Source organism: Lepisosteus oculatus, chromosome 9 (genome assembly GCF_040954835.1).
Source record: "Lepisosteus oculatus isolate fLepOcu1 chromosome 9, fLepOcu1.hap2, whole genome shotgun sequence".
Classification (NCBI taxonomy): Eukaryota; Metazoa; Chordata; class Actinopteri; order Semionotiformes; family Lepisosteidae; genus Lepisosteus; species Lepisosteus oculatus.
The window spans coordinates 12,231,538-12,519,895 of NC_090704.1; the positions used below are offsets into that span (position 1 = coordinate 12,231,538).

A 288,358-nucleotide genomic window follows, 5' to 3' on the forward strand; every position below is an offset into this window, starting at 1 on the left:
TCACCTAAGAATCCAAGTCTGGATCATAAATTCGTATAAGAACTAGACCAATGACATACTGAAGTGGTTTGGCAGGAGTAGAGTGGATGTTCTACAGTGGTCCCTGAATCCAAAAATGCTTTGAAGTCCCGACATAAATTCAATAGGAAGTCCATCCACTATGCAAAACAAGAAGAATGGACAAAACCACATAATCCTGGTTCAAAGTTGACAGAGACCTATGAAAACGTATAGTGAACATATTTCAGCAATTTTTGGGGGCCCTGTACACATATAATCACAGATGGTCCTGTCAAGAATTCATGTAATTTTTATGGTCAAACCTTCTAAGAAATGATGGAATGATGGATTTATCACATATGACCGCAAGTAACAATAGTAATTACAAAGTATATTTGTCTTGTCAGTTAAACATTGCCTTCTGAATAATGTCAGTCTAGGTTTCTTTAAAATTAATTTAATAAATTAAATTACTCTGAGTTATTAATTTAAGATTCAGCTTCTGCATATTATCATAAAACAGAATAAAAATATTTGATTGTATATAGTGCACATGTAATAAACAACACTACATTTACAGAATTATTATTTTGTGTGAAATATTTAATTCTAAATTAGAGGTGTTCTTCTAATTAATTTAAGTCATATGCTTGCACAAATAAAATAAAAATCAGATGCCAATAGGAATAATAATTTACCATGGTTTTAGAAATTGCATCCTAAATTGTTGAAGAGTTTGAAAACTCAATACCACAATGCAAAGTGTTGGCAACATGTGCAAAATCTGCACACCCACAAAACGTTTATCATTGCTGCTACCCACATGGGGGTGATAATACTGTCTGGATAAAGTCAGAATCCATGTGAAAATACTGATTAATGAATTATATGATTTTCCATTTTTCCATCCAATAAAGGGTTGTATGGCAGCTGGAATCTTTCCCAGCAAGCAACATGTGCAATGCACCATGGACGGTACACCAGTTTATCACATTATTTTCCATTTTTATTCTATATTAATGAATTATTGTGCAGTTACAACATCTATACTCAGACATACTATTTTCCATGGAAAACAGTTTAACTTTTCATATTCTGTTGTTACCACCATTACTATTATGTAAAAGGTTATTTTTAGGGACTTTCCAGGCAGTTTGTAGCTTGCATCAGTCATTAATAGAACAGCCAATAAAGCAAGAGCATTGCATCAAAATATCAAAATCCACATTAAGTCATCATTGGTACACTTGGCTTGACAATACACTGTGGGAGTTTATTTATAACTGTGGGCAACCATGAGGTTGTCTCCAATGCCCTGCAGTATGGGGTATTAAAGAGCTGAATAGCCTATTTGGATCAAAGAACAGATCAATAATTCAGGGACACCACGCAGACATCTGGTAATTATAATGGTCACTGATGGCTGCCTGACGTACCTCCTCAGAAACTCTTCTGAAATTTCTCTTTTCTTGTGCTCCCTGCAATGTGTTGCAGGTACTGCATATAACATTAAAGGAATTGTGTATAGTTATACATGACATTCATGGTTAATTTAATTTTTATTTATGGTACATTTAGTCTTTGGCTTCATAAACTAGTATATTCAACATATCAATAAAGTAGCATAAATCATCTTTATAGTTCTTAAGTAACATTAGTGTGAACGAGGATGCATCCATTGTTGCTCAGTGAAAAAGTTCTGAATCGGTACTTGTTAGAATGATTTCTAACCATCTTTTAATTCCATTTGAATTTCCAAAAATCAATTTAGTCACAAGGGACAAAGTTATAACAACTTGTGTGACTGAGGGGTTGGAACCGTGACCTCCCTTGGGAATGCAACTTCTGGTTGGGAAAGAGATTTTTTTAATTTCATTTTCGAAATGATGGCTTCAAAATCTGTACCTTTGGATCTTTATCCTCTCCATTCTATACCAACACACAGTCAACTATAGCTGTGCACGTTAAGGAAACGGAGAGGGATCAAAGGATCCTACAGAGGATTTACAGTACCAAAAATTCTCCTGTGCTGCATAAGACTTAAAAAGTCAATCCTGGCAGTTTTTTTTTTGTGTGTACTTAGTTCTTTGCTTCCTTTTCATCAGATCTGTGTTAGATCAATGGATGCAAGACATCATCTTTTTATATCTTTAAACCACTCTGCCTGCTATCCATATCTGCAGTACTATCCATATAGTATATAGACCTGGAAAAAGTGGTCCTTTGAATCTTGGGTATTATGTTCTGAATGATTAATTTCATCATATGTTAATATTTAATGTTTCCATTCAATAACTATAACATTGTCTATAAGACATGCATTCTTTTCTGGATCTCTGTTATAATCATGTAAGATGACATAGTTGGAAGGTTTTCTCCTACCAATAGACTAAGGCTTCTTATGATATACAAAACATTTCCTGCTTCATGTGCATTAGTGTTTGTTCTTCGTTTCCAAGCCATTGTCACTCTTGTCCATGCTTTAAAGACATTCTTCAAAAGGCCACTTTTTATTGGAAACAAGGGAAACCCTGAAATATCCCTTTGAGGCAAATTAAAGTGCACACATTTTAAAATGAATTATTCATAAAAGGGAAATTATAATAAGGCAAACCTAGAGGAGCCGAAATAGTGTGCTGCTTTTCCTTTGTTGTTGTTTTTCTGGGGGCATTTTACAACTGCTTTCAGCTATAGTCCTTATATTGTATTTAGAGTCTAAGTGATCTGATGTACCATCATTAAGAATAAACAGAGCTCACCTGGTCAATAACAGAGTACCACTGGCAGCCAAGTCTGAGGGTAGCCCAGAGAACAATGTGGCTCCAGATTCCATATCAGGAGAAAGCATATGATATGTCAATGTTCATTTTCCAGCCAAACAGCATACTAATATGCTATTACATTAAAGTGAATTGCTATATTTTTCATCTGCACTATTACTATGACACAGTACAGCATCAGAATAACAATGCTTGTTATTCAATTTCATAATATTGAAATGTGTCCCCCTCTTCAGATTGAAAAACAGGTCAGTTTTTTTTTTCTCTCATGAAATTACATTTCCTTTTTGTCATTATTCTAATGCTTTGGCAATGCATCAATAATTTTACAGAAGGATGATAAATAGTGTGAAGAGGATGTGCAACATACTTAAGTATTGAGAGTGCATCATGAAAAGCTGTCCAATCACAAATAAGGTTTACCTTGAGGAATACCAACAGTACCTTTAATAAATGGCATGTAAACCCACTAATAATAGATGCACAAGAGAACCTTAATGAGCTATAGTACTTTGTTTGGGAAAAAAAGAGTAAGATTCATCTCGGTTACCAACCTGACTTTAACCTGTAGTTACTATTTTTGAATATTTTACACCAGGGATGATCACGCACAAAGCAGTGTAAGGCAAAAAACAAAAGTGAAAGTATAAAAGACAAATATTAACCATAATTTCCATATATGAGTGCACAAACATTAAGATAGATACTTTATTGATCCCATGAGGGAAATTGCAAATTTGTGATTGGATTATTAATATTAATAGTTATGAAAGAGTATAATAAAGTTATACTGTAAGGGTGCTAAAGCACTGGATTTTGATAGACCAATTCTAGATATCTTGAATGTTACTGAACTGCATAACTTTGAATCGGTCTGTTAAATTTAGCAGCTGGATTTAGACCATAGTTTGCTTGCCAGGTTCTCCTGTTGTGATTTGGGAGGGTCTTACTGCTGTTGCCTGGGCCTCAGCAGTAGATAACCTAGATCTGGCTTTGTGCCTCTGGCTGCATGGTGTAGTGGCATGTTGTTGCATGGTTGTGTACTGTCTAAATGGCATTTCTTTGCTGACCACTCTGCATTTGTTAGTGGTATCTGCTAGACACCTGTCTCCTTATTAGTCAAGACATCTTGTAGAATGCTGAACAACTGGCTCTCTCTATAACGTCCTGCTTAGATCTGAAAAATGTCAGTATTTTACTCTCTCTCCTGCTTTTACCATATGTGGTACTGTACGTGACAAACAGTATATGGTCACTTAAGAAAATTGCATAGATAAGAGAATATGCATACAGCACAGGAAGAAGGACTTTTCGTCAAGCATTGTGCACTTATAAATATTAATATTGTTCAGTCTCGTCATCCTACTTTTGCCACTGTGGTGTGAAATGCACACTGTGCTTTGAATTCACATTTGCCTGACTTCAGCAACCACAAAAATATCCTTGCTAAACACTCTTTGACAAGAAAAACTCCATTGTTAAATTAACAGGATGTTAATTTCTGGTATTCTGACAGAAACAACCAAATAACTATTAGCTGTTTAATCAGTTTACTTCACCCCTTTTGAGAAAACCCTGTTTTGCGCAGGATGGGAATTCTTTATTCTCTCAGTTTCATCTGCTGCCTGTAAATACTTTGCAATTCATTTGAATGTTTGGCCTTCACAGTCATGACAACTGGATCATTTTTTTTATTTTTGGTATACCGCTTCTATAGTTAACAATTTTTTTTGCTGAAAATGAAGACAAAGATACTTTTGTCAGTTTCTGAAACAGAAGGGGTGTTGACCTCAGTGTCTAAAAATAAATTCAACTCTGGACTTGAACAATCTGGAAATGTGCAATGCTCTAATTCAATCTAATTCAATTTGGCCAGATCATCTGTCATTATAACGTTAACTTCCACTGTTAAGCTAATGACAGATTTGCTGGTTGTTTTTAATGCTGTGAGATGGGTCATCCTCACACAGCCTGAAAACGCACTGTTACAGGCCATTGCAAGACAATGTAATAAAATGCATTTTACTGTCCCCAGTGGATCATTATTACCCATCGTTCATAACGGCAGCCAACTGGGAAAGAGAAAAGACTTGTAAATAACCATGAATAACATTTACTTTTAATTTCAGATTTTGTTTTGTATAATGGACATTACACAACAAAAATACTTTGTCTTACTAGAGATTCTAGACTATTAAGCAGAGACCAAACAGCAGCCATTATGCTATCACAGCGCCATCATGTGGCCTGGAGGGGCATTGGCTTTCCAAAATACAAATTAAATTAAAAAATCAATTAAAATAATAAAACTGAAGCATTACACACATTGAACTTTTGATGTGGGGCTTTCAAATATAATGTGAAAGGGGCTTAGTCTGATAACTGTACACCAGAACCTTTCTTTTTAAACAGTATCACACATGTTAGCTACCTAATACTAATTATGATAAAGCAGCTGTCTCTGGCAAAGCTGATTTGGGTTACCTTCTGCTTTGTTGTCTTGACAGCTCAGATGAAGAAACATCCACTTTCTTACCTTGGGCTATGGTTAAATTGGGATTTTTAGAGGCAAACATTAATTAATCATATGCACAAGATGACATCCTTTGTACCACCTAGACATCCATTATATAAAACATTGCTCAACTGGTTTTATTAACATAAAACCATAAGTGTTCAAAGCCCAACAACAGAAATTAAAATTTATTCTCTAATATTTCTCTTCAAGGCTATATATGTGATAGTGTTATGTATTTTGTGTATATTTCTCACTCAAAGATAGGACTACATACAGTATATATTTTGTGCAGTAGTTATTGATTAGTTCTCAACATGATTTGGAACTAGTAAAATGACAATGGGATTGCTTCATGGACACAATAATTCAACTACTGTGTTTTATATCGGATACAAAATAAGAATCCAGTTACTGCAGTGCCTGCACATCGGAATTTTGATACTAGTTTGACAGCTGGGTCCTGGGTGATATTTGTCCTACCTGTGGGAACCCTGCCAGGTTAATTAAAGCACTGTAGTTTCAGTGTCAAGACAAATCTCAACTCACTGGCCCCTAATGACTAGAAAACACCACAAACTGGTAGCCCCAAACTTATCACACAGAAATAAATGCAGGATAAATGATAAGACACATTGTTAACTGTAAGAGATATTTTTTGAGATGCTTGATTGAGCAGATGCTCGACAGGTCCTTGCGTGGGCATGAACTAATTATAATGAATGTAGGATTCAGGTCAAGCTCCCATCCCAAGCTTCAAGAAGCCTTTGTTTATTACAATATTTAGTGTTACTAAAAAATTGCCCTAGGCAGGTCCAAAATACCATGCATTACTGTCATGTGCACTAATGACAGAACTAGCACAGTGTTTTGCTGTGACCTTCTGGGAAACGGTGACACATTATACTGCACTACTGAAGATCCATGCAACCTGTAATTTAGTGGTTTGTTTCTGATTCACTCTAAAGAATTGCTGTCTTAATTATCACCTGTGATGATGTGGTACAAGAAGCTACACAATTAAAAAGTGGAAAAGTTAATTTTACAGTTCCATCAACAACAAAATTCCAACAGTAAGGTACAGAAGATGTTATTTTTTGTTAACTTCACCTCTTTCCAAATTATCATCACTGTGAAAGCAGAAGAAACTTTTTTTTTTCCAATAACCATTGATATTCACCAGGGATTCATTATCCTTAACCTTGGGATCCTGTGGGTCCAGAATCCAGCAGATTTTCCATGTACCCTGTACCCCTAAGGTTATTAACACTTCCTCACCTTATTTAGATCCAATTAGCGTTAAACAGGATCAGTGCATTTCTTTTTCACTGTTGTGGAAAACCTGGAGGACACCAGATCCCAATAACCCCTGAAATAAACAATTATCATTTTTTGGTGAATAATTCATTTTCTTCTTTGTTTTGGAAACTTTTTGTTTTGTCCCAATGGAGTATAATATGTTCTTTTTAAGTTGATGTAAAAAAAAGGATAAAGATATTTGGATATAGTCTTATATAAGCAAGGCATCAATTATTAATACACATTTTCCCCCTTAAGCACTCTTCATGCCAAAGAATACCCTGCTTAACAGTAGGCTACTTTGGATTCTGGCACACTTTGTCTAACTAGTTTATATTCATATAATGACATTTTCTCCTTTTTTCCCCAGTTTCATTAGTTCATCAAATCCTCTACATCTAAATCAATTAACATTAGCTACACATTCACAAAGTGCCAAAGTAAATGAAATATTGCACTAAGTGGCTATAAGCTTCTATTAGAGTTTATTAAAAAAAACTAGAAATATCTGTCAATTATTATCTGCAAATCATTATTTTGTAGTTTTTGGGAACTAATGTAAACTAATAGATTTGGAATTTGGAAATTAATGCATTTAATGTAATCTAAATAGATGCAAACCAGAATGAAAAAAATTATGTTAGTGATAGTTATTCTAGAATGTAAATGCCCTTTCATCAACACAAGATGCACTGGCAATGGTATAGCTTCTGAAACTACTGCTCCTTACGGTTAGGACTGTGAACATATGTGAACTAATATCCAGATACAGTACGTTTTCTGGACTAAATCTTTCTCGATAATACTAGAAAACATATTTACATGTACAGTACATCATATTGTAAATATGATCACTTTTCACTAACACTTGAAAATTAAGGTAATTTCTTTTGTAGGTAATTTTGTAGCATAATTAACTATTCAATGGTGCCTTTTCTAAGTGATTAAAATCCCATTATGGTAACATTAGCTTTTTATCCAGTTTTTCTGAGAAATAAAGAAATGTGCCTTATAAAAATGGGCCTACAATTTAAAACTAAATTAAGCAGGCATCTGTTCGCAGAAACACCTTGCAATAGCAACAGCCATGTATCACAGCATTTTCCTTAGAACCACTTGCACATACAAACATCCAACCATCATTTCTGCTGCTTTTTACTGCATATCTAAAACTGTATTGGGTTTAACATACAGCTGAAACAAGCTTAAGTCAGCCTAGACATATCTTGTTTTCAAATTGTCCATACAATCTCATATTAACATGATCAGCTGATCAACTATCACAGTACTGATATGACTGATATACAGTAGTTTAATATCATTTGTACATTTACAAATTGGGTGATCAGTTACCTCATACTGTATGTGCTTTGATCATCCTAACAGTTGACAACAAGCACATTAGCTCTTAATTGTGTGCTGGATGAACTGTCTGCACTGGGAATAAATACAAAAATGTCTTAAATGTGAAGTAACATGGAAGCAAATATTAAATCATGCCCAAACTAAAGTTATGATGATCTATTTGACAGTCAGATGTCCATATCATTACCAAAGAAAAATATTAAAACTGACTTCATTTTATGTAATACTTATTGTTCCTGTAACTGTAGTTTTACTTTCCGGGATTTATGTGCATATTTGCGTTAATTAAATTAGCCACCTGATGTTTTTCACACCATCTGTTTCCTGTCAAGTTTGTTTTAAAGCTTTAGTGAGGCAGAATTTGTATTCCACACCTAGCATTTAGTTTTAATAAGCTTTTAAACATGCTTGGGAGGATCTATTACTGAGTTATTATGCTACCCTGACCTTTTCCAGCAGAAGTGTTGAATACCTGCTGAACATCCGAGCATCATGGCTTCAGCATCTTATTTTATACTTTGCTTAAATAAAATGTTTCCTCTAAAATGAAAACAGAAATATGACTTAGGTATGTTTACATTAAAATTACCTATCAGTATCAAACAATTTTTTGAGAGTACCAACACTTTGTAACTAGACAGTTTGCAAAGTACCACAGTAGCATACAATGGATTGGAATTGTTTTAAGAATAAGTTGCCTTGATGGTTTTGAGCACAAGCCAGCTGAATAAGAGCAAATCAACAAAAACTGGAATTCAACCAAGAAGACCGCTTCAAGCATCAATTGCGCTTACAAAAATAATCTCTGTTATTCTGTTATACTGTGTTCATGTGGATTTCCTCTGGATGCTCCAGTTTCTCCCACAGTCGAAAAACATTTAAGTAGATTCTGGGAAAATGGACCCTGGTGCAAATGTTTGCACATCTGTGTGTCTGCCCTGTGATGGACTGGAATTCCATTCAGTATGTATCCCAACCTTGTGCACATTGCTTGCTGCGATAGTCTCTGGCTTCCCTGTGACCCAGAATTGGAAGAAGTGGTTAGATGGATGGAATACTGTTGACAATCACACTTAATTAGTATTAACATTGTAAAAAATGTTTATTATTAAACCAGCATACAGTACAATTGTATTAAATGTAGACTAAGATTTCTGTCATACTTGTAATGAAACATAAAAAACATCCACATGTAAAATTTGTAGCCACCTAAAAGCCTTGCTAGAGTATTATTAAATTATCAACACTGGAGATGAAGTGACACAGCCACCCTTCCCCTTGCTGATTAGAAATCCTAAAATTTAAAGCAATGCCACGTTGGTTTTATACTGTATTTGTATTCTACTGTGATAATCTGATTGCAAAATAAGATTCTTAATCTTCTCGTACGAGAACGTTATGTTCAATTCTGCACAATTGTAAAACATTTCACAAATGTAAATGTGATTAGTTTGACCTGAGGCAGATTAAAAGAAAGACCAAAGTCTACATATGGTGCCTTTACAGGGGGTCATATCTTAAAAGCAATAATTCTGCCTTGGTGCTGTTGAAAACATGAGACATTTTCACAATCTCAAGAAAATGCATATGGTGTTTTGAAAGCATGTTTCATCTACTGAGCACAGAGCAAAAACCTTCTGATTAAATTGTGTTCAAACCAAGCACCATTTCAATGAAATAATAGGGGAAATGAGGAATACTTGTGAGTTTGAAAGTCGTGTTCTGATAACTATACATATTATACTGTATATACAGTAGTATACTTATACAGTAAGTTGCAATGTGTGAAAATCAGTATATAACACTGAGTTCTACATTGATTTGTATGCTGTGTTTCAGGGCAGGAAGATATTAGTCTTGATTCAATTTCCTTATTCAAACAGATATGTTAAAATATTGTATTTGAGTGTAATTTCATTGCAATGATACAATTAAATAAGTGTCAGCTTCACACATTTTCAAGAAAATAGTCATTAGAATTTTAAACAGCACAGACATGTGTTTACTACAAAAGTATATACAGTATACAACTCATTCATTTATAGTATGATGTTTATATAAGAATATAAAAAGCCTCAAAACATAAATCAATATGTTTAAAAAAGAAGACTGGTAAGTAATTCTTAGTGAAAACCTGATTACTGTATATACTTGGTAAAATAGCAGTTGTAACATGGTATTAACATTGAGTTAAGGTTTTGCAATTTAAAAAATTTAATTAATGGGAATTTAAAAAAATAGCAATAAAAACAGTTATCTGTGATACATACGAGCGTCTCTAATGCATTAGTAGGTTAAGCTGATATGGTACATCTTTCTTATTGCCATACCAACCAACCAGATTTAGAGTCATCTTCATGAAAGTAGAGTTACTATATAAACTAATGTAAGGGGAATATCCCACTAAAACATAGTATGTAGAAAATACAGTTACATACAGTTAAGACAGTACATTGAATATACAGTATATTGGGAAATATGCTGGAATCAACTTGTTAGTTCAATAAGGATACGATAACCATGAGTCTATGACCACAACAACAGTTATTATAGATAAAGAACACAATGGGGAAAAAAGAATCCTGACAAATATAGATAGGGAAAAAATGCTGATGATTACCACCTTCTTCTCTTTCAGTTCTCCTTTCAACATATGATGACCGAAGCCTAGATCTACTGTATGTGCTATTTGTTAAAACGGTCACAGGAAACCCCCATTTTCCTTATTACATGATTGTAATAGGAGGTTAAAAACATTTATTAGTTGGGGACACCCTTTCAACTTTGCTAAAAGCACCGTCGGAGGTATTCTAAATATGTCATTCTGTCAAAAAAGTACAATCTACTAGTTCTTAAATACACAAGAGTGGAAGAAAACATCTTACTGAGTTACTCTTTAAATCTGGTACATATTTGTTCTTGTGGCATAATGGGTCTCAGAGGAGTGGATCAGGAAAGCGTGAAAGATAAATGGGAGCAGCAATATGAAGCATTTTTAAATTCTAAGGGTGAAAGGAGGAAGAAAAGGGCAATTTAAATCTCTTTTGTCATTCTATATTGTTGCAATTGTAGTTACTACTAGCAGTAAAGATTTCTTGTAAAAAGGTATATGCAGTACAGTATATACATTTTTAGAGGTCTAATGCTTTCATATTCTCCTAGTATTATTGTTATGGTGATCTTTTATTTTGCTCCTTCTTTGCTCTTGTTTCACAGCTAACATTGTAAACAGATAGGCTTGGCAAGTTGTATTTGAATTCATTGCTGATCAGCGAGATAAATTTGTAATACATAATGAGCAAGTACTTTACACTCTTTACACTGTACTATACCCAGCCAGCAGCCATATCACCCTGCAACTCACAACTGGCAGCCCACTGAAGCTAAGCAGGTGTGAGCCTGGTCAATACCTGGATGGGAGACCTCCTGGGAAAAACTAAGGTTGCTGCTGGAAGCAGTGTTAGTGGGGCCAGCAGGGGGCACTCACCCTGTGGTCCACGTGGGTCCTAATGCCCCAGTACAGTGACGGGGACACTATACTGTAAACAGGTGCCATCCTGACATAAAACTGAGGTCCTGACTCTCTGTGAGAATCCCAGGGCATCTCTTGCCAAATTTCCCATTGACCCTTACCAATCATGGCCTCCTAATAATCCCCATCTATGAATTGGCTTCTTTACTCTGCTCTCCTCCCCACTGATAGCGGATGTGCGGTGAGCATTGTGTGCATTGTGCTGGCGCACAATGGCTGCTGTCGCATCATCCAGGTGGATGCTGCACATTGGTGGTGTAGGGGAGTCCCCATTACCTGTAAAGTGAATGTCCAGAAAAGTGCTATATAAGTGTAAGCAATTATTATTATTATACCCACATACCTCTGTTTTGTTTAAACAAATGACCACAGCATATTGTGTCTGTTAATGATTTACATTACATGAACTAGTAATTGCTGTAATCTATAAATTATAAATTAAATTGACAACTTGTAAGCAAACATTGATGCATTCTATGCTCCATAAAGTAATTCAAGATAAATCGTCAAAGCTTTAAAGTAAATTACACCAAATTGACAATTTTATTAATATTTCTTGCTCTAAACTTAAATTTAATGAACCAGAATAAACTTCTAAAGACATTTCAGGATAAATAAAAACTGCATTTACAACATTCAATATAAGGTAGACACTTGTCTTTTATGAGATTTTCCTTATTATAATATTCATAAAATAACTGTACCTTTATAGGTATATTTTTAATAAGATTTGATTTAAAAAACTCAGCCATGTAGATCCTTTTGAAAAAAAAAGAACAGTACTGTAGCTTGCTGAGATCTAAATGGCATATAGGTATAATCTGACAAAGCTGCAATAACATATTGATCAAGTACCGTGATAGATGTACACTGGCTCAATATACAATGCTTCAAAAGCTAGGAAAATAGAAAATTGCAGGGTGTATTCAAATGTCAGCATGGATTAATTTCAAAGCTTTGAAAGGCAAGGAAGCAGCAGAAGAGTATGAATGGATTAGAAAACAATATTCCTTGATATAAGAAGAGCACATCATAGTTCTTATTTTTGTTTTGACAGTAAAATGATTTTGAACACAATATTGTCATCGGTATTTTTGTTCTGCATCTATAAATATTGGAATAATTTTAATGAAATCATTAATGCTCTTGGTACCAACAACAATATACTGGATTACATTTCTTAAACATTTAACTAGAGATAGAATCATAGAAATTACTGTTAGTATACTGTATAATAAATACAAGAGTAACAAAATCGATAAAGGTACTCGCTAAGTTTACAAAACATTTCTAAGAAGACAAAGGACTGAAGATTAATGGAGACAACTTTAATCTACGATTATTCACTGAAATTCTAGTTGTGCTGAAGTTGGAAGAATTAAAATTAATCAATTTTAGGACATCATGAATGTTGGTCAGAAATGCATATTAAGACCTGAAAAATCTTCCCTAAAATAAATTTAGAAACCCCAACCTTTTTTCTAACCTCTTCTTGCAATTCAGGGTCAAAAAGGAGCTGGGGCCCAGCAAGCAACACAGCAGAGTACACCCTGGACATGATGCACAGGGTAGATAGACAGGCCCACACTCACACCAAGGCCAGGCCAGGAACCCATTAATCTACCAGTATGCTCTTGGACAGTGGGAGTAAACCGTAGCACAAGGAAGAAACCACATGGGAACAAAGGGAGAAAGCACAACCTCCACTCATATAGCATCCAGGATCTGGAATTGAACCCTGGGCCCCACTGCACCCAAATTTAGAACAATTCAATGCTCCTGTAGACTGTACTAAACACTTTATAAATGTTATTTTTTTTCTGCCAGCTATTAATACAATAATAAATTATCAAAAGTAATGATTGTTATCTCCTAGCAAATAAATGATAAGTATCACATCATGTCTTGTATGTTACAAAAGAAGTGTGTGCTTATAGGTTTTCTCTGTTTAAAATTGATGTGTGCATGTTTCCAAGTTTTAATGATGCCGCAATGGTGCCCCAGGTCAATGAAGCTTTCAGACTCCATTTGTAGCACTACCAGTTTCTAGTGATCATGGGCGGATGGAAAGAAAGCCTCCAAAAAGCTTTAATACAGTACATACCTAATTATGAGTTAATTAAACAGTGCATTTTATAAATCATCTCTTAGAAGATGAGTAAAGAAAAACCTGTGTAATAGTAACTTTTTTCTGAAGCAGACCTTAATTAAAAAAAAAGTTTTTTCCAGGATTAACATTTTCATTTAAAAACAAAGAACAGAGCCTTTATTTGTGCAATTTGAACTTTTGCGGTATGAATTGAATAACAATTCGAAAGGTATTTTCTTTGAAGCACATACAAAATGACACCTCCAACTGTTAGTCCAGTTTCATACTGGGAGAATGATTGAACAGTAGGTCAAGATAGACAAAGCAACCATATGGAGTCTGTGACACTTGAAAACACCAACTTTGAAATATGAAATCTTCCATTCAAATCTCCATTTCCATGATGCAAGAGCTACTGTATGCAAGCTGATGCCATTCTTGCCTTATTGATTTATTGAAAATGAAGCAATGTTTTAAAAAAAGAACTTCTCAAGAATAGATTGCCATTTGTTTTTAGAAATCCTTTTTTATCCGACTTAACATTTGACTAAAATCTGACTTAAGCATTTTAATTAGCTAAATTTAAGGTTTAAATAGGAACAAAGAGGGACTACGTCATGTTGATCATTAAATAAAATCATTTGAAATGCATTTTGTCTATTCATGTGCCTCCTTTAAGTGATTCCGTAATGCGTATTTAATGCATCACCTATTGGGTAATTATGCAATTATTTTTTATGAGGTTCAAATAAAGTAGAAAATATTGTAGCAGCTTCGAAAGTAGTTAAGGAATACTGCCTGATGCAAAATCTCTACCATTATCATATTCATCATTCACCTATACCGTTTTAAAGGGGAACTGCAACATTATTTTTAAATGGCAGGGATAGAAAGAAATCGGCATTGATGACTGCATTTCGAACCACAATAAAAGTAAAATGTGCACATTAACTTGTAAAACCTCCCATTTACACCACAAAATAGATTACATTTCCAGGTATGTGCAGTGCCATACAGGGCTGCCGCTAGCCCATAAGGCCCCTTTATGCAAATTAGAAAATGGCATCCCTTTTAAGTTAACATAGTATTTATTTCTCAATAATAATTATAACAAACAAAGCCATTCTGTATAAATCATCCAAATCAAATTATTGAACATAAAATAGAAAATTCGAAATTTTAAATCAGAATAATTAGGACCCGAAAGTCACTAGGATATAATAGTTTGTTATAAAATAGTTACACGTCTTGCAAAATTCTTTATAACTCTCCACTGGTGACCGATGTTGGCAAAGTTAAATACATCCTGAGAGCTACAAAAGTATTCGGAAATGTGTCTGGTAAATTATTGCAATACTACATACTAGATTTTAGAAAACAACTTTCTAGTTCCTCATACATCATTGTCCCATCAATATCACATTCCTTACTATGGTCATCAGTCAATTTTTATTGTAAATTTCTACATTGTTGCAGTAGTGTACATTCATCGGAATTCTTCAAATTACATGTGTCATCCAGAACACTGAAAAGGCCATGATATTCTTTCAGTATCGTAAACCTGCAATAGTCAAAGCGGACCGATATATATCGGCCCTGTTAGAACAAGAGCTTATTTCTATCTGTCGAAAAATCGTTGTAATATACTGATTTTGTTAGCACAAGACACTTTACTGCCATCTGCCACTAAATTGTCACAATAAATATACAAATTGCCCATCTTTGGAGATAACAAAGTTATAATACAAAAACTTTTCAAAATAAAGATATCTACAATGTGAATGGCGCCCCCCTAGATGTGGCACCCTTGTGCAGTGCACAACCTATACAACCACATGTGGCGGCCCTAGTGCCATATTTTGCGATTCAGAATGAGGCCACAATACTTCCAGTGAGGTGAAGCAGCCTTATTACAGTACATTGTAAACAAGCAGGCTTGTGAATGCATCTCTTTTAATCCAACAGAAATATTGCTTTCAACTTCAAGATGAGGTTTTCTGACAAATACAACTTACTTGTTACCTCTACAAGCAGATCACATTGGAACATTTCTGCCGTGAAATGTGTGCTGCACAGTCTGTATTTATTTGCTTGTAAATGACATTAGTCATTACAGAGACTAATGAGCAGGATGGGCCGCTTCAAGTCATTTCACAAGACCAGGAGTTTGCGACATGACAACTATAGTGTACTTTCACTAAGCTCATGAAATTTGTGCTTTATTCAGAATTTGTGAATTTGGGCTATACCATCATCATATTCATTTAGTTATATAGATTTAATAACTGGTCTGAGAAATTATTACTGCAGTTCCTCCTTAAACGTTTGAATCAAAGATAAATTTAACAGTCATTGAATCTTATTTTTTTCCTCTGTGCATTATCATTTGTTACATGTGATGTCAGACAATCAGTATTCTATTTTGGCAGGTGGAAAAATATTACAAAGCATATCAGCAGAATTTCAAGACAAAAGTCTACCTGAAACTTATTGGACTAGTAGTGTTTGAGTGGATAACTAATGACACAAAGATCTCATTGGTAAAGGGCAGAGTGTATACACTAATCAAAGAACTGTGATGACATCATGGTACGAGCAATGGAAATTTGTTTAAAATAGTTATATATAATTATAATAGACATTCGATGTGCAGCACCCACCTGGATGGTGCGATGGCAGCCAAAGTGTGCACAGTACACATTCATAGATGGAGATTAACAGGGGGCCATGATCAGTAAAGGTCAATGGGAAATTTAGCCAGAATATTTCTTTTGAGAACCCCTCTGGGATTTTAAATGACCAAAGAGAGTCGGGACCTCGGCTTTATGTCTCAACCAAAGGATGGCACCTTTTTACAGTATATTGTCCCATCACTATACTGGGGCATTAGGACCCACACTGACCATAGGGTCAGCGCCCCCTGCTGGCACCTCTAACACCTTTTCCGGCAGCAAACTTTCCCAGGAGGTTTTTCTCAGGAGGTCTCTCATCCAGGTACTGACCAAGCTCACACCTGCTGAGCTGCAGTGGGTTGCAAGTTCAGAATTGCAGGGTGATATTGCTGCTGATATAAAAATATCTACAATTGTCATTAAATATTGGTCTCCTTGCATAAGGAAGACAATTTGGTATTTGGTAACGGTTTAGTGGCTCATTCCTTGTGACAAGAGGGGAGTTCTGCCAGTCTTGTCCTAAGAGACACGCCACTTTTCTCGCAGCTGGGTAATGCCAGGTAAACTTTAAATACATTTATTTCTTTACATCATATTAGTTAGGAATAGGCCGAGCTACTGAAATGGTTTGTGTAAACCCAACTGTTTAGAATATAGAAAACTTTAGGTAATGTTAGAAAAAAAATTCTTAAGATTCTCTTCTCCAGTTGAAATGCGTCCATTGAAATTTCAAATCACAGAGTTAACACATCTATATTATCAATCTGATGCCACCAAAATGTTTATCTCCTGCAGACGAACATAATAGATGCGGTAGCATACGCAGAATTCACATGGGAAGGTGAATTGTGACTTTCCATTTAAAGGAATGCTATAACAAATGCTTTTAATGATAATCTTATCCCATTGGAATTCACATTTTATTAGTTTACTCTATGCCATATGTGAGCTCTGATTTTATAATACAAGTTTAATTTGTGAGCAAGGGCCTTTGGAACTTATCTAATTATCCACAAGCAAATTGGATCCTTTATTAACACACAACAAGCTAATTGGCTGCAGTTTTTTTTCCCATATTTTGGAAGCCTTAATCATCTACTTCTTATTACAATAAGATTTGTATTTAAAAAGGCCTTTAAGACTTTGGGGGAATAACACATGACCTAATTTCTGTCATCATTAGACATGGCTGGTATAATCTTAACATTGGAGAAAAAAAATAATCCTTAGGAATAAAATAAGAATTAGAGTGCTCTGAAAAAAAATATTTCTGGTCATCTTTTGGAAAATCAAATAAAATAAATGTATTAATACTAGCCGGATATTGTATTTAATAAGATCCCAAATATCATTTGCTTTGTACTACTTCACAGATACAAATACATCAAAAGAAGGAGTGCACAGTATGTGCACAGTATAAAGGAACTTTTATTTTGATTTAAAAAATCTGCTATCAACTTTTGTCCAAACCCTATAGGCTAGTAGCTTGTAACAACTTTTTTTTTTAATGGTTTGCCCTGACAGACAAAATTTGGATGATACAGATTTCCATAGATGAAAGATGATTTCTAAAGTGGTGCATATTTTAGTTAAAGTATATAATCCCATGTATAATGTAATGTTTATAAATATATTTTTGCAGGTGTTATGATTCTGTAAAGTGCAAAAAACAAGAGAAACCTTCCCTGTTAAAATTTACCTTACATTTTGCAAACCATGGCATCTAATTCAAGCTGACTGATAAAAGAATCCCTTTGCCTTGTTCAATTCTACATGCATGCTTTGTTGGACTTCCCTGGACAGTTCACCAAAAAAAAATCTTTACATTCCTCCAAACTTCTTTATAGTCGAGACCTAGCTAAGAAAGACAGTCAGGTGGAAGAATGTTGTTCTTGTAAGGAGCTTCAAGACACATATGAAAGACAGTTGTAGTATAAAATGACATAACAGTTTGGAAGAGCACTATTGCCATATCACTTTGCAACTCACAACTGGCAGCCCAGTGAAGCTAAGCAGGTGTGAGCCTGGTCAGTACCTGGATGTGAGACCTCCTGGAAAAAACTAAGGTTGCTGCTGGAAGAGGTGTTAGTGGGACCAGAAGGGGGCACTCACCCTGTGGTCCATGTGGGTCATAAAGCCCCCATATAGTGACAGGGACACTATACTGTGAACAGGTGCCATCCTTCAGATGAGACGTAAAACCAAGGTCTCTGTGGTCATTAAAAATCCCAAGGCATTTCTCAAAAAGAGTAGTGGTATAACTGACTTGGATATTAAGCCACCATGATCAAGATAACACCTCTTGTTGAATATTCAAGAGGCATAGTATTTACTTTTGCTAATACAGCAGCAATTATCCGTACAATATGTGTGAGGCAAAAGTAAATTAAAAGGTAACTTAAAATAACTTAAGTACAGTAGCAAATCATTTGTCTAATGCATCATACCATATTGTATAGGTATTTAAACCTTAAAATGTAAGTTACAAAATTAAAATGCTGTACTGGAGTGTCAGAGTGTTCAAGGTTTTCATTGTCTTTTGTATATTGACATTATAAATACGTATTTATAAAGTATAATTTATTTTAATTAATTTATGAAAACCATTTAAGCTCAGGTATAAAAATCAGATAACTAAAGCTGATGTACCCTGTATCGTTTTGTATTTACTGGAAACAACGGTATACATGATATTATTAAAATCACCAATTATTGTGTTGTAATGCTGATTTTGGACAAATACCCAAAATGTTTTTGAAGATTGTTTTCTACAATTAAATTAATGATTTTGCAGCAGTACTGTAGTTTTGAATTTACATTATATTTCTTCTTAGACCCAAGGATTGTCTGTCAGAATCAACAAATTTCTCTGTACAAAACCACTGCAGTTCTTCAAAAGTCCATATCCATCCCTTGGTGTTTTTCACGAAAGGAAATGGTCTCTGAAATAAACAGCACCAGAAATGTTGTACTTTCTACTGTTTTTACTTCCTACTTCTTTTTTTTTGTTTCCTTCAGGGTGAAAAGCACAGAATTTAGGGCCCTTTTGAGATATGACTGCTAGACAAAGGCTCAGATATCTGTGCCAAAGGATTTGGAAGAGTTTTAAAAAATGATCAAAAAGCCTTGAATGCATACATTTGCCAGCTACAGAGAAAAAAAATCTCATTTTAGCATTATCAGCTAGTCCTCATTCATCATTGCTTAACCCACAGCAGCCATGCAATGATGAGCTCTGCAGGGGGGTGACTTACATTTGCCCCATGCAGTGGCCAAAAATCTGCAACAGAAAATTTTAGCTTCTTGACAGCTTTGTAACTAACAGTTGTAACATTTGAGTGAGTGGTGAGGAGATAAAAATAAAATTGTTGCAGAATGTTCAAAAATAGCTATATTTGTTGTATTAATCAATCACAATCAACTAATTGCTCGGCAAGCTAGCTAAAATCACAGCTCTGCTGGAGGTTAATGAAAACCCTACCTTTTTCCTGATTTACAATCTGATCTAGTTATATTTAACTGCAATCCAAAATGAACAACTGACTTTAAATAAGACATTTTTCAAAACATATCTATCATTTGCCTGCAGCTTTGTTTCACAGTATTTAGACCTCTCCCTGTTTGTTAAAAGGGCTCGGATTGAATAATTATAATTATGTGAGTGGATGTCTTGTTTAAAATAACTCAAGGTGAATCATATATACAAAGATAAAAGGAATATGATCCTATTTTAATATTCAAATAGCATCACTGACCTTCTTGAGTCATCATTGCTTTAATTTAGGAAAGGAATACAAAGATTATATGAAATTGAATTTATTTTCTAAGGAAGACAGTTAAATGGATTACAATGAGGGATATTCTTTTGTAAATTATTAATGCACGCTAAAGGAATTCTAACAAAAGCAGAGTTAGTAGGAATCTTGGGATTGTAGTGCTGGAATGTAACAAACACAGTCACATCGTAATAGCATGAAGACCACATTTATGAGAATGTGAAAATGTGAAATTATATGATCATGTAAATTACATTCCACAAATCATTCACAAAAATGTAAATATTTAGAATGTGTTTTAATGTGCAAATGCACAGTATTCTAATTATTTTGAATAAGTTTGTTGACAAAGAAACATTAGATTATAATGTAGTGCTTTTTCTTGTATTTTTTATTGTATCATTATTGCAATATTTTGTAGATATTTCATGCAAATGTTCTTTTTTCTGAATTCAGATTCAGATTGGCCATCATGGCACACAGCTTCGTATAACTTCCTTGTGCCATGCTTGTGAAAGTTACAAGAAGAAAGCTTACATAAATTACAGAAATTCCACACTAATGTACAGAAACAGAAAATTGTGCATGCTACAAATTAATGTGCATCTTAAAGCACATACAGTATACAGTATGTGACAGATCAGTCCATTACCATGGCAAATGGAACATGCTAGGACAGGGGTGGCAGAAGTTAATGAAGCTTATTTTTCTAAAACATCAGAGTGTGTCACTTCTTACCAATTTACCCTGTTCATTTCTCAGCCTGCAGGTGCACACGCAGGTTGTGGAAAGGAGGGGAACAGGAGGTAGAGAACACTATTTTTATTGAAACTGCACTAAAGAAACGAGGCATACTGTAGAATGCCACCAGCTTACCTCTTAACAACACTGCATGAGTGGAGAAGCCAGTGACTATTTGTTTGGAGGGGTCCTCAGAAAGGTCAAAAGGTTGCAAACAGCTAGAAGACTGGTTATATGCCTAAAAGCTTATCTAGAGGAACATACCATTGCTGGAATGCTGAGAAGGGAGGATATCAGACCCTAATGTTATTACTAAAAATGGCAACCAGGTATAGATTTAGTGAATGTCTGTTCTATGTATTGGTAATGGTTTCATGTATTTCTGTGTCCAAGTAGTCCAGACTACCGTGTTATGTGTTGTTTGTCTTGTGATTTTTGTTTTACACCTATTGTATCTACAGTACAAAAGTACAACCCAAACCTTATTTGAAGCACTAAGTTGTTGGGGGATTTTTTTTTTATACCTGGTGGAGTAACCTGGTGAGTGCTTGTGTGGTCAGCTGCATACAAAACTCCAATAAAACTGGCCTTTTGTTTGTTTTGAGTGCTGACTTGCCATCATGTATTTTTCCTCTCTGTGAACAACGGCCAACACTACCCACACAGGAAGTGTTGTGTGACACAGTATCTGCAGATGAAACATTTTCACCAAAATGAAAGAATTCCATACTTGATGTGATGTCAAAATGTTAGTCTTTGTAATAATGTATGTGTACTGTTTCAAACATGAGAAAGGCAATATCTTTGATACTATATGCAGGCTGTCAACAGCAATCCCTTACCTTAAACATCAATCCATGTCTGTATCTTTTCTGTAAAACTACCTCATATCTCATCACTTGACTCACTATCTGGTTCGCAAGTGCTACCACCCTGTTAGTAACATTCCATGTATTGTCATCATTTTCATTAGAATAATCATGATGAAATTAATCTTCATGGTTATCACTGTGGTTATAATTAACTGCAGATTGATTATAATTGGGACTCCATTCTTAGTAGTTTATCGTCCCTCATGTCATATGCAAAGCTTTTTTCATTTCAGATCACATGTAACTGAACATTCCCCCTTCCTTTTCTCTTCGGAAGATTTACATTGTGTTACAATCAAGTATTTTTTCTTGTGTTTCTATCTGTTTAAATAAAAAAAAATCTGAAAATGCATACTTCAAGGAACATCAGTCCCAATGGTATGAGTCTGCATCAGCTTGAATTTTTTTGTTGGTCTTTTAAGTTCTGATATGTCCTTGTTTTAAGTCTGTATACAACTTGGAGCATATTTGTTACTCTAACAACACTAATAAACAATACAGGGGAAAAAATAACAGGTATTAAACCAGACATAATAAAATGGAATAATTAAGGAGAAAGTGAAGCCCAAAATGAAACGTGCCCAATTACATTTTCTACAGTATCTTTTGGATAATACTTCAGAAAATGTAATACCTAAGATACAATACAAATACAATGTAAATACAAAAAGCAGAGTTCTATTTGTTCATTTTATTTATTTGCCCATAATATTTATTTTTTGTTCAGTTAATATAATTACCTGAAAGAGTACCACTCACTTCAGAAAAATGATGATGCAAATGTTTCTTTATTTCAGTTTTATGGCTAACACAATTGCAATGCAATTCAGTATCAAATGCATTGCACTAAGGTTTTGTATTATGCCAAACACTGAAGATGATACAAATAGAAATGTAAATTTAGGGAACTCATTAAAAACTTAGCAATGCACAGAATGAAACTCCAGTAGCTAATTAATGTACAAATATTTATTTTTCTTTTCTGTTCATTTTAAACTCTGGACAGGAACTCAAAATGAATCTGAGCAAACTCGTGTTGTTGTTCTTGAGCTCTGTCTACAGACACCCCAAAAAAACAATAGGTTTTTCTTATTATAATAAAGGTAAAAACTATTTGTAGCTCCATTTAGAGGTAGGGTGTCTAAGAACAAAGCTACTGAGAAGAATTACAGAGGGTATTTAAATTTAAATTGCTACAGCACTTTTCACAACATTAAAAACAGTACGTGTAAAGAAACCTAAATCTGGCTCACTATTAACAGTTTCTCTCATAATGACCTTAATCCCATTTTAACAGTCAAGGCATATACCAAGTTGATGAGGTCTAATAAGGGTATAACAGCTGTCTGTGGTTGCTTGCCTTTACTAAATATATGTCAGGCTTAATTAAAAGTCTTTTTAAACGATTTTGTTTCTAATATTTCATAGTACTTAAATTTGCATATTCCCCACAATACATAGCATGTATTATTTTATTTATTAGTCCACCACAGTACAGTGCAGCAAAAATACTAAGGAAGTTCAATGAGATCAGGCTAGTTTCCTAGATGCTTTTTATTTCAGTATAGAATGAATATAGAATAAAATATTTTTTTTCCTCTAAATTAAATTAAAATCCATATGTACCATTTTATTTGAACAGCAATCCTCAATGCTTTATTACTGCCTCTCGCTGAGGAGGTATACCAAAGGCATCCAAATGGGCCTACCCCTTTTTGCTTCTGAAGTTATGCAATGGGTAAATCAGTGCCTATTTCCACCTCACATCTGCCTGAAAGGTGTAATGCTTTATAAAAGATCATAAAAGATTTTGTTTTAGGTAATTGATGCCTTATTGTCAGATGTACTAGATCTTCAGCAGCCTGTCTGGGGAGAATGGACTCAAATCTCAACTGGCTTACTTATCTGACATTTCACTTTGCTCTACTTCCTTTTCTTTCCTTTTGGCACGGCTTTTATTTTAGGTCTCTCTTTTGCTTCGCTGACCTCTGGAATAGGGAGAGACTCCCCGAGGACCTCAACTGGAAACCTATCAAGACTACAGATCCCCAAGGACACTCAAGACTTTTGAACCTCAAGCAACCATCAGAACTCCTCCAAGGAATTTAACCTGGGAATCACTCAAGGACAACGAATATGTTTTTTTTACCCCCAGACAACAAGAAATCCTCCTCCCCCAGAGCCACAACACCTTTAAAAAAAAAGCATTTCAAGAACTCAAATGAAGTGCCCCTTGAGGACTCGCCCACTGAAGACACCATGTGAAAGGTGGCAAGCTCCTTTCTCTCCAGGGGCTTCTAGACTTAAATGCTTAGACTTAGACTTAGACTAAAAAGTGTAAATGCATCGAATGCAGACACTGTATAGGCTCCTAATACAACATATTTCTAACATTTGCTTCATGTGCTTGGATTCTGGGCTTGCTTATATTACCCTGGATTACATTCCACTTTCCACATGAGCTTGGTCTTCAATGACAAGACCAGACAGAAGAGGCTGTCAAGACTTACTGCTAGTACCTCATTCTGGTTCCTCCCACAAGCTGAACCTGGGCAATATCTCCATTGTCAAGGCTAGCTGCTGTTTATGAAGAATGTCCATATCCCTGAGCTATTGAACACATCTATTGTACTGCTATCTTTGGAGATAGGGGTACACTATACACTAAGGCTAGAATAGTAGACTTTTTCTGGACCTGGGATTCTACCCATTGTATCCTGTAATACCCAAGGGAAAAACCAAGTGAGCGTCAACACACTGACCTAGTCCTGGATCTGTAATGTCCCCTGTGGCTTCCTCAAAATGATTTCCTACTATCCTGGCCAACGTGTGACTGCATTTGGTCAGTTTATGTTTCTCGGTGGCATTAATCTCCAACACTCCTTCCAAGGATGCGCAATCCACATAAATTTACATTTTAAAATGTCAGAGACAAAATAAGAATATTTTGAAACCTTTTAGCCTTACAATATTCTCATGATATCCCCAAAATATGACAGTGAACTATTACAATGCAGTATGTTTACAATACTATTGGAATGTATCATTGAGGGACATTTTCTTAATTAGAAATGTTGCCTGCCTAAACTAATACATTATTCTGAAACATAACACAGTCTATTTATTTCTGTCTGACTCTCTCCTACAGTATATGTATGTACTGCACATAAATTACATGCATAACTTTTTTAATTTTAACCACACAAACATATACAGTATGTGTTTGTGAAGTACAACCGTCTAAAAATATTCAGGTCTTCAACATGGTAATTGAACAGAAATCAAGAAAAAGGTTTAGCTCGAAAAAAATGTCCACATGCAGTATGTGGAAAACAGTACTCAGAGTTATGTTCTGATAAGATTAAATGTTCCATACATGCACTCGCTTACAAAACAGGACAGATTAGACATGGTGCAAAGCTTTCTACTGACAGCTTACAGTGGAGACATGCATGATAGTACTGTATCTCCTGAGACTGGTGTTTTTGCATATTTGAAAATATATTTAGATTTCTTCAGACTTTTATCTTTAGAATGTATTTGGCAAAAATAGCACAAGATATGAAAACACACAAAAGCACGATCTAACTATTGATAGGAAGGGCTTGCCTCTTGACCTTTAAATGTTGCCGAATTGTGTGAAATGGCAAACAGAAAGCATAATACAATGATGTAATTAATGCTATCCCTGGTCCTTGTGGGTGAAGCAGCACTGCAGCAAAATCAGTGTAAGGTGAGATAGAAAAGCTGTCTGAGGCTGATGTACTTGTAACCTTTACAGAGAAAGGAGCAAGTGATGTCAGACTGGCAGATTTCAACTCTGTCATTATGGATTCATAAAGGTCAGAAACATCTGCTAGTCAGGTTAATTGGGTGAAAAGAAAATCTGGCTAGGCAATGTGATCATAAGATGCTAGTTAATTATTTCTTCTCCAAGAAATAGTGCAGATAGTTGGGCTAAGTGCATTAAGATCAGAATATGATTGAAATTAAAATAAATTCAACTTACAACTTTTTAATATACAAAACTCTCTCTTCTGAGTCTAATAATACTTAATGTGTATCTCAGTAGAATGTTCATATTTTATTTTTCAAAAAAGCAAAGTAATACCTCTTCATATGTGCTTTGCAATTCTCAAGCTGGAGATATACTTTATACAAACTGCTCTACATTCGGCTTTTAGCTACAGAACTAACCTCTTGTGTTGAGAAAAGGAAAAAAACTAAAGTAAAGCGACAACTCTAAAACTATAACATACAGTAATAATTCCAAGACATTACGATGAATTTGGTCATGCTGGTAAAGTAATTAACCACAGAATTAAATTAAATTTTAATGTTGCTAATGCTTACATTCATCTTGTGGGTCATGTGAATTTACCAGTATGTACATTTACAAATTACCCATTAATTAACACATACATATAATTGGAAGACTGTGTGCATCACTAAGGCAACCAACTTTGATAGGAACAGCAGTTTCTAAGTCATTAAGCACTGTCGTAATTGTACCATTATGCTCCTCATTATGAAAAGAGTGAGGGATAATCTCCTAGGAGCCCCCAACACTGCTGAATTCCATTAGACTGGGCTTCCTAACAATCCATCACCACCAACACACTTAATGAACACTGCATTCAAAGATTCTAAAACAGAACAGGCTCTTTTGGCACTTTGTTTCAAATAGATTCCCTGTAGTCAGAACCTTTGAAGGAAAGGAAATGTTATGCTCAAGATCTTCTGCATACACATAATTTACCAATAAATATCTTACTGTCTATATTTAGTATAAAAGGTATTCAGTAGGGGACTAACCATAGCTTTGTGAAATCAACACATCCAGAATAAGAAAAACAAATTAAGCATGTTTAGAGGTCCTAAAATAAAAAGAAGTCAAAGACTTGTTTAAATCAGTAGATATTCAGATATTATGTCTCCAGTTATCTTGTGAATGTATCCATAATAAAGAAACACACATGCAAAACGTTCCTCACAAAATATAACTATAACTTAATTCTTAAAATAAAATAAAAACAAATTATTCAAATAAATTCTAACCAAACCAAATTTCAAGCTGATGTTTTTTTTTCTTCTTTTCAATTTTAACACGGTAGAATTAAAATGCAGCATTTATTTCCTGGACTACAAGTTTATTATTAATATTAATGGACTGAAAAAGTGACTGAAAGTTAAAACTGTGGTCACTAACTTTCCAAGCATATCCAGTACTAGTACAATGTGTTCCTCCTCTGGCTTTACTCTTTTTTAAAAACACACTGCTGCTTTGATGAGTTCAGAATAGGGAACTTCACAATTCGATCTTTCAATCACTTGTTCCAATTTAAAGCAGCTACACGCCTTTCAAAAGCATTCAAACTTCAATATCAGGGGCAACGATCAGCTTTTTCCAGGGTGCATGCCACAGATCTGTAGTTACCAGGTGCACCATCAGTATCACACATTCTTTCTAATCTCTTTGAAATGTTTAAAGTTTCAGCTTTCCTCATCTCTCCTCCCACACCATTTTACCTTCTTTGTCTTCTCCTCCTTCTGGAGAGATCGGTAACTGAAGACCTCATCTCATGTAGTTTTCCATTCATCTTTCAAGTCCACATCATTGAAGCCTGTTTACCGTGACAAACAAGACTTGAATTATTCCATGCCTTCACAGTGAGACCTCTTTTACTTATGTACTGTAACTGCAATGCCAAAAAGGAAACCTATTTTGTTATTATTTTAATCAATTATATAAGGATAGAAAAAAAATGGAACCACTGTAGGTATTTCAGGTGTTTTATTTTGTGAGTGGAAGAACACACACATTACATTCAAAATAAAAACCTAATATAAAAAAGGCCATTTCTACCAGAGTGCCTTTAGTATTTTGTCATACATTTAAAAGCACATAGTCTCCACAAAATTTCCATTAGGAAAATAGGATAGATGCTGTCAGCTTTGTAGTGAACTGCTTATTTTATTATTGACAGAAACATGCCCTACAGTTATAGGATTTCTATGTACCATGCCTCTCTTAAAGTGTACTGGACAGAAAAAAAAAATGTTTTGATGGAATTTTTGGGGCTGACAGGGAAATGCCAAATTATTTTTAATTACACTTACAAATTACATACAAAATCAAGCTTGATTGTTATTGAAATCGTGTGAGTTTACAACTTGTGTGCATTTAAAACTCATTCTTTGTCATTACCTTTCTCTACCTCTGATACTTGTCTGTTTGCTGTCACCAAACTTCCAAGACAATCAACTAAACAGCTTCCAAAAACAAACTAACCACAAAGCTAAACCCTTAATACCCTTAATCTAATATTGTTGATTGTCCCATGTGATCACTTGACTAATTGAGTGACCAATGAGAATGTAACATTCTTCCCATTTTCCTGAATTTCAATCAGTTAATTAACCTAATCTTACATGTGATCAATTCATTAAGCAGGTGCTGCAGGATATTGAGCATGAGGAACAATTGTCTGTTCAATGGTATGAAAATATTGGTAAAATTAGGAATCACAAGATGAAGAAGAAATATTATTGCTCTGTCCCCTAGTCACTTTTACTTTAGTACTTTACTTTACTATAGTAAATACAACATTTCTGACTCACTATTATCTGCTCCTCCTAAATAAATACATTTCCAAACTTAATAGTTTATTTTCTAATCATTCAAGTCCAACCTGTCATTGTCTTCTTCTGTCTAATGTGTTTAAAATTGCCTGCAGTGCCTGATGTAAATTATGGCTATAAATTCATAACTCAGATCATCTGACAACTGCTGATGCATTCATTTTTCATCGAATACATTAAATATAATAAGTAATTGCTCCCTCCTTTTCTTAACAACAAACTAATTACACAATGTGCTTTTGCTTTTCATATGTTTCTAAAATCCTGTTAATACATTTGCAGAGATGATCAAGGTTTTTCTATCCTTCTATTTCTGTGTAAGAATATGTAATCATCTGTGGTTTCTGTTTTTTATATGTTTATAACCTTTGTATTATAAAAATCATACTTATGCTATAGACGTGTGGAGGACCTTCTAAAAATCCTGTTTTGAGCTCACAAACAAGATACATACTGTACAGCATATAGTAGAATTTGAATTATCCTTTAAAATTTTCTGTATTAAAGAAGGTTAATATTCTGCATTGGTCTTGTTTTGAGGACATTAAATAAAAGATAATTCAAGAACAATATACAAATTCCAAAATTTGTAATCCTAGTTATCTCGTAAGGAGAAATAAGGTGCAAGGATTTTTTTTAGACAGCATTTCCCTGTGTGCTCTTAATATGCAAAATAACTCCACGTTTTTAAGATTTTCTCCCCAGTGAATTAAGACAGAAATTTATATAAGCTCCCTTTTAGTTTTTTTACAGTTTGCTAGAGGAGGTACAGGTCTGACTACATCAGAGCAAACCAAAGTGTTTTTTTAAAAAAAAGATCATAATCGGAAGTGGGTCCCAACCAAATGACCCATCCTTAATTCAATTTATGATTTGTGAGAACTTGAGAATCTTCCTTCATCTCCAGTTCCAGCTTTCGAATGATAGAATTCATTTCATCCATCACCAGGCTCTTTCGATGCCTAAATAAAATGTGTAAGTTTCCATCTTTCTGTTTTCTTTTCCCTGTCAGTCTCAGCTTTCAAGTCCTTTGTTCTTTGTGGTTCAAAACCACATACCCTTGAGACCCTTCAGCTGGGATTTCTCCATGCAGAAGCACCTCTATTATTTTTTCATAAAAAGGAGCCATTCTAAAAAAAAAAGCAGAATTAATTATTTGTTTACTCCCTTCAACATGAAATAATTTATTGCACTTTAGAGAATGCATTTCTTTGTCCAAGCAATACATACATTCAGTGCTCAGATATTTTAAATGTTAAGTACTGAAAATAGGCAGCACAGAAAAAAAGTGCAACACAGCACATTCAGTGTGTATAATTTTCTTATAATGCTGCTATGGAATGTAAATGAGGCATGATATGATGCGAGCAAACTTGAATAGCAGAATAAAACCCAGAAGCAATTCTACAATAGCACTACCAGCAGTAGCTGTGCAAATACATAATGCGAAAGCCATAGCATTGAAAAGCAAAAGGCCAGATGCAAATGGCCTGGTAATCCATTTTTTTGCAGATGAAGGCTATTGAATGGAGAGCAGATCTCTATTATCATATTTCAATATCCTCAGAAAATGTAATTGTTAACAGCCATTAATGACAGAGTGTTCTTACATTATCTTTGATCTTCTCCAAATATTTAAGGATGATTTTTCTAGGCAAGAGAAGCAACTACCATATGTTGATTGACTAAAAGACGTCACTAAGGCTTTATAGCAGAACAGTATTTAAGGTTCTGTAATGGAAGATTGTGGGTTCAAAACCCAGGTGATACACTGCTGTTGTATCCCTGAGCAAGGTACTTCACTGGCTTTGTTCCAGTAAAACACCCAGCTGTACAAATGGGATTTTTGGGAAAAAAAGCAAATAAAGACTCAGAGTAGAGAGAAATGGGACAAATATTTTATGATCTGAAAGTAGTTTCGAACTCACCTACAAGGGTATTATAACAGCAAATCAAGTCAGACAATCTTAATGTATGCATACAGTAGTAATGTATGCTTGTGGCTTTTTATTTTGGCCAGCAGCCATATCACCCTGGAACTGACAACTGGCAACCCACTGAAGCTAAGCACGTGTGAGCCTGGTCAGTACCTCAATGGGAAAAACTAAGGTTGCTGCCGGAAGAGGTATTAGTGGGGCCAGCAGGGGGCACTCACCCTGTGGTCTGTGTGGGTCCTAATGCCCGTATAGTGATGGGGACACTGTACTGTAAAAAGGCGCTGTCCTTTGGATGAAACATAAAACCGAGGTCCTCACTCTTTCTGGTCATTAAAAATCCCAGTGTATTTCTTGAAAAGAGTAGGGGTGTTACCCCAGCATCCTGGCCAAAATTCCCATTGGCCTTTACCAATCACGGCCTCCTCACATTCCACATCTATAAACTGGCTTCATTACTCTGTACTGGCGCACTATGGCTGCTGTTGCATCATCCAGGTGGGGGCTGCACATTGGTGGTGGTGGAGGGGAGTCCCCAACACCTTTAAAGTGCTTTGAGTAGAGTGACAAACTTTGCATTCAGTTTTGATATAATGTTTTCCAATTATTCTTGGTAGATTTGCTGAAAGACTTGCAAGTTGCTTGGAAAACTCTTATGAACAGCAGTTTTCAAGTCCATACAGGATTTAAAATGTTTTTTAAGTAACGGCTTCCTTCCTTCCATTCTGCCATGTAGGCAATTTTGACTTGTGAATAATTACTACCATCTCAGTTGTTGAATCCAGTTTTAAGGGCCACCTGCTCTAGGTAGTATCTGGGTAGAATGACACATCTTTCACTTCTGAATGAAAAAAAATTACCATGATTAAAAGAATAATCAGTGTCTATTTATTTTTTAAAATTCTTATATTGGTCTGTGCTCACAACTTTACCCCTGAATTTTTACGAGTTACTTCATGGTTGAATCATTGCTTAAAATTCACTACCGGACTGAAATACATACCGAAACAGGTGTATTTATGCTGAAATCACAGAGCCAGTATTGGTGCACACGGAAGCCTGTACAACTGAGTGTATGGCCCATAAGGTAATTTTGGATATCCAAATTAATTTAGATTTCTCACAGCAAAAAGGTTTGAATAATTGTGTGCTTTTTTGGCTTTGAATGTATAAAGTAGGTTGTGTTTATAAAAGATAAGAAGTTATGCTTCAAAGTGTCATGTAAATTTTAAAGCAACAAAATGTGAAAACTGTGCAAAGACTGGAATAAGTTTGCAAGACACTGTATGTAAAGCAATACATTTGCACATAACACACCAACTGTAATTCTCCCTATTTATATAAATACAGTACATATACTGTATATCCCCTGCAAAATATTGGGGTGGTGAATATCCCATGAACAACATAGGCGACCGTCTGAATAGTTAAATTTCCATTTATTGTAGTATACAGTTCAGAACATCTGGTACATTTTACAACACTAATCTAATTTTAACCATTGTGCTATAAAATGGCTTCAAAACACCCTTTTCTCATTTCTTTAAAATGCTTTTATCTGTCCAAAAATGAATTCTTATATCCAGGGAATGCTTTATTAGTATGTTGAGCAGTAAACACAAAACTGCCCTAAACTACACCCATAGGGCATTTCTGCTTCAGTTACTCATGGGATTTACTGAAGGAAACAAGCTATCCAAATCTCATTCACTTATTGTCTTCTTTGAATATTTCAAGATAAATTTCCCAGAAGTTGCCCAGAAGAGTTAATATTTTTTGTTTTATTTTACAAGTTTAGGTAAATATTGCATATATTTGCATATACAATAAATTCTATGTAGAATAACCATTTTTTAATTATTGTTCTAAAAGTCTGTTTAGTAATATAATATGTCTTGATGTCTAGCTTTTTTCTTAAAGCTGTTAAAAAAATAATTTTAAGCTCTTAAAACATCAATGAAAGACATATTGTAATAACATGTATCCCAGAGACCCAGTTGTCATTAGGCTTGTTTAACAAAAGGCAGGATATTATTCGAAAGAAAAGGGAGAACTTTATCTTTTCCAAGTTTCCATGGATATGTCATGGACTGTGTGAAATTCACTCTCAGCTTAATAAGATGTGAAGATGTATGATTCATATTTTTCTTTACTTACACATAATTGTCTACTAAAAATGTCTACTTAATTAAGAACAATATTTTTTTTTCAGAATCCAAAACTTTAAATTAAACTGAAGGTACTTTTCTTAGATTTAGTGACCAAAACGGCACTGCTTTACCAATGCATTTATTGAAGGACTCTTCCAATCGCTGACACAGTCATTGTGCTATATCAGCAATGTTTACAGCTTTAGACTGTTTATGAATGTGAACATAGTCACATAACAAAATGTATAAATCTAAATGACAGAATGACAGTATCACCTGAAGGACACCAAACCTGACCTTGTTGCTGTTTCAACTCATTGTCAAAGTATGTTTGCCTACATAAAGATATTTATGCAGCTTGACATGGAGACTGTGTCACTCAATACATTCTGACACACATTTCAACATGGTTTCAAAGTCAGTTGAAAAATTATGCTGTCTTCCATTCATTTCTCTACCTTCTGAAGACCACTTTTCAGGAATGTCAAAAGGTTTCAATGAAAATCCATCTAAGTTTGTCAAAATTACCCTCAAGCTAAGCAGTTGGCTTTTTGATTTCTTTTAAGCCACAGATGTTTCCCAAACTCCACAGCAGAATTCACCATGGCAGCCTCAATTCCCCTATCTTTCCAACAACTCAAGTTATTACAGTACTCAATCACAGTGCATCTGAACCTACAGCAGTGACTCACAACTGGCAACCCACTGATGCTAAGCAGGTGTGAGCCTGGACAGTACCTGGATGGGAGACCTCCTGGGAAAAACTAAGGTTGCTGCTGGAAGAGGTGTTAGTGGGGCCAGCAGGGGGCACTCACTAATGCCCCAGTATAGTGATGGGGACACTATACTGTAAACAGGCGCCGTCCTTTGGATGAGACGTAAAACTGAGGTCCTGACTCTCTGTGGTCATTAAAAATCCCAGGGTGTTTCTCAAAAAGAATAGGAGTGTAACCCTGTGTCCTGGCCAAATTTCTCATTAGCCCTTACCAATCATGGCCTCCTAATAATCTCCATCTATGAATTGGCTTCATTACTCTGCTCTCCTCCCCACTGATAGCTGATGTGTGGTGAGCGTTCTGGCGCACTATGGCTGCCGTCGCATCATCCAGGTGGATGCTGCACATTGGTGGTGGTGGAGGGGAGTCCCCATTACCTGTAAAGCACTTTGAGTGGAGTGCCCAGAAAAGTGCTATATAAGTGTAAGGAATTATTATTATTACTCTTCTTCTTACTTCTAAGTAACCTGAAAATGGAAAGCTGTTGAACATCTAACATTTAATTAATTATAAACTTATTTAAAAATATTTTAAGTAAATTCATTACAGGACTTTTTTCAAGAAAGGAATAAAATAGAAAATAAAGATTAAATTGCAACAGCTCAGGACAGTCTGGTTTGTTATATAGATCCTGTGTATGAGTAAGCCATTATTTAGTAATATACAGTATTTACAGAATATATTATAAATACAAGGATATATATACAAGTATAACAATATAAAACAGGTTATGATTAAGAGGAAATTATTTGGATGCTAACAGCTAACTGATCTGATCTATCTGATCAGGGCTCTAATTCAGATGTTTCTTGAAAGAAGCTAGACTTTCAGCTTTAATAACAGGATTGGGTAAGGTACAAACTAGGGCTGTTTGTTCCAGATTCCACAACCCTGGGATCTTGGAAAAGTGTCTTCTGTTCTCATTTCCCAAGTTTTTCCCTGCAGTGGCATATAATTGGCATGGCATTACCAGAGAAGAGAGGGCTTGAACTGGCTATTGTATTCTGAACTTGATGTGTAACAGTGACATATGTGTCCAGATGATCACAAGATGAGAAGGCAACATCACTCCAATAAATACCAACTCCGCTCTACAAATTACAGGGTTTGCTGTATGAAACATGGCAAATGTCACAAACAATGTGTATTTTGGAGGTCAGTATGCAGAGTCCTAAACCCTCCCTTACTGGTACAAGGATTGTTCCTATAGAGAAAAGGTAGCAAATTATGATTTCAGGTTGGTGTTGTACAAAAAAGTAAGTTCAGTTTCAAATTAAAGAAAGTCCTGACTCTGTGGAAAAAGTCACACACCACTCAAAAGTAATGACTTCAAGAATAAACAGTAAGTTAATAAATCCTCCAATTCTTTTCAGAGGGAAAGAAGACTTCCAAACTAATGTTGTTAGTAATGATTTATTTCATCCATGAAGTCACATCTGTATCAATGGCTTTCCTTAGGTCAATTTTTGTTTGTTCTCAGAGCTGTTTAATAATACATTGCATTGTAATGATTTTACCAACAGAGCAGACATTGATGAATTTCAATACTCCTGTGAAGCAGCTCTTTCAAGAAGTAGGTATTGAATGACATTTGAGTTTGCTATGACTCTAACCTATTTCAAACCTCAATAATGTATGTACAAACAATAGCTGCAACAGCAGTTTTTAGGTAAATGCCATAACTAAAAGTAAAACTAAGCACTTTCAATTCGGTTTTACTTCTAAGATTAAAAATATATACACACCATCAAATTGTTGTCATATATAGTACTTATCCGGGAACAAAACAATTCTGCTCATTTAAAATATTTGAATAATATGATGGGAGATTTTATTCTGAATTGACCCAATCCTTCTTTTTAATTTCATGGATACATAGAATGATGTTCCTGTGTTAACCATGTCAATTTAATCATGTTTTATGTATACTTATGGTGCAAATTGCCAAATGAAATTTGCTCAGTGTGTGGGTATAACAAATGATGCAGTTGTGCGACAGTAATTGTAGAAGGAAGTTAGTCAACATTTCAACATATTTTTTTCATTTCTGAAATCTGTCCTTTCATCCATTTTCTAAACCCTTTTATCTAGTACAGAGTCTGGGGGGGGGGAGCCAGAGTCTAACCCAGCAAGCAACTGGCACAAGGCAGGATACCCACTAGTCTATCACAGGCACAAAAGCACACACTCATTCCAGAGCCAGTTTTCACAGAAGCCAATTACCCTGCCAGCATGTCATTGGACTGTGGGAGGAAACTGGAGCTCCTAAAGGAAACCCACACAGAAAGCATCCCAGAAATTGAACCCAGGACCCCATTGTTGTGTGGTAGCAGTGCTAATCATATGCTGCATAATTTCTGAAATGCTGACTCAAAATTGAATGGATACACACCACCAATTCATAGCTCATCCACCCATCAAGTTTTTTTTAAGTCTTCTTAATCTATGCAGTGTTACAAGAACAATGCTTTGCTGTACTGGACAATACATTTAGGGCTAAAGTTCATAATTATTTTCATACCATTTGTACCATTGCATCCATTCATTTTCAATAACTGTTTAGTCCAATACAGCGTTGAGGTGAGCTGGCGCCTAACCCATCAGACAGTAAGCCAAAGACAGAATATACTGTATCAGTACATGGCAGGGCACTTCACTTCTTTTAAATTTCTTTTTCAATGCAGGTCTCCATGTTGTATTACTCCATTTAGTCAAATCCCTGTACAAAGAAGAGGATAAACTGTATAAATAAAATCAATGAAACCATTAAATCTCTGTAGTTTGAAATCTGTGCACATTTCTTGATGCAGTTAACTAGAATAGCTTTGAGTAGCCCTCTTAAAATTTAAAGCGAAAATGTAATTTAGCCATAAGGTATACCGGGATTGACATAACCATTTGTAAGACATGAGTCAGCATTCCTTTATTGCATCAATGTAATCATTATATTATGGAATTCCCTAAAAATGGTGGATTTTCTGTTTTTCCCATAATGTCCAATAATTCGTAGCAATTATTTCAGATGTTGTACTATATATAAATATGGATTTTAAAGCTAAACTAGGCTTAACACTTCTTTCATTAAATAATATTTGGAGAATGCTATTTTTAATATAGGATACACTTTAAAACTGTTGTAGATTCTGCAAGCATGTGACTTTGAATCACTGCTGTGTTGAACGAATATCTATCAGGTTAGGACTAGGTTCTTCCCATTCTGCACAATCAGATCTGTCAAAGAAAATAACCTTCCAATCAATCCAATTCCTGTCTACCTGCAGAAGAAAATGTGGCAGTTCTATTTGTGCAGAAATTTCAGCTTCCTTCTGTTGCTATGGTATTTTGAAAGCTGTACTCCATCAAGAAATATGGCCATGAAGTGTGCAACTTTGACGTTTAGATTGTTTTCTGGTGCAGAGAAAAGGATCTCCTGATAAGTGAGATTAATATGAAATCTGTGGAATTATAGCAAGAATTGCTGTTAATTGGAATTCCCGGAGACACTGCATTGTCACCATTTTAAATTATAATATAGCCCATAGATGCAACCTTAGGAAAGCAAAACATTTTTTCACAAAGCATTTTGTGTCTTTTCGTCATCACTTAAGAACCAAATGGATATTATCACCTACAAGTTTCCTTATGTCCTTTATTTACAGAGCTCAGTTTATAAATATTTACAGAAATGTCTGAGTAGACAGTTACAAAAACCCATGCTGCCAGTTAACAAAATAATAACACCGTAACATAAATGCAGCTTTGCATAGAAACACTGTGGTAATTTGTAGACTGCAGGAATATTTAAATACAACATTTTTTTTACAATGTTGACAGTACCAAAATAAGATGTTAACATAAAACCTTGGCAATATACAGTTGTCAGGCTGTCAACACTGACATCTAAATAATGTGCACAAAACATCCTCAAATAATGTCTTCTAGGAACATAAACAGTGTATATGTATTATGTGTTTGCAATGTGGCTACAATGCTAAATGAATGCCTCACATAACCAAACTGCACTGTTTCTGTAATATTGTAAAGACTTTGCTGAAAGATTTTATCTAGCATAACCAAACCATAGCCTTCCAACAATCTTTTGGAAACCTTTTTACATTTTGTGATCTGGGGGATTAATGAGACTATGGTCGATACACTGTGTACACGCCTTCATTCCTTAAGATTTTAAAGAACAGTATTCATTTTGATTAATCAGTCTAAAAATCTAGTTGTAGTATGTCTGCTGCTCTTACAGGAGAAACAGCAAACAGCCACAGTCTGTGTTTGTAATAAACCCAAGCTCATGCACAGAAACACAGGCACACAGGCAGGCAGCAGTGTGAGCTTGAAGCAAAGTGTTTGCAGCTGGCAATGGAAACAGACTGCTATAGTGAAAGAGAGCATAGGGAAGCAAGGTACAGGCACACACAGTCCAGGGCATAATCCGGGAACAAGAAGGTTCATGCCAGGTAAAACATGGTAGCACAGCACAAAAGAAAATCCAAACACAGACCCAAGGGAAATAAGCAAAGTCTGTAAACTGATTAACACGATACAAAAGCACAATAAAAGAATCCAGAGGATGTAGTCAAGGGTGAAGTGAGGGTCCAGAGTCTAAGAGGCACACAACAAGAACTAGGAACTCAGAGCGAAGCTCGACATGAAGCAGACTCTATGACAAAGTTCTTGAACACTGCCATATCACTGCTTAAGTAGCTTGAGCCACCCGAGGCGGGCCTGGTAGAAAATTACCTCCAGGTGGTACAAGACTCCTGTCAAATTATTAACCACAGTAAGTGTTGCAGAATAACAGGTAAGTGTAGGTGTTGCTAGCTACGGCATAAATACTAGCTCGCTCGCTCCACCACTCACCAGTGGCAGCTGGCATGACAGTATCTTGTACTTGATATGGTGTCAGCAACTTCTGTCAGATATGCCATTTCTAGTTCCCATTCACCCTTAAAATGTCCAGCCTTTTCCATGTTCTCATTTAGATTTCATGTACCAGGTACAAAGAAATTCTAAAAGTAATCTTCCTTGGTCTTTAACCACAATAGTATCTGTCAGCACTTGCTTTACAATGATAGATTAATGTGAAACATTCAGAGATTTTAAATCACTAATGCAATTTTCTCAAACTTTGATTTACGGACCTCCTGGGATGTTCAGAAAGAACCTTGCAGGCTTGTGTTATTTCAGTGCCTTTTTGCTTAATTGAAGTCATGCAGCAGTCCTCAGCCCACTATTAAACTTCAATTTATTATTAATTTGTTTTCACACTTTATTATCATTTATGCATGTAATGGAGCTCTCCCTCTCCCGATTCTTGTGCAGAGCAAATCTAATTGAATAATTGAGATCAGTTTTTAAAACCCTTGTGTTTGCAGTTCAGGGGGTGGCCACATCTAGATCGGTGCTGGATATAGTAAGAATGCCTGTGTTTGAAGAGAATAGATACAAATTTGTGACAGCAGATGTAATGAATATGAGAGAAAAAACATGTTATTTTAAAAAGTGTTAATTACTTCTTGCTGTCTCATCTCCCTTGTACTGATTTTCATCTGCTTGTCTTTTCCCTTATATTTTTATTCTGTTTTTACTAATATTCAATATTTATTTTTTTATAAATGTAAAAATGAAGTGTCACCTGTGTCCCTGGTTCTTAAATATTTGAATAATAGTGAATTTAAAATTAATATTTGACTCACTACACTGTCCACTAAGCATTGCTAAAACTAAAAAAAGTTATGTGTTTGGCTGCATTAATAACTACAGTACAAGAATCTTTATTTACTGTACGTACTGTAGCATCCTATGATTGTGAGAGCTGCAGTCACTCACAGTAATCCATATACATTACATTTAATCATTATGGCACAGAGATCCTTTCTACTCTTATCTGTTTGGGAAAGTTAGTGACATAAAGAAACAGGCTTTATTTAAAGATGATCAGAACAAACATTTGTCTAAAACCTCCAGAAGCATACTATAATGTGAGAAATGGGAAAGAGTTAACACATATTCATGTTTCTTTGCAGCTTTTTTACATGACATAAAATACAGGAGACCTATTTTTATGTCAAAACAAATAATATTTGGCCTGGCCTATTTATATACACTTATTCATTGGAAGAATGCCAAACTCTCTGGCATAAAATGTGTTGTGAAGGGATTGATTTTTTAAATGACAATTTATTTGCTTGGAATAATATTTTAAAATGTGTAAGTCTGAGATTAGTAGAGGAGCTGAATGGTTTTGCTTTTTACTGAAACATTCCATTAGTGTTTTGGAGAGGGGATAATCTGTTATCCGCATAATGGCTGGCAGATGTTGTTTAATTAGGGAAAACTGTCAATAAAAATAAGCACAGAATGAGTCCTTTTGATCCGCCAGAGTTTCATCTGAGTCCCTTAATAAAGAGATCCCAATACAACACCTACTGATGCCTAATGGACAACATTTTCGATTCTAACATCATTACTTCCTGTACTGTTCCAAGTACTTACTTTAGTTATGCCTCTTCAGAATCTGCATTTATTTTGTTCTGATTCATGCGCAACTACAACAAACCTGACCCAAGCCAGATCTAAAAATAAAATAAAATTCTGAAGAGCCTGATCAAGGGATAGTCTTAACATACTTAAGTTAAAGATACAGTTCATTTTTTTGGCAGTGTAGCCAATGTTTTTATTGATTTTTTTAAAAGTTTCACAAAGGTACTGTATCTGTGTCCCTTTAATGGTGTACCCAGGACAAAATGCAATATTCTTGAAAGGTAGTAGTTCAGGTCGGTAGCTGCGTCAGCATGCGTAGGCTGCAAAGGAACAAGTAATATGTTTATTCCATGCTGAAAAAAAGAAGAAAGAGAACACAACGTTTCGGCTGTGGAGCCTTCTTCAGGTGAAGAAGGCTCCACTGCCGAAACGTTGTGTTCTCTTTCTTCTTTTTTCAACATGGAATAAACATATTACTTATTCTTGAAAGGTGTTTCCTACAGAAGGCATCTCCAACTCTGTTCCTGAAAAGCCCACATAAAACAGATTTTATATGAAACCGTTTAATCATAAATTGTAGGTGGTTTGTTAAATTATTTTGTATTTATTAGAAACCGAAAATGCCAGGAATAGTCAAATTAGGGTTACTTTTGAGACACGGTTGGAGACGTCTGACTTACAGCACATTATTGTAGAATCAAATGAAAAACTGTATTGGAATTTATGTAAATGTTATGTGTTAGTGTAAGCCTGCTATAAAGTCTAAATATACATACTGTATGTGTTTGCTTTATTTTTTTTCATCAATGTTCAGTTCAGGGGTGACTACCCTTGGTTTTGGAAAGCTTTGGTATTTGTAGGTTTTCTACATCTCTTTACAGTACCAGCAATTGAAAATCTTGGAAGAGTTGTTAAATTGGTTCACCTTAACCAATAAAAATCTGATGTGGATCGTCAGAGCTAAGTTGGAATGAAAACCAGCAAACATACTGGCCTCAGGAACACAAAATGTATTGGATATCAATCCTTTTGACAAGATAGTTTCCTATATGACAGCTATGTGTAGAGACCTGGTTTGCAGAGTTTCTAACAATCACAAAAGATAGGACAGTAAAAGAATGTCTAAGCTCACAAAAAACGGTTTTGCTATGTTGAATAGTCTTGTTATCTTCTTTGGTTTCTTGGTTACATGTGAATAATCCAGCTAGTTTATCATCTCTTGCAAACCCATAATTAACCAATTCATTTCTTATTTTATGTAAAGTTCATCTAAATTGTAAAGCAAGTTTCTCACTTATTTGCAAAAAAAAGACTGTAGTTCCCATTTTATAATTTTGAATTCTACATATTTATCTTTGTTATGTTATCCTAAACAAGTTCAATTAGAAACCCCAAAAATGTGATCTATAGCATAGTAAAAAGGGAGGAGTGTGGCTGATTGATCTGAAGTGGAAAACATATCCTTCTGCTAAACAAAACTCCTTGATTCACTTCCTTCATCTACAGATTGTCTCCTGTTTCACTGACAAGCAATGTTTAATGTAGCATTTTACCACCTCCTCTCAGTGAACTAATAAAAATGTAATTGTGAGTGGGCGATGGGTTCTGCGTAGCCACATTGGGGAGCAAATTGTTGTTAACCCAGGCACTGGATTTATTCATTTATGTGTTCCTCTTTCAAGATGAGAGGCTGACGGTTGCTAAGACTCTGCTCTTTTCCTCTGGCTGTGATGACGTAGTTATTATTGCAGTTTTTCCTCTTTTCTTTCATCTGTAGCTAAAGCAAACAGGCCAGTATTATTGAGCTAGCATTCCTTTGACCTTTCCCTCTATTTCTAGCCGGAATAGCAAAATCAAAATGCCAGATTGACCCTGTGCCAGTCTTAACTGACAGTAAGATATCCCCTAGGGATAACCATTGCAGACTAAACTAACCCTTCAGGCTGGATATAAGTGATTTGGATCCTATCCAACTACAGTAGCATACTCAGCCATCATTATAGAGACATCACGCTAACCAAATTATTTAAAGTTCAGAGACGGTTAATTTTATCATTTGTATAGAACTAAGGTCCTTAATTGAAAGATGTGGTAAGACCTGCACATTATCATTGAGTTCATGTCTCTGTGATGGTGAACAAATTGCTCTCCAATCCTCTTAAAGAAGGCATGTTGGTGCTTTCATACTTGTCTATTAAATGGGGAGGATAATATAACAGGGTAAAACTTTACAAGCGTTAACCTGGTTTTCTAAAAAGCATCCAATCTATTTAATGAATTAAAGCAAACTTAGTTAAAAACAAATAGTCGCTGCAATAAATAAAATACAAAACTACACAGCTTGATTTAAAAAGCTATTTGTGGACATTAAGCCCAAGAAAGACAATGAGTTAACCACCTCTCTCCCTTGTTTTTATATGGGAATTTATAAGAGTTGCCCCTCTTCATCAGTCTCTGTAATGGAACCTCACATCTTGTTGACCAGAACTGCACTGTTATTTATTAGTATCCTAGGTAACATAACAAACTTAATTCTTCTGATCTCCTTTCTGGTGTTGTCAGACTATTAGTTTGTTAACAAGGCATTACAAAGGCATATCTAATAATTCTTAAATGAATTGTGTTTTGCTTCACTGCCCCAAACACTAACATTTCTGTGCAAACTGTTAGACTTGCACTGTTGACAGGGGATTAGGTAGGTGATTGACTCCGTAACAGGTGTAAATAGCTGATTCTGTCCAAAAGACCCAGAGCACTAAAAGCATTATAAGTGAAGGCTTTGTCCTTGACAACCACAGAAATGGAAACAGTAATGCTAAATGTATGGTATAAATAGCCTCCTACAAAACCAGTGGGCAGCATAAGTAGTAGGGACTTCATTATAAAAATCACCGAATTTTGGAAGGAAATACTTTTATGTATTTCTCAAAATATCTCAAAATGCATGTGCATTTATTGTGACCATTTCACTTATGGATATAATGAACTCCTGCCCCAAAACACATCCCTTTAAACAGTGTTGTTCTACAGTAGATCAGTCATAGACAACAACAGTCCAGCAGATTTTGTAGATCTTCTTTAATCATTTGCAACTTCAGAACCATGCAGGGGGGTTAAGTTAGTGTAATAAACACCTCACTGAGCTATTTTAACTTGTGCGTGTAAGAAGAATAACAAAACCTGCTGTTCCAATCTTTTACTTTGCATTATTTTGGCACATCCAGATTGTAAATTGTTTCAGTTGCATACATTGTAATGAACTCAATTATAGAAATAGGTAGCTGATTTTGCAAAGAAATGAGATTAAATGAGTTGAATTTAAGAAAACAAAATGGGAATCATACATTAGTAACTTAGCTTTGAAAAAATATACCAACACAGGTGGAATGAGTTGTATGCTTTACTTCTAAAATGTGCGCTGTAAACCTATTACTTTGTGAGTCCCATACCATTTCACTGGAGAATTATTATTGATTGGAGGAGTATCCTGGCTCTTACTGACAACACTGGAAACTCGCAGACAACATGCAAATCCCATAGGTGCAATTGTGTGCCACCAGCTGGGCAATTCTAGTCACAGATAACATACTGTAACACAAGCTAAAACTGTTGGTGCTGGAACATCAAGACTCACATTTTAAAAATGAAATCTTGTTTTAAAAAATATCTACTGTCGGAGTTCAGTATTTCTACATCTGTTTCTCACTATGACTTGATTTGGATATTAAAATAATGTTGAAAGAAATCAGCATAAGAATAATAAGAACCAGTTAACATGTTTCTTTTCAATTATCAGTTTTAACTGGCAAGTGTAACCTCAAATAACACCGCAGAAGTAGTGTCTTTTGAAAATGTGTATGTATAAAAATCGATATTACTGACATTGTTTCGCATGTGAGTGCATACTACTATAAAGGTAATAAATATATTAGGTATCATGCTGGTATAAATTAGGTATAAATATATTAGGTATCATGATCATCTACATGCTGCAAAGGGCCTACTCACACCTGGACAGGGATGCCAACACTATTAGGATCATGTTTTTCGACTTCTTCAGTGCCTTTAATACCATCCAGCCCTTACTTCTAAGGAGGAAGCTAGAGGAGATGCAAGTCGATGCCTCCATGACCTCGTGGAGACTTCAGAACTGTGTGTCTGAACAGGTAGTGAGTAACACAGGCACCTCAAGGGACAGTTCTTTCTCCATTCCTCTTCACCCTCTATATTTCGGACTTTAAGTACAACGCAAAGTCATGCCACCTGCAGAATTTCTCAGATGACTCTGCAATTGTGGGATGTATCAAGGCTGAGCAGGAGGAGGAGTACAGAGGACTGGTCAGCAGCTTTGTGGGGTGAACCACTTGGAACTGAATGTAACAAAGACAAAGGAACTGGTGGTAGATTTCAGGAGGAAAAAGGTCAAACCTACTCCTGTCTACATCCATGGGAGTGGCATGGAGATGGTGGACTGGTACAAGTACCTGGGAGTGCACATCGACGATAGACTGGAATGGTCTAAGAACATCGAGGCCATCTATAAGAAAGGACAGAGACGATTTTACTTCCTGAGGAGGCTCAGGTCCTTCAATGTATGTACAGTAGTAAGATGCTACTGTACATATGTTCTATCAGTCGGTGGTAGCGAGCACCATTTTCCACACAGTGGTATGCTGGGGCCCTGGGATTAGAGCAGTGGATTCTTAAAGGCTGAACAAGCTCATCAGGAGAGCAAGCTGTCATTGGGTCTGACCTAGACCCCTTGGAGGTAGTGGCTGAGAGGAGAATGGTGTCCAAACTAGAGGCCATCATGTACAACATCTCCCATCCCCTCTATGACAAGCTTGTAGAAATGAAGAGCACGTTCAGCAATAGACTGATTCATTCACGGTGCGACGGGGAGTGCTACAGGAGGTCATTCTTGCCTTCTGCCATAAGACTGTACAACGCATCCACCTTGCGTCTGGGCAGAGGCAAAATTGACAGTGACATGTTTCTGGACTGAACGCATCTACACATCTACTGCTACATCTGTTCTCTTTCTTTTCTTTTCCCGTTTACAACCGTTTTTTGTGCAATATATGCCAGGGACCCGTGCAATACATTTATATTTATATATATATATCTATATTTACATCTATATTTATATTCATATGTGTGATACGATTTTTCTGCGTACTGTTCTGTTCTAGTTTGTTCTTTGTGTGTCCGGACTGTGAGTAACTATTTGTGTGCACCCCTCACTGTACTGATTGTATTGTATGCATTGTACTATTATTATTATTGTGTCATTCGTTACACTGTGGCTGTGTTGTCTGTGTAAAGCTGTTGTTGCACTGCAATTTCCCTCGCGGGATCAATAAAGTATCTATCTATGCTGTTCCAAGTAAGGTTGCCTTTAATTGCATAGCTTTGAGCTCAAAAAAGAAAACACTATCTTTGCAGCTCAAAGTAAATGAATAATGAGAGGGAATATGTTATTTGAAATTACTAAAGCTCATCAGGTTAATGCAGGTTTTATCAGTGAATAAGAATTCTGGGTATGATATAAAGTCACACCAAATTATGGCTTTTATATTGTATTATGATTAGCAATAATCATAGAACTGGTAATAATGTAATTTAAACAATTTTTGATTTCATTTAAAGAAACACTTAAAAAATCTGATAATGTATTTAAATAAGCAGTGTTAACCTTGTCTTTGTAATTAGCGTTTACCATGAACCCATATCACAATTTATGCATGTGTCACGATTATAGTTCCCCCTCCTTAAGGGTGCTCCAGCCCTTTCACTCAAGACTCTATTCTGTGCACCTGTTTCCCATTCCCAGCCCACCTTAAAAGCCAGGCGCTGACGCTCATCCGGGCTCTGCATCTGATTTCCATATCGTGCGAGTCCGGGACCTGGAAGCGCCTGGTCCCGTTAAGGTTTTAACCTCTGTTCCCGTTCCCGTTCCTGTTCCCTGTCCGCCGGTTCCGACCTGGTCTTCATGGTTTTAACTTCGTGTTTTGATGGATCTCCTGGTTTTGGACTTTCTCGTGTGTTTTTGGATACTCTAAGGATTACTCTTTGGGATTGTTCGCCTCGGCCACACCTCCCCCGTGCACCAGCGCACCTTGGACACGCGCCCTGTCTTCAGCCCCGTTTTCCTGCATGATGTTTCCCCAGTGTTTCCCCACTTCGTCGGATTGTGTCGTCCGCATAGGGTCCGGAAAGAACTGTTCGTTACAGCATGTATGTTTAAGAAAAAAATACAAAAGCCATTTGTATGTTGGAGCAACACCTCTGGCAGACTTGCCCCCATACTGTAGGTCCTCTTTCATGATGAATCAAGGTTTCAATGGATTTCAGAATGTGGCACAGACATAGATAATGATCAATGATCGACACCTGAAGAAGGCTACACGGCCGAAACGTGTTTTCTTTCTTCTCTTTCCAGCATGCAATAAACCTATTACTTGTTCCTTTGCAGCCAACGCATGCTGACACAGCTAGCCACCTGAACTACTATAGATAATGATATGCTCATTGTGTATAACAATCCATTTGAGCATTATAGAATTCTTGTAGTCTGGCCAGGAAAGACCAGTCGCTACAGAGCTGGACATTCTGTGATAGATGGTAACCTGACTGCATGTCAGGTTACCATCTATCACAGAATGTCCAGGACCTCTCTTGCTATCCTAGGACCTCTCTTGCTGTCCTTCCTGCTGGCTCATTCTGACATAACTTTTCAGCAGGACCATACATGTCCTCATGCGGCTTGTGTAACAACAACTTACTTGCGAGATGAAAATTTGACAGTTTAAATGACTTACTCATCCCTATTCGTTAGAACAAAGTTTTCAACATTAGTATTACAAAATAAATTCTGCTTTGTATTTACCTGTTAAAAAAAGTAATACATTATGGCACAGATTAAGAGAAATACAGAAATATACATTTCTTTTACTTCAAACATTTACTGTAAAGACAAAGTGACCCTGTGACCTACATATTCTTTCACAGAGGCTATTGCTGCCCCAAGCAATGGAGTTTGGTCTAAAAAAAGCTGTGCCATTCAAGCTTACAATATGTAAAGAATACACCACTAAATTATATTTAGTTGTTGCTGAAAAATACATTTAAAGTTTAACGGTGTGTGAATTCAATATTTCAGTTGTTTCTATCATGTTTAGTCTACTACAAAGATTAATATATTGCACTTAAATGATAGTTGTGCAGCTGATTTATATTAATGTACATAATGTTTCCACATAAAAATAGTTAAACATGCCTTATAGATCTTTTTTTTTAAGTCTTAGGGAAACACCCCTAGTCACAATGTGAGGTGCCTGTAACCTACTTATAAAGGCAAAATAAATCCACATGGATTTCCATGTGGCTCAGTTAGTAAAAGGGTACATTTAGAAAGGAGACTGACTTCATAGATTAGATATTTTTACTTAATTGTTGTGACCACCTGGAATACATAATATGGCTATTTTGTTATGATGACAGCATGTGTAGAGCTAAACTGCAATCATGCTCTTTGCAAATATTCCAAATATGCAATGGAAGGAGATTTCAGTTTCTATTCATCATTGTGAGGATAAAAAAGTAAAGCTGGAAACATCATGATACAATACTTCAAACAAGACACTTATTCATATAAAGCAGAACTTTAGAGCTCAAAATGAAATACACAAATCACATTTATATTGGTATCTTGTGATTTTCAGTATCACAATTTTAAGCATTATAACTTCTATCTAGACTGGCTTTCTAGTGCTGTAATCAAAAACACAAAGAACAAAGTGAAGTGCCTTTTCCCTAAGTCTTAGATAGCAACAACTGTATGACTAAACTATTTTGTACTTGTATGCATTTTAAGACAGATTACATATGACATTAGATCAAAGGCTGATCACACTAAGAAATATTACCAAATATAGCAAGTTTGGGCAACAAATAGATCACACTATGTACAGTCACACTGTGACCAGGATCACACAAGCATTTTGTAGCAGTCAGGGAATAATTGCCATACTGACTAAAAGAGATTGAGACCCCTGTTGTTTGTTGGTGCCCAAGATCGTGCAGTTCTATCAATAAGAGCTCATTAACAACTCCATTATCATTCTTATTATTACTATTATTTCTGTTGTTGTTAATTTTTATCATGTACAGTAGGTGCAGTGGGATTTGCAGTTAAGGAGGCTAAAAAGTGCACAATGTTGAGAATTCATTTTGTTGACTCCATCCCTGTTATAATTAAAGTATACTGTACAGTATGTAGCTCATACCGAGTTTGATTCTCACTTACAGTTAGAAATTTAAAACCTAGGGTTATAAAAAAGAGGTAGAGCCAGTGAGGTCCCGTTTGAAATATATTTTTTCTATTAACAAATATTAAATCCTTGTTTTTATATTATTTCACTTTAATAAAATAGTTACTGTGTTTCTATTTATGTTTTTGCTGTTCATAGAGAACCAGAAATTGTAAGAATCAGAAGACAAAAATTGGATCAGGATCCTTATGGATATATCTGAAATAGAATATACTGTACATGGAAATTGAATCTTTAAATTTCCCCACATTATATTACATACTAGGATCTGAAATTACTTACTGATGGCACACTTCTCAAAAATAGATGAGGTTACTTGTTGAAGTGCAGGCTGCCCAAGTACTTTCTGATTTGTATTACTGTTTGCTGTGCTTCCAACCTGTGGTTGTGATTATGATATAAACCTATTTGTTACATTGGATTGCATTTCAGCACTGCATTACTCTTACTTAGATGAAGAAATACGTAGTTGTAAATAAAGATATCCATTGCACACAAATGAAAATAAATAAGAAATCTAATACATGTCTGCAAACAAAAGTTCATTTCCATTTTGAAGTAAGAAATATTCCATATTGTAAAATCACTTTTGGATTACTGTAAAGGTACATGCACAATCTAACACAAAATGTCCATTCTAATCATAAAAAACTGTTTCATTTTTTCACGTTTTCCAGTTGTTCTCATGCCCTTGAGCACCATGTTTTTACATAATTACAAGCATCTGCCATAGAAAAGCCATATTAATGAATGAAAGTGTTCAAGGTTGGTTTGAACCTCATTATACAAAGGCATCAAGCCTTAACTATAATTTATTGCATGTATAAAAAAGTATATAGACCATATACAAAATATGTACCATTATTCATCCTTTTATTATAACTGTGTTCAGAGGCATGAGAGCATTTCCCCACTTCAGCCTCCTAGACTTTCTGCATAAAAATATAACAATTCACTTGCATGTGATTAAGACTAAATTCAGCTGAACTTACAGCTGAGTTTAAACTGAAAATCTGATTCATAACTGAGCTTCTTGTGTTTTATAAAAGCATTGCCATAGCAAAACTAAGTTCCGTAACACAAAAAATGTTTATTGAAACTACATAAATAACTGGTGATGGCAAAATCTAGCCTACAGTGTATTGAGCAAAATATATTTTACTGTACATTAGAACTTCAGCTTTTCTGAAAACATTTTGAACATTGCCACAGGCATCCATTTCTCTAATATTTCCATATCATAGTGATATGAGTCTTATTCCTTTCCAGTTCAAATTGCTCTGAAGGCATTCATATTGATTGTAAGACGGCTAACAGTGAAAGCCTGTACAATATAAAAGAATAAGTTATTTTATGTGTCATAGAGACATGTTCGATCCACAGCCTGTGTAATTCTTCCAGACTGAGTGAGTCAAGGTCACCCAGCAAACATCTGCAGGTCTCCATTCTTTCTGCTGGTTTAAAGACCTAGATTGTTGTGTGACTTATTCATTTTCAGAAGGTTAAGTGGTTCATACTCAACTTAGTTTTTATATCTAAAGTGAATAGATTGACACAACAATAAACTAGATTCTATGACTTCTTTCCTTGCTTTCAATTCACAAGATTTACCAGCATGCACTGGTAGCACTCTTCACTAGTTTCTATTGAAATATACAAGACTAAGTCTTTATAGAAGAAGCTGCATAAACATTGCAGACTGTGTTGGGATGTATTGTTCTGGATACAGCTGAAAGGACATGCCATTGTGGTAAATGGACCACATAACTTTGCCAATTTATTATACCAATACCTACTATAACTGCAAATGTAAGACTCCAATGAATAGCAATATTAAAAGCATGCCTGAATTTTTTGGGAAGTCATGAAATATTATAAATTATATGATGATTTCAGTTTAATTTGTGCTTTATTCTGTTCACAGCTTTAAAAAAAAACTGATTTTTTTGGCTGTTCTTCTCAATTCACAATTCAGTATATAATTTAGTAAAAACTTAAAGAAGCCCTTTTCATGAATCAAGGATCCCACCAGAAGCATGCTGATCATTGAAATATTGTGTTATCTACTCAGAAGCATGACATTAGGCCAGACCTATATTTATCTATTTATTTTTGTGGTGGTGGTTTTCATCTTCAGTTTGAAGTATGTCTTTATGTGCTTTCTTATTTTAAATTGATTAATTTTAACACCTTTCACTATTTGCAAGTATACTCTGTTGTTAAGATAGAGCACGTCCTTAAGTCTTCCATCTTCAGCAATGACTAGTGCCTGATGGTTGAAATGAACTGGACAGTAACAACACATACTGTAACTACACCACTATGCTGAATCCCATTTAAGACCAAACCAGTCTACAGTGTTGAATGTGATGACTTTATTAAAACTACAGAATTTTTTTTTTCACAACAACTAACTGTAATTGATAAAAAAAGCAACAGAACTTGCTTTAAATGTTTAGAAGTTTGCTAAACTAAGATTATCATGGCCATATCCATCATGTTGACTGATTGATATTAAAAGCATATTAATTAAAGGACCTACCTTATAACTCCCAATTTCCAGAAAGTGTTTTATTTTAATGCTTGCACTCATTAATTATGCTTTAAGAAATCAATAATTTACATATCTGGTCTTATCATGGTAAAAGCTAATTACATCCTATTAAAAAAAACTAAAAAATGTTGACTCGAGGTAATCCAAATCAATTGTATTTCAATTAATAACTGTGGAAATCATCTCCATTACAATATTGTATTTATGCCCAGCCAAGACATTCTTTTAAGGAAATGGTGCTCTTCAAACATCTTTAGATCAATAGGTACTTGCTTGTATCTATCTACACTTCAAAAACAAGATTTCATTACAATTGATAAACTGCCAATAAACTGTTAATGTATTCAAACCTGAATCTCATTGAAACAAATTCAGAGAACATCTAAATAGAGTGACATATTGACTCCTGCGAAAGATGTTTTTTTTTTCATATTTTACAATTGTTTGTCTAGAGATTAAGAAAAAGTTTATTGCTTACAAAACATTTATAAAAATTAAGTTCTAAATTTATTGCAAAAGCAGGGGAATACACATTTATTTGATCAAATATTAATGTCAAAGATATGTGGGTCAGATGAAAATCGTCTGCACTTGGTCTCTGAAAAAAATCATGTAATCATGTAACTGTATTATAACCTGAAAAATGACATATTGAAAATAAAAACTCATTATATGTCATGGCCTTCAGATTACAAAAACTACATTAAAAGTATCAGAGCATATTATTTTATGCTTTGAATTATATAATGGGTTTGTTCCGGATGAGTTCAAAATGCTTTCCAGCATTAAACATTCTTTAAAAAACTAAAAAACCAAAAATAAAGTGGAGATTTATTAAACTTGGTAGTGATAGTTATTTTATTTCTTAACTTCTTCAAAGGCATATGCATGGTGTTTCAATTGTACAGAGATAAGAATAATGGTCTGTTCTAAAACTCAGAATAATGTGAAAGAACATAATGAAAGCCCATTATAAAGAACATCTCATTAAATGCTCTGCTGTGTTCATGCAAAGCTTAACCCTTAAGATATGAAGTTCCTGTGTTAGATCATTCTGTTAAACTCTGTTAAAATCTTAAAACATTTTGTTTGTTTTATTGAATTTCAGCAGAAAAGAGGAGGTCTTTGGTCATGACCCCCTAATATAGTACTACTTATTCTGAAATCTTATCGGTTTCTGTATTTTGCGGTTTTCATAGTATTGTTAACAGAGAGGAAGAGAGGATGTAGGTTTACACTATAGCATGACAGAAATGAAAAAAAAAACATTTGTAAAATGAATCCAAAGCAAACCAAAATCCAATGGAAAAGCATTTGGTATAATCAGTGAAAGCCAGGTTAGAGGATATGGTTTATTCAAACATTGTTTTGCTTCATGTACTATTCTCAGAGGGTCTGAGCACAAGCCGAGATAAATATGAAGCATTTCCCTTACACATTAATTTGAGTAATTACAGCTGTTACATTTTTGTTATTTATTGAGTTGCATTAAAAGTAATTAATCTTCAAAGCCCCTCTCTCCTTCCCAGAAAAATCACTGCCTTCTTCCAAGCTCTGAGATGACAATAAATCTGAAATTCCTCTTTACAACACAGGTTGATTGGCGCGCCCCTGTCTAATCACAAAAATTCATTTGAAGAAAGCCAGGCTGTATTAAATGATCTAAGCTGGCTGAAGGGATCAGATAAATCCCTGTGTTCAATAAACCAAAAGCGCCTTTCCAGAATGCAATCATTCTTAACTGGAGCACTCGTACAGATCCTAATCCAGAATATTTGTTGTACTGCTGCATTTTCCTGGTTGCTCAGTCTAATGTTTTAAAAATTGTAAGGTTTCTTGTATCATTAAAGCACATGATCACATGTTGCAGGTTGTCTCATTTTCACACTCATACTTAACATTTTTCCCAGACTGACATGTTTTGATTTTACTAGTTATCAAGCAATTATAGTGTCTGTCAAACTACAAATCCATGTGCAATTATGAATTTTGACAGCTTCAGCAGGAGTCTTACAAAACAGATCATGCAATGTAACTTGTTAAATATGTGAAAATAAGAATAATCTCCAGATCTTTTTTTGTTAATTTTGTTCAAATGTTTCTGAACTCCTCACAATAGCACAGATGCAATTTATATGTTTTTCATGATTATCATCTAAAGATATTTTTAATTAACAAAGCCTGATGATCAGTAATGGGCTCTTCTGCCAAAAGATTAATAGATTTCATCCCATCATTTTTATTTATATATGTAAATTATATTTTGACCAGATCATAAAATGCAGAGTAATCAAGATTTGAACTAGTATCAATCTAGAGATTCCAATTTAATTGTCATAAACAGGCTTACTAGTTCTGGGAAAAAATGTTTCATTTTTTTACAGCATTTCTTTGAATACAATATTGAATGTAAAAATTAATACTTTCATGCAAATTAAATCTGGGGAATTGATTTAATTGATTAAAACCAATAATGTCAGTAAATTAGGGACAGAATATGCATTAATTTGGGTTGGGGGGGATTCAGATAAACTACAATTGTCATATCTGTTGATGTCTGCTTTTGTTTTCTTTTGCTCCCACACATAAATAAATACAAGTTTGATTAAAAAATAATTTGCATGCATTTGGATAATGTGTAATAACAACATGCAGCATTATAGCACAGTATCCTGCTTTTTTCCTGGTCAGTGGTCAGTGATAGTAGACAGATCAGACAGACTTAAACATCACAACTGTGAATTCCCTTAGGAATGTATCTTCATCACAAGGGCTCACATTTGAAGAGCCAGCAGAAAAGAAATTGACAAATAGGATTTTTTTTAAATGGATGAGCCTCCTGTTAATTACTGAATATGCATGTCCTGGACAATCTCTGGCAAGTGGCAATGATAATATCAAATCAGGAACCATGGCTACATTCATCATGCATTTTATTTGCAAAATTGTCAGTAAATGATTGACTGAAATAACATTTGATCAGATTTGATCCATGTTTCAGACCAAATTGAAAATCTTAGCATCACTACCTTTATCGATAGACCTTCGCAGCCTTATAATCATGAAACTGATTAATTTTCTGGGAACTAGACGTTTTTAATTTATCACCCAAGTGCATGACAAGAGCTCTATCACTTTATGGTTATCTCAAAGACTGCCAGTGGCAGAAGGTCAAAGTTGATAGAACACTCTCTTATAGAGCATTATCTTTACAATTATACAAAGCCATATTTACATGGTGTATATTGTAAATTTAATTTTTTTGGACACGGGAGAGAATCTCCTAAAGAGATTAATATATACAGTATGTAATTAACAATGACAGTAATGCGATTGATTATAGGATTTTGAGAGAAAAAACAAAACAGAGCATACTTGTATTTTGCATACAATGGTACTAAACCACAAAAGGACTGAGAATTTTTTTTCACTTTTATTTTTACATTAATTATTCATTATTACAAGTAGCCACTTAGGTCTGGGTAGCTGAGCTGTTGCTATGTTTTGAGAAAATAACCTTCTGAAAAAGAGTGATATAAAAACAGATTGATAAAATATGGGAAAGTATTTGTAAGGAAAAGACAATGGTTTTTTCAGATTAGTCTTTTATCTATTTATTGTCTTTTTCATCACTGCCGGCATGTCATGTAATTTCCTGCTTTGATTTATTTTCACTGTTTCTTTTATATATTGTGAGCAATTGACACTCACCACAGCTAGGAAGGTTATCTTAAAAATACCTTGCAATAATTCTTCTTGCATCAAGTTGTTTTTGCTGAAGCACTCCTGATCAATACAAAGAAATTAAAGTTAGTCTGAAAAATGCAATGATTCACAAAGTAATCTTTATTAAATGAATTGAAGCAATAAACAAAATGATCTAGTCATATTATTTCTATAACACTACCTTTCTTTCTTGCAATATCATACCTGAGTCACAGGAACGCATTGAGCCATCTTATCCTGGTATCTGTGGCATTAAGTGAATTAGAGAGCAATTGACTCATCCTATGAATGGTATGTTATTCCATTGCATGCATTAGCCCCAACAAAGCCTCCATTTATTCAGCTGGGTGTATTGGAGCACTGGGGTAAAGCACCTCACTCAAGGAAACACCATCTGTAGCAAAGACCTGGACTCACAACCTGTCAGTCTTAGCCAAAATGCTATGCTGCACCCCCCAATTTCCAGATACAAGGTTATAATGAAGTAAATTATAAAATAATGTTGTTTAGTTTCTATTACTCAGTGTTCAGATCCAATACCAAGAATACATGTAAAAATATATTCATACATCCTATAAAAATCTTACACACACTTTATGCTCCGGTATAGCATACTGTATTAGATACACTGCTGGGTTGATGTCATTTCATCTCAACCATAAAGGGCATCTCTCAGTTGGCCAATTAAAGAGTGAAGTGCTAATCTCCTGTGGCCTAGTGCGGCTAGATTTTCTTTTTTAAAGTATGAGTTGTCTGTGTAAGAGTGTTTTTTTGGAACAAACTCTCCATTAACTGCAAGTCCTACTGTAAATGAAGTGCATACTCATAAAAGGAAACAAGGAAGGAACATTGATGATCTTCAACCATAAATATTTAAAACTCTTTCTACAGAATACAGTAACTCTTAAAAGGCTTGGCCATTGTAACTGCAAATATATTTTAATGATGTTACATTTACTGTGTTGGAAATTAAACTTGAATATGTATCAGGAAAATATTTAACATATTGGGCTAAAAAGGACAGTAGAATATATTCTTTTTCTGCATTTTTCACCAATCTAGCAATTAAAAATATTTCCACGTTTAAGCACACCAAGTGTTCATCTGAATTAATAAGCTATATATAAAGGATGAATCCTTCTGATCATCAAGCAAAAATTAAAGAACTGCAAATCTTGAAATAATATTTCCATAGGCACACTGAAAACATTTTATTCTCTGTCCCTACCAGTTAAAAAAAACTCAACATTTTAAATATTTGCCTTGTTTAAAAAAGACAAAGAATTTGAATATTATATACAAGATGTTACAATCACATGCATAATGCTTTATAGAGACATGTGCAAAAGACATAACGTGTGGAGGTCATGACAATTTTTTTTGCATTTCATCGTACTAAGCTCTATAAATGCTGCTAAAACAAATGTCAGGACCTATTAAGCCCACATTATGTCATTTGTGGATGTCTCTATAAATCATTATGCATGTGATTGTAATGTATTGTATAGCAGTTATGAAGGGATAATGAAACCATTTTACAGATACATTCATGTAGTCTTACCAAATATTCTATAACATATTACAAGAAGAAAAATGTCATAAGTGAATGTGTAGCATAAGCATTAAAAGAAAAGTTTTCTGTCTTGCTTAAGGCTACATCTCTTGTTGACCTCATTCCACAAGGGAATGACATTGACTGTGTCACCCTGAATAATTTTACTAATTTAACATCCATGCAAATAGAATGCAGACATCTGGTGGGTGCTTGAATGTGTTAATTACCTGTAGTCCAGCTGTCTAAATGCTGAGGTACTTAGGTGCTTCAAAGGTCTCTTGATAGTTGGCATATGGAATGATGAAACTAGATCCCAGTAATTAATTATGAGTTTTCTTTTAAGGCAATTGACATACACAGACAATATCAACTACTTTAATTTAACAAATTATACAATAAATGAGGTATGTGAAAAGCAAACAGAGTTTCTTAAGAATAGAAAATAAAAATATGAACCACATTTAGTGTGGCGTGAGGAATAAAATGTGAACTGGGTTTTTAGAAAACAGTTTTTAACTATTACAAATGTATGTAAAGCTGGCGTGCTGGCCTCTTTTGAGATGCACTAGAAGCATAAAAGGTCATTGGAAATAACTCAAGACTCCAATTACATGTCTGATCAATATGAAAAAACGAAAAGGCTTGTGCAAGCTAAAAACATTAACTGCTGAAAGTATTGACAGGCGTTCAGACTAAAAGAATATTAATGTTGTCTGAGCTGAAAACACGACTGGGGTTGATCTGAAAAGGTTTTGCAAGGTGCTTTGATGAATACACAGGTGTGGTATTTGTTTTCTCCTTTTGATACCATCAGAGAACTGGTAAAATGACCACAGTTTGTCAGGTTAACCTCTGCTGTGGGGCATTAATGGTGAGATTTTAGTATTGTCAATCACTGTTTCTGATTTTGTCAGTGTTTTTACCCTTTTTAAAAATAAAATGATAAATTGGAGAGGTACAAGGGAAACAGAATTTGGAGATATGTGGCACAGACCTGAACACACATGCTCACACTCACTTAGACTCTCAGCTAAAACTCTATATCAAACATGTGGCAGCTATGTTTAGTTTCTGAAACAAAATCAAATCTTCATAATTTTAATTACATAGAGAATAGTGAAAGCTAAATCTGATCCAAATCAAACATTTATCATAATTAAGGAATTATAAGTGCAGTTAATCCACAGAAAATATTGCAATTTTGAGTTTGTTTTTGAAGACCTCTCACACCCAAAGGCTTGAACAAAAGCATTTCCTTTTCTAATTCCTGGCTGGGGGATTGTTTGTTCTGTCGCCATTAGGAAAAGGAAGCCTAAATCAGCTGCCAGAAGCTACTGTTTGTTCTTTAGAGGTCAATGACTACAAAGCATGCTTCTGTGATCTGACAGCTGGGTAAGACAAGGTGCTGTGCTTGTTGTAAATGACTTGGTTTTTAACCTCTCATCTGCTTTCATGGTGCAAATAATACCTATATACAGTTCTGTGCGTCTTGAAGTTATTTTATTTTAAGAAAAAAAAATACTTTGCTTTTCTTAACCAATTTGCCAATTGGTTGAAATTATGTCTTAGAATATAATATCATAATATTCCCTCAATTGCATCACTTTTGTTTATTGAATTTATTGTAATTATACAAGTAATTGCAGAAAAAATAACATTTCTTTGAGCAATTTCTTTTTCTTTTAGATTTCCAGCAAGAAAAGGAGCAGAAACTAATTACTATAACTTGAGGCAATGGGCAGAATCTGAGGTGGCTTAGTTTAGACGAGCAGTAGATGACCTTTAGAAGATTAATGCTGTTGCTGTTTTTTTAACAATGAAAGCATGAAAGAACAGCACTTTCTTAACTATGGAAGAGGTCTCTTCTGTTTGAGGGAGATTACCAATTGGTAACTGTGGAGTTAAATCAGAAAAGATGTACTTTCTTCCACAAAATTGAGCTACAAAGGTAGGTTTTGTTTGAATGTATTCAAGATCAATAATAAATAAGATGAGTTAAGGCCTTAATTCTTTCATGACAATCTCTACACAGCAAATCGTCAAAAAAAATGGCGAATTTTCACATCAGAAAAAAAAACTATTTGGATAAATCATACCCAAATTTCCAGTCAGTTGTGAATTTAAACTAATTTGTTTTCACAAAAATAATCAATGTTTATTCATTATATCAATATATAACATATATATATTTCTTGCAGGATTTAGTAGACAAAATTAGGTGTGTTTTTGTTTTTGCCAAATTAGTAATACTGGGACTTGAGAATCTTTCAAATTTCATTTTTTGTCACAGTTTGACACTTTTGGAAAAAGAACCCTTGTCAGGTGCTTTGTGCCCTCCCAAGATGTGCAATTAATCTTGAATAACTAGCTCCTTGTCATTTCTTATCTTTTGAGTGTCATGCTTTAAACTGAGCCCTTTAGGAATTGCTTGGAATCTACAAATTCAGTCTTCTTTCATTTCAATTAGCAGTTTTATTTGAATACTACTAACAATTGACATAAATGTAAGTTGTTACCAGTAATTCTGCCTATATGGCTCAGATTTCTTTCTGTGCACTGATTATGGTTTCGAAAATGTACATGAAGGTGACTCCCTGCTTTATCTGCCTTTTTATTTTATAATTGAATTCTGAAAGTTGGCTTTTGTGTAATAAAGATAACATCAATCAATGTGCAGGAAGGCCTTATCTGTGAGTTTGTGCATTCCGTCCTCCAGAAGGTGCTAACTCTCTTGATGATGATTACATCTGATGCCTGTGTGGAGTGGGGACAGTGAAACAGAGCCACACAGACTGCATATTTGTAAATAAAGAAAATATTCTTTAACTTCCAGGCATTCATTTCAGAGAAATAAGGTGATCAAAATGAACTTGTTTTCATCAGACATCCATCAAAACCTGGTAGAATGTCACATACCAACATTTCTAATAACCTTGGAAACTTCTGTTTATGTTCTGTAAATCCTGACAGCTACCGATCCCTATGGTTTTCCTAATTCTTTATCTTCTCGGATTGCACTCCCACATTTACAAGACAAAATAGCAAAATAGAAGCAATGTCTAAGGAAGGAGAGGATATGGAGAGAAAGGCAAGGTCTGTCTGCTTTTCATACCACTGACAGCTGTTTCACCTTAAACTGAAGTGGAGGCCATTCCAAAATGAGATCTGCAATTCCCAGAAATAATTAGAGCAAGGACAAGCATTACAAAGAAATTGGTATTTTAAATGTGAGTTGGGATTAGTTTAGATCACATTTTTTTTCCTATAACAAAGCTAATGGGTTTGAAAAATATCTTTTTTTTTACATTAATCACCAGGGCAGAATCACATCTGTCAAAAATATAATCACTACAACACTACCCTTTTAACTTTGGACAGAATTGTTCCCAGGTAACCATGCTTGATGTTTAGAATTGTATTTATCCATCCATCAACTCTTTTCTCCTAAAGAGATGTTGGTAAGTTAGATTTCAATACATGGCACCTACTGTATTATTTTCAAGGATTCTTTTAAGAATTAAGAATGGAAAGCAAATAAAGTAACAGTTACAAAATCAAATAAAATTGAAATAAGAGGCACAGATTGGGACACCATTCATTCTCATTAAAATGTGCTGATCATGAAATGAAATGTCACTTATAACAGCAACACATTTACAAAGATTATTAAGGAAATGACTCCTTTGTAGCAGATGCACGGGCATTTTATTGAAAAGAATTGCCAAGGTAAATTCATTATACTGATTTAAATGTCATCAACAAGTTTGAGTGCCAGAGGGTCTTCTGTGAAAGTCATGGTCTAGCATGTGGCCACTGTTACAAGCAATATACACTATACATCAGTCCCACTCCTCTTGCAAATTCAAGACAAGAACTGAACTGAGTTGTAGCAGGAGAGCTGAATGATTCCAAATTGGATAAGAAAAATCCAAATGAATATAGGGCATGAATTAATGGAAGAGGTAAGATTTAAGAGGTAATATTTCATGATTTTAAACATATTAAGGATGATGATAATTTAGCATGAGTGGACATCACAAGAATACACACATTTATTGCAAAATGTATAAAATTAAAAATAGAACACAGGACACACTGGAAAGGGAACATGCATCTTAAGCGAGAAGATAAGGTTCCTCAATACACAGGGCTGTGGGAGTGGGGAAAACATTATTCATCAATAGTATTTAAGTTGATAGATGAAAGCCTTTGAAAAAAAATTAATGAGAACTTTACCAGTAAGTACAAACATTTACGTTGGGCCAAATTACCTTCTCTAATTTACAGAGAAATCTTGACACATCTTGATTTGTCTGTTTAAAATTTGTGTTTAGCAGTTTGAGGGATTCTTCCTAGAAATCTGATACAAAAAATAGTGTCAATTTAATAAAATTTTAGCTCTAATGAACAGACTAACCGGTCATTTTTCATTTAGTAAAGAAAGAAAATACTAGAACACACAAGGTTTTAAGAAATCAAATTGCAAGACAATTACTAAATGTGTACAAGAATTACACAAATTCCATCTCACAAAAATTTCATCATAACCTTGTTTGGTTAAAGAATGGCGATTGATGGCTACTCAATGACCTTGGCTATGATTTCTGCTTAGGAACTAGACACACAAGATGCAAAGTATAGTGTCTCTCTTTCAGGCTGCATATATAAGATCAATAAATCAACGTGGTCTAAAACGTTTTGAATCATAAACGGAGATCTGCGCTGCATCGGTGTGTAGCACCTAAAGGGCAAGCTAGTCCTTTAACTGTATTTACACATTAGGAGAGTGAGTGAAGAAAATGCTGTCTTAGAAGAATAATATTTTCCTTCTTTGTACACTGAAAGGAACACCTAACCACTATCTAAATCAATATTAGCCCAAACCACACTGATAAAGATTGCATGGCTAACAGAAACAGGAGGTAAAATAAGAGACAGCCAGAAACCCAGCAGAGCTATAAATGATCCAAGTTGTCATTTAGATTTATTGACTTGGCTGTCCCAGTACATTTACGGTTTGCTGCATTCTGCAAAGTACATATTATTATACTGACCTTGTTAGCTGTTTTGTTCAGCTCTAGTTTTTATCAAACAGAAAAGCAGTCACAAAATTCCAGTCCCCTATGGCTTAAACATCTCTTTTACATGTCTACGAACTGATATACATAGATATTCTAACACTTAAGGTTACATTTCATGCCCATCAGTAGATTTATATATTAGTTATGAAATCCTGTAAACAAACTTTAACCCTAATTCGCACTGTACAGTGTTTCTCAAAGATGATACTTGGACCAATACTTGGATGTTCCTAAAACAACAGCATAACAAGACTAAAATTATGAATACTAATTTATTTTTGAGTGTATTGAATATTGAATTGAATGTATCTGAATTCATTGCGCTCAGCTAAAATTTAGCAGCAATACAAGACTAATTTTGGGGAGCTGGGCTGAAGTCACTGAAGGCCTTGATTTTAAATGCTTTTTGCGCTGGTAATGTATTCCAGAAAATAGAATTTACTTAATTTATAGTTGTAATTGAAATAATTCACTATTAAAATTTGGTACTGCAGTACCCTTTTCTTGTGTATAATGTTCAGGAAATAATGCAAATTTTCTGAAAGATTATATAGCAAGGAAGTTTTAACAGTTTTGTTAAACCTTTATTTTCAAAACCTGTGTTTTTGTTTTACATTCTTGAGCTTGACTGTTTTATAATGTTGAAAAATAAAACTGAAATCTGACCTTCAAAAGCTTCTTCTGCTTACAAGGTTTGCAGCACAAGCTGCAGTGTTATCAGAGAAAAACAAGCACAGAATTTTACATAGATTTACAAGCACCAGCTAAAACCTACAGTAACTGCCTCCATATTTTAAGAAGTCAAGCCAAGGTTACAGTGAGGAAAAAAGTTCCATAGTTGAAAAAACAAAGAAAAACAACAGACCACAAAATACTGAAAATCTGTATAATTACTTTAACACAATGGATCATTAAAATTAGTCTCTGACACAAATTCATTTGTGACCCCATTTGAAAGAACTAGGTCATTGACTTATGCATTCCCTTAAATGCAGCAAACTGGCATAAGTAGTCAAATACGCAACTTGGGATGAAGCAATCTTTTATTTTACTAGCCACAATTTCTTTAATTCATGATCATAGTGCTTTAATAAAACACCAGGTACCAGCAATTATTTTCTATGTATTTTAAGTGCATAGAAAGTGTAGCTCTTTGATATTAAATTAAAAAAAGACATTTAGGCCATTAATCTGATACTAGGTTCTTTATACTGCTGATTCTTAAAGCATTAACAATGTGGAACACTCTTCATTGGTCCAGTGAATAATGATCAGCTAGGCACAGACTACTTCCAGTATTTCCCAGCAGAACACTAAAATAAATGTAAGGTCTTCTGGAAAGCTGATTGAAATTGTAATGAAAACCAAGCAAGAAACTGATGCTCTGATAGAATTACATTTAGCTGATGTCAGCAATCATCAAAACAGACTATTTAATCATTTTTACCAGTCAACACCTGCAAAAAAAAAAACTTGCACTGCACAGCATTAGAGTATTTGCATAAGTAGGCCAGATATCTCATTGCTCAGAATTCTAGTTTGAACAAAATGCTATGCTGATAACATCCTTACTCTTTAAAATCGTAAGAGATCTCTAAAAAGTCAAGTTATCTGTGAGACTGCAGAAAAACTGAATTATGTATCCCTTCATGGACTAAGTGACTGCAGATTGTGCTGTCTTAAGCTCCCAGGAATCTGAATTATATAAAGAATACAGAATATACTTTGCATATTCAAATAAGAGAGCATTTTTTATTTATGGTTTAACTTTCAAGACTTAGTTTAAGCCTTAAAAGTTTTAACTGCAAAATTGTAAGGTCTAAAGTATATTTTGGCAATATTTAAAGTACTTTTGTGTCTTCATAAGGACGCTGCCTGTAGATACACAAACCTACTAAATGATATAACACAAATGAACCAGAAAGAAAAGGTGTTTATAATAGTGTAAATGTGAAACACTAAAGTATATACATTAGTGTTATGGAATCTGATACAGTAATGATTTTCATACAACGCATTTATGTTGCAAGGTTTGCAACACAATTTTTAGGTTCCAGTGTAGTGCCAGGAAAAAAAGTAAAATAGGGATGTAAAGTCTAGAACTTTCTTTCATCAATATTTTAACTTTTTTAAAAATAATTTCAGTATCCAAAGAGAAGGCAGGCACCTGAACATATGGGTAAATCAAGGGCCTAAATTGTAACTGGATTAGACTCATAAAAAAAATATTTTTCAGAGAATTCTACAAATGATCAGTTTCAGAAATCATATACAGTATAACACCTGTGAGATTTTCGTTTTTACACATTTAGATTGGGGGAAAAAGTTTCTCAGAAGCTGTAACTGAAATAGCAGAAATGATTGCATTATGACTCCCTTACATTACTACAAGTAATGCCAGTGTTGATCCATCTTTTCAAACAATCAGAATAAGGAAGTGGCAAGCATTCTGGAAATATGATCCTAATGCAGTATGCTCTGAATTGTATTAAAGGATTGAGGGATGTTATTATACACCAAAACTATGCCAAAACTCTTTAAATCATAATATCCAAGATTGCTAATATACAGAAGCATCTATCCATAAAAGGCGTGATGACACCAAACCGAGTAATTATAGAGCAATACATCTTGAAAGGTTACAGAAACAATAATCATGTAAACATTAATGGATTTATAGTGAGTTATATCCACATTCAAGAGAACAAGAAACAAAGCATATCATGTACTACTTTTTAAAAAATAATTAGAAAGTTTATGTTAAAGTTACACAAAAAATAATTTAAAAAAATAAATTGAAGATGAAATAAATATAAGGTAATGGGTGTATAAAGAGTGAAAAATGGGATGGAGAAAGCAAAGATAAGGAATTGTTGCTTGAACTGGGTATTAATCAGTGAAGTACCACAGGGATCTACTGATATACAAGTGATTATTTCAGTGGACAGAAAATATCAATTAAGATCCATTAACTGCCAAGTACTTGAAAGCAGTAAAGCAGTATTGAAAGCTAGGGCTTCCACATAGGAGTGACCTATGTGTTTGTGAAGAAAATAACATCCTGACATGCTTCGGATCACATATAAATATGCAGGACGGGTCAGGTGGTCTATAATTATAGCTAGCATGGTACAAGACCTCAGCAGTGACTTTGAAAGAGGGGTGAGAGTTGGGGTGTTTGGGCAGTGACCAAGACGGCTTAGCTTATGATGTTGCACAGCCAACTGTTTCAAAGGTAATGTCAACATGAGACGCTAAGGGAAAGACATCACCAAGGGACAACAGGACATACTCCAGGATCATAATATTCATGCAATATTTTGAAGTCCAAGGCAAAACAAGCAAGCAAGTGGAGACCGCAAATTTCATCCAGATATGCGATTTGCTAGTTTAATTAAAAATGGACTGCAGAGAACTTCACAGAGCAGGATACTGTAGTTGAATTGCAATGCACAATCCACTCATCATACCAGCAATGGCTATTTGAGAATCCAATGGTGCAAAGATCCCAGGCAATGCACTGCTGAGCAGTGGAGAAATTGATATTGATGGATTTCATCCTACACCATGTTCTCAACAAACAGACCAGTGCAGAAAAAACTGTACAGCCCCGAGTGCTTGGCTCACACAGCAAACAGGACTGGTGGTTCTAGAATGTCATGGAACATATTTCCGCGGCATGGTTCTGGTGCATTCATTCCCTTAGAAGTCAAGGGCAATGGTAATCACTGCTTAACAGTATTGAACATACCTTCGCCTGCCAGGAGGGGTGTCTTCTAAGAGGATAATCCCCCTATCCACAGAGCAGATGTAGTCACCTAACAGTTGGATGAGCATAACACTGATGTTACCCATAAGTCATGGCTTTCTGAACCCCCTCAAGCATTTTGGGATGTAATAGAATGAAACCTGAGATTCTATTGTCATCAACCAGGTGTGAGTTAATCTCATAGAATAATGGTGCCCCATCCCTTAATTCAATATATTCAACAAATGATAACATATGAGTAGAAAACACTATAGAAGTGTTTCAAAAAGATTTTGATAATGCATGACTGTGTAAACACCTGGCAGATGACATTTAATTTAGAGGTACACAGCATTACATGCAAGTAGGAACAACAAATTACAAATATAAAATGTGAAAGACAATAAGCTCCCAGAAGCTGCTCATAATGAAAAAGACTATGCTTATGTTGATTAATCATTTCCCTCCTCTTGGCAATGACTAGAAGCAAAGAAATAAGCAAACAACTTAAGATATGTAGTTAAGAGTATAACATTAAAAAAAATGAATGTTGTGTTAAAATTGGTTATAAATACAATGTTATGCACCAGTAACACTTCATTTAGAACACAGTATAAGATTTCAGTGATAATGACAAAATAAATCTCTAAAACCTGTCCAAAGAAAAACAAACAGGTATATTCTTATGCTTAACAACATGTTTAACACTGACATGACAAAACTAAGTTGTTTTAGACATGAATAGAGATTCAGATATTCAAAATGTTCAATGGCCTTGATAGATTTAACTGTAAAGAACAAGCCAGAGGACTAGAGTCCAACTAGTAGTCAATAAATTAATTGGATTTTGCCAAAAGAATAGTCTCAGATTTAACCTAAAATAATTTTTACACTTCTTTAGCAGCAGGACTAAACTAAACACTTAGTGGTGCCAAGACTTTAAATTTTAAATTTACAGCCAAATGTATAAGATTATAAACAGTATTATTGCCACTTCAGAGCAATACGACATGATGCTATCGCAACTACAGAAAATAAAAATGATCTGAAATGAATCACAAATACTTGATTTTGTCTAAATATAACCAAAATGTGTAACTTGACTTTCTATGCTCTTATGATTAAAATCTGAAGATGTAATGAAGCTGCAACTGTAGAAATGAAGCTGTTGCCAGTGCTAAATTAATTTGCTATTTTTGTGACATTTCTTAATGTGTCCTGCAGTGTGAGCTAAGAAAAACTTAGAATCCAGCCTCTGCATTCGATTAACCTCACATACACACACATTTACACATGTAACACACTTTTTTGAATAGCTTTAAATTAATAACAAGGAGGACTGAAAGGTTATCCACTTTTTTTCCCCCCAACACAGGTTATCAATAGTGTAGGTTTAAATATTGTGGACATGCTGAACATGAGGCAGTAGTTTCAAACAACTGCATGACCCAAAATCACAAACTGAAAGTATTTCACATAGGCAAACATTTTTGGAAATACGCCATCTTCATATTAGAAGTACTTTGATTATTGTGAATAAAATGACTCAGATTAATGTCAATAAGATATTTAATTATGCCATTCTTCATTAACAAAAAAAATACAGTAATCGAAAATTGTAATTTGCACTTAATCTCTAAAATAAATGAATTATTCAAAAAAACTCAGTGACAAATATTCAGTTTAAACCTTTATTAAAACAATAATTATGAAATTAACAATTTAATTTTTCCATCATGAAATTTAATTTGAGGTTCAAAGTATTTGTCATGCATATGTTTTCTTTAAGAAGATTCACATATATATAACTTTTCAGTATAGACCAGTCTACAGTATAAAGTCTGCTCTACACCTTTTCATTTTCTGTTTGTACTAAATGTGACCTCCTTAACAGTCTCAAATTGTGAGGCTTTATGGCTATAATGTTGGACATTACTGCTTTAAAACTGTAATAAAAAAGAAAAACAAAAAAAGAAAACAAAATACAAAACGAGGCTTACTGTCCCTTATACTCAGCAGACTATTTATCTGTTGTTTTTTTTTTACATTTTGAAAGTTAACAAAATATCAAATAGCCATCTGTGGAAGGACAATGTGAAGGGATTTTTTCTGGCATTAACAAAGACTGTAATATTGAAAAATATAGTTTTGGGTATGCTTATAGATGAAAGCATATGGTGTGAAAAGAAACCTGGGCACCCCCTGTCCGAAACAAAAATAGCTGCAGCACAAACTTTTACTTCTAGCTAAGGCGGACAACAATAATTTTGCCAATGCAGAAAAACGTCCAACAGACAAGTTGGAAAGGATGGGGGCTGCTCTGGACTGATGACGCTCTGACAGTTCATGGACACGCTGGTTAAACAGTTCTTTTCCCAAGGCATGGGAGATGCTCATACTTCTTAATTCAGCCTCCAGGAAATGAGTGGCAGTTCCAGCTCAGAATCGCAAGTGGGATTTGTGCTTCACCATGTACCTGTTTGTTTTATAAATAAAAGAAAGTCAGTGTTCCGATGCAAACCAATGCAAAACAATCTCTAAACAATGAAGGCTCCTTGCCGCATAACATCAAAGGTAAGACTTATACTGTAGCTCTATTGTTATTTTTGAGCAGAGAAAACCAAAATACAGTAAAATATCTTTAAATTAAGAACTTACTTAGGCAAAACAGAACTTAATTCAGGATTACAGGAATCAATTATCAGTAAAGGATATTACAATTTACATGCACAACTATACTTGAAATTCAGTGATTTCTATCGTGATCGTTAATCATACAAATACCCAGGTCAAGTAAACAATGTACTACAAGAGGTACTGAGACACAATAGAAAGGTGCCTTATTGCTGTGTGTAATCATAATGCGAGGTGGGGCAATAGCATTCAAACTAAAGCACTATAGAACCAACAGGGGCTACATTTCTGAAAATACCCCAAAATAAAGTCTTGGATATACTTATAGATGAGAGGATATGGAAAATAGTTGAGTAAATAGATTAGATTTCCACAGCCCATGAGTAATCATCAACAGGCAACAGAGCCTTCAGAATTCTCCCTTAAAATTGCAAATGCAATCATGAGAATGATAGTTAAACCACTGGAAGCAATAAAATGGTGTTATGTTACCACACAAAAAAAAAACATACTTGAGAGCACTGAAATCACATGTCAATGTGAATGTGAAAAATAGGCCTTAGAACACCTAGTTGGGTAGAGCGATGTGTGGTATGCGAGCAAAACACTTGAGCTAGGCAAGACAACAAGAGTTGGAGAATATGCATGCTTTTTAAACACTTTCACAGGTAGAACCGAGTATGACCTAGGTTGGGATAACTGGTACATTACACAGAAACTGTGCGAGAGCAAGTTCCAGGGGTGTGGTTCGCAAGGGAGGCCTGTTCTTATAAATAACAGATTAATACCATACTAAGAAATACTAGGAAATCAATATAAGCAACTTAAACTCCAATAAAATAAGAAATTAGAAAATTACACAAATGATGAATAATTGAATTGAACATTCAGAGATGGACTGTTTAAGTGTCAACATTTTCATTCAAATATATTATTTCTATATTTACTAGCTACTGTTAGATTAAAAGCAGTGCTTTTCTATCCATCATCAGAAAGCTGCTTATCCTGGTAAAGGTTGGACACCTCCTAGACAGGATACCAATTCATTTCAGAGCTACAGAGAAAGGGATTATTTGAAATAATCAACCTAGCCAAGGTGTCTCCGAGAGGTGGGAAGAAACCACAGCACTTGAAGAAAACCTACAAGAACACCTGAAAATAGGAACTTCAAAGCTAGAGATGCTCGAGTTTAGATTAGTTCTAGTGTTAAAGTTAGATATCTGAAATGTTTTCAGAAACCTAACAAATGATTTTAGATTTCAACCCATTTTGTCATACCAGATTTCACAATATCTTAAAATGCAATAACTTTGCATCAAATTAATTTACAGATTTCTGAAAGAAATTACAAGAAATCCAATGTTTCCAGGTATCTATAATGGAGATGGAGATATCGAACTAATCCGGAAATGACTGATATCTCTAAGTAATTTGGCTTGCCATAGTTCCTGGCTGTTTAGCTGAGAGGTATTTAGATCAGTTTCAGACAGCATCATTTTAATATCTATAAAGAGTACAGACTTAAATGTATATACTGCTTAAGTAAATTATTTTCCATTAAATTTCACTCCCAATATATTCCATACACTTGAGACAAACAGCCAATGAGCAAATCATCAAAGGTTGTGAATATCTGCTATAGCTTCCATCATTCAAGTTTGCATTAACATTCAAATTTGATAGACAAAGATTAAGGCTTCAAGTTATCCAGATAAGTTTGTAAAATGAAACTAATTACAGTATTGCAGTAAGGAAAGCCAATTTTGTTAGCAAACACTTCTGAAAAGCAGTGATAATTACAAATAAATCTAATTAAGAAAAAAATAATTTGCTTTTAGATCAATTTGGCATTTGCTGTTGTCGAAAAGTCCTTTCACAATCATAACTTTCACTGGAGTTTTTAAGGTACGGAGAATGTTCACTACGAAATGTGTTGTTTACAATATTCTCCGCATTCCAGTAAAATGTTATAACGTGATGTTTTGTTTTTTTAGTTTTTCTGAATTAATATAGGAAGGGAAACCCCTCTCATTGCAATCAAAAACTGTACATTTTTTACAGTAAGGCCCACAGGATTAGTTTATCTTAAGAAGATGGGGTAAATAAACAAACCCCCAATTAGATGCAGAAGTTTACAAGAATATATGTTTTTTAGATTTTATTCCTCTAAAATAACAAATGCTTATATACAAACTGTATATGTAATAAAATTTATTTCACAACAAAAAGGCATCTACCTTTAACAAATTAAAACTTTGCTCACCTGTCCAGAGTTTCCCAGAAGCGCAAAAACACTGGTCTGTCCAAATGCCTTTTGTGATGACTCAGCTCCAGTACTGTCACATCCCATTTCTGCACGTTGGGATCAGTCTTTGCTTCGTCATATTTAAGATGAAAGGCTCTGACTGTAAAACAACAAAAAAGGTTTTATTTTTGGAGAAAGACAAAAAATACTTTTTTAAATAGATTGCATTCAAAGATTTCAGAAGCAACTTAAAACAAGCCCCCCCCAAAAAGCTTGTTCTATTGTTTACAGAAGAATAAAACAACAAGCAGAATTCTATTTTGGAATTACATAAATAAGGAGTAACTTGAGTTCCAATATTTAAAAAAAAATTCTGTAGACATAATAAGGGTAATTATCAATGTGATTCCATAAATAGAAAAAATGAAATTTTACGAGTATTTTACTTGCATTTTATTTTTGAAAGTGACTTGGGTTACCAAAAAACATGTATACACATAGAGGTTTAATATAGGGGTGTGTACAATATTTCAAGAGCACTACGACTCTGTAGTATCTCTTAAGATTTGTTCTTATTGGTAGTTCATTTAACATATTGTGGATTAAATATCCCCCTAGGACTTTTTTTTTACATTTTATTGTGTTATAAAATGGAACCACACATTTAATTGGAATTTTATGCGACTGATTGACACAAAACAACATGTCAAAGTGAAAACAAAATTGTAAATGTTCTCCCAAATTTACTAATAACACTATAAAATGTGAAAAAGTCCAAGGGGTAAATACTTTTGATACCACTGTATTGCTTTTGATTTCACATTTCGCTCAATGGCAATATAACAGCAGATGCACCTTTTAAATGCAATGAGGATGGACAACTAGAGAAATAACTACTTAAACTGAATTTCAAGTATCATAAATTGTCTAATTAATAATTATATAGAACTATCAATTTGTCTGTTTTTTAAATCAAAAGAAAAAAGGTTGCCTGGTACCAAATCTAAATTTAACTCTGCACTGACAGTTGTAAATAAAAGGTAAAGCAGTTTATCTTCAAAATAATCTCTTTATTTAGATACCCTCATTAAGAATCATAGGAGTAACATTGCTAGTAGAGTACCATAGTGATCTTCATTTGAACCACTGCCTTTTCTGATATCAGTGATCTAGAGTTTAGTATTCAAACTCAGATTATACCAAAATAGGATGAGACGCAAAAACTGTAAAGGAAATTCTTAATGATTTAGGTAGAAAGACTAAGCAAATTTAACAGTTAATTTCAAGTTTAATATACATTTAATGCATGCATGTTTTTAGAAGTCAAGTTTAAGATGAGATTTTATTAAACATTTAATGTAGAGTACAGTGCACTTGCAAGTAGCCAGAACAAACTGCAACTAGAACATGGGAAATCATGACCTTGAAGACTAATGGAAAAACTATGAAAAATATTTGTTATACTATTGTTAACATTTTGTAAACAGGGGGGAATAGTGGGGATGCAATACAAAAAGGAAAACAGAACAACAGAACACATTAAGTGCATACTTTAAATATGTTATTAATTGGGGTGCTAATTTCAGCATTCAAAATGCTCAATGGCATTGACAAAGTAAGCTCTATGAACTTCCTCAGCATTAACAGCGAAATATAAGCTCAAGGGAACTGACAGCAAGACAAAGTTCAAAATAAGCAAATATTTAATTTGAAGAATTTCAAGGAATATGACACTTTCAGCAGTCTCGAAAGGTTTATTATTTTATTTTGACCATATACAAAGTAATCCAGGATTTCAGATTAATTTTGTTCATTTCTGGGATTTATTTTAATCTAACTCCAAACTAAATGGCATTATATAACCCTTTTTTATAAGACCTTCAATGTACACGTGGTTAGGATAACAGTGCTGAACTCAGAGATAATGAAAAGAAAATAGCCTTCAAACAGCCTCCAAAAGGTGTTCTGTAGACATCAATCTGGAGTCTGAACAACCTGTCTGCTAGTCAGGATTTGAATCCTGTATCTTGACATCTCAATTGTGTTGTTAAACTGATGAGGAGAAAAATGGTGTTGCATTTTGTTTCTTGAAATCTAACACATGAAATTCATTTTTCAGCTTTGCATTACCTTAATTTTTTTTTAACTTACTTTTTGCAAAAATATCAACTGGTGAGCCGTCAGGTAACAACCATGGCCAACCTTTAAACTGCCAAGCAGGACCTTGGACAAACACTGCCACAACACGATCCCTTTAGAAAAAGAAAAAAAAAATCTTAGATGATCTGTTGCACAGATTTTTCACATACTTCAATTATTCTCAATCTGTAAACACACTTAAATCCATGCTGTACACTTCAGAGGTAAACTTGTTAAACATACATATGCTGCATAATGTAAAAATAAACAGAGCAAAAACGAAGCTTTAAACACAAATAATAATTCCACAATTAATGCATTAATAAATGCACTCAATTAACAGTAAAACCTTAAAATGCAAAAGGCGCAAAGAAGTTGATATCAAACAAAAGACACTTTGAAGTAATATAAAAGGCATCAGTATAATTGTATATGCCATTTTCTATACGGTGTACTTTTTGAACAATTGTACTTTTTTTTTTATAACAGCTTTATCCAATACAAGGTCAGGCTACAGGGGAATTGCACATTTTGGCAAGAAACAGACACAAGGCAGCCATATACCCAGGATGGGATTTCAGTCCATTGCATGATGAACAACATGCAACAATTTTCTCAGAAGCCAATTAAACTACCAATATGTCTTTAGACTGATGAAGGAAAATGAAGCACCTGGAGGAAACCCAGCAAACACAGGGAGAACATACAAACTCATTGATACTACCCCAGGAATGAAGCCAGGGCACTAGTGTGGCAAGGCAGCAATGCTAACCAATGTGCTGTAAAGGACACTGAATTTGATAATACAATAACACAGCACATTATAAAAAGTATTCATAAAGCTTATGTTTTTAATAATTTTTAATTTTCAAATAAGACACAAATGGTATAACTGCCTCCATTTTGCCTCAAACTCAGTGACACATCCCTCTAAGCCTCCCCTTATAAATAAAATCACCTAGGTCAGAATCATCATCTAGCACCACGTGATAACACAAAATATTTTGAATATGGATAAAGAAGACACCCGTTTACAGAATTTAACCACCTTTGGACACTCCCTAGGGACTATGAACTAACTTCAGAAAGATACTGTTTAAGGGGTCAAACGCACTGTGCTGAATATTTAAATGGATGATTGGGATTTTTGGAAGCAGGTTTTATATCAAATATTGTTTCAGGAAATCATGTTCCATTTAATTCACTATGTCAAATAATATAGGGGTTTAAATGTAGCACACAAAAAAAAAAATCGAGTCTTACTAAGGTGCAACTGATTTTGCATGGGGTGGTTTTAGACATCTTTACCGACTGGCACACTAAAGAAAGGAGATGCCAGTATAGAAGAACAAAGAGGCTGGAAGCCTGTATTTCAATTGAAAGTACTGGAATTCATGAAAACCAATTTTATTTAACATATTGTATTAGCAAATATTGGCTACAATACGAATTTGTCACACCAATGAAAAGAGAAAGAGAACAGGGAAAGTTGAATTGCCTAGAAGGGATTTTTTAATTACAAAAACTGGAAAACGGACATGCCCCCTAATTAGTTACTAGTTACTTTTTCTACTAAAAGATAAGTCATGTATAATTATGGGACCAAATGCAATCTCTAATGTTTTAGAGGTAAACTTATGAATCAGATTTCAAAACCTATATTGCATGAGCCGCCATTCTTAAAACCTTTCAGTCTATAGAATGGAAAACTTAAAACATGGTTGCTTCCCTTTATATATGAATTTAAAAAAATAGAATGTGAATCCAACCCAATAACCTATGGGAATGAGAAACCAGAATCATACAGCTAAACAAATTAAGCAAGAATGTAAGAAAGGATAGCACACCAAAATGTTAGGTTTGTATTTCCTCTGTATGAAGGTAGTCCTAAAACTTCATGTGGATTTTACTTCTTCTGGAATTAGTAAAGACTACTTTGTCCTGCATGATATTTTCAAAATAACATTACAGATGTAAGAAAACAATGTAATTTTAACATTCCTAGCATCTAACAAATCTGAAATAAAAATCTACGCTTTTCCAATTTGTGATTGTGAAGGACTATGTTTTGTAGCTGTGCTATTTATATGGATAAGTGTTAGATCACTGTCCAACAGACCCAAAGACAAGGACTGCAATGCTTCTGCAGTCCAAAAAACAAAATCTTTTCAAACAGGGAAATGGAGACTAAATAGCAAAAATGTCTAAGGCAGCCATCAACTTCACTGTAGATGCTCTTTATAAAAAAAACTCCCAACAGCTCATTTGAATCTTTACCATTGATACATACCAGTCCTGGGGAGCCAGTTTGAGGGGCTGGTCTATCACCCTGTACGGCACAGTGACACTCAGTGTTGTTCCACCTGGTTGAATCTGATCCTTTCGCCTCTGAAGTAAGACTTCATTTTCTCGTTGAAATCCTTGTTTTTTCTTTTCCTCAGACGTCACAAACCTTTGAAATTTTGTACATTTTAGTACTACCAAAAACTATGTTTCAAGAGACAGGGCAGAGAAAATTGATAACTGCAACTTCACAGTACATAAAATGATAAAACTAAAGAAAATATAAACTTCAATCTTTTCCTGGGACTGACTTAGACTTCTTTGAAAAAATTATAATGAACAATTTATACATTTAAGGGATTCAGCTTGTACTTCAGGTAATAAACAAATAATAAAATTGTGCTTTGAATAAACCATTTTCCTTTGAGTTGTATCCTTAATCATTAACGACTGCAAGTGGTAATCATGGTAAGGAATGTACTATGAAGAATGTAACCAATCTCTAGGCTCATGTTTAACTTGTAGCTGATTTAACATCTGGAGGTAATGGTATACAATGTCCTACAATCCCAGATTGACAGTGAATTTGCAGTCCTGGTACTAGGGGGAGAGTTCTACAAACTGGGATTCTATCGACCAGAATAAGCTCATTATTGGCTTAACTGGAGCAGTTTGACAGGTTCTTGTAGCTTTTCTGGTTCCGATGTTTTAAATAGACCTAGAAAACATACATTCTGGCACTTTGGTACAAGGATTGGGGACCCTTCTCCAAGGGCTTGTTCCCCCTTCTGTTAAATTTGTGAGCTGGTTGACAATGTTTATTAAAAAAAACAATTCATTGTTGTATAATGTAGAGAGACTTTTTGCGCTAAAGGGATTTTCTTCTTTCCAACATAACAGGGTGAACAAAAACTATTATTCCTCAGTCCCTATAATGCCTGTACACCAACTTCTGAAAACAATTTTTTCTTTGGCAAATGTTTGTGCCACACCACAGTATGGCATATCACTTAACATTAGTTTTTAATTACTCAGAAGCACAATAATTGTTGAAATGCTTATCGCCCCGTCAGCATTTCGTTTTCAAAAGCCACTTCACACCCACATTTAGTAACTGACAAAGGGATTTAATTGTGACGAACTGGTCTGGTAGGATAATTAAGAAGTACTGGATAGAAGCAGACATACAACGTGTGACATCTTGCTCATTTCCACAAACTTTTAAATCGGATGACAAACATCAGAAGGAGCTGGTTAACAAGTATATTGATGTGAATCAAGGATTTAAACTGGAGAATCAGTGATTCTATACCTGACAAATGTTAATCCATCAGACGCAATTTAACAGGTATAAAAAAAATCACAGGATTCAATTAAGGAAAAAAAATACTTTCTACTAATGAGCTCAACATGCAGGAATATAGTGTTCCAATGATGTTATTGTCTAAATAAGGTTTCTTGAAATTGGGATTACTGTTTTGGGCTTAGCAAACTTAAAAAAACACATATCTTAAAATCAAACATATCTTTAAGAAGACTAGGAATAATGCAAATGGTTTAATAAAATACTGATCTAGGTCAACCTTACAGAAGCTCTTATTTATAAATGTAACAAAAACTTTACTATGCATATCACTGCTTAATACAGTTTTAAATTAAGTTGGTATACAAAACCCTTAAGTGATGCCGACTACGCTACAAACAAAAGCTCCAAGTCATCAGTGGGAACATATTCTCAAAGTTTTTGCCCTAGTCGCATCGGAAAGATGTGAAGCTTCAATATCGTTTCAGAAAAGCTGCCAGGCTTCATTAGCTACTTTTCATCAGCTTAACAATGTTCTCAAGCTTATGACTGAAAGCTGAAGTAAGGATCTATACAGTCGAATGTTCAAACTTAAGATGAAGGGCGTTTCATTCATTTTTGTCACTTTTAATATTCCCATCTTCCCTCTCTTAAATTAGAATTCATTTTTCTAAAATGTATCTGAACATGTATGGAAGATAAGAATGATGACCACTTTTTTGTAACAGTAGTTACCCCAAGTAGCAATTAATACTAATCCTTCCATCGGTGACAGTAATGGTCTTGCAACAAAGAAATGTAAGACAAATCACTTTAATTCTACCAGAATGTGTTGATTAATTATATGGCAGTTTACATTAATATGAAGTACTGAGAGGTTTGCAGTTCCAACAGTTCATCAGCATCACACACACATGATACGTCTTTACTATACTTATTTCAGACTTAAATCAATTTTGATTGAGAATTTCTAATTGAAAGTATTTAAAATAAACAGCACAAATCTGTCGGTAATGTTTTTATATGTAAAGTGTGCACATATGAAAATACGGGTCAACACTCCAGCACCTATATAAAATATGAAGAAAAACAGAAACAAATTGCTGCTTAAATACAAATCATTGATTCAGTTGAGATTACCATAACTGCATCAGTTAAAGGTAAAACTTACCACTATTTTAACTGAAACATGCTGTGTACCACTTTCACATCTCCAAATTATACTAACCTTGACTTCTTAATACAGCACTGAAAAAAAATCTGAATAAGTCTTACGGCAATAAAACAGGTAATTTGTTGAATGTGATTCTCTAAACAATGTGCTTGTAAGTGTCTAGTATACTGTAGTGTCTGAAACACTCCGTAAAACAATTATGGCCCTGCCCAGAAGACCATTTAAAATCAGGGACAAATATATAAATACTGAAAATGTTAAAAAAAAGTCAATTATCTTGTTTGAGGACAAGAACTGAAACACAGGGAGAAAAAGAAAAATCTCAAACCTGTCACTGCAAGACAAGTCAGATTCAAAGGACTATATCGCCTTTCAGGTTTTCTAGCCTTGTGTACCTCAGGCAGCAACATCAAGCAGGGCTTCTGAATACAATCAAAGCACAGTGAGGGGTATTTCTGTTCTAAGTGACATTCGCAAAAACAATACTGCACCCGAGACATTAAGTGACAGGATTTATTAGTTTTGACATTTGTTAGTGATATAAAATTAAATCTGCTTAAAAGGAAAGCCACAGTATTATACAAATCTGTGTGCACCAAATGCATGGCTGTTAGTTATCATTAATGTTATGAATGAAGGAATTTTAGCTTTTTGAAAAGGTAAAGTTCTTAGATTTCTTACAGGTATTTTTTGTGGTGAACCTGGCATATTCAAGGCAAAAAAAATGAAAAATGAGGAATTACCAAATACAAATGAATTTGATTTTCAAGGGCTCATCACACTGAATATCACAAAAAGGTAATTGCAGGTTAACCTTGATTTATTAATATAATGACTATCTCAATTTATTTCTGACTTCAGTTTAATAGAGAAGAGATGGCTATTTGAAAACCTTACTGCAATCAAGGATTCAGACAGTGCTTTTAAGTGCTGAAAAAAGGATACCTGAAACACCGATGGGTAGCTTATAAATACTGTTTCATGCGACGGGGGTGGGGGGAATTCTTTAAAATGCCTGGAATGATTAGGGCGCTGTATTTGAGAAAGGGGCCCCACCACCCCACTCAAGGGTCTTATGTATATGGTGTCATTAAAGTTGGTATTAAGGCGTTTCATTGGCAGTGATTCCTAGCTACGTTTTCAGCCAGATCTGAGTGAAGAAATGGGACACTACCATGTTCCGGAAAATGGTCAAAGACTTATGTTACCATGCGACATACTTACAAAAAACAGATGAGGAACAGAATAATAGTATATAGAGAAAATTTGATCTTATCATGAGATTCCTGCTCCTTATCAGGTATTAAACACTAAAGTTAAAACACTACTTATAGAGAATGGAGTATTTTCATATTGGTGGAATTCTTCTTAAATCTCCCAAGTGGAAGATAAAGCATGCGGGAAACTCTATCAATCTTGGTAAACGTGTTACGATAGCAGGTGTTTGGTTCTATAACACAGCTCTGAGAAATCTTCAATCATTTTCATACTATCACAGAACATCAAAGAAATCCTTTTTTGTTTAGTTTTCACAAGCAAAAAAATGCAACTAACATTCTTCATAGTATTAAACGTAATACGTTGAAAGCATTATAACAAAAAAGAGGAATAATCCATATACAGAGAATAAATCGTCCTCATCACACATTAATCACAGGTGCTACAATTTTCCAAGGCTAAAACAGACCATGAATATATTAAGAATCAATTACAATGATCACGTGAGCAATCTGAGAACAACAAATAATAAAAGGAAAAGGAAAGGAACACTAATTACAAATGTAGCTTTAGGAATGTTTCCCCTCATTTTTAATGCACCCTATGTGCCAACTTCAGAACATACTTGCTTGAAACCCTCACCAATTATAAATTACACTGAAGACCGAGAAAAGGCTGAGGCTGCTCATCCAAGGAAGCTTCTGAAGGGAAATGCAGCTTTTCTGCATGTCAATTAGGTATGAGTCAGGGCTCTGACTGTCACAAACACACACAAAGCTTTTCAAGCATTCAACAGCCCCAAAAATATGTTCAAAAAGTCTTCATTATTTGGCATAAAAAACTGAAGAGTACCACACAAAACCTTTGACCAGCATGAAGCACTGGGTTTACAATGTTAAGTATAATTGATGGGCCTTAATATATTTGAACCTAGGATGAGATGCTCTATGCCTTTCATGCAGACAGCCTATCATCCTTGAAAACATGGCAGGGCCACGTCCTTCTATTAACTCCACACTTTTAAAGTTAAAAGGCTGATTTAAAAATAACCTTTCCAGTGTTCATAAATGTTTTCAGAAATAAATGCCTGTTCCACAAAAAAAAATCCAATTTTAAGCAAGATTCCATTTAAAAGGCTTCAATGGCAAGAAATTAAATAGACTTGTGAACATCCTACTCATTATGCTTTTCAATTTAAATATGTATATATATTTTAAATACTACGTTTGTGTCAATCAGTTTTACATTTAGCATTCAAATGTTAAGTCCTCCTGGTTCGCTTCAATCACAATTACTTTCCTTTTCCATACCCATTCACTCGTTTTGATTTTGAACAGATGAATGACAACAATATGCCATAAAAGTCAGCTGTTAAGTTAACAGTGAATCCTTAAATGTTTGAAATAAACACCTTTTAAAACACACCTAGTACCTATGTACACCTAAAGATTCAGATAAGAAATGTATAAAGGATCATGAAGTCAGATTTTCTCCACCATGTACACTATTAAATCATAAGTGGGGACTATATTAACGAGATGGGTAATGGGCAAGATACAGCAACTACTCCATGAAGTTTTAATAAGAAACAACTCTCAAAATTAAAGAAAAATGTTTTCCAAGAGGCATGGTAAAAAATTCTCAAGTTAAAGGCAAAAATATATTTTCCAGAAATCCCATTCAACCAGTAAGTATATTTATGAAGAATAACTACCTGAAGTGTTTTAGTGCTTTATGTTTAAAAGCCCATCCTCTGCATACACAAACTAAGATAAAGCATGGCTAGCCAAAAGCATGATTCTGCACTGGATAACCAAGTGGTTGCCAAATGGCTACCTACTGAGAGAAATGAAACTGTGAACCAGATGCAAACAACCTGAAGCAATGCTGTGAGCAATAGTTTACAATGGAAACAGGTTTACAGTCCCACCATTTAAAATCAGATCTAAACTACAACACGGCGGGATAATTATCAGACAAAGCTTAGCTCAAACACAGCAATTATAATTAGCAAACATAACCAGTGAAGAAAATACACATCTTGAATATAACAAAAATAACCCCCAAACAATTCTTCAGTTTCAATTTTCAATCAGCATTTTCACACTGAACAGTGGTGTGGGATTAAGCATAAAGACGTGGCTTGCTCTGTGCTTTACAACGTAGACTTTCTAATTTTCTAAAACTAATCTTAAGGGCATTTTAAATATCTCCAGCTCCATTTATGTGTCAACTGAGAACAATTGAGTTTGTACTTCAAGACTATTTCATAGTGTTATGGACTTATAAAACACTTGCAATGGCAATTACTCTTTTGACATACATACTACGATGTATTTGTATTATCTATACATATGAACATGCACATGTGCAGGCAATTTAATCAAATTAAAAGCCCTTAGCTTACATTTTCAAACGTAATTTAGCTTTTAAAATCAATCTCATGATGCTGGGTCTTTATGGGTCTTTATTTCCAAACACTGGTAGACCTACTTATTTGCTCTTTAAGAGCATTATTAAAAATCTTGTTTTAATTTAATTATAACATTTGAAGGAACATTTAGGTTCTGACAGCTCATAGTGTATATATATATAAAGGCAGAGGTGCTGCTTAAAACAAAAATCTAAGAAGAAACTTTATTAGAAAATACTGAATTACTTCAGTTAGGTCTTTAGGAATTTCAGGTAGTATACCTATAGTAAAATAATGAATATTTAAACCATTCATAACTTAATACATACATATAAAATGGATGACAGTAAAAGTATTAGCATTTTGGTATTTCTGACAGGAACTGAAAGTGTGGCTTCCAGGCAAATCCCTGCACAACAAAACATGAAAGAAAACCAAATCAAACCCACAACCTGTTGTCTTGACAAAGGAAATCAGTTTGAGAGATGCACCGATTTCTGCAACCAGAGTTACCTAGATCAATGTTCCCTCATCACACATAATTATGAGACGGATCCAAAAGCTTTAGCATTAAAAAGAGCAGTGAGAAAATAAACATGACCAATTGATCAGTTGTATTTTATAATCTTTGATATTATTTTTTAATCTCAGGGCAAGCCTGCTGACAAATCTGCAGATTTTTAATTGCAATGCATACCTCTGAATGCATTTAAAAAAAAAAAAACTTTATCCAAGTGAACATCATTAATTACATCCTTATAAATGGCAGGAAAATAATTTATCAGCATTAATAGTGGCTGGTGTGGTTTTTAGATCTTTATTTTAAACAATATTCAAAATGTCATTTTAATTGAACTTCAACTTTTTAATGCATGTCAAGTCTCACATTCTGTTCTTAACTGTGCTTGCCTAAAATGCAACATTTAACTTGCAGGGCAGTATCTAGTTGTGGGGCTGTGTAGACAACATAAAATAAAATGGTATTTTAAGGAAACACAAATCAGTATACCATACTCCTGAAAGATGCTCATTCAATGTCCATTCTCAAGCAGCTCTTGTAAAACACTTACATCTGTGTTTAGGCCAGTGACTAATAAGGATATGTATTTCATATCTAGAAAAACATTCAATTTCTTCAGTAACAATGTTCTCCTGTACTGTACTTTAATACTGTAAAATATATTTTGTTATTTTAAACAGATTAGTGTTTTAAAAAAAGGCCACAGTCTAGTCATTCATAAAGGTCTAGTCATTCATGGGCTCAGTAGTCTGATACTTTGACAGAATCTTTGACTGACGAAGCAGATGATGTAGGGATGAAGACTGTCTGAAGGTTTGTTGGTATAAATTTTTCTGCTTCCAGACTCATAATTTTCTTCTGAATGAACAGCAATTTGAGAAGTAATACGGTGACAAAGAAATGTGTTTGCCTGCTCCTACCAGTTCTGAATTGTGGCTATCTTGATATTCTTCTTAAATATCCTTTCCTTACTGGTCACTTTTAGTTCACTGAAATTGGCTAAATTGGGAAAAGATGACTTGTTTAGAGAGCTGACTGGTATGCAGACACTGCACATTTAGCTCACTGAAGCACCAGTGCTGCCTTGCAAGTTTTGGCTTTGGTGAAGATGGAGGAGTTTCTTCTATACTTTTGCCATTGCTGTGAAGATTCATCTTGAGATTTTGGTGGTAGTTCTCCAGGGTTTTCAGTGACAGCTGTATGTGCCCCCCATTCCCTTTTCATAGAATAAAGAAGGGGTGCAGATATCATTGTAGACTACGTTTCTTTTCAGAAATCATGGTTTTTAAAGATATGCAAAAGGAATTTCTCCAAAATAGGCATTAGCACAATTGATTCCATACTGAATTATGATGTTTGATTTCTGGGAGAGAGGGTTTATCATATAAGAGAAAGGCTTGATTACTTTGAGGGTTTTATCTCACTCTCTGAACATTATGACATCTCAAACACAGTACATGCAAAAGCATTTCTTTTTCATGTGGCTGGTGTTGAACCATCATGGGTGTTAACGTTCATAATGAGTAATAAAGGGAGTGAACGAGTATGAGAAATAATCATAATCAAATAATCAAGTAGGTCAAAATGACTTGATACCAAAACAAAATTCTAGCTAAACCACTAGTGCTCTTTTTCAAAGAAAGAAGTCATAGGAAACCTGGTAAAAATTAGAAGAAATTTCTCAAGAAGTGTGAAAATGGCTAAGATCAGGGATAGTAGCAGAGTAACCCTCCCCTGAAAAATCTTAATTACCAGTAGAATACTTAGCAAAATGAGAAATCTTTTCAAATAACATCATTCCTGAACAGCGCTGCCTTCATTAATGTCTGTGTAGATCACATACTGCAGTGGAAGCTGAGGGTCGATAGCAGTGGTAGATCACAGAATGAATTTTAGCCTGGTTTTATGATCTTTATGAACAGCTGACTAGACTGACTTAATAAACAACTACTAATATTGATTCACTGACTTTTTGAACTCGGACTGAAGTTAGAAAAAAAGCAGAATATTATCCAATAAAATTCAAACAACAAGCTTTCTAAAGCATTTCAAAAACAATTAAGACATTTTAATGATTTCTGTTGCACTAAATATAATTAAGAAATATCCTTCATTATTTTGCAAGTAGTTTTCATATAATTAAGCCCCAAAGGTTATGGTTTACTTATTCCACAAGAGATCTGTTCTGTGAACACCAGAAAAGGATAACTAATTGGACATTTTAAATGCAAACCATTTCCACAAGGGATTTCATAGGATTGCATGTCACAGGATTTATGTCTGATCCTAAAGGCATCCAATACATCAACGTGCCATTCAGTACAAGGCAGTAACGTTTTTCCCCTTAAAAATCAAAGTCAAATGTTCCATCACAATTGTAAAAAGACAACATTCAAAATCCTGGCCGTCTAAAAATTTGAAAAAAGAATTGTTTTCTAAAGGCAACATTGTATAATACATTGTCTTCAGTGGGGAAATTCTAACAATTTAATAAGTCATATGAAATTATAGCATTATAGTGATTTCAACAAGGATTCGTTTTTTTTCTTACTTATACTAAGAATATATAAGATACTGGTTTAATCCTACTTTGTCTACTAATGGCAGACAAAAGGCTGAAAGTAATTTAAACAATCAGACATATTCAGTAGCCATATAGATCATATACTCACCTTTTTAAAGAAATGTATAATTTCTTTAAATTATAAATTAATATAGACATTTTGGACACTGTTTTATGATTTACTTACTTTAAGTCCTGCAGAAGATCTTTTGCATTTAGCATGGTGACTAATGAAGTAGTTGCTGCAGGTATGATGATAATAGGGGTTCGAGATCCTAGAAAAGAAAATTTAAGTTGTAGCATCTGGAGGAACTGTTTCACTTCTGCAGTTTTACAGTCAGAAATACAGAAAACAATGCATGTTTATATATTGTGGAAATAGGGTAGATAACCTGACTGTTTTTGTTGTGATTTCAACACTTAGGTATCATAAATTTGTACTTAACAGCCTGCAAATGAGAATTGTACTACAAGGGTAGATAAAACGTTTTGGTTGTTCTGCCAGTCAAGAGTGGGATGCGGCCTCTTTCAGTGCACTGATATCCAGATTTTTCCTTATTTTTCCTTTTAATTAATCTCTTTTAAAGCTCACATAAAGCAGGAATATATCGGACATTTGTAAATTTTATATACTTATCAGTAAAGATCAGTAAAGCAAAGTTAGACTGATTTCCTTATCTGTTGCCATAATTTTATTCAGTATCAAATTTACTGACAATATACTGGTGATGTTTATGAACTTTTGTTAGATTTTTAAATATATAACACATTTAATAATGTTCCTCAAGATTCATTTAAATATAACAGCTTTCACATTGGTTCTGAAGCAATTATGAGGTTTCCAATGAAGAATGGAGCAGAAATATTTGGGCAAATAAATGCTAAACACTAACTAATTAAACTATGTCACTACTTTTGAATGTATGACCATGTAGTGAAATGAAATTAGCTGAGAGATAGGTTATCCTGAAAAAAGGACAGTCTGGGACTATTTCTTAGTAGACAATCTGAGAATTGTTTATAAAGGAACAATGAAAACCTTAGATCACCAAAGTGTTGACAATACAGATCATTAACAATATGGATCATTAACTGTAAGCAACAACTCTATTTTATCAGTCTTTTAACAAAATAAAATGGATTGTTCGAATAGGTTAGGTAGAAGTTTAAAGGTTTGCATCTTTCTTTCTACATTAGTTAATTTGATGTTTAGAAAATGGACACATCAAATCTCACAACACCTTACCTTTCTTTTGGTTTGGAGGAGGTCTGGCTTGAGAAACTAACAAGAATAAAAAAACTGTTAGCATATGAAAGTTTTCACTTTATATATACTAAAGTACTAAAAGACATCAACATACGTAACTTTTTTGTGGTTGCAGTTTTTGAACTTTTGCAACAAAGGTTTGACATCTTTTGAATAAAAAGCAGCTGGGCAAATGTCAGTGAGAAAAGAAAAACGTTAATCTAGTAGGTTTATTAGGCACTCCTATATATCCTATATATTCCTGAGGAGGAAAAAAGAAAATGGCAAAAGAATTCTAACAATTCCAGGTTTAGATTTCTAAACTGAAAAAGAAAACATTTCTATTATGTAGTGCATAATGAGCCCCCCACCCCTAAAACCACCCTACTGAAACCTAAGAACATTTGATCTTATTTGATTTATTCTGGCTTAAATGTTTTGCACATTTTTTGAGCTTTAGAAGCTTTGACAAGCTTTCAAAGAACCAAAATTGTGTTTAGTTCAAGTAGGTCCTTTATGCAGGTGAATATCAATCTATAAAAAAACATTAACAGACTAAAAGCTGCAGATGTCTGAACTTGCTTCTTATTTTCTGAAGTATATTGGTATACAGTATATAGGAAGTATGTACTAATGTTAGTATATTAGTAAAGGTGTCCACAAAGTAAAATTATAAAAGTACAGATTGTACTCTGGTTATGCAATGCGGTAAAAACAGACATTTGTTGAAAATCTGAAAAAAAAAGTATTTTCAACAGAGAAGGAATGAGAACAAGTATAAAAATCATAGTGAGCTCTAATGCTTCCATTAATCTAGATACACTGTTAAAGGACCCCAACAAAGCTGTGTTTCTGTTTCCAACCAAAGATGCTATTCCATATATAGAAACAAAATTTCCACATTGTAAAATCTTGTTGATGACATATAAGGTTTGTGCTTCAGATATTGCAAAAGCTTTAACTAAGACCCCATAAAACTAGAAAATATCAACAGAAATATATATGCATAATTAAACTTGCTGACAAGAAAAAGAATATTAGTAGTCACACAAGAAAATTGAGCATTTTAAGGTGATAGGAATATACTCCCACTGCTTTTCCAAACTAACAGGAAAACAAACATGTCATGCACATTCTCAACAGTCAAAGACTGCTAAACAACAACATGAAATATGGAATGTTGACATATGAAACAGTCATTAAACTACTTCTCCCTCCCTGTTGTGCAAAAAAAAAACATGCATAAAATGATTTCAGATAAAGTCCTATTACCATGTTCAATTCTAGAAAGAAAAATAGCCATTTAAATTTGTAAATAATCCATACAAATGCATATGCACACAAACATTCTGACACACTCTAAATACTTATCACACAACAAAACTGTTATTAATTAAAGCTAACAACATTAGATTAATACCTGGTCTTGGTACAGGCTGTACTGTTGGTGTCTGCGCTTTTCTGGCTGAAGCCCCTTCCTGAAAAAAGTAACAAAACATTACAATATTTTTCACAAACTACAAAAAGTATTTTACTAGTAATTAATATATAAAACAACAATGTGATTCTCCCCTCTAGATGTTTACAATATCCTTAGTAATAACATGTATTCACCCAGCTGAAGGGATATTTGTCTGTGTATACACAACCATACTACTAATCTTTTTTAAATATTCTTTTTCCACTTATCAGCCTCCTATTTTTATTACTTAAACCAAAAGAAATCATAAATTAATTAAATGGTAGATAAAATTAAATACATTCAAAAAAGCTTAATTTAAAAAAAACAAAACTTGCCTGTGCATTTTTCCCATTTCAATAATATTAAGTAATATTAGGATATATATTTAGGCTCATGCCTACTCTGGAAATTCCCATAAAGAAAGGTTCATTGTTCAAATCTGTAAATCAGGACATTCTGTAGGGTTCAAATTAAATTCATTCCTGCAGGGAAGAGGCTCCTCAAATTAGAGGACAAAAAGTACACACAAAAGGAAGGCTTAAACTCTTAGGAGGTTTATGTACATAGAGAAGAGCTACAGTGCTATTTTGTGCAACTTTAACATTGACAGATATAGCTAAAATTAGATAAAATAGTAATACAAGCTTACTCTGGCATATTCCTATGAAAATACTTATGAATTTTATCAAGTACAACAGAAGTGATTGTACAGTTGATTTACAATCAATTTCAGAACTTCAAAATCAAACTTTGCTCTATTTAACATGTCCTTAAATGGGTATGTCATTCAAGTAAACCTGATATCAACCCAGGTGGCTAGTGTCCCCATCCTTTAGCCCCCCTGCATCCCTGGGGATACCAAGTCATTTTCCCATGGCACATATAAATGCCCACAAGATGAACTTTAAGAGTAGAGGGGGGCATGCCTTTTTCCAAAGAGTTCCTGTAAAAATTTTAGAATTACTGAAACAGGACAAGACTGCATTGTAACCAAGTACACCAATCCGGGAATATTTTCTACTTAATCCAATATTAGGAATGGGTGGAAGACGCCTGGTATTGATCAGAACCTTGAAGGTCAACAACCTTGTCATAGTCCTAGCTACTCTAATTGCAGAGTCCACAACCACAGCAGGCTTGCTAGATCCTGATGCTACACTATGAATTGTGCCTGGATGAGCAGAATGAAGTAACGCACCATCACAACAACCCAAACAATGCACCACAAGCATACGCAGGAACAGAAATGCATAAAGGAATGCATAAACACTCAATGTAGTTATTGTCTCAAAGGGAAAGACAGCCAAATAATGACTTTTACCCTCTGACATTTACTTAAAGTGAATGTGTCCCAGTACTTATGGCGACATAAAATCACTGGGTTTAGCACAAAGTATGTTTTAATACCCAAAAACAAAATGTATATGACACTTATTCATATTAATCTTAATCATACACACATTACATAAGACAAAAACAAAAAACAGCTTTGAGTTTCCGGTCCCAATACATTTGAAGGGCACGGTAACTCAACAGAATCTGTATTGATAAACCAAAAACTCTTAGATGGGAAGTGCACGCACACAGTGAATCTTTAATAGCTATGAATATGAAGAAATTAGGACATTGATGCACTGCAGCTCCAACTGGCTCTGAATTCCAATGATTCCTTTTGAAGGTCTGGGTCTCTAACTGCTTTCCTTAAAAAAATCAATACATGTCAGCAAATTTAATCTGGGCACATAGAAAAGCCTAAACATACTACTATCCTGGCAGACTCTTGAAGACAAGGTTATGAATGGAATAATTAATATGCAAAATAACCCGTTCTTTTCCACTGAGAGGCATTGTTTTTTTTTTTAATGCAGCAATTTTTAAGTTTCAAGTTTATGCAGTTTCAACCAACCTGTTTAACTGGAATCGCTACCTTTAACCTTGAACTGAAGACATCCATTATTCAATATTGCTAGCTTTTGACAAGTGAGCTTTTCGTGGCCCTTGCAGTCTTTTAGGAAAGGTACATTAATGTGTTCATAAACCAATATACAGTATGTCACAGGGAGGGCAGGAGGGGTGCCAAATACCAACCCTGAAAACATTTTACTCATTTTTAACCATCTGTAAAAATGGTACTTCCTTTACCAGAAGATGTGCGCATGCACCACTCAGCGTTGACACTACAAAGCCAAGCTGAAAACTGGTATTGGGTTTGGACCAATGAGGCCACCATACCTAGAAGTCTGACTGCAACATGGAAAAAGACCACAGAAAGAGTGCTCTCTCACATAGCCAAGTACTAAGAAACAGAAACATAAAAATAGACCTTCAGAGTTTGTGTTTGTGTCTCAACAGATAACAGGAACGGATTTTGAAATAAAATGTGGTAATGTTTTGCATGTATGGAGTAAGCAAATGCTAGCCAAGCCCCGAGTGTGCACCCTCATGAGCTAGCTAGCCGACAGGAAAGTATGCATGAACGTGTGTTACTTAAGGTGAATATTACGTGTCGTGTACTGTACCGCCTGTGGACAGCGACAGAGATCCCTCTGTCACACAGTAAATGCATGATGTGAGAAAGCACAAAACTTCTAATGCCTATCAACGCAACCTTAAGGTACACTGTGCAAGGATGAATTAAAATACTTTGGGGAAACATCGTAATAATCTGGCAAATCAGAAAGAAAACCAAAAAACTACTGCAAGGGCAACTCATATTCAGACCCAGTGATTTGCTAAAGTATGTTTAAAAAGATGGACAACATATACAGTGCTCTTCATAAGTATTGGAAGAGTGAAGTCAAAGTTACTATTTTTGCTGTACACTCAAGCAAGCAACTCAGATTTTAGATGAAAAGATGTATATGAAGTAAAAGTATAGGAGGTCCCCTCTTATATCTAGACGTGTAACAATGAGAGAGCGGGCGGAGCCATGGGGAGCACCGGTAAAAAGTCAACATCCCTAACTGGAAGCACCGGTGTGAGGTTAGCAGGAACCGGAAATAACACAAAAAAAGTGAAGTGAAAGTGAAAAAAGAAACAAAAAGCAAAAAGGAAGATGTTCTGCTGTGCATCGCGACATCCAGGCTGGGCTTGCCCTATACACTGGGGTCCAGCCCGGAAAAAAGAAGAACCACTAGCACAGCGGTGACCAGACTGGACTTAAACAGGGTTCAGTCTGGAAGAGCTAGGTGAATAAGGCCAAAAACAAAATAACTCAAGTGTGAAAAAGGTCTGCCCTGCCCTAATGAAGATGCCTGACGGGACAGGCCGGAAAAAAAATAAAAATAACGTCTTACGTAGGTACAATCCTCTCCGGGGCTGCCCGTGAAAATAATCCTCCCCTTCCGGGGATGTCCAGTGTGTCTTCACAGCTGTGGCTCATCTTCTAATCACCAGAAAAGCTGTGACTACCAAGGTGAGGCATCACCCTTCCCTCCAGGACCCCACCTCCACACTGGACACGCCCCCGCGTAATGTCACATATGCTTTTACATTTTAGAATAATATCTTTTTCTGATAATCTTAGGTCAGCGTAAGCACTGGAAAAAATTAACAAAGCAAAGTATTGAAGTATAAAACTTAGTCTTCGCTTGCAAATCCTTTGCACACATTAACTGCATCAAGTCTGTGACCCACTGACATGAGCAGACACTTGATTTGTTCTTATGAGATGCTTTGCCAAGCCTTTGCTGCAGCCATTTTTGGTTGCTGTTTGGTTTGGGGGGGGGTTCTGACTTCAGTCTACTTTTCAGAAAGAGAAATGCATGCTAAATTAAATTAAAATAGAGAGATTGACTTGCCTAATCTAAGATTTTTCATTGTTTCACCCGATGAACTCCTTGGTTGCTCTGGCAGTGTTTTGGGTCCTTGTCCTGTTGCATGATGAAGTACCAGTTGCATAAGTCTGGAGGCATGCACGCAAGATGTTTCTGTACACTTCTGAAGTCACTCAACTTCATCATAAATAAAGATAAGTGAGTCAGTTCCAGAGGCAGTATGGCATGCCCAAGCCATAACACAACCTCTTCTATGTTTCACAGATGTAGTGGTATGCTTTAGATCATCTATACTTCATTCCTTTTTCCACACTTTCACCTTGCCATCATTTTGGTAAAGGTTTATCTTTGTCTCATTTATCCATAACACTTTGTCCAATGATGCTACTGGCTCATCGTAGATGGCATTAAAAAATGCGATTCACCTCTGCACTGTGGACATTTCTGGTCATTTAAGCAACAGCCGATTTACAGTTTTTCTTCACAGCTCTGATAATTCTTGTATCAACAACTGAAGTTGTTTTTCTCAGCCAACCTGTTTGCTGCTGATTCCTAAGTACTTCAACGGTTTCTTTCTATTTCAAGATATTCCAAATTGTCAATTTTGCTATGCCGCGTTTCTGTGCTATAGTTCAGGTTAAAGTCTTTTCTTTAAGCATCCAAACAACAGCTTGCTCTATTTGTACCAAATTATATTTCGCTTATAAATATTTATTGGGGGGAAAAAGGCCCACACTAATTCAGAATCACTAGTTCACTGCGCTGTCATGGTATTACAGAAAGAAGACAAAAACTTAACATTAACCTAAAGAGGAAACCTTTTGCTTTGCTTTCTAACATGTGGATAAACTCTACAAAGCTGAAAAACATTTGTAGGGGAATCAGAATACACATCTTTGCCTATGCTTCAGACACTAATTGTACCCTTGATTCTTTACATATTTGTTCAAATAATCCATTGTATGTTTGTGTGGTTAAAAAATAACTGTCCATTTAATTCTCATATGTTTACAATTTACTCATTTTTAAAAATAAGACATGTTCACTTTACATTCTCTGCCATTCTGAATTATAGATATACATTTACTCAACATTCTTCTCAAACCCTTAAACATTAACAAGAGGCAATAAGAATACAAAAAAATTAGCACTGGAATTAGTATTTCTTTACCTTATTTCTTATTACCTTACAGTGACTATAATAGCTGTTAAACCACAGTAACCGAGGTTTTTATATGTTAACAATAAGGTTATCAGTTAGGTGTTTTTAAATGTTTTTTAACAGTAAAAGATTTTAATGTCAAACCCTAAAATTCGACAAAATGGACATATGTGGTAGGGGCTTAAAAACATTTCAAATTTTCTTCATTGATATTTCATCACAATTTTACAACTAATGTAATTAAACAAAATATTAAAAAAATAAAAACAAATATTCCAACAATTTTAGACAGATGGAGGTCACAAACCTTATAACCTCATATTAATAAAGCCCAGTGTCATGGCGAGAATGAGCATGGTAATCGTCTGGGCTTTTCTAAACAGGTGAAAACCTGAATAAATATATGGAAGGCTTCAAGTGCACTTGTCGAACAGCACAGTGTAGAATGAAAAAACAACAACACAAAGCCATTATAACACAAATTAAATGAAAATTATAACCTTAAGGAACATTTCAAATTCCACTGAATAGTAATCCAATATTCCAAAAATGTCATAAAAAACATATCAAAGTTAGGACTTGTGTGAAAATTCTCAATCTCTATTCTGCAATAATACTCTGACATACTGTACTGATAATGCAATTACCACCATTACACTATTAAGAAAAGCTATTAAAACTTTTTACTTTTCTACAAAATAAATAATACCTTGTGAATTGTAAATCCAAAAATAAATAGCAAAAGCCATTCTGAATATTGACCAAAAGACTACTTTGGACAACATTTTCTTAAACGCCATATAAAAACAAATACATTGTAAAGAATAATCTTTTATATACACACTCAAACCCTCAGCAAGCCATTACTGAGTGTTGTTTTTAGCTGTGACAGCACTGGGGTTATTAATTTAAACACTGAGCCTGTTAAAGGTCACAGACAAGAAATGAATGCCATATAAATAGTGATTCACTTTAACCTCTTTACCAAATGCACAAAAATGCAATGCATCAGTGCAACAAATAGTAGCAAACATTATGATAGCTTCTTAGATTTTATCTATTAGTTTTAAATAAAGAGGATTTACGTGCTGTTGCTAATGCAACCTACATATTCACACCCAGTCTACAGGAAATACTGACATTTACATGAGACTAAAAACTGAAAAAAGCTAGAAGCAAAATAATGAAGAGTAATTATACTAGATATCTCGGCTGTATTCTCAAAACTGTTTATAAGATAAAGCCACACTCTTCCTGTCTTGTGCAAGGAAATAGTTAAAGGTTTAGACTGTAGAAGGGAGGAAATGAATATGAATAGGTCACGTGGGAACCCCTGCTAAGTAAGCAGTGACGTTTGAATGTTCTGTCACTGAAACGGTGTCTAAGTCCACAGTTAAACAGCTGCCTTCCCAGAGCAGCAGAGGAGCTCTTCATTCCTTTCAACAGAGGAAAATCACATCACACTGGCTGCTGTAAAGAAGAGATTTTTTTGTCCTGCTTTTCTCTACGATGGGCAAAGAACCTGCTTTTCTCTGCCATGGCAAAGGAGTGGTACAGCCTGAAGTAGTGGCTGTCTGAGATTGCGATCAAATACTAAAGCAGTGGAGGAATGGATACTGGACAGATAAAGCAAACCTCTTTGTAACGGGAAAACAAAACAGTCTAACTGCAGCTGTTGGGGCTTGTTCACCAACTGGCCTTTTGCCAATCAAGTCAGCACGACGTTTAAATAAAGAAAAACTACTAAGCAGGCTAAACATTCTTAGAAGAGCAATACACACAAGAACTGAGAAAAAAAGAAACCTTGGGCTACGAAAAGGAACAGAAATGATGGCTGCAGTCTGACACTGACAGATGGACGGATGGGAAGCCAAGAATAAAAGAAAGAACACAAGGGGATGTACATGTGATTAGGGGAAAAACATTAATTTTTTTTTCGTTCATGGAATGATGGCGTGCCACCCCTTCCTGCAGAAAGCACAATTGTCTACCTACGTCAAAAAATTACAACAGGAAGAGGTATGTTTAACGATAATAGTATTTTTTTTCTTTTACTGATTTGTTGTCACAAGAGGCCTATTGTCTTTCTGAAGACCTTAAAAGTGCATCATGTAATTCAGAGCAGCGAGGCAGAGAAATTCAATGGATCTGATTCCTTTCCCAGCACCACCTCCCATCGTTCCGTCCACCCACAAGAACTGACAAATTGAAACCAAGCCGCTTCCTAATAGTTAATTACTGAATTGTAAAATAAATACAGTATTTTGCAACGGTCAATGGAATCGATCAGCTTGTCTGCTATTATGTTTTAACATATTTTGTTTTCCCTACATCCCCTAGATTAAATTGGGTCATAATGATCCTGCAATGATCCTACATTTCAAATGATTGTACTTTTTTACTTTTGTTTAACTATGTTTATGTACAGGAAAATTGAAAACACTTTACGTTACTTTATGCGCATCAGACCAGATGTACAAAAACCAAAGTAAATTGAAAGGTCCAATAAATTGCGTCTGATATGACACGCCGTGAGCTCAACCATCAAAACAGATCATGCAGTAAAATCACATTAACTGAATTGTATATCCTATACCATTTCTGACATACAATCTTATATTTTCCAAAGTACAATTATACAATTTTAGGGTTTAGACCAAACACTCTACTGTATCTCACTTAATTGGACTAGAAATAGTGATATCAACATACAAGTCAGTTTTGTCAATGTAAGTACAGTAATACTCCAAAACAAATTGTGTTAGCATTAAAAAAAAAACACTACATATATACAGACATAAACATGGAAAAAGATTTAAGCCTGTTAAAGAGATTAGTGGCTGTTGCATAATCTAGTCAATGCTCATTTATGCATCTTTCAGACAGTTCTATGTATTCTTTTTACCTCAATTACCAACACATAATAAAACTACTAATTTCAACACAGCAGTATATAATTCAGTACTAAAATGAATGAACAAAAATACTAGAATGTAAATAATTACTAGGTTATAAGCAACAGTCAATGTTTTAATTATGGAAATTAAAGACTTAAAACAGATAACATGGAGTACCCGCAAATTCTGTGTGTTCATTATCTATTTTAGGATGCACAAGTTTATGCTATAGACTACACAAACAGTATATACATACTTTGACAATATTATTACTATTATTCATGCCTGAATACAAATTTTACTAGTACTTGATATGGGAGATTTTAAAAGATTCTTTAATTTATGTTTATGGGTGTCAAGTAGGGGTACTGTATGGGTTAGATCTGTGTCACAAATGACCTTTAGAAGTTCCATTAATAAGCCAGAGGGCCCAAAGCCAGACGTGGCATGTCAAGTAAACATGTCACTCTTTGAACCATACAACTTTTAACAACTGAAAACGTTTTAAAAATACTTTTATGATTAAAATATTGAAAAATAATTTTACAGATACAGTTAAAACTTAAGAAACCCAGGTCCGTGAAGATTTGGAAAACTGTGAAGTGTTAAACATTTGTATTTTTACATCTAAAAAAATGGCAATAGACAGACAAAAAAAGTATATATACATATGAAAGCCATTCCTTGTTTAAATTAGTTTTAATTGATATAATACTGATTAAATATCTAACAACATGGCAATTGTCTTTTTTGTTTTTGGCTTTTGGTTTTTTGCAATTACATTATTTGAATCTTAAGTCCGTTCCTTTTCATTTAGTAGGGGTGTGGAATACACCAAGCCTTACCTAGCTTTTGCTTCTGAAGCTGGCCTACATTATCGTAATATAGCAGGGTAAGCTCATTTGTTAAAAAGGTCAGACTGGATTGATTCTACTCTTAGCCAACACATTCATAGGGAAATGCAAACTATATCCAGAGTGGATATAGATTTTTAATTTAAATTTTAACACACTCTAGTCATAACTGACCATATATTTATAAAATGGCAACATATATTAGGCTAAAATATTCTAACTCTCTGGTACAGAATAGAATTTACTTTCCAAGATCACATTTTATGTCAATCTTCTTAAGGATGCATAAAAGATTTTAATTCCAGCAAAAACAAAACATTCAAGGCACCCCTTTTCTCAAACAAATATCAGGTTGAAGGTGAATGATGGGTGAAGACTTATCATTTGCTACTGTCTGCAGATTCTGCAGTGGAGCTTGCTGGACCCTGAAAATTCATTTTGACAGATGCATCTTTTCACTTGCTTTTCAAGCACAGCAGGAGGCTGATAGGAATAGGCCATTAGAGCAATACAAAGCTACAAGAGCACCATATTGTGTATGGGAAAATTTACATAGCTGTTAAGGGCCTTTTGACTAGCTTGCTACCACTTTGTTCATTCCAGATAAGACGTATACAGTACTAATTTTTGGTATGCACCCAATTAGCCAAAACAGAAAGGATTTAAGAAAGTAATACAGGTATTAATCATACATTTTACATATATTTATAACATGACTAAATTTAGTGAAGCACAATATAAACAGATTATAACATGGCAATGGTCTCTGTATATCTTTTAAGGTTCTGTATAGTAAACAAACAAAATGAAGCCCAGGACTGAAAATGATATAGCACTTGCAATTAAATACTTCAAGTTGAAAGCAACTGAAAAAAAAAGTTATTCAAAGTAATATACTGTTCAACCATGTTTGTTCTTCCCAACTCTCATAATGCATTTACCTGAAAAATTGTTGTTGTTTTTTTCAGATGTCCAAGAGAAGCATAAACTGAAGAGAAGAACTGTTAAGAAACTGCATGAAAGCATGACAGCCAATTATGCTGATAAGCCAGAAAAGGAGTTCAAACTGGGTTACTTGGAGGGTACATTATCACAAATGTAGCTCTACTACAGGCATCAAGAAACACTGAATGTTTCTTTTTAATAACGGCTGCTCCATTTGCAATACACACGTGACTTGATTAAATGTGACAATCAAGCAGCGGGGAATTTTACATCTGCATCATGCAGTGGAGAAGACGGCACTGCTTCCTGAAAAAAATGACTTGTAATGTTAAGAGGTCACTTTTCCGCACACACATCATTGGCCTCCTGTGTCTAGTTTTTCTTTTCGGCATTTTCCTGTTCTGTAACCATGTGGACTGGCTGCCTGGGAGGACTGGCATGAGAGAGAACCCTGTGGCTTACACTGTGAGAGGATTCCGTTCACCGAAAGGTGAGACCAATCAGAGCTCACTGAGGAGCATTTGGAAGGAGACTCTCCCTGCACCTCCCAAGCCTCAGGTCACTCTGAACTTGAGTCATGCTGAGCTGTCTGTGCAGGGAGTCACTGGACTGGAGAACTCTTTGAGTGCGAATAACAGCTTGTATAGAAAGAAGGGGGCAGGGGGTGATTTGAACACACAGCCTTACCGGTACATCATCAATGAGCCAGACAAATGCAAAGACAGGAGCCCCTTCTTAATACTATTGATAGCAGCAGAACCAGGCCAAATAGATGCAAGGAATGCCATAAGACACACTTGGGGAAATGACACCATAGCACCAGGAATTAAATGCATACGTCTGTTTTTGCTGGGCCTGGGGAAAAATGGCAATGGTTACTTGCAGCGTTCTATTGTGGAAGAGAGTAGACAATACCGTGACATCATTCAGCAGGAATACTTGGACACATACTACAACCTAACCATTAAAACTCTTATGGGGATGAACTGGGTAGCTACACATTGTCCATATACTCGCTACGTTATGAAGACAGACAGTGATATGTTTGTCAATACAGAATACTTGATTCAAAAGTTACTAAGGCCAGATCTTCCACCCAGGCAGAATTATTTTACTGGCTATTTGATGAGAGGCTATGCCCCAAATAGAAATAAAGATAGCAAATGGTACATGCCACCTGAATTGTATCCTAGTGAAAGATACCCAGTATTCTGCTCTGGGACAGGGTATGTGTTCTCAGGGGACTTAGCTGGAAAGATTTATAAAGCCTCCTTAAGTATACGCCGTCTCCACTTAGAAGATGTCTACGTAGGAATCTGCCTTGCCAAACTGCGTATTGACCCAGTCCCACCTCCTAATGAATTTATTTTTAATCACTGGCGGGTCTCCTATTCCAGCTGTAAATACAGTCACTTGATTACCTCTCACCAGTTCCAGCCAAATGAACTTATTAAGTATTGGAACCATTTACAAAATAACAAGCACAATGCTTGCATTAATGCAGCCAAGGAAAAAGGCAGCAGACATCGACACAGGAAGCTGCACTGGAAAAGGGGTCTGTGATTAACTTTGTTAAAAATGTAAATAAGCATGTACAGAGGTCAGTTCTATAGAAGGTCACGCACGGTGGGTCTGGCACTGTGTACTGGTAACTGTCTTTAAGGAAATTATTTTTTTAAGTTTTAAAGAAATGTCATGTACTTGTAAAACTCTAATGTGATAGTTAAAGGGGCAGTAAAACAAAATATATCGGTGAACATGTGCAAGACTAAGCATGCACACAAATCTAAAATGTACAGTTGCCATTTCAGGTACCAGTAAGAACTATCAGAAACAACAACAAAAAGTATTTTAGAGCTTGCTTAAGGACTATGCAAAGGGCTGTTTACACTGTTTGTGTAATTTCAATATGTAGAGTACATGGATGGTTCAAAAAGAAATATCCAGACCCAAGGAAAATTAATTTCAATTAAAAAAACTCACAAAGGATTCAAAGAGAAGAATCCCTCCAGAATACACTGTGCAGTACTCCCAGGAATTCATCTGACTGATCCAAGCTTTGGCGTACTAAGTACTGGTACATTTTAGGTACTACAAACCTGTTACACATTTTTACTTCAAAGAAGTTTATCTAGATGGTGTACTAGTTTTAAATTATCACCTCTTTATGGATGGAAATTACATGCATCACAAAAGATATCTTGATTATTGCTCAAAATATAGTGCTTCTTTGTTATAATGCTAATATCCATGAACACAAAATGAGGAATGGAGGCTTATGACTCACAAGCATGCAAACTAATATACACATATATTCCTTCTTTAAACTGCAGCTACACACTTCATTTACAAAACCTCAAAACAAATTAAATTCAACTAGTTACATACAATAGACTCTACAGTACTATACTTACAACAGCAGTCTCACAAGGTTCAGAGCAGGCAAGGTGAAGTATATTTGCACGGCATGCATTGCAGCAAGGAAGCAGTGTATATTACTCAGAGCAAAATTGTGATGAAAAATGTTACAATAACAAGCGCCAGCCAATGGAATAAAGTAAAATTCTGATACAAATTTATTAATTTAAGGTCTACTTTTTTATTCTGAAAGAATACAAACCGTTTATATTTTCCTGAATTCTTACAATTTGTTTCCTCACTTTGAGTTTGAAACCTATTTTTATATTTATCTGATATTCAATATTTTTTACAAATATGAAAAAATAATTGATTTTTAACCTACTAAAAAAAAAATACCGTAAAAGAGATTGTTAAATACCAGTGATAAAACTGCTGGATTACAGGGTAAAAGGACATTTATGTTATAACCGATGTTTCTTACATCCATTCTAAGAACTGAATTATGAGGAAAAGTTCCATATTATACGTCTCTAAAGTTTACTTTAAAGGTATTCCTTAAACGTGTGCCATACCAACACATGTATAAAAATAAACTTCATCCATAGAAGATCCATCATACAGAGGTGTCTTTACTATAACACAATTTTAGGGGTCAGCAGTAACAAGCTGTACTACTACTTTATAACTAAAAGACCACATTACAAACAAGTGCATTACTAATACATGGCTCATTATTACCTAATTATTAAACAGTACAGATCTATTAGACACAGAAAGCAAATACCAATACAGACCTAGTACAAGGGTTGTTAACTTGATCATTCATTAATAACACATGACTTACAGGTCACTCCTAAAGTAAAGTGGTACCTGAAAAATCAAACCTGCACTATAAGAAAACTGTAACAGAGAAAGAGAAGAATATAAGCTATTTCTTACTACTAAAACAAGCTGTCCACAGTCTAAGGGTATTATCTTAGCTTTAATGCTGATATGCTGCTTTAGCTATACATGAATTATTTTTTTTGCTTTCAAAACCTAAATGCTGTAATGTATTAAGTGAAACTATAAATAAAAAAAATAATACTCATTTACATTAGTAAGGTATTTCAATGTGTTGATATGGTTTTATCAACTTCACATTCACTTGAATGCCAAAATGCGCTCAGTTTTTTCTAACAGAACTTTAGAAAGAACGATGCTCACCCCACCACAGTGCCATAAAAGCTAATAATGCTTTCACATTCTTTTGACTAGAATCTAAACTAGAAGATAGTTTTAACACATATAGATTGGTTTCTATTACTTTACCTAATTTTTGTGCAACCAAATAAGCTGCAAATATTACATATTTTAGCATTCTTTACTTAGCAAATATTTTGATAGTTCCAAATATGGCATTGCATGTTTGTGGATTTGCTGATCAGTATAACATTTGCACCTGTACAGAGCAAGAAAATTACACAGGCTTGTAAATGTGCACTCTGACACTGTTTTCCTGCTAAAAAATGAGCTACACTGTGCAACAGTTATTCCAACAGAGATAGGGTAGGCAAAGCTGTCAAGCTCACAGGTACCTACCTAAGGTATAAACCAGGGCTACTACTGTTAGGAAAATCAGTGACAAGAAAATTCAGATGAGAGACAGTAAAATTTATTTTTGAGGACCCAAGGTTCACTCTGAATAAATTACACAACACGTCATTCATATTAGTACCACTAATACTGAGTCTTAGACTAGCACTGAGTTTGAAATAAATGATGTGGCATCCTAAAAGAGACCACATGTAAGGCTGTGCAGTTATATATATAAAAAATTCTACATGGAAAAAGTCCATCAATATACAGACCCCTTCATAAGTATTGGTACAGTGAAGTTAAAATTGCTACTGTTGCTGTATACTCAAGCAATCAGGATTTTAGATGTAAAGATTAATCTGAGGCAAAAGTATCTTTTATTTTTTGGTATTTCTGTGTATATATACTTAAACATTTTAGAATAATTTCTGCATTTCATCCCCCCATTTCAAGTGAGCATAATTACTGACACAATGGCTCCTGTATTTTTCTTATTGGTCACATGTTTCCTGTTGCATTGATTATACACACATAAAAGAACTATAAATGGGAAGTGTTTAAACTTTGTTCTTTCAAATGGTGTCAGTATGCCTAAACCAAAATGAAGTCTAGAGAACTGAGAAAGAGAAGCAAGCAATTTGGGTGTGGAAAGTTAAAGAAGAAACCAGAACCATAGCACAGAAACTGGGCTTAGCATAATCAACAATTTGGAATATATTATATTAGTCTTTTCATCTCAAATCTTAAAAGTCTTGAGTATATAGTAAAAAAAACAGCCATTTTATATATAGCTGTTGATATCTCTAGATACTGCATTTTCTTTTGTCTCGAATGCCCATCCAAAAGGTGCAAAGGTGTATAAAGGAAAGACTAACAGAACAATCTTTTCACAAACCTGCACACCCAGCAGACTTAAATTTCAAGCAGGATTTGATATACATATTAAAAGTTTATATAATAAGATTACGGTTTCTCTTCTACTGATAGTACTTAAAGTTTAAGTGTGCTCACTGAAGTTGGATGCTGACCATATCATTCTTCCTTAAAAAACATTTAAAACTACTTTTACAATCAATCATTTGATCACTTCAGAAGGAATGTTCTATACATTAAGTCAAAAAGACACACAAGGGTCTTGTTTTCAATTTAGAATGCATATTGAGGGTATGAAATCTTGAGCTTGATCTGTTATGAATCCGTTATATACGAAAAGTACCACAGTTCACATTTATTCTTTTTGAAACTATATCACATGATTTAGCAGCTGGATTGACATTGCCTTTGCATATCACAGAGTGAATTTAGTGCCACAACAGTCACAGGGAGATGCTGTGAAGAAGTTGTCACAGCAAAATGAGCTCAAGGCAGTGTGCAAGGGTACCATTTTTTATAAATGCTTTTGCTGACAATATACATTATGTTCTAATATTTTTAATATCACTACAGAAAACTGTCATGCCGTGAAAAGCCACAAAGCAGTCTCAGCTAAAAGTTATGCTTCCTTTTGAAACGTAATTTCTACCTACCTTACTTTGACTGTAATTGCTTAAGGTAATAATGTAAAGTCAAAAGGGTGCTGTACCACCATGTGCAGCCAGTGTGCACCATATGATAAGCTCTACCAGCATCTGGAATTCTGTAGGAGGGATGCAGCACCAATTTTTCATGAGAAAGTCACACATATCCTAGTCGATGGAGGTGGAAAATGCTGTCTCAGGAGTCATTCCAGAATTTTTCACAAATGCACAAATGGATTCAGATTAGGTTACTGAAGGGCATGGCATATGGATAATATCAGTCAACTGCTCACCAAACAACTGGGCAAACCACACTTGTTCTGTGGATGAGGGCATTATCATCCTGGATTAGCCTTCAAAGGAAAGAAATGATGCATCATGGGGTGAAGATAACTCAGTATCATTAAGTAGCAATACTTTGCATTTTAAGGGAATGAGGGCAAACCATGCCAAGAAACTACACCTCAGAAGATTACAGAGCAACCAGTACACGTCCGATGCTATAACCATGCTCTCTGGGCTGCAGAGTTCTTTAGGTTGGCACCACATGTGCACTTTTTTCAAGATCTAACTATATCACATTTCTTCACTGCATGTGAGCCACTGTGTACGTGCCACTGAGCTCAAAAACATGTATTGTCAGGTATGATGACCAGTTTGTGTGCTGTAACCCAACTACAATATCCTGCACTGTGTAGTTTTTGGCAGACTGTTTTTGATTAAACTGGTTGCTGGTGCCCCAGGATGAAATTTGCAGTCTACTGATCTTTAGTTACCGACTTCTTTTGCTTTGCAATTTGAATTAATGCAGGGATATCCATGTTCCTAAAGTATGTAGGTATAGACAACCCGTCAGGTCCAGCATTTTCAGATGTGTCCCTAACTAAGCATAATAGAAATGTTATTTACTTAACTCATGAGCCTTTCCTATGTGGAAACTCTGCATTCAACATCAAAGCATTTGACTTTGATATAAGTAAACACCATCCATTTTTAAGCACCATTTTTTTAATCTGCTGGCCTTTCTAATTTTTTCCAAAGAGAAAATTTTTGAAATGAGAAATATTTTGGAAATACTTTAGTTTATCATACCCCTATAAAAAGTTAAATGTAGTTTTAATTTTGTCAAACTTTACTTTAATGTTAATTTTAAATGTCAAAGGACATTTGAGTAACATTTGCACTGAATTCTGCACATGCAACCTATTTCTTGGCTAAACCGTCCACGTCCACTTTACCCTGGGTGTTTCAATTGATTTTTGCAGCCTTAGTAAACACTGGTTTCATCAAAACGTAAGACCATAAAATACAAGCTCTTTTATGGAAGACTTGAGATGCACAAACCAATAAAGATTTGTTTTCTGAGAAGTAGTTGAGCCCTAGTTAAAAAAAAAAATAACTTGCATGGGTTAAATCATCTTACGTTAAGTTGAATGACCAAAGATGCAGAGCACAATATACTGAATGCCTCCTGTGTTGAGTGAGTTTGAGTTGGATAGGACACCCTCATCTGCTGCAGTTCTTGACTTGCTTAGTAGTTGTAGCTACAAGCATGTTGTGTGTAGACAAGCATATCTCTTCTTCAGTACTCTCTATCTCTGTAGTACAGGCACTGCAGGACACGCAGCATGAAATGGTGGTATGCTCCGATAAGTACTGGAGTTGGACACTTCACATACAGCACATATCCAAGTTATAGTGTAAGTGTTTAAATGTGTTGCGGAATGTATGATAGTAATTACTGGAATATGTTAAATTAGCTGTGTACTACCTGTATTAGTTACCACAAGTCCTCGAGGTCTGTTGAAGTGAAATAAAGACTGACTTTGCAAAAACAGCAGTAACTGGTTTGCTCCTAATGAGGCTGTAAGAAGAAGAGATCAACTTCAAAGAACAGTATGAAAACCGTCTGAACCTAAATCAAACCGACTTTTGTCATGTACTACATGAAGCTACATTCTATAAAAGAGCTCAGATACCCTAGCAGTTTCAGTCTTGCAGAGCTGTGCTATTCTTTCAAAATCCCCAAAACAGATTCTCCCTCACACAACATGCTCAATATATTTAGTCAAATATTTAAGAAATTACAAAAAATATCTATTCTGAGACGTAGAAGCTTCTCTATTCTATTAATAAGATCTGTGTACACAAAGCCACATGGGACAATATTAGTAACAGCATCATGTTCAGGAAATTGGTTACAAAACTTTCTTCTTATGTAATGATACAATTCAGCTAGAAAAGTGAAAGCTGTTTTGAAGGCTTCCAGACAGTCGTTACCAGCTTACTTCAACATTAAGAGCAAACTATTAGTAAAACAAAAATGTTTCAAAGCTTCACCACGTTTGGGAATGTCGCAGATCCACATTTTGAAACAAAACCTACTCCTCTTCACCAGTTACTTTTATTGAATAATGATTCATGTTTGAAATTGAGCCGTATCCCCCCCCCATCACATTTCTAACCACCAACACTTAAGTGACCAAATGAGCTAATACAACTAAATCACAACAATTGCTATACAATTTATTTTAACACATTTTCAGGACTAATTTCTGTTTGCAATTTCACAGGTTTTCAAAGAAACAGCAAAGAATTACTGCACTTAAAGGACTATAAAAAGGGAAAAATTAAACAATTATAATAACCATCTAGAGAAATAAACATGGCTGGATTCACACCTATCAAGACAGACTATGTGTAATGGCATAACTTTTTTTGAGAAAACCATACACTAACTTTATGTCGACAGCAATTTAAATTCCTTGGAGATATTTATGCTGTGCAATTTTCTAGGCCATCAGCTAAGCCAAGATAATACCCACTAACATTTTCTAACAGATGGCATATTTTAACCGTGTTTCACATGGACTGGCAGATGGAAAGTTTCCAAGGATAAGCCAATCTCTAATTGTAATTTTAATTTGACATCAATACTGTCTTTCTAATGGGAATATGATCATTCACACTGGCCTCCAAACCCAAAGTTGGATGACTGACACCCCCCAATCCTTATCAGGCTTATCCGTAAATAGGAGCTATAAAAAAAGTATGAAAAATAAGGAATAATTACTTATAATTATTTCCAGGAATCATGGAAAGTACAGCATTTCAAATTACTGCAGCCTATGAATGGAATGGCTACACTATGTATTCAGCTTAACAAAAAAGACAAGTTCTTATTTTTGATAACTGTAATTGTAATTGTTATAATATAATGTTAATTTAGATGTCTACAGCTCCAGGAAATGTGGGGAGGAGTGCTACAATATGTAATACTAGGCTTCTGTTTGTATCTGTATTCCATATCTTATATAGAATGTGGCAGAACCTAACTAATGCACCACATACAAATACCTGAACTCCTCAGGCTATCACAGGGAGCATCACTGTGCTGAACATCTACCAGGATGTTCAAGCGCTATCATGGGTTTGAGCCTATGTCACGTCACCAATTGGCTGTGATGGTGATTCCCCAGGTGAAGGTAGGGAACCTAGGTCAGCTGCCTAAGGCATGCTACTAAGACAAATGGCTCAAACACTTAACAGTCTGCCTCCACCTTCTCATGTGTATGTTGGTGGGTTTATAGATGCAGGTAAAATGAAAAACACTTGCATATAAGAATTTAATCGCATTTATTACAGGATAAAATAGAAGTATTGGTTTTATCAGAAGCCAAATGTAATGTCAAAGAGGAGCTGAGACCTTAAAGAAAACACAGACATTACGTTCTAGGCCCTGACATTTTTTAAATACAAATTTGAAATTGTGGCTATCATTTTATTACATTTTGTCCCTCTACATATTTTTAGCATTATAAGGGTTATCTGTCTGTGCATGATGCTAAAAAATAGATTGATGCAGATCCATTTCTACAGTGAAAAAAAAATTGACCATTGCCATAACTGTGTTTGAAATTGCTATACAGATATTTGAAATCTTAGAAACAAAAATTCATTTTCAAATAGAGAAGACTTTCTTACCCGAATTGTCCCTTAAAATGAACACTGCAACTGGTTAATATAGTATGTGGAATTAAACCTGCAGGTGGTGTTTTCCATCTTTCTGTTCTTTGAATATTCAAATCAATGTTACAAAATAAGGGATTGATAGATAAAGAAGCTGAGTTCTAAAAAAACTGATAAGGTCAGGGTAGATTAAATATGCCTTTATTTTTCTAACCCTTCTATGCATTTTACTAAAATAAATCTTCAATGTTCTGTTTTAAGGAAATCTGGATTGGATACAACTTTGAACTTTCCTTCTAATAACTGTTAGTTGGTCTAGATTTTGAATAACCCATCACCTCATTCTCCCTGGCTAACATTTTTAGCAACCACAGTGTCAAGGAACCACATTACCACTAAAAACTTGAGAGCAAGCAACAAGGCATTGAAAGGAAGCATATGAGTTTATCCAAATGTGAAATGAAATTAAGTAGGCTCTTACAGCTACAATATGTTGTGGCTAAGACATCAACCTAAATACTTTGCTGCAATGAAAAACTTGAAGCAAGACTAATTTCTCTACATTGATTATATCCTACAGGAGTGTAGGAGAAATGTCATGTCTACTTAAAATTGTACTAGCAAGGCAGGCTTTTGTTTCTTTTCGAAACGGATATGAAACATCTATATTTTATCACAGAAATGTTAAAGTAAATTAATCAATTTAAAAAAGGAGAAAATACTGACATCCTGTCAAAGACAGTGATAGTGTTACGCATTTGCCTTTAAGTAGGATTAAAATCTCAGCCTTGTCATTAGAAAACTTGTTGAAAGACACTCTATAAACAATCAGTTAACGTTTACTTATATGAAGAGAAATGTATGGCTTCATGTCATGGTAAAACTGAAGCACACTAGCATGCTATTTTAAAGTTTTTTTAACATTTCCAAAATCTCACTAAGCTTTAATAAACTGGTTCATGTGATGCCACATCTCTTGGCAGTATTTCCTTAAACGTAACTCTACTATTCTGGGGTTTGTTAGGCCTATAATGCCAGCCTTTTCAGTAAAACAGATGGCATAAATTCCTTCAGCATGAAAGTAAACAACAATGTGCAACCATCTGCAGAGATCAAATTGCACAAGAAAAACCAAAGGCTTTTGACATGGATGTTGTCTTTTGACAGGCTAAGCAGAATTAAAGCTCAGACAAACTTGTCTACATATCCCCAGATAAAAGAATTTATTTGACACATGGAGAAACTCTGTGAAACAGACAGAAAGAGAAGTTCAACTTAAAACACATGTAGTAACTACAATTAGCAATACAAATGCTGACCATACCAGTGCATCATTATAATTTAATTCCAGGTTGATTTATGGAAATTGACTCGTGTGTATAAACAACTGTGCACCTACGTTAAAGAAATTCTTAAGTCTCTTCCCATTTCAATATTCAAACAACTCTTCTGCGGAAGATTTTTTTTTCTTTTGTTAAACAATAATATAAACTAAATTAAGACACCACTAGCCTAGAACCTTTCATTTTGGTTTACTTGTTTATAATAACATTTATTTCATTTATATTGTCTCCAATGAAAAAGCCTTTAAAACCTCTAAAATGTAACCAAATGTAAAATCGTGATTTTACTTTGTATTTGTGACAATTCTCATTTTACTTTTAGTTTTGTTATGATGATGGTGAATAGACATAAAATGAAAAAAAAAAACATTTAATTTTATGCTTTGGGTGCTTTAAAACAAGGTTATAAAAAGGCAATAAAAGACAAAATGCCTTTTGATTTCCCTAAACTCAAACTCCTGTGTTTTTAATAAAGTCTTCCATGTGTATTTTCCGACAGCCGAAGCTTAATTGGAGTGATTGATGCAGTAGACTAACTTACGTCCGACTTCCATTAAAGGAAAGAGCAGGAATCAAGATAAAGGGAATGGAAGCCTAAATAAAAGTGACAGCTTTTAAATTGGGAAAGAAATAAGCACTGTGTCGTGTTCATTAAAAACACCAGCTGAGGAAAAAAAGTATTTCTAAAGCCTCACTAGACACTAACATCTTCTGTACAGGCAAAGGTTCAACAAGTAATTCCATCTAATTATAACATTTGTAACAATCATAAATTTAGTATCGAAATTCAGGCTTTTGAAATTACAATACCTGACTGAGAAAGTAGAAAAAAGAAAAAATTAACTCAAGGCCATCACTAAAAATCAGACACAGTTAAACTGATGACGACAAAGAAAGTAAACAATGACAAAGAAAACTTGCATCACCTTATAAAATCATGGAGAAATAAATTCTAAACATCTGCATAAAAAAATACACTGACTTTCCTGCTCTTACTATGGCATGAAAAACATCTCAGTTAAGGTAAAGGGATATGAACATTTTTGTTCTCATGTTCGCTGAAAAGAAAACTGCTCAAATAAGAAAGTCAAATCTTTTAAAGGGTATGTATAAAACAATAAGCAAAAACACCCAATGCCAATAAAACAGATTTTTAAAACCCCACTGTCCGGAATAATATAAATGCATATCACAGTCAAAAAACATGGTTAAATATGTTCAATAATACAGTAGACGTCCCAATAACCATGTAACTATCTCAAGCAAACTTTCCTTTGGTTTTCTGGTTCTCCTACAAATCACTCAGTACTATTATTTTACTACACTTCTTGCACTAAACCGATAAACCACAATATTCAAATTCCTCTTTATACTTAGAGTTTAATCCAATGGTTTGAAAACAGAGAACAAGCTGAAACTGGAACACTTTGAACTCCTTTCAGAATAGGTTTTATTACAAACTCTAGAAGCACGGTGAACATAAAACACACTGGTCCATTCATATTTAATTTGTGTTTATGCTAAATAAAACATTTAAACAGTTTCAGAGGATTACCAAATACACATATGTTTATGATTACACACAAGCATTGCATCAAATGCAGATAAGATTGTGTGTAATGTGCATTATAGCAGGTAAAGGATTAACAGAAGAACGACATTTGTTTCCTGTCCCTATCTGATACTGATGAGGCCTGAATTCATCTGCCCCTTTTTAGAATTGACAATAAGTGCATAACATGAACTGCATCACTTTTCAGAATATATGAATTCTTAAGCAATTTGATATTAACTAGACTTTAAGTAAATAGTAAAACCAGGTTTACCATTTTGAAACTCATTACTGAGTCAACTACGATTCTGTGCTGTGCAGAGCTAGGGTAAGAATAAGCAGAAATGAAGGGAAAATTTTCACAATAATCAAACCAAACTGCAAACACATTTATAAAAGTTTTGAACAAGTCACCTCTATTTAATTCTGTTTAAATATGTTACAACAGAAAGTCATTTATCATATTCTGTTTGAAATGGAAATTACAAATTTCTTATGACAGAAGAAAAAAAATCTGTCAAGAAGTAGACCTTTCAGAGCCATTGTACTCACGTCCTTAATTTAATACCTTCAAATATTTAATCTACGAACTCTGAGAAGTACAGTCACACTAATATGTTAAAGGTGAAATAATAGGAAAGGCATAACACCCTAAATATTTGTTAGACATATTGGACTCTGCAGACCGTAGTTAACTTTGATGTGCTTAGAAAATAAAATGAACGCATTTCTGGCTTATGATGTGATTAATAGCATAAAGTGTACCCTTATGAAAGAAGCAGTCCACAGTAGGGTGATTAATCTAAGTGAGCTGTAAGCACTTTGGGAGCTAACCATAAGAAATATACACAGAGATACAAAAAGGTCAATTAACTATCACTCACTATGCATTTAGTAATTAGATTTTTTTTTATATGTGGATGCTAAGCTTTTATCTTCAGGACATTCACATTATTATATAAAATAATTCAAATTTACTCGGCAATTAAAAAAAATACATTTTTTCCCCAACTGTAATGTCCCTTCACAAGGAAGATGTAAATATGCATTCGGGTTTAAGAAAGCAATCTCCCCCTCTTTATATGTCTTTTAGTCTATAGTACACATTACAACTCAGGGCATTTAACTAGAAATAGTGAGAGATTCAATCATGTTTTAAAATGATTTCTCCATGGTGATTTAATCAATGCCTAATCAGTCTGAGCAAATGCATAGTAACCTCTGAAAATAAAATAATACCAGCATACTACAGAAATCACCAATACCTATTATCCAAATAAAAGCTAAAATACAAGTGTCATGTTAAATCAAATTTCTCTTAATTTAAAACTTGTTGAAAATAATTCAGAGTTAATCTACAATTTGCCCCTCTGTTTACACTATCACTTTATAATAAAAATATAAAGCCATTTTATAGAAGTTCTAATTAAAAGTGTAACCGAGCTTCAGCTTATTTAACATTCAAATAGTGCTTACAAGGCAGACTTATTTTTTAGGATATTCTAAGTAATAGAAGTAATAGTAATAGAAACCACAGACTTTCATGTAACTATACTGCCTTTCAAACAGCAAGCTTACTGATTATGTCTGACAATGTACCCAAAAAGCAAGAAGCATAATCATTAGACCAGGCAGTTTTTTTAAAAGTATTCAAACCCTGGCACAGTTTTCACATTTTGTTGCTTTAGTGCTTGCAGTCGTGATACTTTGAAGTAGCGATTAATATTTTTCAACCTACACATACATTCAAAACAAGCTGAATGTGTGGAAGGAAAAAAGGCTGTTGAAAGGAACTGAAAGAAATAAAATGCTAATTTCAAATGGAGTTTCTAACTAAGTGATACTGTAAACATGCAGCAAAAGGCTTTATGGTCCGACAAGATAAAATTGGAGCTTTTTGGTATGAATGCAAAGCACTGCATTTGACATAAGCCCAGCAGTGTCAATAGTCAATACCATCCCTGATGGGAACATAGATAGAGCAAAGTACAAGTAATTTTAGATAAAAATCTGCTTCAGACAAACCGAGACAAAATCAACTTTCAGCAAGACAATCTTAAACACAAGGCTATACCTCCAATGGAGTGGCTTATTAATAAATAAATGAATGCCCTTGAGCGTCCTGACTGAATGCTGTTGAGTCTCTTAAAAACTGCAGTCCATACGTGATCCCAAGTCAGGACAAACTGGACAAAATTGCACCAAACCAAAGAGCAAAGATGGAAAAGATTTACCAAACATCTCTTTCAGGCTATAATTACTGACAAAGCTGTTTTTCACTAAACTGAGTTTAAAGGTCTGAATATTTATGCAATCCAAAATAAAATATAATAAAGTTTAAAAGAAGCTAAAAGAAGCTTTATTTTGGTCTCCTTAGTTTTATTAGACATTCATTACCATTTATATTACTTTTAAATACTCCAGTTATAAAAAAACAGGTATTGAAGAAAATTTCAAATGTAAAAAAAGAGAATCATTCATAATTTCACCCAATGGGACACTACAGGAGGGGTCTGAATACTACTTAAAGGCACAGTATCTGACAGTCTGGTTTTTAACCCAGGAACCGAACTGCAAATCCTTTGGCGGGTGATTTGCAATTGGCAAGTAATTTTCTGTATTTTGTATCGTGACTAGTCTTTGCATCCTGCATATTTGATATTTAAGATTTACTGCATTCTGTCCTGTTTAAAGCTTAAAGGATTAATGTTCTCCATTAACAAAATACAGGATAATTAAATATCATTACATGACGCTCAAGTTCCTATTATGTTACCTGCAAAGATACAATTAAGTACACTGTTGTCAGAATGAGTGACAGAGTGCAAAGCATATTTAACTTAGGTGGGCTTGTCCTGGGTCAGGTTTTTTATTTGCAAATTTGCAGTTCTCCTATTAAAATTTTATACTGTAAGCAAGATAAAGGTGGTGGGTTTTGCATTATAGTGGTGGAGGAAGTGGCCCCCTCCAATGTAAAGAACTTTGTGATCTTTTGGGATGAAAAGCCATAACAAAGATTAAGCTATTAAATAAGTTATTTAAGTTATTAAACTTCTTGTAAGGGATTTACTAGCCATGATTAATATCCTAAATTCAGGGTTTTTAAGTGGATAATTGCATGGTTCAGTTAGTACAAGAGTCATTACTTGACTTGTGTTGTACATTGGATTGTTAAAAGAAACCAAATGAATGGAAGAACATTATCTGAATCACTATATTTTTTTTCCCAAAAATCTAAAAACCTCACACTCGACATTGTCATTCACATGCTTCACATAAAGATGCAATTTAACCAGTAATACTGCTACTGGACACAACAGTTAATATCAAAACGAATGCTTTAAAGGCAGACCCAAGAAAAACACTTACCGTCACCGATTTCAAAGTCATGCCGTGGTAGGTGCCCATGGTGTCGATTTTGAAACCCTCCGTTTCTAAATAAAAAAAAATATTAATTCTTAATTTTCTTTATGGAATAAAATTACTTAACATAATAACAGCAAATGTAACACAAACAGAATTACCCAAAATCAGAAATGGGTTATTTTATTTATTGTACGTAAAATTCAGAATACAAAAGGTTTACTATACAAGGTCTGGAAAAGAAAACCCATGATTTTCTTGCGGCAAAAAGAAAGCTCAGCTGCAACATGAAAACTGAAATGCAATATTAAGGTGCATTTTAGATGGAAAGATGGAGCTAATAAATGGTCATAAATTAATGATTTTAATAGACAACACTAATGCTCCACAGCTATGCTAAATTACATGCTTAAATGTGTTGTAAGGTTAACAGGACCGAATAAGCAATTTTAAACGTATTAATTGAAACTTAGACCCATTCAAATAAATGAACCAATTTATGACGGTATCTGGCATTTAGCAAAACTGTCACATGTAGAAAAGAACCAAGATTAGTTGAAACCATTCGATATCAATTTCATAAAGCAATAAGCTGGGTCCACATTTAAAACTATTTAAAAATCAAAACATCAAAGTGTATTTTTCCCCATTGTATTTCCCCCCCATGATTAAAGCCTAGGTAGCCAATTAAAAAAAAACATGTTGCTCCCTGCCAGTGACATTAGATCATGGTTGATGTAAAATTAATCAAGGGAATTTGTGGATTCACGTGCTATTACTTTCCTGACTTTGTAATGCACACTGAGTACTTTAGCACAAAGTGTTCCTCATCTTTTGTCATCCCATTCAAAACACTTAAAATTTGAAATCACATCTCTCTTGCAGTTTGTAACCCTGATCATTAGTCCCAGAGTCCATTTAACATACACTTCCATCCTCCACTTTATTAATTGACATGTGCAGGGTCGGAAATAACCCTCGCATTAGAGACGCGTGAGTTTTTTAATTCTCCAGCACATCTCTGCAGACAGACTAATAAATCAGAATCAGACTTGGACAAATATTAACAATAATTAACATCTATGCAACACACAGATGTGCAAATCTATGTTTCAGAGGCCTATGTCCTGCAGAAACAGAAAAACCCAGTATTCCAGCCCTATACACCAAATGTTTAACATGTCAAAAACAGAATAATCTGTATTCTCATATAGAACTATAAGAATCAGAACTAAAATCTCTCTTCTTAACATGGATACCCAAAAGTGAAAGGGAAGCTGCCTATTCCAAAAATGCTTTAAACTAGGAGAGAATATTTTTACTCCGGAAGTCCACATGACAAATAAATCAGAATTTCATAAAATAAACAAGACAGCTCTTCAGATTGTTCAGATTATGCTGCCACAATGTACTCTTCAAGACTGATCAGAACAAGGTCCTCTCGCATAGCAAAAGCTTAATCGAAGAAGAGAAGAATGTACTCAGTTTCTCTCCCTGTTTAATAATAATTGCTTACACTTATATAGTGCTTTTCTGGACACTCCACTCAAAGCACTTTACAGGTAATGGGGACTCCCCTCCATTACCACCAATGTGCAGCATCCACCTGGATGTTGCGACGACAGCCATAGTACGCCACAACGCTCACCACACATCAGCTATCAGTGGGGAGGAGAGCAGAGCAGAGTAATGAAGCCAATTCATGATGGGGATTATTAGGAGGCCATGATTGGTTAAGGCAAATGAGAAATTTGGCCAGGACATTGGGGTTACACTCCTACTCTATTTGGAAAACGCCCTGGGATTTGTAAAGACCACAGAGTCAGGACCTCAGTTTTATGTCCCATCTGAAGGGTGATGTCCCCATCACTATACTGGGGCATTAGGACCCACATGGACCGCAGGGTGAGCACCCCCTGCTAGCCCCACTAACACCTCTTACAGCAGCAACCTAATCAGAATCCTAGATAACATCCCAGTTAGTCATGTTAATTTTATTTCTGGATTTTGTAAAAAAACTATTGTTAGCAATAACACTTGTTAATTTTTTTTCCTCATACATTTTATGTCAACAGTGCATAAGATTGTGTATTGTAGACCTTTTTTTTGCCAAAATTGAAGAAGCAAACCACCCTTTTTTTATTTTACTTTCACTTCACAAAATCTTTCCTTAAGGGAATAACCTTGGTGTAACCTCACAAGCAGAATGTGATGTATGTTTTATACATATTCTTCTCAGGAATGACTCTTCAAAACATTAAAGTACAACCTTAACTACCTCTTTTTGATAACGCATCCTAAATTATTTTACATTATTAATAACAATACGTATTGGTGCATTTAACTGGCATTCAGGACAGATTTGCCTCAATTGCAAAGAGAAAATGCAGAGAATAGACAAAAATACTCTTTGCTATAAAATTAAGAAAAAAAATCTTGGTGACAAGTGGGACGCAGACTCCAGAATGTTGTCAGTTTTATTGCATAGATCAGCACATTTTGCTTGCTTACAGCCAAGGAGCTCATTTATTCTGGGTGCCATACGGCACTATTTCTGCATCTGTGAAACGGTTAACTGGTTTTAACTTTACACAATAATTTCTCCCAAAGCAAAAAACCTGCTGGTTTATTATTAAGTGGAGGACATTCAAAAGTATAGTTTATTATTCCTTACCAACTGCCATGAACTGCAAAAAAAAGCTAAACATGGCTTTTACAAAATTCCATAATCCCATCGATAATCAGTGCAGTTTTTATGTAGCCTGGACAAAGACTTTCTGCATTTTACTATAACATAATTTTAGAACTCTGAAACAATTCTTCTACTTCCTGATGTAAAAGCAATATATATGCTCCTTGAAACTGTACTTCAGCAGACTGTAGAAATTAATAGTCACATCAAGATTTTTGTGCTTGTGTCTAGTCCCTACCATTCATTTTGTCAAAGATAATATACAATATCCTCTTTAGATGATACATTTATGTAAAAATGAAGTTTGACTTTACTATTGCATTTACTTTATCACACTTAACCAAATTCTTTTGTTTCATTTGCCTTTAATGTTTGACCACAATTGATGGTTAAGGAAGAAAAACATCATTTTACCATCAAATATTTGTAGTGAGAAAACACACTGAAACAAAGTAAATTTGAATGTACTAGGAGAATGTTATCTCTCATTAAAAATGGATAACAGAACAAAGCTATTGTAGACTTCTGTTTTTCAGCATCCACTATGGCTGCCTACATTAGTTACACATGATTACCGATGTAAAAGCAGATAATTTTATATTAGAATTCAGATATTCATCCTTATTTAAACATTTATGGGCCAAAGGGAAATAATATATACCTATGCTGCTGATTAGAAGCAATATTTTTAATGAAAAGTTAATTTTCCCAGAAAATCTAAATTCCCTAGACTTTGTTCTGTCTCCCTCTATAGCAGCATGAGTGTTTTTCTGGTAGCTGTGCTGTAATAATTTTGTCTAAATAGTTCAAGAAACAAATTAAATAAAATGTATAATTTCTCTCTAAAGCCATCTTGACAGGACATAAAACTTTAATGCTGAGTCAAAACACCATTCTGTGAAAATCCAATAGTTTAACCTCTACTAACAACGAAAATTGCACACATTTTTATTATATAAAAAGGAAACATTTTTGTGTTGTGTGAAGAAAGAAAGATGATGCATCTTTATCTGACTTAAGTAAAATACACTGTGCACTTTTTATAAGAGGAAAACCTATCATGCCCATTTTATGCTAGTACTAGAAATTTCTATCAACTGAATTTCATTCACTGATTAGTTTCTACAAACAAGAAACATTTTATATCAGCTATTCCTCAACATGAAAATGCAATCCACAGCTCAAGTTAAACCAACTACTGTAAATATATCACTTTTCATATATAGAAAACACAGCAGCTAAAACCACAGGATCAGATGAAATATTTAAATCCAAAATTGTGCAAGGATGATCAACTGGTCCACACTGCAAAAATAATCAACCATTTCAATGTTCGAAATGTGGACCAGTTGATCATACACAATAAAAAGCATCAAATAGAATTAATATTCAGTAACCTTGAACCAAACTTCTGCTAATAATCATTTTCTTAATCCTTCCAAAACTGAAACCGATACCAATTTTACCACACTTTGTTAAATAACCACTTGTGCAGATGTCATAAGTTGAGAACACATTTATTTTGTTAAAATATTAGCATAGCTGGATAGTCAAATCAAAATTATGTTTAGAAGCAGAAACATACAAAATAGTTCAGGTGGGTAGTTGCGTCAGCATGCGTAGGCTGCAAAGGAACAAGTAATAGGTTTATTCCATGCTGAAAAAAAGAAGAAGAGAAGAAAGAAAATTTTCTTCTTTTTTTCAGCATGGAATAAACCTATTACTTGTTCCTTTGCAACATTCAAAATATCCTGCTCTGAGTACATTTTGAAACAAGATTTGTTTCTGTTTTAAAGACAATTCATCATGGAAGTAATAACTATTTAAAATACAAACTATACAAAATGAATCATTTAACTGAAGAAACATTGCAGATTATGCAGGTAGCTTTTTTAAATGTGGTGTCTTCACTTAAACTGTTATATAAAAGCTTAGTTTTCATTCTCAAGCCAACATTTTAAGTGCTGCAAATGCATGTGAGAAAGAGCAACAGCAAGAGATCTCAGGTCTGGAGGCAGCACAAAGTTTGCAGAAAAAGAACTATGCAATCTATAAATAAAATGTGGTATGATCTAACAATTTCCCTGCTGCTGATAATGAAACCATCTTGTTTGCTAAACAAAACAGTTCTCATTTCTGCTGAAATGTTGAGCCACAGAATACTGAATTACAATCAAACTACAACCTTTAACCCCTAACCCATGGTTTAACTTCTGAAGGCATTCTTCATACATCCTTTGCTTTTCAACATAACTTTGTCTTAAGTGCATTCTATATTTAAAACAATATGGTAGTTCAGAACAGCAGGATATATTTGTTTCCCTGCTTGTGCAAAGGGTGGCCCAGTGTCCCAGTAGTTAGTATCACTGCCCTGCAGCACTGTGGCCCTGGGTTCAATTTTCAGGGGATGTTTGCAAGAGTTATTTTCAGGGAACTCTGGTTCTCACAAACCAGTTTAAAGTTTACATTGGGTTTGCCAGTTCAGAAGGCAAATGACCACTTCAAAATGGTCAAAATACTTTTAAAACCACTATTGAGTACTTAACCAGTAACCCAATGTCTATGGAATACACATTAGTAACAGCTTTTAACTTCAAATGACCTTTTTTGCCCCCATAATCCTCAATCAAAATAGAATAACCCAGCAACAATTCTAAGACTGATTTATAAATAGCCACACAAAATATAAAGGAACGGTGTAACTTTTTCTGAATTTCATACTTGTTTTAACAAAACATTGCCGATTGAAAGCCCTAGAGGGAAATCACGTAATTTCACTTCATATTGATCCACCAGGTTTCATTTAAGAGGGAAACAACTCAACTGGCAAAACGGTGGTTTCAACATTTTTAATACAAACTAAAAATAATTAAACTATACACCTTAACATGAGTATACACTAGTATAAAAATATAGGTATGAACAAATTAACATTTAACATTAACATTTTTTGGCAACCTCCCCAAATCCTCACTTTCAATCTTGCAGAATATAAAATAAGCCCACACAAACTTATCTACAAAAGAACCAGAGCCCTGCTTTCATTATTGTGCCAAACAATGGATTAATTAAGCATGTATATAGAAGCTATTGCATATGAAAGATCAAAATTATATTGTTAGTTTTTACCCTATAATTTCTTATGCTAAACATGTAATTTGGTTTTTAAGCAACTGTGATTAAGTTCCCTATAACTTTAAAAAGAACAAAAGACGAAGCAATTACAATGGGTGAACTATTAGAACCATAAGCTTTCCTGTGCATATTAAAATAGCTTGCATCTGTATATTCATTGTGAAGCGTTCATACAAGGGTTGTACTTCAACAGAGCAAAATAATATATAGGTCCACTTCTGCATACTTTCAGAGGAATATTTTTGAAATACAGAAAATGACTGGTCAGTATATAGTTTACACTCCTATATTCTCCCACAGGTTAAAGGCATTATGTACACTCAAAACAAGCATTCTGAATCCAGATTTACATAAGTGCCTACAGGCAGCAGTTGGGGTTATGCACGTCAGGTGGAAAGCCAGTGTGGTCTGGCATCTGGTTAAAAAAAAATGTCATTCCCCTGTGTATAAACCTTTATATAATTTCTGACATTTGGGGGAAAAAAAAAACTTTTTACCCTGCAGAAGTAAAGCATCCTGAGAAATGGAATACAGGAAATACAAACGTTGCTGCTTAATGGTGATCAACATTAAACCATCAATTTTTTTTTCTGCACTGCACTTTTATGAGAAAAAGACAATACAAGATGCATATACATTTCTACTGAAAACGTCAGGTTTAAGGCTGAAGAGCAAACAGTAAGAATTAGGTGGATGGATATTAGTTCTCTGTTTTACAATACTGAAAAGCACTACTGTCTAAATGGACATCTAATTCTACTCAACATACAGTGCCAACATACATACTGTGGAACTTAATTACAGTTGCTTAAAAACAAATTACATGTTTAGCATAAGAAATTATCTACACACTACACACCCTTTCTACTTTGGGAATTAACAGCCAGAAATCAAGATGCATTAAATTAGAATGTATTTTACCTTTACACAATGTAACACAAGCTCCAAGTGAAATACAAAAGCTTGAATGTTCTGAAAAGTAACTACAAATAAAAACCTAGAAAAAGGACTGAATTAATGTACATACTGCTTAGTAACAGCAATTGTAAATTAGTTCTAATGTAACCAACTGCCTTCCAAATCACACAACAGCTGATCATTCTCCACCCGTGTTCACTTGTAGTGATTCTGATGATTATATGATAAACATATACTTAAATGTTAAACAAACCACAGTATCTTTCTGAACTCTTGCACAACCTAAAAGCTAAACAAATGGAAGACTTGTACTTCTTAACCGTACACTAAGGAGTACACTAAATCCTCATTACAGAAAAGTTCACTTAATAATTCAACACATTTGAAACACTTTTTTGGTTTGTGTAATGAATTTGCTACAATATGTCTAGTCATGCACATAATTAATGACAGCAGTGCCCAAACTCCCTCACACAGCCTTTGTACCAAATCATTACATATGGTAGCCTATTCAAAATATCAATTTTTGTGAGGATTCAAAATATACAGCCCTCCATACACCGGCTGCCTCGGACCCATCAATTTCTTCCAGTAAGTGAATCATTTTTTGTCCTACGCTACTTTATATTATTCTTCTTTTAATAAGTACGGTTTACAATAAAGTAATAAAGGTATACATGTACTGTACTATAGTGAATATATGTACTGTAATACAAGGAATACACCCCTTTCATAAATTGGTATATCACACATTGTTCCAATATGGCCACCGAAAAAAAAAATCTGCTTAATTTATGTTGAACATCTACACCAAAAGCATTCCATATAAAGACATGAAAGTGATAAGCAAAACAGCTCAAAGGTATGGATGTGTTCAGTTTCTTTCAGTCACACCTGGGTGAAAAATATAAAAGAAGTTACATTTACCTTCTTTTCCTTTGAACCTCTCTTGATCATATCTGTTGTAAGCAGCTGGCACTGGTTGCTTGTTTCTTAAAGAAGGGTCCTTAAAAATAAGTTAAAAGTCAGGTCACCATGATCAGTGCCACAAGTAACAAACTGTCAAGTTAGTGAAACTGCAATAAATAATGAATACCTCCTACTATATATAATAGTATATATATACTAATAGTATATAATATATACTATTATGAGATTTTTTACAGAACAGTACTTCTGCCTTGCAAATTTTCATCGACTGATTGACATGATGCAGTGACATATGCAGGTAGCAGGGGGAAAAAAACTGGAAACACCAATGTAAAGTCAATAAGGTGGTGGGCAAGCACCTGGAGCTATCATGAACTGCCTATACTGTGGCAGAGTCTGAATTCTGAAGGCATGCAGCGCTGTTATTACACAAAAACAATCGATCAACTCATGCCTCTTTCTAGAACATCCCGTCAATTCTTGATTAGGTTCAGATATGGTTGCTGCCATGTCCGCACTTGTTTGTTGGGAACATGGTGAAGGAAAATGAATCTAACCATTTCACAATCGTCCACTGCTCAGTAGTCAACTGCTTATGCTCTTTGCACCACTGGACTCACAAACGTCCACCGCCAGTTTAACATGGCAGTTTATGCATTGGAACCTGATTCTGTAGTTTCATACTTTCAAATTTTTAAACAAACTGACTGCTTGTGCCCAGAATATAAATTTGCAGTCTACTGATTTGCAGTTGCATGTCCGTTTTGCCTTGCTCTTCAAAGCAATGAATGGATATCACTAAAATGGGAGTATTGAAAGTATGCATTTCTGCCTTCTGTTGCCCTATGCTGACTATGTCTTTCCCTTGGCTTTCCACGCAGATATCACCTTAAACTCTGTTGCTTATAGACCATTAACACGGTGAGCTGTCTTGATTACTGATGCTCCTGCCAAATGTACTCCAACAATCACCCCTCTTTCAAAGTCACCATGGTCTCGTCTTGCAGGTATGCTAGCCATAATTATATGCAACTAGGCCTTTCCAGCATTTTAAATGTCTCTAAGCATGCTAGGATGTTATTTGCTTAATTAATGTGTGAGTCACACCTGCATGGAAAACCTTGTATATTTGGGATCTCTCATTTACCTGAGTCTTTCCAGTTTTTTGGTCTACTAGCTATATAGCAACCCGGCCCCAGCCTTGCTCAGCTTGTCTCGCATATTGCTTCCATCTTTTCCTGACAAAATGTCCAGTGTGAAACAAGCCGGAGCATTTAAGGGCTTCACCCAGGCTTATCAGTGTGGAAAAAGCAATAACTGAGCGAGCACATGGAATCATGCAGAATGACAGGTTTTGCTACAACAAGTGGCCACTTCAATCACTAATTCTGAAAGCTTATTACTGATTTCACTGCTGGGAAAGAGTGTGCACAGTGGTACTTAACAGTTGCAAATTTTGTTAGTTGGAAACACTCAAGAGGACAACGTGTATGCACACATAATTCTGTTAATGAGCAACAGTTGGCTTTTCGTTTTTATCTTTTATCACTCTCTTCAGCCTGCAGAATTAACTGAAGACCAGGTGTTGAACCAGTGCTCAATCTGATGGTTAAAGCACTTGGGATGAGTCAAACACAGTCTGATGTCCATTTTGAAACATCAAAAAAGTATTTAAAAAGTGTCAAAGGTAATATATTGAGAAAAGTTTTTTAAATGCAATTTTCATGTAACATTTACTTGCTTAATTTAAATCTGACAATTAAGAAATTCTAAATAACTAATTAGACAGCTAAGAGTTCCAATGTGTATCTATCAGTACCAGAAACATGACTGTTTTTGGCAGTTCTTAAACATTAACTAGTCAAATAAATCTCAGGATGCCTCATGTGAATATCTTACTGAACAAAAGCATATGATCTAAAAGCTGAAACTATTGCTTAGGTCAGAACTTTAAGACTTTCATGAGGTGGTGTTTGTTTTCAGGTCAGTTTATAAACAGGAAGAAAACCAGGTAATGTTACATTATGTTTTTAAGATATTTATCTCACTGCTAAGGGATTTAAAATATATGGCTATTAGGAAACATTTTAAATGGAAGTCGTTCTTTAAGAAATTTTTAAAAACGACTTAAATAACAAACCTTTCTAAATCGTAATCTTTTTGCTTAAGCCAGCCAAGGTCTAAAATCCAAAAAAGGGTAAATAAGTAAATCATCTTATCTACTCAAACATCTTTTTAAAACTGCAGCAGAAAGGGGGTTCATTGCTCAAAGCTTATGAATTAACAGATGCAAGTACAAATATTTGTTTTAATGACACATATAAATGATACCTGTGGAATTTGTTTAGGCAAACAATGTAAAGAGTAATGACAGTAATCTTCACTGGATTAAATCTAAAGGTCGTGTTCAGCACGCACAAATAATCTGCTTACCACCTGCGCTGTATTCTGTGTTGGTCTTTGTTCAGGGGCACGTCCCTCTTCTCTCGCTTTCACAGACTGCAGAATTGCAAAGATGTTCTTAGCGAAGTTCTGCAATAAAATAAAGTAATAAATTATAACTGCACCCACCAAAATATACAATACACGAGGAAAATGAATTGTTATCAATTATTTTCTTCCTGCATTCTGTAGACTCATTATGTAAAGCCACCTCACTAAAAGTTGAGAATAGTGTGTTCTCAAGGTCAGACTCAAGACCTGATGTGGAGTGTGTTATTATTACAATTAATCCAGGTTCCCAGGAAGAATCCTATTAAAACGAATAATTGGGTATGCGGTTTGCAATGTGAATTGGAATGAAACCTAGTTTTTGCAGTCTCAAAATAAGATAAGAAGTTGAACAGCAGAAGGAAGTCTGGTAATGATGGTGGGAAAAATTAAAATTCACCCCTATTGTGCTCTCATGATCATCAGAGGTGATTTCTAAACATATCAATAATCCAGTCATTCATTCATAAACCTGGTTGTGATTGTCATCATTAAAGAAGATCCATCTGATGCTCAAGAACTGAAATATCAAAATTGAATGCTGAAGAGTCAAATTTAACTACAAAACCATTTTAATACCACACTTCAAGATAATTAGAGCATTTACTGTCTAATGATGGCTAACGTAAGAGATTTTGCAGTACTTGTTCTTAATAATCTGTGCCAGGACTAACAAAAGCATTCAATGGCAACTACGTAGAAAAAAATAAAGTAAATGTACTTCATGACTTTCAGCTTTCTGGCTGACAGAACAGTGATAGAAGAAAAATGGTGTACTTTGTTTTGTGTGCACTTTTAGACAAAGGTACAGTATTTCAAAGATTCTTTAATTCATAAGCACAAGAATGACTGGGCTGTTTCATTTCCATGGCAACCAGCAACTGATCTCCAGCGCTCCTTTACAAGGAAAAGTGTCAGTGACAAAGACAGAGCAACAGGGGGGTACAGATGGGGAACAAAATGCAATAAGTACAAAGGAAATACTTTACTGTAAGCCCAGTAAACGCAGTAAAGTTAAATTCTACTGCAAAACCACTGAGTGTCTCAGTTGCATTTCAATAAAACAAAGTATCAAAACAGAAAAATGTTTTCTCTTAAGTAGTAAAAGAATTAACATGACAACAAACATCTATCAAACAAGGATTAAAACTTCCTTACAAAAGTCTGTGCTTTCCAATCTCAGTGCTCCTCTCGCAAAGCAGAATATAATGTGACATTAAGTTACACCATGCACCACACAATCAACCCATTTTCAATAAAAACGGCCATTAATCTGAACAATGGCCAATCATATTTCTCAAGCAAATCGTATTTCTGCTTGCACAGCATTTTTGTACACAGCTGGTAATGGATGCTACTGGCTTCTCTGAATTGCATTCGGCACTACGGCCTCACACGAATACAAGCTCCTCAGCTTCTTAGGTATTTCTTTGTCAACAATATATCAATGAAACTGAATAACCAAAAATTAATTAAAAAATATTCCACACCATATCTTTGTGATGTGTCTTTTTTGTCACTGTATGAAGGGCTGCTGGGGATGTAGAACTCTTTGCACTCCTCCAATGCCGTAATAATTTTTAAGTCATACATTTTTTTTAATGATTCTTAAATAAACTTTTCATGAAAAACGGGATCAAGCCGATGGTTTTAAAACCTCACTATTTACTTGGCTCAGGTTCTCGTCAAGTGGTCATCTATTTCATCCACAGGGTTTTGAATGACAACACAGGGAATATTACAACACCATAATGGGAGGAAATTATGAAAAAATAATATGTAAATTGCATGATACTGTATAGCTAGTATTCATTTTTACACTTCACTGAAGGTGAATAAAAAAAGTATAACAATAGACTTGAAGCATATAGAATTGGAACAGGATGAAGAGCTCTGCTGAGCTGTTTGTATGCTACTCATACTGCCAGTACAAACTGCAGCACTGACTACAATAGGTATGTAAAAGAAACACCAGATAGACATCAGGCACATGGAAGAAATACATCAATAATGCAGCTAGTATTGATTACCACCAGAGCTACGTCAGATCAAAATATTAAAAAATGAGCCAAGGAACAATAACTGCGTTTTGCTGTATCTTGGCACATCATAATTACTGTTCCGCATGCAGGTACGTGGCAATCATAAAAGGCAGAACAAATATTTACATATTTATAATTACATTCAACTTTGAATATTACTACTGTTATTCACTACCAGATAAAGGCATCATTTTGACTGTTAACATTCACAAAATTAAAAAAGTACGACTTTTCTGTGCAACTGTGGTTTATCATGGTGTCCATTTTTAACTGTTTATTCATTAGAGCTAGTCATGTGACATTAGTGCTGATTGGATACTGCCTGGAACCTAATCACTTGGAATAGGATTGCTGCCTGCTCCAACAATCTCAGGCCAAGTGGTTGCTAGAGCACTGATAGTAGGTTGCTAGGGGTTTTATATGGGGAAATATATCCAAAACACAGACACAAGGGATACACGTTGCCAGCAGATTACATCATGTAACAAGGGCCTTATACTGACTGGCTAAAGAAAATTAGTCATGAACATAGAAGACTATGAGGTGAGACTTCATTTAAGCATTCCAAATTGAATATATTTGAGATAATGACAAAATATGACTATTTGACTTCTTCAGGATCAAGAGAAACAAAACAGAGGACACAAGCAGATATAAAAAAAGTACTTTAATGACTGTAAACAGGAGGTACTTTTCACTGAGTTATAAGGGAATCTGGAACAAGCTATCCTGCCACACAGCTGAAGCTGATAACCTGGCTTCGTTCAAGACTGATGCATAAGACACTCATATCAATAATCTAGTAACAACCAAACAAGGTAAAAGCACCAAAAAGACTCCACTAATTAACTTATGTTTTTGATTTAAAAAACCTATATATAAACCTATATTCTAAAGTTAATTTACTTCACATTACAATAGTGTTAACTGAAATGCATATTACTCTATAACACTTCGTATTCTCAATACTCTAACAAACTTAAACCACCAATTTCCAAAAAGTTAAATAAGCTACAAGAAGGGATTTTAATTTAAATATGGATTTTTTGCTATCTTATTAAAGCTGTAGCATTATTATAGCTGTAGCACTGGGACGTATGATACATTCTCCTGGATTACTACAGAGCAATTGTGCCACCTACAGGGAACAAGAACAGAAGTACTACATACCTATATCAGGTAAAATTAACTTTTCAATTGTACAATATCCCAGTAATATAATAATTTATACCCCATATACAGTTCATAAGCACTATATGAAACAACCAAAACTGTCCTGCATTAAAGAAAGCACTTTTATATCATGGCATACATACACAGACCAAATGAGTTACAAATATAGTAAAAGGTGTTTGGATTGCCACAGGTTTCTCACCATATAATGCTTACAAACACCTCACAAGGGCTTCTGAGAACTAATGTATAATAATTAACTGGTGAAGGGGAAAAAAACTGTTTATCAATTACAAATTCACAGCTTAAAAAGCCTTTCATAAGCAGCATAATCACTGTGGATACTTTGCTAATGCCTCAAACTGCTTTTAAGAAATGAACATCTACACTGGAGTTCCATGACATGTCAATGTCAACCTAATGTCGTTTCACATATGAAGTGGTATTATAGCCCCAGAGTCATGCAACCATCAAAACCGTAATATAAAAATAAAATGCCTAAATGAATAAGGAAATAGACATAACTCAGTAACTGACATGCAACCTCATTTGCTGACATACAAACGAATCCCTTCAAACCCAGTGGAAAAGCAGACTTTGCTAAGGAAGGTTAACTTATGAAACACTGAGTTTAAAAAAAACAGATCAGTAGATCAGATCTGCTAACTCCAATTACTACTTTATTCTTGTTCACAAAAGAAAAAGCAGATGTAAAAGCAGATGCATAATGATAAAAGTACATCTATATACAGTCTTGATAAATTTAGCTGAAATACTGAAACAACTGTCATGAAAATCATGCGTGGTGGAGCTACTGAATATAGCATAGCATGTGTATGAGAAGAAATTTTATATTCTACATTAAAATGTCTACAAAAATTAAGTGGTTAGAGCTTGCATTGGCTTAACTGCTTTATAGCAGTCAATGCTCTCCCTCTACTGTGTCATTACTTACCCCATGTTTAGAAAAGATGGTAAGGCTCAGTGTTATTTTTTCAGTTGCAGTTTCAATCTAGAACAGTTGTGACTGCATTCCACTTTCAATATCAGATCTGCAGTGCAAAAATAGCCCTTCAACGTTTTGAGGTTTTGCTTTCAATGTATCGGTTGTTTCAATGGATCACGTACTCCAATCCACCTCCCGACACTTACTTTGCACTGCCATAGGTCAATTCTAAGTTCTAACTGGTTTGCAGCCACTGACTTAACATCGTTGACAGAATCTAACTTTTTTGACTTTTTTAAGTCAATTAAAAAAATGGTTTAAAGAAATAAATGTTAGATTTATAATAAAAATAAGTAATGCTACCAATATTTTTTTCCACACACTGAAAAAGACTAAGTACTTTAAGGTATCCAGTATGATTACTGGTTTATTACCTCGTTTCTTTAAACTGGCACAGTTAACTGTCTTTGTGTAATCAAGTGATGGCATATATAAGGCCTACATAAGCACAAATGTAAGCACAGCCACTGCTGGAGGTAATTAAAAGCAATATATATCTGATAAACAGGCTACAGTATAACTCTGTTCCAACTAGATGGATGATTTACAAACTTTGCCTTACAAAATCTGATAGAATCTAATGTGCTCTTTCAGGGGCAAGGAAAATGCAAAACACAGCAGTATGGGTCCTGTCATCATTAAACTATTTCTTCAAGATTGGTCATTGGGCAACCACAACACGTAATTGATTTTTATTCCCCTTCATTTTGTTATTCTAGCTATGATTTCTCCACAACTAAAACAGTATTGACATATTACTTCTTTCATAATTCTGCCTCATTTTTTTTTTTGAGTGAACTGCTTGCACTACAGTTTGCATGACTGCTTTCCCACATGTGGGTTTGTTCGTACTTAATGGCCTTGCTACTTCCAACAAATATTTTAAAATAGAAAAGTACACTTTAAGAATTATTGACCAGTCATTGGCAATGTACACTATCACCTAAATTTAGCTTTACTACCAGAGCTTTATGGAAATGTGGTCATAATTCTCAACAAAATCCTAGGCCATGCAAAATGTCTAGAAGAATCTGAGCCATTTTCATCCTGCTTTTCAACATTAACTTGCCATCAAACTAAGCCAATTTATGTCAAGGGCACTCTTCATAAAACTGCCATTTATGCTGACAGCCATCAAAACAATACTTATTTGGCACATTCCATTGAGCTTCCTAAAACAAAATGTCACCATCAATATTACAGAGCATCAAGGAATTGGTATTTTCCAAAACCTTCATAAGACAAGAAATAACTAAAGTAGTTGCTTAAAAACTCATTTATTAACAATATACAATGTTTTAACCAGTTTTTCTCTGCAATTAAAAAGGTTGCTGAAGCAAAGTGACCCTAAAACCTCACTAACTACCGCAGATTAATATAATCAGACAAACATCCATTGATACTGCTAAGCGGCTCTGCAATGCAGATCACTAAATTTACAATTAGTGAATGTATGTTTTGTTACTAAACTAAAATGAGTATGTTTTACTAAAGTCAATCTCAGAAATGATGGACTGTGTTCTAGGGATAAGCATTATACTTAAAATTTGTATAACATTTCGGAAGTTGTAGATAATCAGCTATTTTAGAAAATCTCAGTTTACATGTAATGTTTATGCATTCAGAAACTGCACCATCAGAATCACATTGGGCACATAAAAGCAGATTGGAGGAAGGTTTTAGAAATATTTTTTAGAATTCTGTTGTGTATATGATGTGCACTTTCTGGGCTCTTGCAGCTACAAAATTCATATTCAATGTTATGATTTTTTTTCAGAAAAAAATCATTTGGGAATGTTAATCTTGTATATTAACCAAGTAACTGTGTGCATATTATAGCACATTTTTTAAAATATGCAGTCCTACCATTTTCTGACAACTAACCTGTGCCAAATTTGGTGCACAGACACAAAGACACGACTAAGCATTTGGGGAATATCCAATAATTTTCCCTTGAGTACATGTATGTAATATGCATTTTCCTTTGATGCCAAATCAATTTAATTCAACAAACGAAGTGTTAAATTGTTAGCCATAAAGAGATGCTGTCAAATGATATTCAAGATGGAGAAAAACCTGAAATATATTATATGCTATTACTCAGTTGTATTAGGCTATGCACACTTTTAAAGTATCACAAACAGCCACACCAATATTAGTTTTACAGACACTTAACACTTATCAACAAAACGATTAAAAAAAAGCATTCATGTTTTTCAAGTAAGGATAAATACTTATTTAAATCCATTCTAGACAGCCATAACAAGCTGACAGGTTTTGACGTTTATTAAAACATAAAAAAAAAAATCAACAGAATTGCATAAAATCTTCAAAACCTGCATCATGAACTCAGCACGTTTCCTCATGAAAGATTAAAAAATTCTGCACAATTCTGAACCAAAAGCCCCCGAGACTGTCATCTGGCTCAGAGATAACAGTAGCACAGCTTTCCAAAAGCTGTTTTAAGTCAATGATACATTGCTTCAGAATGCTTAAATTATAGATTTTGGAATTAGTTTATCCAGCACACGTTGCTAATAACGAATAATTATGCTGCTCACCAACATTGTCCACTTAGCAGAATCACAGTAAATGCTAATCAACTACAGAACGTAAGCAACATTTTGATCAATGGCCATTACAAAACAGTGACAATAGTTTCAATCCGTCTTAAACAGCAGTTCAGCATAAATGCTGCGGAGGGAAAAAAAATGTTGACAAATCTTTGCAGCACAGACTTATAGAGCCCTTAGAACTGACTCAACCTTTATCCAGTTATCACACTTTAAAGTATATCTTCCTAGTAAATATTCCAGCACTTTTGTTCTTTACATTAAGTGAATATGCAAAAATATACGCTTCAGTGACTAAAAAACACAAACAAAATGCACAATATTTTACTGCTCTATCATACAGTTTTGATATTGGAAAATCATGTGCTCCCCAGTCTTAGGAATTTACGTCTATAAATCAGTAGACCTGGGTTAATGTAGTTTTAATGATTAGAGGTTTTCAGATTTGTCAATTTAAAAGATTTGGGGGGCATACCAAGTGGCTCAAGCAGTAAGTGTGCTTGCCCAAGCACACGCTGAGCTCAGTCATCGTGGGTTAGCGCCTTGATTACGACACTAGCTGACTAGCTGCACAATTGAGTAAATGCTGAGGGCAGGGTAGAATTAGTCAGCCAAGGCTCTCTGTACTTCACAACAACCACTAACCCAGAAGCCTTCTGGGATCCTGCAAGGTTATAGCGAGGTTGGTAAAGGACATACCTCTATGTTTTTAAATTCAAATCTCTGGTGCAGGACTGTCCCTACAGTTACGTGTTAAAAGAAAAAAGCTCAAAAGGTGAGCACATGAGAGTAGTCTGGCTACACTTCCGTTATCTCCCATGTCTGTCTGTAAGGTTCATACATATGAAGTGAAAAAAACTGCCAATTCCGAATGGGATGGGTACAACAAAATAAATTAGCAATTTAAATAAAAAAATAAACACTAATATTAAGGACTGCATACAAAGCATCAGGTCTGTCCTCAAAACACTCTCAAGCTCAATGTTTAAAAACAAAATGTCGTTCTAAGAAACAAATTTTATCTGATAATTACTTTGTCTCTATAAACTGACATTAATGGAGTAGGCAAATAAAACGGTAACAACATACATTAAATGTACATATGGATTTAAGGCCCCAGACATGCTTGCTTAAGCTTGTTGGAATACTACTTAAACCAATATGGCCAAAACATATTACGCCCTTATCATAGCAAAGTCAATATTTCCCTCCTTTTGTTAAGCGTTCGATACAGTAAAACTTTCCTTTTAACCAATTATTTCCAGCAATCTCGAGCAATCTTGTTTCTTTATAGTAGTAGACTTTAAAGCAGATGTTTATATCCTACCCATTACGTTTCACAATGTATTTGAATCCTTACATGTTGAAACAAAGATTAATATAAAACCAAATGAGCAAGTCAGTTTTATTATTTAAGCTTTATCTTAATGTCATGCTAAATCTTGTCCTTAATGCCTAGAACGTCTCTGCAAGTGCAAACTCATACAATGACTAAAAATGCAAATTAGTTATATCATCTGCATGTACACAATAACTTGTCTGACTCCTAAATGAGTTTAATTGGCAAGTGATATAACCTAAAAACAAGCTACTCAGTTTCCTGACAACAGAGTAGCCCGTTGTCCTGTTTTGAGTTTGACAGACTGTGATTCAAGATGTGATATATTTATCTTTAATTCCCAGTAGTGTGAAAATGTGAACCATCCATTGGGTATAGTACATCAGAATTATTAAATTAATTTCTTCAGAAAAACCTTTTCAAGGGAACAAAAGGAGTAGATTTGCATTTGTGCCCACCTTTCCGCTGCTTTGTAAAATCGTTGTCCTTGTTCTCCACACTCTCTCTCTACTGACAATATCTCTGGTCACATCAACCTCTGCATCCACAAAACTTCTCTGTTTCAGCGCAGTGATGTCATCATCCAAGTCAGTCTTAATTGTTGATCTTTTCTTGGCCATAATCTTAGCTTTGATGGCAGCAATTTTTTCAACAGACATGGCTTCTGACAAAGACCTGCAACAAAATCAAAGGTACACTTCATTCAAAATGTGTGGTGTCCTAGATATGTCATTGTACAGATATGTGCTTAGGGTTCAAACTTCTTTTTTAAAGCAGCGCAAAGAAAAAAGTCCAGATTATCTGTCACAAAACACAAAATAGTTTAGATCACAATACATCTGAAACATTTTGATTACTGGAAAAAAAGCACTTGTATAAACACTTTAACAATAAAAAAACCAAATATGCCACCATGTGGTCAAAGTTGAAAATGCAACCTCTTTCCCACCAAAGGTGCTTCATGAACTTTTGAGAATCACTACAATCATTAGAAAAATAATTTCTATATTGTTATTCGTCGTACATGAACTAAAAGAATGTTCACCCTCTTTTCATCAATTACCACCAACAGAAAATTTTACACATTTTGCAACGAAAGGACATGAAAGAGTAAAAATGCTCACATTCATCACAAAGGTGTGTACTCTATAGGTATATTAAACCTAATTAGAGAGGGAGTAATTGCATAAATCCAGAGTTACTTGTAGTGAGAAATGCTCATCTAAATCTTTCCAATTTGGAATATCACTAATCAAGAGATTCTGCCATTTTTCATCTGTTGTAAACTTAATATAGTCAAGCAGACGTATGAAGGACTCCAACGAATCTGCGGTCAACCATTTCAAGGTGTTGCCCTATTGCTAACTCAGCATCTACTTTAGTTTGATTTTACTTGATTCTTCTAATATAAAACATTAGGTAGGTGACTTAGTGGACAGAGGTTGGAAAAAAAATGGTCAGTTTAACACTTATACATTAGGTGTTGTACATATATCAGTTTAAATCTCTGATACATATACCAGTTATCTAGGAGCCTCTCCAATAAGGCCTAAACTACATAAAATAGACTAGACTAGCACAAAAAGGGAAACAACATGAAGCTGAGCCAGGGCACTATGGCATCCATTTACCCGTTAAATGTGAAGAATATGAAGTGAAAGGATGTGCAGCTTATTAAATTACGGCACATCACAGGAAGCTGACAGCACATACCTGATCTGATCCGTTTGTACAATGCCTTCTTTGTGGCCTTCCAGTCGAGCTGCCAGTCGCTCCTTGTCAAGACGTACACGTTCCTCATCCTAATGCACAACATGATACATTAATATACATTCACAAAATATACAATATACAAAAACTGGGAAATACTTCCATATTCATTTAAGAGCATTCTTCCTCACTAGATCTAGCAATGCGCTGCAAGGTACAAATTTCTTGAAGTGTTCTTTACCTCTACTCTAGGCTTTTTGGCTTCCGATGACGCGTCATCTGCTGCTCTCTTAACTGAAAGAAAACAAGAGGAAAAGAAGTCACTAGAAAGTCTCTGATGGACAATGCACACAAATTGTTACTACATAAAACAATAGCAAACTAAGATATGCCAGCTCTGTTAACTGACATCTTTAAATTGGCCCCCATGTGCTTGCAGGAGTGCAAAACTTGTCATGGACTGTTGTCCCATTCAGTGGGCAGGACTGCAATTCACCCTGTGCTTCTGGGGAAGGCAGTGGGTTGTCGTGACTCTTGAAATAGAAAAATACCAAGTTCGTCCTTGAAAGAATTGCACTGTCAACAATTTAGTTTTATGCACTCAGTGGCCACATTATTAGATACACTTGCTTGTTAACACTAATAGCTAAACAGTGAATCATGTGGCTGCAACTCAATATAAAAGCATGTAGACATGGTCAATTTTAGTCACATTTAGTTGACGACAACGTGATCTAAGCGACTTTGATCGTGGTATGATTGTTGGTGCCAGATGTGGTGGTTCCAGCATCTCAGAAACAGCTGACCTTCACACACTACAGTCACTAGAGTTTACAGAGAATAAACAAAAAACATCCAGTGAGTGGCAGTTCTATGGGCGAGAGGTCAGAGGAGAATGGCCAGACTTGTTCAAGCTGACAGAAAGGCCACAAATACTCTTTACAACAGTGATGTGCAGAAAGGCATCTATGAACGCATAACACGTCGAACCTTGAGGCAGATGGGCTAAAGCAGCCACATGATTCACAAGACCATGCCAGGTTCCACTCCTGTCAGCTAAGAACAGGAAGATGAGGCTAAAGTGGGCGCATGATCACCAAAACTGAACGACTGAAGACTGGAAAAACGTATCTGGGTCTGACGAATCTTAATTTCTGCTGCGACATGCAAATGCTAGGGTTGGAATTTGGCATAAACCGCGTTGCCTGGTGTCAACAGTACAGGCTGGTGGTGGTGGTGTAAATGTTGTGGAGAATGTTTTCATGGCACACATTAGGCCCCTTAATACCAACTGAGCATCACCTGAATGCCACAGCGTACCTAAGCATTGCTGCCAACCATGTGCATCCCTTTATGGCCACAGTCTACCCGTTTTCAAATTGATTCTTCAAATGCACCATGTCACAAAGCACGCATCATCTCAAGCTGGTTCCACGAACATGACAGCGACTTCAGTTTACTCCAATGGCCTGCACAGTCCCCAGATCTCAATCCAATAGAGCACCTTTGTGATGAGGTGGAACAGGAGGTTCGCAGCATGGATGCGTGGCCGAAAAATCAGCAAGAACTGGGTGACCCTAGCGAGTCAGCATGGGCCAAAATCCCTAAGGAATGTTTCCAGCACCTTATTGAATCCATGCCGGGAAGAATTCAGGCTGTTCTGGAGGCAACAGGGGGTCCTACCCAGTAATACAAAAGTAGACCTAATAAAAGTGGCCACTGAGTGTACAGTTATACCCCTTTGTTCTGATGACAAATACATTAATCTAAAAAGAAGAATCAATGTTTTTTTGGCATTTCACCCATCTGATCTGGAACTGACAAATGTGCAAATAAGACTCATGATCCACCTGGAAGAGAAGGAAACATGGACATGCTCCTCAAGCACACCCACCTGTAGAATCATGACCAACCCCTGGATTCCAATCTACAAGTTGCACTCCAGGGGATAAGAACATTTTAAAAATATGAGACTAAATTATGCATTTATGTTCTATTCCAATCAGAATTAGAAAGGGACGTGTTTACTGGAGTGCAAACAAGATACGATATTTTTAAGAGGTGATTTAAATACATACTGAAGCTTCATTGTGCCTCAATTGTTAGTAGACCCCCATGGAAAAACACTGAAATTGTGACATTAGGTGAATAATATACTAAAACAGAACACAGAGTTATGATGAATTTGGTGAAGCTGAAATCACAAAAAATCCTTTGCGAAATGTCAATTTGAAGAATGTGTTGACAGATCTAACTTTTAAATCTTAATTCAGTACTGCTTGAACGGAGTCTATGTTTTGGGTGATGCTTTTATCTAAAACACCTCATCTGTACTCATTTATACAGCCTGGAATACCCTTTCTCAAGGGTATAATAGTGAGGCCCGTCTGGAATTTAAAGCTACAATCTTCCAGTTAAGAGTCCAGAGCTCTCACCACTACTCTAACACTGCCATGAAAATCGCAATGCTTGGTAAAATGGGACATTAAGTTGGCACATTTCTATCAGTATGTGGGGATAGAATTACTTGCCATAAAGGAAAATGACAGACACTAATGGGCTAATTGCCAATACCTGTCACTAGTATTTTTGTTATTTATATTTCTGCATTGTGTCAAAATAAATTGTTACATACCTTGAGTAGGCCTTTGCAAACCAATCTCAATTGGTGCACTTCTGTCAATACTTGCAGAAGTTGCTGGGGTAGGGAAAAAAAAGGAAAAGTTAATTTGGTTTCTTTTAAAACTTTCTTTCTCTAGAGGTGCACTTAGTTCAATATTTTTTTTTAAAGGTCTTCAGGCAAATGACAAATTTGCTACATAATTCAAAAACATTAAAGAAAGAGTACAATTTATATTTCTTATACTTACAACTTTCTCCATTTAAATAAGCAAGCAAATCTTTTCTGTCAGGTCTTCTGACCACAGGAATATTCTCTGTCTAGAAAAGAAAACCTTAGTAGTAATGCTGTATCTTTATCAAATGAATACAGGAAGAATTACTATTAACAACATATGACAAAAAAAACAGTACTGAGTTGTTGTACAATGTTCAAATGACAATTTAATCAAGGTATATGATGCATTCTTCTGTCCCATGGAAGCAGGAGAAAACATTCATTAATATCTCACACACACAGGCTATAGATAAAATACTAGTATCACTTTAAAGCTCATTGTACTGCATGCCCCATTATACTGTATCAGAGGTTTGCTTAAGAGTGGAAAAAAAATAATGTTTAACAGTGTAATTGTAATTTAAACATTCATTTTGCTTAAAAAACAAGAAAAGCAAGGATTTTGCAGACTTGTTTACGATTACTAACATTACAGATCATTAAATATTGATGAATTTCTTCATGTTTTCAACTTGTGTGCTTTTACTGGAATACCAATCACTCAAAGTGAAATTCTTGTAATGTACAAAGGAACATGATTCCAATATTAACACTTGACAAAATAGCTGGACTATGCAAAAAATGAGAAAAATTCAAATAGAAACAAGCTTTCAGTAGCCTTACAATTGTAAGATCGAGAGAAAGCTTTACTTTTGGAAAAACAATTTATTTCAGTGAAGGAAACTGAAGGAGGATGAGATTCAGTGAGGCTAAAATACTCCTTTGCACTGAAAAGTTACATGCATTATGTCCCAGCTGCCAATGAAGGAATATTAAAATTGTGTGGAGTCTAGCTTTGTCTGGCTGTTGGCGCAGAAAGTTCAAATATCAAGGTCTTTTCCACAACATAATATGATGGAAATTAGTGTACAGGTTGTTTTGCTAGTGGTTTTCCATATCTTCTGAAGTTTCAGTAAAGTTCAATGATCTAGATGCATGGATTTCAGGACGGGATTAAAAAAAATGTATTTAGAATGTTCTACTTCTTTTCTTTAAAATGTCAACACACCTGCATCACATAACTTATCACAGGTTTTTAAAGCCTACATCTGTCATATTCCATGCTCATATATTAGTGTCTGTAGAACATTATACTGCAAACTATCTGCATAAAATTAGTTTAATATTAATTAAAGTATTTAATCTAATGGAGAATGCAAAGAGCTTTACAACTATGTGAAATCTATGTCCTTAGCATGTGTACATCAAAGGCTGAAATGCTTTCAAAAAAGATTTTCTTTATCTAAAGAGCCAAGACACGTATGCATATTTTTCCCCATGAATCCTTTTTTCCCATAAGTCATTTGAATACATTAAAACACCTAAGGAAACTTTCAGATGGCAATGCAAAAATCACATCAATGGCAGATGAAATGATGCACATCGTAATTTCTCCTTTTCGTTTAGTTTTATGACTATCATTTTGATTCTTCTTTTATTCTACACTGAGCAAGCCATGGGTTTTAATCACAAATCTTAACTGCACAAATACCTTTGTCAAATTTGAAAGTCGTAAACTTAGCAAAAAGTAAAAAATACTAAATTAACATTCTCAGGAAACCTGGAATATATGTTTATATTAACAATATGCAAATTAAAAAAATTACATCTAACTTAAACGACCTGTCAATTCAATAATATTTTGCTCATTTCTGGATTCAAAGATTTCAAAAATATCTCAGAATAACTGCATAGCATAAAAAAACTGGAAAAAACTTACTGCAGCTCGGCGCACATAAGACGAGTGAGGAAGATGTACATTGTTCAACAAGAACAAGATGGAATCCAAAGTGTAGTATTCTTTGGGCTGACCCTCCTTCCCCGTTCTAAAATAAAAACAAATCATCATATATGCATTTAATTCCATATTTAAATACATTACATTAAATTAAATTATGCACCTATATACATTACATAAGGTAGTGCTCTTGAACATACAAGTTGATGCAAAAAACAGTTGATCATTTTTAAGAGCTTAGTAAGACTCCAACATGTTAATAAATGCTTCTAAAAATTCATTAATCATAAATAACTGTTGCGCATTCGTTAAATAATTTTATAATTAAATACCACCTCCCACCACCCAAGCCTCCCATCAAACTGTACAGTATGAGGAATGAACGCAAAACCATTCCCTAAAGAAAATTTGGTTTTGCTTAGTTTTTCTGAACACTCAATGAAAAGTAAAACCAGCTTTTTAAAACAATTCTGAACAAACAATCAAAGCTCAGATTCATTGTCAAAGCCTGAAAAGAACAGAAAATTGGTTTCAGAAATATAAAATAAATAAAAACTACAGTTTAACTATTTTTTTAAACCATCCTGGCTCCTAAGTATGACATGCCTCCGAACCCTTGCAAGGAAAAGCACAAAACCTTCAAATTATTCAGTTCCTTCAATAACCTTCAATTAGGGATGTCACGGTGTGAGATTTTGATGGTACGATTATATTCTCAGGAAATATCACGGTCTCACGATTTTTTTTTTCAGGTAATTTATTATGAAACACTATGGAGGGAAAAAGACACCAAGTATGGCATAATTAAACATGTTTTTTTCAAAACGTTTTTGGTCCTGCAAATAAAACATGTAATCCTCCTTTAGAATTAAAAACATAAATATGATAGGGGAAAGCAGGCAGATTTAAGAATTCACCATAGCTGCCTTTAGAAACCAAAGTAATACAGTACCAACCTTATGAATATATAAAATTAAATTAAATATTTAAAATATATAAAAATACATAGAAATAATTTATAGTGGGCAAATGGAAATATTCAGAGAGGTCAGAGTCTCAGCCGTTCCCTCTCCTCACTTAGAACTTCGTCACCTGTTGTCAGTAAAAAGTGCATTTACTTTAACGCCAAGGCTAGTGGATGGACTGTCGGCAAGTGCTAATTGTAGGAAAAAAAAAGTGATCTATCATAAGTGATAGAGGTATCCCCACAAAACCAACTTAAATGAAAACAAAAGTAATGTTATACATACACGGAGGACTGCACCGCTGTGAACTGCTCCAGCCAGGGCGAGCCCTCACTTAAGCTAACGAATGTTACGTTCGCTAGTTTATTTTTTTACCTTGACTTGTGTATAGAGGGATGGATGATCACAGAGATGCTTAAGCAGATTAGACGTTTGAACCTTTGGCAGCCACTTTTTTTTGGCACGTTTTGCAAAATTGATTATCCGTCATCTTCTACTACCCCCTGATCTGATCATTTTTTAGATATCCAAAATATCTGCTCCCACACTGCCGATTTCAGGCGCTTTTGTGGTGGATATAAAGCCGAGATGTCATATCTCTCTGTCATTTTCACACGTCTGCTCTCTGTAGGGTAACTAAGGTGTTGCTGGACGAGCCAGCTGAGCCAAGCCAGGCACACCCGTACACACACGTGACGCACAGGCGAGAGGAATTTTTCAGGTCAACCTGGAACGCAAGGCTTCGAAAACGGAATCTTCCCCGTAACTTCTAAAATTCTCTTTAATCCTGGTTAATTGTGAAACTGGTTAATTTCAACATCCCTACCTTCAATTTAACTCCAAACGCTGAATTAGAAAGTAAGGGATGCTTTTGTTTTTTGAAGGGAGAATGTATTCACCAAATCATGTTTAAAGAAAAGTGTGACTGTTCCAGAAAAGCCCTCCAATCATCTTATCCGGAAAGTTTCCAAATCACAAATTCTACAGTAGACAAGGATCTGGCATTACCTACATGCTAGGACACTACAGAACAAATACCATGTAAGGTAGCCACACAAAAAATCAGATTATTCTCATATCAAAAAATACCATAATACTCTCTTACACAGCAGGGTCAAGGACAGTTGCATGTTTGCGCATTATATTGGCAGACACACAGACTTTGCTAAATGTGCTAAATTTCTACCCTTTGTGTGATACATGGGGCAAGAACTGAAGGATTGCAAAATGTACAAGGAAGGAAACAGTCATTTGAGTATCTCAATTATTACATATAACCAACATGACTTCAATAGTATGGGATAGGTATGCTGGATGGTGCAGGAAAGGTCATCAGAGATGTTCAGCATACACAACGGATTAACAGCAGAAGTGAAGGCAGTTGAGTTCCACAATTCCAGTGACCTATTAATTGCTTTTTGAATTGCAAAGCACTTACAGGCAAATGTGTCCAAAAATGCATGATGTAGGCTATTAATGACTGCAAACAACTTGGTTATGTTTGTATAAATAAATTGGTGCTGTGTACCAGTGTCTGCAACCAAACTAAAGTTAGATGACTGTGCTGAGGAAAACTGCTCACCAGACTCTTAGAACCTCGATGCCTTTCTAGAGAGCAATGGAGTCCTCTGGTGGAATACTTGGAGGACAGAAAAACTGGCTTGCTTAGCAAACCATCAGCCATGTGTAAGGGAAAAAAACATCTATTTTAACTTAAAAGAAAATCATTCCCTTTAAAAATGAATTCAAAAATGGACTCCTCTTTTTTTGCATAAAACTGGAGGAAATCAATATTAAAGAAATAAGCTGCATTCACTTCTCCTTTTCCCAATGTTAAGGAAAAGCAGTGAAAGTGGGTTTGCGATCTGCTTAACAGCTGAGCACAAGAAACATACCTATTAACAAAGAGTGGTAGAAGAGCTAATTGAGCTGTCTGTAGACACGACACTTTAGCTGGAGTTACATTAAACCTTAATGCACTTAGTCCATTCTTGTTCAGAACACCCACCTCAGACTTCAGAGGCCCCAAAGAGCTTGTTCTCTTTTCCACAACCTACTTGATCAAATTAGCCTGTTCAACTTTGGCTATGATGTACAAATATTGTGCTGAAATGCAACCTTTCTGTGGTAGGAGTGCCAGCTCATCCATGGGGGGGAATCCTTTCACACTGGTTAGCAAGGTTAAAACAGGTACTGTATTTCTGATGTTTGTTATTTAAGCACATCAGAGAAACAGTCAATTCTAGCAGGTCACTAACAATTGAAAAGGTAACTTTTAAAAAGCATAAGTGTTCCACAGCAAATGTGACTGTGCTTTAAATGCACTACTTTATTAAATTTTTATGTTTTCAAAAAGCTAACTAAATAGGTCAAAATGTGATGAGTATGGTTAAACGTTATTGCACTTCTTGTACTCATGATACTGTAAAACACTTCCACGTTTGAAGTGGTTATTCGTACAGAATTTAATACTACACAAGGTTTTTGTACGGGACGGTAAATTAAAAGGTCATGATTAAATTAAAGGGCTTTGTTTTTAGTAGATCAGACAAGATTCCATCCATTAAGCGTGGGACACAACTCTGGCTTGATAGCTGGGTCAAGCGTGTGCAAAATGTGAGAAAGTAGTTAAAAACAAAATTTAGCATCGCATCCGATATAAGCCATTCTCCAACACCTACAAACTGCAGGACACTTGTAGTGCGACAGGCTTTTCAAGATCTGAAGCTATTGCTTACATACTAATACTAACGAAGTCATTAACGATACAGCAATTAATGCAAAGCTTGCAAAATAGATCTCCACGACAGTCGTATAAAACATACAACCCTAACAACTTTGTTTGTGTGGCGTCACTTTCAGCAAGTTAAAAAATCCACTTATTTCTTATTAATCATTTGAACCTGGCTCTGACGTAGAGCTATGCCTACCTCTACTGTCATACTTTACTTTCAAAAAGTAAAACCATACCGCTTATTTTACCATTATTCCCAAAGATAAAAAAAAAACATTAACAGATTTCCTCTTCAAAATCCACTTGGCCTCTACAGCGAACGATTTGGTTAGAATCCCAACGTGCTATTCTTTGGGCTTTAATGCATGTCAACAACTCCTGCGACCAACACCAGGAAAAGTTTTTTTTTTAGATGCATTTGTGGATTTTTCAAAAGCAATCACTCACCCCCAAATAACATAGTTGGTTTTAACATTTTTTGGCCAGGAGAACTCTCCGAAAATAACTTCGTCTCCCTTGGCGACGATTTCTTTCTTCTGGATGTTGTATTGACGCAGAACACTCAACACGTCCGCCATCTTCACTCCCTCTTTACAGAGTGAAATTCTAAGGCCCCCACGAGAAGCACAAATTGTCTGTAGTAGTACTTTTTCCACGGCTGGTTTGGCCGTGTTGAGCGCCTGATCACAAAAAACATCAAATATAGTATAATACCGGACAATAAGTCCAATTAACCATAGAATTGTACTATTTTTATAAAGACACTCCAATGTAACAGTCTTCGTTTTCTATAGATAAAATAAAGGGCTTTATTTGACTCCCAAATTCTTGAAGGGCAAAGTCTGGGTAGCAGAGCAATGTATTACACATGTATTACATGTATTACACCAGAGTTTGAACTGAAAGAGATATTTCAAATCTTCCGCGAGCAAAACACGATTTCATATGTGATGTATTTAAAAAAATGGAATAGTAATTCGAGTATAAAAACATGCTATTTTTTCCGAAACAAATTATTTTCACTAAAACAGAGAGAAAAATACTTAAGCGAGACTGTGAAAATACCAATGAAGACGTGAAATAAAATGAATAAGTACTTGATTAAGTTGATCGATTTTAATTAAATGCAATTAGTCGCAGGCACTTCTTGGGTCAGCTCAACTAATGTTTGGGATCCGCTCGGCACAAATTTCCCATGTGCTTCCGGTAACCTGTGTTTGACAGTGACAGAGGTGATGAAACGATAGACGTGAGGTACACAAGTTCTCGATGCATTGGTTTTCGGATTTATTTTAATTTGACTAAAATATTGTAGTAGCTGTAGGAGCAGTCTTGGGATGTTCTTCTGACGTCCCCTACATATTTTAATAACACGAAAATATAGAAATTTTATTACTGTAAGAATACGACTGACGATTGCAAACTAAAACTGTAATGCTACTTTAAAATAAGTAAAAGGGACTTATGCGCCATGTTTTAAATGTATCTTCTATTTATTTACCATGAAATGCACTCGTGAGATGCGCTCAAAGCGCTAAACACCAGTGTTTTCATTATCCCATAGGTCTTTCTGGTTAAAAATGAAATATCCTGTTACCTTTCACCTTGCAAATCACCGTGATGACAACCAGAAGTAGACACAAGAATGACTATATCTGATTCTCTTGTTACATTGTGTGGTAAATTCTAGTATTTGTTTTTATGATTTTACATGTGGCTTTCGTCAACGTTTTTTTTTTCTAAATGCAAATGTATTTACTGTGTTATTATATACTGACTTAATTGTAGGATGGGGAACTCAATACCTACTTCATCGGGTGTATTATCCAGTGAGGCATGTACAAAATTCATCATGGTGAGTATACATGAATAACAAATAGACGTAACAATGAACAGTTTCTGTAGAGGTGATGCGTATAAGCTTTCACAAGGTGAAGGGAATTTAAGGGAATCTTGTTTGATACACAGTTAAATTAAGATCATCCATCTTTAGTGTTATTTACCGATTTATTTAGGTTTTTTTAATTATATATCTTGAGAATTTATTGTGCATTCATTTATCTTGTGTATTTTCTCATCTAAGGCATAGGCTGTAAATATTTCTGTATTTTTGTACTTTTTTGTTTCTTTTTTACAGCTATGGAGCTGTAGAAAACCTGCATTCTTATTATATAGTTGATTTACTGTATACAATAGCATCCATGTGCCCGGAAAATGGGTGTTAATGTTAACAAGCAGCATTTTTGTTTAAATAAATGACCATCATTGCAAACAGACTGTGCCTGTCTTTCCATTTACAGCTTGGTTAAAAAAAAGATACAGAGGATAAATGGATTATTTGTTCATGATATTTTGCAGGATGTGGTATCTCACAACTGTATTGTTATATTCTCCAAGACTACATGCCCTTACTGCAAAATGGCCAAGAATGTGTTTAATGACATAGGTGCTGCATATAAAGTGATTGAATTAGATCAGCATGAAGATGGAAAGCAGCTCCAGGATGTTTTAGCTGCTATGACTGGTGAAAGGACGGTAAGAATATTACTCCTATTTTTGCTCCTGTTTTATGTAGTCATAGAAATCACTATAGCTTTTTTTTCATCAGGTAGTGATTATAATTTACCGTAAAATCTTTAAAAGTTCTTCAAAACCCAAGTGTAGAGTATATAATTGTAAAATGCCAACATTTATCAAGAGTTTTGTGTGAAAATTACAAGCTTGAAAGTAAACAAATAATTAATGTTGCCCCTAGGTTCCAAGAGTCTTTGTTAATGGGAATTGCATTGGAGGTGGTTCAGCAACGAAAGAACTCCATCAGAAGGGGAGGCTCGTCCCTCTGATTGAGCAGTGTGCTCCATGCTGCACGGGGAAAGCAGAAAGCGCTGGCAGAGGTCTACCTGAATCCCACAAATTATAATTATCTTTTACTTCAACTTCTGATGGAATGGAAACTTTGAAAACTTGGGTCCACGGGACTGTGTTTCTGTTATTTGCACATTTACAATTTGTGTGTGTCTTTTTAAGTGAATATACAGGGGTTCATATCATCTTGTTATATACAAAGTCAAGTGTATATCTGTTACATTGAAAAACGTCAGACCTGTCCATATCTGGTTTTTCAGACCACATTGGCATAGAGCAGTATGTTACACTGCTGAGAAAAATTATATTTAAAAAGTAAATTCATTACAGTTTTAGCGTACTTGTTTAAGTGATTACATTTTTAAATTAAGATCTTGTGGAAAAATACATTTAAAAGCATGTATAGTTTACGTGTGTATAGATTAAATGTAAAGTACGGTATTACTTCTTTAAAGCTGTTTCTCCCAAATTCTTACTAATTTAAGTAATCCCTGTAAATTGGTCACTATGATGTATTACTTTTTTAAAAAAGTAACGTCTAGTAATCAAGATAATAATAAGTAAGGAAAATTAAGGAATTATTATGTTTATAAAATTATAAGCAATTAATGCAATGAATCTCCCTGCCTGTCTTTTCAACTTCTTCTTCATATTTGACCTTGGTATCAGTTTTATCTTGTTATCCAACTCAGCTTTCGTAAAAATGTGAATATGTTAATAGACGCTATCATTACCATTGGTGAGTCATGCCTTTTTTTTCCCCTATATTGTACATCTGTGAACATCTAAAATGCCTGGCAGTAGTTTCCATCCACTTCAAATAATGTCCCATTTTGTCAGCCAAAACTGCCAAGGAAAAATTAAAAAACTAAAAATTTATTTTTTTAAACTATTCACACCTGTGAGTGAGTACTTGTCAGAAGCTTATTTAGCAGCAATTATAATTGCAATTAAGTCTGGAGAAGTCGACCACTGCCCACCAGCATGGTGAATTCTGTTCTATTCTTGTTTGCAAACTTGTTCAAGTTCTGTCAAGTTTAGTTGGGCATTTTTAATGTACAGCAATGTTCTTGCCACAGAAAGTCTGCTGGATTCAAGTCAGGGCTTTGACAGCATTATTAAAGGATTCATTTTCTTTTTGTCAAGCGGCTGTGGTGTTGCTTTGCTCTTATGCTTTTCAAAGGTAAATTTTCATCTCATTTTTATGTCTTTAGCGGACTGAACCAGTATATGTTTGTTTGTATTTCCAACGTTTTCCAGAAAGAACCAGACAGTACCATCAAAAATCATAATTAGAACACTAAAGATAATACGAGAAAACATATGGCTGTGAAATTGCCTCACATCCCACTCAGAAAGAGAAGCTTCACATTCCTATTCTATAGACAAGTCATGAAATTTTTTTGTTTCAGAAAAGAAATCCATATAGATGATTATGAGACAAAATATAAGCTGGAATTTAATCATGGTATTTATCCATGTTAAAGAGGTTTATACAGAGCTGGGTACATTGCAGTTTAATTCATACTAACAGTTAATGCTTTTTAACAAAGGTTTATGTTTCCCAAAAATGTATTTCAAACCTTATTTGCATTACAACAAAAATAAGACATGAATCACTAATGCCTTCAGTTTTCTCCTATTGTGTTTCTTTACCTACAACTATTTCAATATGTCTCCATATATTACTATTGTAAAATTAACTTGAAACATGAAAACACTCGATATGTTAAATATGATCATATTTTATTACACACAAAAATGTCTCCATACAATTTAAATATTGTAAATATTTGAAAGTTACCTCGTCACCTAAAAAGGAATGTTATGCAAAAGGATGTATCAACACTCATGCAAGCAATCCACTCACAAGACTTAATGTGTGTCTAACACATTTATATTTCTGGAAAAAGTGCTTATAGTTATTAGATCTGCTATCTACAGGATACTATCTCTTCAGTATGGAATATTGTTCTGAAGAGTGAAATATTAAACATACCACTTCAAAACAAGATCTAATTTTAAATATAAATGTGCTGATGAACTGTTTAAGAGCTCTTTCACTTAACAGCATTGCTTTAGACTCCAATCTGAATTTGAATAGCTCGGTTTTGGATCCAAAACAATAAATGGTAACATGCCCCAGATTATAATTCTGATCCAACTGTCAATTCCAAATTCCAGACCTTAAATTTTGATGTAATCCAGAACTAAATATTTGGATGAATCAAATACAGTTTTAAATATTTTATGTTTTTTCTACATAATCAAAATAAGAAACATTCACTCAAAATTGCTTCAGTTTCAGGAAACAAAATTGTGGAAGGGCCCTTAATTCACAGTTGAATGGTCAGACATTTCAGAACAAGGTCAGATTTCAAATTACAGTATTACTTTATGTTTTAAAAACAGGACTATTTATTCCAAACTCTGGTATTAGTGTACAATAAAAAAAACGAATGTTACTTAGTGCTATAAAAGTGTAATATGGTACATTCAACAAATGTGTTACATATAAAAATTGAAAAAAAAAACTAAAGAATAAGGTCCTTTGTATATTAATTTTACTACATTTCTATTTTGTGCCTTTATTTTATAGTCCTCTATAGTATCACTTCCTAGCAGCCTCAAACTTAGCAGACAGTAACAGGGGGTTGCATTATCCTTTATGAACATTAATGAAACAAGTTTAGTACGCAAGTAAAAGAGGATTGATAATTCATAATAAATACTACTTTGTTGTATTATTAGGAATGCAATATTTTATGTAGAATTAAAAGTTTTGAAAATCTACGTATTCTTGTGATCTCCATAATCTTGATTTTTCTTTTAATAGCACAATGAATACACCTAATAAGCTACATCAAACATTTTCTACAGAAAATATATAGTTTGTATTTCTGGAGAACCATAAGTCTTTATGACATGAACAGTACTACAAAAAACAACAGGAAGACAAACTATAAAAAGCAACCTCTGTTATTTTTTTTAATTTCTACAAACCCACTAAAGTCATCAACCACATATGTGCTTCTCAAACTATGAAATGTTTTGTTTCACAATTTCTACTATATCTGGCATACCAGCAAAGCACAATGTGTACTAGTGTTAGTTGTCAGACGGCATACTTGGGTACTTTTAACTAAATATACTTTTTTTGTTGTTGAACTATTTCATGATTTGACATGATTTGTTATTTCATGATTTAACAACCTATTGCTACTTGACAATAACTGTACCAAAGTACCATATGATATTCTGCTGGTAATGAAAAAAAAAATATGAAAAAAGCTTACAGAGAGACACTTAACCGTATGCTATATTGTGTACATAATGTTGGAGAAGGGCATCTTCACAAGAGAATGTGATTATAATAAGATAAATGTATAAGTTTAGTTTTTAACACTGTTGTAGATTCCATTTTAGATTTTTTTCCAGCCTGCTGGACAATTAACAAATGTCCACACAACTCTAAAGTAACCCTTGCATAACTGTTACACAGTCCAGGCAAAACAGATTCACAATTAATTTATTAGGTCTGTGTGGATATTTTGTGTTATTTTAAAAATTAAATTTTTCTTATGGGCATGTCAGTTTTCTTAACAGTAATTTAAAAAAGGCCTTTATGCTTTTCTGTTACAGTTTTTCATCTACGTGAATTGCTTTATCCTTCTGTATTTCACCTGTATTTCATTCTTTCAGATCAGGTCCAAAACAAAATTTCGGATGACTTCTAAAGCTCCAGAGTCAAAGCCACAGATATCCAGCATGCCTCTGTCATCAGGGTCTGCAACAGTAAAGCCATTTGATGTCATCCCACAGACAATTAATTTGGAAAAGACACCCATTTTCTGAAATGATAAAGAAAAACAGAGTTGCACATTAACACAAACAAATGATGTACTTGTCACATTCTAACTGGTACCAAAGCAGTTCAGTTTCACAGAGCAAGATTGCATACGGGCAATATATGTATATGTTTGTGTTCACTCCGTTTTCAAAATGCTATTCTGTTGCAAATCTATTATATGTTGGAGCTCATAACTTTCTAAGAAAATTTAAAATTACATAAATTACATAATTATATATGTGTCACATACAATTATATCTGAACTGCAATTTTAACCCGCTCCCTTCAAAATGCCCCTATTCTATCAACAATAACAAACCTTCTGTTATTTATTAACTTACTTAAACAGTAACATTTCTAAAAGCCACACAAAGTACAGTATACCATGTGGGGTTTTGGGGTAGAAAGATTTAGCCATTAAAAGAGAAAGAAGTAATGCTCTAAAATATTTCCTACTTATACTCTGGCGAAGAAGTAATGAAAGTGTACTAAATGAATACCTAATGTCTAGGCTGTAAAAACATGTTATGAAAATGCAATGCAAAAAAGCTTTAAAAAATGTCTATAAAAGCGCAGTTACTATTGGCAATTCAGAGTAATTCATTTCCTTATACTTTATCAGCCACGTACATTTCGATGCTTCCTTAGTGCCTCTGCTGGATGAATGTCCCCAAACCAGGTCTCGTTATCAGTGAAAATGATAAAGACATCAGCTGCAGTATTGGTCTCCATGGCCCAAAGAATTGGAAGAGAGCAATCAGTGCTCCCCATAGGAATCTAAATGAAATAGACAAACGTCTATCTTTTAGAAGAATATTTTTACGCAATGGCCTGCAGATTTCTTCATTCAGTTAACTAAATGCAAAATGTATAGTTTTTAAAAAAAGCATGGAATTAGCTCAAGTTGTAATCAAAACAGACACCCCACACTTGCCATTCTTCATAGTACATACAAATGCACTGTTTTAAAGACATTATCTAATGGTGTACCATCAATAAAAGGTAAAAATGCTTTACCTTTTTTTAGTATTAGAGATATGTCATGCCTTGCAGGTAAAATTCAAAAGTCGTGTGGTTACACAGTCATTACAACCTCATATTTACTAAATGTTTTCTCTTTTCAGTTTGCTGTGCTGTGCTGAAAACTCTTGTTTAAGGTAAAAATACAGGCCAAATTTTTCTTCTAATTAAGTGCAGAATGTCCAGGATTCCTTTTAATTTTGTTCACGGTGTCTCTTGGAGCATAATCCTAGCTTTTGTTTTATTTACCCAGGTAGTTTACAAAGTAGTTGTCAGTCAGCACCGGCACTTAACTGACTTGCTTTTTTTTTTTGCTACAGTTCATCATTTGGTTTTCTTTTTTTGTGTATTAAAAGAAGTGTACTGAGACATACAAAGAGGTATGTCTGTATTAGAGTAATATCATGTAGTGATGATGTAGTAATTTCTAGGTGTTTAGATTTATTGTTGATTAATAATATTTCAATTAAAAAGAGAAAAAAAATACAACTGTCATTTTAAGTCAGCAGCCATATCACCCTGCAACTCACAACTGGCAACCCACTGAAGCTAAGCAGGTGTGAGCCTGGTCAGTAACTGGATGGGAGACCTCCTGGGACAAACTAAGGTTATTGCTGGAAGAGGTGTTAGCGGGGCCAGCAGGGGGCGCTCAACCTGCGGTCCATGTGGGTCCCAATGCCCCAGTATAGTGACGGGGACACTATACTGTAAACAGGCTCCGTCTTTCGGATGAGACATAAAACCGAGGTCCTGACTCTCTGTGGTCATTAAAAATCCCAGGGCGTTTCTCGAAAAGAGTAGGGGTGTAACCCCGGCGTCCTGGCCAAATTTCCCATTGGCCCTTACCAATCATGGCCTCCTAATAATCCCCCTCTATGAATTGACTGAATTGACTACATTACTCTGCTCTCCTCCCCACTGATAGCTGATGTGTGGTAAGCGTTCTGGCGCTCTATGGCTGCTGTCGCATCATCCAGGTGGATGCTGCACATTGGTGGTGGTGCAGGGGAGTCCCCATTACCTGAAAAGTGCTTTGAGTGGAGTGTCCATAAGTGTAAGCAATTATAATAATTATTATTATTATTATTAATTAATCTAGGAAGGCATTACTCAGAATAGAATCTGGAGGTAAACCCACTTATTTTATGGCCCAAAATCAACCACCCCCCCTGTTTTGATTTTTTTTTATAAAAGGAAACAGATTTCTAACATACATTACCTTTTTGAATTCTTCCATTACTTGTGCAAGGGTCATTTCTGCAATGTTTGGACAAGGAACCATGGATTTGTCAGAAAAAGCCACAATCTGACAGTCAACTTCTGTCTGTGCAACAACCTTTAGCCAGCAGATTTTTCCGTAGAAGAATAAAAATTAATGATATCATCAATACAACTGATGGACACATTGAACTAGCAAAGTACTTAGATTTAACAGAATATCCACTCTGTCGATTCCAGTAGGTTTAGATTAAATTTACAATGGCCCTTAAAACAAACCTGCTCAATTTTAACAAGTTTACCCTGACTGATATATTCTACTCCCCAAATGACTATTTATTTACATAAACCAAAATACATTTGCTATAGGCCAAGCTCAGCTTAACTGAGTATTTAAATGTATCTAGATAACCGGACTATATTCATCAAGCAATTGCTTTTATACTCATGGTTCCCTTATTTGTTTTACAAATTCATATTAACTTACCATACTCATAGCTGCAGCAGCAGTAGCAGCACTGACAGAACTCCCTAAAACAGTACTGCTCATTGAAGCGCTAACATCTACACCCAAAACAAAATGTTTTCCTGTGGCCTCAACATTCTGAAAAAACAAGGAAGGATTCAAACTAGTTTTCAAAATTAAAGAACAAAAAGCATAAACATCAGCCTAGTACTATGAAATAGAAACAAAGTGGTAGTTCTTGGCAACATCAATACAATTAAGTGTGTGTATTAAGGAGAAATCTAGTAATGGAAATAGCTGACATATATTTTAGCTAACTATTATGTTTAGACAGTTATGTTTCAGATACAAATCAAGTAATTAAAACTGTTCCTGTTACTACTATGCTGCAAAGATCTGTATGGATATAGATAATATGATAAATGCTCTGCAGTATGCTTCTTAAGGGCATAATTTCAGGTTTCCACCTTTATAATTTAAGATAAGACTGTTTCTTTTGTTTTTTTATCATTTCAGTCTAAACAGCCACACACATACTGTTTAGTAATAGGTCTAGAGAATTCCCACCTTGAAGCTTTTGTAGAACGCACTGTCTAAGGCCTGAAGGATGTCCTTATTTGGTTCCCATTTTAGTTTTCCTCGATTCCCACAGCCTTTATTATATGTCTCTAAAGCAACTAAGACGTTGAAAGGATGAATTTGAGCCTGGAGAGAAAGCAGGCAGCTTTTTAAAAACATTTTACGTGTATTTTAAAAATGATAATCGAAGGAAATATTAAAACCAACGTAGTCTCTTTCCTATACCTGCTTCAGAACAGATTCATTTTGAAGTCTTTCACAAACCAAAGTTACTTCTGAACTGCCCAACTCCAGAACTTCATCTGCAGTCATCTTTCCTAAATTACGCAGCATGGCAGCAAGAGGCATTTCCTTCAGCAATGTTTGCCACACCTAATAAAAACGCAGTAAACATAATAAACCTTCACAAAATCAGGACAGTTTTCCAGGAAATTGTAGAATTTATGCTCTGGTAAAAAAAAAATTAACACTCTGAGAAAATGACACGCAAGGCACACAATCAGGAGAAAAGCAGTGCATGCTAAGCACTGTCTCATAAAAATCAATGCATATGCAAACAAACCTCTTTAGATTTTAGGTGGTTAGTGAGTAATTGCTCTCTCACTAGTCTGTGTTCCTCTATCAGATGAATTACTTCCAAAACATCGTCAGTGTGTTTTACTTTTTCTACAGCTTCAAAATATTTTAGGACCTTTGTAATATCATCTGAATTTTCTTTGTCTCTGTATGAATCCTGAACATCCTTCCATCCTTTAGTGATGTATTTGGTGATCACAGCAATTCCTGGAACAAGGGAAGTGGCTGGTTACTCAGTAACAATATCAGAAACTGCCAACAACATATGCTTAAAACAGACTACCAGTCAACAGGTTAAAAAAATGTATATACCGAAAACATTTAGAAAGTTCTCTGTTGTAAAGAAACAATATTTTTCCATTTTAAGTTTACTCCAAAACGCTTCCGAAATGCTAAAGGATCACATCACATCACATCACAAGCTGTAATTAGATTTGTAATATACAAAGTCTAACCTAATAAGTCACTGATTCAACAAAGTGGATTCAGATTTCAGTCATACCTATTACAACCAGTGACCATAAAATGTAAGAGAACAATAAAAATTAAAGAAAACATATTTTCCAACTTCATGTAGTTAAACTGCTATGATCAGTCATTTCTTCATTCAGCTATTTCTGTTCAGAATGCTATGCTCATATAATATTCAAGCTATCCCTATAACTATAGGCCTTTTTTACCATTTACCTTCATTTGCAGGCTTCATGTGCGACAGTCGGAGTAGATCTTTGTGTGACCATCCATTCCTTTGTTTATATTTTGTCACTGCCAGTGCCAAACACATGGCATCTTTTTCATTATACCAGTCAGCCACTGCCTTCCTTAGGGCACGGCCCCACATACCACACTTCATGCCTTCTTTGAGGTCCTTTTTGAACTGGATGAAAGAAAATAGGTGCGTTGGAATGCGGCATACCTCTTTCACAGCCTTGAAGGCTGCTTGCTTGGTCTTTACATCTGAGTGCTGTGAGCAAACAGCAAGGGCAAAAAGAGCAGGGTTTGGCTTGGCAGCTCTTCCTTCCTGACTGAATGTCTTTATTTCTTGAACCACCTCACAACCTCTGCCCTCCTCTATAAGTCGTATTAAGGCTAATGCATTCTCCAAGCTGAGCTGCTGCTCCTTAATGTAGTATGTACCTCCCTCTGATCCAAAGCACAGAAAGCGGTGTAGACGAGTCATATCTGTCACCTCCCATGTATATCCGCCTGCAGAGTTAAGCATCTGTTCGTCATTCAAAGGAAGTGCCTGTGACAAAGGGTCTCCTGAAGATTGCATTGAGTCAATTCCTTCAGGCTGAAAAAAAGTTAAATAAATAACCATTTATTGTTGGCAACACCTAACGTGAAGAAAATAAAGGTCACTACATAAAAATGTACTTTAACTTTTTTTCCCCCTGAAGACCATTTAAGGAAAAAAAAATGCTTACATTTTGTACAACAGAAACTTGTACTCTAGTTGAATACTAATAAAATAATCGTCTAATTTGTTTTTTGGGCTTGTTGTGTTTCTATTTTAAGACGTGAAAGTTATTTCAAAAGAATACTGTTTTATTTATTTTGTCACAATGTATCAGTCACTTCGAACTGCAGACTATGTTTTGTACAGCTCAGGTCTGTTTAACAGTACTTCATAACAACTAAGTTCCTGTGGTTGCATTTTTGGTCTAAGTCATACACAAAATGTGTACAGTACAGAATTAATTGCATATACTTGACCTTTGTACCTTAGCATAAAACTGTTTCTCGTGAGATTTAACTTGAACGCAAGAATATCTTGAAAAAAATAGATGTTTTAAAATACAGCAGAATATCGAATGAAAACAACTATTTTCTAAGCTTTCAAGTCCGTTATCTTATCCTGTTTCACACAACGAAGGAGGCACCTCCTCGCAGATCGGAACTTCAGAAACTAGTCACGGATTTCCAGCCAAAAAAAAGTTTTGATTTGTACCACTAGAGATCTTCAAGTGCAAAACGAGCAGTAAAAGGCACTAAAGACTTCTAATAGAAACGTTAGAATTAGGTATCATCGGTTATACAGCTGAATAATAGATACCGAGAACTAGGTGGATCGTGATAATTACAGAATTATTGTTGACGTTAATGTTAATTTATCAGGATACTTAAATCTGCAAGGGGATAATATATTGAAAACCTGTAAACATGATAAAAACAATAAAAGCCTAATCATTTCATCTGCAAATAACGTACAGAATAAATCCAAATGACACTTGCTATATTACAGAAAAATAACTAATACAAAATCTTTGCATTTACACATATTTAACGACTCAAACAGAACAAAAATGCAAAGAAAGCAAAAAAAAAAACGATTCTCGGTGTACCACAAAGGGGCCTTACAGTGAAACTTGTTACTTCAGATGCCTACTTTCTCTTTCCATAGCCGAAAAAAATGAGTCATCCTCATATTTGCAGTCGTTCAGCATCAAGCTCGGCTCACTGGAACACTAAGTACTTAAGTTATTAAGAATGTCACTCATTACAATCTAATGATCATGCTTGCGGAGTACAAATGCTAGTTAAATGGGAAAACGTTTTAACGTTTTAATGCCACTCAAACATAACTAAACTGTACCGAATGTGGTATCTTACCTCCATGGAGTATCGGAATCCAAGTTTATTATTTTCCCCCCACTGTGTATAATGTATTATCTAGGTCCTATGGGCCTCCCCCAAAATCGGCCAAGCCGTGACAACAAGAAACCGCAGTGGTTGCTGGGAGGGGACAACAGTGCAGCTGTTCTGTGGAGCTCGCCACCCGTGCCACTGGTCTCGCCAGGGATTTCTGTTAAAAATGCAGCATGATGATAACACCAAATCAGATACAGGGCTCGATCTGTTATACTGGAAATCGAAACTGTATTAGACAAGTGCAGGATAAGAAAAAAGTTGAACGAAATACGTGTCTTGTATTTTACATAGTGTAAAAGCAATAATTCATCTTTTAATGTAACTGGTACAATATTAAATCTATACGAAAGCAGAATTGAAATAACAATGACTAATGCAACTTACATACAGCTCCCGATAAAAAATACCAGACACCAAGTTTCATTCCAATTACGTTCGGTGACATTAAAAGCCTGTAACTGTGCCACCCCTTTGAAACGAATTGTACCAATACAATATAGTAGTTATTTACCAATATGACATATTTCTTTACGTACAAGGCATATTACGTCAAAAGATATAATGTATACATAACATTTTGTTATCGAAATTAATTTGACAGAATCCACAAAAGTATATGCTTATAAAAATATCAGTTTTATTTGTCGTAATGCAAATCATTACCAATCGTTCAAAAATATTTATGTTTTAATTATGTCGAATGTATTTGAACACGTATTACAGTAGCTTGTTCGGTTCGGTAATTTCAGCCGTATTAAGGAGTACGTCTAAACCTAAATTACTAGTTTGACCAGCAGTTAATTATTTCTTTTATATAATATAGACGAAACAGTTATCCAAATTTTAAAACAAGGTCCCGTTACCATAGAAATAAAGGGAAAATACTACAAGATATCTATGGTAAATGCAAATATGAAACCTCTAGATATCTATGGTACCGTTTATGCGTTTTGCAAGGATTGCCGGGAAATAGGCAGAGAGTCTAGTCCAGTGAATGCTGCAGAGTGACGGATGAGAGAGTTTACAATTTTCGTGTTCGGTTTTGATAATCGCTTGAAAAAATAATAAGAAAACAACAATGGCAGGGAGCGCCGGAGAATGGTGTCTAATGGAGAGTGATCCGGGAGTCTTCACAGAATTAATTAAAGGTTTTGGTGAGTTGGTGTAGCCTAATACATTTCTTGAATAATTATGTACGCATAAGCATGCTTTAATACACTGTTTGATTCGCCCATCAGCCTTTTATAAGAATTAAAGGCAAAAACGTATTTTCTGACGTGGATAGGTATTAAGGCTAACATTTTAGTTGCTTGGTACTTTAATTTGGTACTTCAATCTGTTTTACCTTGAATGAAGTGAGCCAAGGCGTTTTCACTGGTGTACTTGCCAGGCCCAACAAACTGCAGAAAAGCAGTGATGTTTAGCCCATTTCATTTTTAGGCATTGATGTATGGGAAAGAAACCATCTATTGAAAGAAAAAATGTTTTATTTAATGTGAAAATTCTCAGTGCTGTGTGCGAGAAAACTCTGAACACAATGTTTTTGCCTTTTTTTGCATTATTAGAACTGAGTTCTGATGATGATGGTGAACTTCATTGTTCATATTTGTTAAATTTGTAATCTTGGAACGTTTGTTAAAAGGTAGAAAACATTTCGTATCTGTAATTGTATGTAATTGTAAACGTTTTTAATTAATATTATATCCTAAGATGCCGATATTGTGAAGCTCGTCTCGCATTCCGGACATTTATCATATATTTTCCATTAGTATGTGAATTTTCCCAGAATAAAATGTTCTATTAATATATTATACGTTTTGGTTTTGTATGCATTGCTACAGATACAGTAGTTACACGTTACAGGTAGGGTAGTTACGTACTGTATGTCATATATTGGTCAAATCCCTGTTATTTTGAGGCTTTTAAAACTTTGAATGAATGGGTTCTTGGCGATGTTTGATTAGGACTTTAGACTCGGTGAATTAAAAATTTAAATCATGACTCTTAGTAAAATTCAAATGTTTCTATTTTTTAGGTTGTAAAGGAGCACAAGTTGAAGAGATATGGAGTTTGGAACCAGAAAACTTCGAAAAACTGAAGTGGGTTTTCTAAAAATGCACACAGAACAACTCGCATGTTTAAAATGAGATATAGAATAATCTTATTTGTTTATATCTCAAACAGACGGGAGCAAAAAACATTCTGAAGGATGTGCTCATACTATTTTTTTAGTTTCTTAGGTTTTCTCACGCATTTTTAAATGGTGTTCATAAACCAAGAAATTAACAATGCCATAAATTTGGACAAATTTTATAAAATATTAGGGACCGATAGCAGAGCAACATCTTTTGTTAGTTATCACACTAGTTGTTTGTATGCTCCTGCAGTTTCTATTTCCAATTATCTCTGAACTTACAGTGTTCAAACTAAGTACATTAGGCCCTGCATGTCACCAGTAACTAGCCTAGAATTAGGATATGCTGTACCATGCAGTGTAAGTACACCAGATTGATTTCTAATTGTTTTGAATTAACACTGCACATAATGGTGACAGCCAGGCACCAAAGGTAGAAATTCAAAAAATTAATCTTAGATACCCCTAACGTCTGTAGAGAAGTCTTAAGTCTATGCCCGTTACATTTAATGGCAGTAAATATCACACACAAAGGACACACGTGAAGTCTTAAATTTATTTTTACTTGTCATGTGAATTAGAAAAACCATTGCAGTTACATCTTAAACTTAATATGCTAACTTACATATACTTACATAGGCTTTCGCCTTTTGTATATGTCTTTAAAAGCTTGATTTTTGTCCTTGGATGCCATACTGTACATGTAGCAGCAAATGATTTTTAGCATGTTCTTTTGCAGACCGGTTCATGGATTGATTTTCCTTTTCAAGTGGCAGCCAGGAGAAGAACCTGCTGGATCTATTGTTCAGGATTCCAGGCTGGACCAAATTTTTTTTGCCAAGCAGGTACTAAGCAGAAAACGAGAAATTCTGCGAGACCTTATTACGGACAAAAATCAAGAATACAGAATAAAGAACAAAAAGTACTAGGTATTTAATGGAAGTTAAAGTAAATGACTTGTTTTTAAGCATTGGAATGAAAACCAAGTTATTTAGTTATATTTCAATAAATAATTATATTGCATACCTTAAAGGTAACATATAGGCTGTCATTTTTATAGCACTGGCCTTTTAGCAGATGTTTAAAGATATCTATTCATGAAAAACGTCTAGATGACAATGTTTGCCACAGATGTTCATTATGGAAATGATTGGCATTTTGCTGAGCCTGCCCTTTTATTCATGCCTTTCTCCTCTTTCCTTTCTAGGTCATTAATAATGCATGTGCTACCCAGGCTATAATCAGTGTGTTACTGAACTGCACACATTCTGACATGCACCTTGGTGAAACTCTGACAGAATTTAGAGAATTCTCACAAAGTTTTGATGCTGCTGTAAGTAAATGTTTTAGGTTAATATTTGTCTGTTGGGGACAGTGGTGCAGTGGGTAGCATTGCTGCCTCACAACACTGGGGTCCTGAGTTCAGTTCTGGACCTGGGATGCTATCTGTGTGGCATTTGTATGTTCTCCCTGTGTTCGCATGCGTTTCTTCCAGGTTCTGTGGTTTTCTCCCACAGTATAAAAACATACTGGTACAGTAGGTTGATTTCCTTCTGGCCCTGGTGTGAATATGTCATCTGGATGAAATGACATCTCATCCAGGGTGTATCCCACCTTGTGCCCTATTGCTTGCCAGGATAGGCTTCGGCTCCTCAGAACGCTGTGTATAGGATAAAGCGGTCACACCGTATTACAGTCAATTGTAATTACAGAAAATGTTGATAATAATATTGTTGTTGTTGTTGTTTTCCCCCTTAAAACATTTTGAATTGCCAGGTGTCTGTGAGTCAAGTGAGTCTCTCTGTATGCATTCTCCCATTGCTGAATTCACTAATTAAAATCATCTTAGCTGAAAGTCGTGATTCTCTCACTTGGAGGTATGATAACTTTTCTTTCCCCTAGCACAAGGGAAAAACCTTGTGCTTTCCCCTAGTGCAATCAAAGTCACCCATCTCTTAATGACACTGTGAGCATAAGAAGTGTCCTGTTTGATCATGTTGTAATATTTCTTAATAAGCTGAGGCTGCCCTGACCATCAACTCCCCATAGTGCCTTATGTTTTGAGGAGTCCTGGTCACTCAGCTGGTGATGTGCTGATGGAGTTTACAGCTACATTTGACCACTGATCAAGCACCTTTGTTGTCCTGCTTGGTAGCTGCCTCCAGTTACTTTTTAAGTTTTAAACGTTTTTGTAGTAAAGCATTATTTTAACTCCAGCCAAAATAGAAAGTTTAGAGTTAATCTAAACCCCAAATAAACAGATTATAATTTAAATGAGATCTGCATTAGAATGAAATAATGTGGGAAAGCAATTAAATATATTATGGTCAGTTTTAATATGAATTGGACAAGAATGTAAACATTGTGAATATAACATTAATATTTCAGGTGGGTAGCTGCATCAGCATGCCTCACACCTGAAGAAGGCTCCACGTCCGAAAAGTTGTGTTCTCTTTCTTCTTTTTTCAGCATGGAATAAACCTATTACTTGTTCCATAACATTAGTATATGCTTGGAAAATGTTTAGGCATAGTGCATTGTAATAGGAATAAGTTAGACAAAGACAGTGAAGTGACCAATTATCTCTGTCTCTGGGCAACATTGCACCTGTTATATTGAAAAATAAATAATGTTTAATTATGATTAAATTATGTTTGTCGGTGTTTATATTTTTTATTGTATTTATACAGATGAAAGGTCTGGCCCTGAGCAACTCTGAAGTGATTCGTCAAGTGCACAATGGCTTTGCCAGGTATCATAAAATCATGTTTTCATTATCTGTGTAGATTGATAGTCCATGATAATAAAATACAGAATTTGAAATGGCCATTTCATGGCTAAAAGCATTTTATATTTCAAATAAAACAAAGATAAAACACATAGATCTGAGTTTAATAGCAACTACAATTAAACCCTTTGTCTTGAAACAGAGGATCTAAATAAGATAAAAGACTTAAATGCGAGTCAGTTTTGCTTTAAGGTTATAAACTCTTTCAATACATTTAAGAGCTCGGTGCTGAATTAAGCAGGCTTTAATTTGGTATTTTTCTTTTAATTCTTAGGCAGCAGATGTTTGAGTTTGATGCAAAATCATCTGCAAAAGATGAAGATGCATTTCATTTTGTGAGCTATGTTCCAGTTAATGGCAGACTCTATGAACTGGATGGACTCCGTGAAGGACCAATTGACCTTGGTAGGCTCCTCACCCTTTGACAAAAATTTTTGGTAACTCCGTATACCCTGTACAATTCAGTCTTTCATTACCTTATTACATATTTCTCAATAAATGTGTAAATTAGATCGTGCTTGTTAAAGAACCTTTTATCAGTGTCATTCATTTTTTTTCCTGTTAGGTGCAATCCAAAACATTCATTTAGAAATATTAATCTGGCATTGTTTCTGATTTTGTTTTTAGGCACCTGTAATCAAGATGATTGGATAAGTGCAGTACGACCAGTAATTGAGAAAAGAATACAGAAGTAAATGTTGTGATTTTCTCTATATTTAAAATAAAACTTGTATTATTTTAAAAGCAGACCTTTCTCACTTTTACTATTTTGTTCATTTTGTATTACATTTTCTTTATAAAAAATGTTTTTATTTGTATTTTGTACAATGTGCTCACTGTTTAGCTCACTGCCTAGTTAAAACTGGACATAGATCTTAAAATAAATTCTTATCCTTCTAGTGTTAATACAAAACTGCTTGATTTTCTCTTTTTTTTAGATACAGTGAAGGGGAAATCCGCTTTAACTTAATGGCTATAGTTTCAGACCGAAAGATGATTTATGAGCATAAGATTGCAGAGCTACAGAACCAGCTCGCAGAAGTAAGTAAAACTTCTAAATATCAAGTATCAGTCTGCCTATAAAGTCACAGTTCTTGCACATTGACCTTGATTTGTGTACACATCACTAGTAATGAAGTTTTTATTTTTCTGCTGCTGCTATGAATAAATGTTTGTTTTACAGGAAGAACCAATGGACACAGACCAGAGTAGCAACCTGTTAAGCTCCATTCAATCAGAAATTGCGAAATATCAGCTTCTAATTGAGGAGGAGAATCAGAAACTAAAACGGTACAAAGTATGTATATATGTTTTATTTCTAGTTACTCTTTTGAGAAGCCCAACTTTATATTTAGGCATAAGGTTCTGTTGGCATGTGCCAGATATGACACTGACTTGTGGGACTATGGCACCAATGCTGAATTCTTGACTGGAGGTGAGAGCAAAGAGTTTTGCTGTTTGTAACCTAATGAATGTTGATTGTGTGGTGTTATTGCCATTTACTATTGCTCTCATGAGTTTTAGGTAAATCACATTGAGCAGTTAAATCCTGTCTAGGAGAAAAATACATTTGTGTTTTTTTTTAGTTAAATGATCCTTTTTGCACCCCTGAGTAGCATACTTATCTGTTTTACTGGTATTGAACACAGTTTGCATGGGTACATAATGAAATGAAGAGCTTGAATTCCATTGGGTTTTACACAAGCAAGCATCTCTTCCACAATAGAAAGCTCATTAAATATGTCCAATATGTGCTAGTGTAAGATGTCTTAAATACCACTGTTTTGCAAGTACATCCTGAAATACTGTATTCTATAGATTTTAAGTTATAATTCTTTGAAACTTTTTTTCCTTTATCATTTTAAAACCTTTATGACTATCAACTGAAAATAAAAAATGTAGACTGAAGTTTTATGTCACTTAAGTTTGAATCTTTTCATTGAATCAATCCATTTTTAAATTTGTACTTTAAGATTGAAAACATTAGAAGAAAGCACAACTACTTGCCCTTCATCATGGAACTACTGAAAACACTGGCGGAATACCAGCAGTTAATACCATTAGTAGAAAAGGTAAGATTTCTGGTGTTAATTCCTGGTGTTTTTTTTTTAAAGCTTTAGTTTGTCTTCCGAGAGCCTTATGAGTTTTGTTTACATCCCAGTAAATACAATAAAGTAGCACACGTTTGTTCTGATAGTTTGTCATTTTTTAATTCCTTTTGTTGAGGGGAATATTTCCAAAATAGTTTTTAAAGATGTTTATGCTGTATATCTGTAAATTCAATAGTTCCAGAGCTTCTATTCACAATAGCCTTTACCACTGGATTATACTGTTAATTACTTCTTGTAGATTGGTATATTGATTTTTACTTGTTGTTATTTTTAGGCAAAAGAAAAACAGAATGCCAAAAAAGCCCAAGAAGCCAAATGACAAAGAGCTGACCCTTCATTTTCCCACAAAGTGTCACTGAAATAATCCATCACAATCCTCTGTAACCTGTCCAAAGAGCACAGAGAGGTCCTGAAAATAGTTTCAAGTGATTGCTCGAAAACTGTTAATTTGTTGTGCTACATGCATGCAGAAATGTTGAAATAAACCTTTGTCTATTTTTTTCATATATAAAGTTTAAATGTTCACATGCTTTTGTTTGATTTCTTTACAACTAAGCAATCATTGTAGTGTTCCTTGGGGTTAAATTAGTTAACTAGTAGAATTGTGTAAAAACATACATGGTAAAATTATTTTTCAAAATGTCTTTATACCAACACCAAACACCAGCAGATTGTATGCTTAGAGGCACCTATGCACTGTTTGTGTGTGAAACATGGAATACATATATATCAATTTTAATTAAATATTTTTTTCTAGTAACAGCATTTTTGACTTAAATGAAGAAAGTACTGGCCACTAGATGGAGAAGTTCACCATATTAAAGTATGTTAATACTAGACTAAAAAGCTAAGAATGTGCCTATGCAGTTAATGCATGTATAATCAGTGTATTTTCCTATACATTTTTAGTCAGTATCTTAACAAATGAAATGCATTAAGACGTCTTACTTGCACTGAGATACATCCCAATCTTTGTTTTAGGTTTTAATAGAGAAAGGGTCCTCTATAGTTTTATTATAGGAAAAATTACAAATGACAAATTACAGAATATCTTACACAAAAAATATTTTTTTCTTTTTTTTTGTGTTATGTTTTAGGTTTACTGTACCTTGATAATCACAAAATTATATGCGTTAACATTTGTGAAAGGGCAGATGGTTTAAATTGCATACAAACAGGATGTAGAACATACTATCTCCAGAATTCATGAGCATTATTTGTTCATACAAGCAGCATAGGTGCTTTCTATTGAAAACTGTTGAATTGCCATTCAATATGTAATTACCATTATGCATTCAGTAAGTGGAGAAAAATGAAATGGCTCCTACTTCAGAGAAACTCAGTAATTGTTGCAGGTACAGATCAGGTATTAAAAGGCATGTACTGTTTAATACAGTTTTCGCATTACAATTTATTAAGAAACAATATTGTGAAGTAAGATACCCTTGGATTGAAAGTGCATATGCATTTTATAGGTTTTTTTTATTAAGAATTTTGTTTCAAAATTTCCTTTTTAACGTTCAAAGTTAAAACTTTATTACAAGAAAAACAAAGGTGCAATGACATAAAATCACTGCCAGTCGTGGTTAACAACAGCTTTGAATCGGACTCTGAAACTGAACATCAGAGGTGTAGCCATTTCCTCCTATCTATCTCTGACAGCTGTTTTCAGTTTAGGACAGCATTAGAGGCAGATAACATCTTCCTTTTACATCTTTCACAATTACAGTAGTCACTCGCCAAAAGCAGAGCTGGCAAAACCTAAAAGATGTCACATCCTCGTGAGAACAACCTGCATTCTCCATCTTGAAACAGATGACTTACAATAAGTAAACAGGTTTAATGTTTAGGGAGATTTATAAGTGAATATACTGTACTGTATCTTCAAATGGTTTAGTAATTTGCAGTAGTCTTTCAGTAGACTTTTAATAAAAAATTGAGCATTGCTTAATTCCTAATAAGGGTTCTTTATTGGAAATAAATTGAATTTTTTTAACTTGATCACATTATTCAAAACCTGGACAAACTTTAAAAAAAACGGAAAGCCATAGATCTGTTGTGCGATACATAAATTTACACAAATCCTTATTACATAAAGTAATATTTACTTTATAACTTGTACTATAATCACATGATCATGAAAAGACTTGCAAGTATTCTGCAAGAAAAGAAGCCTATTTAAATGCTAGTAATTCTTTCCTTTTTTAAAGCTTTTAAAAAAACTAGAGACACTAAAGATAAAAGAACATGTAGTACAGACTAAACATGTAATGATGTAGCCCATTGATTTGGACTTGCTGTACTTTTAACATTTGTTTGCTAAATTCAAAAGTACTTTTCTTAACTTTCTGTATATTTATATCCTCCAACTTCCTGAAAAAGATCTTTTTTTGGCAGGATTTAATTTGTGGATCCAATAACTAAGTAATGCATGCTGTATAATAAACGATGCAAATTCAATTTTGCCATAGTATGAAATGCTTTCCAGCACATTTTTTTATATTTCACAGATCCTGTAAAATGACAAAAAGTCTTTTTGAGGCTCTTGACAGACAGTAACTTTCTATCATAAAGTTATTTCTTGCCACCCAATTCATTCTAGATTAGTTTTCATCCAGATGTACAATATTTTAAATCTAAGACGTTATTGAAAGATCAGATCTGGTATTATGGAAAGCAAGATGATACTTCCCTTTAAAAAAAAAACAAGGAAATCACTTTAGTGCTCTAAAGTTTAAATACAGTAACTTGTTCTTCATTTGCAGGGAACACACACACACACTTTTCCAGAAATGCTGGTTCATTTATAACTAAAAAAATTATATAGCCTCCTCTATGTAAAATTAGTTTGTTGTCTGTTAAGGTTTACATTAAGTGTTTCTATGTTTTGCTTTATTATGGCATTTTTACACATACATTTAAAACCTGAATGAAATGTTTCTAACAAGGCAGGTACTCCTTTTGATGCCTATCATTGATGACTTTCAAAAAGGCATAATGGCAAAGAAAAAAGTTCTTATCATGCTATGGTAATTACACATTCAGTATGGATTACAATGGTGTATTTATAGTTGTTGCCCTGAAGATAAATTTGAACTCTAAAAATAACCTCCTTGTTGTGAAATTGCTAAACAATGGTTACCTCAGTGGGTACTGTCCAACCTGTTTTGTGAGCATGGCAATATCTTTTGTCACATCTTAGTTAAATATGAACAGTCAAATAAGCACATGTCATTTCTCTATGCTATGTCAGTATAAGAAACTCTTCCAGAGGAGCAGCAGGAACAGAATTCTATAGCCAATAAGCAGCATCAGGTTTCTCCATCATTACAATTTACGAAGTAAGAAATCTATTTTCCAGGGAAACAATGCAATATTGCATTGAATGTGTTATTTCAACCATTACTGAAGTTAATGCAGAAGTATATCAGTTTTTGTAAGCATTCACAGAAGTGCATCAGTACCTCAATAAAACTATTTGTGAATTGTGAATTCTCCGAAATGATCTATCAAAAAGACTTGGCACAAAAAATTTCTGACCAAAATACAAATGTCTATTTGGTTATTTGATATCTTGCCTCATGCAGTTCAAAGACCGATATCCATAGTACCTTTGCACAAAGACTGCAAAACCTTACATTTTTTAAACTTTTGTTAAGAAGAAATTAATTTTTTTATTTCAACAGAAATATTAATTGCTCCGTACTGCTAGTACTGTTGCTCTGTAAGCCAAGTGTCTCTGATGTCTATGTATTCGAAAAATGCAAACTATTTTTTGCTTCCAGTCTATTTTTAGAAGTCATACAAGTTCCCAGAAAAAAAATATACATTCTTCTGAATATGAGGTTGTGTTTAACTTATAGAGGTAATATTTTCTTAAAATAGAAATGTTTTCAGCCCATGAATTGAAAACAATTTGTCTCCTGACAAATTTGCTATTAAATTTTAAAAACGTAATGATTTCCGTAATTCATTACATTTTTAAAATATACCTCAAGATTATTACTGTTGCTAGCAGCCATATCACCCTGCAGCTCTCAACTGGATGTCCACTGAAGCTAAGCAGGGTTGGGCCTGGTCAGTACCTAGATGGGAGACCTCCTGGGAAGCTACAGTATGGTTGCTGCTGGAAGTGGCGTTAGTGGGACCTGCAGTATGGCAGGGACACTATACTGTAGTGGACGCCATCTTTTGGATGAGACATTAAACCGAGGTCCTGACTCTCAGTGGTCATTAAAGATCGCCGGGCATTTCCCGATAAGAGTAGGGAGTTATCCCGGTGTCTGGGCTGAATTTCCCCCTTGGCCTTTACCGTGGCCTCCAAATTGTCCCCATGTGTGATTGGCTTGCACTTGTCCTGCGATGGACTGGTGTCCTGTCCATGGTGTACCCTGCCTTGCACTCGTTGCTTTCCGGGTAGGCTCTGGCTTCCCGCGACACCGTATGGTATAAAGCGATTTGGCAAGTGACATGATATGACATGATTATTACTTTTCCAGATAATGGATATTTTATACAAGTATTACTTGTTTAGTGTTATGGGAATAGGTATATTTCTCATACATGTAAAGATATTCAAAAGATGAAGTTGCTTTATTTAAACTAAGATACATTATACTAAGGCTTCACACACCACAGTGTATTAGACTGCAGGCACGTTTTCAGTCCATCTGGAACTTTTACAAACTGAACCAGCTTGATATTAAGTGGACCATTTTACCAACTTCTCCCAGCTCTCAGTTCCTACTGCTTTAAGAGACTTGGTAAGCCTACTCACTTCCAGGGCCAGAATTGGAATCTCCTGCTTTAAAGAAATTAAAAAACAAGTAAATGTTGACAAAATGTACACTTCCTTTTTTCAGTTATGAAGCTATGACTAATTGCATGTTCATGTTTTAATCTAGTGGGCAACATCAAGCTATCTTTTTTTATTTCTGCGTGCACTGGATCCATGGTTTTTCCAACTCCAGCCCTGGAGAATTGCATTCCGTCAGGTTTTATAGGTCACTTTAAATCAGCAGTATCTGAAGAGCTGGGAAAAGCTGTTAAAATGCTGCATTTAAGCCAGATAGTTATTTCAAATGTTTCATTATGAGCTGCTATGCTATTAAAGTCTATAGAACAGAAGCTCTCCAGAAATGGGCTTGAGACCTCTGGCACTGGAGAATATGAAGAATCGTAAATGAACAATATAAATGAGAATTATTAATAAAACAAATTCATGAGGCATTACGGAGATCAAAGGGTTATTAAAAGTTACAGAAATGTGTTTGATCCAGACATACAGCAGTGCAGTATGCATACCTTTTAAAAATTGTATTACAATCTAGTGTGGATCTCCAGTATTGTTTGCGATTATTCCTGGGTGTGGTTCTCTTACGCAGACTGCCATATCTTTTTTGCATGCTATCTTTCTGCCAAAGTCATTCTCGGAACGCTTGTCATGACATTCTTCCCCAGTAGCTGGCAACTGCTGCACCTAGTTTCAGTGTTAGACAGCATACATGCCCCAACTCATTGCACCTCTATTTCACACTTAATCCTGATTTCATAGTCACAGGTCTAGCTTAATCCTCTCTTGATATCTATCAACAAGAACATTCCAGAATGAATATATTTAATTTTTGAGTAAAACGGAAGAAGTGCCTTTTGTGGTATTCTGTTATGGAAAAAATATCAGAATGTGGCTAATAAATCTTTAAATTGCAATCTGTGTTTTATTCTAAAAGAATATGGTTTATTTTTTTACTACTACAAAAACAAAAATAATTCTACAAGAAATTAATCTAATCTTTGCTTGAACTACTGTATGTTGCTGCTGATGAACAGAAAAACACTTTTATCGCTGATTCAATGAACACACATTGCATCTTCTTCCTCATGAATCATTCATATCTCCTGGATTTCCTTTCTTATAATCTCACAATCTTTGAAGCCATCCTGTTAACGTGACTGAGAGCAATGTGAATGTCACAAGGACATCAATTATGAAACTGCAACATTGTGCTATGTCATTTTTTTTTGCCACTGATAAAGAGTTATCTACTGTAGATGGGTTAATGCAACTGGAAGTAATTTGAAAACAAGAAAACAAATGATGATTCTCTATTCATTTGTGCAAGTTCTGCTTAAATCCTGTATAGCATTTTCTTAACCAAACTGTGTTATCAGGCATGTACATGTTTGTATCTCGTAAAATCAATAAAACAAACATTCCATCCAGGGAAGAAAAAAATATATGCTGAATTGAATCATTGTTCTTCATTTATTCTACAGTTGAAACAACCATGACATTATTTATTCGGAATCGCTAAGTACACAAGTAATAGCTAGGTTTTTTCTTTAAATTACATTTTTAAAATGAAACAATTTCCCTTTTAAGTGTATCACCATGTGACTTAGTTTCGGCTACAGAAGCTTATTTGTTGCTCTACCTTCATACAATTTGCATTTGTGAGAAGTTTAATTTAAGTACTACTGTATGCAGTATACGTTTTGGGTTATTCCATGCATAGATTAGAACAGAAAACATACTTTCTGTTCAACTTTGGGATGTCAAATGACCATAAGTATTGGGACACATTTACATTTAAACAAATTTCAGAGTGTAAAAAATCCATATTTGGTTGCATATCCCTTTGAGGTAATAAATCTGGCATCCACAGAGCTCACCAACCAAACTGTTTATGTAAGAGTCCGAGATACCCTGCCAAGCCTTCGCTGCAGGTTTTGCCTACTGGATTGTTCCAACTTGTTATAAGTTGTATAATTATCTAAGTGAAGAAAAGCAAGCTGCAGTGTTTTAGACATGTGGTTAGACAAGAAGCCTCATTAGAAAGAGATATCATGTAAGGAATTGTCAGCAGAAAACTATAAAACAGCCTGGGTAGCAAACTTAACATTGTGGCAGAAGCTGTCACTAACTGCAGCCCATAAAGCAGCAAAGAAACAACTCACTGTGCCTCATCCGTGCTGCAGTTCATCATATTAATGATTTTATCTTGGTATCATCCCTCCATGAAACTTTGTTCACCAACTGTACTTGCTTAGCTTTTGCACCAAGCAGATTCTAATGTTGATTTTTTACTCTCATGTCATATTTGGTATGCCCAGTTTTTTTCTTTCAGCTTCATAATTGCTTGCAGCTCGTTAACAGTAAACTGGTCAGTTTGAGTTGCTTTTCAGTTACCAAAGTCAAAGAAAGACAAACTGGTAGGATAGCCACAGCTCTTTTATGAGTGCCTAATTGCCCAACAACAAACACCTGAAGAAGAGGAGACACCTGTCAGCCAATTGTCTCAATACTTTTGTCCCTTCAAAGAGGAGTTGTGTTTATCAGTCAAGTTTTTTCATTAAAAATGATTATTAGAGTTCATAGTTAAAATTCTAATTTAGACTTCACTGTCCCAATACTTTTGGGAGGCATTCTATGGTGATTTCATTAATAAAAATGAAATAATAATAATATGTTATATCTGATTAGATTTAGGATTTTACAAAATCCCTATTCTAATTTTTGTATAGGTATTATACTATCATCATTAATCTGAGGTGCAGACATTTGGCAAATGTAATCTAGATGTAAATATGTAGGTGATGGTGTCTATCAAATTAGGGATTTCACTTTTTCTCTAAGACAATCTGTACTTTTTTATCGATTATCTCCATAAATCCTTCCACGGGCTTAAAAACATGGAACAGGCAATTAAATGCAGCAATAACACTGAATCAACAATGAGGTGTACAAGATTATGAAGAAAATGTATTTAGAAGACAAAATATACAGACCAGGTAAATTGTTACAACAGTATAAAAATAAGTTAATATAACTAACTTGCAGTCCAGCTGCTGTTTCAGTTTGAGTCTAAAATATTGTTTACTGTATGTTCAGAAAGTCATATATCCAATCATCAAATGTAATTGTTAATGTAAAAACATAGCAGCCTACAGTTACATATTCCTGTGTTTTTAACATTTACTTGGGGATTCAATAAGTATGAGCTCTTGAGAATCAACCTCAATTGTGATTTTGTAAAATTCTAAAGAAAATAAAAGATACAAAATAAAAATAAAAATATAATAAAGAATATATATATATATAATTCAGTACATTCACATTCTTGACTTATTTGCCTGAGGTTCAGGAAACACACTCTTTATTCATTTTCCATTTAAATTCTGTTATTCAAAGAAACAGGAAGTTGTTGTTCCTGAAATGAATTTTTAAATGCTTCAAATTACAGTATAATACTAAAATGTAAGCCATGTCTTAGATAAAGAATTAAATCATTCATGTAAATGAACGAAATAAAACTCTTATTAAAATTATAATTTCTGAAAAGTGTAGAGTTACCCTTTAAACACTGTTTACGGACTCTGTTTACGGGCTCTTTCTTAAGATCAATCCGTATTTGGAAAACAAATGTTGTGTCAGTAATTATACAGTATGTAAACTGTTCATTGTGATGGGATGTACAGTATGTAGCTATTTTTGGCCATGACTTATTACAAGTCAAGGAATGCTTGGAATCAAGTGATTACCTGTCTTTAGCGGTATGAATTGGGTTCCATGTGGACCAGCAGAAAAAGTACTAGAAAATGTAACTTGCTCATATACCATTCCACAAATTAACTTAATATGTTTGACTTTTCATACAGTTTCAGGCACTTTAGTGTAAACATATATTCTTTTTTTGGTTATAATTTTTTCTAGTTACTGTACTGCTCATGGAAGAATTACTTAATTTACAAAATAACTTGAAATTGAAAGTATATACATAAATACATAAATTGTTATTAAGTTTGTTTTACATGCATCTTTACCTAAAGCTTTTTATGACTGAAATTTTATAGTCATCCTCTATGGTCACCTATTACCTTTGTTTTAAAAACAGCTCATATCACACAGTGAACTTTCTCCTTGGACTCACAAGGGATCTTTTAAAAACATAGAGTTCTGTGGTGATGTGGATACTGTTTTCAGTACAGTATTTTCTGCAATCTGGCTATGCAAACTCCATAGCCATAGGCTATGGCTCCTTAGGCTTTCAAACTATGCAAGCCCCCGGTGTGGTTCATGATTTCAGGTATTTCCCTTTCCCTTGAGATATTGCCCACAGTTCTTTGTAGATTTCTGACTGTAAAAATCGTGGGTATGAATTATTCTCCATTAGGTTGTAGACTCTTTTCTGTGCAGCATTAAAGCAAGAGGTCATTGGCACCTGAAGATTCTGGATGATGGTATCTTTTGTATGAAAATCCAAATTGATCTGAAACAAATAAATAATAGCAGATATAAGAAGTCAGAATATTTCTAAAGAATTTTATTCCATATATAATAAATACACTTTTAAAGAAATTATATTTAAGTAAGAGAGTAGAGCATGTAGGAATTAAAGGTGTCAGTAATGTAGTCATTTTTAAATAATCAAGTAATAAGTTTATTCCATGCTGAAAAGAGAAGAAAGAAAACACAACGTTTCAGCCGTGGAGCCTTCTTCAGGTGTGAGCTCCATGGCCGAAACAACATTTTCAGCATGGAATAAACCTATTACTTGTTCCTTTAAAGCCTACGCATGCTGATGCAGCTACCCATTCGAAACATTTTTTAATAATGTCATTAAATGCATACTGACCTCTTTTGGGGCCTCACTCTTGATGAATTTGTTATAAATTGTATTTGCCCTAGAGGCTCGCTTCGCTGGTGACTTGATCTTTCTAAAATCTTCACAGGCAAGCCAGAACTCGATATTCTCTTCACAGAACTCTGATTTCAGGAATATCCGGAATGCAGCCTGTCCATCTGCAATACATGAGAGAAAATAATACTTTTAAAAGGAAGGAAAAAATAAACATCTTATCGAACAAATACTATAATGTAGACAGAAAAACATTGTAAACGTACTTGCAAAACCAAGCAGTAACACAAAGCTTACACAAAGCCACTTTAATCATAAGCCCACTGCAGCATGTGTGTAGCATTGTTTCTCTGTTTCACTTTTTTCTGTTAATGCACATATATTAATTGAGAGACAAATGACAGAAACAAATTCCTGTGCCCTGTTGACTTAGGCCCCGCTCTGATGTCTAGCATATTCACTTCAAAATCCTTGACATGATAAAGAAAGAAAACAAAACTTACATTTATGTGACAGAAGTTTTTCAAGAGACTGACTCCATTGGTTTACTTCTTCAACTGTAGGTCTGTCATGAAAGAACATGATTTTTTAGAATGAAATTTCACTGAGTGTCATCAATAACACTCAGATGCAAAATTAAAATCCCACAGTAAGCCATATATAATTAACATGTATTCTTAAACATATCTTTCAAAAAGTTTAAAATCTGATTGTATATGTTACCTGTAGGCTTTACGTCTTGAGGAATGGGCTTCCTTAGAGGAGGATTTTTGCAAGAAGTAGCTTATCCTTGATCTCCAGTTATTTTGTCTGTTATTGGAAACAAAATGCCACATTATAGGTATCTGTATCTGTCCTTGTATACAGCTTCTCTTCTTATTATTACCTCTAGTTCCTAGTTGTAGTATATGATTATAGTTAAACACTACACTGCATTGTACAGTATGTACTGCTAAAAATTATATAAGCATATTTATGCCATATTTTCCACTCTTGCACACTGTAGAAGAATCTATAAATCATAGTGAAAATGCAAATGTTATCATTATTTAGATACTTACTTGTTTCTCTTGTTTTCAACTGGGACCTCTGACATCTCTTCACCGCTAAAGCAAGCCATATCCATTTGTTCTGAGCTGTACAACAGGGGCAAAAATAATGTACTCTGCATCCTTTATTCACAAATACTTCCTACAGACCTCACTGTCTTTTTCAATCTGGTTTGTGTGGAGCTTTATGTCCTCTGTGTAGCGTTTCAGACATGGAGGCGGTGTTAGATTTACATGTACCTGCTCTGGAAAACCATTGGCTGCCTGGTGACAAATTGTTCTATGTGTTACTTGAGTAAGAAAAGTTCTCACTAGGGTACAGCTGTGACGTATAAAGTACACAAAGTACTGCCACAGGCAAAGCACAGGCGTAACTCTTGCTAAAGTACAGAAAATTAACACTTTGCTTTATCAGATGAGCATAGCTGTAATTCAGTTTCTTCATGCTTGCTATCTACACTGGTGAATTTGGCATTGGAGTCTGTCTATAGTTGGTTGTGGTAGAAACAGAAACCTTTTTTTTTTTCCCATGGAAAACACAATGCTCACTTCTCTTGACAAGTTATGTGCTTCTCATGTTTTAAAAGGTCCTTTATGCCTTTTCATTTTTTCATTTAAATTTTATTTTTTATTTTTTAAGTTTGAATCTTTGTGGGGGACAATTTGCCCATGAAGTAAAGGTTTCATTTTAAGTCCGTTCTTCTGTTGTTCATTCATGGGGACGACTAATAAAAAAATCAGAGATGAAACAACAGAGTTCAAAGTCCTACTTTGGTTCCTGCTGAAGTCCTATTACCTGATTTTTAAGCCCTCATATTTTTACTTATTTTTCATTTGTAGCTTCATTTTCAATTGTTAATTATTGCAAATACTGTCACCTCTGACTGCCCAAAACCCCTGTGAAAAACTTTGATTATACTTTTGTTTGAAAATATGTATATTTTCCTTGAAAGCTAAATGTGTTAAGTGCAGAGGATCTGTTAACAGTATTGTTTGAATCAGGGAACTACAGTATAACCTGGGTAAATATTAACACAGTCATAAAATTTTATAGTGGTTTTACCCTTAGGAAAATATGACCATCCTTATGAATCTACAGGATTTTTCGGAACATTAAAAGCTGTGGTCAAAGCACAAATAGTGACTGATGCAACTCTCTGAGCCACGTCAGAGTTCTCCTAACAGGCCATGACAATAATATGTATAGTACGCAGTAGAAATACACTACCCTTTGACCTATTCAAGGTGAAAAGGTGAAATGAAAATGCCAGTTATTTTATGTGACAAATATTTATAACCCTAACAAATCAAGGGCACAGGCTCTATTTAGAAGTGAGATAAATGAAAAAAATCACATTTCAAAATGATCAAAAACGGGCCAGCACAGTAGCTCCGCTGCGACCAGGAACTGGAAAAGCTGGTTAAAAAATGAATAGACTAACATATCTAAGAAAAACATGCATCATAATCTCATATGTAATTTATCAAATGATGTAATTATAATCACCAAATAATTTGCAGACTGACGTGGGCTCTGCTCCTGATCTGACCTGTGGAAAATGACACCTCAAAGTTGTACGCAGGACATACACTCATTTAGACAATCATTTCCTTTCCAACTGCAATCCTAAACAGAAACTCATAAGGGCATGACGCCACACCCTGTCAATACACCAGTATCCTGCAGGTTTCCTGTAGCACTGAGGAGTTGACAATGTGAATTAAGCCGAGAAACGTCTAGCCAGCTGTAATTAATCTTATGCAGTGACCATGCAGTTAGTTTAATAATGGCACTAGGGACTTCAAGCTTCCTGCCTACTGGCTATAGGATAGTGACAGACTTGAGTTTGAACGAGTTATTCCCAGATTGTAGAGGTAATACTGCTGTTGTGGTCAAACATTTTGTTGGCTGAAGTACAATGGAGAGCCTCTTGTATTACACAGGAGGTTTCATTCCATTTTGAAAACATGAATCTCAGCTCACATTTGCTTCATGTGCCACTGAATGTTACAGATACTGCACAAAATGAATGCTGTCGAAAGATAGAACTGTTTTCTTCATGAGCCACAGGTCATTGCTACAGTGAAACAAAAAAGATGTGGTTAATTTCGGCAACTGCAGGAGCCCACCACTTTTACCCTGAAATAATGTTTGTGTCACAAGGAGGTTAATGTTTTAGAACTTCACAATAAGTAGCATTTCTGCAACAGTACTTAAAAAGTTTCTTTTTTGTTTTAATTTTTGCAAAAGAATCATCTGTTAACAGTCTAGATTTCAAAATTCTGAACTTTGTCTTGATCGTGTCAAATGTTACCACCTCAGCATTACCATTTTAAAAGAATTTTATAAGGGAGGCAGTGATACACAGCACCTGAAGTGCACCTGGTGTAATTAATGTATACACTTTTACAGTGATTTTTGTAATCTTAATCTTGTCAGCATTAACCAGAAACCAGAAACCAGAAAGAAAAATAAAACACTGCACTTCGTTGTTAGGTTAAGTATTTAATCCCTTTGACAAACTACTTAAATTACTTTGAAAAGTTACGTGTTCAATTCAATGGCCTCTGTGTGCAATAACAGTGGTTCACATGCTTTCAGCATAAATATACCAGTCTCTGTAAGTTCTCCCAATGAGATAGTCCATGAACACCAGGAAGCTTTAAAAATGTCTTGGGGATAAAGGTGGCGAAAGTCACAGATCGGGAGAAGGGTGCAAAAATAAAAAACAGTGAATGTCCCTTTAAACAGGGTGAAGTTGATTATTTCAAAGAGAAAAGTGTATAGTACCACCCAACCAATAGGCTAGGCTAGATCAGGCTGTTCCTCCAAACTGAACAGCTGGGCAAAAGGAATCTGGTTAGGAATGCCACCATGAGACCAACAGTAACAGCAGTTACTGTTAATATCCTGATCATTCCACAAAGCTGGCCTGTGTTGCAAAACCATCTCAAATCCTGCATTAAGTGTACGACACTGTGCATTTAAGAGACATGGCAAAATATTTTTGGAACAAACACAAATGACACAATTTTTTTTAACTTAAATTTGAGAGTTATGTCTGGAGCAAACTGAACTCAGAGCATCACTAAGGCAACACCATCTCTACTATAAAGCAAGGTGTTTTATTTTATGTGGCTGCCACTCATCACCAGGGACTGAAAATTTTATCAAGAGGGGAAAATAGATGGTAATTCTTAGAGAAACCTGATTAAGTCTATTAAAGCCCTAAACTGAAAACAGTCAAAGAAAGAAGGAACACAACACAATGAAAATCACAATGGAATTATTTTTATCAGAAATTGTGAAAATCTTAGGACATTTTGAGCCTCTCTGTCCACCATCATTAAATTCTACTAAGACTGCTGTCTGACAGGGAGTGCCTCTAATCGTAGTCTACCGAGTACTATACTAGAAAACATTAAAAAATTACACTAATGACTCATTTTCCTTTGTATTAAAATTAAGATGATATACCTCAACCTTAATATTCTATGTAATTTAGTTGTTATAATTTTGAAATCTATAAATGTTTAAAGCCTTTAGTACATTCAGGTTACTCTGACTGTACATAATGACTGCAATTTAACTCCATGCAAACAAATCTTTCTCTGACATCTTGCAAACTACTACTACTACTACTACTACTACTACTACTACTACTACTACTACATCATCATCATTATCATCATAGGACAGCGTGGTGGTGCAGTATTAGTATTGCTGTCTCATGATGCTGAGGGCCTGGGTTCAATTGCGGACTTGGGAATCTGTGTTTGTATGTTCTTAAAACAAAAAGAAAAAGTCAAAAGAAAAAAAAAAGAAAAGAAAATGAACACCAACAACTTTATGACTTCTTCCCCATTTTTCATATTAGATCTTAAAACTGAAAAAAAAATTAAATGCTCCTGAAAGTAAATATACTTACTGTGTTTTGTAGCTTGTCATTTATGGGGTTCTTGAATGTCATAATACCAAAATGTTCAAGTTTGTTTTAAAAAGAAACACAACTAATATGAAGAATGCTTATTTACTTTGTAATTTGTTTGAAAGAGCATTGGAAACAATACAGCCCACGTATTTCTGAGGTATGCAGTCTGCAAACCTTTAGTTGTGACCTTTCGTGTGCCGAGCTGTGAGTGCATTACATGAGTAGGCAGAGATGTCTGCATTTGTTTTAAAATAAGACCACCTCTTCAGTCCCACCATAAACTAACAAACTCTTTTTCCATTTTGTTTTTCTTCTTTTACAGTATGTGTAAATTGTTTCCTTTCACACCGCCTACAGCTGATTAATGCGTGAACTTCAAAATGCCTCATTAAATACTTGCATGGTCAGAGCATACCAAACTGCTTGTAACCTGGCATGAACTGAATAAACTGCTAAGGAAAACTGAAAATAAACAATATTAATTTGATTTTGGATTTGAAAGTGCTTTTCACTGCTTCACAATGCATAAGTCATTGATTTAAATTGGTTCCTTACACAAGGTGTTTACAGCATCTGTGCTCTACAAACTGTACTTTTTCCATTTCCTAAATGATGTAATGCAAATATATCTGTAACAGGCTTTGACATCAATACCAGCTTTGTATTAATCCACATTATTCAAATTGTAAATAAAAGCTGGCTGCCAAAGGAATCGCAATGCAAACTTATTTGCATGAGTTCATAAACTCAGATAAGGAAGTTTATACTAGTAAACACATATACTGAAAGTTTGTTTCATATAAAGGGATACATTAATAATTGACCAAACAAATGTTTATAAGTGTGAAAAGATACTTCCAAGTACACTGTCCTTTTATTTTGATATTTCTAAATTTACCCGTTTACTTTCAGTAAAAAATCCAATAAGTGTTAACAACAGGAACAGTCTTCCAGTGGAACATTATTATGGTCCAGGGAGAGCAGCACAGTAATGCCCCAGTTTCTACTCACTTTCAAAAGACATGCTGGCTAGTTTAACCTGTGGTCCATGTGGGTCCTAATGCCCCAGTATAGTGATGGGGACACTATACTGTGAACTGGTGCTGTCCTTCGGATGAGACGTAAAACCGAGGTCCTGACTCTCTGTGGTCATTAAAAATCCCAGGGCGTTTCTCGAAAAGTGTAGGGGCGTAACCCCGGTGTCCTGGCCAAATTTCCCATTGGCCCTTACCAATCATGGCCTCCTAATAATCCCCATCTATGAATTGGTTTCATTACTCTGCTCTCCTCCCCACTGATAGCTGATGTGTGGTGAGCGTTCTGGCGCACTATGGCTGCCGTCGCATCATCCAGGTGGATGCTGCACACCAGTGGTGGTGGAGGGGAGTCCCCATTACCTGTAAAGCACTTTGAGTGGAGTGTCCAGAAAAGCGCTATATAAGTGTAAGCAATTATTATTATTATTATTATTATTATTATTATTATTATTATTAATTGGTTTCTCTAAATTGTCCATGTGTGTACCCTGGGATACAATGGCACCTTGTCAGGGTGTTTTTTTGCTTTGTATCTGGGATTAGGGTCTGGTTTGCTGTGTATGAAGCACCTGTGGATAATGGATAAACAGTTTCAATATAGCTTCTTTCAGATGGACAAATAACAAATCAGCAGTTAATAATGCTTCAGTATCTTATTAGGCCACTTATCAGGTTCCAAGAATGTCCATTAAAACAATTGTAAGACTTCAGGAGTGTAAACTGAACCCGTTCCAAACAACTCCAAGCTTTGATAAGCTCAGCAGGAAAAAAACAGGCTTGTACCATGAACGTATCCATGTACTACTGAAATAAGCATCATTTTGTAGGTAGCACAGAATATAGCATGCAGATGTTAAATTCAAAACCAGCAAAATATTGTGTAATACATTACACTTCTTGTGTGTCAACCTCTTACAAAATTTTCCATTTCAAAGCAAAAGAGTGTGTAGAAATCTGTTGCTGCATAGCTTCACCTGTTAACCTCTCCCAGCTACTGCAAACAAAACCAGTCATACAATTTCATTTTGGCATAAATAAATTCTTATGTAGGATCAAGAGGTATTATTATGGACGTGGCTACTTTTTATATGTACAGTACTATAGAAAACAAATGCCAAAACATGTTTTAAGATATAACATATGTCATCTAAATGTATTAAAAGTGGGCAGTTACTCATCCTCCACATTTTGGAGCATGAACAGAGAAATTTATTTCTTTAAAAATTATAAAAGCCATCTTTATAGTAGACAATAAATGCCTCTAGTAGTCTACATTGGCTATCTTACTTAAAAAAACTATAATCTCCTATAAATTAAATGCTAATTTAATCAAATTAAAACATCTTTAATTTAATTTTTAATTGTTTACATTTTTTATAGTTCAGATACATTATATTTTTGTTGCATTATCTGATTTGTTTCTATGTTGTAAAAAAAGAGCAGGTTAATTTCTGCAATGCCAGCATTGTCCTTTACCAGTCACTACTGTCCATATAAAAGAAGGTGACAATAGCCATTCTAGCTTTCAGTAGCTAAATGATCTGTGTGTGCATTTGAAACATTAAAATATTTATCATTTGAACATCAATTATTGTTTCTTTAGAAAGCACTACCGACTTTCTAGTTTAAAAGAGGCATGCTCTAGAAATGAAACTCATGTTTTTCTTTTATGAAATGTGTATGTACAATACAAAACATGTAAGGGCAAGATGTCAGGTAAATGTCTGCAAAAATCTAAAGAGAAAAAGCTGAAATATGTTGAATGTATAAGTATTCAGACCTGTGAACTCAAGAACTTTTGTCGAATCTTTTTGTTTGAGTCTCTACTAACTTTGCACACTGTTTAGGTGCAATTTCTCTGAATTCTTGGCAGATTTACTTGTGCTCTCTGAAGTTGCATTGGGGATTGCTTACGAACAGCTGTTTTCAAGTCTTTCCACAGATTCTCAGCAGGATTACATTCTAGACTTTGACTGGACCACTAGAGGATATTCACTTTCTTATTCCCAAGTCATGCCAGTGTAGCTTTGGTCAGGTTAAACCTTTGGCAGACTGAAACTGTTTTTCATCTAGTATTTGCCTGTACTTTCTTCCATCTATTTTGCTTCAATCTAAACAAGTTTTCCAGTCCCCGCTGAGGAGAAGCATCCCCATTGCATGATGCTACCACCAAAATAATCATAGTTCTTCTATAATATTGGTTATATGCAGACCCTTTTGTAATGCCCAATAGAAGCAGATTCAACAATGGCAGAAAAGTCCAAATTCATAACTTTCACCGTAAACATGTTCCCCTAGACTGTAGGGATGGCACCGAATGGGAAATGTGCTATGTTTGGTCTTTACGAAATGTAAAGTGTAGCATTTTTAACAAAAAGTTGCAGTTTGGTATCATCTGACCACAGCACCTTTTTGCATATTTTTGCAGGATAACTGAAGACTTTGTTGCAAACTCCATGCGTAATGTGAGATAGGTTTTCCCTCCATCTACATGCCAGACTTTTAGAGTAATGGGGACATTGCTGACTGATGTACATTTCCATCCTCTCAGCCACTGAACTCTGCAGCTCATACAAAGTTCCCTTACTAGTTTTCTCCTTGCCTGGCTGCTCACTCTAGGAGACACACTGTAGGGACAGCCTGATCCAAGCATTTCCTGGGTGGTACCATGCATCTTCAATTTCCTGATGATTGAATTGACTGTGCTTACAGGGATATTTAGAGACTTTGGTATGGCTTTTGTACAGTCCTTATCTGTGCTTTCCCTGACTTGCTCTGAAAGCTCCTTGGTCTTAATGGTTGAATCTAGGTGTTTGTAATGTGAAATCCACTTATAAATGTACACAGTGACCACTCAACTGTTTGTCTGGCTCAACAAGGTAATTCTAGCACCGAAATTAATTTAGATTTGCCACCATATACAGTTTGAATAAATTAACAATCATGACTTTTTCATTTTTCTTTTTACAAAATTATTTATTTACTTCTCATTCTTGTTTTTCTTTGAATGCGTGGAGTAGGCTAGGTTTACAACAGACATTAAAAACTACTTTATAGTGTTATGTGAGCAAGCTTTAAAGTAACAAAATGTAGAAGCTGTACATGGGTCTGAATACTTTTGCAAAGCACTGTATGTACATAGATAAAAGAGCATGAAAAGAACACAAACATCCAGGGAGGATGGACGTTCGTTGCAATACATTAGACACCTAAGAGGCAATAACAACAGTGATAGCCATAGTACGTCTCAGTCTGGAGTTTCCATAGCAACTACCCTAGACATAATCTCCAACACTAATGCTATTGGGTTAGTAAATAGCATTACATTATATTTATTTTGCTTTTGGCTTTTGTGGTGCTTGTTATATTAATCTGTACTACAATGGCATGTGAATGCTTATTATTACTTATTTTGCTACTAATACTACCATTCAGGGCTTATAATTCCTGATCGTATACATACATAAAAGTTAACCTTTTCTATCTTATGTTTTTTTCATATACTTTAAGCTGTTCCAAAATGGCTATGTACTGTATGTGTATAATCTTTATATATATTTTTTTTATTCCTGTGTTTTTAAAATGTCTGTACCTACAAAATGTGAAACCCTCAATACACACTGATAGTGAACAAAAACACCAAATATCAAAAGATTATTCACATTGAACTTTTAGATCTAAATAAATACATAGTAAACAAAAACATTGTTAAACACTTTGGCCTAATGGTTACCCAAAAAACATAGTTGTATCATAAAAAAACTGCCTTACAAAGCCCTCACAAAGCTGATAAAGATTAAAAGCCAAAAAGTTTATTAGACACTTTACCTCAAACTTCACTGTCATGGTACAAAAACATTTTTTATAAGTATATTACTAATATTATATCCCACATGAAAATGATTCTATCAGACTTCCCTTTAATACTATGTACAGTAGTTGGTGATTACTGGTACTGTGATACATTAATTTAGCACAATAACCTACCGTAGTGCTTTCAGATAACTCATACAGAAATAGTTACTGACTTGTGAGTAGGAGGAGGAAGAATGTGATAAAAAGGCTGTGGCAGAGGTTGTATGCCTTCTCAGTTTGATTAAAGGGAGGAGGTTTTGAATACTAATGATTTCACACAACCCTTAAATAAATCAGGTGTAAATTATATATACTTTACACATATCATTTTAAATAAATTCAATTTATGAACTTTTGAAACGTTACTAGTAATGTGTAACATAATGTAACAATAATGTGTGTACACATATACAGTATATATGAAGTAGTTCAGGTGGGTAGCTGCATCAGCAAGCATAGGCTGCAAAGGAACAAGTAATAGGTTTATTCCATGCTGAAAAGAGAAGAAAGAAGCACAACGTTTCGGCTGTGGAGCCTTCTTCGAGTGTGACACAGCCGAAACGTTGTGCTTCTTTCTTCTCTTTTCAGCATGAAATAAACCTATTATTTGTTCCTTCACACATATATATAATGTATATGTGAATTTAGACAATCAAGGTCTCTCCAAATGCATTTAATCTGCTCTGAAATCTTTCTTGATACAACATGCAGTACAAATTAAAGGAATTATTATTAAACACTTAAGTGCATACTCTAGGCCTATATGACTTTTCAGGTAACCTTTGATCAAATAAGAGCTATTTTAAGATTCAAGAAATGGAAGAGGTACTGTTTATTAGATAATGAATGACCTTGTAAAGTTTATAAGCTAAATAAAAAGCTTTTACAAAGCATACAGATTATATGTATAAAATCTCACTTTCCTTAAATGACTTTAATTAAATCTTGAGAACTACAGTATAGCTTCTTTAAAAAATGGCTTTGAAATTACATTTTCTCTTTTTTCCCAGCACAAACAGAGCCATATATCATCACTGATTAAAATAGATAAAGTTTTAGACAGTTGGTTAGACTAGACAGCGTGTTGGTGGTTTAAGATATTACTGTGCATAGTTTAGTGCAAATGCTGTGTCTCATTCTACACAAAGACTTCTTATTTTAAACACATACTGCCTGATAATTATATTTTAAACCTACGAATCTTATAGACCTCTTAGAAAGCAATCATTTATTTTTCCTTATCATGGCCATTATCATATATATAGGAAGTGTTCTGAACTGAGCATTGCTCTCTTAGTTGTACACAGCGTTATAAAACAGCACTATCTGCAACAACAAAATATGTTACAGTAACATAAAAAATCATAATAATCACAAAATAATGAAGTTACAATTTTACAAAGGATTCAGAACTGTTATCATAAAATACAAATGGTAAATTTAGGTTTTGCTGTTATTCAGAATGACCAATGTATTGTTTTATATTTATCTACACAACTTCTGTTGATATCTACAAGTAACGTTGAGTGTTCCATTTCAATATCTACAATTTCCTTTGTATGAACACCAGGTAAAGCTAATTTCTGTAAAGCTACACTGCACTTATAGGACAGTTTCAGCATTTACAGAAGCTAATCATATGTACAGTAGGTGTGTTGCTCTTCTTGCTTAATTTAAAACATTGATCTAGAAGTTATCTAGAAGTTATGGCTGCCTATTATGGAAAACGTTCACCTATAAAGTCAAATGAACATTAATAAACTAGTCACCCCTGATGATTGTTGGCAGAAATAAATAGGTGGATATGAATAACAAATCATAAAGACAGACACAATAATGAACTGCAGCAACTTTAGTATTTCTTTCTTAGAGGAATGAGGCAAAACTAGACTAGATGAGAACAACACCATGGAATTTATAAAAAAATACATGATGGCCTGATTCACTTCAGAAGAGTTATAAACAGGAAAGTATCTGACATTATTGAAGTCTTCCAGGGCAGTAAGGATGCATATCGAGCAAATTGAATCTGGGAGACAAAAACAGATAATGTACTAATATACCTGCTTCAGAAAGTGTAGGAATCTAGAAAGAAAAAAAATACAGTGGATGTCCTATAAATAACACCATCTGTACATTGTATTACACAGTCAGGGCAATAGATGTTGATCTTGCTGAAATGAACTAACTCAACAAAGTCTTTAAATGTACCATAAAGATTAAGCTTGTATATATCTAATCATTTGTATCTGGTATTGACATTAACAATGTTTTTATGCAGGCTCCTTGGTAGCTCAATTTCAACTTGGGTTCAGAGCCTCCCACCTTGGGAGTGGCCCAAAACTGGCTGACCACTCCTAGAGTGGGGTGTGATAGTTTTAGCGGAGGATTTCTCAGCTCTGAGTGCATCGACTATACCTTTTGCTCAACAGAAGCTTGCAGGCCTGCAAGAGTCATATCCCTCACACATAACACAGAGTCTTTTAAATTTTAGGGTCACAGTAAGAAAGCAGGAAGATAACCTGTAGATGCAAGTTGCCTAGATGAATCCTAAGAACTGTCTGCCTTTCCTAGATTGATGATGGAGGTGTTGCAGGGATGTGGATTAAATGCTTTTGGTAATTAGATGTTCCAAATTAATTTAGGAAATTAATTTATTAATAGACTCCCAAATCTATTAAGTACTATCTCAATAGTGTCACCAAAACCAATCTTGGCTCACCACCCTTGACTGTCTCCTAAGGCTTACTAGGTACTGCAGGATTGTGCACTATTCATCTGTACTGTCCTTCATCTCCTGCCCTTTCAACTCCCATCTCAGGTTGAAAATAATGTGACAGCTGCATATAAAAGCATGTCTATGCATGCATGTTCTACACATTGTAGGTAGTTGCACCATGTGATTCAAACTGTGATCATAAGCACATAAGGAATTACCTGTGCTGATCAGTCCAAACTGTATGTATGCTGTATCTGCTTCATCAAAACCTTCATCCCTGAACATAAAGCATTGAATTATTTTGAGACATAAAAAGGGTAATACCATTATCCTGTACTTGGCTTATTATAAACTCAGTTATCCAGGTTTTATGCTCACACTAAAGAATGAGGTAGTGACCATGACTAATTATCAAATGAAATTGGATATTGCATGCATACATTTTGTAATGTTTTCACCCAACTTTAGAGTTGTGGGGGAGTTGGAGCCTATCCCAGCAAGCAACAGGAGCAAGATAAAATACACCCTGGACAGGGCACCAGTCCATAGCAGGACACACGCTCACACCCAGAACCAATTCTCCCAGAAGCCAATTAATCTACCAATATGTCTTCGAACTGTGGGAGCACCCAGAGGAAACTCACTTTAACATGGGGAGAAAATACACTTACAAACTCTAAGCAGATAATACCCCAGGAATTAAACCTAGAGCCCCAATGCCGTGCGCAGCAACACTAACTTGTGCACCACATGCCACCCCCAAAATCCTTATTCCTTTTTTTAAAAAGGTACATACATTTTGTAGTAATTATATTTAAATGTTGCCATAGGTCAGCTTAAAAGAAATGTGAGTTTTCCTCTCTATCATGATAATTATTTCATTTGATCAGCTATTACCAGTTTATCCCTGCATGACCTTACACAGACCTGAATAACAAATCATAAAGACAGACACAATAATGAACTGCAGCAACTTTAGTATTTGTCGCGCAGGCAACAGTGTTCTCTTCTTATAAATCACAGTAATATAAGAAACTGAAACTTAATCTTCCTGTTTCTCTTCAGTGCATCCTGTAGAAAACCCCACAGACACTTGACAGGAAAACAGGTTAAAATTTCAAATGAAAACAAATACAGTACAGTACTTAAACTGAATATCATAATCACACAAAAGTATGTCTGACGCACAATGATAGGTAGCATATATTGTAATATTTTTTTATAAAAAAGAAAAAAAACAACTAATTACATCGTCTTGTATGATTGCACAAGAAATATTGCAAAGCTTTACCTTTTATAGTAGTTGTATAAATCTATGGCTGCATTATTAGTAAGCAGCACATTACATACAAGATAAAAAAGGATAAAAAAAACAATTAATAATATTAAAGTGTGATTTCAGAAGAAAAGTTGCATAGCTTTATCCTGTGTCTGGTATGCTGCACTGCAATTAAATCTCACCATTACTAAATGACAGAATGTGTTTTTAGTTTACTTACCACCAATAAAAGTGTGTCCAATTTATTAATTTCAGGAATATAAGAATACTTGTACATATACCAACATTTGTTTCAAGTTAAATTTGTAAAAATCGATTATTTTCTATTGTTTCTGAATAGTGACAATAATGAATAGGAGGAACAGCACTTTTGGCACTGATGTTAATGCGAGCTCATGGGCATTAAAGAGGTCCAAGAAGCCACAGTCGATCTACAAGCTAAGTAGCCCTGAACAACTCAAACCCAGCTCTAGCAGGTGCACCATCAGACAATTGGCTAACACAGCTGAGGTTTGGAGAAGCAAACCAAGTTTCTTCTAAAGGCTCAGTGCACCGATAAGGACATTCTGAGAGTCTGTTCCAAAAGACGTATGGTACTGATAATTCTGTCTTGATCATGGTCTAGTGAACATATACAAAATCCCTTGAATTTTGTAAAGACTTCAAGATGTTAATCTTGGCTCGTAAAGTCCTAAAATGAATCTCTTTTACTTATATATCTGGACTAATGCATTTCACCCCTATTTGCACTCTCTTTGGATCTCTAATACTGATCTCTTGTTTGTTTTGTGAACACGAGCATAAACTGTAGATGACACATACTGTGGGCTGCATTTCACATAGGCTGAGGAATATTCTTCCATGTGAAATCTGGAACTCTGAGTGTTTTCAAAACTTAACTTCAAATATACTTGTTTATACGGGCATTTGGTGTAGATTGTGTTATGTATACTGTGTTTTGTTTATTGATGCAAGAGCATGTTGTGAGTATCTAAAACACTATTGTCTCAGATGCCTGAGACCTTTATATTATTTGTATTCTAAAATACAGTTTCTATTATTGCTGTTATTGATATTAGGTACAAAACAAAATAAAGGTTTGACCATATAGCAGTGGAATAATCCATTTGTGACATTGAGTCTTACCAAAAACTCAAACACACATTGAAATCTATGTCTACCTTACATGTCAAGAAGCTCACTCCCTATAATTTTCTATCCTTTATTTCATTCTGTTGATGCATGTTTTTGCACATCTGATGTTGTTTTGCACATTACCTGTTACCTTTTGTTTGCATATTGCCTGTTGTTGTTTTGCACACTGCCTGTTGTCTCTGTCTTTCTTTTATTATACAATTGTATTGTTGTTTTTTGTACTACTTACAAAAGAGCTAGCTAAATAGCATTTCGTTATACCATATACCTGTATATGAGTATAATGACAATAAACTTGAACTTGAACTTGAATCGAGTGTGTTAAAAGACAAAAAAGCGTAATTATTTTTTGGAAGCTTAAGGTACATGGTGCTCTCAATGTTTCAGAACAGCAGAAAAAAACCCAAAACTAAATAGGACTAAAAGTTCAGAGAGAGAGATAAATTTACTTGCAGATTTTTAGCCTTTCTGAATAGTCTCAAAATATTGAACTCCTGTACAGAATTAAGTTGCTTAACTTTTAAATCACATGATTTATAATAAATGTTATTTTACCAGTAAGTACTGTATGCTCTTGCAGCTACTAGTAATTATGCATTTTTTGTAAAAAACATCCTGTATTACTGGTGTCCGGGTTCAAATTGTGTTCACGTGTCCTTTCGCGCTTCTGGAGCCATGTGACTGTGATAACTAATTTTCGTCTAGCTGCTGACAAAAAGAAAATAGGGAAGTGGTTTTGAAACTAGAACATTGTACACAGTCATGCAGTTTCGCAATTCGTTTAAGTCATTAGAAAAGTAGCAGATACAGTAGAAACACCCTGAGATTCACACGTCCTTGAATCTAAAGTAAATAGGTCGCCCCCATAAGCAGTTTGCCATCTTTCAATTTTGTGTTATAGTCTTTTCAGCTTGATATTTCCCTAATTAGGAAAGCCAAAGTACACCAAAGTAGCCAGGCTAATTGTATTTTTCTAACAATGCTGATTTTTTAATTGTGAAACAAGTTCACATTCCAAGTTGTCATACTGTTGTGCAAAAAATAAGATATAACTTCCATTTACACCAATTTAGATCCCCTGGATATGGATTAAAACAATATTGAATTGCTATAATAACATCTTGAAATATGATTATTTCTACAATGAAAAATATTACAGACTATGTTTTTACAAAAACAGGAATGGGTGTAACTGTGATTTGCATATTTTTCAGGGGTAATGTTAGATGAGCTTTGTATCAGCATAGATTTACATATAGTGTCTGTGTTCTACAATTGTTGTTTGTACTCTTTATTTTGGTAAAGCAACTATGGCCATATTCATACTAAAATGTGTTTTTTTGTTGTCAGGATCTGTTTTGTTATTCCCCTACATGCACAAAATACTTTTAGACAATTTATGGAACTCTTCAAATAATTATCAGATGCAATAAATCATTACAATCATTGTTTTATTTTTCAAATTATAATGACATGCAAAAACTAAATATACCTTACACTAGATTGTAAATTACAGTTTTAAAAACGGCATGGGCAGTTTACATATAATAAAAACACAGTCCTAAAACTATTTTATTGTTCTAATTTGATACATTACTTTTAACATGGTCACAGGCCAAGCTAAACAGCTCACACCATCTTGACTCCTTGATGAGTGTGAAGGTTATTTTCCCTTATGTCATAATTCCCATCACAGGATTTGAAGGTTTCAGAATTTGTTGGTGGTGAATTTTTTAAACATGGCTTTTGAATATAACTTTTTCAGTTTCAATTAAACTAATCTTGTATAACTGTCCAAACGGCAGATCTTTATTCATGACTCATTGGACAGCACTAAAATGTGAGTTGAATCCCCAGCGTGTTGTCAGACATCCTCCTACTCTCTAAAAAATCACCTACATTTTACATCCAAAATGCTATAGAGTCATTAAGCACCTGCCATTAGACAGTCTATGCTGTCTTTTTTTCTTTGTTCTTGTAGGATGTTCATACTGCACGAGTTATTCATACATTTCTCCTCACTTGCAGTTGTCCATACGTTCTTCTTTCTCTTTCAATTACTTGTGTTTGGAAGGGTCCAGTCCTCGTGCTGCTACACAGCATCTCATCTCCATCTTCACTGAAGCTTTTGGAGAGCCCCATCACGTGTTCTTCTGGATGTTAATCCTTGAGTTTCCGTCAGAAGCCTGGGCTGATCATGTTCATGGTTTTCCTGAGAACATCCTTCACCCTTTGACTGAATCTGGCTTGCTTGACAGACTCTTGTAAATGTCAGATCTCAGAAACCTGGGATAAGAGTCTCTTTCCATTAGGCTGTAGACAATTTTTTGAGCTTCGTCAAAACAGTTTATGGTGGGTGCCAACACGTTCGCTTTGATAACTTCTCTTGTCTGATGGTCAATGTTAATCTGGACAAAAAATAGAAAAAGGTTTAGACTTTAAGCAGAATTCAGGAAGATGGAATAGATGTTTAAGATTTTTAGAACTATTTTAGAGACTATACATATTTTAGTAACTTCTCATACTGTAGTACATATTGTTTATCAAAAGAGTTTAATATTTTGGACTGCAGAATAATACATTTGATCTTTGTGATAATTTGTTTAATTAGTGTTTATTGAAAAAAACACACCTCCTTTGGAGCCTCAGTTTGAATGTATTGCTCATAAATCTTTTTAGCCTTAGACGTCATCCTGGAAGAAGACTTAATTTTCTTGTAGTCCTCACATGTCAGCCAGAATTCAATGTTCTCATCACTGAATTCAGATTTCAGAAATGCCCGAAACATAGTCATTCCATCTGTCAATTAGAAAAGTACAGACATATTAGTATAATGCAGTAGAGGTTAATGCACATATATTCAATTTCTATAATTACATACAATATATTCAGTATATATATAATGAATTTATACTTTCACATATAGGCTATCTATCTGTTCATCTTGCATTATTTTAAACTTTTTAAACTGTATTCTTTATGCATTTATGCTGCATCAGGACAGTTTTGTATTTTTTCTTTCTTATTAAAAGGTAAATCTTAACATACAGTAAGAACTTGCTTACATTTAGAATCAAGTAGTTTCTCCAGTGATTGAGACCAAAACAGGATTTCTTCTTGGTTAAGTCTGTTGGGAACAAAATTAAATGTTAATTAGATAAACAGATGTGTTGTATAAATCTTAAGCAGGTATACTGTACTGTATATTCATTATTTTAATATTGCTATCAAGTAATGTGTATAATATGTACCTTGAGTGTTTTGAAGATTCATCAGTGGATGTTGTATTTGAGAACATGGACTGCAGACGACACATGAAGTCTTTTCCCCTGTAAGAATGAAGAGAAAATACTATTATTTTTTTTTTATCCAGGCTATAAGTTGAATGAATTTTTAAACATTTGAAAACATTAAGCTGGCACCTTTTGTTTTTTATTTACTGTATGCATTCTGCAGCAAAAGTAAATACAATTTTAATTTGATTTAATTTAAAACTGTAATTTACATTTTGTGATAAAAATGAGCTCACAAATATTTAATTTTATGAGCTAGGCAGTTAGGTACTCTACAGTACATTGCATTCTATTTTTTCAAATTTCTAACGGTTAAATATATCCCAGCTACAGTACACATACAGTATGCAAACAGAAATGTTGCTGAAAAGCAAAAATTAATCTCAGGCTTGTAAAATATTTTAACTTCTGTCAGCTACTTCTCTCAGTTAGAAATCGCATGAAGAGTTTTATAAAAAGCATCCAATGCAGTATTCACTTACAAATTCTTAGCCTTCTTTTTATCATTCTGCTCCATACTCATGTGATCAGATTCTTTCAGTGGTGCTGTGACTGACTGAGAAAACATTAATCCTGGCATCTTGGGTTTTATTCCAGAAGATCAGCTCTTGCTCTTTGTCACACTAAAATATCTCTGCTGCAGGGTCATCTAGCTTCCTTTTTATACACATCTGTGGTTGCTAGGGGCGAGCCTGAGACATCATTGCTGCGTTTTTGAGCATACCGCAAAAAAGAGGAAGTGTTTTTATCACTACATGATGACGTGAGTGAAATGAGAACAGTGTGATGTCTGTACACTCAGATTCAAAACCTATTCAATTTACAGTACCATATTTAACACAGAGGCATGAGAGTCATGCAAATGTAAACCAAACTGTACTAAGATAGGCAAATGCTGACCTTTATTTTTTGGCCTGGTGCATGAAACAGGTCCACTCAGATAATTTTAAATGAAAGAACAACTTAAAACGTAATTAAAAAGACAATGGCTGATATGATACATGCAGGGAAAACATTAAAAAGCCTTAGCCATTTTTTTGTTTGTGTTTAAATTCAAAGTGCATATTTTTAGGCTTCCAAACCCTACGGCATCTTGAAGAAACCATGTATGGTCAGAGTTCAAAAAAACTTTCATTTGAGAAAAAGATGAAACAAATCATGAGGCTACCCCACAGGTCTTGCACATAAGCTGATTATCACATGAGAAGAGAGTATTTTTGTGCGGGTTTTCTTTAACCTTAAAAAAAGGAAGGCATTCATGATGCATGGAAACTGTGGCATTTGCATGCGTACAGTTCGAAACAGTAAGGTTTCAGTTACAGCCCAATATGGCTCAGACTCTTTATTTATCATTTTATTTTGAAAAAAAACAACCAACAACTACATTTGTGCTGCACAAATTCAGTTGCTAATATTATGTTCTTTCCTCAGTTTGAACTGTGGAGCTCTAAAACAATGCAATGTTTTCTTCATGAAGTAATAATATTCATTACACCATGAATAAATACTTAAATACCTTTAGACTGTTTAAAATGGGCATACTGGCAGGTCTATCTTTTAAACAGAAATGGTGTGGTCTGCAAAATTCTGCCAGCTTTGTTTTTGACTAGAATATGCAACCATGATCTAATGCACTGCATTTTCAATGTATTGAATATTATATATGAAAATAATATTATATGAAAATAATTTTTAAGATGAAAGATGATAAAAATATGATGAAAGAAAATCTCTGAAGTCCTTTGGAAAGAAGAGTGTAATGATAAAAAGTGTCCAACATTTGAGTTAAGTCTTTCTGTACAGTATTATTTTCCCAAGTGCCTATAATGTCTACAGATATACAATTATGCCAAAGAAAGACAGAGATAGTTTCAAATAAGATTTTGTGCATTGCAGATAAAACCTTGTGTTTTGAGGCAAATAACAAATTTAGCAGTTAGATGTGAAATTGGAAAGTAATGTGGAGGTTAGCACAATAATTTGAGGTAGGAAACAATAACTGAGGGTGGAGCTCTCAAGCAAAGATTTAGATCTTCTGTTTAACATGTATAGACACATAAGTCAAAAAGTGAAATGCATTAACCTTTTCCCTATGGTGCATACATCAAGTTTGACCATAGTATATAAAATATCTACAAATGTTAGCATCTGTACAGTAGGTCTTTAACACTTCATATGTTTAATATCTAAAACCTTAAAATGTTTACAATTTAAGACTGCCTAAAGGGGTATGAAGGATATTGTTTAATCATGACAGCCATTGGATTATTTTTTGCACTTGTACAGTCTAGTTTTTGTTTTATTCCAGCTATATTAATAAGCTGTATTAACAAAGATCTGTAGTTCTCTAAAGTGTTGGTAGCCATTACAGGATATCTAATGTGTCTTCAAATACATATTTTGAAAAGCCTAATGCTTTCTCTGTCTGTTATTAATCTTATTGTATTTAACGTTTAACCAGGGAAGCAAATAGTTATGTGAAAAAAGGCCTGTCAGTGAGATAAGTGATATAAAACTAAACACACAGAATTGCACTTACTTCCCTTCCATTTCTATGGCAACCTTTTTTCCGTTAAAGAAAACAACAACAATACTGAAGTAGAAAACCCACAAGAAGACACGTCCTGCCTTCACGTGATACTAACTGAGGAAGGCTGGATTTAATAACTGTATTTTTTTAGAATACTTAAGATGTTCTTACAACTGTACAAAATTAATGTGGAAAAGAAAATGTAAATGATTTTTAAAAGCATCATATATCACGTATCATATCATATGACCATATGTGTTTTTGTTTGACTATGGAATAAGTTAGAGGAACTCAGGAAAATCCTTTCATATGTCTGTGGTATTAATAGATTTTCCATAACTGACTTTCCAAGTTGTCTGTGATATTGCTCAAACCTTTGTTATAGTATTGGGCATATCAGAAGAATTTTAAAGTACATGTATTTTTCAAACATGAAAATGGAATCGAAAAGTCATACATACATAATGTATTTCATACTTGTATGCAGTGTATCTGAGACCTGGCATAGGGCTCATATATACAGTTTACTGAAAAAGTGAGATATTTAGCCTAGGCCAATTTTGATACAGTAGTAATAATAGTAACATTTGACAACATTTCTCCTGGACAGTTCTAGAATAGGGTGACTAAAATGTTTTCATCATAATAATAAAGAACCCAGGTTGTGTGATAGAAATTCATATCTGTGCTTCATGGATTACTACATTTTGCTGCTTATTTGGCAAACTGGCCTGTTTTTTCTGTTAACAATTCTTACATTTTGCAAGGCAAAGGTTATTATAGGGTCTGAGGACCAACTGTATAACTCGAGCCAGAACTCACAAGTGTAAGTTAGTTGGAAAATATATTTAGACAGAAAATCCTTTAGACAAGGGGTTAATGGGAGTGTGGAAATACCCACCCAGCCATGTTACTGAAACTAAAACACTGGGATCATTCAAGAAACATCAGCTTAACAAGCAAGAAAGTCTGAATTGCTTCCCTTTGTAAGTCAGTAAGTTATTTGGTTGAACAACTAAATAAGCTGATTAACAGAGTTAGAGTGCTTAGTACTTTGCCTTTAACTTACTATTCGGAGATCAGCACTGTCACATTCCACCTCACTTATGAGGTACGATCCAGGGAGAATTGCTGTAATGGCGAGGGAGGAGTGCTAGAAAGGTGCGCAGTGCTGTGTTCAGCCAGGGAGCATTTTTGAACCAGGAAACAGAACTGCTAGATTAGAACATGACCTCCACTTGAACGTCTGTTCAATAATACCATTACAGTTGTTTGGTCAAATTCTAATAATGGCAAAATGAGCTGATGAATATAAAGAGGTAGTGTGCTTAGTACTTTGGCTTTAACTCAGCTGGCTGAGGAAACAACAGTGCTGGTCAGATATCAGTGCCGTACCAAACCCTAGAACAATTCCCTAAACACAGACACAGATTTCAAATGCTGACCTAAGAGCAAGTTGGTTTGGCTGGCTGTTGGTTTGGCTGTGTTTTTGGAAGGCTTGCTAATGTCGGGAAACCTGAAAGAAAGACACGTGCGAAAAACGTCTGTCTGCGACAAAGCAAGAAGCAGAGAGCTGGAAAGAATCATGCAGCGTTGTGTTCAGCCAATGAGCTTTTATGTACAGGGAAGCAGAGTGCGAGATAAGAATTTGACCTCCACCTGAATGTCTGTTCTATAACACATTTTAGCTGAGGAAAATCTAAAAAATATTTCTCTATAGTACAATTATAAACTGCATGTCTGCGTATTCTCAATATACATACATACTCAGTATTCTCAATATAAAAAATATACATATTTTTTAAATATTACATATAGGTATTGCTGAGGTCATACTGATGACCTGAAAGTGACAACTGTCACTGTGACACATCACAACAACATTATTATTCTCCTCTCCATGTTCATTTGTTGTTTAGCTGGTTTGTTTTGTGAACAAGACAAAAGCATTTGTAATTGTACTGAATCTAATATACTGATGTAAAAAAGAAACGCAACATTTTCTGGAATGAGAATACTATAGTTATGGCTTATGTATTTTCACAAAAAGTTGTCAATTTGTTTAAAGCCCTCTGACCAGTAATACAGCTTGTGCAGTGAGGCATTGCAACTTGCCAATCACATGGAAGCTTGTTAGGTGCACTTTTACCCAACAAGGTCCAGGTGGAACAAAAGGCCACACTTAGCCAGTATTTTTTGCATTCCATAATGCGTCGAATGTCATCAGAAGCAAGGGACAGGGCCATTGGCATGCTGCAGGCATGCATGCCATGTGACAGCATTGCCAGACACTATGGAGTAAGCCGCTCCACTATGTCCCGACTGCAGAGAAGGTTTCAGCAGACCAGCAGGACAGATGACCGTCAAAGTTCTGGTCACCCACGAGTGACCACACCAGAGCAGGACCAACACATCAGACTGGTCCATCGGAGAGACCGTTTCAGATCTGCTACCTGTACTCCTGCTGAAACAGCCAGCAGACTCAATGCTGCTGGCCTTAGAGCAAGGCGACCTGTCAGAGGCCCTCTGTTCACACCTCCTAGATGTCACACCAGATGTCACACCAGACAGAGGCTGCGATGGACTCATCAGCAATGGTATAAGGTCCTTTTCTTGGATGAATCACTCTTCAGCCTGTTCCACACAGATGGGAGGGCCAGAGTGTAGTGGAGGAGGTATTGCGTTTCTTTTTTCCATCACTATATATCTTTCCCAAAAGGAAACCTGGAACTGAACCTACTCTTGATTCCTTATTCATTTATTACCATGCAGAAAAGACTGTATTTACCCTGTTAGCCACTATTTAAGGAAAATAAATATTTTAATTTATATACTGTATTAAAATATTTATATATTTGCAATATGACAGATGTTGTGGGTTTCGGTGGTTCTATGTGCATCTTCTGTTCTTTTGCATTATGATATTTACGTACAGGGGTAATTGCGTATGTGTCATAGCACTGTCATGATTTTAATTGTATTTATAATATAAAGTAGATCAGAATTAATGAAGAACTGCAAACAGTATACAGTAATTTCATACACAACATTTGTGATATGATATTCACTATTAATTCAAACACTTACATTTTCAAAAACTCTACAACCAGTATAAAAATTGCAGATTAAAAACTGATATGAAGTCTGAAAACTGTAGATACTGTACATCACTGGTGAGGTCATTCTTAACCAACCACATATTTTAAGAATATGAATTCAAATTAGATCACAGATAGTGGTGAGCTATTCATGGAAGCATCATATTTCCTTTTAAGTCAGGATTTGCAGCAGAATACCAATTGAGGAACATGTGATGGATGATTCTTTTTTTTCTTCATGCCTCATTACTCCAGGGTTTTACAATAGTCAGTACTTGTAGTCAATTAGATTGTATCATACATGTGATACAGACTGAAATAGAAGCATATTCTGGCTTTAAAACAGAAGTAATTACCCTGCTATCTTTACGTTTTCCACAAATATCTGCATTATGCAATCCTGTGTTGCCAGGACAGTTAAAAATAGTCTACGGTCCACTGTTCATTAAGAATGTGAATCATATCATTAACGCTTGACATTTAAGTACATTGAAAGGATCACTCAGACATTTTTTGTAAGTGTTATTTCTTGAAAATAGACTGAAAAGCAACTTCCTATACTCCTTACCCTTCATCCTTTACAAAAAACAAACTATAACATCAGAAACCAGATTCCTGTTTCACGAAAGAGCATAAAATATTAATTAAACAAATTTAAGTGATAAGATACTCCAATATTTCCTGTGAAAAAATCAAATTTTTCCTAAGTTAAATATTGTTTACAAGAACAAAAACCAAAAGGTATGGAAAGAAAACATTTTTATTTTAATTTATACATTCCTGGAATATTGATTACCCAGTAATCTCTTTCCAATCACTTTTAAGTGTTGTCCTGATAATTCAGTGTCAACCAATTAATTACAAATATTTTTTAGACTTGAATTTGAAAACAAGAAAAACTAAATATCTTAACTCATTTTGTTCACTTTTCACTACTGTCATTAAAATCTTCCTTGTGTTTCATATTTTTGTTGACAGTGTTGGAAAAGTTACTTTTAAAATGTAAACCAATTCTTCTACAAAGCATAAGGATGCCAGTCTGTCACAGGGCACACACAGACACAAACATACACTCAAACCCAATTCCCAGGTCTGGAATTGAACCCAGGAACCAAGTGCTACAAGGTAACAAAGTTAACAACAAGACCATAGTGCCGCCCTAATGCGTTATTTTTAAAAATCATTTTCTAAAAATGTTTTCTTAATGTTTTGAATTCCACAATGATGTTTCTGTTTGGCTGGAAATGCACATACTGTAAAATTGACAGTGTTTTATATCAATGGTGTTGGACAGGTGGTCTTTATGTGAACAGTTTGCACTGCTTTTCATTTTAAATCTTACTTTTTCCAACCAACATAAAAAGTGCCACCCTCTTATCATTGCGTGAAAGAAATAGGTTTACCAGCAATTCAGAATTCAATTTTCAAATCTCATTGCTAAAAAATAGAAATCCGGAAATCAGATACTGTAGGTCTTGACAATACTTTAGAAAAAGGGTTTACTTTTTACTGAAGTGATATTCTCAATTAAAAATCTTCCAATAAAAATATAGTTTATTTTATGGTTTATAAAAATAGTTTTTAAGCTCAACTGTTAGTCTTCACAATGGTTTTAAATCAGTATATTTGAGACTTTATTATGCATATAAACACATTTTGTATAAGGGCTTCAGTTGACTAAACAAGACATTAGTCATTTCCTTCAGTCTCTTGAAAACTGACTCCCATCATTTATGACAGTCTGCTTCACAGGAGGAGCCCCATTTTAACTTTCCATGCCACCCACTTCCATCATCTAAGCATGAGTGACAAGAAAGTTTAAGTCATAGTCTGGGCTTCAGCCTCTGCATTGTAACACTTTTCACAGCAATCATTATAATCATTTGAGCAGAAGTTTCAGTTACATATCAGATTATGAGAACCTTTGGCAGGAGCATATCTCTATGAAACTTTAAATATGAACAGAGTTTATTTCACACTATTCAGCAGGTGTGATGTGATTGGTGGCTCTGTGGCTAAGGATCTGTGCCTGTGGCTGAAAGGTTGCTGGTTTGTATCCAGTGGCTGGCAGAAGAGGAATCCTACTTCGTTGGGCCCCTGAGCAAGGCCCTTAACTCCAACTGCTCCAGGGATGCTGTATAAATGGCTGACCCTGCACTCCCCAAGCTTTTCTCCCTGTCTATGTGTCTCATGGACAGCAAGTTGGGGTATGTGAAAAGACAAATTCCTAATACAAGATGTGTACAGTATATGGCCAATAAAGTGATCTTATCTTATTGTATTTTCCTTGTAAAACTTTCTTTAACATGAGAGTCAATATTAATCTGTGCTGCCGTCATATTATATTATTATAATAATAATACACTTACATAGCACTTTTCTGGACACTCCACTCAAAGCGCTTTACAGGTAATGGGGACTCCTCTCCACCACCACCAATGTGCAGCATCCACCTGGATGATGCGACGGCAGCCATAGTGCGCCAGAATGCTCACCACACATCAGCTATCAGTGGGGAGGAGAGCAGAGTAATGTAGCCAATTCATAGATGGGGATTATTAGGAGGCCATGATTGGTAAGGGCCAAATTGGAAATTGGTTACACCCCTACTCTTTTCAAGAAGCGCCCTGGGATTTTTAATGACCACAGAGAGTCAGGACCTTGGTTTTACATCTCACCCAAAGGACGGCACCAGTTCACAGTATAGTGTCCCCATCACTATACTGGGGCATAAGGACCCACATAGACTGCAGGGTGTGCACCCCCTGCTGGCCCCACTAACACCTCTTCCAGCAGCAACCTTAGTTTTTCCCAGGAGGTCTCCTATCCAGGTACTGACCACTCACATCTGCTTAGCTTCAGTGGGTTGCCAGTTGTGAGTTGCAGGGTGATATGGCTGCTGGCAATGAGAAGTACATGGTGTTATGGTTAGGTCATGCAGTCAAAAGCATACTTATTCCAACAGTGGAGACAAGCAAGACTTAGATTTGTGAGCAGGATTGTTTCAAATTGTTCCAATTCAAATTGTTTCAGATCTTTTTGTAATAGTAGATATATTTATACAAGGATGAGAAAAACATAAAACACTACTATTCTGAAAATGGTTCAAAAACAGTACATCCTGTTGTCTCACCATTTATCTTGCTTTATTTTTCTGGAGAGTCACATGTTTTCTGAGAAATGATTAGTTTGGCTGTTACTGTGTTCCTACTGTTGTGTGTTTCATATAATTTGTTTTATGATTTTATGAGAAATAATGGTAATAAAAAACTTCCTGTAACATAGTTATATAAAAGCTCTAAAACTAAATTAACATAGCATGAAAAAGTGTCAATAATACAATATGATTTCTACTAAAGAGTAATAATTAACAAAATACTTTTTGTGTCATGTTTGAACACTTCAACAATCCATAATTTAGAGCAAATAACTTGTAGATTATGCATTTATTAAAGGGTCCATTCGCAATCCCTATACCAAGGTGTTATCAGAGTGAGATGCAAAAATTAAAACTTGGAAAACTGTTGATGATTACATCAGATAAAAAATGTTTGATTAAAGGAAAGCACCTTGCTTCAGTTCTGTTGGCTATGCAATCTGAAAGTTAATTTGTTTGATATATCTGATAATAATCTGATGGATTCCAAACTGGTTCCAAATTTATCAGGCCCTAAAAATAGGTTTTATGTGTTTTTGATCACTCAACTGATTTGGTGTATTTTTTTTTTTTTTTTACAGAGCTACCAAAAGTAGCTGGAGCGCTGGAGCCCTGGGTTCAATTCTAGACCTGGGATGTTGTCTATGTGGAGTTTGTATGTTCTCCCTGTATTTGCATGGCTTTCCTCAGGGTGCTCTGGTTTCTGCCCACAGTCCAAAAAAACATAACTCCTTCAGAGTGTGGAGATCAACACATTTTGTGAATCTTTCAGAAGAAATCCCATTGGTGACCTTGAGTTTTAGTCATCCTCACAGGTTAAGCCGAACTTATTGTTGACCACACAGTGAAATCTGAGCAGTGGAACTCTTTGTAGAAATTAAATTTAAAAAAAGCCAAATTCATTTCTTATATTCATCCAACAGTACAAGAAAACTCAACAGAGTAACCAAAAGGTAATCGTACCATAAAGCACATGTACAGTAAGCAGATTTAGTCGAAAAACATGCTTATCTTTATCTGTTGTATCAAACATATGCTTATTTATTAGACAGACTGTTGCAATATAGGTTTTTATTACACCCCAAGATATGTGGGCAACATGTTGATAACTAATGCTTGCATTTTTGTGTTTCATGCATCTGTTATAGTACTGTATGTAAGAAGATATGATAATAATTTTCTATGGCACTAAAATACTGTATACTGTTACCTTATGGATTGAAACAACATGTACAGAATGGATTTTACTTTTTGTGGGTAAATCTCCCTGCTCTAAACATCAAATTATTTATTCTCTTGAAGTACGACACTCTGATAATCTGTTAGTTTTGTGTCTTCTTAGAATCTTAGAATCTTTTTGGGGTGGACTAAATGTTTTTCTTCATAAAATTCAGATTTTGACACAGAGAAACAAAATACTGAATAAGATGTGAAAGGTTTTACAGAATTTGAAGTGGTTATGGTAATGAAAATAAGCACAAAATTTAATTGACTCTTATTTTAATTTAACAGGTTGCTTTCCAGAAAGTTACTGAGTTAAACACAATATTTTCTGATAAAGCTTTGAACATTTTTATCAATCCTTTTTTTAATATTTCCAAGTACAATTCAGTAGAACTGTGCTATTTAAAGCCATTTTATTTGATTTGCATTTAAAAACCAGGTTTAAGTAGTTCCCGTCTGGTTAAAGCATTCTAATCAGCATGATCACATCAGCACAAAAAAAAAAATCCAAATTATTCCCTGCAGAGAAACTTTTTGTTTTGAAGTGCTATTATGCTAATAGATGCACCCGGGAGCTTCTTTCTTTTACACACCTTCAAGTCTCTTGGGTAGAGATGTGGAATGTTTAAAACTTTCCACCACACCATTCTGCAAGAAAGGGTGAAGCTCACGTGGCAGACAGAGGAATCTACAAGCGATCTTATCTCTCAATTAACGTCTGATTTACAAAGGCAGACCGATTCTTAGGTGCTTTCTGCAGGGAGGCATGAATCACAGTGGTTTCTCAGGAAGTTGCTCACATGGCTAAGTTACAGATGTCTGCTTTACAGGTGTCCTCACACCCACAGAGTGTTTCATGTACTTCCGGTGCATCTCATTTAAAACACAAATGCTACTAATTGCAAGATGTTTGTTTTCTAATGAGACATCCATTCACATTTTCACCACATCATTTAGTCATTGTAACAGTTCACCCGACGTGCTAAAATACTTTGTCTTCTTTGTGTTTTTTGCCACAGTACTTCCGCACACATTTAAGCTTGAATTATACCATGTTATTTAAATAACAGCCCTTTTTCTGGTACTGACTTAGAAGCCTTTAAACACCTTACATTTTTAGTTATTGTAATTTAACAGAAATGATTTAAAATGTTTTAGTTTATTCTGTATCATTTTAGGCAATACTGTGTCCTAAATCCTGATCTATTTTTGAATTTTTGGGAAGAATAATGTTAGATGGTTTATTAAGTGGTTTCTGTTACATGTCAAAACTGAAATTACTGTATGCTACATTGTTAACATGATTCATGGTATGATGACCCTGGGTTCTTCCTAAAAAACCACCAACATGGTTTTCAATATCACTTTGTGGGTGAGACAGAATGGTAAAAGTGGTTAGGAAGGTAATAGATAAGGACTGAAGAGTAATGGAACGTTGAAGGCATTTCAGTGAAATAAATAGTCTTTAATGGTTATACAAATTCTGCACTTGGCAAACATTAAGTCTGTCTCACTGGCAAAATATAGAAGGACTGTTTTATGGTGTCATAAACTAATAAGCATATTTTCAACTTGATCAAAATACTTTGATGTAACTTAATCAAAATAATGTGATGCTGTGTAGACGGGTATTATCTTAAATTTTTGCAGACAAATTTAGATACAAGTTTTACAGGTCTTTAGAACCTGTTCAAAACCAGTTTATTCTATAAATAGCTAAACAACATTATCCCTCGGATCAGAATTCAGGTCCCAAAGAAATGTGTTCCTGTGTCACAGCAAAAATGACTGCGCGACTTGCTTTCTTGATATATCTTCTGCTCAGGATCCATTCATTTCATGCTGGAATGTTATCAACATCTAAACATTTAAACTTCAGAAACTTACTTGTTTTGAGTTATTTAATAGTAAACACTTCAGTATCTTATGGTATGTAGCATCCTGACATGACTAAGAAAGTATTTCTACCAAACAACACTACAGTAGGTAGCACAGCAAGGTGAAACAGTTTTCCCACGGATTTCTGTAACACTTAGATATAAATAGTAACTCTTATTAAATCTTTCTAATAACTGGCATTATAGCAGAAAAAAACCTTAACTAAAGTTTCATATTAATATACAAGTGATGGTGGCATCTACTGTAACTAGTTTACCTGATTAGATGGTAACAAATGCAGACAAATTGACTTTTAATTGACTTTTTTATTGTTGTATAGAGTAAATGTTGGTATTTTCTGGTATAGCGAAATGCAATATGATGATGATGTTATCCGGTCAGTCGGATCTGACTCTCTGTGATTCTATAGGCCATCTCTCGCCATGCTTTCCAGTCTTGGACTTTCTCTTTCAGCTGTTCTATGCCTAAGCCAGTGTCCGTTTTGATGGCGTCGAGCCACCGCGTTCTTTGGCGGCCTCACCTTCTTGTTCCACTGACCATTCAAAGCATCATTGCTTTCCCCAATGAATCTGATCCCATCACGTGACCAAAATAAGTAAGTGAAATGCAATATTCCATACACTTAAGTTTTGTATTGTATTTTAAACTAAAACATTTGTCACTGAAAGCAATATTTCTCTATATTTTTCTTTTATGTTCTTTTTATATTACCCATGGGTTTTTTTTTCTTCTGTAAAATAAAATACACCACTGAATTTCCATCTAGACCATCTTGCCCACAGTGAGAGCTGACTAATTGGACATCATTATACCATGACTAAAGAAGAAGACATTCTGGAACAACTGAGTTATTTAAATCCAGCTGCATAACCATAATATTTTCCTCCAATAAGAACTGTCCATAATGCATAATATGTTTCGTAATACTGCACATCAAAAATATATGAGTGAATCAGGGTATGACTATGATGGTGTGGTAACTAACATAACTATTTTATCTTCTGACAATGCTGTGATAGTGTAGTATGGAAAAGATGCATACTACTGTCAAACATGATGGGGGCAGCATTATATTATAATGCTCATCAGTAGGGACTTTAAAGCTTATCAGGACTAACATCGCTATAGATGGCAAATCTTAGAGGATATCCTGCTTCAACTAAAACAAAAATTCTCCTTTCACCAGGACAATAATTAAAAGCACAAGACTAAAGTTACAAATCGGAATGCCTTAAGATTAAGAAAGTGAATATCCTTGTGAGGGCTAGTCAAACTGATGGCTTGAAATCTATGGAAAGATTCTCACTTAAAAATGTGTGTCGATAAACTAACCCCAAGCAATTTCAGAGAATTCAAGCAAATCTGCTAAGACACATGGGTAAAAATTATATACTGTATACCAAGCTAATGTGCAAAACTGGTAGAGATTTGTTTTCTCTTTAGTATTTGCTGACAATAAGTGTAGCTTTTTTACCTTTAAAAGTCTTCAGTTTGTGCATCCTTGATAAAATATCAAGTTTAAAAAATGTTTGCATTATTTGGTAATTTTAGCATAATAAGGGATACTTTTGCAAGCCACTTCCGTTGTCTCTAAATTGTCCTAATGACAGACAAGTGTCTTGTCAAAGATGTATTACTGCCTTTTACCCTGTGTATCAGCTGTGATAGGATCCAGCTTGCTATAACGCTGCACAGGATGAAGGAATTATTGATTCTTGATGGATACATTTGTACTTCAACAAGTGCCAAGACAAAAGTAACCTTGTTCTTTCCTAGAAGTAAAATTACTAATACAGCTTAATGATTTGGTTTCACTGTTGTTGTTAATTATTCTGTGATATAAAATAAACTTTTCATTGGTTTATTGTCACTTTTGTGACATCTGTGGACTTGTTGCAAGTGGAACCACTGCAGCTGAGATAGTGAAAAAGTGGAAACAACACTTAATCATATGTGGCTGGCCACAAAGGTTGCCCTTGTGCCTAAGCCTTCAATTCTCTTCTTGTGCTGTGAACCTGTAGTATAAAAGGCAGGTGGTCTTGCAAGTGAATTATTCAGACTATGTGTGTATAATTTTCATCTCCATGTCTGCAAGGTCTGTGTAGGTGCAATGTATACGGTAGTGAGCTGGGTTGATTTTAAATTGGTGATACCAAGTTGAAAATGGATTAAAAGAAAGAAGATTCATGATTCCATGATCCTACATTCTATAAATATATAAAAATACTTAAAAAAATAGCCAGCATATGCTTTTTTAAATTATTTTTGGTGACATAAGTATATACATATACAGTATGATAAAGAAGATGTAACACAAATGAGACTAACATTTTTGATAAACTTTAGAAAACACACTTCATTTATATCATATGCACATTTGGCTAATTAATACTAACTATCAATTCAATGACCATACAATAACAATACAATAAAACTGAATTTAATCATGAATCAGAAAGGCTACTGACAGTCATTTTGTTCTTTTTAAGACACAACCCTAGGCACAAACTGCCCCTGAGCAAAAATCATTTGATTAATTACTTTTGAACTTGGTAGGCAATCTTCAAGACACAATACAATTAAGAAATGAAAATAAAGTAGTTGCAGCTTAAACCCAGACAGCCACGTTACAGTCATTATTAGTACATTTCCCAAGCAAAACTTGTTTGTACAATTTCCTTTAAACTTGGTATAATATAAATATATACAACTGAAATATTGTAATACAGGAATTCCTGTTCCAGTACAGCTGCTGCAAAGCAATATTTTCTTAGAAATTCACTATACCACTGTCTGGGGAAATACTGTGCTGACACAAATATTGTTGAAACTTTTGCACCTTGAATGTTGCAGTGATATTTTTTCTGAACAAACCAGGTCCTTAGAAAAATTAATATGTGGGGGTTTCCTTTGAGGTTTTCAAAATTGCTAATAGTTTTATAGTTAAGCATTAGTTCTGATAAGTTAAGCAGCAATTCCAGAGCAGGGGCACAGTATATTGCAAAGCCTCCTTGTCTGACAGAACCAAAAAAGCAGACAGAAGCTATTGAGGAGGGGATGAACAAAGAGCTCAATTAAAAGCAAGAGGCAGCGTTTAAAATTCCTTTCTTGATTTTTGTCAGACTTTTCTTTGTTTACTGTATTAATGAACTTACAAGTTGTCAAGTACAAAATTCGTTTGCTGCCTGATCCATGGATTCACTAGTGCTTTTGTGATATACTGTAAGAAACAGAATATTACAGTCCACAGACAAATAATTTTAATATTCTGATGTCATAGTAAACATTTAAATTAATTAAGTTTCTATTAATAATAAACCCAAATGTTACCCAAATATTGTAAATATTAGAAAAGCTTTCGTATGGGTGTGTGTGGGCCTTATCTTTTGGTGTTAATGCATGCTGAGGTCTACAAAGAAAATCCTAGTCTCAGTTTCTATTAAGGGGTCACAGTAATGGTCACATTACATAATAGTTTTAAGTAGAACATTCACAGTAAGCTTAAGAAATGATTTGTGATGCAACACTATGTTCATTTCTCATGCTTTGGAAGTGGCAAGAAGTAAAACTTCAATATTTTAAAATATCACTTTGTATTTATAGATATAAATCTCTCTGTAAAAAGACAAATAATCACAATCATCACAAGCTTCTTAAAAATATTCCTGCTATGGTTTATGCCAAACCAGTTTATTATATTAATGTTTGTTTTGTGCCTCAGAATGCATTGACCTCTGAGCTATCGATGTTGTCTCCTAGGCTTTTAGATTTATTTACACTAACCTTGTGTGTTCATCTGAAATATGCATAAATAACATTAATGAAAAAAAAAGCTTTGAGGAAGTTGTGGCATTTGTGTAAAACAAGTCACACTAGAACTGCTTAAAATACACTGGACAGTCTGTGTTCTTTTTTTTCTGAACAAAAAGTACAAATGTAAACCACAAAAAAATTAGCTTCTGTCTGATGTACTGTACTTCTGTGTCTTTGCAATACCTCATGGTAAAATGAAGCAGTGAAAACCATGATGTGTTGAAAAGGATCTATCTGGAAAAAAGAATCAAACAACCAAAATGTATCACAAATTATAAACTACAGAAGAATTCCACCTGATATACATGTACAGTATGTGACTTATGACTTGTACCCGAAGCCTCTGTGTCACACATGTACCTGTGTAGTATTCAAATTCTGCCTATGGTGTCACCATTTTGATAAATCACCAGTTTGTGCATTTCTGTTTTCCAACACTTTGTTAAAATCCTGAATGCTCAAACAACTTGTCCCCTTGAGGATAATAAAGACTCTCTCTCAAATGCTCAGACTTCTAAGGGTGTGATAATGTAAAGTAAAAGTCAGGAAAAAATAAAGAGGAAATCAGAAATATGTTCATATTATATAATAAGTATTCAGACCTTTGTATCTGTGTCATAATTATTCAGACCTTTGAACTCATATTGAATAGAAGCCCCTTTGGCAGTAATTAGAGGTGCAAGTCTTTTTAGGTCAGTAGCTCTCCACAGTTCTGCACACTGGCTTGGTGCAACTGTGGCCGGTTTCTCTTGGCAGATCTGCACAAGTTTTCTCTTGTTGTCCAGGGATCACTTATGGACACCAGTGCTCAAGGCTTTCCACAGTTTATCAATTAGGATTCAAATCAGGACTTTAACTGGGCCACTCAAAGGATGTTTACTGTCTTATTCTTAAGCCATTCTTGGGTGTCTTTTACCTTTGTGCTTTGGATTTGCATTGTCCTGCTGAAATCTGAATTTTATGACTGAAGTACATTTTCATCTATGATTTGCCAGTACTTCTGTGTACTGTATGTTACCACCAGCCTTAACAAGCTTCACAGTCCCTGCTGATAAGAAGCAGAAAAGTAGCACAATGATGCCACCACCAAGCCTGATAGAACAGATCATGTTGACTAAGTGAGGCACAATGTTGGGTTTGTGTCAGATGTAATGCTATGGATTTAGACCACAAAGACCACATATCTTGTCTTGTCTGACCACAAAACATTTTTGCCACCTGTTAACAGTATCACTTTATTGCAAACCCCAGGATCCGAGATGCTTTTTTTCAATAACATTCAAGCACCCTTAATGGATTGACTATGATATTGCTGACCCATGGACATTTTCTCCCATTTCAGAGAGATGTGAATTCTCCATCTTCTTTAAAGTAGCTGTTGGGTTCATGGTGGCATCCCTAACCAGATTTCCCCTTGCCTGGGATAGCCTGATCTAGGCTGTGTCTCACTACCTTTCACTTCTTAATGCTCGATGTCACCATGATCCAAAGGTTATTCAGTATTTTACATTTTCATCCCATTCTACTGATCTGTGCCTTTATAATACTGTATACCTTTCTTTGAAAGCTCCTTTATCTTCATGTTCAAATCCATCCATCCATTTTTTCATCCAATGTTAGGGTTGCAGGGGGAGCAGGAGCCTATCCTAACAAACAACATGCACCAGGCAGGATATACCCTAGATGGTACACCAGTCCATTGCAGAGCAGACACATAGACAGACATACACACTTACACCTAGTGTCAATTTTCCTAGCAGCCAATTAACCTACTGTACCAGTATGTTTGTGAACTGAGGGGGGCTTAATGGTTGAATCATCTGCTTAAAATTCATTACCTTACTGATGGACCTTACAGAGAATTCTGAAATCAAGTGAACTTTTATTTCACATAGACAGTGGCTGCTCAACTAATTGTGTGGCGCATTAAGGTAATTTTGTGTTAGCTTTACCACAGGGCAAATCATTTGAATACTTATGTAATCATGACTTTTCTTCTTTTCCTTTCATATTAATTATCACCTTACTTTCTTCTTCTTGTGTTTTTTATTTGCTTTAGTGTGTGAAGTAGATTGTGTACTGTATATAATAAAGATTAATCGCTTCTTCTTTTTCTGCAAACATGTGAAAACTGTGCAATACTTTTACAAGGCACTGTATCCAGAAGGTGAACAGATTCTACTCATTTTGTATCTGTGCACAGCAAATATTGATCGGTAGCTGTTATAAAAGAATGATTGACATATTTGCAGCATTTCTGGCATACAGTAATTTACTTAAGTAAATGGTTAAATACAAAAGGTGAAAAGGTTTGCTTTTCTTCCTTACTATGCAATCCTGGTACTGCATGTGAAATATATCCTTCCCTGTATATGGTGATTTCATCAGACCGTCAAAAGTGCAATCACTTCCCTTGATTATGGTTCTCAGGCTATTCCTATATAAAATGTTCTTGTGAAAGTGTCTCCCAGCTGAATAAAGTTCTCTAATCTGAATGAACTATAAAGAAAACAATTGCATTTGTGAAATGGGTTTCATTATATTTCTCAAGTAGACACAGAAAAAGTAAGCTCATATCTCTTATTATATGACACTATAAACAGCAGAGATATTCTTGTGTCTAATACCCACAGCCTATTTATGAAATTCACCTGGAGTTTTCATTTCTCCCACAGTGATTTTCGTAACAATAAAATTGCATGAAAAGCCCATACTGTCTTGCAACAGTGTTGCAAGACTTATAACAAAACTCCAAATAAGGGTTTTGGTGTAGAAGATTTTGCTTGATTTCTAAAATGTTTTTCTTCCTATTTGATAATAAGTACTCTTTAATGTCAGGAAATGGCATGTTAGTGCTTCAAGTTCTTTACAGTTTGGCCAGTAGAAAAAACGTTGCCAACAGAGTATATCAACAAAGGAGAAGAAAGCAAAACTGATTGAAGCTAACACAAAGCCGTACTATTTGTGAAACAGTCTAAAGGCTTGTGAAAACTATACAGTATATATATCACAGCAGGAGATGTATATATATTTTTTTTTTAGTTTGGGCAACCCCCATAATTTATTCAATAGGTTTCAGCTTATTTTGTATTTCCATTTGATCTTGGAGCTTTACATTAATAAGGTGATGCAACATGCTGGACTGCTGTACCACCTGTATGTAAGACTGAATCTGCAAAGGAACTTTGTGGCAACTGCGGACTGCAAAAATGTACATTAATACATATTAGATTAAAGTCTTTAACATTGATCAGGGAACATATTAATATGCCACGTGAGTAACAGGGTTTCCTTAGCAGTGATCCAGGCTCCTAAAAAGCTGAGTATAATAACCTGTTCTGTTATTATTGCAATGTTTAATCTGCTGTTATAATTCTACGAATAACGTTATATGCAAATTCAACAGAAATACGATAAAATACTCCAAATATTGTACATGTACTGGAATAGGTCAGACATGCATATCAAAAGAAGGAAGAAATGTCTAGATGTCTGAGCTCTTCTTGTTTAGAAGGCAATGTCATACAGAAAGCAGAATAGGAAGCGGGAAAATTCACTGAAAGTTATTAAAAAAAAGTCAGACAGTTTCACTTCATGTGACCTGGGAATAATTCCCCTGTGAGACGATTCAACGTTACTGAGCGGTTTAAGCTGGATAGGAGTGTCTGGTTATTAAAAGGTTTTCACTGGCCAAAAGGCCCACTTTAAAAGGAAGTATTCTGCATTAGTTGTAGGCTGAAGCAAGTATGCTCCTTCAATGCATTTTTAAAGTAAGATATTTTAGAAATTACTGTCTCACTAGTTGACTAAATTATCTTGTGATTATTACTCGTTATTCTTCGTTATTTCCGCGTTTAGAAGAGATTTTTGGTTAATGTACAATGAAGTTGTTCCCCTTTATCTAGGATTACTTGATTTTGGTGTTTATTTTTAATCACACGACATACATTTAACTTACTTTCGACCGATTCCATATTCAAGCTAACCAAATCTGCTACTATTAAACAAGGGGAGCTGTTCTTCACTTCACATATCGGCCGCTACCAGTTTTTTCATCAACTTCTCGAGCACAGTTCACAGGTGATGCAGATCCCTAATCCTAGAGCTCGTTTAACTCGTTATCAATCCTTTAATTTATGGTTATGTATATTCTGTATGGTATTTTCACCATTTGTTAATTGTTTCTTTTTTCTTTTTTCAGAGGAATGGAGATGTCTGAGAGTTATAAGAGTTTTATAACTACAAGATTTAAAATAAGCAATATCCTATACAGTGTATTCAAATAGCAAACGCATACAATTAAAATATTTTGTCAACAGGAATGTTGTGATGACGCAGTGGACATGATTGTGATCAGAGGTTATTATGAATTTCTACATTAATACAATTAATGCTCTTACGAAAACACATTTCATTTCTTGGACAAATACTTTATAAAAACGTTATACAATATCAATAAACAAGTCATATACTATATACATATAATTTGGAGATAATGATAGAATCTGTAAAAAATGGTAAATTATGTTTTGCCTAATTTATTTGACATTAGATGTTTTTCAGACTTAGAACTAATGAGTCCTATAGTATATTTAAAATTGGACTTTGATGCCCTGAAACATCATTGAAACATTTATGGATGTCAAGGAAAGCTTAATTTACGACATTCTTAAATGAAACAAAAACTTAATTAGGCATAAAGAAAAAAAGTGTAACCTTTTAAAACTTAAAAACTGAAAGCTTTCGAAAAACCTTACACCCTTTGTTGCCATCTAGTGGTAACAGTAAAATAGTGTAAAATGCCTTCAACTCCGCCGATTTTCAAAATAAAAATATTTTATAAATATGAATGACTTAAATATGCCTCCTATAGGATCTGTAAATTTAATCGTTTCTGTTTTTTTCCTGGTAGGGTTATTTGACTTATTTTCAACCTTTTATGATAAAAATCAAGCAACACTGACAACATTGAAGGTCTAAAGAGGAGCTAATAGCTTTAAGCTCAGCAATTGCAGTTTTAAATGTAAAAATTCTAGCAAAAAAGAAACTAGCACTGACAGAATTTTATTAATGTAAATATTATTTTGCAAAACAAGTTTATTTGGAATTCCAACAGTTACTGTGGCATAAACCAATTATTTTTTAACGAGCTTTATGACCAGCAGTCAGAGTAATTACATATTATGTACCTAAAAACACAGATATCACAACACAGCTTAAAGAATACATGTGATTTTGTTCATTGAAGAGAAAACCTTATAATTACAACAGAAAGTCTTGTTCTTATTCATGTTACAATCCCAGCATCCTGCCACCAGAGGGCACCCCAACCTCTAGTGCCTACTTCGTCTGTACAGCAGGCGTAGATCAAGCAGACGGCAGTAGCCAATCCCTACTTGCCCAGTGTCCCTACCTCACCATGCCTCCCCTTCCCAAACCTATTTAAATCCTGCTCTTTGTTCAAGCTGTGCTCAGTATTGTTTTCAGCTCTTTGAGCTCTTGATCTAGCCTTTGCTGAATACTTCCTGGACCCCTTGCCTGACTTTTGGATTTTGACCTGTTTCCTGACCTTTGCTTTTGGAGTGTTTCTGGCACATGACACGAAATTTGTCTTTGAGATTTGGATTTTCACTCAGCTCTTCACCCTGACCTTGAAACCCACATCGGGTCCATTCCTTCTTTTTTGAGCTGTGAACCAGCTTAACAGAATACTAAGCCACCTAAATGGGCCCTCTGTGGGTCTTCCTACTCGTATCCCCTGGTTTGTGTTTTACCGTTGTTTTTGTTTTTGAATGACTTTGACTTTAGATACTTACATCTGTCCCCCCTTGTCTACTCAAAGAGATTTGTTCAAGATAAATAGGATCAGTCTTTTCATCCTGTCACTGTGGAACATTCCTTGAGGTCCTGGAATGTATTTTGTTCCTCTTCGCTGAACTGATTCCAGTGCAGAATTTTACACTTTGGTTATATAGTTGTGTGACATATTGTAAGCCTTTTCTATTGCTTTTCCACATTGTCTGGAGGATGTGTGTGATCTGTCAACATAAACACTTGTCTGCAAAGGAACAAGGAAAGGTTTATTCCATGCTGAAAAGAAACAATGTTTCAACTGTGGAGCCTTCTTTGGGTGTTTGTTTTCTTCTCTTTTGCTCCACAGCTGAAATGTTTCTTTTCTTCTCTTTTCAGCATGAAATAAACTTGTAATTGTTCTTTTGCAGCCTATGCATGCTTAAACACTTAAACGCTTCTCTTTTTCACGAGTAGCTTCTTCTAACTCTAACGAGAACAAAGTAATGTAGCCAATTTATAGAGAAGGGTTATTAGGAGGCATAGGAAATTTGGCCAGGACCGGGGTTACACCCCTACTCTTTTCAAGAAATACCCAGGGATTTTTAATGACCACAGAGAGTCAGGACCTCGGTTTTAAATCTCATCCAAAAGACGGTGCTTGTTTACAGTATAGTGTCCCCGTCACTATACTGGGGCATTAGGACCAATATGGATAGCAGGGTGAGCACCCCCTGCTGGCCTCACTAACACCTCTTCAAGGAGTACCTTAGTTTTTCCCAGGAGGACTCCCATCCAGGTACAGACCAGGCTTACACCTGCTTAGCTTCAGTGGGTTGCTAGTTGTAAGTTGCAGGGTGACATGGCTGCTGGCTCCTTTGTCAAAAGAATCGAAAATCTAAATAAGCCATATGATATGCTATTTGTATGTCCATTGCAATTGTTGCTTACATGAAAAGACAGTCTTGTCTTTTATTTTACTACAGACATTAATGATGAAAGTATAGTGGAGTGAAGGCATTCCAATGAGTGTGTATGTGTGAAGATGAAAGGGGTTTTGCATTTTACAAAATGCTTTTAAATGGTTAAACCTTTTGTAAAATATTTGCACAGCAGGTTTTCTTAATAAACATTCCTAAACAAATCTTGTTGGATGTTATTAGGTGAAATGCATTTTATCTTACAATGTATATGTGTGTAGCCTATGTTATTTTTAGAAAACAAGTGCATTTTTCTCGCATTTTTTAGTAGAAAGGGCTTTATGTATTCTTTTGGAAAAGATTTTGGGTTCCTTATGAGTTTTGTAAATATACAGATCAGAACAGCTCTGCATTTGATTGTTGCAGGACAGATGTTTCAAATTAAAGTCTTTTTTTATACCCATAAGAATAGTGTTAGAGCCATGGATATTTCTAACAGCACAGTTAATCTGTATAAACTTTATATATCCACTGCAAGAAGTGAAGACAATTTATGGTACTAGCTGGGATGGAGAAGCCTTATCTCCAGAAGGTATATTGCAATAGCTTTCTAAACCAAAAGTTATAAAATACTGGAAATTATCTCTCCAAACCATACCTTCAGGGCTTTGAACACTTCAGTCAGCATAGAAACCTGATCCTTTTGACAGCATGAGGTGGAAGGAAGAGAAAGGCAGTAGGAGTTTTGCATTTTCCTCCTTGGAATGCAAAGGATCAGGAAAGGGAAGGAATTGGAAGCTTGGTACATGATGTCAAGAAACAATTGTATCATTGGTTTTGTTAAGATTTCTTCATTTAGTGCCAAAATCAAATGCTTACATTTCAGTTGAAAAATAAATGATTAATTATTCATAGATTTAGTTTTACAATATTTAAAAAACATTGCAGAATGCCATGTGCTTAAGACACTTTCTTACAGTATGTAACAATTATATCAGTAATGTCAGCAGCTTACTGTTGAAAGGATATACTGTTCCAGAAAAGAAGTGCTCCTACTTTTATGCTGTACATATGAGGACCTGTTTTTCCCAATTTAAGAAACATAGGTATGGATATAGATGTGTACAGTATTATGTACTGTATATTGAATGTGCAATATAATAATGTTGGTTAAAATCCAAATTATATTTAAATGTATGAAGGAAAATATGCAATGACTACATATATCATTTTTAAGAACAAAGAAAGTTACATTATTATTAGTAAAGCATTGCTCTGTTTAAAATTAATATGTTTCACCAATTTGATTTGGAGTTGCTCAGTTCTTTCTAATAAGAATATGATGAAAAGGTGAAAGTATAAATGTATAAATGAAACTAATGTGTAACACTGTCATCTAAGGAAGATTGAGTTGTTAAATTAGAACCAAACTACTGATGTAGTTAGCCATTGTTTTAAATATTTCATTAAAATCAATTTCACCATGTCTCCACAAACATGATGTCATGGAAAAGTATTACAAACAAAATACATGCAAAACTGAATGCTCAATTTGCGAGGTACAGCTGAGGAAAGGTAAACAATGCTGATTTCAGAGTCAAATTAGGGAATCTAAGCTTTACAGACCGATGGAAAATATGAGGTGTCATTCAGTTGCACAAAATTAAATAAAGTTAATGAAATTCTCATGGAACTGTGAGAATGAGTGGGACATTTTAACATTGTCTTCATATGCTACAGTAAATTGCTGTTACTTGCTTAGCTCAAACATCTTTGAGTTCTTTCATTTCTGATTTGAGACATTGGAATAACCCCTGTATAATATAAGATCAATAAGAGAAAAAAAATAACTACATTCTAGCCCTGGATGAGATTTTTATTAGTCTATTTATGTTTTTATGTATTTATGTTCACTGTTTAATTAGATTGTAAGGAATGCAATAGAGGGATGATATATCTAAAGTATTTGATATATCTTGCCTAGCTAATGGAATGACGGACCACGTTTGCAAGGAGTGAGACAGGTAGTTGCTCTAAGGGTGTAAATGTGATGGTGAGAGTGATGTGAGAGAAAAACTTGAAGGGAAGTCCTGGGTGAGAGACTTACATACATTAGGTTAGTACAAGTGTACATAATTAGTATTTAACCTTTCTCCTGAACTTCTGTTATAAACTTCCATTTTCTAACATTTCTTTGTTATATGTTAGCATTCTCATAAAGAGTTAGAAAAAGTATTTTAGCACTGGAGAATATGAAATATCAGTTTTCTCAGACTTGTGACTCTAATAATAGATTACAATTATGATCTCCAATAATAGATTATAGTGATACAACATTGAATGATAAAACTTAAATCTTCAAATGCAAAGCTGCCAAACACTGCATAGTTTACAGTATATCCCAAGAGAGCCCTATTTATGGATGATTCACTTTATTTTTGCTGAATGAAACTAGGTTTTAAAGTTCTTATTCCAAAATATATTGTAAGTGGTCAAATTAAAGTGATTTTTTAACATTTTCTAAATAATAGATGAGAAGGTAAAGAATAAATTAAGGGATTATTTTTTCTAGATCTTATAAAAATCCATGAAGTACACAATTAATAGGATGATATGCTGATAATTGGTTTGTATTTGCTCTTTAGGGTCTTCAAGTAATGACTACAAGCACAATATGTCTGTCTGTTTTGTACACCTCTGAGCTTATGACTGAATTATTTCCCATTGTGGGCAAACTGACCATGTAATTAATTAATAATAGAGTGGGCAATATACCCATAGTTTTCTGCAGTAGCAAATGAACAGTCTAATACAGTATCTTATTAAGATAGATTCTCAGTAATAGCTACAGTGCCTTGCGAAAGTATTCGGCCCCCTTGAACTTTTCAACCTTTTGCCACATTTCAGGCTTCAAACATAAAGATATAATTTTTTTATTTTATGTGAAGAATCACCAACAAGTGGGACACAATTGTGAAGTGGAACGAAATCTATTGGATTTTTGAAACTTTTTTAACTAATAAAAAAATGAAAAGTGGGGCGTGCAAAATTATTCGGCCCCTTTACTTTCAGTGCAGCAAACTCACTCCAGAAGTTCAGCGAGGATCTCTGAATGATCCAATGTTGTCCTAAATGACTGATGGTGATAAATAGAATCCACCTGTGTGTAATCAAGTCTCTGTATAAATGCACCTGCTCTGTGATAGTCTCAAGGTTCTGTTGAAAGCGCAGAGAGCATCATGAAGACCAAGGAACACACCAGGCAGGTCCGTAATACTGTTGTGGAGAAGTTTAAAGCCGGATTTGGATACAAAAAGATTTCCCAAGCTTCAAACATCCCAAGGAGCACTGTGCAAGCGATCATCTTGAAATGGAAGGAGTATCAGACCACTGCAAATCTACCAAGACCTGGCCGTCCCTCTAAACTTTCAGCTCAGACAAGGAGAAGACTGATCAGAGATGCAGCCAAGAGGCCCATGATCACTCTGGATTAACTGCAGAGAACTACAGCTGAGGTGGGAGAGTCTGTCCATAGGACAACAATCAGTCTTACACTGCACAAATCTGGCCTTTATGGAAGAGTGGCAAGAAGAAAGCCATTTCTCAAAGATATCCATAAAAAGTCTCGTCTAAAGTTTGCCCCAAGCCACCTGGGAGACACCCCAAACATGTGGAAGAAGGTGCTCTGGTCAGATGAAACCAAAATCGAACTTTTTGGCCACAATGCAAAACGATATGTTTGGCGTAAAAGCAACACAGCTCATCACCCTCAACACACCATCCCCACTGTCAAACATGGTGGTGGCAGCATCATGGTTTGGGCCTGCTTTTCTTCAGCAGGGACAGGGAAGATGGTTAAAATTGAGGGGAAGATGGATGCAGCCAAATACAGGACCATTCTGGATGAAAACCTGTTGGAGTCTGCAAAAGACCTGAAACTGGGACGGAGATTTATCTTCCAACAAGACAATGATCCCAAACATACAGCAAAATCTACAAAGGAATGGTTCACAAATAAACGTATCCAGGTGTTTGAATGGCCAAGTCAAAGTCCAGACCTGAATCCAATCGAGAATCTGTGGAAAGAGCTGAAAACTGCTGTTCACAAATGCTCTCCATCCAACCTCACTGAGCTCGAGCTGTTTTGCAAGGAAGAATGGGCAAGAATTTCAGTCTCTCGATGTGCAAAACTGATAGAGACATACCCCAAGCGACTTGCAGCTGTAATCGCAGCAAAAGGTGGCTCTACAAAGTATTAACGCAAGGGGGCCGAATAATTTTGCACGCCCCACTTTTCATTTTTTTATTAGTTAAAAAAGTTTCAAAAATCCAATAGATTTCGTTCCACTTCACAATTGTGTCCCACTTGTTGGTGATTCTTCACATAAAATAAAAAAATTATATCTTTATGTTTGAAGCCTGAAATGTGGCAAAAGGTTGAAAAGTTCAAGGGGGCCGAATACTTTCGCAAGGCACTGTATACTGTACGTTTCATGTTATTCATATGCTTAAGATCAACAAGATAAAAAGGTAGGTTTTAGGTGCATAAGATATCATTTTTATTGGCATTACAGTTGGTAAAAAAGCTCAATGCCAAGCTTAACTGTGCAGGAACAAATTTGTGAGTTGTATGTACAATATATTGGTGTTTTTAAATATTGTAGTACGTGTGATTTTTGTGTTTTGTTGCTGTTCTATACTCTAGTGCATAATAAAGTAAATAAATACCAAGGTTATTTGCTTTTCGATGTATATTTATTTAAATAACTTTGAAACAAGCAAAAATTTGATTCAGCACATTACTCCTCAACCAGTGCCTCTCTAAAAGAAATGATGTGTTTAACATACAAGAGGATGACTATGACAAACAATACAATTCTGACCTGGCCTCAACACAATGAAAATGTCTAAATCTAAAATCTAGATCATGAAAATAGCCCCAGGCAAATGTTATTGCAGAAACAGAGCAAACATTGAAGAATGGGGAAATAAACCCCCCCCCCCAAAAAAAATCATCCAAAAATTGGTTGGCTTTCATGTCGTCGATGTTTCACCTGATTTAGGAAGTGCACTCTGCATTGTGCAGGTTGAGTAATGTGATTTTAAGATTGCCTGGTTTGCATCCTGCTCATGCCGGGCACTTGATCATAGCAGGAGACTGTGCTGGACTGGTCTTTGAGGCAAGGGAGGAAAACACATCAATGGTAGCTGGTTTGCCTTATTACACCAAAATGACCTCTTTTGAGCAAATGGCTGGTGCGACAGAGGTGAGCACCCTTCTCCTACAGTGGCTTAAAGTGAAAAAAGCAGGCAAGCAAGATAGAAGGATTGCAAACATTCCATTTACTGTCAATCCATTTGGTTGGTTGCCAAGGGAACTGGCCATTCCAGCAAACAGAAAGTATAAGGATAAAAATATTGTGAGGAATAATGGAAAACAATGGTGAGATCAACTAAATACCTTGAAACACTATAGTTTTCAACATAATAAACATGCAAAAAATATTTTATTACATAATAAAGAAGCAGTGAAAGAAATTAAATTCTAAGCAACAATGTGTTATTAGATCTTATTTTTCTGACATTATTATGTTCTGTTAAATTGAAAACAGTGTCAACACTGAGTTTGATATCCAGGTATTCAGACTTTTAATTGTAAGGCCACAAGGAATACTTTTCTACTCATGGAATAATACTATAGTGCTCAGAGCTAATTTTAAAAAATATGATCAGGTTTTGTTTTAATAGATTCATGAATATGTTATTGAAATGCTTCCACTAAATAATTATTTTAAACTTTTTTGCCTTAATCTAACATACAGTAACTCATTTTAGTTTCAAAAAGCGAAACCTTTAATAACCAAAAATATTTAATAAATTCAGACCTACAAAAAATAATTGTCTCTTCAAACGGAATTCTGAATTTTCAAAATAATTTATACAAGCACATGCTTACTCAATATACCATCAGATATTCTGCCCAAACAAATTGATAGTACACCCTGGTCCTCTTTATGATTTTATGAACTGACACTATATATCAGAAAAGTGGCAGAAAAGTGGGTCAAGAAACCCACTTTTCTGCTATCCTATCACTCTGCACATGAAGAGAGGAAGCAGAGTTTGGTGAAAATAAAATGTGTCAAATACTAGTTTTTGTGCTGCTTTTGCAGAAATATTCCAAATTACTTATTACTTCATGCCTGTTTTTATTAATGTTGTATTGTTCTTGTTCCAATGTTTTTATCAGTGGTAGAGTAACATTGTTTGAATTCAACAATGATTTGGCTAATTTATTTAATGACTAATTCACAAAGAACAACCAATGGTGCTAATTCATTATTATGTTCTGAGGTCTAGAGGAGCCTTTCACTTCCTCAGACTGTGTGAACAGACATGAGTGATTGCTGTGTATTTGCTTTAGAAAGATTGCACCTCTAAATGTCCTTTTGTCAACATAATCTCTTCACTTGACATCCAATGACAATGAACAGGTGAGAAAGAGTTTGTGCATACATTATAATGCCAGACCTATCCCATTCCAACTTGTATTATATATTTACATCAGGAAATAGCATGTGATAATGAAAATTTTCACATGAAATTGGTGTTATGTGAGAAAATGAAAAGGGGTTTTTCATGTGTTCTATCTGATATTTACTTTGGTCTTCTCTGCAGCAGTTTTTTTTACCACTTTAGCTCACATTTGTCCCCAGATAAGTGAAAGCACACTATCACTTCAAGTGAAAATAACCACTCCTGAAAACTGGTCTAATTAGTTAGTAATGTCTCATCTGAAAACATGGTATTGACAAATTCGTATAATACATATGTACAGGTGTCCTATACATTTCTAAGGAAATATACATTTGACTTTAAATTTTGCTTTTATGTTAGACACACTTGTCAAGCAATAAAAGATTTAAAAAAAATGTTGTGTCATGAATTAAAACGAAGTTGACTGAGTACATAACTTGTTGAAGAATGTTTAGCTGAGAATTAAAGTCATCTTTTCTTCAGGTTTTCTTGTGATCTTCTTAAAAGTGACTGGTAGATTTCTGACTTCAGAAACCTTGGATAACAGTCCCTTGCCAATAGACCATATATCATTTTCTGTGCATTATCAAAAGAATTGATGTTTGGTTGAGAAATATTCTTTGTAATATTTTCTCTGGTTCCACAGTCTATATTAATCTGTAAAGAATAAATATGCAAGTTGGTCATTGAACTGTATATGATTCTTAATCTTTCAACACTTGATATTTTTGTCATATTAGTAAAAAATCGAACTCTACAGAGCCTAAGGTATTTTGTTGATTAATACTTAGATTCTGTTATTTTAGAAAATTATGCAGAATATTGTAGGAAATTGCTTTTAACCTCTCACTGAATTACCTATAGTTCAATATATATATGGGTAATAAGAATTTTTCATGATGTGCAATTTGTTTACAGCACAATTCAGAATTTTATAACCTTACAGAAAGTTTGTTAGAAAAATTAAAATAATACAAACATGTTCACAAAAAATCGAATGCTAATTTAGTTACTGATTTTAATATCCTCCAGCACTTTTAATTTACTTTTAAATTATAAAATGGATGAGAAATATTTGAATTACAGAGGTCTTCTTCCTACATTTTGATTGCTTCCTATATTTTAATTTCTCTTCTTAAATTCAAACCTTTTTTCATTTTTGTTTATTTCATTATGCACAATACATTGTGAAAGATGTAAGACTCTGGTTCATTAATGCATTAGAAAGGAAAAATACAAAATAATTAACCAGTTTAGGAAAAGATGGACAACAATAATCTGTTTTACTACCAACCCAACTTACACAACTGGTTTTGGAATTAAATGTGAAGAAACGAATCTAAAAAAAAAAACTTTTTCACAGAAAAAAATCCTAGCTGACAGCATCCTTCTGTGTGTTGGATGTAAACAAGAAAACAGAATGCCACCTTCACTTTCGTTGTTTGAAATTTGCTGTTGGAATAACGAATAACTCATCTAACTCCAGTCTTTATAGATTAAACAGTGCATGTGGTTTTTTTGTCAAATTTTGAATCAGGTACCTGCATGTTGACTAGAACTGCAACACTTTACCTGTTTAGGGGCTTCCACTTGGACAAACTCTGTGTAGATCTTATTTGCTGTAGATATCATTTTAGGTGTGGACTTGATTTTCTTGTATTCTTCACAGGCCAGCCAAAATAATATATTTTCCTCACTGTATTCAGTTTTCAGGAATTCCCTGAAGGCGATCTGACCAGCTAAACCAGAGAAGATGTTTGTTGCAAATTTAAAGAAAAATAAATACATATGATAATTTTAAGAGACTGCTGGAATTAGAGCAGCACTCACAACAAGATAAAGAAAAAGGAAAAAAAAGTCAATGGCAATAACAATTAAAAATATTTCATCATATACAATTTAAGGATCATTTCAATATTAATCTACAGTATGTCACCATAAAGAAAGGCTCATTTTTTTAAACAGTTGAAGTAAATACTGTATCATGGGCTAAGGTGTTTTCAAATTCAGATTTTTTTCAGACTTACATAAGTGGAATTACAGTAAAAAAAGATTTGTCTTCTTTAACTGAAAACTAAACATAATTTAATATGGGGAATATAAAACCTCTAATCACCCCCAAAATACCAGTTACCACTAGGGTGTACAGTATGCTTTTTAAAATGCATTAGCCTCCATTCTGCATGTATAAATGATTTTTATGTGAATGAAGACATTTAATTGGATTCATGTCTTCACAAAAATAATAAAAACGTAAAATACCACATGTCCATACATTTACATTCCAGTAGTTTGTCCACCGATTCAGACCATAACGAAACTTCTTCAAGTGGATCCCTAGGAAAAAAACAACATCTACCCTTGAAAATAGCATTGAGATCTTTTACCTGTGAATTCATTGGTAATATTTATTCCAGAAAATTTACTTCATTTTACCTCATTTCTAGGAGAAACACCTAGAGCATCTAATCTTTTTTCAATTTTATTTTTGTTTTCAAAACCAACCAACCAATAAATCAATTACCATTCAAATCAATATATGAACTATTGCCTTCGGCTATATGTACAAGCACTTTGCATTCTTTTTTGAGCCTGCAGATACTTAATGTTAATGTAATGTATTGAGGGAAGATCAGCATAAATACCAATAAAACATAATTTTACATTTGTTGTTATGGTCTTGCACCATCACAAAGTAATGAAGCATAAAAATATACAAAATTGTGAGACTATTTTAAAAACACATATATAAAAAGACTGTCTAAAATTATTTATTTGTAATTTGGTGTTAAATAAAATCACTCTCTCTAGTTTTTAATATAATTAGAAACTCACTTTATCGCCATGCCTCTTTTCTTTTTTCCTTTCTCTGTATTGTTCTTGTAGTTCCAAACTAGCAATGATTCTATTGTGGTAGAGTCAAAAGCACAGACTGAACTAAAACTTGCCAGGACTGTAGAAAGAAAATATTAAAATTAGTATGCAAAATACAAGAGATTAGTAAACCACTGCTAGCCCCATGACCCTTCTGATTTTGTGTTTTCTTACATCGCTCAACATCATCTGTGATTTTGATATGTTTCCAAATAAATATCTAGATCAGTACTTCATAATTACTCATTTTGTAAATGCAGTAAAAAAACAGTCTTCCATACTTGAAGATGTGAGGCTTATAGGAGAAAATCTGTAAGGAATCAATAGGTCAACACATCTTTGATTTGGTTATTAAAATGCTATATTTAATTTTGCTATTTGTAAGGTTTATTCTGTAACATCAACAATCTGATTTTAATAGTTGTGTTTGTGAGCATATGCATCTGCAATTATTCAGATTTCTTAAAAGTTTTTTTAGTTATATGGATTTAATTAAATGTACTGTAGGTAAATTAAAAAAGAGAGCTGATTAATGTGAGGCATTTTCATTCAATTTTTCATGTAGAAATACATGATTGGATAATTTTATTATTCACAAAAAATCACAAATTAAATAAATTTAAATGTAGCACTTAGAAAGGGTGTCCTTGTAATACTGAAATTATCATTTAATTTGCCTTTAAAGTGCATGCATTAAAACACTGAATTAATTTTGGAATTAATTATTACATTTAAATCATGAAGTGCAAAGAAAGTTTATTTAACTTGTTTCAAAATGTGAAAAAAGAGTTAAAGAAGTACAAAACAATACAAAATGCTGCACTGCAAATCTAAGTTGCATGAAGAGACTAAAAACTCTGTTGTATTTTAAAAAAGACAAAGTCAACATGTGACTCTGTAACAAGTGTTGGGCTCCATTGTGGGAAATGAAGCTGGATGAGGAACTCCAGCACTGAAGTTTAAAAGGTTTTCTGTCTTCTCCTCTTCAACTAGAATTCTCCTTTCTTTATGGGCTGTCACTCATTTACTTTGTATAGTAAATGATTAATTATTCTTGTAAAAAGGGCACAGAAATGTAGTAGATAGTGTACCTAATTAGTAGAATACAGAATAAACCAGTCAACCAGAGTGAATCTCTGGATCTATGGGTAGAGGGTCATGGGATTCACCAGAGTCTAACTCAGCAAGCAATGGGCACAAGGTGGGATACACCCTAGACAAGACACCAGGCCACACACTCATAGGGCACACACTGACACAGACACAAGTGTTAACACACACACTCTCACAGCTTGGCAATTTTTTCCAGAAGCCAATTATCCCACCAGTATTTCTTTGGACTGTGGTAGGAAACTGGAGTACCCTGAGCAAACCTACACCAACGTGAGAAAATATAGATAGCAGAAAGCTCCCTGGGAATTAAATCACTGCGTCACTGTGCCATTCTAGTTATATTTATACTGTTCAAAAATAAAATTATCTAAATATATTGTCCATGTCTGTTTGTCATCTGTGCCTATTTTTCTCTCTCTGTACTGTTACTGGGTACAGCTGAACAAGTAAGCATTCTAATACACTTGTTGTAAATGGCAAATAAAAAAAGAATCTTGAATCCTGAATCTTAAAAATACAGGGAAGTGATTTTAAAACCGAGAACAGGAGAAACTTCTTTATACAAAGGCGTTGTCAGAGTATGGATTAAGCCATGCTATGGAAACTGATATCTTGGTTTCTTTCAGTTTTCAACTGGACTTCCAATCAATTAACTACTTAAACCAGATAGGCTATTTGAATTGAATGGTTCCCTATTGCTTATAGTTGTGTATGTGAATGCTATGCAACATATCGTGTCAATGGGTTTATAAAATAGAAAATAAGGCAATACTAATTGAGCCATATCTTTTACTAATTAAATTAGAAACTGAATTATGATCATATTGGACATTTGTTCTACAATTCCAAGAAATCACTTTGAAATAATTTTAAATTATGTTAATTATATTATTTATTATTTTATACACTAACAGAAAATAAAGAATGATAAAATGACATGTTCCAGTCTGTTGTTTAGGATATCAAGGCAGGAAAAAAACACATGATCTAATTTAAATAATGTTTACATATTTCAGAAAACAGACCATTTCTTATAGTTTATAGAGTCAAGCTGAAAGTGAATAAGAAATACAGATATACAGTATTTTTATGGGGTACTTTCAGTATGATTTCAAACCATTTTGGGAAGAGTCCTGGGCAACTGATGTGCAGAAAATATAAGTGAGAGAAATAGTTTAATAACAAGAAAGAAGTAGAAAGGGAACACGGTCTGAGCAAATTTGCCACCACAGACCTATCTCCACATTCTGGGATTAACGTGCATTGACATAGTACTGAAGTAAATTAGGAACATGATTCATTAATGCCAAATTATGCATCAATAGATATATGTAGTCTTTAGTTTACTTTGCTGATAGTTCCACACTAATGCTGGCATTTATTTCTTCATTAAAATATTAAATAGTAAACTAATAACAATCTATACATATTTAATTAAATCATAATACAATTTTAAAGAGTTGCAAACTGAATTTAAAGTTTAAAAGCCCATTTAAATTCAAATAATAATTCTCTATTTAATCAATTATGGCAAGCCACTTTCAAATGCTGCAAGGATTTACAAAAGGACACACACACAGAAATCCTTTCTTAATATCTTTTGTTTTTTGATTTGAGGGGATAAAGTGACGTTGTTAGAAGACTTTGAACAACACCAGTATATCAAAATTTCAGTTTCAGAAGAACAAACAAAAATATGAACAGTAATATGTTCATAAAAAGTCTTTTTAATTTGCACCCTCTTCTGGTTAATTTATACTGTATGTTAAACATGATAACATATATCAATGATGCTTTTTGCACATTAACACTGTCTTAGTTAACTTAAATGTCTTAAAACTATTAAATACATCATTTTCTAGAAAATACTTTTTATTGTCATCTATAGTGTTTTGTTAGCCATCCAATGTTTTCATTAACATAAACAATGTGTTTCATATATTGTTTTTTTTTAAGATTACAGTTATCCAACTATCCATTTTTTAACCACTTTATCCACTGCAGGGTTGTTGGAGGATGTTTTGTTTACCAGGTAAACACATTAAACTTGTATGAATATTTACAACAAAGAATGTTAACAATAAGTAATCGTGTTTGTAGTAGCATACTGTATTTTGTCACATACACCTTGTAAATTAAAAAAAACATTTTCTTAAAGAAAGAGCATACTTACAGGATATACTGTAGAAATGCAGCTGAATAAGGTAGAATTTCCAGTGCAGGTTTTACTGATAACCTATTTCATTCTACAGCTCTGAAATCACTTACAGCTTATTTGTGTATTATTCTTGCTTACACCTCCCAGTTTTAAACTTGATATGTGCTGCAGAAAAAGCTTTAGGTGATAGTGTTGAGGTGTTGCTGGGTAGGGTCGAGGGTAAAGTTCTTTGGGGTACACAGAGAGTCCTTAGTAAACCTAAGAAATAGGAAAAAGTTTGTCCACATTTGTGAGTTGTACAAACATGCACATTATCCTTTGAAGCATGATAAACCGAGTGGAAAAGACCACATTTTGTAAAAAGGAAAGCCATACAGGTGATATGAAAATTAATGTGTTAAGGATTACAGTGTAAATGCTTTTGTGGAAAAAGAGGAGACCAAAGAAATATAACATGATGCATGATTTTCATAGCATATTTTTGTCCTCATTCATGGAGCACTTTACCAAGCACACCTTGTATGTAAATGAAGGTAGCTTCAGTACAAAACCAAGGCAATCTTTATTTGCATCTCAAAATAGTTATTCGTTGGGTTATTTGATTCCACATTCTAATGATTCTGACACAAGTGTCAAATTAAATTGATCTTTAAAAACTTAATTGCTGCAAAACTTATCATTGATCCTTTTTATCCTCATCAGTGTATTTATAAGGACTGAATACAGCAAAATGATATGACTTTAAAGTGTTCTTAGTTCTGTTTTCATAATACAGATATACTCAGCTTGAGAAGAAATGGTTCATTTGACAAAAATGCCATATGTATGTTTCTGGAAGCCAAATACAGTGCTTTACAAAAGTATTCAAAGCATTGCACAGTTTTCACATTCTGTTGCTTTAAAGCTTGCAGTCATAAGACTTTGAAGTAGCACTTAATTAAGATACTGAATATCCCTCTGAGCACAGTGAAGATGATCATTAAGAAGTGGAAAGCACCCAGACACTGTCAATAGCAGGCTGTCCCTCCAAACTTGGCATCTGGGCAGGAGGAAGCTGGTTAGGGATGTCACCATGAGGTCATTGACAACTTTGAAAGAGTTACAGAATTCAGTGGCTGTTACAGGAGAAAGTTTCCATGGGTCTGTCCATAGGTCAACAATATCCCGGTCACTCCAGAAAGGGGGCTTGTATGGAACATATTTAAAATTCTGCAAAACGTTTGTGGTCATTTGACAAGATGAAATGGGAGCTTTTTGGTCTAAAGAGTATTACATCTCTTGCAAACCCAACTCAGTGCATCACTCAGTTAACACCATCCCTGTTGTCAAGCATGGTGGTGGCATATATTAAAATCCTGCTTCTCATCAGGTGGGAGTGGGATGCTCATCAAGGCTGATTGAAACATTCTCTCACAGCAGAAAACATGGGGTAGAGTTAGCCACTGTCTAGGGCATGGCATCAGAGGGAGAACAACTGCTACAAACATCACATATGTGCAGAACAAATTGGTTAAGGATGTACATTAACCAAGGCAGCATGTTTCTCTACAGTGGGAAGAAACTGGAGCACCTAAAGAAACTTTCACTCTCTGTTATAAAGAGTTTAGTCTTATGAAAATATGGGTTCTATCTCCAGAGGTTTATCACAAGCTGTAACGGGAGACAGTCCAGGCTCCCATGAAGCGTAGTTCAGGACCCTATGCATACGGTATAATCCAGAAGTGGAGAAGGACAACAGGGAAGAGATGTAGAGGATCAGGATGGGTTGACAGACAGCGGTGATCTGGTACTCATAATAAACTAAAATACAAAAGCGTCAGAGCGCCCTTAAGAGGAGGGATGATGATTGTGACACAAACAAACTATTGTCATTCTCACTACATATCCCAAAAGATTCTTCTTTTTGAGTTAAATAACATTTTACATAATCGTATGGGGAAGAACAAAGTTCTGCATTTAAGGCACACTATGGCACTTTCAAATTGCTAGTTGAGCTATATCTTTAGTTTAAAAGAATTTGTTGGTGTTACCTAATTAATTTAAAACATGACTGAGAAATTAAAATCAATTCAAAACTCAACACTAAATAGATTTTACGACTGATTTCATTGTTGTAAGCTGGACAGTCAGTTGGACATTGTGCAACTGAAAAAGGCTTCAACATGTTGGTCTACAGTACTATATCCATACCTTACTCTTAGAATAATAAGAACACAAAAGGCAGAGATAACAGAGAAAGTTCTTTTAAACTTGGACTTGGTTGTAACGATAAGGACTCAGAATAATTTACTGAATCTTAAAGGTATATTTAAGAAGTAGTTTATAGTCCTTGAAAATACATGTGAAGGAGCACTTTAAGTATACAGTACATCTTACGTGCCTATAACATCACTCAAAGTGTCTTTTTCATAATTTAGTCAGTGAAATGTATATTTTCATGTACAACCCAACAAACAAATGTTTTGGGTCAGTAATTATATTTGGAAAAAAAACGTACTTATAAAAGAACTAATGGGGTTTCTCACAGAACTTTAAGAGGAAGGTTAGATTCTAATCTCACCACTCTCCTACGTATTTACTTTATATATATCTTGCACCCCGGACTTCCCTTCACACATCTCTCTCCACTCCATCTGCACCCAGGCAGAAGTTTCCTAGCTCATTATTTGCCTTACCAAACAGGGTTCAGGTATCTTCATCCTCATGGCTAGTCTGTCATTCCCTCAGCTAGACACGTTAGTAAAGCCAAACCTCCTATACATCTCTCTGTCTCTTTCTTAAAGATTAATTTTATGAATAAGCTTTATTGACTTTTTGCACAAACCGAAAATTTCTTCCTAACAACATGGTTAGGAAGTAACATTAATTGCACAACTGCAGCATACTGTAGAATACTACAATACAACACAGTAAATATTAATGTTGCTTTTGCTTTTGATGGCAAGGGTGTTCATGATATTGTTACATACATTATATTTGATGATACTTATTCATAATCTCATCTTATTGAAATGTCTATTTCTGAAAATATTATAAATCCAATAGCAAACTCTTCGGAGAAAGAAAAGTACAATGTTGGAAAAAAACCTTATGAATAAAATTTGAATTACACATTTATACAAAATCTGTAGAGGAGATAAATATCACAGGCTTCCTTTGTTTTACTAACACAATGATAATATACTAAACAAAACAGCCTAAGTATGCTTCCCTGGTTTTACTTTTTATTTTCATGCCAGATGGAAATTTATAATCAAAAAGAGTGTCACTTTAAAACAGGCAGTGCTCTAAAGCACCCTGAAGTCAAATAACTCTTGCTGAAATTACAACATAGTTAGATGCCACCACAAATGTGCTATCATGAATCAATTGCACAATACAGGAGGAGGCCCATCTGCAAATGAAATGACACACAAAACCTAATTGTTTTGCCCACAGCACTTGAGTCTTCATAGATGTGGTGGGGACTTGCTCTCTGACATCCTGTGTATGTATTGGTGTCCTACAGAACACATCATTTTTTGTAGTTTTTTAACAGTAGTTCACCTGCTTTTTTGTAATTTTGCTAATGGTTGCTAACATTGACAACAAGAAAATGGTGAAATTATTCATTTTTAATGGTTTCAGCTGAGTTTCCATCTCAAAACAAGATCATAAATATTTGCATGCAAATAATAATAAACACAATTTCTTAATTATACCAAATACATAACCACCAGCATACATAGAAACAAGTACTCATGAAAAATAAATATTGCATATCCACACAGGTATATTTTAAAGCACCTTCCTATGTTTATAGTGACATTCATTGAGGTGGTCTGATTTTCTAGACTATATTAAAACTCTAAGTAAACGACATGTAAATTTCTTTATTTGAATAGGCAATGAAAATGACCACGAGCGGAGGACACTGTTTTTTACATAAGATATCTAGATTTGACTTCACAACAAGGTACTCAGTGTGAACTGTGTAAGTACAGTGGCAGAAGGTGACATTGTCATGTCTGTTTGTGGGACTGATTTGCCCAGAAGCAACCCCAACTGTTTCAGCAATGTCTTCATCCAGTCTTATCATGTGATTCTTTTGCTTTTAGGACATTCACTGTATTGTATTGCACATCATGGGAGATAGCAGATACTTATTTGATATGCTGAAGTTTTAACAAGAATTTACACTGAATCTGGCATGTGTTTATGTGAAATAAATATGTATTTTCCTTTTATTATTAATTTTGTGGTATAGCAGAGACAGAGTGTGTCAGAGAGAAAGATGGAGAAAGGGATCAATGTTGTACTTGCTGAACTGACTGATAAGTACGAACTGATGGTTTCTCATAAACCAAGTACATCATGAGAATCATTAGTCTGAGAATAATTTAAAAAAATGAATGAGTAGTAATTATTTTTCTAATTACTTATTGTTATGACAGGTATGGGGATGACATATCTCTTTCACATTATGAGCTCTCATTCAAGAGATGTGACTTATGAAATACTAGCAGTTTATCATGGCAATCAGCAATAAAAAGATGAAGATTTCTGTGCATGTAAGCAAAGGTTTATATACAGGTAAGTGGTAGACATAATTTAAAGAAGATTTTTTAAATGATGCAACTGTTATGTTGGGGAAAAGGTTGTATATTGTCACTGCTTTGGATTCTAACATTATAATGTTGTAATCCAAACAACTCAAACATTGCTTTTACATTATATTAACTGGACATTTTTTACCAGTTCCTGTACAAATTTATAATTATCTTTCCGTTATCCCACAACATGGAATACTGCTGTGCTCACTGTTTTATCTTTTATTAAGACAATGTATAATGAACATATTCTGTTCTATTGTATATGCCTTTGTCAGCCACAGTGTGGAGCTCTCTCACTTTCAAGAATATGCATTATAACTATTACACTGTGTCATGGGGATTTATAGACTTTTATACTGACATTATTCATTTAAATATACTGAATTGGGATAAGCTTGTACCTTGGAAAACCACATTCATCTCCAAATATAAGCTTTCTTTTAAATGAACCCAGACTGTTCTTTACTTGTGATGTGATACATACTGTAATTCAATAGTGCTGTGAAATTCTGTAATACTTTTGTTTTATTGAAAATAGGAAGTGTTATGTATACTTACCTTTTGTAATTGTATGTTATGTTTTTATGTTTTGAGGTTAATGGAAGATTGGCAACCTAAAAGAGATTCTCATTAGTCTTTCTATTCATGCTAATGGTAAGTAAAAAAAAAAGTCTATCATCTATAATAATTCTATAGAAAACAAGGTGGTTTATTTGATTCCAAATAAGCAGGATTGATGTATAGTAAGATCTTGCCTGCAGAAATATGGATCTACTGTACCTCTTTGCAGTATTATTAAAAATTCTTTCTATAGTGTGTACACAGTCTTTTCATGGCTTATGCATGGTCTCCAATTTATTTTACTGAACAGTTCGGTGACAAGCATTCAGTTTTGGACTTGTGAATTATGTCTGAGAGACATACACTGTCTGATGTGTTGTGTCATCAATACTCAAGGAAATCAGGGTAACCAATATGCGTTGACATGTAGTGTTGTCACATTGTACTCGTGGACATGCTATCTTCATGTCCATCCAAAAATAAGATAAAGTTGTGCAATTGAGTAGCAGTCTTGGCCAGACTGCCTTTTATGTGGATTTCAGATTGAGAACAGAGGCTGGTGGTTGGTTCCCAGTACGAATCTGCTACCAGATATACTGTACTGTATGTGGAATACCTTCATGTCCCAAACTAATGCAAGTATTTGTTGGTTGGTACGGTATGTGAGCAATTCTGTTCTGCAGAATTCTTAGCTCTAGAAGCAAAAGGCAGCTGACCTCTATAAACCATCCTGCATGGCTTGAGAAGCTATATGAAGAAGATCCTTAAGATATCGTTTCTGGTAGATCAAGGTTAACAAGTTAAAACATTTGGAAACAAACATTCTTCTTCACAGTGGCTTATCCACTTCCACCATCTGCCCTTTACTAAAAGCATGCTAAAAATATGCATGTCAATGCCAGGTTTGCTATGAATCTGTATTAATAACCACATGACAACTGTATCTATGTTTGTGGAGTCCATATTGAACTTTCACTTGACAGGGGAACATAATTTTATCTTTGAAAAGCTCACATCTTTGTAAATTTGCTTGCAGACCACACATTTATTCTGTTATTTTAGCACGGTTGCCTTTTTTTCCAAGGCATTCTTTGTCATTTCATCCTATGACTATCATATCATCCAGAGTCCCTGGAATTCCTTGCAATATTTGACTTGGCTCTTTGCCAGGTAGCTGCTGCAGAGGCATTTTTAAAATGTAGATGGCTTCAATGACACAGACCTTTGTATAAAGTTTGTTAATGACACACATTGTCTGGACTCATCATCAATGGTATATGGAGGTACGTATGTAGGGGGCCTGTTGTGCTGAAGTGTTGTCTGCTTGCCAATGCCGCAAAAATAACTAGTTTTTGACATTAAATCTAGCCGTGGCATTTTTTTCTCATATGTTCTCCCACAGTTAGCAAGGTAGTGATTTAAGAGCCAGAAAGCAGAGGCTTCTAGTGTTCCATATCTGCCATCTGAGAGCAGAGGTCAGATCTATTGAAATGCACAGCATCAGTGGGAGAAGGAGCCGAGTAAATTCTTTGGCTTTGGACTGTAACATTTGATTGTGACATGGAAAAGGCATTATATGATGGTACCTGTAAGCAGCTTTGCCGTCTCTCTTTTTAGTTAGTGATTCAGTAGTGCTCAGTGGGAGCCAGGTTTTGTTTCTGTCTTGAATGTTCCCTTAACATTGCAAATAAAATGCACTATTTTTACGATTTTTATTTTAGACATTTGGCATTTCAGTGTCTATTCATTGTATTTTAATCCATACTTGACAATATTAAATAGTCAAAAATATGTTATGCAGGGTTTGAGGCAACTACTGTACTCAAACCCAAATTACTCAACCCAAACTACTCAAACAGATCACAAATTTGATGTGCACTACCTTTCTCAATGGAATGCTAAAAATAGCAGGTTTTTGCTCATTATTTCAAATGTTACAAAAGTTACATACTTTAATCTATCTGCAAGTCTTATTATTGAAATCCAAAACTTACATCTAAATCTTGATTTAAGAAGCTCCTCATTTTTTACTAAAATATTCTGGAAACAAAGACAAATATAATTTAAATTTATTTTTTAAAGACGGTAGAATTTTATATACTCTCTTTTTCAGGCAGTATTAAACATGAGATCCAATAATCCTGTTTCTTAAAATATAGTTCAGTGGATTTTGGACGATAGGTTTCTACAGAAAAAAAATCATTCCCTTTTCTTATGTTCCATGTTTCCATTGAAAATATAATGTTAAATGTTTTTGGTGTGAAAACTGTTATCTATTTAGGCCTAAATAGTCTAAGTAATTTGAAAATGTTGTATTTCCACTCCCAAGTTTAGTTTTTTTTTTGTCAAATCCAAGACAATCTTTGAGTAAATCCCAAAGAAGACTAAGTTTGTGATGTAGAGAAGGATTTTGCTTAGAGATTATAATAAGTGCTCTGTAACCTGATTGCTTGGGACGACCCATGAGATTTATACCCTAATTACTTTACTGATTAAATATGAATTCCTTACGAAGACTGTCAATCAAACATGAATTGTATAAAGATGAGGAAGTTGGGAGATTGCAGTCAGTCAATATCGCTAAAACTGCTTAAGAGATATATATTCCAGAAATATAAAAGATAATATAGTGGTTAAGATAACATTATAGTAACCTTCTGAACATACAACGTAATGTAAAAAGAATACCAGTTTCAGTATGTTCCCTTTTTTTAGAAATTAACCTTTCATGCAACATTTCACACTTTATAACGATGATGCAATTGTTTTTAAAATTAAATTGATTCCTGTGTCTTCAGTCTTGAAAAAAGAAGGCTGCATGATTGGATAACTACTTGTAAAAGTCTATTAAATTAAATTCATAATAACATTTTTTTTAGGGTCAGGTTCAAGATAATGGGCCCTTCGTTTGTGATTGACCAGCTTTAACAAGTTTAATTCAGGAATACAGGGTTATACTGTCAAACAACAAATTGTCCAATTAGCAATAAAAAATGAATCTAACATTTGAAGTAGCTGTTTTGCCTGAGACAAACTAGTTTTTCCCCTGTTATATCATGTTTAAATTGCTTTATTACTTTCTAAAAATGGGAGATAAACTTTGCCCTTGTGCTGAAAAAAGGGTAACAAAATTAAATTAAAAAATAACATTTAGACCACAACACTATTTTCTATAATTTTGCTCAAAACAATAATTTTATAACAGCTCACTACCAGCAACAATATTATAGTACTGTACTGTAGGCTGTACAGAGAATATGTTTTCACTATGAAAACATAGTGAAATCACTATGTTTTCAATGGGAGACAAGACCGATGATGATGATTATTAATATTATTATTATTATCATCAAGTGAGTAGCGATGCCTGTCACACTGAATATTATAAACTGCTATGGCTCTATCCTCTGTAAGTAAAAGCATAATAAGTTATAAGCAAAATAACTAATTATAGAAGTTACAATTGTAGTATAATTTAAGGTTGCATTGCAATACTAATGTAGTGAATGTAAGATAAATAGCAATATATTACATCGGTATTACAATACAGTTCTTTCACCTATCAATAGGAAAAAATATACTTCAGATGCAATGAGAAAGTTTTTCCTAAACACAAGAAGATAGTGATGAATGTTTATTAGTATGGACCACCTTTTTATGGTCTATCTTTAATATCTGTTTATTTTTTTTAATTGTGTAATTGCTACTTTATACTGCATCATCACGGTTTTCTGTGACTTTACTAGACCTTCAGATTTAAGAAATAATCTCTAATTTGAGATTTAAGCGTGCCAATCAGTACTGCATGTCATAATGTTGGTATCTTCTGTTTCTATACATGCACTAATGACACATTCTATATTTTTAATTTGAGCAATTTTTTGTATATTTTGCCTTGTGTGCTTTGGATTTTCCCTATCTTTAGTTTATTTGTTTGGTTGTTTTTTTAAAGAATCACTAAATGTCAGTCCAATGGTAAAAGCAGCTCTTCTGCCTGATTCAATGAGACCTTCTGCCCTCAGTGCTATTGACTTGTGACACACAGCTACCCCTGATTGTTCATTAAGGAGCTTGTTTAAAGTACACTACCAATTCTGTGACACTTTCGGGAAGTATTGAGAGATGGAGGTCAACTGGAGACAGGATCAATATCATTACAGTCATTTTCCTTGTGCCCTGAGCTGGATTCAATTACTGGCCAGCAAAAGTGAAATGGTAAGGAAACATTCATATTCAAAACTTGAAAATGCCGATTAAGCCCTTTTTTACACATTTTTTGTTTTGTTTGATATTACAAATATATTACAGTATATATAACATATGATCAGAAATACAATAAAATAAACCAGTTGTCAGCTCCTAAGACGGCAGTGTTTTAATTACTATAGTATTAATTGGATAGTAAGTGAGTCTAACGATTAAGAGCCCTCAGCAATCACTAAAATTTACAAATTAAGCACTTTTTTTTTAACCTACAGTACAAATTGGAATACAACTGTAGTGTCCTTCGATGTAGGATGATACAGATATGGAGGTTCTCTGGAGAGCAAATGGGAGCCAGTCCTGAACTGGATTTTGTTGCCTCTCTCCTTTTGGAGAGCTGAATAACTGAAGTGATCAGCAAAGCACCCCCTCTACTGCAGAATCTCTTATCTGCCCATCCTGGGGCATTGGTTTAGAAATTCTGGTTAAAAAGGAAGAGTTCAATGTGAGTGCATTTAAGTACTGACCAGGCATGTTATAAGTTGTCAATGTTGCTGTCATTATATGTATACAATTATACCTAATTTATAAGATGGCCTCTAATTCAGTGTTTTTGCAGATCATGTAGGTAGTATAGAAATGCCTATACCACTACTAAAAAGGAAGAGATAAAGAAAAATAATTATAATGAAAAGACAGTAGTAACAAAAAAAATCACATGCAGTAGATTAAAGATTATCTCCATACAGTAGTTGTCAGGACTCTGGCTTGACCAAGGGTTATACGTTCAAAACCCCGCTGGCACACTGCTGTTGTAATCTTGATCAAGATACTATACAGTACTTCACTAAAATTGCTCCAGTAAATTTCCTGCTGCATAAATGGATACTCTTCAGAGTGTTGTCTTCAACTGACTTATCAGGATAAATAAAGGATTACAAAACAATCTTTGTGCAGGATGAAAACAGTAGCAAGGTTGAGTGAAAGCTGTGGAAGAATGTACTGTATGGGTGGCCTTCATTTACAGTGGCAATGGAATGAGAAAGATGATAATATACAGTAGGTGGCAAAAGTCTTTACTTCCAATGATGTGCCATTCTGTTAAATTTTGTTAATGATATACGTACATTATGCATATGTTTGTTTTTTTGCTTTGGGTACAGTGACGTAAATTACTTCACCTAAAAAGGTGTTAAGAGTGAGAATTCAATTTTTTGAAACGTGAATATATTAACTTTACAGAGTTTGTACTTAATTTGTAACTCAACAAATATGAGAAACCACTGGAATGTGGTGAATATATGCATAGTATATAAACATGAGTATAGCCATATATATACTCTATGTTCCTGTTAAAACTTTAATAAGTAACTTAAATTCTGAGAATTTTTTTTTTAGAATTAGCTAAGAATGAATTAAAAAAGTTTCAGCATCAGATTTGTTTTTAAAGAATTTTTCTCATCTAATTCTTACCAAAACATATCATTAACGTGATTAAACTGCATTACAGTAACACTGCAGGAAACTTCAAAGGCTTTTGTTCATATACTCAGTGAGACTTTGAATATATGGCTTGAGTTTGACATCATTACAAGTCTGGAATGGAAACATCCCCATACACCCCCTGAACCACATCCGCTTTAAGTAAGAAATTTTGAGGTAGGCTGTTTGCAGGAAACCAAAACTATATATTTGTCACAGAGAGATGCATCAAAGCCTACTGTAACTCCTATTCTAATTACATTTTCAACACAGAAAACAGCAAGCTCTTTTTGATTGGACTTCCACTATGTATCATAAAATGACTCACACCCCAAATCTGATATGGCTCCCAGGGTACTTTACAATTCACACACTTTTATTAAAGTTGGCAAATGCCCAGAACAAGGAAGAAGGAAATTCAATATTTATAAATAGTTAATTTATATGAGTTAATTTTTTCACTCTTATGAAAGGATAATTACATCTGAATTTTTACATTTGTCTAACTTTTGTGACATGCTTTCATGTGAGGCACTTTTGGTGTTACCACTTACTTCAGACACAATTTGCAACCCAGATATGTATGAAAAAGGAAAAGGTGCCACCTATTTCTGGAAAATATTGCTTTGGAAGATATGTAATAACACAAAAATTAAACTTTATTGGGGTCCTTCTTAAAAGAACATTATGTCTTCCAGGCAGTTTTGACATACTCATTTTTTCATATTATTTTTATGCCAGAAATTTCTTTTAAAGCACCTCTATTATTTGTTTTTTGCCTGTAGGATTATTTTAATGCATGGTCCAACTATATTTTCCAGGGGCTTCAATAAATTCCTTCTACTCTAATCTATGCGCTTTGTACTGTTGTTTAGTCATGGCTAATGGCTTTACGTAACAGCAAGGAAGCTAGAAGAGTTCCAGAACTTCAGATTGAAGAGATAGACACGTCTTCCTTTCTCTGAGTTTCTGCAGAGTTATATCCAGAACTCATACTATTTTAAATTGTGCAAAAATAACTTGCTTCTGTGAAACAAAATATTCATTTTTGTGTTTTGCATTAAAATATTGAGAAGTATTAAATATTTTCACAATGATAAAAAAAAAGTTTTCATGAATATACTGTGGACACCAGCTTGTTAAACATAAGATGGTACTAAAGAAAAAGTGATAAAGTAAACAAAGAGCTTAATGACTGTTCCTGTTAGTGACCACAAACTGATGCTGATAAGGACAATCACAAACAGACTTTAAAAACCTGCACTTCTCAAACTATGCCAAAAAATGAACATAAATTATATCAAGTCAGCTCTTCAGGTGTACTAAAATAGTTATAGTTATATAGTTTTTCTTAATTCAAGTTGCAAAATAAGTTATGAACACCAAAAAAACATTTACAGTATAAAGAAATGTGCTAATGATAATACAATTCATGCATGAAAGGATCAGTAAATACCAAGTGATTGGTACTTATTTGGTAATAGTAACTCTTTTAATGTGTACTAAAATATATTTTTTGCAGCTCCTAAACTAAATGTAAATGTCTTTAATCTCAATGTCTTTTGGAAAAAAATGTTGACATATCCTCTGATACCTCATAGAGTTCTATTTCAAAATGGTAACTGTGAAGGATATACTGTACGCAGTAGTAATGCTAATAAAAAAAAAATTCAATAATGAATAAATTGCAATAATGCAACTCAGTATGAATTTCAAGCTTAGATACTTCTTTGACCATTACAACTAACTATAGTGGTGTGAAAAAGTGTTTGCCTTCCTAATTTCTTATTTTTCTGCATGTTTGTCACACTGAAATGTTTCAGATCATCAAACAAATTGAAATATTAGACAAAGATAACACAAGTAAACACAAAATGTAGTTTTTAAATGAAGGTTTTTATTATTAAGGGAAAAAAAATCAAAACCTACATGGCCTTGTGTGAAAAAGTGATTGCTCCCCCTGTTAAAACATAAATCAACTGTGGTTTATCACATCTTTGGAAAGCTGAGTTCAATTTCTCTAGCCACACCCAGGCCTGATTACTGCCACACCTGTTCTCAATCAAGAAATCACTTAAATAGGACCTGCCTGACATGTGAAGTAGACCAAAAGATCCTCAAAAGCTAGACATCATGCTGCGATCCAAACAAATTCAGGAACAAATGAGAAACAGAGCAATTGATATTTATCAGTCTGGAAAAGGTTATAAAGCCATTTCTAAAGCTTTGGGACTCCAGCCAACCACAGTGAGAGCCATTATCCACAAATGGCGAAAACATGGAACAGTGGGGAACCTTCCCAGGAGTGGCCGGCCGACCAAAATTACCCCAAGAGCGCAGCGATGACTCATCCAAGAGGTCACAAAAAAACCCACAACAACATCCAAAGAACTGCAGGCTTCACTTGCCTCAGTTAAGGTCAGTGTTCATGACTCCACCATGAGAAAGAGACTGGGCAAAAATGGCCTTCATGGCAGAGTTCCAAGATGAAAACCACTGCTGAGCAAAAAGAACATAAAGGCTCGTCTCAGTTTTGCCAGAAAACATCTTGATGATCCCCAAGACTTTTGGGAAAATACTCTGTGGACTGACGAGACAAAAGTTGAACTTTTTGGAAGGTGTGTGTCCCATTACATCTGGTGTAAAAGTAACACAGCATTTCAGAAAAAGGAACATCATACCAACAGTAAAATATGGTGGTGGTAGTGTGATGGTCTGGGGCTGTTTTGCTGCTTCAGGACCTGAAAGACTTGCTGTGGTAAATGGAACCATGAATTCTGCTGTCTACCAAAAAATCCTGAAAGAGAATCTCCTGCCATCTGTTCGTGACCTCAAGTTGAAGCACACTTGGGTTCTGCAGCAGGACAATGATCCAAAACACACCAGCAAGTCCACCTCTGAATGGCTTAAGAAAGACAAAATGAAGACCTTGGAGTGGCCTAGTCAAAGTCCTGACCTGAATCCGATTGAGATGTTGTGGCATGACCTTAAAAAGCGGTTAAGGCTCGAAAACCCTCCAATGTGGCTGAATTACAACAATTCTGCAAAGATGAGTGGGCCAAAATTCCTCCACAGCGCTGTAAAAGACTCATTGGCAGTTATCGCAAATGCTTGATTGCAGTTATTAGGTTTAGGGGGCAATCACTTTTTCACACAGGGCCATGTAGGTTTTGATTTTTTTCCCCTCAATAATAAAAACCTTCATTTAAAAACTGCATTTTGTGTTTACTTGTGTTATCTTTGTCTAATATTTCAATTTGTTTGATGATCTGAAACATTTCAGTGTGACAAACATGAAAAAAATAAGAAATCAGGAAACGGGGCAAACCATTTTTCACACCACTGTACATGCTGATTCCAAAATTGTTCATTTTTTGTATAATCCTGAAGACATTTCGAAAAGCAAAATATGCTGCACTGTACTGTAATTAATATTCATTTTTATTATGTGCAGTACATACTATTCAATAATGGCATCACAGCTGTGATTTCATTTCCAAAGGTAGCATAAAACAATTCTGAAGTCTGCAATTAAATAATGAGTTCAATACATATTTTATGCATTGAATTCCATGTCTTATGTGTTATTTCAGTATTCCATGTGCTCTTCTTTATCAAAAACCTGGGGGTATTACATTTTGAGACTGATGTTGTACTATACAGTATATACATAACTGAATGGTTTCCACTAGACATTCCAGCATGGCTTCATAGAACGACAGTAAAACAGGGTACAATATGTATATTATTTGAAAAGTTATGAGCAAAATCTGGACATTTGTTTTAATCATGCAGATCATTGAGAAGGCTTGGAATTATTGGTTCATTGCATTTCACAGCTGTAGATACTGTATATATCCTGTCTGTTCAGTGGTTGCATTTTAGTTTATAATATTGCACTGTGCAGCTGACAGCTTGCTAATAATAAAATCAATTTGTTATTCCCTATGTGTGAAATGTAATCCTAAAAATCTCATCTAAAGATTCCTATCCTTTTTCATACATTTTCTCTGGAAACTATGTAACACAAATAGGATTAAAGATTGAATAGTTATACTAAGCTATTCAATCCTGTGCAGTCACCCACCTTCCAATTCCATTAGACTTAGCTCTGTATTTCCCAACCTTATCTCTAAAGTCTTAGTTATACTTATTTTTGAAAACTTTCTGTTTACTTGTCTCATTATAAAACCCAAGAATTTAGCCTTCTTTTATCCTTTAGATAAAAATAATGGTTTTCAACCAGCAGAATGAAAAGCTGTATAGCTTTATTATGCACATCTGAGAAAGATATGTGAACATTTGGGAACAATGCATTATTTTTAAGGGAAATTTTAATTTACACAACATTGATTTTATCTACAATTTACAAGTATATGTAATGTAAACAAAATAATTTTACAACTACAGTTAAAAACAAATGATGAATCTTAAAATCACTAGCTGTTACAGACGTTAGTTATTAAAAGCAATAAATTAGGTTTGGGCAATAAACATAATTTGCATATTATGCGCAGAACATTAATAAATAGGTGAAAATTAAACTTTTATGTCAAAACATATGCATTAACATTGTACAAATGAAGTCTAGAAAAAAGCTGCTAATAGCACAACACACTAATACACTACAGCCAGATGGCCATCTCTGTTTCAGCTTCCCCACGGTCATTGAAAACACATGACCGAGATCTTCTTCTAAACATGTTGCCAGTGGGTGGTTTTGTCTTAGTGAGGTTTAAATAGATATCTGAGTGGAGAAATCTGGGATAACAGTCCTTTTTCATTAAACTGTAGACTTTGCTTTGTGCCGAGTCAAAGCAAGAGCGTGTGGGATTTAGGATATTCTGTTTAATCGTTGTCTTTGTAGAAAAGTCAATGTTAATCTGTAACAACAAAAACATCTTAATGTCAAACAATTGATTATTTATACAGAAAATGCAGTATAGTCTTACAATAGCACAATAACAATACTAGTAATAGTCTTAACAGTAATAATCATTATATTAACATCTTCAGTTTAGACTACTCTGATTAAACACTTTAAAACTCTTTATGGTAGTAAATGTCAATTAAAAAAACACATTTTCATTTGTAAAAAGTCAGTTTTTCATAATTGGATTCTATATGTCCCATTTTGTAACTGCATGGTGGTGCAGTGGATATCATTGCTGCCTCATAGCACTGGGGCTCTGGATTCAATTCTGGACCTAGGGTGCCATCTGTGTGGATTTTCTACTGTAAATTGTCCTCCTGCTCGCATGGATTTCCTGCAGGTGCACTGGTTTCCTCCCACAAACCCAAAAAAATACTGTTAGGTTTTGTTAGTTGACTTCTGGGAAGATTGGCCCTGGTGTGAGTGTATGCATGTCTGTGTTTGTGTCTATGTATACGCTGAGATGGAGTGTCCTGTCCAGGGTACACACTGCCTTATACCCATTGCTTGTCGGGCTAGGCTCCAGCTCCTCCACAATCCAGACTTGAAGGAAGCAGTTAGAAAATGAATGGATTGATATCCTGTTTTGCCGAAGTGGTGTCAAGACACTTCTGTGCTATCTTTTTCAATATAAATATTTGTTTGTGTTTAAAAAATGTCAGGTCTGAAATGTCTCAAAATGCCTGCAGGTGCTATTTAAGTAGCTTGTTCAGATCCTAGTAAGTAGGATATAGAGACAAACTGTATTAGAACTTTATTTGGCATAGCTTGCCTAGACAAGTGGGTGAGATTAGGTTCTCACTTTCCAAAATGTATGTTTAAAACACCATTACTAGATGTGCATCAATGCTTAAAATGTGCAAACATTGTAGTGCACAGCTGTAATTAACCTTTTTGCTTAAAACTAGGGTGAAACCAACCGAAAGAAAACAGAATCATCCCCATTTTTAGTATCATTGACTATATCCTAAATAGCTGTTGTCTAAGACATTAATGTCTTAGAAATTAGTATGATACAGTATAAATATAAACAATTCTAGCATTATATTCCCTATAGGGATCATTATATTTTTGCATTATCATTGAAGAAAGCGACATTGTAAAAGTTCACTTTTTCAATTTGCTGATAATGTTTTTTTCTAAATTATCCACATGCTCTTTGTATTTATTAGATTCAAGATTAGTCACATATTCAGACCAAGGTTTTCTTTCTTTTTTTGCATTTGAACCGTGTATGATTCAAAGCAGATTAAAAGTTCAGTTGAAGAATTTAAAAAACAGTCCTGATATTTTACTGCTTCATTGTGATGCATATGTGGTGACAAGCAATGCCTAACAGTCAACCATTTCCTTTTAACCCAATCTGCATTGGCAAACCTCAGTGATTAATGTCTCAAAACTGTCTAGCAGACAGGTTCATCTGGAAAGTATTGTAACATATGATATCTTAGGTATTTTTTGTGAATTTGTCTCCTCAAACTACATTATAACTTTCATCAGCTAGGGTAACTAGTTTAATAGTTGAGACTGGGCACGGATGTACAACATTTTGATACAATCCCAGACCCCTAGTCATTGCATTTAAAAGTTGAATTCATTGATTTGCTTTAATGTGTTACCATACAGTGCTAAAATTAAGTTCTTAAAACCATTTCAGCCAACCTATTTTTTTTACAATGGAATCTTATATCACCCCTTGAATGTGTTAGTCTAAAATCTAAATCTTTAGTTTAACAGCAACAATACTTGATATTCTCATGAGAGCATAACATAATCCATAACCTTGTGATTTGTTATGATACATCAGTAAGTAGAAAACAACTAGCTGAAGCTATTGTTGGTATTGTGAGTACTGTTTCTCCTTCTGAAAACATACAAATCATAAAAAAATATATAGGCTCTTCATAAGCTACTGATCTTATTACACTCTGCATTTGTGAAGGAACTTACCTCTTTAGGGGCCTCTGACTCGATGTACACTGCATATATCTGTTTAGCTTTGGAGGCTAGCTTACTGGTTGACTTAGTCTTCTTGTAATCCTCACAGGCCAACCAGAATTCAATGTTCTCCTCACTGAATTCTGTCTTCAAGAACTTGGTGAATGTTTCCATTCCATCTATAATGGAATGCGTGGAAAAATCAATTGTACATTCATGAAGGTTTGAGCACATGTAACATGCATACAGTGTATGTAAGATCTGATAAACTTGCATGAAATCAAAAACGCAGATGGAAAATGGGAGGAAAACACCATGATCACTATGAAGAAGCTTAAACATAAAATTGAGACTTTATCTTCCCACTTTCTGATAGTTAAATCTTTATTGTGATAATCGATGATCTCATGAATTTTATAGTAGGCAGTGATGAAGAGATGCAAAACCAAGATATACTAGCCATAGGAGAAAAAAATTCTATTTTTATAGCGTTTTTTTTCAGACTTTTGTAACATGGAAATTCCTGTTAGATAGTCTTGGATCCTAATCTTATCTTTGCAGCACGCAATTTGCAAGTTGTATAAACAGGAATTTCAAACTATATTTTCCTTATGAGCAAGAATAATATATGTAAAATATTATTATCTATTTTTCTTAACTCTGACTCCTAATAACTTTATTTTATTATATTATATTATATTTTATTATATTTTAAGCATGACTGGGATATTTTTGGGATATAATCATTTTTAAATACTAAACCTCAGTTAACTCAATTCAATCAGTTTGAATGTTATCATTCTTACTATAATTAAAGAAAAGTTATAAATATTTTAAAATGAAAAATATTTGCCTTTTTCATATATAAATTACATGTTCAAATAGGATATCACTCTAGATTCTAGGCTCTATTTGATTGTACTGTATCTTTTTATTATCTGCTTCTTGAAATAACAAGTAAAAGGTTTTTAGATAGAGTCATCCAATAATGAAGTCTAACCTTTTTGATTTAGTAGTTCCTCAAAAGAATCACTCCATTTCAAAGCTTCTTCTGGTGTGACACTAAAACAGACACATATAGATAACAATAATATATTACAGTACATTGTATGCATTTACACAGTACATTTTATAAAGTTCACGATGATCCTTAAGGAAACAAATATTGAAAAACAAAGTATTAAACTCTTCAGAATATATGATGTCAGGTTGATAATGCTGTTGAATTCTGGACTCAGAAGATTATACAGTAACATTTATGTTTTAACTTTAGAACAGACACACTTCTTGGGAAAGAAATGCCTTATTTCTGACTTTACTAGACAACCACATGGGTTGCTATTGTTTGGTATTTGAAGGATCTTCCTACTGAATCTACCTCCAAATAGCCTAGTAGTTGTCTCCACCACTGAAAGAGTATCACAGATTAAATTAACCCCTATAATCCAAATTTTGGGGGGATTCAGAAAAGTGAAAAAAATCTCAAATGAAAAAATTACTATTTTAAAATTTAAATCCTAAAAATCGAATGGGTCATTATCAGGTAATCATATACTGTATGGTATGTTTCATAAAGCCACACAACCATGACCTTGAAGGTTGCCTGTCCTACTATAAACCACAGATGGTCAATGTCTTTATAGAAAGTTTTTTTTCTCTTTTTTTAAACTGCACACATTAACGTGGCATGAATACAGATTCAGGGCTCATCAAATCCATGACCCATTGCAGGTTCTTCAAGCATGTAACAAACTTTTGCTTTATTACAGTGCTCATATTTTTATGGCAACTTTAACTGATTAATGATAAGTGCTGAGTTGCCTCTCATGGCAGTTGCAGAAGGGATTTCCCTTTTGCTTAGAGAAAGTACTCACCATGCACTTTTTGTTGTCTTCTTGGTGTCTGGGTTGACATTTTCATGTGATCCTGACTTGGTCAGTAGGAGGCTTAGCCTGGTCTTTTTTTCTTTTTCTTTAACTCTAAACAATTCCAAGTTAAAAAAAAAAGTTATTTAATCTCTGCTCTATATTTATACTATATACTAAATGTTGATTTAACAAGGATGATACCAGAACTCAGGATAACCTGGAACACGTCTCACCTCTCACCGTCTCATCTCTACAATAATGCCAACTAACAACATAACATCTCTAACTAAAGTACTGTCCAGATTCTTTTCAAACTCTTTCGATTTCAAGATGAATAAACAAGCTGCAGGTTGCTCAGCGATCACAAGAAATTGCAGAAGGCAGAGGCAGTATGGTCTCAGCTTTGGGCTACATTTGCAGAAGTTTGTGGTCTTGAAATTCCACGTTCAGACTTGCAAGAATTAAATACAAGCTACAGTACCCATGATGGTAACAGAACTAAAGAATTTCATGATAACTTGTTTGATTGCATGCTTATTCAGATTCATGCTTATATTAACAAATGGCTGTTAATACATTTTTATAACATTTCTCAGGCTTAGCAAATTTGTACAAGTAGTTTTTCTACAATGCTCACAGTACAGCATTGTACAATGTACAGCACTGTACTAATGCATTAATATATTTCATTGGAGCAGCACACAACATTGGTTTCATTATGCCATTTCAAATAGAAAAAACACTTTGCTTTCTGTATAATAATGTTGCATTTTTTGTTAACTTACTAAGTGTACTAAAGCAAACATGTCTTCACACATTAGCACTGGTATACATAAATGCTCATTAATAGTGACTTTTTATTTAAAATGAATGAATGATTTTAAACTGATTAAAGTCTCTGAATCAAGAGTCATTAGTAGATGCAGAAAAGCAGTACACATCATAAAAATACCAAATACTAAAAATGATTACATTTTAGTTACATAGTACTGTGAAACAACAATCAAGCTAAGCTTCATTGCACATATTTGTACAAAATATTTATTACTTAAAAGGTAATTAAAGTAAATGCATTAAGTGAAACATAGTTTGTCTTGATCAAATCAATATCAGTTAACTAGCTGAAAACAAGGTTTTCAACACTGAAAAAAAGGGAAGTTAACACTGCAATGGAGGCTTGCTATGCTATTTAATTGAATTTGTTCTTTTTTTAGGAACTCTTATGTTCTAATTAAACTTAATAAAACATACAGTATCATTTGTGATTACATTCTTGAGTCAGCCACAGGTAAAGGATACGTTAGATCACACTAACGTCTACTATGCAACTAAACTGTCTGAGGGGTAGTGTCGATTTTAAAGACAACCATCAAATTTAAAATTTTATTATTACCTTTACCACTGTTTCCTCATATACATTTTGACTTTAACAATACATATTTTAGCTTACCTTGATTTGGTTTCTTTCTTTCTCTCGACTTGCAAATCAGCTGGACTGAGCATTTTGAAATACGCTTCCTCTTTAGGGGCAGAGAAGTTTAGTTGAGGAAACAAAAACACAACTATTTCCATGTTCTTCTTAAACATGGGTAACAGATCTTACTTCATAACCTCATTTATACGCTGTTTGATCAGCAAATGAAAAGCATTTGCTTTTAAAGCTCATTGGTGTTTGGTTTTCCCCACATGCTAAGACAACTTCCGGCACCAGGAAACTGTGGCATTTACAACATTTTTGTAAAAAGAAATTCCCATCTTCGATTTATGAAGTCTGACTTGCTGGCAGCAAGGTGAACAATATTAATAAGTAAATTATAGTAAAAAGCAAAGAAATATAAATGCACTCACAAATGCATTTAACAGAAATAAATAGGAAAAGGTTAAAACTGTATAGCAGCTTTAGAATTTAGTAATATGTTTTTTGGATTTTAAACATAAATATTGCAACTGCATACTTTATAATACTTAATGTATTATTTTGTTTTTTTTATGTATGAACAGACGATTACTCATTAGAAGATTGTAAAAAAACAAATTATATCCCAGTATTTTAGTATAAGTAGATATCAAAAACATACCAGTAGGCCTTCTTGACCCTGTTATTTTCATTGTTTACAAACATGAACAATTGACATGTTGAAAACTATCCAGGGTTGGCATGGTGGTGCAGTGGTTAGCATTGCGACCTTGCAGTGCAGGGACCCTGGGTTCAATTCTTGGGGTGCTATCTGTGTGAAGTTTTTTTTCAAGTTCTCCCTGTGTTCTTGTAGGTTTCCTCTGGGTGCTGGCTGTGGGAAGAAAAATTCCCACAGTCCAAAACATACTGGTAGGATAATTGGCCCTGGTGTGAGTGCATGCATGTCTGAGTCTGTGTCTTTGCGTACAGTATGTGTCCCCTGTGATGGACTGGTGCCCCATCTGTAGTATACCCTGCCTTTAACCCCTTTCTTGCTGGGATGAGCTCAGGCCTTCCTGCGACCATGAATTGGATGAAACGATTAGAAAATGGATGGAAAACTATGCAGACAATTCTAACTTCTAATATACAGTATTCTAGCTCATTTGACCAATATACTGTATTAACATAACAAATGACAAACTATACAAGTGTTACACTTTAGAAAGAAGATCTAGCAAACTGAGTACCAGTTCCACTGCAGTAGACATAAGATGCTTCTGCTTTTTTATTTTGTGGTCATTGTTGAGGAGACCGTAGTGACATTAGAGCCAGAGAGGCAATGAATAACAAAATAAACATTTGAAACTAGAAATGACTACTTCCTCTTTATTACGAAGCTTAATGGACATTGAAAAACTAACTCTGGCACTGTAACCCAGATGGGATATAAAAGAAATCTGTGGCAGGCAGACGCCAAGTGGAAAATCATTGCTAAAAAGTGAAATAAACAATTCAGAGCAATAATTCATATAGGGAGCTTTTACAAAATGTTAATGCATCTTTCCAAGCTGTCACTAGTTTATTACTATAGGACAGGTGCTATGCAAAAATCCAAAACTACTGTAGCTTCCTACATTTAAAATCAATTTATCAAATAAGTCACAGTCCTGCAAATAAAATCCCCCAAATGAAAAAAAATCCAATGATTTCTATGTATTCATTTGTTGCACAGAAACGGATATATTGCCACTAAAATCACTGTTATGCATAAAGACAACCTCTAATTCCAAAATATGCAAATTAAAAGTAACCGTTTGGATTAAATTGCTTTGTAGATTTTCCTCCAAACCTCTTACAATTGTTCCTGCCTATGGTCTTCATTTCTTTTTATAGCTATGTTTTCTAATCATCATTATCATATAGCTAACTAGAGTATTATCACATTACCTGTTTTCATACTTGGAGTGTTGTGGTAAGGTCATCTCAAAGAATCCAGTTTCTTTGTTTTTGCCAGCCTTCTGGAAAGGCATTTTTTTTTAAATCTGTCTTTTGCTGACACTTGTTTGTGTCTTTCAACTAATTTTAGTACTGCAGAAGTGTATTTAAGTAGTGCAGAAGTGTGCTTTAAGTACGCGCTAGCCTTATTTGACTTCCCCTTTTAACACAAGAACAATACAGTAAGTATAAATAAGATTGCAAGAGATCTCCATGCCTTGATCTCCAGTTTCAAGAGAACTGCACCTGCACCTTTTAATTTTATTTCTTTCAAATGTACTGGTGAACATAACCTATTCTTAATTAGACACTATTAGTCTAATAAATAGTTATGGAGATTGAATATATATGTTCGGGTTTTGAAATAAACATGGAACATTCTGATTTTTTAACTGAGATCACCAGGCATAGGCTATGACAGTTTTTGGGCATTTCTTTATATTCATATATTATCCTATTTTCACACAAATTAACTATTTGATTAATTTAAAGTCAACCAGACATGTTGCAAACTTCTCCAAATAGTTTTACAGGTATGTGGTTTTAGGAACTCCATGCCATATTCATTAGTGCACCTCTTTAAATATTTTAAATACTATTCCGAAGGATTCACTCTGAACATGCATACATATGCAAATGAACAGGTCAAAGACATCATACCACTTCACAACATTAGACATCATTAGAAATTGTATAATGGTTTTGAAAATATATTTGTCACAAAATGACGACAAAATCGTCATGGCAAGGCAGCAAAATGGCAGCAAAATGGAGAACTTCAACAACCGTTGCAATGAAATGTTACTAAAAACTTATAAACATTATCATGCAATATTTCCTTAAACAACTCTTTTGGTTCTAAATGTTGAAAACAGCCACTCTAGAGCTGACCACATAATAGCCATCACAATGCTGAAGCTAAAAAGAGAATTCTAGAATCTAGAAAAGGTAATTAAATTATTAATTGTATTTATTTAGCAATTTTCATCCCAAAGCTCTTTATATATGAAAGAGTATCCATCTATAACTTAAATAGCATAACGTAGCAACCATTTGGGTAATTTCTAACAGGCATCATGTACCAGCAGTATCAGTACAAAGCTGATCGTTGGAGAAATTAGAAATTGTTTCACCAATTAAATTAAGTCTTAAGGGAACTGTAGGTAAGCCAGATTATTGAAGCTCAGAATGGAAGGTAGCCAGCATACCAGAGTTAAATCCACTACTTTAATGGATTTTTAATGACCACATAGTCAGGACCTGAGTTAAAAATTTCATTTGAAGGATGGCACTGACTACTACAGCACAGACAGTACACCGTGCTGTGACATTGGTTTCAAAATGCTGGTCCAAAGGGAAAAATGACATCTACTGAATTACTAAATCCACATACAACAATATCCTGGCTGTCTATGGAGATCTCCTACCCCAGAATAGACCAAGCCCAGCCTTGCTTAAACTCTTCTTAGATGAGATCTGGCTACAAGGTGGTAATTCTGCTGGTAATGTTATTTATTAATTATAAAGCAGAGAAAAATTCAATTTATTCACATTGTACAATATTTTGTGTAGTATGACAAACCCCAGGTTTGTGAATTTTAACACACTTTTAGATTCCTTTTTGCTATAGTACACAAAGCCAGAAACAATTTGAAATTTGAACTTAATGAATTTTCCATTGTTCGATTTTCTTCAACTACGATAAGATCACTTTATTGGCGAAATACAATTTTTTCAATTAGGAATTCGTCTTTTTGCATACCCCAACTTGCGCTCCATGAGACACACAGACAGGGAGAGAAGCTTGGGGTCAGAGCGCAGGGTCAGCCATTTATACAGCGCCCCTGGAGCAGTTGTTGTTAAGGGACTTGCTCAGGGGCCCAACAGAGTAGGATTCCTTTTTCTGAGCGTGGGATTCAAACCGGCAACCTTCTAGCCACAGGCACAGATGTTTAGCCACAGAGCCACTGCTAAGCAACCCCCCCAAAAATAATTTGCTAGGATCATAAATACTCTGCACTGGCCAGGTGGTTGGCTCCAGAAGTCCCACAGAAACAATGGGATTTATATTTGCCCACAAAATGGAATTTGTTGATTTCTTCCAGTTTAGGTGTTGCCAGAGGTTCTGCGACCAATGGCAAAAATAAACAGGAATTTGTAAGCGACTCAGCCTTTCTCATGACAAGGAAGGATGCAAATTACAGTAAGTTATACAAAACAAAAACCTACTAGGAAATGTTTAAAACTTTAAATTTTAAAGTAAGTACATGTTAATTTTAAATGGAATAAGTTCTGACCTGTATGTTTCTAATCTAAATTGGTGACATTGTTGAATAAAGAAATGAATTAAACATACTTGATTATAATGCACAGGACCGTTAAATATTTTCTGAAGGATTTCCACAACTGAAAAATCAGCTCACTACTTCCTCATACACCTGCTAGAACTATGTTTGCGGTTGATTTGAACAAATACAGAGAGGCCAATAGACCTTGAGTCTGAACATAACAGAAGGCTTATTGCGCAACCTTAGATTGTAATTATTTCTCTCAGATGTTGAAATTCATTGTGCTCCATTATAATTTGTGTAAATGCAGCATTGTCCCTATGCAAGACTACATCTCTGAAATCCCCTACAGGGATTTTCTTCCACTGCAATCTGTACCTAGGTATGGTGAACAATATGAAATGCAAATACAAATTTTATTTTTAAGTATTTACAGCATATCCTCAGGACTATGTTTCACACCAAGTCTAAATTAGCACACGTGATACAGAAATATTTTGTGAAATACTTTGTGAAACATGTACATGTATATTTATAGAGTTTACGAGCAGACAAGTGAAAAACCACATGCCACATTTCTACTAGGTGGAATTCAATTTATACAGTAATACAGCTCTTCATTATATACATAAAGTGAATAAATAAAATTATATGAATGGCATTTTATATTATGTAAAATAGAAAAGCATTTATATTAGAAAATCATATATATAGCACATTTAATATTGGTTAATATTTTAGGATAATGCAATAAAAATTACCAATGTAATAAAGAAATTCATAATCAATATCACATAAGACACCGAACCTAAAGTTTAAGGATACTATTAAATGACAACAACTACAAAGGAGTATTCTTTTTATTTTTGATTTTCTTCTACATCATTCAAAACCTGACAATCAATTAAAAACATAAATTGCTTTAATTGCAAAAGCCCTTAGACGTTTATGATATATTGATATATTATGATTTATATCCTGAATTATGTGTATACTGTATATGTGTATAGAACATATCACTCAAATAATTAAAAACTATATGTATAGAATCTCTTGAATGTTAATCTTTCAGCACCCAGTTTTTTTTTTCTTGGTGTCTTCAACTCTTAACCATATTTCTCATTGTTTTTTCACTCTGTAAAAACTGATTTGATAGGCTTTCAGTTTTAACTGGTTATCTTGATTCATGAATCAGCAATAAGCCATTCTTCTATTTCCTAAGCAGATATGTTTAATTTTTGCTGCAGTTTCACTGAGGCTTGCAAGATTGGGCAGATTATAATTATACTACTTTAATAGAGGAAATGTTCTTTAGGTGACATATGCACTTTTATACATTGTATTATCTGCAAGCAATCCTTTTTAGGTTTTATTAAAAATGGATGATCAAGGACTTAACAATCATACATAGGTAAATGAAAAGCTTACAAGCTTATATTATTATTTATTTGTGTTATAAAATGTTCATTTCTGAGTATGGTATATTTCTCATCACCAATTGATTTGGTGATCTTTCTGAAATATATACTTGTTTGGAATAAAACCCTAATTCTAGTGTAAAAATTGGAACATTGAATGTGCATTCATTGGAAATAAAAAGCACTTGTCCAAGCACAATTTTGATGACACTTTACAAGTTTCATGTGAAGAACAGCTGAATCTATGTCGGAGTTTATCCAGTCTTTGTTTGCTGACACTGAGCCAATGGGATGTCCTTTTGATGTTGGAAGAGGGAATGGATCTGTGTCATACTGTTTCCACTGGAATGTGCATGCAGTCTCATGAGTTGACATGAACATGAACACAGTCTCAAGTTAAGGCTTAGATGGAAAGAAATGTAGAAAGACCATTCACCTGTAATTTGTACAGTAGCTACTGTGCTGAATATTCATTGAATTTAGTACTGTCAACAAATGTCTAACTGTATTCTTTCTGTGATAAGATGAAATATTAATGAATAGCTTGTCAGATTTTTTTTTCTAGTTGTTGAGAATTCTCATTTCTTTATGGCCCAAAATACAATAATTCTATATTATTCTCTTGGCCCTAAATTTAGCTTTGACTAAGTCTGTTTGTCATTTCCATTCAGACAATGTGATTAGTTTGTTATCAAGTTAGCAGTAGTTTGAAAAGCATAACAACTCATTGTGCAGAAAATGTTAACCACTTAACCACTGGCACTTTATCAATGGTCAACAAGCTTTAGATTTTAGAATTTTAAGGTTCAGGTGATATACTGCATTACTATCCTGAAAGGATGGCCATTTAAAACAGAAAACATTCATCTGCAAAATCTGATTATAGTTCTGTGGAAATTTTTTGGTTGGATTAAATTTGGTTTAAACTATTACTAACCCTCCTATTCTAAAGAATCTAGGTCTAAATTATCTGTAAATTACATCCAAAAATCTTCCGAAATTGATCACAAGTATAGTAAATTCTCCAACCCTTAACACATTGGTATTTTAATAGCTACCTATAAAACCTCTTTGACTGGAATACTTTAAGGCCAGGGTTGGATATGCCTTTGTCTGTCTTGGAGTCTGTATTATGATTCATTCACTCAAAAGCTAAATTGACGTTTCAGTAACAAGCTAGGCTGAAAAACAGGGATTATAAAAAGTGAAAGGTGGAGACAATAAATGTGAATTTTATTGGTTAACATTACAATGCCAGAATGTTGAAGTGTCTGGAGAGTTAAAAACTAATTGAAAAGTAATGCATGAGAAAATCATTTTCAAACTCTGGCTCTTAATGGTTAAATGTTTCTAAAGCTACTGTCTCTTCATTTTTTATAAGACCATAGCCTTGTCACCTCCTGAGTTTATGGTATTATTACTGCTAGACAAAATCATTCATTTTCAAAGGGTTTCATAGTTCATTCCTGAATCTGATTTATAATCTTACAATTAAGCTGATGGACATGTAATGGCAGCATGTCTTAACTTACAAAATGTTATACACAACAAGAGGCCATTCAGTCCACCTATTTTGTTTGGAGTCTCATCTATCTGTTACTTGAAAGAAACAAGGGTATTGGCTTTAACAAAATGACTGGGCCTCTGACCCTGAATTAAAAGAAGCAGTTATAAAATAGATGGATGGAAAATTACTGGGTAGCTTATCTAAGACTCTAAATGTACTTCCCAATTTGTGATCCTGAATTTGTGTTTCATTGTTAATTCTGAAGAAGACTTTTGGGTTGACATTGTCAATGTCTGTGAAGATTTTGCATTCTTTAAGCACTTCCTCATATCCTTCTCTTTTCAAGACTAAAATGGTTCAGTTCTTCAAGCCTGTCAGTCATTTGTGCCCTGGAATATACCTGGTCACTTTTTTCTTTTTTTGCAATGTGATGACCAAAATTGTACATGGTATAATAAAATACGTCTTACAGTACTTGTGTATTGTTCAATTTTAACACAATACTCATTGCTTTAAAAGCTGTATCTTAACATTATCTTTTTGTTGCTTCCACTCAGTGCCTTCTACCTAGAATCTGAGAATCTTTTATGCTCAACTTTATCAGAAGCCTTATGAACATCTAAATCTTTTAGGCTTTGGATGTTACTATTGTTCTTTGTTCAAAGACTTACCATTTCTGAAACCATGTTGACTATCCATTGAAATCCATTTCTTTTTTATATTTCCACATAAATTATCCCTTACATTAGTTCAATGATCACTTCTTCAACCTTACAATAAAATTAAGACCTAGTGGTCTATAATTGCATCACTTTTGTCACCTTTTTTATGGGTGCAAGCTAAAGTGCTTTTTATCGCTTCTTGAGAGATTTCGTTAAAGGCCTATAAATAACGTCTTTTGTTTTTGATAATCGAACTAAAGAATGATGTTCTATTTGTTAAATGAATATTATCTGACCATGGAGATTTGAATGCCTTATTTGATTCTAGCATTAGGACTCTTCTATGCTAATATTATTTAATATGTATCTTTGCCCAGTACATACTGTAGCCCTACCATAAGGACTTTAGCTTGCAGTTTGGATAGAAAAATTATTAATTACATAGCCAATTTAGATGGCATCTTGTCCCAATGTCTAATGGAAGGTAGTGATCTCATTTAAACTTGCTATGTACAAGTAGAGTGCATAATTGTTTTCCTTTGGCATCCTCCTTATAAAGATTTTAAAGTAAAATGATTTAAGTCCGTGTAAATATCTAGGTAATTCTGCAGTAAAGTGTTGTTAAATAACCTTTAACTTTTCCTACATGTTGTAATTAATTAAAATGTATGATTTAAGGTGACATCCATACATGACCATAAATTGTATAGTCCTCATGAAATAGTGACAATACTTTAATGTAATGACAAAACATGACATTGTAATCTAACCTTTTCTGTAATGAAGACAGTATTTTTTTTCAATTGTTACTTCTTGTCATACTAAACACTTTTTATGGATGTTTAATGGTTCATATAGAAAAAACTGAATAGGAAGGACCAAAGTATAACTTGAGAATGCTTACTTGATTTATTATTTTCTTTTCCTTGTTTTTATTTTTTTTAAAAGCTAAGGGAGTAAAAACTGTTTTTACAACCTCCACTTGCTGGCTTTGTTGTTCAAATATTGTGACGTTAGGGATCTCCCTAAAAGCTGCCTACCAGAAATATGCTAGGTTCCAGGAAATTGTGTATAATGTAGATTAAAGGCTGATACACACCAGAAATGCCAATACATTCAGTTTTTTCTTTACTTCTTGCTTGATAATGTGGTTAATTTCTAAGCTGCTGACACAGGATGACCTCTTCATTATTCGCTTCCTCTGAACATCCCCAAATATTACAGATGTATACTGTGAAACCACAGCATGGCTAGAAAGTCTCTGTTATGGCTCAACATATACGCAGTATTGCAGTAAGTGAGCTTACATGGAACATAAAAATGAATGGGGGTTTACATTACAAATGAAAGATTATTTCCATTTAATTGTTCACAAAAAGTACTGTAGAAGGCTTCAGTGTTAACTTTTCATCTCAGTGGACATTTTGTAATTTACTGCTGTGCATGTATTGCCCAAATGTATTATACTATAAACAGTATGCCGGTGCTTTTTCCCCCTTTTTGGTCAAGCACAATTCAGATTTTTCTTTTACACTTTGAAATAATTTGAATAAATGTACATAATGTCCTAGCATTATTTCTTTAGCTAGAAAATCCTCAGCCAAGCCTTATCATATATTGTGAAAGATAAGTGTTATTCTTCATCCCAGAATGTCTATGACAGCTTTCAATACAGAGGTTTGATCAAACTCACCAGGCTTAAAGGGAAATTTCCCTGTAGGGCTAGGTGCTACCTGCATGAGGATTTTTTTGGCTAGTCTCCAAGACCATGAACCATGGATCTCAAAGTAAGGTACATGGAAGGTTTAATGCAAGGAGAAGTCTTTTCTTAAGCATACTTCAATGTGTGATTTCCCTCTAACATTCACCTCATATATACCAAGTCTCTTAGGTGTATAATTCATCTGAATAACAACCTCCATCCTCCTGAATTTGTATAAAACTTCCTAAAAATGTAAAGAGGAGAATGCGAGTGTGTAACCCCTACCCACTGGAAAGGTAAAAAAAATAAGAAAACCAAACTTGAGGGATCCCCCCAGTAACCTCTTCCTAGGAAATCAATGATATTGACTTCAGCTGTCTGTCTCCTGAACCTCTCTTTTGATCAAAGGGAGTCCTCTACTGCAGTTTACTTTCACAGCCCCCAACAATCATGCATAACACTCATGCTCAATTTCCTGTCATTCAGAGGTTATATCCTCCTTGGAAGTACTAGTCAGCAACATTATGATTCATACCTAAGTCCATCTGGGACACAGATGTATTTAATGGAGATGATTTTTTGCCATGATTTCCTCTGCCATTCCGTTCTTTTCCTTTCCAATGAGATTTCAAATGCAGATTTTTTTTTATCTTAGTTTCTCAGGTTTTAATTAAAGGCCCTGACATTCGAAACAGAAGAATTTATTTTGTGGCCCTGCTATCTCACTTCTCTAAATTTAGTATGTTGGCTGAAACCGAGACTCACCTTTACAGTATGAGGTAATTCACCTTAAGACTGTTAATTTAAATCTCTCTCAATTTAAGTCACCACACTAAAATACTGCTATAGCATAAGCCTTATTGGAAAAGGACACAAACATGTATTTAGCAATCCAATCCATCATTAATAAATGAAGGGTTTTGAAAGTAAGGAATGAGCTACCCAACCAGGATATTGAAGCCAATACACTGGCTTCCTTCAAAAAACAGTTGGATGAAATCCCTGTATCAATTAACTATCAAATAAACTAAATGGGCTAAACGAGACACTCTCATTGGTAACCATTCTTATGTTTTTGTTCTAATTATTAAGGAAGATTTTAGACTTTTTTCATTAATGTCAAGTTGCAAGAATGTTTGCAGAAATCTTCTTGCTGTGAAATATAGGCATAATAGGTCCATTCTTTTACGGTGAAATCTAAAACACCCATTATGAATCAGGTTATACTATATACAGATTAAAGAACTTTGACATGCCAGTAGTTATAGAGCCTTGCAAAAGTATTCAGGCCCTTTTGTGTCTCATTTTGTGAGAATACAAAATGCAGAATGCATATTTTTTAAACATAATATATTATTCAAAATCTGAATTCTCAAAGCAAACCCTTCTAATGGTAAAAACATGTTGTTTTTTTGCATAATAATTCAGACTTCTGAACTCAATAGTTGGTTGAACTCAACCTTTGGCAATGCTAACAGGTTTTGGGGTGCTCACAAACTTTGCGCACTGGCTTGGTGAAAATTTTGCCCATTCTTTATGGCAGATTAGCCATGCATTTGCAAGTTTTTCCTCAGATTCTCAATAGGATTCAAGTCAAGGCTTTGAAAGGGTCACTTAAGCACCAGTACTTTATTCTTAAGGCACTTCAGTGTACCATTGGCCTTGCGTTTTGAATCATTGCAATGAAACTGAAATTATTTTTCCACCAGTGTTAGGTCTGAAGCAGGTCCTCCTTTAAGATTTGCCAGACGTTTGCTCCATCTAGGTTTCCATCAGTCTTGACAAGCTTCTTAGTCCCTGCTGGTAGAAATCCAAACTATTAAATAATGCTGCCATTGTCATATTTGAGTGAGTGATGTACTACAGTATGTTGCATTTGCATGTAACACTTGGTATTAAACAAAATCTTGTCATTTTGTTTTGTCTGTCCACAAAACCTTAATGCCACATGTTTACAAAATCACGTAAGCATTGTGTTGCAAATCCCATGTGGTACTTGAATTTGTTTTTCAGTTCCTTACAAACCCCCTTTGCAGAGTGACCAGGATAGTTGACCCATGGACATTTTCAACCATCAGTCACTGATCTTTGTAATACTTTCAAAGTCACTGGTGGCATCCCTAATCAGTTTCCTCCTTGCTCAATTTGTAGGAACAATGTGATCAAGGCAGCATCTTACAGTAGTGCCTGTCATTTCTTGATGATTGATTTCACCACAATCTAAGATATTAAAGGTCTTTGAAATATTTTAATAACCTTCCCCTGATATGTACCTTCATACAGCTATATCCCTGAATTATTTTGAAAGCTCCTTCATGGTTTTTGCAGTCACCACCTGACACACAGTACAGAGACAGGTATATTTATTCTGAAATAATCTGAGCCACTATTATTGCACACAGACAGAGGTCACTTAACTAATTGTATAGCTTTGAAGGTGATTTTGTGCCTACAATTAATTTAGGTTGGCTACAGTAATTATTGAAGCCACTCTGCAATCTCAACTTTTCATTTATATCTTTAATATGTACAGCTTTTTTGTTGCTGGATTTGAATGTGTGGAGTAGGTTGTGTACTTAACAAATATTAATGGCTACTTTATAAGCTTTAAAGCACCAAAATGTGAAAAGTGTGCAAGCATCTAAATACATTTGCAAAACACTATAATCTTTATTTAAAAACACAAAGTATTTCATTCAAAAAAATGGCTGAATAATTGCATTGCTGTCTTCTACTGTACAGTGTACAATGTACAGTAATTTATGTGGCTTTAAAAAACTTTAGTTACCTTTTTAATGTTTGTCAGAAAGTATTTCACACCACTGAGGCATATAATTCAGTTTGTGGCATGAGTTGCATGTTAAGTATGAGATAAATTATGTTTATGAAAAGAAGGATAGCCTTCTCTTTAAAGGATTTTTTTATAGACGTGTCATCACATGATAACCACCCAGCAACGGGCTCACTCAGCTGAGCATATCAGATAGCTCAACACACAGCTGGACTCAGATTGTAGTCAGCAGATTGTAGTTGGACGTAGATTACAGTCAATCACAGGCTACAAGAGCTGCAGCCAGGAGATTGACACGAACAACGCATCCCTGCCTGACGAGCTGAACCATTTCTATTCCCGCTTTGATGCTCTGAACAGGGGCAATGCTGAGAAGACCCCAAGTGTGCAGGGCGAGTTTGTTCTGAAACTCTCAGAGCAGGACGTGCAGAAGACTCTGAGCAGGGTGAAAATCCGTAAGGCTGCAGGGCCTGATGGGATACCACCTCGCGTCCTGAGTGTCACGGACGTCCAAAGGGACTAACCGTGGGGAGCAGGAGAGCAGAAAAAGACCCATATGCGTAGCGGCGAGACGGGAAAAAGGCCCGGGCTCATTAGTGCAAAGAGTTCAGGAATGCCGTATAGAAACCTATGCCCACAGGGAGCGGACGTGGGGCGCCCTGGTGCTAGGCGGGTCTCAGAACATCCGAACGTCAATGCTGAGCGAGGACAGAGTGCAAGACCCGGAAATATATAGCCCAAGGGAAAGAGAGGGACAGGAAGGACAGCAGACCGGAAACTAGGGACAGGACAGAGAAGGAGTGCCCTCTGGCTGCAGAGGGCGTGACACTGAGGACATGTACAGCCCAGCTGACCACAGTGTTTACGGACATCTTAAACTCTTCCCTGTCACAGTCCATGGTCCCCACCTGCTTTAAAAAACCACTATTGTTCCAACCCCCAAAAAGGCAAAAGTGACATGCCTGAATGATTACCGCCCAGTAGCATTAACATCTGTGGTGATGAAATGCCTGGAGAAGCTGGTGTTGTCACACATCAACTCCTCCATCACAGAGTCCCTGGACCCCTTGCAGTTCGCCTACCAGAACAACAGATCAGTGGATGATGCTGTCTCCCTGGCTCTGCATACAGCCTTGGAACACCTGGACACTAAGAACTCGTATGTGAGAATGCTGTTTGTGGACTACAGTTCAGCATTCAATTCCATTATACCCAGTCAACTGGTGACAAAGCTCAGGGGATTAGATCTGTGCAACTCTGTCTGCAACTGGCTGCTGGACTTTCTTATCGAGAGACCTCAGGTGGTGCGGATAGGCAATAAAACATCAACACCACTCACCCTGAGCACTGGAACCCCAGAAGGCTGCTGTCTGAGTCCAAGGTTGTACTCCCTATTTACTCACAACTGCACAGCAAGACACAACAACAACCGCATCATTAAGTTTGCAGATGACACCACTATAATAGGACTGATCAGTGATGATAACGAGTCCACTTACAGGGATGAAGTTGTACAGCTGCTTAGGTGGTGTCATAGCAATAACCTGGACTTGAACATAAAGAAAATGAAAGAGCGAATAGTGGACTTTCGGAGACACAGGCCATACACTCACAGCCCACTCAGTGTTGATGGAATGGAAGTGGAAACAGTTACTAGCTTTAGGTTTTTGGGAATTCACATCTCTAAAGATCTGGAAGATCTAATCTGGACTGTGAACACTGACTCTATCATGAAGAAGGCTCAGCAGCGCCTTTATTTCTTGAGGTGCCTCAAGCGATGGGGGATGCCAATACATGTGGTGGTGAACTTCTACCGCTGCACCATCGAGAGCGTCCTCACCAACTGGATCACCGTGTGGTATGGCAACACCTCTTCGCGAGAAAGAAAGGCACTGCAGAGAATGGTCAATATGGCCCAGAAGATCATCGGCTGTGGTCTCACAGAGATTAAATAGCTCTAAGAGGACCGCTGCCGTGGTAGAATTCTGGCCATCACAGAGGACAGTCACCACCCCGGGCATGAGCTCTTCACCCCACTGCCCTCAGGCAAGAGATATAAGAGCATACGGACACTTACCACTAGATTCTTCAATGGCTTCTATCCACAAGCAGTGAGACTGGCGAACACATTTAGCCATCCCCCTCGGACCACACCTACACCATCACCATCTACCTCTTTATGATTTCTTATCTATTGCACATCTCCAGTCATTGTTTACACGTCTGTATTGTTTACATTCAAACTGTCTACATGTTTACCTGCACATTGTCTATTGTTTGTTTGTATATTGTCTTGATGCACTGTTTGCACTTTGTTTTGTTTTTTACACTTGTTTTACAATCGAGAGACTTTCTGTAGGTAAGAATTGTACAGGACCGGTGACATGTGGCAATAAAGTTCAAGTTCAAGTTCAAGTTCAAGATTGTAGCTGCAGTGTCTTTTTCTCATCATTACTGGTCATCTCCTGTAGATTTTTTTAAAAGGTCCTGGGAATGGAAATAACTGTGCTTAAATGAATAAAATAAGCTTTAACCTTTCAAAATATACTGTATTTATAAAGATGTTATAAGTGTGGAAGTTATTGCACATTCTTTCATATTACTGAGACTTGAAATGTGTATGAGTTAGGGATAGGGACAATACATCTGATCAGAATCTCAACTCCCATAGAATGCAGTCAGAATTTAAAATGAACTAATTGCTGTAAATGTTACCAATTTATACTGTAAGGAATTTGTTTAGGTTCTGAAGTCTGAGATGTTATGTTCATAGATAATAAGAACATAAAATATTTAACATTAAATAACACAGAAAATGCATTTAGGAATGGTTATGGTTATGCTTAATCTGCTTTTCTGATGGTCAAATACCTAATGAGTAACCCCAGACAGAGAGAAGATAACTAAGGGGTAGCTGCAAAAGTGGAAATTGGATGGTGGAGGACATGAAGATACAGTAAATGCAAGCAAAATGAGAGGTGTCCTGTTGTATTTGCAGTTTTGTGGAAACTGGTGTTATGGTGAATTATGATTTAGAGTAGCAGAGATGAGGGACACCTTGGTTGCTGTCATCCCTCCCGAGTTTAAAAAAACAAAAAACCTTTAAGACAAATTACAAAAATGTTTGATCATCCGCACGGAAACTTTAGTTTTTGTGCCTCTCTTATACAGTAGGTGATATCTTTATTTCTGTCAGGAAATAAGTTCTTCTGAGAATACTGTAGCATGGTGTGGCCCTAAGCAAATTCCAGACAATCCATTCTGCCTCCATGATTAGATCCTATACACCATACCTTTGTTACAGAACACCAGTTTCAAAACAATTTTTAATTAATTCATGCTCACAGAGGCAATCGACTTAAAAACACAAAGTTCCTTTTAAATTCTATATAAACAGAATTTATTTCCTAATTAAGAGAGTGTATCTGACCTCCACAAAAAACATAGCCTGACAATACAACATATCTGTGAGTCAGGATTTTAGTGTGATTTCATAACATCTTGAATAATTAGGACAGTATTTAGCCCACTCAGTTTTGAGGTGTGTTGATGCATTAAAGTGGGAGGAGGCCAGAGGAGGGGTTAGCATACACCAGCAGCAGTGTAAAACAAATTTTTCAGTCTGCATTTGGCAGTCTGAAAGCATGATTCTTAAAGAATTAAATACGAAATTCTAGAAACATTTTTTTCTTGTTGCTGCTCTGGAACATGGGAAGGAAAGTAAGAACAACATCATCTATGGTTCAGAATTCTCCTGACTTCAGAATACTCATGACTTGGAAAATTTTGATGGCTTGTGTTAATGACACTGGTCTAGTGTTGGCCATCAGTCTAACCTTGAACAAGCACGTCAACTGTTGCTATAACTAAGGATAATAACAATTGTGTTATTAGTGAGAACAATTCCTGATAAGTAAAAAGGAAAAATTAAAAATTACATTCTGGTCCTGGGGCTATATTATTCTGTTTGTTGTTTTGCAACTTGCATGCTGCAACAGTATTTTACCTTTGGCTTTTCAGAATAAGCATAAGATAGCTGTTTACCAATGTTGGTCCAACACTGGACCAGTGGACAAAGAGATATTGAACATGAACAAACATTAGTTCAACATATTGATGCCAATGTGCTGCCACAAAACAGTGACCAATTTCATATCATGTGAATTTCATACAGTATATTTGCATTTATATACAAATTGAATTTTTAGCACATTGCCTTGCACGCACTGAGGAATTAATTATTAATCACAAGTAAGGCACACTGGTCAAACAACAATACTGATAACTTTGATAGCCAGAAAATTAGATGGCATTTGGCTTTGCGTCTCTTTTCTTTTCCACACAAATCCTGATATGACACCGTTGTCTTGGCATTAAGTGCAGTACTTATCTGTATTGCTAACCTTCAATGAATAATTTGGCTTGCAACTGCAAGATAATTGTTTACTGAGATATGCAGCTTGTTGGTAAAGCAGAAACCCTCAAAGAAATGTTGTGTTATATCCAGGTTTTTAATGAGGTTGTGATTTGCATTACCAAGCTATCCTGCCTCATCAGCCTTTAATTTTTTGTTCTACCTCCATAATGTCAGACTATTTTCATGATATGCAAATGAAGTATTTTCTCCTAAACTAGGTTCTTTCTAGCAGCTGTCAACAGTGAAAGGTACTAGTGCTTTTTACAGGCTCCATTTAAAGTCAAAGATTTTATCCAGTGCATTATTAAGCCAGTTAAATGAACACACAAAAATAAATAATGTGAACATGCAGCAACACAAATGCACATTCAATTTACAACTTGAAAAATTTCAAAATGATAGGACTTTATGACAGTAATGTTTTTAACACTATCCTGCCCTGCAAAACCCAATTCAATTCAACTTTATTGTCATTAAACTTACACAGGTGCATAGTATAATGAAAAGTGTTTCTTGTTAGTCACTCAGGTGCAGTATATAATTAGGACAGAAGATAAGACAACAGACAGTAACACAATAGCAATTACAGTAACATGTAATAACATAACAAATAACATGTAATGAACTGCATATTACAAATATTATATTTAATACATTCAGTTTCAGAAAGCCACTGTTTTTATTTCCATTTATTCTTATTTAGCATGTTGTACTCTCTACTGTTGTTCAATTAGAGGTAATGCTTTGCTGAGGTTTAGTTATTCATAAGGGATAACAGACGTCTTGGAACTGATATTCTTGTTTATGCAGGATTGTTTATGCGGGATCTAGATAAATGCAAGCTGTAGCTTCAATAGTGTGGTAATATGATTTTGTTTAGTAGGTTTGTATTAACTGTCCCCATATCACTCATTTCACATCTCTAAAACTAAAATTAGGAAATTATATTTAGAATTGCTGTTAGAGAAACATCCAACAGCAACTACTGTATAATATTACTGTAATATGAGTTTGCCTATTTTGTCCTGTCTATAAATCTAGATTGCGTGATTCATCTGAAAATGTGCTACATAAAACCCTTTTAATAACAAAAGCTTAGTGCACATAGGACATTAACTCCTTTAATTAATAGAATGATCAATGCTACAGACCCTACCCTCAAGCAGGGCAGTCCAAAGGGTCATTTCACAATAACTTCAAGACAAACTCTAAGTCTTTAATTTTCTCCTTTCCAGGGTAAACAACAAATACTCAGCACTATGAAAAAAGCACCCCCCACAAGGCCTGTTAAATACCAAACAAAGTCTAATTACACCCATGTGAGAATGTGAATTCCAAAACTATTTACCAATTAACCAATTATTACTTCTATCAACCCAATTTGCACATAATTAGAGGCTGTATAGCGGCCTCTAGTGGCATATTGTTCTGACTGCAGCCCCCTTTTTGCTGGTCCTCAACAGCAAACAAATGTTGTAGAGTAAATGAAGAAAACAATACATTTGTCATAACGTATGTACATTTACAGTACTTTATTTGATACATTAATGTAGGGCAAACTGGAAAATATTTATTTACATGGTATTCCTATTGTAGTGCACGCAAACAACCAAACATAATATCACCTACAGTACACAATTCCTACATTATGCATATTTAAAATTTTATTACCCAATATGTTTTGGTGGCTAAGTGGCTCAAAGTAAATCTCAGTATTGTCTGGTCAGTGATTCAATTGTGTTTAATTTTTATATTAATTTGTATTTCAAAACACAGATGTAACGGATATGCTGTGAATGCATTCATATTATATTTTATTTTAAACACGCTTTCAAAGATTTTACCTCCATTCCTTTTCTTTACTGATGGTAACATTTCAGGCAATAGTTTCCAACATGAAGCTCATCACATTACATGTGTTGAAAGTGAATTTTATAATTACATGTAAAAAATTACCTTTACCTTGGTCATGTCATTAGATGATTCCTGAGACTTCTTAGGTCACTGCAGGTTTACAGAGATACCACTGAGAGACATACTGCTTCTCCCATAAGCATCTACTTCCTGCCAGTTTCTGGTGAGTTTGCAATGCATCTCAAGGTGAATGACCTAACAGAAAGGGTGATTGAAGAAGAATCACATTCTGCCCATGCAGCACGAGAGTCAGTGCTTTGAGCCAAAACAATTTATGATTCCAAATTTGATAGATGTGAATTGATAATCCAAACATTCCTAAAACATGGACATCAGACATTTATTCAGTGTACAATGTTTCAATTGCAACATTAAAGAGTATTACAATCAGGCATTAAGGTAAGTACCATGCAGTTTTTGATGTTTAATCTGTTTTTTTTATTTGGAATTACTATTTTGGTTTTCTTCTTTCATGGAATATTTAAATCAGGATAGCGACAATCTACAATCCTTCTACCATTACAAAGAATATGGACTGTGCACACCTCAATCTATATCACAGACTATTCTTAGACTATTATCAGTTTTCCACACTAAGATCTCCACAATGAGTGGCATCAATTTAAAGAGTATGGCGTCTCACACTGGCAACACTGGAAGGTCACAGGATCCCAGGGACTGCAATCATTTTTTGCAAGCCAAAGTGATCCAGACCAGCTAAAGCCCATAACAGCCCAGCACCACTCAACCATATGTGTACCATTGTCTGTGTATTCCAGGTCGCAGCTGGCTAGTGACCTACTCCATACTCTAATTGTGGGGATTATAGGCTTGTCCTGCTATGTCAATGGATACATTACTGGTTTATCTACTCAGAAACCCCCTTTTGTTTGAGGTTTTATGGTTAATGTAGGTCAATTTGTAACTTCATATGCCTGTAACCAGAATTTTAAAAAATGCACAATACATAGTACTTATTTACATACAGGACATTTTTATGGATTTTATAAATAGATATGACGTTTAACACATTGAATGGGGCAATGCCATCCAAATGCAGTCTGATAATACTGTTTGATACTGAGGAGGCATTGCCATTATTTTTTCCTGGTCATTTTATTTCTACAGTATATGTACTGTATAGTTCACTTATATTCATCTTAAACCTTAAAATGACAAATATACAAGATACCCCTAAATATTATTAAGTGTTTTTCAGGTGGTGTTACTTGAACTGATCAGCCTAATTACAAAAATAGAGTGTCCAGTCTCAATAATTCCATGATCATATAAGTATCATAAACAGTTTGCTGCAATGTACTGTACATGTAACTCAAAGTGTAAAAAGTGTTGTTATAAGGTAATGAACAGAGTATTAGTACCAAACTAAACAAATAATGTTTAAATTAAATTAAGCAGAAAATATGTCTACGTAAATTAGCTTTTACCTGATTTGGAACAGTGTGATACATGACTGTGCATTAGAATAAGTATAGAAACTCAGGTACTGTATTGTGTGCCTTATAAAACATAAGGTATTACAGTCTAAGGAAAAAGTAGATATGGCTTTGCAGACTGGAAATGATTAGAAACGATCTGCTTAGGAAATCATTTAGGAAAAGGCTAGATTTGACTGTTTTGCTAAGCTCATAAATTACAAATAATTTTTTAAAAGTCAGACCATTTTAGAAAATTGTGAAAGGAAATGTTATGTGGTTCTGACGTCATTTAAAATACATTCTACTTTGATCCAAAGCAGCTTAGCAGAGCTGAATGAAATATTTGCTAAAACCAGAGTTTTTCATAGGTTTCCTGTATCCATATAATTATGTCTATTCATATAGCTCGTCCTAAGAAGAATTGCTGCTTTTTGCTATTTTAAAGTGGTCCCAGGTGAAACCCAAGTCAGCTGACATTCACAGAAACTGTATTGCAATTCTTACACAGCTTAGTCCTTAAATAACAAGAACAAAACTAAATTCAGCATTTCACAATACTTAATCTAACTGTTTCTAGTCATTTAGAAGAAATGGCATTATTTTTTGTCTACGTACATACAGCTATAATGCACAGTACTATGTCTAATGAGATAAAATGTATCACTTTTCTACAATAACAGCAGAATGTTGACTTCTTATTTTGAAACTAAAAAATCCTAGAACATTTTTACATCAGATATAAAAAACTCACATTATACAGTCCATTTAATTAAAAAATAAAACTAAGCCTTAAGCCCCATAATGTATAAATTAGCAATGTAAGAAAATCCATTTATAGATAAAAAAATATTTATAAACTGTAAAACAAAGTGATAATCAAGCAATCCACACAGAAAATGGTTATTTTTACAGTGCAGTTTAACTGGTGCAATGCTAATTTGCCTGTTAAAACATGAAAAGGGCGAGCTATGAACTTAATTTAATGGAGTTTTGCAATCAAAGCTTACTTTCACCTCAGATGCCCTACCACATTATCATTCTTAACCTTGTTTCATAAACTTAAACATAAACAGTATGTAAACCTTTTCTCCTTTGCATTCAAATTTGGATCTCTCCTCCATCCCATCTCCACATTTGCAGTGTGTCATTTATACATTTGGAGAAAATGAAGATGAAGAAATTATAAGCGTCAACAAGCTTTCAACAGAATATACTTGAGTTGTGTAATTGTACAAATTGTAGTCCATATCTATAATTATTACTTCAGGCACAGACAGTTACATTTACAGTTAACATATGTCAATATTACTTTGTGTTCATGAAATTTTCTATTTAAACAACCGAATGTTGAATATATGGAAAACATTTTAAGAATTGCCTGAAGATGGGAAAAAAAGTTTAAATTGATGCCTGTTATACTGGTGATTATTGTGAAGAAAAGTGTGCTGTTTGGTTCATTTCAAGTTTTTCCATTTCCATTTAAAAGGGAAACGATTTGAAAGTCCCTTTACAGTAGCTTGTGTCTCATCTAAGAATGGAAGAAAAGAGTTTTTCATGCTATGGCAGGTTTAGGCAACTCTAGACTTCTACAGTCAGATTTGTGTAGGTGGTTCAGTTACTATTCAGTGAACAGCTGATTTAGAGCTCATGAAACAGGTAATTCATTTAGAAATTAAGGTCAGAAATAGATTGAAAAGCAGAAGACAGCCATTGAGGACTGGAATTACCTATCCCTGTTCTTGGTATGGTTGGATGAGAACAACAACATGAACCCAAAATTACTCCAATTACAACATAAAAGAGAAGGTTTCATGTTTAGGGCAATAGTCTTATACAGTACATTGCACGTTCAGATTTGACTTTTGACTAACTATCCTTCCATCCACCCTTCCTTCCATTTTCTAACCACACATCCAATTCAGGGTCACAGAGGAGCCAGAAACTATACTGGCAAGCAACAGATGCAAGACTGGATACACTCTGGATGGGATGCCAGTCCATCGCGGGGTACACACAGACACACAAAAGATCACACCCGAAAACTGTATGTAGACAGCACCCCAGGTTCGGAATTGAACCCAGGGCTCCAGCGCTTGGAGGGTGCAATGCTCTCCACTGCACCACTGTTCTGCCCTAAGATTGGATAAATTCTTCAAAACAATACAAAGTACTTTTTCCTACTTCTCCTTTCAGTTGGAAAACTAAATCCTGGGATGAAGAAATAGAAATTACTTGCATTCTGCTTTATTTTTTTTCATACTAATACTTAAATACTTTACATTTTAAAACATTTAGAAATCAAATTGTTACATCTTTGTTTGCACTTTTCATTTAATTCGTGTGCAGTTTTTGTTTTGATTAGCCTGGTGGGAATTTAATCGGTGGCTTAATTAGATTATTACAGACAAGAGTGTATGTGTATACATTTACACCTGAGTGTTTTTGTTTCACACCGTGATTATTTTCCTGATCACCTGAGTTATTTTCCATACTTAATGATGCAGAAATAAATATTTGTTATTTTTCTATGTTGTTACTCTGCCATGGGACATTAAATTGCTTTATGTCTAAATTTTCTAGTTATTATTGCTTGTCAGTGAGTGCTTACACTGTTGATGTGTATGCACATTTCCTTTGCTTATACATGTGTTGAAGCGTACAGATGCCATTAAGCATCACCATTATGTGCACAATGGCCTTTTTAATTTATTTAGTCATTCATAAATTAATCTGCAATTTCCATATGTTTAATTAACAATGCAACCTGGAGTGGCAACAAATATGATTCTATAAAGGTATCCCAGCAGGTAACACTTTATCACCGACTATTACCAAGGCCAGGGCCAAGCAAAAAAAAATGTTTTTATATATTTCATTAAAGCACGTTGGCCAACAGCCATTTCACCCTGCAACTCACAATTAACAACCCTGTATGGGAGACCTCCTGGGGAAAACTAAGGCTGCTGCAGGAAGTGGTATTAGTGGGGCCAGGAGGGGGTGCTCACCCTGCGGTCTGTGTGGGCCGTAACGCCCAAGTTTAGTGACAGGGACACTATACTGTAATAAAGGCACCGTCCTTCGGATGAGATGTAAAATGGAGGTCCTGAGTCTCTGTGTACATTAAAAATCCCAGAGTGTTTCTGGAAAAGAGTAGGGGTGTTACCCTGGCATCCTGGCCAAATTTCCCATTTGCTTTGACCAATTATGGTCTCCTAATAATCCCCATCTATGAATTGGCTTCATCACCCTGTTCTCCTCCCTACTGATAGCTGATGTCTGGTGAGCATACAGCCACACTATGGCTGCTGTCACATCATCCAGGTGGATGCTGCACATTGGTGGTTGTGGAGGGGAGTCCCCATTACCTGTAAAAAGCCTTGAGTGGAGTGTCCTGAAAATTATTAAATTGTTATGTAAATACAATGGATGCATATTTTATATACTGTAATTTTGTAACATTTTTCTTGGGGTATCAAAAAACTAAATTTACCCATGAAACGATGACAAACAATATACTGTATACATACATATTTCTTTCTTCTCTTTGAAGAAAGCATGGAATAAACCTATTACTTGTTCCAATATATACTGTACCTACTCTGTATGTCAGTTGGAGGTTTCATGTGGGGAACTTTTGATGTGGCAATCAAGCTAAAAAATAACTAGTAGAGGTAAACTCCACACAGAAAAGTAGAGGAAAAGCAGCAAGACACATTTTGCCTATGGATTCTTCCCACAGCTAAAATATTGCCTCTTTGTTTTTTTTATACTTGTCAGTGTGGAATTACTCTACCTGCTCCTATGTACTGTATATCTTAGTGCTTCTTAAAAATAACATAAAATTAAGATGGTTTTTGTTTTGGAAGGATGGAGAATCACAAAATCCATCTTAAGCAAGACAGGATCTATGTATCACTTAATTGTGACTGTCATGATGGTCGTACTGCGTTCTCTATTATCATTGAGATGCAAATATGTTTTGTCCACAAAACAAAAGCTAGCACTGAGAACAATATGGCACAAGGCATCAGATATCATTGCAATCTAATCAATATCAAGTGCACTAAAAACACAATACCCATGTATAAAAGGTTAAGTGGTTCAACATACCGTTATCACACACTTGAATACAAAACAACTTAACGCACTTGATTTGTAGCTTTTGTTAGAATTCTTTGCAGAATGCTTAATAAACAGATTGATAACACTGAAGCAGAGAAGTGTTGTGATTCTGATTAGAATAGACAATTAAAGCAGATTAGATTGACAAAGCTGCATTGAACTTATAAGAGAAAGCATTATTTTCTTTCTGTCATTTGTAATAATAGGAAACTTAAAATTAATTTCACAGATCATTTTATTGGACATTCATAAAAAACTGATAAGCTTCAGGTTTGGAATATAAGGATAAATAACACAACTCAGTAAAATAGATTAAAATGATGCATCAGAACCTAAGGTGCTGATCCAGGCACTCACATGGAAAATTCAATTTCTGGGAGGATTGTGCTTTTTTATTACACATAACAGATAACCACATGCATCATTTATACATGTATGATGAATAAAAATGATGCGTATCTTGTTTGTTTTATTCATTTATGACTGGTATCTTGATGTGTATAGTGAAAATTCTGTTTTTCCACATGCACAAATTATTCCATACAATAAATTCATTGATCTAAATGCCTAAATAAAAAGAAATATGATTAAATAAGCCTTAGCATATTTGTTTTTTTTAATATAACCTACAGTACAAGATAATTGCAATATATACTTCTAGCTTAATTTATTTCACAAAAGAAGCAGAGTATTATTAGAAAATACACAGTTCCAATAGGTTATCTTCAAAGTTATGTGCTACAATGTAACAAAAGTGCTTGTATCTCATTTGTGCACAAAACAAACAAAAAAACAAAACATTATTCATGTTTTCAAGACTTGCAGAATACCACAGAGGATTTAATAGTAGTGTCTACATTTGTAATGCGATCCTGAGTTAAGCCTACAATATAAGTAGAGGCAGCTTCGGCATTTTAATCAGATATTTTAGGTTCTCAAACAACTTGAAGCCTACCATGATTTATTTAATGCAAAAAAATGATTTGATTGGTACTTAACCTAAACATATATTGTGAATATAGAGATCAATATGGTTGTCATGTCTAACTTTCACTGAAAAGAGGAAAACAATATCAAAATAAAACATGGGCAGAAAGTGAAAAAAATGACTGTTATCATCTGGACAGTCAGAGATAATCTCACTATTTGCTTGGCATCTGCTCTAGCAGAAATTAACCAACTTTAAATGAAGAAATCAGTACAGACAATAAATAGGCAATTATGGAAACAAATAAGGGTGACGTGGCGGTGCAGTGATTGGGGCCCAGGGTTTAATTCCAGACCTGGGGTGCTATTTGCATAGAGTTTGTATGATTATCTCATGTTTGTGTGGGTTTTATACAAGTGCTCCAGTTTCCTCCCACAGTCCAAAGACATACTGGTAGGTTAATTGGATTCTGGGAAAACTGGCCCTGATATGAGTGTGTACGTGCCTGTGTTTGTGTCTGTCTGCTATGAAATAGACTGTGGTGTACACTGCTGTAGAAGTTTTGTGAATTTACTGGGACAATTTATTAATTGTAGCAGTAACCATGAAAAGAGATTCTTTTATGGCTATTAGACAATAAATCATCAGAACTATAAGAAACGCACACATGGGGATTAAATACACAAGATACATTTATTAAACATAAATTGTGCATCAAACATATAACAGTCTGCCTGGATACCGATGGCAGATCTTACTGTAAGGGTTATCAAAATGCAAGGTATATAATCGCAAAGAGATGCAAAACACAAAGAGATACAAAACAAAGAATATACCATTTACTTCAGTATACCATTCAGCTATACTATATCGTTAATCAGTCTCATTAATACAACTTCTACATTAGATACTCAAAAAGGAAATACATTACTCATACTGTACAAATTAAATAGATATTAACTTGTGCTGAGGTAACAATTGAATCCTCGAGATGCAATGTAAAACACTGGATTACTGTACTTATCCTAGAATTGGATTCGTATTTCCCGGGCCACGGACACAAAAACCAGGTCCGAGTTGGAAGAATGGAGAAGGGAGAAATCTATCAGCGGTGAGCAGACAGTGTCTGTCTCAGAGTCTGGCTGACTAGTAGAGAGTCTCTATTCACAGAGGGTAGCCATTGGTCCAAGCAGGTCAGTCTTTTGGGGGAAGAAACTTGGTTTGCTTGTGGCATAGCAGCTACTTCTGGACAAGAGTATTCAGTTGTCAACAAGGGTCCGTCCGAAATGCTTCCGTTGATCAGGTGGATGTGGCCAGAGGTTGAAGCAATTCACAAATTGCAAAACTTCAGGCAAATCTGGAACTCGCTTGCGCTTGGAACGAAGTTGAAAGTCCCGCACTCAGACAACAGTGATTCAGTCTGAAAGAGTGCAAGAGCGGTCTGAGGAGCAAAGTTTTGAGGTCTGCAGTGTCTTTTAAACCAGAACCAAGATGGGTGATGATTGGTTGAAAGTTTGGCTGACTTTTAAGACCCATGTGATGCTACCACGCTACCATGTAGGTTCCTGATTGATTGATCAAGGTGAGAGATGAGTAACAAGGACCACTGACTTCTAGGACTGGAATCCAGTTGTTCCCAAGAATCTCATAGACAGATAAGCGCCAGGAATGGCCATTGATCATGATAATCAAGCATTGCTGAGCACATCCCCATTTGGGAGCTGCTCCATATCAGTAAAGGAACATTCCAACATGAATGCCTCCCTGTGACAAGCACCACAGAGATGAGGAAGAGAGATGGGGCCTCATTTAGGAAAGCACAGCAACACTTAATTCTGTCTTATTAATAAGCTTTGCTGCTACACTGCCTTATACCTGTTGCATGCTAGAATAAGCTCCAGCTCCCCCATGATCCAGATTTGGAGGAAGTTGTTAGAAAATGGATAGATACTATAGGTGGTAACACATATCAGAATGCTTATAATATAGATACATATACAGTCTTAAATAACAGTCATCTTGAATAACAGTTGAGCAAAGAGAGTCCAGCTGAGACATGCTCTAGGTGAACTTTTATCATATGCCTAAGTTGTCCTGTGTAGAGTACGCAGCAGAAATAAGGATGCAGAAACATAAAGGGTCAGCAGATAAAAGTTAAAACCAAGGTTGATTATGTTGAATGCTTTGCAATTTATGTGAAACATGCTGATTGCTATTCTGAACCGAATGAGTGAATTTTGAAGATGAGCATGAAAAAGAAATGCATTCTCCCTCTAGTTTGATCAGCAAAGACAGGTCATTTTTTTTCATTGTTTCTGAAATGACAGAAATATTTCACCATGGATCAGGAAGGTACTGTATGCTTGGGAAAGGCAAATTAAAATTTCCATGATTTATAGTGACTGAATGCAACTGAAATACACCATAAACCTGAAAAGTGTTTTTTGTAAGATACTGATGGAAATTGATAATCTCTATAAATTAAATACTTATTTGTGTAAGTACATACATAGACTCATTAATAAAACTCTTAAATTAGTATATATACAAATATTTTTCACCAAAATGTTGCTTTTGGGGTTGGGAAAATGGAATATATTAAATATAATTCTATGATTATAGCATAATAGAATGTTTAAACCTACAAAGAAAAAAGTATATTTGTTGCCCAGGCTAAAGCAAAAATCACCCAAGAAAATTAGGTGTTAAAATGAAATGTTATCAGAATGGCAGTGGATATTGTCTTCTGTGTTTTTCAAAATTTCAAATACACTTTAAACTGTGATTATTAATGTAAATAATACTTTTTTAATTTAGTAATTTACATTTATTAAAAAGTAATAAACATAATCGTCATGGTATTTGTTTCCATTGTATATAATGGATACTGTTTTAAGTCCTAATTCTAAGACTAAATTGTTTTTATAGTTACTTAAAATTATGCTATCGATACTATTAAGACGATGAAAAGTACTACAATGAAAAGCATTTTATATCTCAAAAGGACAAAGACATCAACATTTTTAATATTGTGTGACTTCTGTCTTTAGAGAAACGACTTTAGCTTTTCATCTTAAGAGTCCCTGGTGGAGATTTATTCCATGCCACAAAGTGCCATGCAATTTGGCACAATTTATCAGTCTTACTTGACAGGGCCTTAGGAAAAAATGGCAGGGAGTATTCAAAGCAATTCGGAAAGGTGGAAGCTCTCGTCACATAATTTGGCTCAGTGCCTTTCTCCAGCAATTATGGAAATAAAGGCACAATTTTAAAGCTACCTAATAATGGCAATTACACCAAAGTAACAGCTTTGAAATAATAAATCTATAGGTCCTAAACAACCTGTGCTCCATAAATAATTCAATTTTTAATGATAGCTAAACAGTACAATGCATCTTCAGCACAGTGTTAGGGGCGTTTTTTGTGAAACAATTTAGGAGATTGATTGATCTTTACCTACAATATTATGCAAAGTTTTGGAAAATGAAAAGCCACTTTATTTTGTAATTTGTTTTAGTTTTAACATATTGTGGCCTTCAATATGCGAGTATTTTTTTGGTTCCTGTATCACCCACACAATTTATATGTTTTCATTTCTTCTGTGAGCTTGTTTTGCAGCTGGTGCTCTGTATAGAACACCTTATACCCTGGAATTGCAACATCACAAACAGAACAAAGTGCAAGCTCTCTGCTGAAATGTGATGCATGGTCTTGTTTCTGAGACATTCTGAGTAATGTGGGTTTAAAGGAGCTTAGACAGCATGCTTATCATATGTCCATAAAAAGGTCTGAGCCTTAAGGTCATCAACAGTAGATACTATTGTGATAGATATCTCTGTCTAAAGGGGCAGAATTATATACTGTATAGTGTATTTACTTTATAATATACTGTATAACAGCTGTGAATTTGTACAATCGTTTATTTTAATCAATAGATTCTTCAATATATCAGCTACGACTGATATAAAATTATAATGATTAGTATTTTAGGGGATGTACAGTATACAGTATCATACATATGGGGTCTCTTCCTTAATAAACCTTCATATCTGGAGTTGCATTGCTACAATACAGGCACTGGGATAAGTTTAAAAAGAACAAGAAGGTATAGTACAATAATAAACTAATTGCATCAGTACATTTTGGAAGATTATTACCACTTTATATGACTAAGATAAAGCACTCAAGGTATTAAACTGATACCAATACAAAAATTATCAAATATTTGGCTCTATTCACAGGAACACAAGAAAGGTTATAAAAGAAGAGTTTTGAGTAGGTATCAACATCAGCATGTGTAAGCTGCTGATGTGTAGGTAAAGGTTTATTCCATGTTGAAAGAAAAAGAAAAGAGACACGATGCTTCAGCTGTAGAGCCTTTGTTCTGTGCAGAAAATGTGTCTTCTTTCTTTTCCTTTCAGTGTGTTCTAAAAGAAAAGAGTGCTAAAAATAACTAAGGTTGGGGTTAAAGTAAGGGCTCCTATTAAACTTGGATGATTTCAGGTGAACTTCAGTTACATTTCATCTGAGTAAATTAAGACTGCATGAAGCCAGATAATTGGCCTTAACACAAAGCCTGAAGCAGAAATGTAAACAAGACCACCACACAAATTGTAGTGTGAACACATACAGTATGTAAACAACTGTATCTTTACATGAAATCTGAGTGTAATTAGAATCTTACTGTAAAACAAATCCCATATATATTTTACTTCACATTCTTCAAACCTTTCCTATATGCAGTCCAAACTTTAACTATACAACTATTACGACCCCAAGTGTCTAGGGGTAAAGGGGTGTAACATTTAGGATAATTCTTTTGGAAGCAGGTGGGTTTTGGTGAGGGACTAGGAAGCGTGATAACAAGTGTAAGGAACTAGAGTTGTGCCAAAGGAAAGAAAATAACAAACAAAATGGAGCTGGCTAGGACAGTGAGGGAAAGCTAATCTGACTACAAAAGAAAACCCGAAACACACGGTCTTCGGCGTCTTCAACACCCTAGCTAACCTGCACTGACTACCCAAAACCATACAAGACAAATGGCACTCACTCATACTAAACTAGTGTACTAATACAAAATCAACTAAGTGTGTAAGTGTACCCAACAACCTAAACTAACCCTATATACAAAAGTTCACACAAAAACACAAGTGAACCAGGAATACAAATAAGGGAAAACAAGAGTAATCAACAGAAGCAGGGTACAAAAGAACACAAAAGTTGAACATGTAACACTGGGGCAAGGTAATGGCAAAACAAGGATGAACACATGAACAAATGAAAGTACAAAGAAACTAACAGAAAACCAACAAAACAACAAAGCCGAAGCTTTTCTAAAATACACACACACAAAGCAAAACAAACCAACAAACGAAGCCGAAGCAATAACCAGAAGCGAAGCGAAACGATAACCAAAACCAAACAGGACCGAAGTCAAACAAAAGGCCTCTCCTTGCTGAAAACCTCCATGTTATATAGTGAATAAAATGAGTTCTAATTGGCTGAGAGCTAATTGATGATGACATCTTACGGAAAGTGTGGGGTAATGGTGGGCCAATGGGGAAGGGAGAACAATCAAGGGTCAGCAGTGTGGACATAACAGAAAAAAAAACACAGAGAACACACACTGGGACGTAACAACAACTCATAATAATATCATTCTTAATCTAAATGCAAATGTACAGTATACTAAAAACCAATCCTACATCTTCCAAATAATGCTGAAATTCATTTTAATGAATTGTTGCCCTTTGGAGAATCTGTCACAGATGACTGTCATTAAAAAATAAAATATTAAAATAAAAAAGTTTTGACTTAGACAATTCAATGCAATGCATTACAATATGCAAATATAGAGGCATCCAAATCCTCAATTTATTTTCAAAACTTGTATATAAAATACTATGTTGCATCCTTATCCACCAATACTTCTTCTTCTTCTTCATCTTTTTCACAGCCTTAGTCCCAGACTGTCCTGGGGTCAGCTGCTTTGGTTGCTCTTCTCCACTTGTCTCTGTCGAGCACATCTTCCTCACTCACTTCGCATACCTCCATATTTTTTCTCACACAATCTATCCATCTCTTTCTAGGCCTGCCTCTTCTTCTGTTACCTTCCACCTCTAATTCCATTACCCTCTTTGTTACTTCCTCAATGTCCCTCCTCATGATATATCCATACCACCGTAACCTCGCCTCTCACATCTTCTCAACCACATTCACCACCCTACATCGTCTACGGATTTCTTCATTTCTGATCTTATCTTTCATTGAAATCTGTAGAATCCATCTCAACATCCTCATTTCAGTTATTCTCATCAAGTTCTCTTCCCTCTTTCCAACTGCCAAGCATTCAGCTCCATATAGTAGTACATGTCTAATTATCCACCAATACACAGAATCATATTCAATTATATCAAATAAATTCAACATTTTCTCTATTTTCTCTAAAAAATAGAAAGAAAAGTTAAACATCAACAAATCAAATTTTAGGGGTTTTGTTTTATACAGTACAGTAGGTGCTATTTATGATAAAGTCCTATTTATGTATGTTGTTTATGATAAATTTATCATCTTCAAAACAAATTAATACTGACATCAAATCCTTGAAAAAATTGATTTAGGATACATCGCACAATATTTTACTAATATTTCTGTCTTTCATAACTCTACTAACTCAACCCCCTTTTTAATTATTTGCCTGAATTAAGTTCTTTACTTCATTGCCAAAATGTCCATAACTTTTCAGATGAAAGAAACATACTCCCTTTACCATTTGCATTCCCACAGGGTTTGCAGGTTTCAATATTTTGCAAACAAAATGCTTTGCTCTCCTTGTCTTTATACATTCTTATAATCATAAAGTTGGCAAAAATGTCATTTTCATTTGGGCATTTCAAGATTTTGTGACTTTCTACCACAAAGATTTTGTGATATGTTGAGATATGTGTAGTGAAGAGAAATGCATGATTCTCAAACTTAGTGTTTCTTTAGAAACAAAAGAGTGAAAATACACCTAGGTGAGAATTATTAGATGCAGAATATTTTCCTTTTGTAAGTAGCGCGTTTGTGTTTTTTTTTTCATGAAAGGAATCTATTACCAGATAAATATATTACAGTATATGTTAATAGGTGAAATATGTCCATCATTTTATAACAATATTATAAAAAAAAGTTTGTAAGTTCCAGTTTGGGATAGTATTGCTAAAAACAAGTTCAACATATTGTATTTTTGCTGTGCCCCAAAGGTGATCACTTCTGAAAATGTTCTCTTAGCTGTTTGGAAGAATTTGTCTGGGAGTTATGAAACCTAAAACAATGAAAGAGAATGGCCAAAGCAAACCTTGTATTAAAGGATTCACTGTGTGGGATAATGCAGTTATTATCAAATTTACATAATGATTGCATTGAAGTGGTAAATGTGACATAAATGGAATGAAATGGAACAATGTTGTAAAGCCCAAATGACAGATTTATTAATATTTGTATTTAGGATGAAAGCATTGATTGTAAAGATAGATTATAGCTGGTGTTAACATTTTTATTACAGCATAGGCATACTGCGTAAATGAATAAAAAAAGGTTTTATTGGGCATAGGAAAAGAACAGAAGTGACATATTGAAATATGCTTGAGGGTATCCATCATTTTCATGGAGGAATCTTGCCATTCTGATGTATAAGACTACCTACAGTATTTTAGCTTTGCTGTCCCTTTCCCACACAATAAACTCTTTGAAAGGGATCTAATCCCATGATAAAGAGATTTGGGCAGCAATAAAATCAGATTGCCTGCCTGGTAGTCTATGTTGTGGGTCTTTGATAAATAAAAAGCAACTGAATTGTGCCAAAATAAACAGCAAAATGAAAACCATATTACTGTATTTGTATGTTTGTATGTTTTCAAATCCATGATTTTGCATGAATCATCATCTTAAATGTCCATCATTGACTTTTCTAGTCTAGTCAGAGAACCAAACAACATAAAGAAGAAAGTGGGATCTTAAATACATTAGTGAAGATATTGAACAGTGACTAGTCAAAGAATATATACAGTACAATGTGATTGTATAGGTTCTTAAACCCTCACGTGTCCTACAAGAACATACCAATAGGAAAATAATTCCTTTATGATATAATGTTAAAATATAGATATAACTATATAAGATAGAACTTTAAAATCAAACAAAAATAAGAACAAAATGCTTATTTAAGGCTCCTTTAGTGTACACTTTTTGTTTGTTGTGCTTCTGCTGCTTTGTACCAGAAATTATGTAATGTTTTAATACATTACTGATGTAAAACATCAACATGCTTTCATGACATTCATACAGGTGGAGTAAACGTTACTCCAGGTGCTTAATAAATTTGGATTGGCAGTTCAAAACATTTGGATCCAATTAATTTTGGATAATTTGGTTAACTAAAGTGAAAAGTAGATGTAATTATAATGGGCAGTGTAGATTGACAGTATAGACTCAGTACAGAATCCAGAGATAACTAAAATCTGAGCTATGCCATTAGCTGTGTGTGACCAGGTGGTACACAATTGTATTGTAGGGATTGTGTGCTTTCATAATCTCAAAGAATATACTACTACTTCAGTGGCAGTAGCCTATAGCAAGCAAGGTTCCTGGGAGCTTATTGTGCTATCAAGGAGCACTGCAGCAGTTCTAAATCTGAAGTTGGCAAGCACTCTGGGCTCACAGCATGAATACGAAGCAGATAGACTCACAGAGCACATCCTGGAGGATGCATGCATATAGTCTTTTTCCCTTTCATATGTTGGTATGGAGGTTGTAATTGTAAGCCAAATTGATTAGCAATGAACAATTCCAAACCTAGGGAACATTAATAAAAGTAATTGGGGATTCCAACTCTCCCTCAAACAAACTATCCAAAGAAATTACACAGCAGTCTAAAAACAATAAAACACCCAATAACTAAATCTTTTGCACGTCTTATCTTGTGTTATGATCATGATTAAGAAAATAAGAAATAACATAACTCAAGTAAATATAGCAAATGCAAGTTACGCTAACAATATTAACACAGTCATGTCTACCAGGCTTAGTTAAAGTTGAAGTACTACTGTATATGCAGAAAAGGCAGGCTTATTCAATTTCTATATTTATATATACTCTAGCAATTAGTACAATTATTATTCAAGTCTCCTGATTAAAATTTCATAGTTTCCACTCAATTTCTAGGTGACTGTTCCAAAAAAAATAAAACTGAATTTTCTTTGAGTGATTAGAAACAAAGGCTGAAAAGACAAAGGAAGCAGGAATTGTTCAAGACAATTTGAGGAGATCATTTGCTATTTAGTCTGAACTGTTGCAGAATGGTGCTTCATTGTGTTATTATATATGGGTATTTAAACATTTATGGCATAAATACTTCCACATATTTATAATAGAAATGAAAAATACAGTAACTGTCACTTATTTTACAAGTATGTTACTAAGTGGATACATTTATACTTCTCCAAATTATCTGAAAGTATTAATTTGGAAATAATGCTTTCTAACAGTTTGCACAAAAAAAATACAGCTAAACATCCTGCATACAATATTTTGATTACAAGGATACTTCCTACCTCTAATAAATGCAGTGAAATGTGATTAAATAGTTTATTTTAAGATTCCGGGATTCTCTGTGATAAGAATTTAATGTTACATACCATAGTTCACTGCCAGTTACTCATTTATAGAAATCTAAAATTGATATTCTGAAATACATGACAGACTGAGAATTAAATCTTCATACAGTAAGCTTACTATTTTATTATCAAAAAAGAACCTGATACTTAAACAGAAAACAACAGGATTATCACCCTCACTAAAGTAATACTATACATTCTCAAAACAATTCCATTTCGGGAATTGTAATTATCCCAATCTAAAGTTTATTTTTTGTAAGAATAAAGAAAATATTGAACTCAGTAAAACCGCATCTTCATAATGATTTAACTAGAGAGAACCAGGGAGATAACAAAACAATGCAGTATTTGCAGCATATTTGTGCTTCTTATCTAGGAATAAATAGTTTTTACATGAAATGTACCTCATATTTCCAAGAACTTCAGGTTAATTTACCTATTACATTTATTGTAAGAAGTAGTAATATATTTTCCATTCCTTTTTTCAAAAAGGAACTACAAAACAAATCTGATAATATATATAAAAGGACACAGTAATTTACCTTCCTGAATTTTTGTATTACGTTGTGAGTTCTTGTGGCGTATCCTGTTGTTCAAGCCAATACCCTGGTATCCTTCAAGAAATAGCTGAATAAAATCCTTGAATCAGTAACCTACTAACTACCAAATAGATTAGATGTGCCGAATTGCCTCTTCTTGTTTGTAACCAGTTTTATCTCAATATAATTTATGAAAGTCAACAAAAATACAATACCAATTGAGTGGAAACAGAATTCTTTCAATTTAATTGTTTATATAGATCTTAAAATGTGTTTTATGCATATTGATTTTTATGTAATATTTTCCATACTTTTCTGTCTTAAAGCCCTATTCAGTTGGATTCTATTTGTGAGTATTTTTGATGAAGAATAAAAAAAAGATTAACTGGAAATGTTAAATGTTAATTGTAAACAATTCACCACAGAGATGTTCACTTCTATAAATTTCCCCAAAGATCCCTCTGGTGCTCAGAAAGGGTTCTTTGACTATGAAAATCCACTTGAATTAAATAAAAATAAACACTAAGGTTATAAGTAAACTTGATTTTCTTGAAGGAAACCGCGAGGGAATTGCAAGATTCTAGCTAACCCAATCATAAAATAAATCTGATTTCCCATACTGTACATGACGTCTATACAGAAGCCAATTTTATACTTGAATAAGATTTTTTTTTTATTGAAATAATAATATTATCCACAATCCAATGATGTTTTCAAAGGGGAAGTAAAATATGGATATGGATAGTTTCACATTTACCTACTTGTATTTTAGTAATACCAAATCATAATACTGGATTGGATTTAATTCCAAATGACAAATATGGTGCCAGTCACAGTTATGGAAACACCACACCAAGGGAACTGGACATCAGTTATTTAACAGTTTGGGTATGGGTGATATTAGAACATACTGTATGTAACGGTTTATGAGAATGCTGTACTTTTTTTAACATACTGTGTCATGCATTGCATCTGTAAAATGTAAGTAAAATCCTGTATTCCTAAGCAAATGCACCTTAAAAGGTTTTGAAAATGTTTTTCATTTTATTGAAAGTTCTTTTATATGAAAGTAGCATTACAATCTCGCGCAAATCTTTGTCCATTAATAAAGATTGAAAACATGCTGTTTCAAGGGATTGCTTTTATTTACTTGCTCTCTAAGGTTTAGTTTAGGATCACATTGTGATATACAAGTACAGTACATAACCATATATACAGTATGTTTCTTACTGTAGACTCTTTGTTGATTATCAAGTTATTCTTGTAATTAGTTTAAGATTCTTACCTGTGTAGTGTGCTCTCACGAGGCACCAGTTCTGTAGGGGTTTGGGCATTTACTGGGACAATTATTAATATTAGTATATTAGTATAACTCAAACAACGCACACACACAGTTACTAATACACAATAATACATTTATTAATACATAAAATGCATGTAAACCTAACAGATCTTATCGTGAGGGTTAGCAGAATACAAAAGGTATATACTCAATCAGTTACGAAGAGTTACATATATCAAGAGGACATACGTTCGGTATATCATTCATTTAGACCGTTTCTTGAATGAACTTGGTTACAACTTCTACATTAGATACTCAAAACAAGTACATAACTCTCAGGAATTAAGTAGATATCAACTGGTTGGGATAACAATTGACTTCTCAAGCTGTAATGCAGTAAGTTGAATACTCATCCAATCTCTGGGGATTCAGAAAAAAAGCAGTTGCAGGCTTGTTGCTGTCCAATCCGCGCTCTCTGGCTCGGTGCCAAGCTGTGGCCGTGCTGTTGCAGCTTGCGACGGTGCGCTACTGATGCTCACTGAAGACCAGCTACTTAGTGTTGGCTTTAACTAGCGAAGTTTGTGCACAGGAGAAAAGATGACTGTGGGCCCCAGCAGGTCAGGAAGAAGACCGGTTCGTTCCTGATGAAGCGTTAGTTCTGAATACTGATTCAACTGTCCACAGTTACTTGTTCACAAGGCTTGCTGCTAATGCTAACCTCGGGTGGATCCTTTGGTTACTCTCTGGCAACCTCCGCTCTAGACTCTTAGAACAAAGGAAAGTTCTGGCACTCGGACACACTGGCCGTTACGTTGTCTCAGGATGGTCAGGTGGTGTGCTGTGAGAATGTCCTGCCCTTGGGAGCCTTTCTGCTCTTAGGCCGTCCTGCCCTGGAATTGTTCTCCCCCTGGAATTCTCCTTAGAATAGTCCTCTGGGAGCTCTGTGTTACCTGTTTTTACCTGGAGGAACTTCAGCTCGTTCATTGGCTGAAAGTTTCATGGGCATCAGAGACCCACGTGGGATGTGAGTAACCATGCCCTCTGACCTTGGGGTTGTAAACCACTTGGATGAGGCTCTCCCTTTGAATCTTGCGGCTGCACCACAGAGATCAAGAGAGAGATGGGGCCTCACTGGCAAAGGAGCAGAAAACGTAATTCCTGTATAAGCCTCGCTGCTACACCTGTATCTCCATCTCTTTCCTTTCCTTTGTGCACCTTTGTGTCTGACTGATGGTAATCTTTGCTATCTTTTCTCCTGTGCCTGTTCATTGTCTTTTACTGTCCACCTGTGGCTGAAACCTCATCAGGACTACCTCTTGACACCTTCTCAAACCATACTTCTAGGTTCTACTGTGTCTATGACTTTATCATTGTAGTACCCAATGCTGCACCATCCATCTTATTTTTGCTCTCACATCTAATTTACAAAACAACAAAACAACATGATATGTAAACATGTTTACACAACAACATAAGAAAATCTGCAAACAAGAGAAGGCAGCTTTGTCCATCTACTGTACTGTAAGTTGCTTAGCTGTTAGTAGCTAATTGGTATATGGATCTTATCCAGCAATGTCTTGAAAGAGGCCAGGATTCTGAATATTTGAATACAACTAAAAATAATGAGCTCTTCTAGGCTGTCATAGTAGGATATTCCTATCATCTAATCACTCTGAACTGATTTTAATTAATGGCAGACACAAGTATACAGATTATACAGAATACACTTAATGTTGTCTTACTAGTACATTTTGCAATTTTTACATTACTTTAAATTCTACAATTAATATTACACTTATATAATAATAATAATAATATACTATATTCTATTTGCTTTTTATTGGATTCCCACAAGTCTGAAAGAAGTTACTGATGTGTCATCATAAACACAAGCCTTTTTCATACGGTAACTTTTTCAAGCTCAGCATTTTAGCATCTTATATTTATAGTTTACTTTTTAGTTATCCGCATCCAGCAGTAAATGTGATATGCCAGTTGTTTTCCCATTATAATTATTTGTCACACAAATTTACACGTTCTTCTTAATTTTTAAGGACCTTTTTATTGTCACACTAAATAACTTCTAGTGAAAAGTTTACAAATGCAGAAGATCTCCACTCCAACATAGCTGCTTGGGATGAAAAAAAAGTAGTCCACTGACACTACTACTTTCACCTACTAACAGCCAGTGAATTACACACACACCCTTTTATAAAGACTCCAACAGTTCTGAGCATTCAGACATTCCAACACTATAATGATACAATTAACGATCCATTTACACCAGGGGGGCTCAACACAAAGTCAATTGAAAATGATTCTGTTGTGGCCTCTAGATGCTACCCTGTTGTTTTTGCACTTTCCAATTCAATTGCACATACAACTTTGCCTTACAATGCTTAATTATGTATCATTCAGGTGTGCTTTTCATTTATTAACTGCTCATCCACATGGATAAAGACATCAACCAAATGAACAAAGATGACGAGCTGCCAAGTTTGAAGGAGTTGAAACGTTTTCTAACAACTGACACCAACTAGATCTCAGACCATTTGTATAATGCATTAATAATACTTCCAACATTACAAGTATATGTCATGTGCCCCATTTATAAGTCATAACTTAATTCATTTTGTACATTATACTTACTGTACAATGTTTTATAATTTATTAGTTCACTGCTTTGTTGCAATCGAAGCCAATGTTCAGTAGCTTTAGTTAACAACAAACAATATCTTATGAATACATACTGTATGTTTAATAGACAGAGGAGAATGTAAGAAAATTATATTTAAAAAATCTGAAAAAATATTTTATTCTTTCACTCTTTGTTGTTATCATTTTATCAAATCAAGCTTTATGCCTCCCTGAATTTGTTCAGGAAGTTTCCCTCAACGTCTGTTCTATGCAACAGAAAGGGTGACCAGGGAAAGAAACAAAAGCTTTGGTGTAAATTTATATCTCCATTCAGTTCTTTCAGAGAGCAGTTTGTTAAGTACTTTCAACATCCCATGCAATGGCATAATTAAAGCTGGCAGTCTGTCTTTTATTGAAGCTGACAGCTTAGATACAGTATATTCTAACTCCAAGCCTAATTTCAGTAGGCAGGGTGAGACTGGAAGCTTCAGTACATGAAGAAGTTTTAAAAATAAAATATAGTGTTTATCCCAAACTGAGAGCAGAACAGCTGCAAATGACAGAATCACAATGTACCCATACAATAAAATATAAATGTGCAATACAAAACATATCATTTCGAGTTACATGTCTTCATTTGACTGTAATATTTTGCACATATCATTTGCTTTCATGCAGAAAAACAACATCTGCTACATGCTGATTTTGGCCAGACTCTGGAATTCATTTAAAACTAGATACAAAATTCAAATCTGAAATTATTTTGTTTTTAAAAACTCATTAAAGTTTTGAAAAACAAAAAAATGAAAATGAATCATGTCATTAAATTATACTACAAAACAGTACTGTGCAAATTAATCTTGATGTGTCTCAATATACTTGACATAAATTAAATATATTGGATATCATTTTTCTCATCCTGAAACTGGGATAAAGTAGGCACCCTGTCTCGTGTCTGTTGACACTAGACTCTATATGTAAAGTCATAGAAAGTTAGATAGAATGCCAATGATCAAAATATATAATTACAAAGTTTTTAAATCCCATTTAATTACTGATATAAAATGTAAACATCAAATTATAGCAAGATTTGACTATATATAATATGCCTTTCTGAATTTTTCCTTTAAGTGAAATCCTTTCCTATTAACACTAGCCATGTGTGCAACACCAGCTGTGATGTGTGAAAAAAATATTTTAATATTTAAATATTCAGTACACAGTAGCACCTAGTTTTGTTATATGTAAGAATGCTATAAAGAGATATTTGTATTTTCAGATACTAAGTGGGCAAAAGGCATGACCTGTGTCTATCAGCTCTTACTTTACTCAGATTAACAAAATCAGAAAGCGAACAAAGCAAGGACACATCTAATCGTGATTTCACTGATAACCAACCACTTGATGCTCTTATTTTATGCATGTTAATAAAACATAAAACCTTCACACAAATGAAACTGGATGTACTGTATGTAATGTTGCTCTGCTAAATGATATTTAAAAGGTTATTTTCTGTCCAGTAGAACCTCTTGTAACACATTTATAAACTTTAAAAGATCAGAGACTCAGTAACTTTAGAGCATGTACAGTATTAACCTGGAACTGATGTGTTTGCACATACAGCACATCTAAAGTCTATTTTTATTATATCAATGTGTACATTACATTTATAGCTTTTTTCTCACTTAAAACTACTGTATGTACAATGTAAACATCTCTGCCTCATGAATGATGATGTAAGGAATGTTTAAAGATAAGTTATTTTAAGAAATAACAGATGAAAAGATGTGTGTCTGTCAAATTATCAATTAATTTTGACAGGACCTTTTTGAGACTATGTGTATTTAATCCAGTGCATCTATTGAAGAGGGAGAATAAACAGTATTACAGCAGTATTGCAGCATTGTGTGACAGCATTTTGCTTAACAGAACTAGTCATTGGGTTGAGACGATGTTAACTCTGCCCTACAGATGATATGCACATCAGTTACATCCGAATGGTTTTTGTCTGGGCAGGATTCAAATCACAGGCTCAAGGGTAAAAGGCCATTTGTTAAAGCACTTCAGTGCCAGAAATTGAATGTTGATTAAAAAAGCTTGCTTTGCTCTGGTATTTTAAATTTATGGCCTTTAAAGATAATTTCCAAACATACTCTTGGTGCCAGATCTTCTCTGTTGACAGCTGTTGCTATCCCATTTCAAAAGTCCATAATTTCTAGAGAACCAATGCTTGGTAAAAAAAAAAAAAACACAAATCTTAATTGTACATAATTGTGAAAATTAAATTTAATATTCTTACAGTACATTTATTTGCTTGAGTATGCCTAAATAATTTTTCAATGTAGTTTCAGGATTAAGACAATAAAAAACACAAGTGTATAGTTGCTTAGCAATGAAACAAAATCTCTGAAAGTATTTTATTCAGATAATGGTCTTTATCATTTTCTGATTTACATACTACAGTATATAGAGTATATCTCAGATCTCATACTCAATTCCTAGAGGGCCTTGTGTCTTCTGATTTGTTTCAACTTGAGTATTTAATTAAACAATCATTCTCATTAGTTTCTAATTGACATGTATATATTAGACTTAACTATAATTTAAATTAGCAGTGCAGCCCCTTGGAATCCAGTACAAATTCTATGCAAATCTTTAATACATTATACATCTGAGAGTGTTTATGGGCAACATCTGGAAATAAGCATTTTTTGCCTGAGGCGATGGCATAAAAAAAATCTGATAAATGTTTTCATAATTAAAATTAAAAGGTCCATTGGAATTGGTGCTATCAAGTTAAAATCGTGTTATACAATTCCCTGTGTACATTTTACCTACAGGTACAGTATGTAGGTAATACACTGTATACGATTTATTGTAGCTGTTAAAGAATATATGTAAGGAAGGAACTTATATCAGTATTAGTTCAAATACCCTGAGATTTTGAGAAAGAATATTGTAAAAGCTAAAAATGTCATGCAAAAAAGTAAATACCATCCGTATCATTATAATGATCTAAGCTTTTATGAGCAGCCATTTTTCTTGCCCAACTCACAATAGACATTCTTCATTTCAATAGATGTCAAGGATAAAGGCATTGCTTATTCCATATTAAATACCCCAGCTGTTTTGCGCGAACTCAGCTATTCAATATTCCTCATTATGGAACAACTATCCTGGCTGCTTCAACTCCTGTCAGTAGTGTCAATAGCACTTTGCAAAACATTACTGCCCACAGTAGTACAGCTATTCGTATCTTGTTAAAAACTGATTATATTTTGGGCTGCCTAATTCTTTGTTAAGAAATTGACAGCCTGACAACCCCAGACATGAAAATAGATGAGGATTTTGTACACCTATGTCCCCTAGGCAACCACATCAATTTCCTAGTAACAAATACTGGTGTCATAAGAGAGTTTGTGACTTAGCAATGTGACTTAACTGCTTTTAATATTTTCTTTAAATGTTTTTTGTTTAATTTTTAAAGAAAGTAATAGAGTACTTTATGTGTATTTGAGGTTTGGGTATAATATTAGGCTGATTTTTGCCCAGTGCTGCTTGGTTACAATTTATCATCTACCTTACTGTTATAACCAGTCTGTATTGCCATGAGATGTGAGGACTGTGATACAACTCATTTCTAGAATTTGTACCAGGTAAGACTTTAAAACATGAACTGTAAAACAATACTGTCTTTACATTTGTGATATGTTCATAAAATTAGCTTAAGTTTTAAGTCAGTCTTTTGTGGTTCTAACCTACTGTAAGTGATAGGATAAATATACTGTATATGCACAATGTGCCTGTTATACTGTAGCAATTGGTCAAACTTCCTTAGACAAGGTGCCAGTATATAGGTATGCCTTTATTTGGGTAACATGAGTTCTAGACTCAGAAAGTGCCTGCGGCTGTGGTTCAGATCTGGTCTCCACCTGCTTACAAACCCAATGACTAAGCAGATGCAGGAATTAATTGCAAGGAGAGAACCCATTAATTAGGGGCAAGAGTTACTGATAATCACCCTTAATGAGTTCTACTCCATACGTGGATACTGTATGTGGCTTGTTGCTGTAGCAACCTGGGAGTGTGAGTCTGCACTCATACTAGCCTTACAGTACTTCCACCCTTAACGGGAAGCTCTGCAGTCCAGATGGGACTTTCTTGGGTACATGGAGAGAATGGATCAAGCATGGGTTGCTTAGTTCCATGGCAGGAACCCAAGACTGCTCATCTGGCCTGCATCAGGTATTATAAGGTTCCCTGGACCATCTGGAAGTCCAAGTTGCACTGAAGTGTGAATTCTTCAGACCCCTTCAAAGGAGAAGATGACAGTGTAGTTTAACTGGTGCTAGGGTGCTGGTTAGAGTGGATTTCAGCAAGAACAAGCGTTTTAGAAGTAGTAGAAGAAGCACTGCCGGGCATGTCAAAAACCTAGTGAGAGGTGCCAGTGAAAAGCTCATAACTGCTGCAGATGGAGCCTCCTATTTCCTACAGAGCTGAAGCCCAAGAAGGACAACAAGGAGATTACATGGGCAGCCTTAGCCTGATCTATGGGAATAGATGAGGGTTGCATTGAGAACAGTATGACACACCATGTCAAAAATCCCCTACAACTGTCTTGGTGTCTGGTGAAAGGAGGAGGAGGACACATCCAGGGCTTATGAAAGATTGATATAAGAGCTGAAGCTAAAGCAAGAGCTGAAATGGCAGCCTGGACAGGTGCTACAGCTGGAAAGTGAACAGCGGTGTGTGTCTGCTGCATGCTGCTCATCACAAAACAAAGATCCTGCACTACTTCCTTCAGCTCCATAAACACTAAATAGCTGTGCCCTCAGTGTAGACATGTGCCAGGCCTGCATCTGGAGCATCTCTTCAGAGCCTGTTTGACTCATGTCTGCTGGCTCTGTCACTCTATAATGATGCACGCTGACCTGGAGAGAGCAGCAGCCTTCGCAAATGTAAAGGGTGCACTTGCTAGGCTCTGAATCGTCTGAAGAGTGGTGGCAGGGGAGGCTCAGATGGTAGCAAAAGGCAAATCCAGGAGATTAAGTCAAGATTGCAATCAAGGTTCAAAGCTAGGTAGACACAGGGAGTAATAAGCCAAGGGAATCAGAGAACGAAGTGGAGAACACAAGTAAGGGTCAGAGCACAGTGAAGCAAACAAGGAATAAAACTAAGACCATCACAGTGAAGCACAACTAGGGACTGTTTAACTCGGGGAAACAAACTCAATGACTGAGCGTTGGAGTGAAGCAGATGCGGG

General features: G+C 34.7%; 9 protein-coding genes across 13 annotated transcripts; 3 read left to right on the forward strand and 6 right to left on the reverse strand.

Annotated features, from left to right (window-relative positions):
* Positions 1 to 66,312: 66,312 nt before the first annotated feature.
* Positions 66,313 to 140,104, reverse strand: cdc73 (cell division cycle 73, Paf1/RNA polymerase II complex component, homolog (S. cerevisiae)). Of its 2 annotated transcripts, none has more exons than XM_015355571.2 (17): positions 139,941 to 140,104; positions 135,777 to 135,882; positions 134,031 to 134,100; positions 133,796 to 133,858; positions 131,402 to 131,454; positions 131,164 to 131,252; positions 129,909 to 130,125; positions 121,264 to 121,359; positions 118,825 to 118,903; positions 111,159 to 111,223; positions 85,794 to 85,851; positions 84,374 to 84,409; positions 83,315 to 83,402; positions 73,944 to 74,105; positions 71,666 to 71,766; positions 69,533 to 69,674; positions 66,313 to 67,111 (listed from the first exon to the last, which is right to left on the reverse strand). In XM_015355571.2, exons 1-17 carry the CDS (start codon positions 140,069 to 140,071, stop codon positions 67,075 to 67,077), a joined length of 1,593 nt encoding a protein of 530 aa, XP_015211057.1. In that variant the 5' UTR covers positions 140,072 to 140,104; the 3' UTR covers positions 66,313 to 67,074. The 2 variants fall into 2 exon arrangements, with proteins under 2 accessions (XP_015211057.1, XP_006634930.1); XM_006634867.3 differs by having other exon boundaries at positions 121,261 to 121,359.
* Positions 92,132 to 98,922, forward strand: LOC102683530 (beta-1,3-galactosyltransferase 2). Its single transcript, XM_015355572.2, has 2 exons — positions 92,132 to 92,792; positions 95,493 to 98,922. The coding sequence occupies exon 2, from the start codon at positions 95,749 to 95,751 to the stop codon at positions 97,030 to 97,032; it is 1,284 nt and encodes a 427-aa protein (XP_015211058.1). The 5' UTR covers positions 92,132 to 92,792; positions 95,493 to 95,748; the 3' UTR covers positions 97,033 to 98,922.
* A 556-nt stretch (positions 140,105 to 140,660) lies between the features above and the next one.
* On the forward strand, positions 140,661 to 143,503 carry glrx2 (glutaredoxin 2). The gene is made up of 4 exons (XM_015355583.2): positions 140,661 to 140,747; positions 141,282 to 141,348; positions 141,852 to 142,028; positions 142,249 to 143,503. The coding sequence occupies exons 2-4, from the start codon at positions 141,283 to 141,285 to the stop codon at positions 142,411 to 142,413; spliced, it is 408 nt and encodes a 135-aa protein (XP_015211069.1). The 5' UTR covers positions 140,661 to 140,747; position 141,282; the 3' UTR covers positions 142,414 to 143,503.
* Positions 143,504 to 144,083: 580 nt separating this feature from the next.
* On the reverse strand, positions 144,084 to 153,305 carry ro60 (Ro60, Y RNA binding protein). 4 transcript variants are annotated; one of them, XM_015355580.2, is made up of 10 exons: positions 153,104 to 153,305; positions 152,681 to 152,873; positions 150,755 to 151,361; positions 150,054 to 150,274; positions 149,717 to 149,863; positions 149,480 to 149,617; positions 148,934 to 149,050; positions 148,448 to 148,564; positions 146,839 to 146,985; positions 144,084 to 146,209 (listed from the first exon to the last, which is right to left on the reverse strand). In XM_015355580.2, the coding sequence occupies exons 2-10, from the start codon at positions 152,684 to 152,686 to the stop codon at positions 146,057 to 146,059; spliced, it is 1,653 nt and encodes a 550-aa protein (XP_015211066.1). In that variant the 5' UTR covers positions 152,687 to 152,873; positions 153,104 to 153,305; the 3' UTR covers positions 144,084 to 146,056. The 4 variants fall into 4 exon arrangements, with proteins under 4 accessions (XP_015211066.1, XP_015211067.1, XP_069050250.1 ...); XM_015355581.2 differs by lacking the exon at positions 153,104 to 153,305 and having other exon boundaries at positions 150,755 to 150,944; positions 151,257 to 151,361; positions 152,681 to 153,028; XM_069194149.1 differs by lacking the exon at positions 153,104 to 153,305 and having other exon boundaries at positions 152,681 to 153,029.
* A 365-nt stretch (positions 153,306 to 153,670) lies between these two features.
* On the forward strand, positions 153,671 to 160,277 carry uchl5 (ubiquitin carboxyl-terminal hydrolase L5). Its single transcript, XM_006634864.3, has 11 exons — positions 153,671 to 153,873; positions 154,755 to 154,818; positions 155,593 to 155,698; positions 156,061 to 156,186; positions 157,544 to 157,605; positions 157,916 to 158,046; positions 158,269 to 158,332; positions 158,580 to 158,682; positions 158,825 to 158,938; positions 159,615 to 159,713; positions 160,027 to 160,277. The coding sequence occupies exons 1-11, from the start codon at positions 153,798 to 153,800 to the stop codon at positions 160,069 to 160,071; spliced, it is 990 nt and encodes a 329-aa protein (XP_006634927.1). The 5' UTR covers positions 153,671 to 153,797; the 3' UTR covers positions 160,072 to 160,277.
* A 7,217-nt stretch (positions 160,278 to 167,494) lies between these two features.
* rgs2 (regulator of G protein signaling 2) lies at positions 167,495 to 170,653 on the reverse strand. The gene is made up of 5 exons (XM_006634941.3): positions 170,452 to 170,653; positions 170,114 to 170,200; positions 169,894 to 169,955; positions 169,388 to 169,554; positions 167,495 to 169,021 (listed from the first exon to the last, which is right to left on the reverse strand). The coding sequence occupies exons 1-5, from the start codon at positions 170,559 to 170,561 to the stop codon at positions 168,827 to 168,829; spliced, it is 621 nt and encodes a 206-aa protein (XP_006635004.2). The 5' UTR covers positions 170,562 to 170,653; the 3' UTR covers positions 167,495 to 168,826.
* A 15,197-nt stretch (positions 170,654 to 185,850) lies between these two features.
* Positions 185,851 to 188,352, reverse strand: LOC102698352 (regulator of G-protein signaling 21-like). Its single transcript, XM_006634940.3, has 5 exons — positions 188,192 to 188,352; positions 187,668 to 187,745; positions 187,482 to 187,543; positions 187,049 to 187,215; positions 185,851 to 186,824 (listed from the first exon to the last, which is right to left on the reverse strand). Exons 1-5 carry the CDS (start codon positions 188,287 to 188,289, stop codon positions 186,642 to 186,644), a joined length of 588 nt encoding a protein of 195 aa, XP_006635003.2. The 5' UTR covers positions 188,290 to 188,352; the 3' UTR covers positions 185,851 to 186,641.
* A 28,793-nt stretch (positions 188,353 to 217,145) lies between these two features.
* On the reverse strand, positions 217,146 to 219,076 carry LOC102698149 (regulator of G-protein signaling 21-like). The gene is made up of 3 exons (XM_015355466.2): positions 218,953 to 219,076; positions 218,250 to 218,416; positions 217,146 to 217,334 (listed from the first exon to the last, which is right to left on the reverse strand). Exons 1-3 carry the CDS (start codon positions 219,074 to 219,076, stop codon positions 217,146 to 217,148), a joined length of 480 nt encoding a protein of 159 aa, XP_015210952.2.
* Positions 219,077 to 237,906: 18,830 nt separating this feature from the next.
* LOC102682921 (regulator of G-protein signaling 21-like) lies at positions 237,907 to 244,063 on the reverse strand. Its single transcript, XM_006634863.3, has 5 exons — positions 243,850 to 244,063; positions 242,406 to 242,510; positions 241,532 to 241,593; positions 240,544 to 240,710; positions 237,907 to 238,543 (listed from the first exon to the last, which is right to left on the reverse strand). The coding sequence occupies exons 1-5, from the start codon at positions 243,984 to 243,986 to the stop codon at positions 238,286 to 238,288; spliced, it is 729 nt and encodes a 242-aa protein (XP_006634926.2). The 5' UTR covers positions 243,987 to 244,063; the 3' UTR covers positions 237,907 to 238,285.
* Positions 244,064 to 288,358: the final 44,295 nt, after the last annotated feature.

What these genes read in the sequence shown, in the direction of transcription:
- cdc73 (XM_006634867.3), bottom strand. Translation starts at nt 140,071, where the DNA reads ATGGCGGACGTGTTGAGTGTTCTGCGTCAATACAACATCCAGAAGAAA. An exon ending in GAGGTTCAAAGGAAAAGAAG is followed by an intron (nt 111,224 to 118,824) that starts GTAAATGTAACT and finishes TTTTTTATTTAG; the next exon opens with AAACGGAGGGTTTCAAAATC. An exon ending in AGTTGATATTTTTGCAAAAA is followed by an intron (nt 69,675 to 71,665) that starts GTAAGTTAAAAA and finishes GTTGTTTTACAG; the next exon opens with TCAGAGCCTTTCATCTTAAA.
- uchl5 (XM_006634864.3), top strand. Translation starts at nt 153,798, where the DNA reads ATGGCAGGGAGCGCCGGAGAATGGTGTCTAATGGAGAGTGATCCGGGA. An exon ending in GTGCACAATGGCTTTGCCAG is followed by an intron (nt 157,606 to 157,915) that starts GTATCATAAAAT and finishes TTTAATTCTTAG; the next exon opens with GCAGCAGATGTTTGAGTTTG. An exon ending in TACAGAACCAGCTCGCAGAA is followed by an intron (nt 158,683 to 158,824) that starts GTAAGTAAAACT and finishes TTTGTTTTACAG; the next exon opens with GAAGAACCAATGGACACAGA.
- LOC102682921 (XM_006634863.3), bottom strand. Translation starts at nt 243,986, where the DNA reads ATGTTTAAGAAGAACATGGAAATAGTTGTGTTTTTGTTTCCTCAACTA. An exon ending in AAGACAACAAAAAGTGCATG is followed by an intron (nt 241,594 to 242,405) that starts GTGAGTACTTTC and finishes TGTCTGTTTTAG; the next exon opens with TGTCACACCAGAAGAAGCTT. An exon ending in GGAACTACTAAATCAAAAAG is followed by an intron (nt 240,711 to 241,531) that starts GTTAGACTTCAT and finishes ATTCCATTATAG; the next exon opens with ATGGAATGGAAACATTCACC.
- LOC102683530 (XM_015355572.2), top strand. Translation starts at nt 95,749, where the DNA reads ATGCAGTGGAGAAGACGGCACTGCTTCCTGAAAAAAATGACTTGTAAT.
- LOC102698149 (XM_015355466.2), bottom strand. Translation starts at nt 219,076, where the DNA reads ATGAATTCACAGGTAAAAGATCTCAATGCTATTTTCAAGGGTAGATGT. An exon ending in CAAACTACTGGAATGTAAAT is followed by an intron (nt 218,417 to 218,952) that starts GTATGGACATGT and finishes TCTCTGGTTTAG; the next exon opens with CTGGTCAGATCGCCTTCAGG. An exon ending in AAGTGGAAGCCCCTAAACAG is followed by an intron (nt 217,335 to 218,249) that starts GTAAAGTGTTGC and finishes TATTCTTTACAG; the next exon opens with ATTAATATAGACTGTGGAAC.
- ro60 (XM_015355580.2), bottom strand. An exon ending in CATGAAGCCTGCAAATGAAG is followed by an intron (nt 150,275 to 150,754) that starts GTAAATGGTAAA and finishes CCCTTGTTCCAG; the next exon opens with GAATTGCTGTGATCACCAAA. An exon ending in ACCACCTAAAATCTAAAGAG is followed by an intron (nt 149,864 to 150,053) that starts GTTTGTTTGCAT and finishes CGTTTTTATTAG; the next exon opens with GTGTGGCAAACATTGCTGAA.
- glrx2 (XM_015355583.2), top strand. Translation starts at nt 141,283, where the DNA reads ATGGGGAACTCAATACCTACTTCATCGGGTGTATTATCCAGTGAGGCA. An exon ending in CATGTACAAAATTCATCATG is followed by an intron (nt 141,349 to 141,851) that starts GTGAGTATACAT and finishes GATATTTTGCAG; the next exon opens with GATGTGGTATCTCACAACTG. An exon ending in CTATGACTGGTGAAAGGACG is followed by an intron (nt 142,029 to 142,248) that starts GTAAGAATATTA and finishes TGTTGCCCCTAG; the next exon opens with GTTCCAAGAGTCTTTGTTAA.
- LOC102698352 (XM_006634940.3), bottom strand. Translation starts at nt 188,289, where the DNA reads ATGCCAGGATTAATGTTTTCTCAGTCAGTCACAGCACCACTGAAAGAA. An exon ending in GAATCTTCAAAACACTCAAG is followed by an intron (nt 187,544 to 187,667) that starts GTACATATTATA and finishes TGTTCCCAACAG; the next exon opens with ACTTAACCAAGAAGAAATCC. An exon ending in GAAACTACTTGATTCTAAAT is followed by an intron (nt 187,216 to 187,481) that starts GTAAGCAAGTTC and finishes TCTAATTGACAG; the next exon opens with ATGGAATGACTATGTTTCGG.
- rgs2 (XM_006634941.3), bottom strand. Translation starts at nt 170,561, where the DNA reads ATGCAGAGTACATTATTTTTGCCCCTGTTGTACAGCTCAGAACAAATG. An exon ending in GTTGAAAACAAGAGAAACAA is followed by an intron (nt 170,201 to 170,451) that starts GTAAGTATCTAA and finishes TTCCAATAACAG; the next exon opens with ACAAAATAACTGGAGATCAA. An exon ending in AAAACTTCTGTCACATAAAT is followed by an intron (nt 169,555 to 169,893) that starts GTAAGTTTTGTT and finishes CATGTATTGCAG; the next exon opens with ATGGACAGGCTGCATTCCGG.